The 288,358-nt window shown below is 40.8% G+C and overlaps 5 protein-coding genes and 1 pseudogene across 9 annotated transcripts; 4 read left to right on the top strand and 2 right to left on the bottom strand.

Annotated features, from left to right (window-relative positions):
- Nucleotides 1-22,836: 22,836 nt before the first annotated feature.
- On the top strand, nt 22,837-91,423 carry IGFBP7 (insulin like growth factor binding protein 7). Its single transcript, XM_079153787.1, has 5 exons — nt 22,837-23,355; nt 83,371-83,480; nt 89,379-89,495; nt 90,251-90,377; nt 91,153-91,423. Exons 1-5 carry the CDS (start codon nt 22,881-22,883, stop codon nt 91,170-91,172), a joined length of 849 nt encoding a protein of 282 aa, XP_079009913.1. The 5' UTR covers nt 22,837-22,880; the 3' UTR covers nt 91,173-91,423.
- POLR2B (RNA polymerase II subunit B) lies at nt 91,333-146,300 on the bottom strand. 4 transcript variants are annotated; one of them, XM_079153740.1, is made up of 25 exons: nt 146,147-146,300; nt 142,022-142,094; nt 137,308-137,458; nt 134,328-134,440; nt 133,970-134,189; nt 133,452-133,610; nt 131,340-131,504; nt 127,741-127,937; nt 127,451-127,570; nt 123,779-123,965; nt 120,351-120,494; nt 119,978-120,117; nt 119,765-119,876; nt 116,815-116,969; nt 115,906-116,104; nt 115,439-115,607; nt 104,372-104,468; nt 102,743-102,837; nt 101,441-101,691; nt 101,269-101,358; nt 100,909-101,016; nt 100,033-100,146; nt 99,491-99,651; nt 92,322-92,517; nt 91,333-91,799 (listed from the first exon to the last, which is right to left on the bottom strand). In XM_079153740.1, exons 1-25 carry the CDS (start codon nt 146,163-146,165, stop codon nt 91,710-91,712), a joined length of 3,525 nt encoding a protein of 1,174 aa, XP_079009866.1. In that variant the 5' UTR covers nt 146,166-146,300; the 3' UTR covers nt 91,333-91,709. The 4 variants fall into 4 exon arrangements, with proteins under 4 accessions (XP_079009866.1, XP_079009867.1, XP_079009869.1 ...); XM_079153741.1 differs by lacking the exons at nt 133,970-134,189; nt 134,328-134,440; XM_079153742.1 differs by lacking the exons at nt 91,333-91,799; nt 99,491-99,651 and having other exon boundaries at nt 92,471-92,517.
- LOC306669674 (renal cancer differentiation gene 1 protein-like) lies at nt 123,972-126,401 on the top strand (annotated as a pseudogene). The gene has a single exon. The product of its transcript is annotated as a renal cancer differentiation gene 1 protein-like (transcript).
- A 465-nt stretch (nt 146,301-146,765) lies between the features above and the next one.
- Nucleotides 146,766-159,252, top strand: NOA1 (nitric oxide associated 1). The gene is made up of 7 exons (XM_079153769.1): nt 146,766-147,966; nt 149,147-149,311; nt 149,798-150,003; nt 152,301-152,432; nt 153,290-153,406; nt 157,747-157,867; nt 158,857-159,252. The coding sequence occupies exons 1-7, from the start codon at nt 146,823-146,825 to the stop codon at nt 159,066-159,068; spliced, it is 2,097 nt and encodes a 698-aa protein (XP_079009895.1). The 5' UTR covers nt 146,766-146,822; the 3' UTR covers nt 159,069-159,252.
- A 15,302-nt stretch (nt 159,253-174,554) lies between these two features.
- Nucleotides 174,555-197,681, bottom strand: REST (RE1 silencing transcription factor). Its single transcript, XM_079153751.1, has 4 exons — nt 197,526-197,681; nt 193,831-194,734; nt 183,618-183,701; nt 174,555-179,384 (listed from the first exon to the last, which is right to left on the bottom strand). Exons 2-4 carry the CDS (start codon nt 194,723-194,725, stop codon nt 177,214-177,216), a joined length of 3,150 nt encoding a protein of 1,049 aa, XP_079009877.1. The 5' UTR covers nt 194,726-194,734; nt 197,526-197,681; the 3' UTR covers nt 174,555-177,213.
- A 46,316-nt stretch (nt 197,682-243,997) lies between these two features.
- On the top strand, nt 243,998-250,286 carry SPINK2 (serine peptidase inhibitor Kazal type 2). The gene is made up of 4 exons (XM_079153791.1): nt 243,998-244,154; nt 244,836-244,879; nt 248,517-248,626; nt 249,979-250,286. The coding sequence occupies exons 1-4, from the start codon at nt 244,100-244,102 to the stop codon at nt 250,022-250,024; spliced, it is 255 nt and encodes an 84-aa protein (XP_079009917.1). The 5' UTR covers nt 243,998-244,099; the 3' UTR covers nt 250,025-250,286.
- The last annotated feature ends 38,072 nt before the right edge of the window (nt 250,287-288,358 follow it).

Consider the following 288,358-nt stretch of genomic DNA (forward strand, 5'->3'; position numbering starts at 1 on the left):
CTCATGAACTACCAGGAGCTGCCATAAACATGGCATTGACTCTCCTAGCTGCTGTACCTAAATAGGATATTCACTGTCCTGTATACTAATTTATTTTTCTTCAAAACGTGTATACTACCTGCCATGATGTTATGAATTTGATTTTTTAAAATAACAATTTCTTTAAAACTCCTTCCTTCTCCCGCTTCCCCAGCACCCTGCTGTGGGATTTGTTCCGTTTTTCCAATTTCTCTTGGCTCTTTTGACTAAAATAAAATCAGCCCAGTCTCTTTTCTTCCAGTTTTATGGCCTCACATTTTCTCAATTAACATAGCAAAACATTAAATTCTGCCTTCCTTAGAAAGCTGTGATTATGTAAACATTAATACTTTTCAATGTTACAGATTCTATATTTGTTCTTTACAAATTTTTAATGAACATATACAAATTTTCAATCAGAAAAAAAAGCCATGTCTCCTTTTTTCAATAAAATAAAATATAAAGCATCTTCACAATGTGCTTTGAAACATTAAGGACAAATTCTAAAATATGAACAATCAGATTTTAGACTTTTATAAACAAGTACAATTTTAATTGCACACTAACACAGGGCTAGTAATTTTGGAAGTTGTCCCAAAAAAGAAATTTTTAATAGCAATTCTCATAATTTCATAAAAGGAGGACTATTGAGACAACTCTAAAAGTAAGATAGGACTGGGGATGTAGCTCAGTGGTACAGGACCTGGCTAGCATCTGCAGGATCCTGGATTTTGTTCCCTGCACCCAAAGGGAAAAAAAAGGGAGGTAAACCTAATCTCATAATAAAACAAACTCATTTACATAGACTAATTTGACTTGCAAAATCTCACTAAACTGTGCTTATGTTTTCTTCTACCACTCACCATCTAGTGGTGTGATCTTCGCTGGGGACAGGTACCACTCTGATCACTAACTTTGACTAGGCAACGCAGACAGATGAATGAGGGTTAGGAGTCTTCCAAGGACCCAGGAGATCAGTGGTGTTCAAATCGGTCCATCAAGATGCTCCAAGGGAGCTGCAAGGACTGGAGACAAGATCTGAGGGTGAGCCCAGAGCAGGAGGAGGCAGGAGGGGAGGGCAGGGAAGTACTAGGAATGAGGATGACCAAACTCTGCTATGTACAGCGTAATGAATCCCTCTGTTATGCATAATTATAACATGACAATAAAAATTTTAAATAAAATATAAAGATCTGAATCCCAAAAATCCAAAGGCCAAATGTTCTTTCTGATATGCAGATGCTCACACAAAATAAGAGGGGGCAGGGAGTTCATTGGATTAGACAAAGGGGAATGAAGGAGTGGGGTTGGGAACAGGAAAGACAGTGGAATGAATCAGATATAACTTTCCTATGCTCATGTATGCAAACATGACCAGTGTAACTCCACATCATGTACAACCACAAAGTGGGAAATTATACTTCATGCATGTATAATACATCAAAATACATTCTACTGTTACATAACTAACAAGAACAAAAAAAATTATAAAATAAACAAAGCTCTGAGGCTGTGAGTCTCTGGGCTCTCACTTCAACCAGAGAGACCCTACTCTATTCAACATTATAATGGGATCCTACCTAGTCAGCCTAGTCTGAGGCACATGGATACTCTAGACTAGCTGATAGTTTGTGCCATTTCTTTAAATATTGATTCAACATCGTTCAGTGAGAGTGCAGAGAAACCAACTGACTTCTATTGACGAGAATTATATATCTCTTTCTTTATGTGCAGAACAAGAGATAATTACACACACCTATCATTAGCCTAGTTTTTAACTTATTTGTAACTGTCTTTCATTTCACTGATTTTCCATTATTCCTAACTACAAAGCACCATTCACTCATTCCCAGTCTCTCGAGTCAATGCAGTAGAAGCAGCTTACGTGGCTCTTTTTCAGTGTGATTTCTTTGTGTTTGGTTTTGCCTGTCTATTAACAAAACATTCTCTCTTTTCTGAAATGTGTATTCGTAGTTAAGATGTTCAGGACTTTCCAAACCACATACATTCCAGGAGACCTATTAAAGGGTTTTTAATTTATGTAATAAAATAAATCATTTGTTCTGAGTAAGCAGGACTGTGATGCATTGTGGGGTTTCAGAATTTCAGCTGACTGCAATTGCCAACCTCAGGCCACTGTCACTGGCTTGCTAGGGTTGGGGCAGACTGAACTGCCTACATACTGGAATCATCAAACACTCAGACAAAATTGGCCACCACCATCAAAGAGGGTTCTGTTTTTGTTTCTTTTTCCACATAAAGGCTTCTGCTTTATTAAGACTAAGAACAATATACATTTTGATGCTTTTGAAAATAATAGCAGGTGGAAATCTGAGTTTAAAAGCACCATATTTCTGAGTTATTCCAACATACCTTATAGTCACCTCCCTAGGAAGTAGCTCCGATGACCTGCTGCTTAACCAGATCTACAAAATTCACTTGACTAAAGATCTGACTTTCATGTAAAATTTAAAGACCACAAAAGAATAGGCATGTGCATCAGAGTCCACCAGAGGGTTATAATACAGAGTTGTAAAATGAAGAGTGTCTTTGAAGTCTCACATAGTTATTGACTACCAACCTATTTCTCTGATGAGAACATCATCCAGCCCAAACTGATAACAGTTGCTTTGCTTTTGAAGGTCAGCTTTGATTGCTGCCAGGCAGAGAAAGGAAAGAGGAAGTGAAGGGAGGGAAGACACCAGGGGATGACTGACAGTATATCCTCTCTTCACCCCACCCCCAAGCAAGTGCAGAGAGATGAGATTCATTCCTGTCCTCTACCATTTTCCCCTTAGCATTGGGCAAAGTGTTCCCTGTGCAATTTACGTGCCCCAAAGCAGTCCCTTCCCATTCTGCTCACCAATCTATACCCAATTTTTTGCATATGGATGCAAACAGTTCATTTTGTGTGCTGTGGAGAAGCCCAGCTCCACTGGGCCACTTGTGGCAGCACACACACATGGACCAGAGATCTGGGCCGGCAGGACTTGGCATTCCCTGAACTGCCCTCAGAAGCTCATCCAACAATCCAACCCTCTGAATGCAGGAGGTGTAGAGATAATGACTATTTCCTGAATAGCACGCTGTTTAAACAGCCCTGCTGTGGTGTTTGGAGAAATTCAGGATGTTTTTGCATCCCAGGTGCTGCTGGAGCTGCCTCGCTAAGCTAAACACCCCACACAGGCACTGAGAACAGGTGGTGGCTGGCCAGATTGCTGGCAGCCAGGGCGGTGGTTGTTTTTCTTGTTCCAGCAGTTGGCAGAGGAATGCAGGCTTCAGCGCAATCAGTAGCTTTCCATCCTCGAGAAAGGAATGTGTTTTCCCTGACACCAGAGCATGAAGACACTCTACACAGCTCACAAGCCCTTTCTGAGACAGAACAAAGTCCAAAACCACCTCTCAGAAACTTCCTCAGTTTATCCCTGTTTTAAGCTCTCTGGCATGCAAAACTCAAGACCCATTCAAGCTAGCTCAAGAGGGTGTGTGTGTGTGTGTGTGTGTGTAAGAGAGAGAGAAGAGAGAAAGAGAGATCAAAAGAACACAAGGGTAGAGATAACTCTGGGACCCGAAGGAACCAGAAATCAACCAAGAATCTTCTGTGGCTCCCTAAATATCTCAGGAACCACAAAGCTCCTCCCATCTCTAGTTTCTTCATGGTCTCACCCCTTCATCAACAATTTTCCTATTCCTTGGCCTTGGCCTTCACGCCCATTCACCTCTGTCACCTTTTTGGAATAGGCTTTCTGGCCCCTCTCTCCTTTGATGGAATCTGTCCCAATTTATCAAATGGTTCTATTCACCCATTATCTTTGTTGCCTGGAAACGTTCTTCCATACTTACTTGTTCATTTCACACTCTAACATAAGCTCCATGAGCGTAGGACTGTACCTTGTAGGTCACCACCGCCAGGGGCCCCAGAACAGCACAAAACAGATGTCAGCACTTAGTAAATGCATGATCCTTCACACCCAGTGCCCTCTACTGGGAAATGTCTGTGCTTCTTGGTTGGAATTTCCAAGGGAGGTCATCCGACTGGTTCTCTAGCCAACAAATGGTCTTGTGCCTTTAGCTTCAGCAATTGTCCTCAGTCCAATCAGCCAGGTCATAGGCTGCCCTTTCTAAGAATTATTGGTGGCTCTAGGTCTCTCGAGGGATTTAAAGGTAAAGAAGACTCTGAAGCATGTCTCAGAATGAACTCACCAGTCTTTGCATTCACTTCCCACTACACACACATGTGCCACCTGTTCACGACCCCATCAAGACCTACAGCTCGTGTTAGATCCTCAAACTTCTGTTAGGTCACCTGTATTCATTCCCTGCTTCCAGATCTTGCCTCATGCTATTCTTTTTTCTTCCAGAAAGCCTCCCCACCACCTAGTGTCATCCACACCGTCAGTCTACAGGTATTATAGCCTATTTCAGAATTTGGTCCAGGCTTCACTCCCTTCCCAGATTCTGCCATTTTGAATTAGTCACTCCTTTCCCCAAACCCAGGGACCACCTTAGTTAAACATCTAGGGACTCACTCCAGGCTTCTTTTCAAGAAAAAGGTAAGAATTAAATAATAAAATGCCACACAAAGACCCTAACCGTGATAGCCCAAAGTTTTATTCACAGTAAGACAAAGCTGAAGCACGACATCATGCAAGCAAAAGCCCACATAGAGTATGTTCACATGGAGAATCAGGCTCTTGAGGAAGGCCATTGGTGTGCCATGGCAGCACAGGACAACAGAGAGACGCAGTGAGTGTGATGAGGACAGACTTTGCCCACCCAGCAACCAGGAGAAACCAATGCTACTTCAATAGAGGCTCTTTGTAGAGTTTACCTAAGACCAGTGGTTCTGTCTGGGCTGTTTGTTAACATTACTTTTGAAAAATATACATGTCTTTGGAGGAACTACAGATCCATTTTGCAAAGTGTAAGAAGCCAATCTTTAAAGACTATATGCTTTATGGTTCCAACTCTGACATTCTAGGAACAGCAGAAGTATCAGAGTTGACAAGAGTTAGTGAGGAAAGAGGGGAAAGTAGAGTGTGCAGAGGGTTTTCAGGGTAGTGAATTACTCTGTATGACACTGTCATGGTGACACATGTCATGATGCACTTGTCTAAATCCACAAAGTGTCTGTCCAACACCAAGAGTGAACCCTGAGATAAAAATGGACTCCAGGTGACATGCCAATGCAGGCTCATCACCTATAACAAACGTATCCCTCTGGTGAAAGATGTTGATGATGGGGTACTTTCGGCTTAATCTGACTGTGAACTAAAACTGCTCTTAAAAAAATAAAGTCTATAAATGCATCTCCATGTCCAGAGCCCACCCTCAGGATTGTAACTAAATTGCTCTGTAATGGGACTCAGGCATTGAGAACCACTGGCCTGAAGCTATAACAAAATACATACCACAGCTGGGCATGGTGGCACACACCTATAATCCCAGTGGCTCAGGAGGCTGAGGCAGGAGGATCATGAGTTCAAAGCCAACCTCAGCAATGGGGAGGCGCTAAGCAACTCAGTGAGACCCTGTATCTAAATAATAAGTACAAAAAAAGGATTGGGGATATGACTCAGTTGTTGAATGCCCCTGAGTTCAATCCCTGATATCTCAGAAAAAGAGAGAGAGAAAAAGACAAGGGCTTGCAGCCAGAGTGCAAATCCCAACTCCACCATTTCCCAACCTGGCCATCTTCTGAAATTCATTTAAAATCTTTGAGCCTTGGTTGGACTGGGGATATAACTCAGTGGTAGAGTACTTGCTTAGCATGTGCAAAGCCCTGCATTCAATCCCCAGAACTGCACTAAATAAATAAATAAATAAATAATTCTTGGAGCCTTTCATTTCCATATGCAAGTAATGTGTTAACAATTCCTGCTTTGCACAATTATTGTAAGGATTAGAGAAAACATGGAGAAAAATAGTCACTTGGCAGGCAGATATACCTACACTCCTCTGAAAATTAACATCTCCAGACTCTGACTTTTCACTGAGGCAATAGCTCCTTAATAATTATCAATCAGCAACTTTAGACCAGGAGGCAGCTAATCCGCAACTGACATAGAAGTCAGTAACTGCACTTGAATGAGAACGCTGTGTCCACAGAAAGTTATGGGTGGCAAAGGCACTACGGACACATCACGTGAATATGAGGTCATGCACTTTTCAGGCACATTTGTATATGAGGGGAAAAAAACCATCATCATGCTCAAAAGACAAGAAGAAATAGCTTTCCAATTTTTTTATTAGCAAAATAATAGTATCTAGTTTCCAAATCCCATTAAACAGATACTTCTTGACTTTCTCACTGGACTTGACCCTCTTTCCACCCAAAACTGGAACTAAATCAAAAATGCAATGGTATGAAGACGAGAATTTGCAATCTGGCCTAACTTAAGTTTGGGAGAAAGATAAATGTGTTACAGTCAGAGTCTGAACCACGAAAGAGAAAAGTAGCAAATTTTAATTAGGATAATTATTTGACAACTTAATTTAGATTGTAGAAATGTTGATGAGCCTAAGTCCCTACTTTAAAAATAGAAGACATGAGAAAAAAAATTCTAAGATGGGGATCAACAGAAAAAATTAATACAAAATATTGCAAGACAAACAAAAATACATATTTATAGTCACAAAAATATTCAGGACCCTAATTCACAAATTGACTGTTGACTTCTCTCAGTCATAAACATTACCTGACATTTGTTCATTATCCCTGCTAATAACAGTTACCACACTATAGTCCATGGTTTAAATGCAGCCCCACTGCCTGTTTTATTACCTATAAATAAAAGTATTATTAGAAGTAAACCAAACCCGTTTGTTTATATACCATCAATGGCTGTTTGGATTTTTCAAGAGCAGGGTTGTGTAGTTGTGAGAGTGTGGCCCCAGAGTTGAAAATATTTACTATCTGACCCTTTACAAAAAGGTTGTAAAGTCCTACTCTATAGAAATATGGCATAGTATCATTTCTCTACCATAAATACTTAGGCTAACCCTGATAGCATGAGCAAAAATGTATTAAAATATGTGTTTCAAGATGCATGCTTTATATGAAGTACATGGAATCACAAGAATGAGTTTATTATTTGTTTTAGATGGCTTGAGAAAAATTACTAAGTAAAAGTAGCTTATACTACTATATACTTTTTTATAGATAAGAGTTGCACTAAAAGTAAAGATTTCATTTCAGTCTTTGTTAGTAGTCGTTTGATGGTTAGTTATTTTCACCTATCAGAGAAACCTGGAAACGAAATACAAGTCATATTATTTCTGTATTAGTTTTTCCACAGATTAAATGTAAAAGGAAATGGAACTGGTGTGTTTAATTCAACTCAGCATTTTCTAACAGAGATGAAATAGTGTCAATTACATGCACTGCAGTTGTTTTAAAGCAAACCGAAACATAAAATATACTCAATTTAATTAAAGCATAAAAATGAAATGAGGTATCAATAGTAAAATAGTGAGAACAGCAGTATTGGTGTGGTAATCTTATTTATGCATCTCGATTTACTGCATTCAAAATTGTGTGGGTTTTAAACAGTCATTAATGGGAATCCAGTTAAAATAGAGCAACAAAGGAGGGGAAAAAACAATTTAAATAAGTGACATTTTTCTTTTTTGCATTCAGCCATCTCCTAGAGAAGGAGCTATTAAATTTTTAAATCAGTTTTTAATCAAAGTTTAGTGGTACAATATTTAATTGAAAACAACAGCAGATGTTCTTTATCAAAACATCTTTCATAGTGGTTAAATCAAGGTCTGAGGAGTTATTTAATGAGATAATTGTTGGCCTGTGAATGCAGCAGAAATTTCATATATATATTTGTGACACTGAAACAGACAGATTTGGGGATTGGCTGGGGTTCTGTTGGCCACTTTCTTCTCTTACCATTCACTGTGTGGTTCACACAAAGTTGAGTGTTTCCAATACCGAACAGGTTTTGGCCCAGACTAGACCCAAGAATGAAGAAGCTAACCAACAGAAAGCCTACCAGTGGGAAATGTATAGAGAAATCACTGATTCATTCATTTTTTCATTCATTCGTTCGTTCATGATCACTTAGATGAGTGCCAGAGATACAGTCACGCTAAATCAGTTTTTTAAGTGAGTCACTAATCTTGAGATCTCACTGTCTGGTGGTTGGATACGGTGCAGTAAAGCTAAGGTGGAGAATGTACCAAGAAGATGCCAGACCTGAGGGTTAGACAGGACTCTTGATAAACCGAGATGTCAGCTCTGAGACTTGAAGATGGGCAAGGATGCTTTGAGGGCCAGAACAGATTGCCTTTGACCTCTGGGAAAGGTTTTTGCTTCCTGTGGGTCCTGAATGGTTTTTAAATATACCCTAAAAATACAGAGAAGAACAGCATAACCGGATTCCAAGTGAGCCCTGTCATAAGGTTTATTTTTCCTCCTACACTGAAAGCCCCTAGGGAAGGAGAAGGGCCTTGGCAAAGGCAGAACATGGCCAGCCAAATGGATGGATTGGGAAAGGCTAGGCGCTGGAATTTGATGGGCTCCAAGGAAGAGAGGGAGGGAAAAAGGGAAACCAGTTACAGAGGTGGGCGAGCTCAGCCTGGTGTGGGGACATGTATGTGGAGGACATGACTGGAGACAAGGGCACACAGTCCAAGCGTCAATTAAACCCAGGCGGCCCAGCGAGAGGAGCTGGCTTCCTGAGCAGACGCTTGCAGACCAGGCAGGCATCCACGAGTGTGGGAGTGGCGTCAGGCGGGATTCCAGGCTTGGCTGGGTTCACAAGCAAGATTCCCAGAAGGGAAACAGGCAAAGGAGGCAGGGTTCTGGTGGTAAAGAAAACAGGGCCTTAGGATGAGGTAAATGCTCAGTTTCTCCAGGGAATTCCACACAGAAGAAACAGCACAGGAGAACTCTAGAGAGGGTAACTCTTCCAAGGACCAGAAGTTGTTCAGTTGGGCAGATCAAGGAAGTCAAGGGGGAAAGAAGGATGGAGGCACATGGGCAGAGGATAGGTTTTTAGCAGCTTTATTTTAAAAACTGCAAGAAGCCTGGATTCATCTGGGTATTGCCAAACTCAAACAAAAAATAAAATAAAATAAAATAAAGATGACTCTTCAAAGACAAGAAATTTTATTTGGGAATAAAACACAATAAGATTTCATGCATTCACATTGGCTCAAGACAGACCTGGAAACAGCTTTGCTTTGAACCCCAATGAGCTTCTCAAAAACACTAATGGTATAGAATTACACTAAGGGCATAGAATGTGACCAAAAAAGATTTAGGGAGATGGTTTCTGAGAGGCACACGAAGCTGAAAAGTGTGACTTTTCTAGAGTATATCCATTTACTGGATTTCAGAGTGCCCATCACCTCATTTCATGGCCAAAGAGGTAGAAGGTTTTCCGAGACAGGTGTCACTGCCACCACATAGCCCCTCCTAAAACGATCTGCCCAAGACACAGGACACCTCTGTGGGCCTCCATCCCACCGGTTCAGGTCTCCACTGGACTCCCCAGCCCTGGCTATACACTAACCTGCCCCATGCATTCCTAAAACATGGCCACACACAGGACTTCAGAGATTTCAGTGAGCCCCGAGGGGTGATTGGGGTGATTAGTTTATTTAGTTCAATCCTTTTGGAGCTGTATCTTCTCTCCCCCTTCTTGAATATCTCCTCCTCAAATCACTTTGCCCACAGTAGCAAAGCTACTGGGCAACCTACCCACCCCACCAAAGACCTTGACATTGAAGCCAATAACCATCTCTACTGAGGTGTCTCATGGGCTTTCAATGGGCTCTTCACACGGGCCGAAGTACCATGAGGACAAAATGTCACCTCTGAACCTTGGGGAAAGCTTATAGATGTTACCTCTCAAGAAGACACAGTGTATCCCAATGTCCTGCAAGAATGCCACTGAACAAGTATCAAAAGAAGAGGGGCTTCAAATTCTCCAACATGCCCTTTATTCTGGCATGTCAGCATTTCTCTTTCATAGTAAGCAATTTACTAACCAGTGCTATGAGAAGGCAGTGCTGAGGCAGGTAGCTTGGCATTAAGGAATGGATCTGAGAGTTGTCAGAGTCCAAATGGAGTCACTTCCAGAAGCACAGAGGAAGGGAACAGGGGGAGGCAGGCAGGGAGGGAAAGAGGAAGCACTGGGGACTGAAATGGGGCAAACTACCTTTCATGCATGTCTGATTGTGTCAAAATGAGCCCCACTCTTATATATAATGATCATGGGCTAATCAAATGCTATTTTTTAAAAGTGGAGTCACTTGTGTCACATCCTAAGAAAATAAATAAGTCAGTTGTGAAGGCAAAGATCTCATGATTAATGAGAACTGTCACCAAAGACTTCCAGAAGCACAACCTTACACAAAAGCCACTGCAAACTTGTACGTACAGAAAAAAAAAAAAAAAAATACTTCTGCAAGGACATCTGTCCAGCAACTAACTGTTTATTCTTGGACTGACGCCACCCTGTTATTGTTCCTTGTAGCCAAGGATTACTGTTTCAAAATATCTTATGTAAGCCTCCTCACTTGGCCTTTAAAACCTCCCCCTGCCTTAACCTCCTCAAACAACTCACAGTTAACTAGGGCACGTGTATTCCCAAAGCAATACTCCACTGTTCCCAAGTAAACGTCATTACTCTTTAGAGAGCCTCTCTCTGCTTGTTATTTTGGATGACAATAGCTATAGACTGTGACAATGCTGGAATTAGCTTGTTATTCACCTAAGAGGCTGACATGCAGCCAGGTAGCTACACCTTGGGAGCAGATAAAGTAACATCTGTGTCATCCTCCTATCAGTGAATCTTTTTTGTATAGTGAATCTTTAGCATCAGTGAAATACATGTTACTATTCCAACACTTTAACAAGCTTGGAAACAAACTGCAACAGTGCAGGAAGGCTGTGACTCAACATCTTATCCTCCCAGCTGATCCTCTGCTTAGGAGGAACAGAATCAATGCTTTCAGGATAAACACCTTCACGAACTTGCAAAGGCATCTGAGAAAACCCTTTCTGAGCATATTTCACTCACAGTTAAGTTTGCGACTGAAGCTCTGAAATATTTTATTCATCCTGATTTGATGTTCTGCCAGGCTTCTTACAATGATAAGACCTTTTTTTATTTTTAATTTTTCTACTTCACCAAGGTGAATTACAGAATCGGGCAACCGGGAGATTAATACAGGGCACTGCCTCACTTACCACCAAATGACCACCTCCTTTCCTCATAACAAAAGAAGGATGGAGTCTAATTATGGAATAACCTAATCACATTTTTTTTCCTACTTGTTGTCATAAAAAGAAATGCTTTCCAATTTATTTGACAGTGGAATGTGATTATGAGATCTGTGCTAATTCAAAGTTAAAGTGTAAAATAATGAATTTCGAGCCAGGAAATGAAGCTCTCAGTGGTGTAACCGCCTCACATGATATATACAGTATAGTGAAGGCTGGAGTTTAGAATCTAAATTTTCTTTGCAACTGAGTCTATTTGGAAGTTGGCTATGAGGCAGTGACCTTCTAAAATCCTCCTGGTGTGAAAGGCTGTCATATAATGAAGCAGATACCAGACAGACCACCTGCACACACACACAAAATCTTCCTTGATGATCCCTAAGAGTGCTACAGGTATTTCTGTGCTGTTGATGTCTTAGGATCGGGGCTCATGGCATGCTCCAGTGTCACTTAGCTCTAAATGACCTCTAGAGAGTCCTTCAAGTCCTCTAATATTGAATTTTATAGGCTATTAATGCCTTTTCAATTATATCATTAGCTATTTCCCTGCATGGCAGTAGCTCTTTTAAAAGAGCAGATACAGAATACTGATAAGAAATCAGCTTCTGTCCTTTATTACACAATGAGATTTTATCACTGAGGGACTTTAGGAACCGGGAGAGAACAAACATCAAGGGCTAACTCTGCCCTGTCATGTCTCTAAAACAATGTGATATGATCACTAGGGAGGTCCCCGTCCCCTTCCCACTACAGAATTGTCCCAAGGGACAGGTTTGGTTTTTGTTTTAAAAAATGAAAAAGAGCACAAAAGTCAAGCTTGTCACCTCCCCCGCAGCACAAACTGGCTAAAGCAGCTCTCTCCCGAGCCCCCCAGATGAGAAGTTTCAGGGTTCTCTTGACTCCTTCTCACACACAGCAACCTTTTGAGGTCTGCATATTCAGCTTTCTTAAGATCCCTTCTCCATCTCTTCTCCTTTGTTTAGGATGTTCTATTGCCCAGGACAGTCTCAATTCATGCTTATTGTCCCAACATAATTATGAACAGTTCCCCCTTCCACTCACAAAACTGTCTACGTATGGACAACAGACAAGATGGCCTCTGCCCCCATTCCCACTGATGCAACTCGCTTTCAGTTTGCATTGATTCTTACCTGGGTGGCAACAGAGGTTGGCAGTACTAGCTGCCCTGAGGATATTTCCTTTTTTCCATTTACTTTTAAATTTTTAAATTGTCAATTCTTTTTTATGACCATTGCTTCTTTTATCTATTTATTTATTTGTAAAGTTCAAGGATTTGGGTGGAGAGGGGTACTGGGGATTGAGTGTCAATTCTGTAATCAATACAATTCTGGCAGAAGGTGGTGCTTCCCTGCCCTGTTGTGCCATTTGTATACTGCACTGTTGTGCCAGGAAATGTGTGTGCCTGTAATTCAACCCTCTCTCCAGCTGAGAGACTAGGCTCCCTGGTGCAGGCAAGGTTCACTTCCCAGGAGGAAAACATGGTTTTATCCTTGCACAAAAGCACTGCCTGCTTGCCAAGTCTTGAACCCTGTATATGGCATCTACTGAGTGGAGGTATTTTTTGCTAATTCCCATAGAGGTTCTGCCCAAGCTAACAGTAGCCCCTGCACTGTGGAAATCATCCTTCTTCTTTAAATCTATCCCCATCTGAGTCCATTCCCCTCTTACTTCTGTGATGACCTTCCTATATCACAAACTGCATCTTGCCTCTCCCCTGAATCCCTCCCTAGCTCATTCTCCTCTATTAAGACCCAGCCCAAAGTCCTGGGCATGGTGTGCAAGACCCTTGAACACCTAGCATTTGCCCTTCCTCGTGTACTGCTTATCTGGGCTGAAATGATCAGCCACACCCCACCCACAACCTGACAATCTCCTCCTTACTACTGATGCAGATTATGATAATGATGATAATGAAGGAGACAGAGGAGAAAAAAATGAAATGACGATAAAGATAACATAACTAGTAACTATTGCAACAGACTATTAAACAAAATATTTTCCTTGCCTAAAAATGGCACTAGGAACCACAACCCAAAATTACAGGTGCTGTGTGTCCTCACATTCTAAAAAGAGTCATCAAGAATTAGACCCAAACTGGGCATGGTGGTGCCCGCCTATAATTCCAGCAACTTGGGAGGCTGAGGAAGGAGGATTGCAAGTTCGAGGCTAGCCTCAGCAACTTAGTGAGGCCCTAACCAACTTAGTGAGACCCTGTCTCAAAATTTAAAAATAAATAAATAAAAAGGGCTGGGAATGTAGCTCAGTGGTAAAACACCCCTGGTTCAATCCCCAGTACCATGTGAGGGAGAGGGAGAATTGGACCTGAACATCCCTAGTGCTACATGTCCCTGTCATAACCCCAACTCAGACATTACACACACACACACACACACACACACACACACACACACTGTCAAAGCAGGTTGGGGTGAATGAGAGTCCAGTGGACAATGCAGGGATTTCTCCTCCCCTCCAGTACCTGCTTTCCCCACCTGCTGTCAGCCTCAAGGAGCACATAAGAAGGAGAAGCCAAGAGACTTGTGATGTTTGCAAGAAATGCACACAAGCATCCCTTCTCCTGGTAGACATCTGCTGTAGTGACCACCGTGCTCCTGTTTCTATGCTGATCAGGCTGAGAGGGATCTGGCCTGGACAGGCTGCACAGCACCATGTGCTTCCCAAAGATGCCATGAAGTTTGCTGGCCTGAGAAGTCTTGGAAATGTCCCACCAAGAAAGATGCTCATGACATACAAGGACCCACCAGTGTGCTGGGGTGGGGCAGGGCAATGATTGTGTTGAATTAGGATAGAATGCCAAAACTGGAGGGCAGATTTTTCATGCGCCCTTCAGTCAAAGATCACCAGGAACACACCCAGAGTCGAATCATTATTACTCATAGCCCGGGAGAAAGGACACGATATTGAACCAAGGGGTATCTCTACGAAAGTGTTAGAAAGAATGTATTACAGGATTTTTGACTTTGGCTGAGTGATTTCAGGGCAGGTCTAAGGAAGCAGTAGGTTGCTGTGGATTGAACACTGTCAGAAAGCAAAGACAAGACAAGCATGGTAGCACATGCCTAATCTCAGCAGCCTAGGAGGCCAAGGTAGGAGGATCACAAGTTCAAGGCCAGCCTCAGCAATTTAGCAAAATCCTCAGCTTAGTGAGGTTAATTTGCAAATCAACTTAACAAATCAACTTAGTGAGACCCTGTCTCAAAATTAAAAAAAAAAAATTAAAAAGGACTGGAGATGTATTTCAGTGGCAAAGTGCCCCTAGCTTCAACCCCCAGTGCCAAAGAAAGAAAGGAAAAAAAAAAAAAAAAAAAAGATATAGCAGAGACAATTCTATGATTGAGCATAGTAGTCTGCCATCTGCAGATTTGCTTTGTTCAATTTCAGATACAGCAGTCAACCAAAGTCTAAAAATATGAAATGGAAATTCCAGAAATAAACAATTCACAAGGTTTATTAAAGCATATAGTTACAATTATTCTATTTTATTAGTATTAATCTCTTACTGTGTCTAAATTATAAATTAAACTTTATTGTCAGTTAAGTACATATAGGAAAAAACATGGTATACATAGGGTTTGGTCATAACCTAGGATTCAGGCATCCACTGAGGGTCTTGGAGCATGTCCCCTGTGGACAAGGGGGACAACTGTTTCTCAGTACCTCTTATGGAGAGGGAAGGCCAACTGGAACAAAATACAGCCGTACCTGACAAAGTCATAGCCTTATGTAGGGAGGAGGCAGGTGCTTGGTGTTTTGTGGTGGCACAGTGACTTTGTCTAAACTAGATGTTCTGTGAAATTGTTCACGTGCAACAGGAGAATGGCATGGATTAGCTATAAGCATCAGATGCAGTTGCAATAACACTGAAGCCTTGCTGTTAAAATCAGGTCAGTTTTCAATAACACTATGATCCAGCTATGAGATTGGATCAGTTCCTGGACATCAGGGGCTGCTTTTGTCCTTTCTCATGTGCTAGGGAACGTGTAGTGAAGAAGAACCAAAAGATCCTTCAAGGAATTGACACCTGAGCCCTACAAGAGGGCTAGTCTTTAGAGACCAGTGTAATGGTTAATTTGAATTGTCAACTTGATTGGATAAGAGATGCCAATGATTAAGAGACTTCTGGGTGTGTCGATGAGGGTGTGTCTACGAATGATTGGAATGTGGGATAGTGAACTAAAGTGGAGCCCCTCCTAAGCATGGGCTGCACTGCCCAATAGGATGGTGTTTTGGATGGAATAAAAGCTGGAAGAACAAGGAAGCCAGATGCAGATGCAAGCTCAACTCTTCTGGATAAGGTTCTTGATTGCTGCTTCAATCATCTGAGAGTATCAGATCCTCGCTTCTTCATTCTTCCAAAGCAGACTTTGCTAGTGATTCTAGAGGGAGTTTCCAAAAGTCTTGGTCTCGGACAAGGATAGCGCTGTTGATCCCTCTTGTTCTGGGGCTTCCACCTCTTGGACTGTGCAGCTACAGTTTCTTCCAGCTCTCCAGCTGCAGACAGCCATTGTGGACTATCCAGCTTCTGGTTGTGTAAGCCAATCTAATAAATCCCCTTTTTATAAGCATACTTCCTGTTGATTCTGTTCCTCTACAGAACCCTGAGGAACACAACCAGCTTTACACCAATTACCCACAACTAGTCAGATTAACCAGAAGAGCAGCCACAACCAATAGAGTATAAGTGCCATAAAGAGACATGGCACTTCCTTTCCTTTCCAGTCTTCCTCAGCCCTAACCTTGAAAGTAGGCAAGGGAAGACAGAGATGGAAGAAGTGGAGGTAGGAGGGGAGAAAGAACAGACTCTAGCTCCCTAAAGTCACTAGGCTAGCAGGTTATGGGGTGGGTATATTAGTTCGCTAGTGATATTATAACAAAAAGTCACAGACTGGATGCCTTAAGCATCAGAAATGTATTTTGTCGGCGTTCACACCATTCCACTGCGACAGGTTGAGTCAGCGCGCCAGTGGGGGGCTAACTCGGCCCAGTTGTAGGCCGCCCCCAGGTGCAGGAGACCGCCTTTCCAGCTGCCTGAGGCCAGTTCCTCTTACTTCTCCTACGAAGGTTCCGCGGGCGCACGTCCTTGAGCTTTTAGCGATTCCCATTCACCAGTCAAGGGCTCTGGGGTCTTGTGTGCAGCCTAGGCTTTCTGAACTATGCTGAGTTGAATAGCTCCATAATCTTGTAACTGGTTGATACTGGCTCTGTGACTAGAGTGATTTGCCAGGAGTGCATTATGTAGTATGACATCCAGGCAAATATTTTTCCTGTAAACATCTCCTGAAAAAATCATCCCTTGACAAGATACTCCCTCATTGAACCCCAGTGATGTTTGCAGTCATGCCATGGATAATCTTGTAAAAAAAGGATTCTTAGGTGTAGAGATGTGGAAAAGGTTATGTTTGGTACAGAGATAACAGGAAACAGTTTCCTCCAGTCGCAGCACTGGACCTTCCTTTGATCCTGAAGCTTGGCTATGTTGAAAAATGCAGAAAAGGTTCTTGGGATATGAATGGCAGAAATGGTTGTATGCACTCCAAAAAACTGTTCTATTACTATGGAAGTGAAAAGGAAAAGCAGGCCAGAAGTTGAATACTATAAACTAAGAGTTACATAGAAGTAGATTATCACTTCCAGGAGGGACCCATTGATGAGAGAAAAGGCATAAAAAGTCAGAATCACTAAATACATTTTTTCAATGAATTGTTACTTATCAATATTGTTTGGAAGCTCATGTTTTATTTGATATGAATTGTGGTTTTAAGGATTTCCCCTTATTATTAAAACATGCAAATGAAACTATTCTATTTCAGATAGTTTTGAAATACTTTCATAAAGCTCAAAGTTGATCTCACCCTTTGGCTAATAGAAATAACAAGCACTTAATGCCCAACTGTATTCTATCAGTAATCTGTAGTATGCTCAAATATAATCATGTCATCAGTGCAGTGTCAACTGTAAACAACCAAAATCAAGCAAGTTTGCTTTATAAGTAGGTGACTTTGTCAGAAAACTTGAGAGTCCAAGTTAAGTTATGATTGTCAAAGATGATAAGCTTGTGTTACCATTATAGAAATATAATTTTGTACAATATTGTGAATTTAGATCAAGGTCTTATCTTTATACCAAAAATATCCTCTTTTTCACACGTCTAGGAGGGAGTCTTCAACTCCTCATGGTTTTGGCTCAATTAGGCTTCTCATTTGTAATTTCTTTAAGAATCAATGAATACTACTGTCTGTGTTTCCAACATTTCTAACTAGTACATACCTATAGTTAGGTCCAGGTCACCAAGAGCCTTCCTACACCCTTTGGAGTGTTTATATTTACTTCAGTGGCCAAAGTTCTGTAAAGAATTCCTAATTAGAAATTTTTGGATATTGTTTAAATCCCCACTTCTATTATTTTTTCAGGCCTCCTGAGTAAATGACATTCATAGTAATTTGCATTTTAACTACTTTGTGATCCACTTAACTCCCTCAACCAATTCTGACTTTTAAAAATTAGCATCTTATACAAATCAAAACCATTCTAAGATTTCATCTCATCTAGTCATAATGGCTACGATCAAGAATACAAACAATAATAAATGCTGATGGCATTGTTGGGAGAAACTTAAACTTGCATACTTTTGGTGGGACTGTAGCCTAGTACAACCACTCTTGAAAGCAGTATTCCACAAAAATCTAGGGATGAATTCATCATATGATCCAGCAATCCCACTCCTTTGTATTTTCCCCAAAGACCTAAAATCAGAATACTATAGCTATAGCAATATAGACACCACAAATTTATTGCAGGAAAATTCAAAATAGCTGAATTATGGAATCAACTCAGATGCCCATCAATAGATGAATGGATTAAGAAACTCTGGCATGTATATACAATGGCATTCTACTGAGCCATAAAAAATAATGAAATTATGGCATTTGTGGGTGTCTGGATAGAAATGGAGAATATCATGCTAAGTGAGATAAGCCAAACTCAGAAACTAAAAGGTTGAATGTTTTCTCTCATATTTAGAAGTTACACTAAAATAAAGGAAAGGGGGAGGGGAAGGATATTGGATAACATAAACATAAGGAGAAGATCAATAATGTTGAAGAAGGAGATTGAAAAAAAGGATGGGGAAGAGAGGCAAAGCAGAATGAATTCTTTAAAAATCAAGTTATGTGTATATATAAATAACCTATGGGAAATTTCACTTTAAACATAGATAAGATGAACCAAATATAAATAAATAGATTAGTGAAAGGAAGTCTAGTAGAGTAGAGGATGGGATAAGGGAAAGGAGAGGGAGGACAGGAAGGAAAAGAGAGAGGGATAAGAAGGCAGATCAATAATGGAAATCTAATTCCATGAATGTATGAGATTGTCTGGGTGATCTCAACTCCTGTGTATAACTATAAAGCTCTAACATTTTAACATTGTTTCATTCGTGTTTGCATTTGAAGATCTGGCTTCTATTTCTTTCAACTCTTTCTGTTATGTCTATGAATATGCAGTGTTTCAAGGGTTACTTCAGTATGATTGTAGTGATTCTTTTCTCTTTACACTGCTTCCTTTGGAATTCCAAGTTAGTTCTTCTCCTTTTAAGCTTTTTGGAAATTATCTGCCTTTATATATTTTTAATGTGCTTATTTGCAATGTGTTTACATTGTTTTCTGTCCAGAAAGTGTGTCAAATAAAATTTTTATTTTCTTTTGCGAAAAAAAAAAAAAAAGAAATGTATTTTGTCACAGTTCAGAAGACTTGAAATACAAGCTCAAGGTGCAGCAGGTTTGGTTCCCCTGAGGGCTCTCTTCTGGGTTTTCAGATGACTGCCTTCTCACTGTCTTCACTGGCCTTTCCTCTGTGTGCATGTGCATCTTAGCTACCTCCTCTCTTCTTTAAGAGTCTTCAATAGGAAGCCAGTCATATTGGTCTAAGGCCCCACCCTGATGATCTCATTTTAACTTGATTATCCCTTTTAAAACTCTGTGTCCAAATGTAGTCATATTATGAGACCTTCAACAGATGAATTTAGGAGAGTGAGGGACACAATTCAACCCACAATGGGTATCTTTGTATTTTCTATTTCTTCTTGAGTCAGTCAGTGATTTGTGCATGCACAAAGGGATGACCACATGAAGAGGCAGCAAGAGGGTGACCATCTGCAAACCAAGGAGAGAAATCTGGAGTTGATCTTTCCATTATGGCCCTCCAAGGAAACTAACACTGTTGTCATCTTGATCTTGGACTTCTAGCCTCCAGAACTGAGAAAATAAATTTTTGTCATTCAAACTACCCAAACTATAGTATTTCATTATAGCAGCTCTAGTAAACTAATACAGACTCATAAGAGATTAAATCAGTAGCCAAAAAATTTCCCATGGAGAAAGTCCAGAACCAGATGGCATCACTGGTGAAATCTACCAAGCATTTAAAAAAGAATTAATACCAATTCTTCACAAACTCTTCTCAAAATGGAAAAGAAGGAAACATTTCCTAACTCATCATATAAGACCTTACCCTTATACTAACACCAAAGACATCTCAAGAAACTAGAGACCAATATTTCCTATGCATATAGGTACAAAAATCATCAACAAAATATTAGCAAACTGTATTCAGAATCATATAAAAAGGAATATGCACTATGACCATGTGGAATTTATCCCAGGAATGCAAGTTTGGTATAACACTCAAAATAAATTAATGAGATATGCTATATATCAATGGAATAAAATGCATCTTTAGTGATCATCCCAATAGATACAGAAAAGGAATTTCTGTATCTATTCAACAACCTTCATTATAAAAGCACTTACCAAACTGCAAATAGACAGGTATTTCCTCAACCTAATAAGACTACCTGTGAGAATCCTGCATTCAACCTCATACTCAATGGAGAAAGACTAAAACTTTCCCTTTAAGGTTGAGACCAGGACAAGTATGTCCAGTCTCACGACTTCTATTCAACATAGTACTGGAGGAGCTAACCAGAGCAATTGAGCAAGAAAAAGAAATAAAAGGCACCAAACTAAACAGGAAGAAATAAAATCATGTCTATTTACAGGTGAGAGACTCCTGTCTCTACCTCCAGGCTCTTCATCTCACTAGAACCGAAGTTGAGTATGTGACAACATATTCTTCCCTGGAAGGAAGAAGTTGTCAAATTTCTCTTTAATAGGTCCCTTTTCCTACCTTTTCTCCTTTCTCTGGATAAGCACTTCTCTTTCTGTTTTCAATCCTTCCGCTTAACTGACACTATCACAGACTATGTAAAAGGAACCCTGACTGCTGCTTTTGCTTGCTGCACAAAGAGGGCTCCCCAGAGGGCTTGACAATCCTACAATCTTGTACTATCACTGCTGGCTCCATCGTATGCTTTAGCACACAATGGACACGGGGACAGCTATTATAGGTGCAGCTGCTGTCAGAACCTGTTCACCTGCCCTGCACACACAGGCAACTTTTTAAAGCCTGAGGGCTTCATCCAGCTGCCAGTATAAGCACTTTGATTGACATTTTTCCATCCTGCTCACCTTACACCCACACCAGCCCCAAGAGGAACATCCTAATGTGACTGCTCAGATAAACTACTTGTACTGGAATCCTTATCTCAAGGGCTGCTTCTGGAGAACTAAAACTATATCAGATAATTATAGTAGGCTATGTAATCAATTTAGTGGAGCCTGACCATTGAATTAATAAAGTCAAAACAGAATAGCTAACAAGGTACTCTCTGCAATTGTTTCAATTAGGACTGTACACTGTTATCTCTTACTATGGGCAAAGGCAAGAATATTTAGGAAAATTGCTTTAAAGACCTTTCATTGTTTTTTTGTTTTGTTTTGTTTGTTTTGAACCCAGAGGTGCTTAACCTCTGAGCCACATTCCAGTGCTTTTTATTTCTTATTTTGAAATAGGGTCTCACTAAGTTACCTAGGGCCTTGCTAAGTTGCTGAGACTGGCTTTGAACTTGTAATCCTCCTGACTTAGCCTTCTGAGCTGCTGGGGTTACAGATTGGGCTGCTGGGATCACAGACATGGGTCACCATGTCCAGCTCATTGTTTTTTAAACAATGTCATGTCACCATATGACCTTTTTTAAAAGGTGCCACTTTTCTAGAACACACTGAAGAGAAGACAAAAAACAATATCAGGTTTTCTAAATAGGAAGGTATTTGTCCCCCACACCACCCCTGCTAATTTTGTGATTAATTTTCAAACATTATTACAATAATTTCCCAGGATGACTAGTGAGAGTGAGTTCTATACATTGCTGATGGCATTGTGAAACAAACCTCTCACTTTCAGTTAGCAAGCCTATACATCCTTGGATTTATGTCAAGAAAAAAAGAACACAAAAGAACTAACGTGATAAGCTGAAGGAGGCACTCTACAGTGTTATATATTGTTTTTAGATGGAAACAACTTCAGCATCTGCAGAAAAGGGGTTCCAAGGGCCAATATTCTTTAAAAGCCTTGAAGTTGAGTTTGCAGAGCGCTTTACAGAAAGACTGAAGAATCACTCAGATCTAACGCCTCATGGGAATGCTGGGAAAACCGAGGGTGCTTCAGGTGCCTCAGTGGCTCCGCCATTGATGAGCTGGGCTCCCTGCTCCCCTACCTATGCCAGAGAGGCAGGCTTGATGGAGGTCCAACACAATGCAGTATGAATTTAAGACAATGACACAGCTCTCACGGATTCCTGCATCAGACAACACTTAACCTAAGACACTAGAATGACTCGGACATGACTTTCCTATGTGCACATATGAATACACGACCCGTGTAACTCCACATGAACAACCACAAGAATGGGAAGTTATACTCCATAGACGTATAATACGTCAAAATACATTCTACTGTCATGTATAACGAAAAAGAACAAATAAAATTCTTTGAAAAAACTTAACATAAGAAAGCAAAGGGTTTCTTGCAATATTATAGGTGAAAGGTCATAAGGAGCCAAAAAGAAAAGTAGTGGGCAAAGATTTGTCCTTTCAACCTGGCACCCAAGACCACACTGGACCTGTAACCCATCAGGACACAAAAATCACCATTTTTTTTTCCTTCTTCTTCTTCTTAATGGCTGTTCTTAAAAGGGCTTCCCACTCCATAGAATAATCAGTACTCAGGCAACCCAAGATCATGGAGAATATTTTTGTTTTAAACCCTGGGTCATCTCAAAGTTTTCGCTGTTGTTTAAAAGTTTAACTATCTGGACCAGGAAGGTGAGGCACCAAAAGGAGAGGGAGCCATTCGCCCCGAATGGCGATCCCTGAAGGACTGGAAAGGCCCCGCGGGAGCCGGGGCACAGCAGGAGCCAGCGGGGCGCTGCCGCCGCAGCCGAGCCCGCCGCAGCCGAAGCCCCGCTGGGCAGGCGGGACATCGAGCGCCGCCCGGGCCTGCGCGCACGCCCAAGGCAGACGCCAGCACCCGCCGGGCGCCCCACCGCGCCCTGCCAGCAGGAGTGCGCGCGGGCCCCACGGGGCGGGGTTCCCGCGGTCCGGCCGGGCGGGCGGGGCGGCGGGTTTAAGGCTCTGGACGCCCAGACCCGGCTCACTCGTGCTCCCGCCGCCGCCACCCCGCCATGGAGCGGCCGCCGCTGCGCGCCCTGCTCCTCGGCGCAGCCGGGCTGCTGCTCCTGCTCCTGCCCCTCTCCTCTTCCTCCTCTTCCGACGCCTGCGGTCCCTGCGAGCCGGCCGCCTGCCCGCCCCTGCCCCCGCGGGGCTGCCCGCTGGGCGAGACCCGCGACGCGTGCGGCTGCTGCCCGGTGTGCGCCCGCGGCGAGGGCGAGCCGTGCGGGGGCGGCGGCGCCGGCAGGGGGCACTGCGCGCCGGGCATGGAGTGCGTGAAGAGCCGAAAGAGGCGGAAGGGTAAAGCCGGGGCAGCAGCCGGCGGCCCGGCAGTGAGCGGCGTGTGCGTGTGCAAGAGCCGCTACCCGGTGTGCGGCAGCGACGGCACCACCTACCCCAGCGGGTGCCAGCTGCGCGCCGCCAGCCTGAGGGCGGAGAGCCGCGGGGAGAAGGCCATCACCCAGGTCAGCAAGGGCACCTGCGAGCAAGGTGGGCACGAGCGCTTTCCTCGCCTACCCGGTGCGCGCGGGCTGACCTGACCCGGCGCCCGGCTGGTACCCGCGACTCCTCTGGAGGGCATCCCCGGAGACAGAAGGGAGGGGAGGAGTTGGCAGCCGCGGGGTGCCAGGAGCCTTGGGCGACGCTTCCCTGCTCTTTCTTAGTGGTTTTGAATTTAGTGCGGGCGCCAAGAAAATGAGAACTCCCGGTACCGGGTGTATATATAGAAAAGATTTTCCGAGACCTCAGGCTCCTGCGTCCCCAAAGCTCTCCAATTCGTATCAACAGCTGGCAAATCCATTCGTGAGAGCTGGCTCCACTCTTTTGGGAACCCAGAGATGTCATTTTCTCGTCATTCTTTCTTGGCTGGAGTGTGTAGAGAAGTGTCGGTCGTTGAGAAAGGGAGGGAGTTTGACAAGTTTGAAAGTAAGGACTTTCAGAAAGTTGTTTGTCCCTCCCTTAATTGGCTACACTGTAAGAATTTTTTAATTGGATTTCATCTTTTAAAGGTTCACTTACTGGAATTTATCAGTTTTCAAACAGTAATCTGGCTGGCTAATTATACTTGTGGGCAAAAATAAAACAAACTCTTTGAAGAATCTTTTTATGATATAGTTTATGTTGTGACGCTTATGACAATTTTCTTTCTTACTTTTTTCATAATTTGTCCCCAGTACGCACTGTTCAGCAGGAATACCTCCGAGATTATGTTTGTTTATTTTATTCCACACAAGTCCAAGATTGCCATAAATGAAGTGGGAAAAATAAAGTCCGGACTTGAAAAAAAAAAAAAAAAAACAGAACAGATTTTAACTGTAATGCCTGAAATAACATTTTCCGTGGGCAGTAGTTTCAAGGGAAAGTTAGAAGTCCAACCGGTTGGCAGCTTCTCTCATGGTCCAAGCCAAGGTAGAAAAGGGAGGGGAGGCTATTCTACTGAGATGACAGAAGCCAGTTGCTTCTTTACACAGTTCAGACTTTCTTCAAAATTTCCAAATATTTCTTTCTTTAGAGATTTTTTCCAGAAGTCCACATACTAATAGGTTGTATGTCATTAATTTCAAAGTTCACTATCCAAAGTCTTAAATCTCTGGTTCACTGTTAGCTATTTATAGTATCATCAACTGAAACTTAGAAAATCACAACCCATAATAATCCATATATGTTTCCCACTGAAACAGCCATCTTCCTTTGGATCTCATTCGTCATTTTCATCCTGAAAAGAGAAATGTGCATCATTTAAGAATTCATTCCAGATATTGAGATTTTTTTATAAACATTCCAAGGGGAATTTTTCCCCTCCATAGTCTTTCAAAATAACTGACCCTTGCCTCAGAGCTGAAGATTGGCCTGGTAATTCTTCAAATCACCTGGTGATTTTTTAAGTTTTATCCCTTTCTCTCCTGCTACTTACTTCTCTCAGTATTCACACTACATGGTAAAATATTGAGACTAATGGTCAAGCAGAACCAATCTTCCTCATTACCCTGGACACTCCATTTCTTGATACTTCTCCAGTTTGCAAATCCCTTGAAGGTACAGACCTGACTTTTCTTTATGTTTGGGAAAATGTTAGGAGAAATAGCATCTAAAACTATAAACCTTGACAAAACTATAAACTAGCCTTTCTTCCCAACTTAAACTAAGAGGTTCCAGGTCTGATTCCTAAGAGGGAAAATGCCCAGAGAAAGTAGAAGAGAGGATGAGGTCCATCAGAGCACTTTTCACTGCAGAGATGAAAGGGTTGAAAACCAAGTCTCCTGGTGTATTTTTCCTGACTCGTGGATGTGTTTTGACAATGATAGAAACAAATGGGACCGAGTACACTTACTTCTGTACCAAAGAATAGGAAATGCATTCTCTAGCTTCCTCCAGTCGTTTCTGTCCTCAAAAGAAACTTGAATTGTGCATGAATACTGAGGGTGAGGAGGCATTGTAGAACTCAGCCACAATGAACTAGTTCAGTCTGCTCTGTGCTTTCACTCTCATTTGTTGAGCAGCTAGCTGGCGTCCATATTGTGCCACGTGCCATGGTACACAGAACAAATATGATCTTGTCAATTAAAAAGAAATCATACACAAGGGCTGGGGGTGTAGCTCAATGGTAGAGCACCTGGGTTCAATCCCCAGCACTGCCAAGAAGAATTGTGATGATGATGATAATAAGTATGAGTACGAGTCACAGGCCCCCAGAGCACTTTCCCTGGATCCTGGAGCCACTCCTGATCTTTACTGAGACCACTTCACTCCCCCCTCAAGAGATCTTGTTCAACTTGTTTTCTGTTCCTCTGCAAAAGAAGGCAAAGCCATCTGCTTGAAAATCTGAAAGACAACGAGCTAAAAATCCCAAATCTGAGAACTGTCATCATAATGTAGTGTCATCCGATCTTTTTGAGGCCCCTGCAATCCTGGGTAACTGGAAGGTGGAACTTGACAATTTAGTTTAATAAAAGGAGTTGATACAGAGAAGCAGAGGTGTATGACGAAATCTCACTGTTGGAAGAGATGTTCCCTCTTCTTCCTCAGAGGAACCAGAATGTCATTCTTAAGGTTCTTGCTTCTCGGTGCTTTTAGGACCAAGTTCAGACTACCCACCAGGGAGGTACCAGGAGGGTCTGCATAGTGTGACTTGTTCCACTGTTTTGGCCTCTTCTCTCCAGCCTCCTTGATGCTCTAGCCAGAGTATGTGGTTTCTGCTGTTCTGTTTTCTAGGCATCCTCTTTCTTCTGCCTTCCCTCCGCTGTGGATGCTGTCCTTTTGCCTGGAATACCTACTCGCCTTTCCCGACTTATCTTTCCACGCTTTTAACTCTTATCTGGCCTTTAAGGACCTTGACACTTTCTCAGGGAAGCACCCTAACTCTCCCTGCCCCACCACGATTCTCCTGTTCTCCTAGCACTGTTCAGCATGCAGCCATTGTTTCAACCAGTGCTCACTGCACACATGTCATGTCTGCACCATAGCAGAGTAGTTTGGACCAAAGCAGACTCCCTGGGTGTGGATCTTAAGCTATCACTGACAAACTATTGCCTTGAGCAAGCTACTTGACCTCTGCCCAGGAGTTTCTACCTTTGTAAAACGGGGATGATCGCTCCTAATTAGGGTTGGTGTGAAGATTAAATGGCATGAAGATTATCCATAGAAAGCACTTGATGGATATTCATCTTTGTCATTATTCAACCAGAAAGTAAGCTCCCTGAGGAAGGGGGTTTTGTTCCCTCATATCCTCATGGTCCCAGATCAGTGCCTGGCATGTAGTCCGCACACACATCAAGTGAATGAATGAATGAATGAATGAATGAATGAATGAGCGTGTGAATTGGCCAGCACTCTTCTAATCTCAGGGTCAGCAGCCTTGAATAAAATAGACAAAGGACTGTTGTGGAATTTAGCAAACTTTAGACAGAAACAAGTGAACAGATATTTTCCCATGATTGAAGATGCTGTGAAAGAATGTAAAACAGGGACCTAGGAGAGAGGCTAGGGATGACTGACCAGTATTCATTGAGGTGAGCAGAGCCATGCCAAGATGCCAAGAACGTGGGTGAGGACTTCAGAAAGGGACCAGCAAGGCCGTGGACCTGAGAGGAGAATACGCACCACTGACACAGACTGTACCCACTCTCTAAAGGGCTCTCTGAATGTCTGTCTTCCCCACTAGACTGAGCATGGCAGAAGAAGGACTCCTTCTTATAACTCCTTACACATACAGCAGCTGGCTAATAGTTGGGCATTTTGTAAATATTTGTTGATTAAGCAAAGGAGTCCTCTTAAGAAAGTACCTTTCCATTTGGAAATGCAGGCAGCTGACCCTCCGGCCTGTCTTCTCTTTACTTCTTGCATATTCTGCCTTCCCGAAATCTTGACCAGGGAACTCATCTGGCATTGACTCACCTTCCCAAGCTCAGCTGTCCTGCACTCTGACATTAGATGGTCACTTTTCCCCGCAATCCCAACATTTCCACATTCCATTGCTGGCTAGAATTGGATCCAAAAGCTGCTTTGTAAAGGAAAAAAGCTTCAATAAAAGATTTTGATTTTCAGAAATTTATTTGAATTTTAAACATTCATTCTTTCAGGAGATCATTTTAGATTCATTATTAAGTTTGATAAAATATCATTTAAGTGTTCATAACCTATTATTATCCTTCAGTGGATCTTTGTGAACTTCACTGAAAGTTAAAGCAGAGGAGTTCCAAAATTAAATGAAATTGTTAATGGTCTGTTTTGTCTTGGGGGAAGGTAAGTCAGAGCTTTGCTAAACTCAGTCACACCATGAAAACAGAGAAGGGGCCCAAAGGAGGGGCCCCTCCAGAGCTGTGGAGGAAGAGCCAGGAATGACTTCGAGGAAGAGTGATGTCCAGCCTGAGACAGGAACAAAATAAATTGGTTGGAGAAGTGCTACTGTGGAGGTTGGTGTGGAGTTATAAGAAAGAGGAAAAGAAAATGTAGCACATGCACACAATGAAATACTATTCAGCCTTTAAAATGAAGGAAGTCCTGTCATTTGTGACAACCTGAATGAACCTGGAAGACATGTTAAGTGAAATAAGCCTGGCCCAGAAAAACAGATGCTGCACAATCTCACATGTGAAACCTAAAATAAGTCCAACTCATAGGAGAGAGTAAAATAGTAGTGATCAGAAGCTGAGATGGGGTTGGGGAGACGGTCAAAGGACACCAAATTTCAATTAGGAGAAAAAGTTCAAGAGGTGTGGCACATCTTGGTGACTATAATTAATAATATGCTGTATCTTGAAAATTAGACAGTAGATGTCAAATGTTCTCACCACACACACACACACACACACACACACACACAAATGCTAAGAGAAGGAACTGATATGCTAAATAGCCTGCTTTAGCCATTCCACAATGTACACATGTATCAAAACGTCATGTTGTATATTGTAAATACATAGTTTTACTTGTCAGTTAAAAACAAAGCTTTTTTTAAAAAAAAGAAGAGAATAAGCAAAGCGTTATAAGCAGAAGGAACAGCCTGTGGTTCCACAGGGCTGCCTCACAGCGGGATGGCAGAGGTGGCGGTGGGCCACTGCACTGAGCCCAGTGAGGGAGGACCTCCCGGTCATTAAGGTATGGAGATGTCAGGACAGGGACAGTGGAGCCACCAGTGATATAATTGGATTTGTGCTCTCAGGAAACCTCATGGCCACCCACTGAAGGATTAGGACGGGGCAAAACTGCAGATTTCCACCAGGCGCTGTCAACATAATCCCAGCAGGAGATGTCCAGGGTCCGTCTTCACAAGACCTTTAAGGGTCTCTCTCTAGTCTCAGAAGCATGCCAAATCCAGGTTTCTTGTCATTTCAGGAGCTTCTTCCTCCCTCTAATCCACACTATTCACTCTCTCAGCTTTCAGATCAAAAAGGGGGAAAACAATCACATCCCTAGTCTGCCCCAGCCCAGTAAAAATGCTTTTGAAACTTCTCTGACCTCACTTGGCCTTCTTGAGCATAGAAACTTCTAGAATGGTGAATGTCTCACCTGCTCTTTGTTACCACTTTACCCAGATCAGATTTTTTTCCCCACATTTTCTTATTGATGCATTATAATTGCACATACTGATGGAATTTGTTGCTACGTGATTCGTATATACGCACAATTCAACAATATAATTTGGCCAATATCACTCCCCAGCCCTTCCCCTTCCCTCCGTACCTCCCACCCCCTGGTACCTTTCTTCTCCTGATCTCCCTTTGATTTTCATGAGATCCTTCCACCTTTGTTTTCTTTTTTCCTCTCTAATTTCCACATATGAGATAAAACATATGACCTTGACCTTCTGAGTTTGACTTATTTTGCTTAACATGACAGTCTCTAGTTCCATCCATTTTCCTGCAAGTGCTATGGTTTCATTTTTATTTATGGCTGAACAAAACTCCATTGTGTATATATATCACATTTTCTTTATCCATCCACTCGTTGATGAACACCTAGGCTGGATCCATAGTTTGGCTATTGTGAATTGTGCTGCTATGAACATGTCACCCAGTTTTAATCTCTGCAATGGAGGAAAGCTTTGAGAACCTGAAGAAGCTTTAGGAAAGAAAATGGACAACCTTGAAGAAGGGTCTTAAAGGACAAGATCCTTTTAGAGAAAAGTAGTCCAAAGAATGAATGAATGTTTCTTCATAGTTCAGAAATTAGTTATTAAATTACAGTTCTTCCAGGAACTAGAATTTTAAAGTCTGGAATTAAATAGACACAAGGCACGTTTAAATTATACACCAGGAAGAACTTTCTAGTAAAAACTGTCAAATACTGTAACAGGGTCATGTGGGAGGCAGGAGAATCTCATCAGAAGAGCTGAGGAGTAACCTGTGGGGGCGGGGCAGGGAAGCAGGAGGATTTTTAAACTTTGAGTCTTCTGTACTGTGCAGGGTGATGAAGCTGAGCATTTAGTGATATCCTGGACTGTGATTCCCATCCTGTCCCTTGAGCCTGCTCTCAGGGTCCACTGCAGCCTTGCCTTCTAGAAGAAACTGCCTTATAAGGCTCTCTTTTGGATAGTTCAATGACAAAACACCCTTGGGTAACGTCCAAGGCCAGCCGGCCTCCCTCACTCTAGAGTCCTCCCAGCGGATAAGATCGGGCGCTTCCTTTCCCCCCAGCTGCCCCACACATCTGACCTCAGCTGTGCTTTTAACTATAGAACAAACAACATCTTGTTCTTCATAACTGGTAAAAAGGGAAACCTGAGTTATTGTTTAAAAAAAAAAAACTGTTAAGCCAGGGGATATATGAATGTAATTTTCTTTTGTAATTTAGGAGTGGCACAGTTAGAAAGCTTTGAAAGGGAAGGAGACTTCAGTGTACATAAATTAATGAGCCTGTTTATTTTATTAAAATTTATTTCCCTGTACTGTGTATGCATGGGGGACACTAGAAATGTCCATGGAAATCCTCCCCAAACCAGTTCTACTTGGATTTTCCAGGTCAATCAAGGCCATCCTCTCTACCCTTCACCCCCAAGCCTCTGAGAGAATGGGGGGGTGATCATGAGCAGAAAGCCAGAGCTGATAAAGCAGGGGAAAAAATGTTTTTTACTTAAAATTGATGTGTTCGAGAGTTGAACTCTGTTTTATCCCCCAAATTAGATTAATGGCAAATAATGTGTCCTTTGAACAAACAGTTTATTGAACTGCCTTTACCATTCTATAAAGGAAGGCAGGGTGAGGTTAATTAGAAACAGCTGGAGCTAACATTTCTGCTCCTTCGATGTCCCCACCAGGCAGAGGGTCACCCGGAAATTTTCAGGAAACCCAGGGAGGGGACTCTGTTCCCAAAAGCAGGCCAGGGCTGCAGAGAAGTTTTGCTTCTGAAAAATAAGAAAGTTCAGACCAGGTAAAACAGACCTAGTAACCCAGCATTGATAAAGCCCCATTCATAGGAGATGAGTTTACCCACAGTAAGTGCTGAGAAGGCCAAGTGCAGGCAAACAGTTTCAAAGAAGAGTTGTCCACTGTGGGGAAAAAAAAAATGCTCACAACTTCAGGAAAATGTAATGAATGAAGGGAAATGTAGTCTGCCTGCAAAAGATCATTTCCAAGGTCAAATCACATAATTGATAGGAAAGCACTGTGCGAACCTTGGGGGCAACAAACACCTGTGAAGGGTGTGATTGACTGGACTGTGAACTCCTCAGGGTCAAGGACTGCATCTACACGGTGCCTTGCAGTGAGTGCCCGTGGTAGCTGATACAATGCTTTACCATGCTTTAGAGTTCGCTGAGAGTTCTGATAGATGGTCCTGGACTTACTATGCACAGCAACCCTGGAAGGTAGGAGGACTCTATCCCAGTGTCCAGAGAAGGAAACTACAAGTCAGCCACCACACAGCCAGTATACAGCCCTTCTGGAACTGGAATCTCAGTATTCAATGGCCTTGTTCTGTGTGTTGGCTCTCTGTAATGTTTTTCTCTTCTATGAATCTGAAGTCACTTCAACATAAAATGTTTAAAACAACAGTAATTCAGCCAAGCGTGTGGTGCACACCTGTAATTCCAGCAGCTTGGGAGGCTGAGGCAGGAGGATCACAAGTTCAAAGCCAGCCTCAGCAACTTAGCAAGCTCCTATCTCAACATAAAAAAATAAGAAGGGCTGAAGACATGGCTCAGTCTTTAAGCACCCTGGGTTCAATCTCTGGGACAAAGAAAAAACAATTCCAAAGTCAAACCCTTAGATATAAAAAAAAGTTTTGGGGATACAGATACCTTTATGAATTTATTTTGCATATATTGTTTTTCTCATAAACTGACAGGGGGATATGATACCTTCATGTCTAAACAGGTCTTAGGTAACTCTTACACTGAACGTAAAATCGAAACCCTGTATATGAGAACAAAATTTAAATCAGTTTAATCGACTTTGTGTACATATGGTACACCTTATAATAAATGTCATGCTACATTCAGTGGAAGACAATATTTTCTTAAATGAATGAATATGTCCCATGGAAGTGGATGTGGTCTGATTCCTTCATTGAGGCCCTTTCTTCATACGGCCTAACATCAGGCCTTCTGGGGCCACAGTGGAAACTGTGGCCTTCACTTCCACAATTGCAATCAGGAGCTAAAGGATGCCTGTGCTGGGGCAGCTGGTATGAGTATTTGCCCCAGCGAGATATGCTGTTTGATCACTTGCCCGGCCTTCCCCCGTTAACTCTTAGTTGTCCAGGAGAGAAATCGCTAGCTGTCAACATGCTGAAGTATTCACTTTCACCTGAGGTTTTAACATTGAGTGTTGACCTTGACCCCTGATCCCACCACTGCTGTAGGGTCAGTTGTCCCATCTTGAATGTTTACTGCATATCTAAGGTACAGTCCACACATAGTAGGGCTTTTCTCTTGAAGGAATTGAATTTTTATAAACTGAAGCCCTTTTTTTTTTTTTTTTGTTTTTGTTTTTGTCAGCCACATGAAAACTTGCAGAAGAAAAATTCATATAGGGATCTGAGAACTCAGTTAAGCATGATACATTTTGACTTTCTGGGAGGGGAATAAAGAGCCCTTTAATGTTCTAACAGGCAGAGATGCAGCTGACTGCAATCACCCTGTCCCTTCATGGCGTTTTGCTTGAAGAAGGGACTTGACAAAGGCTTGTCTTCCCCCCACCCCCGGAGTGAAGAAGGCTCAAAGGCATTTCATTTGCATCACCTCAGATTAGCGGACCAGTGGTCAAGTGGGAAAGCTTTAGATCTGACATCTGCTCTGTTCTCTTCTGGCCTGACCCCAAGCCAGGAAGAAAAAATTATCAAGAAATAGATCTCCTGGAACTTGCAGAAGGTTTTGAAAGAGACCACACAAAAATGAGGCTTCAGGATTTTGCCGGGGCAGCCTAAGCCTACAGGATGCAATGCCTGTTCCTTCTCCGTGGGAGCTTTCAGAACTTTCTGCTCAGGGATCCAAAAGTGAATTTCAATGGCAGCTTCAGCAATTACATAGCAACCTTGGCTTCCAAAGGACCCACCTCAGGAAGCCATCCAGCTTTTGATGGAGAATGAAATGCATACACAGCACCACTGCTCTGAGTTAGACACGAGGGATCCGTGCAGCGTGGCTGCTTATTAGAGATGCTCAACCCAGCTGGAGAGAGGGCAGCTGGGGCAGAGATCAAGATGCTGCCAGATATTTGACAGGCCAGGGCTTCGGCTCCTCTCAGCCCAGGTGTGCATCAGATCAGAGGCTCAGAGCAGGAGGGAAAAGTTGATCTGACTTGGCTCTTTCTACACCACAGAGCCTTTGGTTCACTGGAACATAACTGGCAGGGCAGGGCAGGCCTTTCCAGAGCCAGTCATGATGAGGTAAAGTGAGCGGCCCCCTTCTTCACTCCTGCCTCCTGATGTGTTCTCACCTGAGGCCCCTTTTTCTTTGCCCATCCTGCCTGACTTATCATTGCATGCTGCCCCTTTTTCCTGTCTGGCTGTGCTCAAAGAAATCTGGTTTTCTTTCTCCAGCCCCTAACCTTTGTTAGGTACGGAGCTGAACCAGCACTGTATAAATGGTGAGTTCTGCTCAGTCAAACCCTCACTCCACCCTCAGACTCATGAGCTGCACCCTACATGTCCCCATCAGAGCTCAAATGAGCAAAAACCTGGCATGTCCCCTCTGAAAGGCAGCCAACTCAGTCCAAGTCATCCAGGAAAGGTGACTGTCCCTTCTTTTCTTGACACTATCTTGGGATGAATTTCTTTCACACATCTTAGTTGGATCCACTCCATACATCAGCTCAAACCTATTGCCCCATTCAGAACAAGCCTACAGGATGGGGAGATAGCTTCCATCCTGTGGTGACCTTGAACTTGATGGTTCTCCAAGGGTGATCCTAGCCCATCCCTACCAACTGCCTTCACTTCTTGTGGTGTGTTGGGTCTGCCAGCTACCAAGACTTAGCCTCTATATGTGAGTAAATACAGATGTGCAGTTTGAAGACAGATCACCTGGGTCAAATAGCCATTCTGCCACTAAACCACCTGTATGACCCTAACTATAGTTTTCTTATCTGCAAAACAGGCATAATAATAATGTCCACTGCTTAGAGTTGTTGAGAGGCATGAAAATTCATGAAAAACATTGGCACGTGGTATGTAGTAAGGTCTCATTAAATTGTTTCATTTCCATTTTTATAATTAGCATTATAAAACCTAGTACGAGTTATTTTATAAGTACCTTTACTGTGATGTGTTGATGTCTTACTTCAACTGATCCCGACACAATATTGCCTCATGTGTCTCCAGTTGGGGCTAAAACCTGTGTTTAGGTCTATGCAAAACAATTGCAGGTAGTGTTCTTATAAACAAATCCCTGCAACCCTCCACCTTGCTCTGCAAGAATTCTAGGACAAGAAGTCCTGCCCTGTCTCCTGGGAGATCCCAGGATGCAGCATAGTCTATTGGGCTCTATCCGGAATGCTGAATAGACAGTGTGTTTTGCTTTGCAGCATAGAATATTTCCATCTTCAGGCTTAATATCACATATGCTATTTCCTAATAGTACCTTTTAGAGATGTTCAGGATTTAGAAGTCACTCACATTCAGTAATTATTGTCCTATCTCTATCCTGCATATTCTATCAGTATTTTGTACATAGGAAATGATCAATAATTTTTGTTTGGTTAGTGCATTTAAAATGAATTTTGGCTCCAATGAGGAATGTGAATCAAAAACACAGTTTGGAGAAAGAAGGATATAATTAGTGCCCAGTAGGGACATGTTAAGTATTATCTTTGGCTGGTAGAGTCTTATTGATGGAAATAATAATTCCTTTGCTGCAATTCATGCATCTGTTCTTTGACTTACACATGTAGCATTAGCTTAGCATGAACTCATTTTAAAAATCAAAACTCTTAACTACAATGGGCAAATTTAGAGGTGCCCTCTTAGGTTGGTTCTTTGCATCTGAGAGATGATAATGTTCACCTCCCAGTATTGGATGGAGAGCAAAAGAAATGAGGGCACAGAGAGCAGGTCCAAGAAAAAGGATTAATTTTCACATCTACCAGCATCAGCAAGTTTGAGTGGAATTGGCAGAACATTGGGACTAACAGCTCTCCACCCACGAGGTACTCCATCACCCTCTACAGCAGTGTCTCTCCACCTTGGCTGTACATCAGAATCACCAGGGAATTTTTACAAAATGCTAATATCCAAGTTCCACTCAGCATTCTGATTTAATCAGACTGGATGTGACCTGGGCAGCAGGATTCTACACACTTTCTAGATGATTTAATGTCCTACCCAGGTACAAAACTACTGCTCTCAAAAAAATTTCCAGGGACTTTGGGGGATCTCTTATTCTCTAGGGATAATTCTGATAATGATGGGCCAATGTTTGCCCAGTTTATTCAGCATCTAGTAATTTGCAGCAGGAAGACTTTTCAGAATATTGAGTTCACCTAAAGCTCAGGAAATAATGCCAAGAATTAATAAGTGTGATAGCATCAAATTAGGAAACAGTGTGAAGAAAGAGCCACCAGAATGGGAGAAAATCTTTGCTAGCTTATGTTTTGGTGAAGAATGAATATCCAGAATATATAAAGAACTCAAAAATCTTACCACCAAAACAAACAAATAACCAAATCTGTAAATGGGCAAGTGAACTGAAAAGACACTTCTCAGAAGTACAAATGGCCAACAAATATATGAAAAACTGTTCAACATCTTTAGCAGTTTAGGAAAATGTAAATCAAAACTACACTGGGATTTCAACTTCAGTTTAGAATGGCAGCTGTCAAGAATACAAATAATAAACACTGGCCAGAATGTGCAGGGAAAGGAACACTTTTTCACTGTTGGTATGACTATAAATAAGTACAACTACTATAGAAGTCAGTATGCAGGTTCCTCAAAAGAGCAGGGATGGAACCACCCTATGACCCAGCTATGGCCAGGCATAGTGGTGCACACCTGTAATACCAGCAACTTGGGAGGCTGGGGCAGGAGGATCACAAGTTCAAAGCCAATCTCAGCCATTTAGCAAGGCCCTAAGCAACTTAGTGAAACCCTGTCTCAAAATAAAGACTAAAAAGGGGCTGGGGATGTGGCTCAGTGGTTAAGCATCCCTGAGTTCAATCCCCATACCAAAAAATAAAAAAGGATTCAAGACAAAAGATATGACAATACATGCACATTCATATTTATAGCAGCACAATTCACAATAGCCAAAGTGTTTGTCTGTGGATGAATATACAAAGAAAATGTGGTGTACATACACAATGACATTTTATCCAGCCATAAAGCAGAAAGAAAAAAAAAATGTCATTTGCTGGTAAATGAATGAAACTGGAGAACACCATGTTAAATGAAATAAGCCCAACTCAGAAAGTCAGGGGCCATGTTTTCTCTCATATGTGAGAGCTAGAGAGAAAAAGGGATTTTTTAAAAAGGTGGGGGAATCTCATGAAAATAGAAGGGGGATCAGTAAAGCAGAGGAAGGGGACCAGTGGGAGGGAAGCGGGGAGAGAAGAGGGAAACAGGGATGAAAGGGAGCAAGTCGTACTGTTACATTGTCTGCACGTACAAACGTAACAGTGAATCCCACTGTTACGTATAATTATGATGCACCAATAAAAAGGGAAAAAAAGAACATGAAGTCCATCACATGAAGTAGACACCCTGGAACACAGGCAGGTAGTGTGATGGTCTGGTACTTTTTTTTCTTTTTTTGGTATCCAGGGACACCCTTTTTAGTTTTTATTTTGAGACAGGGTCCTGCTAAGTTTCTCAGGGCCTCACTAAGTTGCTGAGGCTGGGCTCAAACTTGTGATCCTCCTGCCTCAGCCTCCCAATTTGCTGGATTACAGGCATGTGCCATCATGCCTGGCTCTGTCCTGGCTACTTATTATCTCCTTGGCTATTTCAGGGATCTTATCTGGACCAGGAAAAATAACAGTATGTTTACATGTATTAGCATTGTTGATATTTTTAGAATTTGAGAAAACACAGCACTTGAAGAAAAATATTCACCTAAAGCCACATGATCCAGTCTTTCAATTATTTCTCCAGAGCACACACATTCCTTGAACTTAGGGTTTTTATCTGTTGTTCATCACTAAATCCCCAGTGTCAAACAGTCCCTGGGGCGTGGGGAGTACTTAATGCACACTTGTTGAGTAAATAAATGAACAATTAAAGGTAGACTTATCATGCACCCTGTTAGAAAGAGAAACCTTCTCACTGATAGGAGGCTGCCTTTCTCTGTCACCTCTCTAGAATCCTATTAGGATGAATACTCTCTGTTCAGCTTATAGGTCCCTTAACCTAAGAGAAGAATCTCTTAACACTCAGCTAAGACCTTTCTGATTTGCATTTTCTCAAATTGTCCCTTACACTTAGTTTCTACTGTCAAAAAACTCTGAAGCAGGGTGCAATAGCCCACACCTGTAATCTGAGAGACTCAGGAAGATCACAAATTCAAGGCCAGCCTCAGCAACTTAGCAAGGCTCTAAGCAACTTAGTGAGACTCTGACTCAAAATGAAGAGAGCAGGGGATGTGGTTCAGTTGTAAAGCACCCCTGGGTTAAATTCCCAATACCAAAAAAATAAATAAATCCTCTGAGACTGAGAACAATGTTCCATTTAATTTCATCATTCCCTAATCATTTCTCAGACAGTGAGTATGTTTTACCACAGTCACAGGCTGTGTGACCTTGGGAAATTTAACCTAACCTTCCTGAGCATCGGTTTTCTAATCTCTGTAAAATCAAAGTACTACCCACCTCACAGACAGATGTGGGAGTTACATAAATTAATATATTTTAGGTTGGAGATATAACTCAGTAGAGTGCTTGCCTAACAAGCACAAGGCCCCGAGTTCCATCCCCAGCAAAAAAAAAAAACAAAAAACTAATACATAAATTTATATATTGTAAACGCTTAACACAGTGTTTAGGCCACCACTGGCCTTCGGTGAAAGTTGATCTAGTCTGCCTTCTCCTTCAGTCAAATAGCAGCAGAGGAGAGCTCGAATATGGTGCATTCTGGTTGTTTGCAGTAGTTTTGTTCTGTAGATTACTGTGAGCACTGAATTAATGAACACTGAACCGCAGCTCCGAGGCACTACAGTTAGGATCCTGGGAGCCTCTGACCACAATTTCATCCACCTGTCGTACATGACCTTGTTTTGTATGTGTTTCTGCTTAAAGACACCTTATTTGATAGATGTTAGGATTCTCATTAACATTGAACTCACAGCCAGCAGCACCATAACATGCCTGAATGAGGCTTATCGGACGCATACTCTCTATGAGGCACATCACAGCCTTCTTGTTCCTGGGGACACTAGACAGCACTTAGCACAGCACTTGGAGGCCATTCTAAACAGCTAAATCGTCAACCGAAAGCAAATGCACACAAAATAAGTGGCACTAAATAGATTGCAAAAGGGACACCTGTCCTGAAGCCAGGAGGCACAGTGGCACCTTGAGGGGAAGCTGCGCTTTGAGTGACTTGAATTTCTCGCCACTCTGGACATCTGCAAATGACCTGATTCAAGGTTTGCAAATAAGTGTTAGCAAGTGGGAGAATTGCAAATGCAAAAGCTGTGAACGAGGATTGACTGTGTTTGAAAATGGCCAGGAGATCAGCAACCAGCATTAGGACCCTTCTCAGGAGCTTGAGAGCAGAGCTCACGTGTGGACTGTGCTTCCTGTGTGTGCCCCAGAGCACAGGACATAGTTCTGGGCACTGCACATGTGTTCAGGGAATAATTCTTGGACTGAATCTTGCTCCAGCTTAAAAACACATATGCTACCCCTGCTTGGGTTATGCCATTACAAACCTTTTTGGCCCTACACCTCCTGCAAACAGGGCTCCTGTTCTACAGGTCATTTCACAGGGGGACAGCAGGGAAAGTGTATGGGAGGGTGCCTGCTCCTTTTTCTCTCCAACCTTCCCTCTGGCTAGCTGAGAAAACAGGTTACCGTGGATTCCATTATAAATGGAAAAGTCTCATAGTTCCCCTTCATTCCCATCAAGTGCCTGCTGTTGTTATAGTTGGACTGGGGAAATTTCGTCTGATGAAAAAGACGAAATTGTTCCTTTCTAAGGAACTTACAATCCGGTGGTCCATCCTTGTGGTTTGTAAAGTGTGAAAAGGCAGAATAGGCAGTTACTCCTGTGTAAGTCAAGTCAATAGAAAGGTTCAGGTGGAATATTACTCAGCCTTGAAGAAGAATGAAATTATGGCATTTGTCAGTAACTGCATGGAGCTGGACATTGTCATGCTAAGCAAATAAACCAATCCCAAAAACCAAAAGCTAAATGTTTTCTCTGATACACAGCTGCTAATTCACAATGGGGATAGCCAGGGAAGAATAGAGTTACTCTAGAGTAGGTAGAAAGGAGTGAAGGGAAGGGAGTGAGCATGGGGGTAGGAAGGATAGTAGAATGAATCAGACATTATTACCCCATGTACATATATAACAATATGACCAGTGATATTCTATATCAGGTATAACCAGAAGAATGAGAACTATATAATGGAGAATACTCCATTATATATTATGTATCAAAGTGCATTCTACTATCATAAATAACTAATCAAAACAAATTTTAAAAATTTTTTTAAAAAGACTCAGGAGCAAAGGATGTATATATACAATACACATGCATGCACCTTTCAACCCTATATTTTTAATCATAGGAAGTATATTTTCTGTGCAATTTCTACTGAAAGGGAAAAGATGAGCAAGGATATTTTCACAGTTGTGGCCTATGAATACATTATAATGTGATTACAGATTGTAAGAGCTTATAAATAATGTAACTATGGCTAGATGTCAATGAATTAGTTATCACTTTGCCCAAAGTGATATTCAAGAATGGAGATGAGTGAATCTTAGTTTATTTTTATTTGCTCTGGATTGAACTAAGGAGAATATTGGTCCAAAAGAATCTTACAGACATGTTTAATAACCTTAATATAGGCTAAGAAAAAAATACACAGTGAACTCATGTCTCACTATCTAGTTCCCTTGCAAAGGGATAAAAGCAAAATTTTAAGTAGGTGCAATTACTTTTTGAGATGTTGAGGATACCATATTCCAGGTAGTGATCCACAATTCATTATCAGATATTTTTCACATTTTGGACAAACCACACTGAATTTTCAATTTGAGACTCAGTTATCCATGTTAATTTAATTTCAGCTGCCATGGACCTTCTATGTGTCCTGGGAATGTAAGCTAATCTGATTTTGCTTTCACTAAACCTCTTTTTGTTACTCAAAACTAACATTGCAGAAATTTGCAGAATTCATTGAAATCAAAGAAAATTATTTCTAATATTCTTATTGTATTACATTTCATATTATATTTAATTATAATCTTATTCCTAGGAATATATAGTATGATTATTTTGATCATGCTATCCATAAGATATAGGTATATCCACAAGATATTTTTATGTCTTGTTTTAAATTTATAACTCATATTTCCCACCTGATTAAAGGAAAATAAATTATATAAGTATTATTCCTAATTCTGCATAATTTAAATGAACCATAATCTACTCCTGTTTTTCTCTGACATAAATAAACTTTTTATTCACATCTGTGGACAGAAAGCTCTTTCTGCTGAGCATCCTTTAGAATAAGTTGCAAATGGAATTACTGAGTCAAAGATACAAATGTTTCTTAAAATTTTTGATGTATATTGACACTGGTACTTCCAGTTTAAAAATTAGCATCTTCCAAACAATTTTAACACATTTTCCTCTAAAAGCAAAAGGCTAAAAGCTAAACTTCCAATACACAACAGAAATTACCTTTCAATTATGCTCAGATTTGTTTGTGAATGAGTGTTGCACCTGCATTCCAGTTCCTGGTATAAAATTTGCAGCTACTGGACAGAAGGCCAGGAGTCCTGCCAAGTTATCTGGTTTGCATGTAAGATTGCCAGGCACTGGCAGTTTCCATCTCAAATCATGTAGAGTTCTTCCAGCAAAAGCCGAAAGATACCTGTTTGCTGTAATACTTTTCTTTCATTAAAAATCAAATTTTAGCCAATCAGATATTTCAAAATAATAGGAAGATAGAAGGAATATTCCTTTGTATGTACTTGAATTCAGATTAAAAAAAAAAAAAACTGCATCCCTGCTGGGAGAGTTTGAAAAGGTCTGCTATGAGGACAGCCACACGTGTGAAATATAAGCAGTGAAAACTAAGTGAAGCCGGCAGTCCCAGCAGCTCAGGAGGCTGAGGCAGGAGGATCGAGAGGTCAAGGCCAGCCTCAGCAACTTAGCAAGGCCTAAGCAACTTTTTTTTTTCCATAGCTTTATTGAGTTAAAATTGAAGTACAATAAAATGTACATATTTGAAGTATGCAAGTAAGCAACTCTTATTGTTTCTAAATACAATATAAAAACGGGCTGGGGATGTGGCTCAGGGGTTAAGCAGCCTGGGATCCAGTACCAAAAAAAAAAAACCAAAAAAAAAAACCTGGGTGAAATTTGGAGTTATCCTTGATGTTTTTTATGGAAGGGGAGAAAAAGTCTGTACTATTCTATTTGACTATAGTGCATGGTGTACAGTAGTCCTCTTATACTTGGTTTTACTTTCCAAGATTTCAGTGACCTGCAGTCAATTGTAGTTTGATTATACTAAATGGAAAATTCCAGAAATAAACAATTCATAAGCTTTAAATACCTTTTTTAAACATTTTTTATTTGTTTTATTTAGTCATATATGACAGTAGAATGCATTTATACATTTTGACAGAGCATACATAAATGGAGTGTAATTTCTCATTTTTCTGATCGTATACATTATAGGATCACATGGGTCATGCAGTCATATATGTACATGAGGTAATAACATCTGTTTCACTCTACTGCCCTTTCTACCTCATACCCCTTCCCCTCCCTTCACTCCCCTCTACCTAAAGTAATTCTATTCTTACCTGTCCCCCTACATGCTTATTGTGAATTAGCATCTGAATATCAAAGAAAGCATTCAGCCTTTGATTTTTGGGGTTTAGCCTATTTCACTTATCATGATATTCTCTAACTCCATCCATTTACCAGCCAATACCATAATTTCCTTCTTCTTTAAGCTGAGTAATATTCCATCATATATATATATCACGTTTTCTTTATCCATTCATCTGCTGAAGGGCATCTAGGTTGGTTCAATAGTTTAACTATTGTGAGTTGAGTTGCTATAAACATTGATGTGGCTGTATCACTGTAGTATGCAGATTTTAAGTCCTTTGAGTATAAACCGAGGAGTGGGGTAAGTAGTTTTTTTACAGAATATTGTTATGCTTTATGTTAATCTCATACTGTGCATAAGTTATAACCTAAACTTTATTGTTGATACATATGTATAAGAAAAAGCATAGAATATACATAGGGTTTGGTACTACCCAGTTTCAAGCACCCACTGGAGGTCTTGGAACATATCTCCATGGATAAGAGGGGGACTACCCCACATGATTGATTCTTAGCATCTCTTTAAATACTAGTTCCGTGTGCACCCCTGAGACCACAGTTGACCACTGTGTCATCTGTTTGTGAATGGTACTGTTACCCTCCACCTCCAAGGAGAACCTGTGGGCTGCTCGGTTATTAAAACCATCAAAGAATCGACTTACAGCATTTAAGCACACATGTGCTGGGAGCTCTCCTTCAGTCCTTAAGGAGGCTGCAAAGCCTTGCTTCTCTTTTTCTCAAGTCCCTTAATCTCCAGCACATTCAGCAACAATGGCCCTTAGTCAGGTAGTTATTTCTGTTAATACAGTAAACAGCGCTGAGAATATATTTATAAAATGGAGAAACTGCATGTGATTTGGGGGTAGGATTTTTCTCATATTTGATTGCGAGAGAATACGTCCATACAATGTAGTTTATAAGAATTTTCACATACACGCGCAGATTTATCACCTTTTTAATTCTCATTAGAACCTATGGTAAAATATTGCCGCTCATTACAAATCAGGCGACCAGGGTTGAGCGTGTGGGTGTGCCCATGCACAGCTGCTGCTCCCTCCTGCTTCAGTGAAGCTGGAACAGCAGGCTGGTGTGTGCACAGGCACACACACGTGCCACACCTCAACCCACAGGAAGCTAAACCTGGTGTCAGAGCAGTTGAACACAAGAGATTCGTTCATTGACAGCTTGATCCGTGCCTTTTGGTTTCCATTCCCCACCTTGTATCTTCCTTTAGATTTCCTGTATGGTTAACATTCTGCATTTCCACTATCTCCAGTTACTCTGTTATTACTTGTGTGTGGAAATACATATGCTTATGCTTATTTTGTTAAAATAATACATATGCTTATGCTTATTTTGTGCTTTTGAAGAAAAATATCCAGAGAATCTACAGCTATTGTTTTGACCAATCAAAATAACTTAAATCCACCTTTGGCAGTGGAAGTTTTCTGATATAGCATGATAAATTTATTTCCCAAATTGCCATGGTCAGCCTGGCTAATTACAAGTGATCGGACTCCTAAGGAGTGCACTCTGCCTGGATCTGTTAGTTTGGCAAAAATAAAATAAATAACCAGTGTATTGTTTCATTCCCTGAGAAAAATGCAAAATAAATTAGAATAGGTAATCAGATAAATCAGTGCTTTCACTTGCATTTTCTATAAAATAAATAAATTTTCTATATAAATAAAACCTATATCGCTGAAGAGCATAAGAATTCTGTGAAGAACAAATTACATTTTCAGTCGTTTGGAATAAAATTGAGTCATCGGGGGAGATGCCTCACTGTGTGTGTGTGTGCATGTGTGCACATGTATATTTCAGCTCTACAAAATAAGAATGTGACCCACTGAGTCCTTAAAACCAGCAGGGTGTATCATAAGAACTGGAAGGCCTAACTTCTTACACTGCCAGAGAAAGCAGAAAGTAGTAGGTTTCTCAAGGAAGCGTGACATTTATTTCAGACTCAAGAAATTCTTAGGAGAACAAAATGAAGGAATATTTCATGACAATTTTCTAAATCAGCTCTGTGATGATATTTTGGTTTATAAATGCTTTTAGGTACATAAGTCTGTACCTGATGCTGTTCTGTACAGTTTCCTCAGTATACTGGGAGATGACTGGATTTGGGAAAGGGGAAGAATATAATGATGGCCAAAAAGGGCAAAAGTTGGTCTATTGATAAGGAATGTGTTTGGCGTAAATAAAAGGGAACCTGGTTCCTGCAGCTTGCCCGAAGGGGGTTTATTTGCTTGCAGAGCAGGAGTCCAGGAGCAAATGGCCACTGGTATGGGTTTAACTGCTCAGCAGTGCCATCAGGGACCTGTTCCTTTCTGGTTTTTTTTTGTTTTTTTTTTTTTGCTCTACCATCCTTTGTATTTTGATTTTTTGTCTTCATACTTCATGGTTGCAAAAAGGCTGCTGTGTGTCCGATCATCAAGCCCTCACTAGAGACAAAGGGATGGAGAAAAGGGCAGTGCCAGCCAGGTGTCCCATTCTATCTGGTGAGCAAATGTTTTTCAGAAGCCCTCAATTTTGAAATTTCTGCCCACTCTCATTGGCCAGAAATGGGTCACTTGGCAAAACAGAGAAGAGGGTTGGTGGGAACTGGGGTGGAATCTGCCTACTGGGTGTCTCCCGAGCTGGACAAGAGTTCCTCTTTTCAGCATCACATTTCAGACACAGTCGCTGAAGGCGAATTTAAAGGACGACTAGAAGTTCGGTGTTTTAGAGACCACAGACCCCAACAGACTTCAGTGAACTACAACCATTCACTTTTGAAAACCAGGTGACAGATTAGGTCATGGTGGGTGGGGTGCGATGAGAAGTTTTGTAGTGAAGGCATCATTCCCAAAATTCAGTGGAAAGAAGTCCAATCCAAAAGATGTCAAAGATCTGCATAGACAGTATTCTCAAAGAAACGACATTTCCCTCTTTAACAGTTTTCTTCACCAAAATGATGACTAACAGTTTGAGGTAAAAAATTGATTCACTTTCATATGCAGAAAGAGATGATTTTTTTAAAATAACTTCAGACCTGGAGATGTAGCTCAGTGGTGGCACCTGCCTGGCATGCTTGAGGCCCTGGGTTCAATCCCCAGCAGCAACAGCAGAAACCTCAAGAAAAGCCTTTTGTGGATACACGCTGTGAAAATGCTTAAAAACAAGCATACTTTGATTTTCATAGATCTTATAAACTTCCATTCATCCTCAGACCTAAATGGGGTGAATTTCTAACTGTTGTAGTGTTTTATGTTTGTTTGTTTATTTATTTATTTATTTTTTAGGATCTGCTCAAAGGTAAATGGAGTCAGAATACATTTGGTGTAAGTTTAGTGGCATATACTATGTGCTCATGGTCCCTTTTGTGTAGAGCTAGGTAATGACTAGCTGTCCCCAGTGGAGTGGATGACTCCAGGAATACTCCTTCAATCCTGTATCCATCATTAAGCATGGTGACATGAAGTCATCTATAAACAGGTTGGTTAACCTATTTCAAGAGGTATAAAAGATTACTAACTATACCACATTACCTGAAATAACATTTTAATGTTAGTGCTTATATACAAAAGAAATAGAGAATTTTTTTTCCAAAATTTAAAATGGTTACATGATATTTTCAATAACCAATTGCAAAGTTTAAAGGCCATTAAGATATTAATAATTTTAAACTATTTCATTAAACAGTGCTAAGAGAAATACGAAATTATCATCCTATTCTTTTCACAGAAAATGATCTCATAAAATTATTGTTATGTAATGATGGTGGAGTCTCTCAGTCTGGTCATTGACTTTATTTTATTTGTTTATTTTTATGTGGTGCTGATGACTTTATCATTAATAGTAACGACCGATGCTCCTGGGGCTACCCCCAAACATGCCTGGTACTGTTAGCTTCGTTCTTCCATCTTCTCTGCAGCTACCCAGAGACATGGTACTGAAGGGTGGAGGCAGAAACTGAGAGTGGTAGAAGAGACTTGGAGGAAGGCCTAGAGAAAATGAGGGCTGTTCTTGCCCAAACTAGCCCTGAACTTTTTTGTTTTTATATATTTGTACTCTACATCCTGCCTTCTTCCAATATGGGATTTGAGGAGTTTCTATTACCTGTACTCTTCAAAGTATAGCAACCATGTCGCCGAAAGCACTGAACTCGGAAGAGGGAGTCCAGACTCTTCATAGGTGGAGTGATCAAGAGCACATTTTACTCTCTGGTTCCTCTCTTTCCTTCACCTATTAAACGGAGCCATCAGGGCCTGCATTAAAGGGTTAGGATTAGGGTTATAAAAGAAGAAATGGATGTGAAAACCCTAGAGACTATAAAGCCCTGGACGGATGCAGTTCTTATTCCTTTTGACTTTGCTGATTATGAGAGCAACAGCTCTCGAATAGCCCCGATTCGTTGGCCACCTTCCGTACATCATGACACACGGTTGCATTTAAGTAGACCACCCCCAGTGTACATCTGGGCCACCCCCTGCCTTCAAATCACTACCAGCAAGTAGAACCCAGGACTATCATGTCATCACCTTAGCCTGAAACAAACAACTAGTAAAGGAATCTGCTACAACACGTTTACGTGTAGCAAAATATAATCAAGTACTTTAAAAGTCAGCATCCATTTGAGCTGGTCTGTTTCCCTCCTGCCCTTCATTAGCTGAGTAATCAAGATCTGGCAGCCTTCTCCCAGCTAAAAGCTCCTGTTGCATATTGACCTGGAAGTATAACAATGGCAACTTTTATGTTATCCATCAATCACTTTAATGAGTACAAGAAAGCATCCTATCACCCGGTCAAAGGCGTAGGAATTAAAAGTAACTTATTCCTCTGTCAGGTATAAGGGTTGTTTCCTGTGCGTCCAGTGCCACGCTGGTGCGGTGGGCACAGAAGACACACTCCAGGCTCCAGGGACGTCCAGTTTCATGGAGTTGTGGCAGCAGCAGAGTTTGTCCAGCTCCCTGAATTCAGTCCCCTCGTAAGAACAAGGCCACTAGAAGTGTGATTGCCAGCACTTGGGGAAAGAGGGGATGGGGAGTTATTTAGTCTAGAGTTTCAGTTTTGCAGGATGAAAAGATTTCTGGAGATCAGTTGCACAAGAATGTGAATATAGGGCTGGGGATATAGCTCAGTTGGTAGAATGCTTGCCTCGTAAGCACAAGGCCCTGGGTTCAATCCCCAGCACCGCAAAAAAAAGAATGAGAATATAGAGATGTTTCTCAACTTCATTTGGTTCACATCCTGATGAATACATCATATAACGTTATATATATCTTCCCTGTACCAGTATATCATCTATATTGGTATAGATATTGGTATAGAGGAATCTAACCCAGTGGTGCTTCATCACTGGGCTGCATCCCCAGCCTTATTTCCTTTTTCTTTTTTCTTTTTTTAATTTTGAGACAGGGCTTCACTAAGTTGCTGAGGGCCTTGCTAAATTGCTCAGACTGGCCTTCAGCTTGCAATCCTCCTACCTCGGTCTCCCGATTTACTGGGGTTACAGGCTGCACCACGTCACCTTACTTTTAACACCAAATGAAAACAACACAAATGGAACTCTGAGAAGTTTCTAAAAGGTATCCCGGATAACACCTTCAAAAAGTTCATGAAAACTAATTTCACAACAAAATAAGCACAGAGGAAGATTAAGATTATATCCCATGCCAGAACTAAACCCTGTATTAAGAGAAAAAGGAAACAATCTCCCTACCGTGAAAGGATGTCTGAAGGATTCACCTACAAACATAAAAACCATAACTGACTTTTTGAATTAAATGAGTTAAAAGGCATCACAAAAAAAATAATTATAAGACATGCAGTGACAATATAAACCAGAATTAGAACTCAAAACTGAGGAGCTCATAATATAATTAGAAGTAAAAGACATAATTGTTTCAGAAATGAAGACAAAACCAAAGGAAGCACAAGAGCAAGTAAACACAACAGATAATTGTGCTTTCCTCCTTTGGAGGAAAGGAGGAAAACTGTCCATTTTTTTCAATGAAGAAAAAGAAGCAGAGATTGAAGACACACCAAGCAGATCTACCATACAGGTAACAGGAAGCTGAGAAGGAAACTAAAGCAAGAGAGCAGAACACTAAAACTGTAATTCTAGAAAACTTTCCTAAAACACAAGGAAAATTTAAAACGACATTTTAGAAGAATAGACAGCATGTCTAAGAATATGGCAGCAGAATAGACAAGATGCCAAATCACATTCTAGTGAAATCACTCGACTTCCAAGAAGAAAAAACTCTTTGGATGTAAAAGAGTAAAAACAGCAAATGACTTATAAGGGGAAAAATTAAATCATCATCAGACTTTTGACAGTGGCTCTTTAGGCCAGAGAAAACAGAGTAGTTATTGGCTAATAGAAGCAATTTAGATTTCCCTGCAAGCCATTTGTGAATGGTGGGAACAAGAATCACTATGTGTGGCCAAAGAAGCGACCAGCTGGGGGGATTCACGGGAGAAGTGAACTGTTTGCGCCTTGTCGGAAAATTTTTAAACTGCTAATATATCAGAGATTGATAATGTAACATATAAACTTTCATGTGACTTACCATCAAAATGTTGACCTATGCACAATATTGAATTCACTGCATACTGTCGCATGTCCATATTTTTCTTCATTATTTTAGAAAAAGCACATCATTTTGTAGATAAAAGGATTTTTTAATTATTGGATCGAGTGATTTATTCTGTGAATCCATCATATACTGCTATTAAGCAAATTGCATATAATTCAGCAATTTTATTAAAGTAGAGATAATAAGCAACATACTTAAATTTTGTGTGCATCTGTAGAAACCTTGAAAATCCAACCTCTGAGCTGGTTGATAATTGAGACAAAAGTGATTATAAATAACTGGACAAAACTTCTGAGCAAAATTACCTGTCCTTAAAGGACAGAATGCCTTAAAGGATATCTTTTTTTGTTGTTGTAGTTCATTTTATCTTATTTTACTTTGGTTTTTGTTTTGAGATAGAGTCTCATACTATGTTGCCCAGGCTAGCCTTGAACTCATGGGCTCAAGCAATCCTCCTTCCTCAGCCTCCCAAGAAGGTTGGACTACAGACACATGCAATCTATTTTTTTGGTTAATTAATTTCAGATATTTTAATGGCATATACAATGGGTGGTAGAGTGTATTTGCATTTTAATGTATAAAAACTCCTTCAGAGCTACAAAGAATTTACACTTTGCATAATGCTTTTCACACAAAGTATCCACCAAAATTTAGGGTTAGTTTACCCTACTCATATCAGAAGCAAAACTAATTTAGGATAGATTAGAACTCCAAATGGAAAAAAATTAATGAAACATGAATTCAAGATGGATTAAAGAATTAATTCCAAGAAAGGAAAACTAATAAGAGTTATTCTGATAACTGAGAAACCGTAAAGAAAAAGATGGACATACTTAGCTGCATTAATGTGTGTGTGTGTGTGTGTGTGTGTCGTGGAAGGGATGAAACCCCAGGGCCTCATGCACGCTAGGTAAGAGCTCTACCACTGAGCCACAGCCCCACCAAGATACACTGAATTTTAAAGCTTTTATACTCATTCATTCATCCACTCACTAAGCAATTATTTTATTGAGAACATACTATGTGCTGGGCACTGTTTTTTTTTTTTTTTTTTTTTTTTTTTTTTTTCTTTTTTTGCAGTGCTGGGGATTGAACCCAGGGCCTTGTGCTTGCAAGGCAAGCACTCTACCAACTGAGCTATATCCCCAGCCCTGGGCACTGTTCTTGATGCTGGGGACACAGCAGTGTACCAAGCAGCCTCAGGGCTCCTCATGGCGCGCATATGCTAAATGGCAAGCAGTACTGTAGACAAAACTGAAAGACAGTGCTAGCCTGGAAAAGTTTGCAAACTGTGTGATAAACAGAGTAAATATCTGTAATGAACAGAGTTCATATAAACTGGAAAATAGCACAATAGGAAAATGAGAACAATTATAAATAGTGAATAAAAAGAGGAGCGACTTTATACAGCCAATAAGCACACAAAGAGTTGCTCAGCCTCACAGATAGTCCCAAAATGTGATTAGAACAATAGTAGTTCACAATGTTTCCCTCTTCAGCTTGGCCTAATTTTGGAAAACTACTAACTCCCACCGCTGGGAAATGTATGAAAAAATGACACTCCTCACCCTCTACTGCCACAACCACAGATTCCTAACGAGCTTTGGGAATCTACATACCCTTTGACCCAGCAGTCTCATTTCTTGGAACCTATCACAGAAACAAAAGCACTCATACATAAAGACTTATGTGTAAGAATATTTATTTAATCATAGTCTATACAGAGAAAAAAATGGAAACGTTAAATGTTCTTAAGGAAGTACATCCATGTTATAGAATGAATTTGGTCTCCATGCATTGACCTAATAAAATCAACATATGATATATTGATTGTTCAGTGAGAAAAAGCAATTTGCAGAGTAATATGTTTAACATTCCTCATCTTAAAAGAAAGAAATTGAAAGCTGTGCACAGTGGCACACACCTGTAATCCCAGCAGCTCAGGAGGCTGAGGCAGGAGGCTCTCAAGTTCAAAGGCAGCCTGAGCAAAAGTGAAGTACTAAACAACTCAGCGAGAGCCTGCCTCGAAATAAAATACAAAATAGGGCTGGGATTGTGGCTCAGTGGTCGAGTGCCCCGAGTTCAATCCCCAGTACAAAAAAAAAAAAAAAAAAAAAATTAAATTAAAAGAAAGAAAATGGAAAAGAAATGTGTATATATGCAGTTATATAAGTTATTGGTGCTAAGCTTATTGTGGAATCAAAGTAGGCAATTTACTGCCATTTTACATACTTTTATATTGCTTGAATCATTACAAGGAGCATGTTCTTTTGTATATTTTTTAATACAAAAAAAATCTTTTAAAGAATACAATCCTATTACATCATTGCTCTTTCCCACATAATGTGATAAATGCTGCTTAAAATACGAAAGAATTTTCTCTACCTCCTTTGCCAAAAGGTTAATTAAAAGTAAGAGTATAGCTGGGTGCAGTGGTACATGCCTGTAATCCCAGCAGCTCGGAAGGCTGAAGCAGGAGGATCAGGAGTTCAAAGCCAGCCTCAGTAACTTAGTGAAGTCCTAAGCAACTCAGCAAGACCCGGTCTCTAAATAAAACACAAAAAAGGACTGAGGATGTGGCTCAGTGGTAAGTGCCACTGGTTAAAAAAAAGTGTAGACTCCTAGGTCTAGAATGAGTCTGAAGTGATGTTTTAGTTCACTATTAACCTTCCTCTGCCCACTTCCCTTACATCCCATCAATCTAGGAAGCTGCACACAGACCTCATTTTGGCACCCATACTAATGTGGAGAAGAAAATTCTAGAACATTCTTTGCAAACTCAGGCTTACTCTCAGGAAGGTCTTTCTTACTACAACTGATATCCCCTGGGCTGAAGCTGATGCTTTTTTCCTCCACTTCAGATACTAAGACAAAGAATCCAAAAGGAGTCCAGACCCCAAAGGACCTCCTAGATCACTTCTTCAACCTTCCCATTTTAGAGATGGAAAAACTGAGAAGCAAGTAGAATATAGTGAGAACTGGAGCCAAAGACCACCCACTCAGCTGCCAACCAGTGCACTTCTGCTGCTCTTGCCTACCTCTCTGACACACACCAGCATCACCTAGTTGGCCCGACATACCGTTCCTTTTTCACTCCATCCAAAGTCTTTGGATGCAAACTGTTTACATAAAAACCCAAAAAAATGTGACCTAATTTATCAGTGTCAGAGGACCAGGAAGGCAAAGCGATTTGATTACAGCCCACAAAAAGGAGCATTTTAGAGACAGGATAAAACACTTCATAGTCCCTTGTTTTGTGCTGAGGACCTGGAACTTCCACTTTTCCCTCCCTGGATCCAGGCTTCACCCTGGGACTTTGTTTTAAAATCAAGGCCCCACAGAATTAGAAACTAAGAGGAGTCCCCCTGCCACCTGGAAGCCAAGGTCTTCATCAGCTTCTGCTAGTGTTTCAGCTCAGGGAAAATCCCTGGGTGGTAGCTGACGCTTCTGGCCAAATGGTTTCTGCAGAGGTCCAAGCATTCCTCGTGGCCTGATAGGAGGGTCACACCACACACCAAGAAGGATGTGACTAATAAAGAATGTGACTTCAGAGACTCCACAAGTCCAGACAGCTCCTGATAAACATTTAAACACAGGTCAGGAATGTTTTCCTTTCGGAGGAGAAAATATGTGGTCTATGGTGTGAGTGGGAGGGGGGAGAGGGGACTAAATCTAAACATCAGCTTCCTCCCTTCATAAGTCTTAAGTATCTGAGCAGCAGTCATTTTTAATACCTAGCAGGCTTTCATATTTAGAGCCCATAATTGGGTCCGGGCCAAAAAAGAAGAAGAATAGGAACTGGGAACAGCAGGCATTCCAAGTGATTACCAACCAAGTTTAAAACTAACATGGAGGGTGTTGGAGCAGTTTCCCACCCCAAGGCCAGGAATTTTCCAGAAGGTATCCACTCAAGGTCTACTTTAAGTGCCTAAGTTGGGATTCACACTTCCTGTTCTGACAAAAGGGGGAAGCTCTGTGGAGGAAATGGGCCTTGACTTCCAGGAGAGGAAAGGTGAGATGGATCAGATGGCATCTCCTGGCATCCTCAACCACGTGGGGGATTCCAGGAACATTGGCTGGGTATAGGAGGAGGGATTGAAGAGTCAGGAGTTGATGTGGACATCTCCTTGACAGGGGAAAGAGCACAGCAGATAGCTTTTGTAACCAAGAGCACTTTCATTGGTGTGCTGATCACTTTCCTCCCTGTTGTCTGTTTAGTGTGTCTTTTCACGTTTCCTGAACCTGAGTATATTGAGGGGAAGGAGTTATAGGTAAGGCTGTCATTCCCTCAGATCAATTCTAAATAAAAAGTAAGGAAAACAAATGTCACTCAGAAATCTCTCAATAAATAACAGGGATAGGAGGGTCAGTATTAGAAGATATGGTTTTGATATTAACACTTCATGTATCTAAAATTAAGATTCCTTTTTATTTATTTATTTACTTATTTTTTTTTTGTACCAAGGATTGAACTCAGGGACACTCAACCACTGAGCCACATCCCCAGCCCTACTTTGTATTTTATTTAGAGACAGGGTCTCACTGAGTTGCTTAGTGCCTCACGGTTGCTGAGGCTGGCTTTGAACTCGGGATCCTCCTACCTCAGCTTCCTGAGCTGCTGGGATTATAGCTGTGTGCCACTGCACCTAGCTAAAATTGAGATTCTTTTGAACGTGTTAGCTTCATTTGTCCATTACCACATAGCCTGAAGCACTCAGGACCAATGTGTGTAGAATGCAGTAATAATGTCAGATCCCCTTCTTTGAATCTTAGGCAGGTAGAGAAATGATCTCATTTTGAAACCGTAAGAATTCCATACTGGATTTTGGACCTTTGTGTTCGGCAGATTTCCATCACTGTGACAAATACCTGAGATAACCAAGTTATAAAGAAAAAAGGTTTCTTTTGTCTCACAGTTATGGAGGGTCCAGTCCTTAGTAGGTTAACCCTATTGCTTATGAGCCTGTGGTGAGAAACACATAAAGGAACAAAGTCACTCACCTTATAGTCAAGATACAAAATAAAAAAAGGAGAATGGTGGTAGGGTTCCATTACACCATTCACGGGCATGCCCCCAGTGACTGGAAGACCTCTTAAAGTTTGCAAAACCTGCCAATAGCACCACAAGCTGGGAACCAAACCTGTAACATATGGGCCTTTGGGGTTGGGAAACACTTAAGACCCAAACTATAGCAACATTTCTTGCTTTTGCAATGAGATAAGGTATGATGTTTTGAAAACCTGATCTTCAGAAAGCACATTCTCTTGTTTGTTGATTCTTTCATTCTTGTTGACACTTATTCATTCAAGTGCCCACAAGCCCTATGGTCGTCTCTGAGGGGATAGAAAAACTAGCCAGGCACAGTAACCCATGCCTGTAATCCCATCGACTGGGGAGGCTGAGCAAGAGCTCTACCACTAAGCTACAGCCCCAATTGATTGGCAAGGTTGAGGCAGGCGGATCACAAGTTCAAAGCCAGCCTTAGCAACTCAACAAAACCCTGTTGTAAAATAAAAAATAAAAAGGACTGGCCACGTAGCTCAGTGATAGAGCACACTGTTTCAATCCCTAGGACCACATGGGGGAAGAAAAGAGATTATTTAGAAAACTTTGGGAATCCTGGTCAAGATGGATGTTTTAGGATCAGACCTACCCTAGAATCCTGACCCTGCTGCTGCTGAGCTCTGTGAGTCTGTGCAAGTTATTTAAACCCTTACAGCCTCCAATTCCTCATCTGTAAAATGTGGCTAATAAAATCTCATAGGATTCTTGAGTATGATCTGAGATACTCTGTGGAAGAGCCTGCACTGTGCCTGAGAGATAGTAAGCTCTATAAATGGTAGTGGAAGCAATGTTAGTGGTGGTGCTAAAGGCAATGGTCTTTTTTATTATTAATGACTATTGTTATTAATGAAAAAATATAACAATGCTAGAGGTTAGATGGGATGCTGTTAGAGGTCAGGAGTGGGGAGATTTGCTGGATAGAAAACACTTATGAAGATTTCACGCAGAACTTTCTAACTCTCCTTCCCTGAGCTCTTTTGGTTTTTTTTTTTTTTGTTTTTGTTTTTTTGTTTTTTAATTACATATTAGTGGAGAAAGTGGAAAACTCCCCTTAATTTTGCATGTACTTTCTGTTGCATTCCTGAACTGAAGCTTCAGTACCAAATTCATCTGAAGGCTGCATCCCAGCATTTACAATGGCCTTGAAGTGTCAGAGTAATTATTCTGTCAATTATTTGACTTTTTGCAGTAGCCTACCTTGAAGAACCTGGCAAAGGAGGAACTTGTTAATGTGTAACATGGAGATAAGCAAGGCTCCGCTCTTTTTTTATTATTATTCTTTTTTCATGGCTGTTCAACTGGAAAACTGAAATGGTTCTATTTGCATCTCATCAAGCAGTGTTGAAAGGTGGGGGAGAAAGGGCTTTTGCTAATGAAGTACATGGGAAATTTTAGCAACACGAAATGCAATGAATCACCTGCAATTTGTAGTTTAAAAAAAAAAAAGAAAAGAAATCGCAAGACAATGGAAAGCTGCTTGAAGAAATGATGATATTTCAAAAGAAGACAGCAAAGAGGAATGCTTTTGAGTTGAGACAGTAGATATGGACTGCTTTTGTAAGTGGAGTGAATGCTACTTGCTTGCATAGCCGGCACCTCATTTGCATAGGCACAATAGAAGGCATTAACATCAGTGCTAGAGAATCACATTCAGGACACACAGAAAATGAGCACCTGCAGCAGGAGGCAGTGAGTCAGGCCAGAAGGTTGGGTGACCCCATAGCAGGAACCAGCTCTTCCCAGGGGGCAGCTCCCAGGTCACCAGGGTTGGGTAGTGCTGGTCCTCTCCAGCCCTAACAACTGACTGGGAGCTTTCCTCCTAGTTATCCTCCAAGCACATTTCTGAAATGCCTGACTGTGCTGGGAGCTCTGTGTTTACCGGCCCTCCCTGGACTCGGTCTGCATTTAAAGCAAAGATCAAAAAGATCATGGTGGAACCATATTTTTTTTAAACCCTAAACCCACAACTGATTGAGAAATACATATTTATACCACTGGCTCATCAAAGGTAAGGGTGTCTTGTGAAAGGTGAGGAAGAGAAATCAATAATTGGGCATGAAGCTCTTAAAATTGGAGCTAGAGGAAATGCATGGAAGGCTGAGGAGATGGAAGGCTGATGGAGACTGGATCTTTTGCCACTTTCCCGTCAGCTACAAGTAGTTCACTTGTAAGCTGTTTAGTTGTTGAGGCAGAATTTTAGGTTGCCTAGGAGGTACTATGGCACGGTGGTTAGGAACCTGGATTCTAGAACCACAATGCTAAGTTTTTAATCTTGTGACTGCAGGCAAGTTACTCAACCTCTCTGTGCCTCCGTTTTCTCCTCTGGAAAATGGGAGACAGCCCCAATCCCAGGGGGCTATTGAGAAGGATGACTCGGTTGCACATGTGAGCGTCCATAGTGAACGATAGGTGAACAGGTATCGTATCTGGTTTTGTTAGGTGGGCACTGGTAGGAGTGGGAGCAGGAGTCACTCAAGGGTGGAAAAAGTAAGATGGAACAGGATAACAGAATAGGATGGCTGAAAGGGACCATGATCGCCATCTCGTCCAGCCTCCCCTACCCCAGGAAACCAGTCCTGTAGCATTTTTAAATCATTATTTTGAAATCATAAGTAACAGCGACCATTTATTGAGTGCTCCCTGTGTGCAGGCAGCGTGGGGAGTCCTGGGCATGCATGACCATCACCCTGCAAGGCCCAAGTGCTATCATTACCTCATTTTATAAATGAATACATTGAGACTCCAGAGGGTAAGGAGCTTGCCCAAGGTCACCTGGGTTTGAACCCAGATCTGCTTGAATCCAGAGGTTTTATTAACACATCAAGGTCTTTGCCTTTGCATTCCATTCTCTATTACATTCCTGAAGACTGAAGCGTCAGTGCAGAATTCAGCTGAAGGACGTGTGCCCACGATTTGCACTGGATCCACGCTGCCAGATGATCTGTCAATTATTTGCCCTTTTAATATGTACTTACCCCGAGGAACCTGTGCAAGGCGGGGACTATTCTAATCCTTTTTTTTTTTTTATTTTGAGACATGGTCTTGCTAAGTTGACAAGACTAGCCTCAAACTTAAGATCCGCCTGCACAGCCTCCCTGATAGCTGAGATTACATGGGTATGCCACTGCGTCTAAGAAAGTCTGCATTCTCCTATACCTTCTTTTTTGAGGAGGATTCTCACGAAGCAAATGTATAATACCTATTAATAAGGGCCTTATTCTTACTTGTTTCTTTCATTTAGATCCAGAACACCATATTTTGAAAACTATTTTAATCCTGTTGATCTTAAATAAATCATTTAACAATACTAATGAGGTGAGTTGTTTAAAAGTAATAGTAACATTAAGTAATTAAAAAATTATCTTTTGGACTGGGGATATAGCTCAGTTGGTAGAGTGCTTGCCTCCCATGCAGAAGGCCTTGGGTTCAATCCCCAGCATCAAAAAAAAAAAAAAAAAAAAGATTATCTTTAGAATCAACTCATCACTTGATTGGATTTGATTGAAATTGTGAATAAATTGAAAGATGCATCTCTGATAACTCTCAGCTGTCACTCATTCATATACAGCACTGTGTCCATCTTGAACAGACCCTATGCTGCAAGACTGGTCAGGTCAGTACAGGACGCAATGGAGCCACGGATGTTCACACTAATGCAGACCAAGATGGCTGGCTTCTCAGCCTCCTTGATGTCTGGGAGGTTCCACAGTTAAATATGAAGCAAAGTGACAAGTGGAAGCCAAGAAAAGAACTCCCCGAACTGTTTCAGGGTGGTCCATGGTAGAGGCTTCATGTCATTGTACTGGTTATATTGGTTCCAATAAAGAGATCTGTGATGGACTAAATGCTTGTTTCCCCAAAATTTATATATTCAAGCCCTACTCTCCAATGTGATATTTGCATGTGGGGCCCTTGAAAGATGATTAGGTCATGAGGGTGAAGCCTTCATGATTAGGATTAGTGACTTCATAAGAATAGACACGAGAGAAATGATGTCTCTCTCTACCATATGTGGACACAGCAATAAGGCAGCAATAAATCAGCACCCAGCCATGATGGCGTTCTGATCTTGAACTTCCCCACCACTTGCCTGAATGAGAAATTAGTTTCTTTTATTTAAGCTGTCCAGTGACTGGTATTCATAACAATAGCCCAGGCCGACCAAGACAAGGTCCTTGATATTCAAGATTTTTATATGATATTCCTAAATTCTCAGGTAGAAATTCCACAAATAAAGAGTTGTTTCTTCTTTGAGATAGAGCCCATTTGGAGTTGGGTATACAACAATTCTGTGTTCCAATAGACAAACATGAGAGGAAAGAGAGATTTTTAAAGTCAGATATGGTGATGTTCAGGTGGTTCCCTTATGACCTGCCTCCTAGAATACTCTGCCTGTGTCCACCCTTTTTTTTCATATGTGAAAATTATTTGGACTTGATTTTCCTGCTTGTCAGAATCTCTTGAGCTTTTTTAGCTGCTGCATTGACCTTTTCTCTCCTTTAGAGGCATTTGGTTATTTTTTTTAAATGTATTTGCTTCACTGAAGCTTAGTGTGCTTTTTATGGTTTTATGGTTACCTTGCAGAAATCTCGTTAGAAAAGCACTTTAATATATTACTTGGCAACCAGACATCTGACAACGTTCTAGTTCATTAGTTAGGAAACCTCCCTGAGCTTGGAGGAATAGACATTCCTCTGTGAATGGGGAGCTTTGATCCCTCCTGCAGGGTCCAGGATTATTTTCATGCATTTTAGGGGAAGAGGAGGAAGTATCCTGCACCTGGCAAAATAAAAATAACACTGATTAAGAAACCAATGAAACATCCTTGAAAAAGAAATGCACTTCAGTTCCTATTATTCTATGATATCTCCTGAGTCCTTTGAAGACAGTGTTCCTATTAGAAAATGGGTCTCCTTTCCTGGGCAAGAGGTTAGTTAAGCGGCGTCACACCAGATCACGGATTACATTCGGATGATCCTAATGAGGATAGACTCTTCAAAGCTATATTCATTTTACCGTGAATAAATGGATTCAGGTCTTATTCGTGGGTCTTTAATTTTCAACTTTGAATTTGCAAACTATCAAATTCCTTCAAAGCCATGGTGTGCAGCGAAGGCTCTGAGTAATAGGATTGCTTATTTCTAAAGGAAGATGCCCCTTAGCAAAAGCACTAGGCTTTGAAATGTGATCAGTCAAGGGTCCAATGGGCCTGGATTTCCCCACACGACACTGTTTCTTGTTGAGTTCCAACCAGATTTAATATCGCTCCCACACAACACAACTCTCCCCTGAGGGTACCTAGTGCATTTGAAGTAAACATAATGCTGTATTGTTTTAACACAGATTATGCCAAATGAAGTATAATTTAAATTCTTGAAGCGAGACAGTACTTGGGTGTTGGTGACTGGTTGGTTTTTTTTTTTGTTTATTGTTGGTTTTTCTTAAAAGAAGCAAACTGCCCCGGCGGTGTTTAGACAGAGCGTGGTTGTTAGGGTGGTATACACAGGACCCAAGGTAAGGGTCTATAAAGGAAGGACCTCCGTCCAACTCTGAGGTAGAAGAAAGGGTGCGGCAGAGTGACTTTAGCCCCTAAAGTGAGGCTGGAGAGTCACTCAGCGCCCCCTGTGGCGACGAATAAAGGGTGGCCTGCAGTACTTAAAGACTCACCTGAATGAAAAGCAGAACCCAAGCACCACTTATGGCTTATTTTTAAACACCTTCAGAGGCAGGTAGGAGAGAGGAAGGGAGCATGACTTAGCCCCTTTTAGCTAATAACACAATATCACTGCGTAAATTATAAAGCAAAGAGGGCCAAGGTTGAGGGGCCACCTGTGGTGATGAAGTTCTTGCTGGCTGTGTCCCAACACAGAGGCCACCTGTGGAGAGAGGCAGGGAGTACCTGAGAGACCTGGCCAAATTGGCTTTTATAGTAGCCCCACCCTCCCGACAACCCATTAACCCACTAATCCATTAATCACATGAGTGGATGAATCCATTCATGAGGACAGAGCCACGATCACCTTTTAAAGGTCCCACCTGGGCCCACGTGCAGTGGAGGTCACCATAGCTCCCAGCAACTCCCCAGAACTCTGCTGAGGTTGGTACCTTGCCCCTCAGAGCCTAGCCAGGTGCTGTGTCTTCATGGAAGCTTACAGGAATATCTTTTAGACTTTGGGCAGACCAGGTCCGACCTCATGAACCACAGACCTTGGTAACCTTGGGCAGTTCTGGGATGATCTTATAACCACTTCCCTTCCCAGAGCCAGAATTTCCAATCCTCAAAGGGAAAAATGCTTTTGAAGGCAAACCCTTGTTTTTGAAAGTCAGTGTGGACCTGCCTTCCTGAGTACCCTGACGTCTTCTTCAGCTAGGTCTGCCTCAGGATACCAATGTGGCTCCCAAGGGACCTGCTCTGAGACTGACCAAGGCCAACCCCCTCTGCTGGGCTGAGTCCTGGAACTGGGGCCAGGGGCCTAATATCTCCGCACAAGCTGTTGGAGGACCTCATCCACACAGAGCCCATCCAGGGAGAAATAGACACCATCCTTCCTTCTACACTGCAGCTTGCCGGTTCGGGGAGCTAGGGCTGCTTAGTCTCAGCCTAAGGAATTGAGAAAAAGCTACAGTGCCAGACTGAAAGCAAAGTGTGTCAGCACAGAAGGCAGGAAACAGACATGCTAGATGACAGGCCCCTAGGTAGGCCACCTGCTGATGGCTCCTCCTCTCCTTACACATGCAGGAGGCTCCTAAGGTGATGAGATACCAGTACTCAATGGCAGCACAGAAGGGAGCGTGTAACTAGAATCAGCTTTCCAAAAGCCACAGCAGGAGGAGCATTCTTGGTGAATACCAAGCTAGTACTTCATACCCCAAATAGATCAAAAGCTGTGCCTTCATTAAGACCTAGAGGAAGAATGCATTGATGGCTGAGGTTTTTGGCCAGAATATACTCATGTTGCACTTCATACTGATTCACACACAAGGACCCTTGTGACTTCATTAATCTGGGGGGCCAGGCATGTTCAGAGCAGGGGAAAAAAAAAAAAAAAAAAGGAAATGGTGTACAATTAACAAGTACAAGGAGACTGTATTCTCAAATGAACTGACTTTTCAATTAGCAGCTTTATTTCTATAAATTACTTAATGCATTGAAACGAGTGTTGTACCATTCAACAGTGTTCACAAGACTGATCCATTAGTCAATCTTAAGTAGGAAAATACTCCGAGTCTCCCTTGCATCCAGGGCTCATCCCCCAATTTGTGAGCCAGCTGGAGTTGTTCTAGGCATTCAAAAGAGAAAAACAAAGGTTTTCTTATTTAAGGATTTGGCTTTGTATTTTACATGTATGATTCAAGAACAATCATGGTTCAGCCCTGCAGTAAGAGATTGAAAATGCTACATCATTATAAATGTGACCTGGAGCGCCCACATCATTTAACTGGAGGATAATACAGAGGAGTGATCTGGGACTGACTTCTTCCATAAACTAATCTTTTTAAAGGGTTTGCACTTTTTTTGTTCCCAAAGCAATTTGTTAAATGTGATTTTTCGGCAGGAAATGTACTTTTTTCAATTTGTTAGCCACAATGGAAATGCATAGATAAACAGAATCTGTGTTAATATAATGAGACAATCTGATTTTTTTTTTTTTTTCTTGATTTTGGGGCTTAGGGAATCAAGATAAAGGAAACAGAAAAAGTTCATCAAACATGAAATAAGCTCTTTGGCTTTTTTTTAATTCGGCCTCCTCATTAAAAAATGACCTCTCTCTTCCCCTCCCTTTTCCTTCTTCTTTTTGGGGAAAGACTTATTTTGGGTCATGGTTTCAGTCCGTAGTCAGTCAGCTCCATTGCTTTGGGCCTGAGGTGAGGCAGAGCATCATGGCAGAAAGGCATGGCAGAGGAAAGCTTCTCAACTCACGGAGCCAGGAAGGAGGGAAAGGGAGAGCAAAATAACTTTCTTAATAAGACATTGTAGTATAATAAGTACAATCAACATTTTGAGGGGAAAATGGAAAAAAAAGCCACACTCTGGAAGGACTTCTAAATGAGAGAAAGACTCGCCCAACTTTCCCACAGAGAAGGGTGCTAAAGGGTCCTGGCCAGGGGAGGTCCTTCTGTTTCTGTTTTGTTGTAAGGGGTCATAAACAGCCTGGAAAGATGGAAGTCTCAATACAGTAGTCCCTCGGCATCCACAGGGGATTGTTTCCAGGACACCCCACAGACACCAAAGTCATAGCTGCTCAAGTTCCTTACAATAAAATGATCTTATATTTGAATATAACCTACACACATTCTCCCACATTCTTGAAATCATCTCTAGATGGTTTATAATACCTAATACACTGCAAATGCTCTGTGAATACTTGGTATACTATATTGTTTAGGGATGACAAGAAGAAAAGTCTGTACATGTTCAATACTGATAACAATTTTTCCCAAATATTTTCAATATACAGTTGGTTGATCTGTGCATGCAGAGTCTGTGAATACAGAATGCAGAAGACCAACTATAATTCAGAGTCCCACTACGTGCTGATACATGGTTTTGCCTGACTTCTCTCTGCTTATTTGTTGCCTTTATTCTTCTCTGGGCTCCTTCCAGTCCCACAAATTGTCCGAGACCCCAAATGGGCAGTTAAGCTTCCCTGACAATTTGAATGTCAATTTATTGAGAAAGTCTGGGTGTCTTAATGAGAGTCTGTTTTGAAACAATACAAAGAGCAGGCATAACATCTCCCTCCCCCTGATAGCTGGAAACACCCAGGGGCAGGTCTAGGAGTGGAGGGCCATAGAGCTGACCAGTGATCAGTCCCCCAGCTCAGATCCTCCTCTAACATCCACAGATGGGACTCAGAGTTCTTCTCTAGTCTTGGTCTAAAAGACTTGCTAATGGCTTTGGTATTTCTCTCACATCCTCCAGAAGGGCCTATGCCCAGAAGTGGTTATCATGAGCTTCCCAGAATTAGCTTTTTTTCCCTGGTACTGAGGATTGAACTCAGGTGTACTCTACCACTGAGATATATCCCCAATTTCTCCCCACCTATTTTTGGACAGGGTAGGGCATGGGGGACAGGATCTTATTAAATTGATCAGGCTGGCTTCAAACTTGCAATCCTGCCTCAGCCTCCCAAATTGCTGGGATTGCAGGTGCATAACACCCAGAATTCCTTTTTAATGTAAAAAAGTAACAAATTAAGGAATGACTGAATGACAGTGTGCTCCAGCTGCCCGTCAACTCTGAAGGCATTAGTGTATTTCCAAATTAAAGTATAACTTGACCCTTTCTCCTTGTCTTATATCCAGTTTCCTTTCACGGCTCCAGATTCCTTCCACTAATCCCATTCCTGGTTTGCTAGATGGCAGTCATGTACATGCACAGTGACAATGCAGCCTCTCCTGTGCCATTTCCCATCTTCCATATGTTCTTTCCTTCTTTCTGTGAAAAATAATACATTCTCCATTTCTCCCAAGGCACTGCAGTCTTCTTTATTTTCCTCTGTCCTTACTGATATAACTCAAGGCCCCTCTTATCTGCGCATTAGCTCATTGCTGGCTTCTCTGGCCCTGATCCCTTAGTGTTTGTGTCCCCACATCTTTGCTGTAGGGAGAATTAGATAGTGAACTGGTGACATGGGTCCTTTATTTGGGATTTAGCTTTGCAAACACTCAGGTGTTTTGTTTTTTTATTTCTGAAGGTCCACTTTTTTTGAAACTTCAAGTATCTCCAGATTAGGGATTCCCAAACTCCTTAGAATTGTTCACGTTCTCCCCTTCTGTTTGGTTTGTATGACATCGACCTCCTTCCACACCCCATCAGTTCTCCAAGTAGAAGAGAGGAACATTTGGTTTTGAGGGGGTTTTGAGATAGTTTAACACTCAGTGCTCTGTTGGAGAAGGATGGGGAGTTGCAAAAAAGAAATCTCTGGTTTGAATTTTAGAAGATCATTTTAGTATCACTCACTTTTTTCTTTGTTGTAAAAAGCACACAGCAAGAAGTCTACTCTTAACATATTTTGAAGTATACAGCACACAACCATTGGCCAGCAGGTCTCTAGAACTTTTTTATCTTGCATGACTAGAACTGAACAGAAACACCCATGTCCCCATTTCCTCAGCCCCTGGCAGCCACCTTTCTGTTTTCTGCTTCTATGAATTAAACTATTTTGGATAACCTCCTATGTGTGGAATTTTGCAGTATTTGCCCATCTGTGGCTGGCTTATTTCCCTTAGCGTAATGTCCTCCGGGTTCATCCATCCTGACAGGTTAATTCCACTTACTATTCCTTAAAAGGTAAATACAAGATGAACAATGTGGGGAAAAGTGCCTTGTTTTCTATAGGCTGTTTAAAGTTACAGATGCTCACAGTAGAGACATCCTTTGGGGAGACTGAAGAGATACAAGTTTTAGTTCTTTTTTGCACAATGAGGTAATGTAACAGGTTCTGGGATGGCAGTTATAAAGGACACACAAAAGAAAGCCCTTGAAAATAGATATTATCATCATTTCATTGCAGACATCTCCTTAGAGGCAAATCATAACTGTCCCAAACCAGTAAGTATCCATCCGTGAGGATCTTGTATAAATGTGTGTTGTTGGTGCTTTATTTCATTTTGTTTTTGTTTTAGTTTTTACCCTAATCCTTGGGGGGAGAACTTTATGACCAAAAACAGACAATAAAAAGTCATTGTTATCCTAAGACCAGCTATGATTGCTAATTAAAGTAGAATACTTGCTAATGATAGGGAAAGTTGAAATAAATTATAATTGTATTGGTTATTTAGTGTCACATAATAAATTATCCCAACCTTCACAAAGCCAAAACAACAATAAATATTTATTACCTTACACAGTTTCTTCTGTGGGTTGGAAATTTGTGAGTAACCTAACTTCATTGTTCTGGCTTGGACTGTCTCATGAGATAGCAGTCGAGATGTCGGCAGGACCTTTGGTCTTCCAAACTGGCTCATTCACATGACTTTCAGCATGAGGACTTGGATTCCTCATCACAGACTTTCCTTTGTGCTGTTTGAGCATCCTAACAACATGGCAGCTGACTTCTCCCAGAGCAAGTGACCCAAGAGAAAGCAAGAAGGGTGCTGCAGTGCCTTTTATGACCCAAACTCAGAAGTTACACATCATCATTCCAACACATTCTATTCAAGTGAGTCACTAGAATAAGTCACTAAGTCCAGTCCACACTCAAGGGGGGCAGAGGTAGACTTTACCTAAGAAAAAAGGGCTGGGGATTATAAAGAGGTGGGAGACCAGTGCATCAAAAGGGATGAACAGAACTTGGACTAGATACTCTAGTGATGCTGGGCAACAAAGGAAGAGAGGGAGAATAAGTAAACTCACACCAATGGTTGGTGTAGAGAATAGGGAGCAGAGGCAGGAAGTCAGGGGAAACAACTGGCCATCCAACCCTGATCAGTCTTCTGGGAACCAGGAGTATGGAGCAGAGACAGAAAATAGGACGAGATCTAGCAGTCCCACATCTAGATATTTACTCCAAAGATTTGAAATCAGTATGTCAATGAGATGTCTGCACTCTTATTCATTGCAGCACTATTCACAAAAGCCAAACTGAGGAATTGACCTAAGTTTTCAGCAGTGAATGAATGGATAAAGAAAATGTGATATATAGCCAGGTCTGATAGCACCTGCCTATGATCCCAGTGACTCAGGAGGCTGAGGCAGGAGGATCACAAGTTCAAAGCCAGTCTCAGCAACTTAGTGAGGCACTAAGCAACTTAGCAAGAGCCTGTCTTAAAAAAAATTAAAAATAGGGGCCAGGGTTGTAGCACAGTGGTAGAGTGCTTGCACGTGTGAGGCACTGGGTTCAATTCTCAGCACTGCATATAAATAAATAAAATAAATGTCCATTGACAACTAAAAAACTTTTTTTAATAAATAAAATTAAGGGCTGGAGATGTGTCTCAGTGGTTAAGTACCCCTGGGTTAAATCCCCAGTACAAAAAAAAATGTGGTATATGTACGCATAGAATACTATTCAGGATGTAAAAAGAAATATCATTTGCAACAACAGAGATGGAATTGGAGAACATGCTGGTGAAATAAACCAGGCACAGAAAGACAAATACAGCCTGTTCTCACATGTGGAATCAAAAGTAATTGAACTCAAAGAAGAGAATAGAATGGTGGGTACCAGTTGGTGATGGGGTGCTGTGGAATGGGGAAATGATGACTGAAGACCATAAACCTCAGTTAGAAGGAATTTGTTGTTGTGTTGTTGTTTTTACTGTAAGCATATTGCACAACTTGGTGAATATGGCAAATCATAATGAATTGCACATTTTGCATCACTAAGAAACTAAATTTCAAATGTTCTCACCACAAAAAAATAGTACCGGGGTGAGGGATATATTCATTGGCTTGGCTTGCTTATTCCACATTGTATTCACAAATCACAATGTCGTCTTGTACCCCATAAATATATATACAACTATCATTTGTCAGTTTACAGTTAAAACACACACAGGAAGGGAGTAAGTCATTGCAAGATATGTCAGAGATTTCCTGAGACGCAGGGCCTGCCAGAGAAGTGATACCATAGGGGCAGTGACTTTGACCCAGGGACAAGGGTTGATGCTCCAGACCAGTCAGACGGTCATTTATCATTGCGAAACTGAGCTGTGCCGTCAGGTCCTCTGCCCCACTAAAACACTGCTCCAGTTCCCAGAAGAGCTGGCTGGGAACCCACGGCCACATGCGTGCCAGAGGAAGGAGCTGGCCTCTCACGCCGGCCTTGGGAGCTGCCCATGGAAGGTGTGCCTGTTGCCACTTCCAGTTCTCTGCCTTTGAGAGCGAGCCCGTCTCTCCCCTCGTGGAGTGAGACTCCAGGAATGGCATCTGTGTTTTCTCCAGGGTCCCTTTCCAAAACCAGACTTCCGTTTACTTCCTAGATTGCCCTCCTAACCTCTATAGCCTGAGTTTATTTGTCTTAATGGATGAATCACTGTCCTAAATTCATGTCTCCTGCTCCAGCTCTCTTAGCAAAGAACACGTGAAGATAGGTTTTTGCTTATGTATGTGTTTTGGGAGTATTTTTTTTTCTTTGTTTTTCTGTTTCAAACATAGGCCCTGGGTGAACCAGCACCTGGGACCATAATGAGCTTGTGTGGGCTGTCACATGGGGCGTCCTATCCAGTACTGTTTGTGATGTTCCTGAATTCCAGAGTAGGCTGCAGTTTTCCAATCCAAGGCTCAGGGGAACTGGGGAAATTACTTGCCTAGAGCCAGTCTTATCTTATTTGTCCATGTTTCATTCATGCAAATTGGAAATATTCCCACAACAAAACCGTCTGCTGACCATCTGCTCTGGAAATGTAGCTGTGGGTGTATAATGGCTTGTCTCAGCACCTTTCTAATCTCCCAGCTCTGCACCCGTTAGAGGGTGTCCAGCTGATAGAGAACAGAGAAAGTCTTCACTGTGTTATCAATCAAGTGCAAGGAGATGAATTCATAAAGTTCTAGTTCCTTTTCTGCCATTATCTAGGAATGAGATTAGGCAAATATATAATCCCTCAGGCCTCATCTATAAAATGAATGGATAGGAAGGATCTTAGGGCCCTTCTAAGACTATGTGATAATTTAAGAATGTGCAAGAATTAACAGGGAAGGATTTATTTCCCAGAAGAGGAGAATCCGTAAATGCTCTCTTGTCACCCAGCCACTTGGAAAGTTCTGTCCCTTAGTGAGAGATTTCCTTCTACATTATGGAATCAGCAATTCTTCCTTCGCATTGGGAAACAGATTGCAACTTGATGTTCTTCACTTAAAACTGCATATAACTGCATATTACAACTGGGTCTTAGTGCCTTGCTAGCTTTTTTCTTTTAAATCCATCTTTTTCAATATAAACGACTGCTTATCAACATAAACTTGCACTTCTGCATTGTTAAATAGTTGCCCCAAACTTCACTATGGTTTCTCCTGCAAAAAGTCTGACTACTGATTTCCAGTGTCTTAATCTTATAAATTAACTAATAACAGAGTATTTTGGTACAGAACCAGTCTTTATCTTTTGTCTCATGGGATTGAACCAAACTTTTAAATAGGATTGCTTCTTTCTTTAAATAGATTTTAACATGCAATCTATGTGAATATAAATTTAAAAATATAGACTTAGTAACTCTGGCCATTTTATTACCGTAGTTGGGTAGCTGAGTCAGGAAGCTAGGAAGGGCATACCTTATTTGACTTATTTGTAGCTACAAACAGCTGACAACCAATTTTTAAATAGGTCACAGTTAATCAAACTAGCTTTTGGGAAAGGTTAACATAGAGATTTTGATTAATTGTGGCCCGTTTCATGCAACTACTCAGCAATTTGTTAATCACCCACTCAGTGTTTGGAACCAGGACACAGAAAAGAACTGGAGAGACTCAACTGGCCAGTCCTTACCACCATTGATCTAATGGAGTATGCAGACAGTTATAATGTAGTGTGAGAATGCTAGGCTAAGAGTAAATGTGCAACGCCAGATAAGAACCAGGAAGGAGCTGGGAGCAATGGCACATGCCTATAATCCCAGCAGCTCTGGAGGCTAAGGTAGGAGGATTGTGAGTTCAAGAGTTGAGAATGTGGCTCCGTGGTTGAGCAACCTGGATTCAATCCCTGGTACAAAAAAGAGTCACAGGAAATTTGTCAAATAAAAAGTTAATTAAGCTGAGACCTAAAGGATATCTAGAAACTAACCAGGCAAAAAGAGGGTGGGGTGGGAAATGGGGAGAATGTTCTAGAAGGACCAGCAAGTGCAAAGCCCAAGGAGGGCTGGACACGTTTGAGGAGACACAGGAAGTTTAGAGTTCAGGAGACACATGACAAGATCTGAGACTGAGAGAGTACTCAGAGCTGGATCTTATTCATTCTGGGTTTATAGTTGAGTAAATAAATGTCTTAATTCAGCTCCCTTATCTCCTTTCTGGTGGTTTGTAAAGTTTTTCTCAAGATGAAGATGTAAACCTAATACATATCTAATGCCAGAGAGAAAACATGCTCACTAATTTGAGAGTTCACCAAGTGTTAACATTGACTTTTAAAGTTTTCATAGGATTTCTGCCATCAAAGGTAATTTCTATGAATACAGCACCTTCCTAATGATTTGCAAGACAAAACACAAAGCATGTTTTCCAATAATGATTTTCACTTTAAACATTAATTGAAAACGTTAAAATCCAATAAAAAGGGCTGGAGTTCACAGACTTTTTTAATTCTAAGTTGTGGGTAGGACTCAAATCATTTGATAGGGGAAAAAACTGCCCAACATTCAATGGAAGGAGGATGTTTCTTACTTATCTGGGTTGCAAATCCAAACTACTTACCCAGAACTAATTAACACCTATGAAACATTTCAGACCAAAGTGTAAATGATAAGCCACAACCCCGCTACGATTTCTGCAATTATGTGACCTTTTCTCCAAAAATATGTTAATGAATTTGTTCTCCCTGCTCCATCCTCATAACTTGAAGGCCTCACTAATCTCTTTGGCTTGACACTGAAAACCTCTGCCATCTAGTCTGGCCTTTAGTTCTCAAGGGTCCATTTTCTTCCACAAACACCCAAATGCCTCATCCTCCAACAAAACAGAACAAGATAAAACATCACGTCCATACTGGGCTATGTAGAGAAGCCCCACAGTAGCCTAGGGAAAGTTCTAGGTTTGGACTTGGAAAACCTAGACTCATGTCCTAACCACATCACTCACAATCTGTGTGACCTCTTACAAGACCCCTGACCTTGCTGAAACTCAGTTGCTCAGTCCATAAATGATGTGCTTAGCTCACACGATTGCAGTTACCTCTCTGTGGGATACAAAACCCCATGCCAAAATAAAGTATTATTATATCTACCACACATGGCACCCCAGGCCTCCTCACATCTTTGAACATACCGACCTGCTTGCCTAGAATGTCCTTACCTACCCCACCCCACATCCCACACCATCTTTAACTGTTTTTCTTTTCCTTTTTTCTTTTCTTTGTACTGGTGATTGAACCCAGTGGTGTCTAACCACTGAGCAACATCCCCAACTCTTTTTTCTTTTTCTTTTCCTTTTCCTTTTTTTTTTGTGACATAGGGTCTTGCTAAGTTGCTTAGGACCTCAGTAAATTTCTGAGACTGACTTTGAACTTGTGATCCTCCTGTCTCAGCCTCTGGAGTCTCTGGGATATGGGCATGCACTACTGTACCCAGCTACCATCTTTAACTTTTGAGAGCCTTTTCCTTTCCATAAACTCAGTTCTAACCTACTCAGTAGGAATATTTTTTTATATTTTTGTTTGTATTGTAGGGCCAGTCACACGCCTCCCACATTATAATTGTTCACAGACTTGTCTGCCAATACTTCCTGGATTGCAAATCCTGGTAGGAGTCCAAACCCATCATCTCTCTATCCTTCATGTCACCCAACACAGCACTTACTTCCTAGTGGACCCAAATGAATTCATCCATTCCATGTTTTACCTGAAGTTTGTCTTAGTTGGTATTATTGTGAAACTTCCTCTACTTTTATACCATTTTCCATTGGAATTTTCTCTTTAAAGAATAAATTCAACTAGACAGTGGTAGAAGATGATGTTCGAACTATAGTAATGGAAGGAAAGGAAGGAAGGAAAGAAGGGAAGGAAGGAAGGAAGGAAGGAAGGAAGGAAGGAAGGAAGGAAGGAAGGAAGGAAGGAAGGAAGGAAGGAAGGAAGGAAGGAAGGGAAGGAAGGAAAGAAGAGAAGGAAGGAAGGAAAGAAGGAAGGAAAGAAGGAAGGAAGGAAGGAAGGAAGGAAGGAAGGAAGGAAGGAAGGAAGGAAGGAAGGAAAGAAGGAAGGAAGGAAGGAAGACCCAGAGTCTCTCAGTTTCAGGATGAATGCTCTCTCTGGTCCTGCCAGAGGTCAAGCTCCCAGAGATACGTGGGCAAAAATTGGAGACAGGTTGTGTGATCGGCCAACATCATACCATCCCAAGGACCTTGTTCTTATTTTCTCTATTTGAGTTTACTTTGTGTTTTCTGTTCTTCAAATGTCAGTGCAGCTGATTTGCAGGCTCTGAGGCCATTATCCTTCCCCATGGACTAGATAAGCCTGTTCTGCTTTTCCACTTCCTCCCCTTGTTCACGAGCAGCTGAGGCTCTTGAGCAGCACGCTCCTGACGTCTGAAGCTGCCCGCTTAGCCAAGTTCAGAGATCCAATTCATCATCTTTGAACCCGTTTCCTCAAAGGATCACACATTCTGCTAAAGAGACTCCCTGAGAATGTACCCGAAAGGCAAGGATGAGGGAGGCGGATGCTGCAGGCTCGAGGCCAATTTCAGGAGTATTGAGGACTTTTGCTTCACTGTCTTCACAAAAGAGGAGCCTACTTTTATGTATCACTGCCCTGAAAAGACACCGTGTTCCCCTTTTTTGAGGAGGAAATTATTTTCCCTTAAAAGAACTAAATCTCAAAGGTTGGAGCTGATGGAAGGAAAACCTGTGGAGGAAAAGTCTGGTTCTACCAGGCTTAGCTGACCTTGGGCGCCCCCTGACCTTGGGTGCTCCCCTCACCCTTGGGATATTTGGTGCATGTTGCTCCCAGTCCTTATGAAAATGCAGTCTCTCCACCTTCAAATTTAGTGTTCTATAGAACCATGAAAACCCCTTTCCTTGTTTCTCCTTCACTGTGAGAAGAATTAACAACTCAAGTAAGACAAAACTCCAAGAAAGCAAGCACAGTTAAGTACAGAAAAACAAAAGCTGACTACAAATAGCCAAAGTTCTAATGCAACAAAAGCAGCAAAGAATGTTTTCCTGCTCCAAGATCCCTTGGTCTAGGGTAACCATGCCCAGGTGTGTTGGCTACTCTACTCTACCTGGCCCCCATTTCTCAAAGCTCACACAGAACAGGATAGGTTCTGGGTTGTTCCCCAGCCTGATGAGAGCAAGTGTCAATTGCTCCCTAAATGATAAATACAAAATGCATGCGAGTCCACCAGTTCCCATTTAGATTGGTCCTACCATACATGACGGGGGAAACATACCTATTTCCCTGATTATCAGAGTAGTAATATTTGGCACTTCTGAGCCTCACGGAATAACTAGCTCTTCCAAGCCCAGATTCTCCACTGCACCCACAAGCTAGCACCTTCTCAGGTATGAGTTTCCTCTCATACTGTCTTGTAGTTGTACTGGAGCAACTTGTGTCTCAGAGGCACACAAGTCGAGCACACAGTAGCATTCCTCGTAAGCATCCAGGACACACGAGAATTAGCCCACAAGAGGAAAAGAGGGCTGTTCTGTTCCAGGTTGAGCCTTCGGGACAGTAGTAGAAAATATAGAACATGGGAGAAGAAATACTAAATCTTATCAGGAAGCTCGGAGAAAATCTGAAAACACTCAGCAAAGAGGAGATAAACAAAGGCTGTGACTTGGGGCAAATAACTGAGAGCTTTTGGGTCTGTGGACAACATGAGAGGGTACAGAAAATAACCAGAGGGGACAGGCTGAGAGGGGAAATACACTGAGAACAGGGGGAGCTCAGTTATGGGGCTGATTCATGTCTGGAGTTGTCTGCCAAGGAGGCAGGCAACTGCAATCATGAAAATGCTGAAGGGAAACGAGGCTGGGCCTGAGGGGAAAGGGTCCCCAAGTACCGAGGCCACATGCGGGGCAGCAGCCAGCCTGGGGGGCCTGGCTCACCCGGGGCCCCTCATCTCATTCTGCCCCTCACCCCCTCAAAGTCAGATCCAGTGTGTCCTCACGAGGTGACCTGACAAGAAATGAGCAAAGGCAGGGTCCCTGGAGAGCAGGATTTTAAATAGCACCACAAATTCAAGAGCTAGAACCATGTCTCTGTACAGTACGATTAAGGTGGGAATCGGGGGGGGGGGGGGGGCAGGAGAGGGGCGTCACGAACCTGGAAAATGGCACAGAAGGAGAACTGCCAAGACTCCGAGAGCAGGAGACTCAACGCTTCTAACAAGAGGGGGTGTGGAAGATGCTGCCACCGTCCCCAATGGCTAAACAGTAATACCAACAAGAAAGTGCCATCCTCATTGTCTCCCATACCCTTCATCCAGAGCCAGCCCGCTCCATTTTCTACATTTGCCTTGAAAACATGTACGTTGGCTCTCACCACCACCCACAAACACCCAGGGCCCTTATTTCTCCAAATCTCTCCTCCCCTGAGCTCTAACTTTCTGCCGGCCTGTCTTCCTCACCATCTGAGTATGTCCTGTCCTAAAGCCATGTTCTAATTGAGTGCCAGACTCCACACCCACAGAGACTCTGGGCAGGTGGCCCAGACGTAGGTGTTTTTTAAACACCCCCAAGGTGAGTCCAGCATGTGGCCAAAGTTGGCAGCCCTGGTTGAGATCCTGCAAGCTGCTGGGCAGGTGACTGGGACTTCTCTTGTGGGCTCCATGTGCCCCGCTGCCTATATTTTCTACAGACAATCCTTTGCAAGGTCTTTTCCCCAATCCCAAGACAGAGCAAGTCCCTAGTAAATCCTCATCTATGACAACACTGCACTGTCATCTCCCTCAGGCTGCTTCCAGAGCTGCCAGTCGGACATGGAGGATTTGCTGGGATTCCTAGTGGGAATCTCATGCTTGGGCAGAAAGTGGTGCCCAGGGTTTGCCTACTAGTTCTCAGCCGAGGAACTTCCATCTTCTACTAAAGACCCAGGTGTTTTTCTCCCTGGTACCCTGGGAATTTGGACCTCAGCCTTCTTCAAGTAAGTTTAGCAAGTCCAGCCCTCCCAAAGTGGAAGGCTGCTTGGGAGTCCGTACATCCTTCTCCCAGGGGCAGGGTATGAGAATGTCTATTTCTAGCCAGATGCAGCCCTCGTTGGTCAATGCAGGGTCTGTGCATGGAGACGAATCTCTGAGGGTAGGTGAGCCTCCAGCCTCAGGAAAATATTCCCCTGAAAGCTAGTTCATTTCCCCCAGGCCTGAGGATGCCAGGGACAACAGGCATGGGCATGGACTCAGATGCAAAGCCCTGGGGGCACTCACTGTCTAGGCTTCTAGGAATCCAAGAATCAGGTGTGACCTTCCACATGGTTTGGCAATAAGTACCCTCCTGTGGAAACTTCCCCTCCCAATTCAGTGCTTATAGAATAGGGGGAAAATAAGTGACCAGAAATTTTAATACGTTGGATTTAAGGTGAGTCATAGCCCAGACAGAACAGGCCCATGACTGGCAGAAAAAAAAAAGCATTTCCAAGGCTACATTAGTATGAACAAGAAACACCCTGGTAACTAGGGAGTTTCTCTTTAGGAAGGCACTCTATATAAAGTCAATTCTTCCATATGCTCAAACCAAGTAGAATCTAGCCTGCTAATTTAACTTTCATGGGCATTCGTCAGCCTGGTAGTAGGATGGTAGTTTGGGTGTTCCAACATCTGTGGAGCTCTGCTGAATAAATTGGCTCATCCCTTGGCATTGCTGCTGGCACAGGGCTGCGTTAGCTCATCTGCCACACACCTCACAGTGAGCTCAGCACCTTACACGTCTGAACAGAGTTTACTTTACCTCCAAGGATGACCCAGGACCACATGTGCCAGAATCACCTGTGGGTGGTAACCATATCCTGCATTCAGACCTGTGATCAGTACCCCCACTAGATCTATACAGAAAAAAAAAAAAAAAAAAAAAAAAAAAGATGTCATCAAATAAGATTTTTCTTGCATGCAACAAGTCGTAAGAAGCAGCTTTTGTTTATGTCCTGTGGTTAGTTCAAACCTCTGGTAATAATTTTGAAAGAGTGCAAGATTTGCTATCTGAAAAAAGACATCTGAATACTGTCTACTTGGGAAAAAGGAGATTTTCAGCATGGAAGACTGGAGCCAGGACGGGGTGTCTCACTAATGCAGAGGCAACCAGGATTCGGGCAGGAAATGCACTTCACCACGTCCATGTATGCTGTCACCAGGACTGTGCCATACTGGATAGCCTGCACTCGGGAGAACCACCCAGCAAATGGGAGGCTGCAGGCTGAGGGCTGAGGGCTGCCTTAGCGACCCACTTCTCTGCCTTATCCAGGCCAGGGTGGGTGGGTTGAGTGGTCAGCAGCAAGCTGAGAGAATTCCCTCTGGGAAGGGAGAGCAAAGCTGTCTTCCTTCCACAAGAAGGAATCCATGCGGCCTTCCCAGGGATACTGTGGAAGCCATGTTTTTCTGGGTACCACTGGTCCCCACTGTGAATCCCTTCTCCCCTACCGTAGATCCAACCACTCCTCATTGCCAGGTGATGCCTGGAGCTCAGCACAGCCAAACCCAACTCCATCCTTCCCCTCCACTCCAGCACCCTCTTCAGACTGATACCCCTGCTTCTGTTCCTGGTGTGGCACGGTCCTCTAAGCTGTTAGGCCAACAGCCTTAAACTTATTCCCGTGTCCCCACATCCAGCTGGCTCCTGGACAGTGTCAATTCTTCCTGAATGCTCTCTCATCTCCCTTTCTGGTGTCCATCACTACAACCTGATTTAGACCTTAATCCCACCATGTCCCATCCTGTGGCAAAGATGTCCAAACTCATCTCCTGAAGTGCCACCTGGGTCATGTCACACCCACATTCAAAGACACACTGGAATTCTGAAATTTAAAAAAAAAAAAAAAAGATAACTAGTACTTACGGAATGTTTACCCCATGCCAGGTACTCTGCTAACTGCTGTATTTTGTTTGATCCTTCTGATAATCTAATTTCTTAGATATCATTAACCCATTTCACAGATGGATAAACAGAGAAGTAAAATCAACTTGGACAATTTTGCATAAATCAGAAGTGGTAGAACAGAATATGATTCCAAAGGCCATGCTCCAAACTGGCCATAGTCTATCATCCCTCCAGCACTTTTTGTTCATGGTCTAAGTGTGCTGACCCTCCACCACCCCACCCAATAGGTTTTTTTCACAGAGACACTTTATTTAGGAAAGTAGATGCACATTCAAGGAGGAATGCCAAACAGACAATCTCAAGGAAGAGACATCTTTTGAGATAACACATGGGAGAAGGTGGACTAGAAGTGGGAAAGAGCCCCTCAAAATTTCTTTCTATGGAAGATGAAAGAGTTGTATACACTTTTGCCCCAGACGATGTTTGGCAGGGTCCCATTATTATACACTATTGATTCTTCATTCAGACTAGAATGTAAATGACAAGCAGTGTCATAACTATATGAATTTTGAATCTCTGAATTGAATCTGGTCTATGCTGCTTAAGATTTAGTACTTTCTTTTCTTCCCCTTGTTATTCTCAGTTGATATTTCTGAGACTGCTAGATTCCCATACAAGGTTCGGCAGCTACATCACACCACGTCTGGAAGTTTCCAAAATGACTTGCCTTGGCAGATGACTCTGCTCTTTAATTAGCCGTGCAGTTGCTGCTTCCCTTTATTTAATATCAGGAAGTTTCAACTTGTTTCATCCCCTTCCCCCTCCTGACCATAGAGCCTTCCTACTATTCTTTTCCCATTTTGTACTTTTGTTTGGTCCTTTCCCCTTCAATGAGTTATCGGAATCCCATCTCAATCTAGGGACAGTTGCCAAATTATCTGAACTCCTTAGCTCCATAAGTAGCATCTGAAATCTTCCTTAAACCTCTTGTCCCCTTATTTGGTAGGAATGCACCCACTCTGTATGAACTATTCCAAGGCCCAGCACCATTAAGAGTCAAGATGAGTGTGGTTTGCAATCTACCCTAACTTGGAGAAATCCTACCCTCAGCTATGTTAGCCATGTTCACAAGTGCTCTGTGAGCACCACAATGTGAAAAATGGAACCCAGCATGGCGCAAAATCCCTTATTTTGGGGGTGAGGATAATTGATGTGTCTTTCCCCCCAACACACCTCCCTTCACAGTGGGTTTTGCTTTGTGTGATAGATACTCAATTAACTTGCATCCTCTGGGCAGACACGAGTTGGTTGGTGGGTGGGTAGCAGCCAAGAAGCATGGCTTATGGCAAGAGAAAGTCAAGTGGAAGATTAAGTAAAATTGTGATAAATAATCCCCGAGCTGATAAATAAGATGTAGTTATAACACCACTTTGGTTAGGTAACTTGACGCAGCACACGGATGCATTTTCAAGACAGTAACTATCTTCTTAGCTCTGTTTGACTAACCATGTTATGTTCAGAAGTTACTGCTGCCCTTTACCAGGGGCGGGGTATGAGAATGTCTATTTCTGCCAGATGCAGCTCTCCCTTCTTCCAGTTCCTGGCTCAGAACACTGGCATCCTTAATTATCCCGGCTGGCAATAGCATGATGGAACAACGATGCCCTAAGATGTATGGCACAAATTCTGAACCCAGAGAAGAAATAGTAGGAACTGGGGCATGAAATTGTGAAAGGGAGATGGAACTTTAGTCTTCACACTCCAAATAAAGGGAATGGAATAGGCAAGAGATAAGAGGAGGGAGGACAGTCCAGGGAGGCAAGTACATCAGCATAAACAAAGCTCTGGAAATGGTAATGAGCACGTAATGATGGATGAACATGAGTGTTGGGAAAAGAGAGTGAACTTGGGTAGAAATAAGAGTGAGTTTTTAGGGTAAAAAATTAGACATGACAGAGGAAGTGAGAAAAGCAATGAAGCAAAACATATATAGTTGAATATGATATTGAAGGATAGACATGATATTTGGGGAGAATTTTTTTTAACCATCTCCTAAGCTCCATGGACTATATTCAGCTTCAAAACATGACTTCTCCTGACATCTTCTACTTAGTTCTTTCAGATTAAAAAATTGGCTAACTAGGTAACTGGTGATTTCTTTGTAAGTTCTATTTTCTCATCACTGGGAAATGAACTTTGTTCTGAGTCACACACCTTGCTCCTGAGTGGATGAGGAGGCACATGGACTCAGGGCTCCAGAGCCAAGCAGTGGAACCTCAGTACCTCATGGATGTTGAAGATACTTAACAGTTGTAACTCCAGGGCATTCATAACAGATACAATCACTCCCAGAACCATGACTAACCCTGGCCTGGTTTCTTAATCTGTAAAAATGGCTAGAGGGTTTGTTTAAGTGTCTAACTAAGATTTGGCAAATGTCCAGAGCCAAGAGTTCTCTCCCTGGAGAGTTCTGTCTCTTTTTTAATGGTAGCCTGTTGGGGACATCTCAGGTCATGGTGGGCAAGTGCTTTGTGCTCTGCAAAAGACTAGGAAATTGTTCACATACTTCTTTAGCATTATCCCTCCCTGTTCTTGTAATAGGATAATGAACTTTAACTATGTCCTCTCTATTACAACTTTATATGAAATCAACTTGTATGAATTGCTGGTCAAATTCAAGGTCTTCCATTTTAAGTCTTTTTCTCGTGTCATTTGTGTGTTTTGTGAGAACTACCCTTCTTAGCCCCTTTAAAACCAAGGTGTAATATTTCAAGTTTAAATATATCCATCTGCAATTCTGCTTTTGCTATGTCTTTAGTGATTTCTCAGGATATAATATACCTAGATTAAAGCTGAATATTCCTAAAGAAATCTGGTAGTCTGTGGGTCAGATATCTAGAACATAATTAAAGGGGCTACAAAGGAGGATGAAGACTTGGGTGGAGATTTCACAGGAGGCCTGTCTGCATCTAGATGTCACTGACTCATTAAACTGAATTTTACTTTCCTTCCAAATTTAGATCTTTCCTCCTACAACTTTGTTTAGGATCTGTCTTACTTCTTGTCATTTTTTTTTTCTTTCTTCTTCTCCACTCCCTCCCTCTCCTTTTTATTCTTCTTTCCTTTCAATGAATGATTACAAAGAAGAGACTATCTAAGGGTATTGGGTAAAAATTATAAAAAATAGGGGAACAAAAAATGAATTTTAAAGATACACACTGATTTTTGTGAATAATTGGAAGATTGAGAAGAGACTGAATGAAGATTAATTGAGTTGTATAAGATAAGAAAACAGGGAGCTGAAGAAATAGTTCCTTCTGGAGAGCGCTCGCCTAGCATGTGCAAGGACCGCGGTTCAAATCCCCGGCCGCTCAAATGAGAAAAAAAATAAATAGCTACAAAAGCTAAGAAAACAGTAGCCTCTTTTGGAGGTAGTCATGTGAAATAGAAAACTCCAAGAAGGTTTAAAGTTGGGGAAACCTCAGATAGACTTTTCCTGGCACTAACCACCACTATGAGCAGTGTGGTTGTTTTCTGCAGTTGCCTGGGTAAGAAGGGGACTGAGAGGGGCAGTGGACAGTCATTCTATAGTCAGGATGTTTTCTAGACAGATGTTCGAGCAGCCTAAAGTCCTTAATGGAACAAGAGCAAGAATAAATAAATAATTGGACCTAACCTGGTGTCTGTCCCTATACACTTAAAAAATCCTGTGACTTGTTTTAATTGGAATCCAAACATGGAGCCTGATTTAGATGGCAATGTCATAGTTCATGGTCTGGCCCCAAAAAACAATTTTGAGCTTTTTGCGTGAGAAAATCAACTCAGAGTGAATTAAAAATTTCTTTAACCTTAGAAACAGAAATAAATTCTAGATCTACTTTGACCTTCTTGAAAGAATAACAGAGTAGATGCCAGGATGGTAGCCACCCTGTAATCCTAGGAGCTCAGAAGTTTGAGGCAGAAGGATCAGAAGTTCAAAACCAGCCTCAGCAACTTAGTAAGGTCCTAAGCAACTCAGCAAGACCCTGACTCTAAATAAAATACAAAAAAGGGCTGGGGAGGTGGCTCAGTGGCTGAGAGCCCCTGGGTTGAATCCCTGGTACCAAAAAAGAGAGCGAGAAAGAAAGAGAGAGAGAGAGAATAACAGAGTGGAGAGCATGAGAAGTTGTTTAGGAAAGAGTTATGGAGCTGAGTGCTCTCCTGAAGTAAAACAGAACCTTCTGGAATTGTACCATGGGACAGACAGGCAGTTCAAGAGGATGGTTGGCAGTGAAGTTGCTTTTCAGTGGGATTTGTGGTGATGGACTTTAGAATTGGGGTGTGTCGTTGTTGTGGCTGCCAAGATGGCAGCAGATGGTATTTTCACCTTCTCTTCCTTCCACACAAGACTTCTCCTCTTGGTATTCCCATGGGGCACCATGAAATCTCTTCCTCCCACCCCACCACATATCATCGCTCGGTTCTCTGTAATGCTGCCATGTTCTGCCTTTATCAAGAGTCCCCCCCATTTCCTCTGCTTGTGCCCAGGGAATTTCCAGACCAGGTGAGCAGCAGAGAGCCAGGGAGAACCCAGAGGGCAGATGTCCTGCCAGGTGTCGGCTCTGAATGAAGTCAGTAGAAAGAAAGCCAGGTTGCTGCAGACTCCTCCAGCACAGTCAAGTTGAGGCCATCCCCCTTTACAGAGTCTACAAGGTCTATCAGTCACTCCAGTATTTGCCTAATTATCCATCCATGTGATCTCCCTTTGTAAGAAAGTACGTATCAAAACCTAAAGGCCATTTTATAGATCGGCACTTTTCAGTCTAGAAATTGTTAAACTCCTCATTGTGCTAAGGAGTCCAACCTTTGTTCAAGAATATTTGAAATCGCCCAGGTTCCTTCCTCTACCCTTCCACCCATCACCCTACAGGAGTTAGAAAATAATACAGATTTTTATGGTATAGGAATCTGGTAGAATTCTAGAGATGGCCTGTTAATAGGATGGACAAATTTATTTATGTTTTTAGAACAGTCTAACTGTTGACTTAAGCCCATTTACCTAAAACTTTATGTGTATTCCAGAGGTTGGGAGAGAGAAAGGGGACCTCATAGCAAGGTTTGTTCTGATCTTGAACCCCCTGGTAAAGGCTCTTAGTCAAAGTATTCCTGGGTTCAAATATTTTTTTAAAAATTCTGGCTTCCCTGGAATGTTCTGTTTCTTAACATAATAAGAGGGTTGGAGGGAGATAGATATAATAGGTCTGCCCTCTCTTTAGTGCTTTAATTTTAGCATAATTAATTCTTAAATTATACTATGGTTATTGGTGCAAAAAGAGACACACAGACCAGTGGAACAGAATAGTGCAGAAATAAACCCACACATATATGGTCAATGGATTTACCACAAAGGCATTAACAATTCCACAGGAAAAGGATGGTTTTTCAATAAATGGTGCTGAAGCAATTAAATGTCCTTTTGAGGGGGAAAGTAACCTTGACCTCTACCTCACAGAAATTAATTCGAGACAAACCAAAAGCCTAAATGTAGAAAAGAACTTATGTACAGGGCTTGTAGAAGAGAACAGAGCCAGGCAGGTTTTTTAAACAGGATACAAAAAGCACAAATCATGAAGAAAAAAACTTGATAAAGTGGTCTGTATTAAAACGAAGAACATTCACTTAAAAATGATTCCATGGGAAAATCCATGACAGCATGCCAGGCTGGCGCTCCTTCCTGTGCACCCCAGAGACTGTCCCTGGCCAAGACCCAGGGCTCTGCTGCCACTAGGGAGACCCACACAGGTTAAAACAAGCAGGGCTTTGCAAGGCAAAGGTACTCAGATCCTCACAGCAAAACTGCCTTGCGTTCCTTGTGTGGTTTTGAGATGTGAGAGGCAGCTTTTTTCCTGCGCCCCTCCAAATCTCTGAACACTGGTGTATTCTTCCCAGAACAATCCCTCGAGATCCCCTGAGCTTTGAGGTCAGGCTGCCAAGTCTGTGTGTGGGAAGGAGGACGACCGAGCAGCAGGGGGCCCTCAGAGACATGGGTGAAAGTAGTTCAAAGTCCTGCCAGATCCGGTTATGCGGTGTCCAAGTCCTTGGGGGTCTCCTGGAGGAAGCCCAGGAGAGGGTGCGGCCCAGCCCTTTACAGAGTTCTGTATTGTGCACCCAGACTAGGAAACATCTGAGACAGAGCCAGAAAAATACATAAATACAGCACAGCTAAGGCCCAAGTCCACACTTGCAACAGAAGAGCCAAGACCCCCAGTCAAGATATATGCTTCCTATTCAGACCTGTGATTTGAAGGGAAGGAAGCACAAAATATATTTAGAGCTTTCAAAACTTTGATTGTTTTGCACATTCTTACAAAGAGGAAAAAAATAAAAATATCCTGAGGGATTAAAAAAAAATCAGCTTCTAATACTTTAGATGAGTGGGAAAATCTTACATAGTGGGGTCATTTCCTTTCTGTTTTGAGAAATTAATATGTGCTGGAAATAACCCGTTGTGCAAAAGGGGAGACTTCATGTCCTTTGAATGCTGATTATGCCAGAAAACTTTCCAGCCCTGAAGGGGAGGTTGTCCTTTCCCAGGACCCTGATGTGGGATGATCATGCAGTTAGATATTTGACTAGACTAGAAGACCCCGGGCCGCCAAGATAAGAAATTCAGAAGGAATAATTAACTTATTCATTTGAGAAACAGTGCAGAGCATGGAGGAAGGGCCACAAGGGGCTCTGAGTTCTATGTCCTCTCCCCTGTGGACTGTGCCAATTCTCTTGGAAGGTCCCTGGCGGCTGGATGTTGGTTTCAGAATTGACAGAAGTGAAACAGTAATTACCACTAAAAATGAGTGCATGTCTCTCCTCCTGCAGAGCTGGTCCCTCAGGAAGAGGGAGCAGTAGTACGTACACACTCTTTCAATGTCATCTGTTTGCTCCAGAAGTGTGTGCGTCAGGGCTGGACCAGAAATCACCCAGTGGGTGTGGGTCTATCACACCACCGGGGATTAAGGTTCTGAGCCATTCCTGTGATATCTTTTTTAGGCCTCTGTCTCTCCTCAGTTGATTAGAGCAAGAGTCAGCACATTTCTTCTGTAAAGGGCTAGATCACCAGTATTTTAGGCCACAAGGTCTCACATGTAACTGCTGACCCCTGCCTTTGTGACACAAATGGGCATGGCTGTGTTCCAGTGACACTTTATTTTACAGACACCAAAACATGAATCTCTTACCATTTTCACATGCCATGAAATATTATCCTTCTTTTAATTTTTTTCCAACCATTTAAAAATGCAAAGACTTTAACTTGCAGATACAACCCAGGGCAGGGGGCAGGGGGTGGGGGTGGGCAGATTTGGCTCAGGGACCATAGTTTGCCAACTCTGGGACCAGAGAGACAAGCCTAGTAACAAAAGGATGCACAGTGTGGATGTTCCCTCACTGAGGGGAGTCGTGATAGAAGGTAAGGGCTGGCTTCCAGAATTAAGGGCATGGGGAGGTGTCCTTCAGGCCTCTCTTAGAAGACTGAGGGAATTGAGCCTGCTCACTCAATTCAAGCTGTACCTTCGGGGTGACCCCACTCACAGTGCCCCTTGCCAGGGACCTAGACACTGAGAACTCTGGAAATAAGCCCTCTCCTTGGGGGTCTGGTCACAATAGGCTGTCTCTGTTCTTTACAGATTATATTGGAAGAATGACCCTCTACACCTTCCTCGATGAAGACCCTCCTCCCAGTCTCCCAGGGCACCCAGCACTCCCCACTTTCCTCCTCATCTTCACCTGATCACCCTGTACCTGTCAATCTTAGGCCCTCAGCTTCTTGAGGCAGGGGCTTCCATCCCAAGTCTGGGTGCTCAGCACACTTTCAGATAACCTCTTAGGTTTTTTTTTCTTTGACTACCCAATAGTGGTTGGTTGTTTATCCCCCACCCCCAAATAGAAATACTGATAAACAAATGAAGGAAAACATTAAATTGTTGGAACTAAAATCAATGGAAAAATCCCAGATAATGCAAAACAGCTGGTAAATTAAAACTCATTTAAGCATGGTCTGGGAAAGAAGAAAATTTTGTTAACAACAGATTTTTCTTCTTAATTGTTTTTGTTGGTTTGCTTGTTAAGATTCTTGCATTCCCTAAGTGGAGACTCAAATCAAACTAGTAGCAGGAAGAAGCCAGACTAGTCTTTGAAATTTATTTCAAATAATCCCCAGAGGGGACAGCTTCATAAACATCATCAAGTATTTAGTTTCTAGGATGCCAAATAATGTTAAGAGCTATTAAAAAATGGGTTTGGCTTTGTGCCCTCTCTTGTAGGTCCTTCCATAGTGACGCCGCCCAAGGACATCTGGAATGTCACTGGTGCCCAGGTGTATTTGAGCTGTGAGGTCATCGGAATCCCAACCCCTGTCCTCATCTGGAACAAGGTCAGTGGCACAGATTGTTGGAAGACCCTAGTGTGACAAACTTATCTCACACTGCACAGGGACCTGTAACAGGCGTACAACCCTCTACAGGTCCATTGCCTGCTGCTCCTTAAGCGTGCAGGACACGGCAACTGTAAACACCACCCCTGAATCTAGTGGATATTTTACTGACCTCCACAATAGCCCCTGCTCTGCTTTTGCTAGCAGTGCCCTAGCAGGGATCCTGAGAAACCAGAAGAAAAATAATACTGAACAGCCTAACCCAGCCTGGGTGTGTGTATGCGTGTACCCAGGGGAGACATGGTTGAAAATGTGAATTCCTCTCTTTCTATCCAAAAGTGTTTCCCCAGACTATTTGCCAAAGCATCAGTCTCCTCGCTTGAGACTGAAGTTCCCAACATTTGACTCCTTCAGGTCCTTTCTGCTGAGAGACTTTATTCACATTCTATAGGGAGGAGGTGTGGGGGTCTGGCGGAGGTGGTGAAGGAAGCTCGTGAGCCTGCATTATTCTCAACAGATTCCCACATGCTGGAAAATAGGATTAGTAAATTTTAAAGACAATGGGAGTGGGTGGAAGGAGCCAGGTGGGATGTATCCCTCCAGGTACCAAGGCCACAGGACCCTGTGAGGGACAGGAGAGTCTATTCCAGAACAGAGCATTTAAAAAGAACACGGGAAGGAATATCAGAAGACAAATTTTCTCCTGTTTGAATTTTGCTGAATGCTAGGCCCAAGTGAAAAAGCATGAGATTCTTTTAATAAGCTTCGAAATGACTTTCCAATTAGAAAAATAAAGAATGTGAGTTCCTTGGCCAGGTTGGCTGCGTTCTTTGTAAGCCAGGGTTTCTCAGCCTCAGCACTGTTGCCATTTGGGGCCAGATAATTTGGGGCTGACTGTGCTTTGGAAGATGTTCAGCAGCATCCCTGACCTGTACCCACTAGATACCAATAGCACCCTCCCCTGTCCTCTTGTACCTTGGGGGAAAAACATCACCCCAGATTGAAAACCACTATCGTGGGCTGGGGGTGTAGCCCAGTGCTTACCAATGTGTGAGGACCTGGGTTCCATCCCTGGTACCACAACCAGGCGGGCAAAACCCAGAGGAAAGAAAGGGCTTCCCCTGCTGCAATGCAAAAATCCCTCTGTAAGGGCTCTGAACAGGTCGGGTCACCTGTGAGCCTCTGGCGCCCCCACGTGGCCACAGGGATGTGGCCACTAAGAAAGCACCTGGTTTGAGTCTGTCCTGGTAGAGATACCAGAAAATGCTTGAGGCCTGGGGGGTGGGTAGAGATACCAGCTATACTACGACTGCCCTTTACAGCTGAAACTCCAGTTATAGGACAATATGTTTTAAAGGGGGGTGTGGTGAAAGAGGAGTATTAAGAGCAGAAATGCAGCCCCCCATGTGTTCCTTTGCCTCTTCTGCACGAACTGCTGCCGTTCCTCATTGCTCTTCCTCATTGCTCGTTTGGATCTTACTGGTTTGCCCAGTGGGTGGAGAGATGGAGGAACGTTTCCAGGGAATTCCCATAAAAAGTTCTGTTGCAGTTTTCTACAGTTCCCTAGGGATACTTACACAAGAGAAGTCAGAGTGCTCCGAGTGTCCTGGGGCACACAACCCTATTGCCAAATCTTGGCAGAGAGTAATGTCTTCAGTCCTTGCTCTGCCACACCCCAGCTGTAGTGCACACGTATACCAGAGAACGATTTGCCTTGGGAATCTTTTTCTTTAAGCTTTTGTAACTGCATGGGACATATCCCCTGGGCCTCCCAGAGAGCACTATGACAATCAATGAAGAGGGCAGAGTGAAGGGAAAGGAAGGAGTTAGGATTAGTGGAAAAACACACAAAATAAATTTTCTACAGACATGCTAGAAAGGAGCAAAAGCACAACCATGGCCCTCCACTGGTTTCCTCTACCTTCATGATGTGATTTGTCACTTGCATGACCTAAAGCAATGGGTCTCACACTGCAGACCATGACCCACATTAGTGAGTCCTGGAATTGGTGTAGAGATCACAACCAGCATGTTCTTATTAAAAAAAAAAAAAAAAGACAAATAGAACATGAAATATGTTAGGGCATATTAAGGTATTATTTTATAAAACTCATATATCCCACGTCACAAGGTAAATGTACTTCTTGTTTGGGCCATCGCAAAAACCAGGGAAGCCACTGACCTGGATAATCCAACAGGCATTGGTTTCCCTCTGCTGTCCTGAAACCAAGCCATGAAGAATACAGACAGATTTAAGATCATATATTGTTTCAAATCCAATTTAAGCACAACTCTTTTTGGATAGACGTGAATGTTAGAATCCTTATTTGCTGAACAGTGCACCTGAGACTCAGAGAAGGCAGTGTTCTCTGTAACTCAAGGACTTAGCAGCAGCAGAATTCTGGGGACACACAAGTCTCCTCTCTAAGCCACACGAGGCTGCAGCAGCAATTTTTGTGGGGGACACCAGCCTGGTGAGCGGGCTGTTACGATCAACCATTCTGTACCTTCTCAGCAAACCCACAAGAAATATTTTGAAATGGGGACATGAACTGCAATAGCCATATCTGACCAAACCTCTCTGTAAGTCTGAGATGATGCTTACAAGGAAAGCAAATCACCTAGAACTTCTTCCAGACATGAATGTTTCTGAGATAAAGAGGCTGTCCATATAATTCTTTTCCTGTGTGGACAGTTCTTTAGGTTATAACTTGAATGGCCTCTAAGAATGTTCTTTTTTAAAAAATTAAATACAGTGATAATGATAAGAGGGAACTGTCCAAAGATGTATAAAGGAAGAGTTCATAATGCCCCCTCTTCCCACCCCTCAAATAAATACCCAACAGGAACTGCCCTGGTTTGTATCCTTCTCTACCCTTTTTTAGGCCCATACTTACAAATACATACCCCCTAGAGTGAGTGGTAAAGTGGAAATATAGTGTACCAATAGATTCATTTGGATTTGCTTTTCTGAATAAAAACTTCATGAACATCCCTCTAAGCCTTCTCAGTAGCTATAATATTCCACAGATGGATGTGCCATGATTTATTAAACCATTCCCGTATTGTTCTGTTTCCAATTTTTTTACATCTTGAACAATGCTTCCTTAACATCTTCGTACATGTATCCTATACACTACTGCTTCTACTTCCATATGGTCAATTCCACCAAAACTATGGAACTAGGTCAAAATACCTGTGTTCGTTTTAATAGACACTGTCCAATGTCTACCTAAGAATGGTAGTAAGTCGCTCTCACCAGCAGTGTGGGATGCCATTTCCCTGCAACCACCCAACACTGAATACCATCACGTCCCTTGTCAGTTGGGTTAATACATCTCATTATTGCTTTAATCTTCTTGACTACATTGAGATTTTCACGTCTGGGTCTTCTCATCTATGAACTGCCCATTCATCTGCCTTTTGCCCACTTAATATTGCAGTGTTTCTTGTTACAATCAGCCTGTCGCCTTTTTTACATTAAAGATATTGACCCTTGATCATGTATTACACAATTTTTTTTCCCAGACATTCGTTTCATCTTTTATTCGTTTACAGTGGCTAGGGATTTGAATGTTTTAACAGAGATGCACATTCTATTTCATCATAAAACTCTTCTGAAGATTTGCCAAAAAGCAAATATGTTCTATAATGCATAAATGTCCTTTAAAGTTTCCCTGAAATTCGGCAAACTCTTGAACTCTTTTAACCTATGAGAATCAGACTAATCTATCCTGCTTCTGTAAACACTATAACTTTTTCTTATTTATTGCTCATTACAATAACAGGATTCAGGAAGACTTTGTTGTAACTAAAGTACAACCCAAGAGGCTGAAATGACTTCATGGGTCAGTCTCCCATGGTGAGCACTGACTGACAAGGCAGTTTTTTCTGCCTGCCCTACAATGTTAAGACTTTGAGGCACTTCTAGCCTATTGAATATCTTCAGAATTGTCTTAGAAGCCACTTTTCTCAGCCTGCATCAGTTTTTTAAGTAGAAAAGAGAGAACGTCATATAAAAATTCGCCACATAAAAACTCTTGACATTTCCATGTTTTCTACGTGGTATATAACTGTGTAATGTGTTAATTAAAATATACCATAAGTCCTGTTAAATATTGTATTTAACAATTTCTCCACGTATAGTGGATTGGGTTAATTAGCACAAAAGGCTTCTTTACCAAGAGCTACATGATCTAAGGATCAACCACTCAGTTGCTAAGATCTAGTACATCTGTGCTATAGTGTTTTTGTTTTGGTCATACACAAAATCTTTCTACAAGTGTTTGCTTTGGCAGCACACATACTAAAATTGGAATGCTACAGATATCAGCATGGCCCCTGTGCACGAATGACACACAAATTCATGAAGCATTCCATATTTTTTAATCAGTTAATAAAAAGATGAGGGCTAGGGAGATAGCTCAGTCGGTAGAGTGCTTGCCTCGCATGCACAAGGCCCTGGGTTTGATCCCCAGCACCGCAAAAAAATAAAAATTAAAAAAGGATGAAAATGCGTTCTTTTTATCTTCACTTTCCCAAAGCATTAAAATAGATATTTCTCAAAAGCAAATCCCCCCCAAAAAAATTTATACAATTCTGGGATTTCATAAATAAAAGCCAGAGATATTACTTTAACCACTGAATCAAATTACTACTTAGCCCAAATTATTAAGATCCATTATTTGTGTGTGTGTGTGTGCGCGCGTGTGTTGTGTTGCATGTGCTGGGGGCCACACCTCAGTCCTTGCACCTGCTAAGCAAGCACTCTACCACTGAGCTATACCCTCAGCCCCAAGGCAATTTTTAAGAAAGTAATTCAAAAGCTGCTAACATAAACTGTTTTTGCCAGCTATTTGGAGAAATGAAGGAAAAACATACCAGTTATCCATTTTGTCTTTGTAAACATTCATATGAGAAAGATATTGAATTACCTGGTTTTCTCTAATGGTGGCAATATGAGAAAATTCCATTTAAAAAAAAAAAATTAACAATGGCTTTGACAATGAAGAAAACTACCTCTCTGAAATTCTAAATCCTTCCTAATTACAAAGATACTAACAATAAACACTCACTTGGTTCTTAAAAGAGGCCTAGGATAGAATGAACAAACATTGCTTTCTATATCTTTTTTAAACCTTAAAATTTTTGTATTCTGTAACTGAGTTGCTAAGGAGTACACATGGAGGGACTACAATTTCTTCTATTTTTCCAAAGCTTATATAGTGAACTTTAAGATGAAGGAGAAAGTAAGGATGGTATTCATTATTGGCCTTAAACCAACTGAATTTCCTCTTAACCCATCTTCTAAATCTCCTCATGACATGCACAGAAATAGGCAGCAAGTTTTGTCATAAGAGAACAAGGATAGCAGCATGTATCTGACTGGTCTTTTTGACCTCAGGTCTTCTGTAAATCATTTGATGAATACTTAGCCCTCAGAACAAAGTAATAGAACTATTTTGGACTCGAGCTACTATTTATCCATTCATTAGGCTGTTACAGGAAGAGCCCCAAGCTCACCAAGAATCAAACTAGCACTGGGTGACAGTTTGTCAATCTAACATGGCCTGTTGGGCAAGAAAGGCCCAGCACTGAGAATTTTTAAGAGTCTGGGTGAGTGATAGCAGCCAGTGGCAGAAAAAGCTGACCTCCTGCATTCCCCAAGCTTCTAGAGAAGTACATTAGTTTTGGTTAAAACATGCTGCTTAGAGGGAAACAGAGGAAATATAAGAGGACCTCTGTTTTGTAAATATTTAGGGAAATGGAACTAGTAGGTATAGTGTGGGCTTAACCCAGTGAGAATGTCTGATGACCACCATGTGCAATTCTGGCAATGTAGCCATCTCCAAGTTGATGTTTTGATGCAGAGAACTGACTTTCCTTGCATTTTTGCAGGTACAAAGAGGTCAGTATGGAGTTCAAAGGACAGAACTCTTGCCTGGTGACCGGGACAACCTGGCCATTCAGACCCGGGGTGGCCCAGAAAAGCATGAAGTAACTGGCTGGGTGCTGGTGAGTACCAAGAGCTGGCAAGAATTTTATTCTTAGGATTAGACACACACAGACGTGGCAAAGGTACCCAATGTCCTGCCAGCCTGAAATTCCTCTTCCACATCTCTTTGGAATAGTCTGACCAAAAAGTCACTGGTTCCATTCAAAGGGAACTAAAGGAAGTGTTGAAGTTGGATGTTTTAGAAACAACCAATGAATTAATGAGAACTCAATTTTTTTCCTAAAAGTTCAAAGCAAAATTCTCATGGGAAACTAAATGGCCCAAGCATTATTTTGAGTAGTGATTAATATTTTATTTGACCTTTGATAGTCAGATATCACTCAGAAAATATCGCCTATCAAGGTTTCCCTCAAACTGGCATGTGCACCTATCCAGTTTTTAACTTCAACAGTATTTCAAAAGCTGACCATGAGGGCTGGGGTTGTACCTCAGTGGTAGAGCACTTGCCTAGCATGTTGTCAGGCACTGGGTTTTGATCCTCAGCACCACATAAAATAAGTAAATAAATAAAATATTGTGTCCATCTAAAAAAAATAAATAAAAAAAAAAAAAAGTTGCCCATGACATTTCCTCAGAGTATGAATCCTCTCAACAAACAGTTAAGTCTCCCAGCACAGAATTTGCACTACTTCTAGCAGTGTCTTTGCTACAAATCCCTTGGTCATCTTAGGAAATTATGATGTCATGAAAACTACTAGGGGGAAAAAAAAAGAGAGACTACCAGAGGAAATAAAAATCCTTCACTCCCCCACAGGTATCTCCCCTAAGTAAGGAAGATGCTGGAGAATATGAGTGCCACGCATCCAATTCCCAAGGACAAGCGTCCGCTTCAGCAAAAATTACAGTGGTTGATGCTTTACATGAAATACCAGTGAAAAAAGGTATGTAATCAATCTCACAGCCACTTAAAAGAATGACTTGTGCTTTTGCTTAATATACAGAACCAAGACTCAAAGCATCAAACATAACTATTAATAAAAATTCAGTAAAGTCAGGAATCCCCAAGGGCATTAAGTATGCCATTAAAATGTAGATTACATGGTTCCAAAAGAGTATTTGGATGGCTGACGAAGGCCAATATTATGACTTAGAGGCTTTCAACTTATCTTTCATGTAGTCAAAACTCAAACCTGACTGGAATGGTTTCTATTTCCCGTAAGTTCTTCTACCCACGTGGATTTTTGAATGAGAGCTGGACCACAAAAGAAAATTCCTTAGCCTTGCTGGTCCTCAGCTTGGTGTTTGTGAAATGTCCTCTTCCAGGTCTATAAGGTCCTCTTTTGTACGTGGACCAATACAGCAGAACTACCTTCCATATCTAACATTGTACAGCTAAAATACCTCAGAGGACTTCTACACATCCATTTATACTATTACCCATTTATCCTTTATCCCAATGTTCTTGTTTTGCTTTTCTAAAGAGATGGGGTCTTGTTATGTTGCCCAGGTTGGCCTTGAACTCCAGGTTTCAAGAGACCCTCCTGTTGCAGCCGCCAAAGCAGCTGGGACTGCGTGCGAGTGCACATCGCCATGCGCTACCCTTTATTCCTGCATTTTAGCATCTTTATTTATCTATAACACTGAACTAATTGCTAATCAGAAAGTCAACCATATCCATATATGTAACTAATTATTATCTTTTTATCTTTTTAACAGGTGAAGGTGCTGAACTATAAACCTAAAAAATATATTACTCAACAACAGCTAAAAGTAGTCCCAGATAACTACAACCCTGTTCTTCCCTAGTAACAAGTTTCTTTAATCCAATCCACTAATGCTTTAGTTATAGTCACTTGTTTTAACACAGAGAAATACCAATTAAATACAACACATCAAGACTATCTACAAAACTTTATTGTCTATTTACAGAAAAAAAGCATGCATATCATTAAACAAAACAAATAAAATGCTTTCTATCGCAACTCAATACATTGTCATTCTTTTAAAGCTTTATCATAGAAATGACAGGTTTTTTTGTTGTTTTTCCTGGTACTATGGATAAAACCCAGGGATGCTTCACCATTGAGCTATATCCCCAGTTCTTTTTATTCATTTATTTATTTATACATAGTCTTGCTAAATTATTGAGGTTGACCTTCAGCTTGCCAACCTCCTGCCTGAGCCTCCCACATTGCTGGGATTATGGTCCTATACCACTGTGCCCAGCAAGACATGGACATTTATAAGAATCTGGTTGAGAATCCTTTAAAGATCTAAACACTCATCATTCGAGGTGCAATACTCATAGACATAAGTTCCTGGAACAACAGCTTGCATGCATAAGGCATTCGCACCAAAGAAATCTGAAAAGAAAAAATAAGTAGTAATTAGCAGAACTGTATGCAGTGACCCCACTTCTCTAGCCCCAAGAAAAGGTAAGGATTTGATAATACAGATGACAAGTGAACGAGCAGCATTGAAATGTTCACCTATCCTGCAACCTTGCTTCAGGGTATTTCTTTTCCCTAGCCAGGCTCTGTAATGTTTTATAGCTTGTTTTTTTTCTTTTTCTTTTCTTTTTTTTTTTTTTTTTTTTTTTGCCAGACACATTTTGTATTCACCCTCCTCAAAAGATTTAAGAAAAACTTGTTTAAAATTCTTGTGCAAGGAAGGCATTATTTCAAAACCATGAACGGCCTTGGATAAATTATCAAACTTCCACTAACTTGGAAAAATCAGTCTTTTTCCTTGTATAAAACTAGGCATCTCGCAGCGGTTATGTTACCAAAATTGGGAAAAGGCCAACCTGTTCCACCATACTCAATCTGCCTGGATCAATAGCCCAACATGATTATACCTTAAAAAATGATCAAGTCTATACACACCTGGGTTTTATTGCGACAGCCCCTGCATTCATATGTATGGGTCCTGGTGTTAGCAATCGCCATTATTCCACAAAGATTGCAAACATGAACCTGATATGGATCTGATGCCTCAAACAACCTTTCCCTTAAAAACTGGGCTGCTCCGTGGGCAATCTGACAATCCCGTTCCATTTCTCCAAAACGCAGGCCACCATCACTATTGAGGGGAAGACAACAGATTATTTTGTACTTATTTTTTATTATAAACACCACCTTGACTAACAGCAAAGGTTAAGGATGATATTAGTAAAGAAAGAGAATCCAGCCTTAATTTATATACCCTAGTGTTATGGTTATATGTGGTGTCCCCTAAAAGCTCACTTGTGAGACAATACAAGAAGGTTCAAAGGAGAAACAATTAGGTTGTAAAAATCTTAACCCAATCAGTGAATTAATCCCCTAATAGCGGTTATCTGAGTGGTAACTGAAGTGGTGGGGTGTGGCTGGAGGTGGTAGGAATTAGGGGCATGGCTTTTGGGTATATATTTGTATCTGGCAAGTGGAGTCTCTCTGCTACCTGCTCACCAAGTAAGCTGCTTCTCCCTCTGCTATACTCTTCTGCCATGATGTTCTGCCTCACCTTGAGCCCCCAAGGAATGGAGATGGCCTTCTAAGGACTAAGACCTCTGAAACTGTGAGCACTCAAACTTTTCCTCCTCTACAATTGCTCTGGTCAGACTGTTAGTCACAGCAGCAAAACAGCTGACTAAAACACCTAGCATTCTCTTTGCTGGTAGGAAAGAGAGAAGCCTAACAACCATTTGATGTTCATTAGAAGGTACCCAAAATCTCAAGTACAGAATGTAATTTTCCTCATAAAATACATGGTGTACAGGCTCATCATGTTATCATGTAACTTTCTAGAATTCAACTCTACATTCAAAAGTGAATTACAACTAATCTCCAGAATCTATAAAGAACTCAAAAAACTCTACACCAAGAATACAAATAATCCAATCGACAAATGGGCTAAGGAAATGAACAGACACTTCACAGAAGAAGATGTACAAGCAATCAATAAACATATGAAAAAATGTTCAACATCTCTAGTAATAAGAGAAATGCAAATCAAAACCACCCTAAGATTCCATCTCACCCCAATTAGAATGGCGATTATCAAAAATACAAGCAACAGGTGTTGGCGAGGATGTGGGGAGAAAGGTACACTCATACATTGCTGGTGGGGCTGCAAATTAGTGCAGCCACTCTGGAAAGCAGTGTGGAGATTCCTTAGAAAACTTGGAATGGACCCTCCATTTGACCCAGCTATCCCACTCCTTGGCCTATACCCAAAGGATCTAAAATCAGCATACTACAGAGATACAGCCACATCAATGTTCATAGCTGCTCAATTCACAATAGCCAGACTATGGAACCAACCTAGATGCCCTTCAATTGACGAGTGGATAAAGAAACTGTGGTATATATACACAATGGAATATTACTCAGCCATAAAGAATGACAAAATTATGGCATTTGCAGGCAAATGGATGAAATTGGAGAATATCATGCTAAGTGAGATAAGCCAATCTCAAAAAGACAAGGGACGAATGATATCGCTAATAAGTGGAGGATGACACATAATGGGGGGGGAGGGAAGGGTTAGTGTTAGGGTTAGAGTTAGGGTTAGGGAGGGGGGCAAGTATGGAGGAAGAAAGTACTGTATAGAGGGTAAAGAGGGGTGGGAGGGGTGGGGGGAAGGGAAAAAAAAATAACAGAATGAATCAAACAACATTACTGTATGTGGATTTATGATTACACAAATGGTATGCCTTTGCGCCATGTACAAACAGAGGCAACATGTATCCCATTTGTTTACAATAAAATAAAAAAAATAAAAAAAAAATAAAAGTAAGCACAAAAAAAAAAAAAAAAAAAAGTGAATTACAAAAGTAAATCTAAACAAAGCAGCTTCTCAATGAATGAGTCTCCCAGGAAGAACACCTGAAATGATAAATGTAATGTTGGCAAATGTAATAGAAAAACAGGTGAATGATTATAGGTTTCCCCAACATAGAAATGAAATACATTGTGCCAGAGGATGATAACAATTTTCTTAACATAAAATACATAAAACAAAACAAATGGGTTTACAGTATTACAAAGGAAAAAAAAAAAGTTCCTGCTGATGGGCCTCTGGAACAGGAGTCGCCTATGTGTTTCTCAAAAAAAAAAGAAAAGTCATTATTCAACTTCAGAGAATACTTACAACCAACTCATTATTTTGAAAACTAGCAAATAAAGGAAAAGAATCAAGCATTTATCCTGCCTTTACCACAGGAACTACATATCAGGTAACCAGTTAAAGAAACAAGAAGCAAAGTTTGAGAAGTAGTTCAGCTAATGAAGAAGGAATGATAAAAATTAGAATCTCATGAGTTTGCAATCCCTTTTCCATCAAGGGCTTAAGGTAATGATCATCAGTAGCTATAAAATCATAAAAAGAAAGGTGACCTGACACTGTAAGTACATAATACCACCTAAGAGGTGTTACTGTCAAAACCTCAAGCCTAAGGCCAGGCATGGTGGCACATGCCTGTAATTTGATACCCTGAGACAAGAGATTGCAAGTTCAAGGCCAGTCTCAGCAATTTAGTGAGACCCTGTCTCAAAATAAAAAGAGCTAGGGGTGTAGCTCAGTGGTACTGCACACTGAGTTCAATGTCTGATACATTAAAAAAAAAAAAAAAAAAAAAACCCTAAGTATCATCAAACCTTTTGATCAAATTAGCTCTTTATAGACCAACATAAGCCCTGAGATGTAATCAGCAAAACCCAGACTATTTGAAACCTTCCAAAATAAATAGTCCTATTTCTTTGACCATCTACAAGAAGAAAAGGATGGAGGTCAACCTCTAGATTATTTTTAAAAAGGACTTAAAAACATATCAATAGCAAAACATGACCTTATTTGCATCCTGATTAAAAACCAACAAACTTCCCAATGACATTCCTCACAAAAATAGAAAAAGCAATCATGAAATTCTTTTGGAAAAATAAGAGACCCAGAATAGCCAAAGCAATCCTTAGCAAGAAGAGTGAAGCAGGAGACATCACAATACCAGACCTTAAACTATACTACGGAGCTATAGAACAAAAATGTCATGGTAGTGGCACCAAAATAGACAGGTAGACCAATGGTACAAAATAGAAGACACAGAGACAAACCCACATAAATACAGTTATCTCATACTAGACAAAGGCACCAAAAGCATACATTGAAGAAAAGATAGCCTCTTCAACAAATGATGCTCGGAAAACTGGAAATCCATATGCAACAAAATCAAATTAAACCTCTATCTCTCACCCTGCATAAAGCTCAACTCAAAGTGGATCAAGGACCTAGGAATTAGACCAGAGACCCTGCACCTAATAGAAGAAAAGTAGGCTCAAATCTCCCTCATGTTGGCTTAGGACCTGACTTCCTTAACAAGACTCCTAAAGCGCTGGGGCTGGGGAGATAGCTCAGTCGGTAGAGTGCTTGCCTTGTAAGCATATGGCCCTGGGTTCGATCCCCAGCACCCAAAAAAAAAAAAAAAAAAAAAAAAAAAAGACTCCTAAAGCGCAAGAAGTAAAATCAAGAATCTATAAACGGGATGGATTGATGGATTCAAACTAAAAAGCTTCTTCTCAGCAAAGGAAACAATTAGTAACGTGAAGAACAAGCCTACCAAATGGAAGAAAATCTTTACCACACACACATCAGATAGAGCACTAATTTCCAGGACATATAAAGAATTCAAAAAACTTAACACCAAAAAAAAAAAAATTAAAATAACCCAATCAATAAATGGACTAAGGAATTGAACAGACACTTCACAGAGAAATACAATCGATCAACAAACATGAAAAAATGTTCTTCATCTCTTGCAATTGAAGAAATGCAAATCAAAACTGCTCTAAGACTTCATCTCCCACTAGCCAGAATGGCAATTATTAAGAATACTCACAATATACTTGACAACAAGTGTTGTCAAGAATGTAGGGGGAAAGGAACACTCATACATTGCTGGTAGGACTGCAAATTGGTGCCACCACTCTGGAAAGCACTATGGAGATTCCTTAGAAAACCTGGAATGGGGGCTGGGGTGATAGCTCAGCTGGTAGAGTGCTTGCCTCACAAGGCCCTGAGTTTGATCCCCAGTACCTCAAAAAAAAGAAGAAAAAAAAAAGAAAAAGAAAACCTGGAATGGAACCACCATTTGACCCAGTCATCCCACTCCATGGTCTATACCCAAAGGACCTAAAATCAGCATATTACAGGGACACAGTAACATTGGTATTTATAGCACCTCAATTCACAATAGCTCTTCAATAGATGATGAATGATAAAGAAACTGTGGCATATATTTACCACAATGGAATATTACTCAGCCTTAAAGAAGAATGAAATTATGGCATTTGCAAGTAAATGGATGGAGCCGGAGAATAGCATGCTAAGCAAAATAAGCCAATCCCAAAACACCAAAAGCCAAATGTTTTCTTGTGATATGTGGATACTGATCCATAATGGGAATGAGAGAACTTTAGACTGGGAAGAGGGGAGTGAGGGGAGGAAGGAGGTATGGGGAAAGATGGTAGAATGAGACAGACATTATTACCCTATGTACATGTATGATTGCATGAATAGTGTGACTGTGCATTGTGTATAACCAGAGAAATGAAAAGTACTGCTCAAAAAAAAAACAAAAAAACAAAAAACTGTTTAAAGAATTACGTAATAATTGCAAATCTGAACTCGTATTTAGTAATACTAAGAAAATTAAGGTATTTTTAAAATGTACTAATCTTTTAGAACAGAGTCTCTCAAAGTATGCTCTGTAGACCTCCTGAGTCAAAAATATTTTTATACTGATACAATGTATTATTTGCCTATTTCACTGTGTTGACATTTGTACTGATAATGCAAAAGTGAATAAAACTAGTGACACCTTAGCATAAATCAAGGCAGTGGAATCAAACTTTACCAGCAGTTGTATTTGTACTCAAGTAAAGTTTTACTTAAGAATGTCTTTGTGTGTGTGTCTGAGGATTCAAACAAGGGCATCATGCATGCTAGCAAGCACTCTACCAACTGAACTACATTTCCAGCCCAAGAATGTCCTTAATGAAACAGTAAAAATGATTATCAAACCCTGATCCTGGAATATCCATCTTTTTAATACTCCAAACAAAAATAAAGTCCTCAAAAAACGTATCCACTATATGATGAAGATGGCTGTCCTGCAGAAAATCACTTGCACAATTCTGAACAAGTCACTTTTCTCATAAGAACAGAACATCTTTTCTACCTGAAAGCCAGCTGACACTAACCATGTTATCAATAGCATTCATACCAACGATGTTAATTCAAACTTAGATATCTGGCAAAGAAATCAAAGAAAATGAACATAGTGAACTTTTTACTCCAAGAATAACAATTTCAGTTCTCTCCTCCTCATTCTCACTTGCTCTCTCTCTCTCCCCTCACTCTCATTCATTTTCTCTCCTTACTCTCCCCCTGGCTCACTCTCACTCTCACTCACTCTTACACTCTCTCTATTTCTCTCTCCCTCTCTTTTCTCTCTCTCTCTCTCTCACCCTGCGGGCAGACACTCTGCTTGTCCTCTTAATAAAATCTCTTCCATGAAAAAAAGAATAACAATTTTAAGTATCTGCTGAAAATCATGATTAAAAATTGACCTAACGGGGCTGGTGTTGTGATTCGGTGGTAAAGTGCTTGCCTAGCACGCCTAGCATGTGTGAGGCACTGAGTTCAAGCCTCAGCACCACATAAAAATAAACAAACAAAATAAGGTATTGTATACATCTACAAACAAACGAAAAAATTTTTTTAAATTTTTGACCTAAGCAAAAAGAAAATCAGAATTTTCGAAAACCACCCACAACCATGGGCTTGATACTTCTCCATAAAGGCTTTTCTAAATGACGTCAGTGGTGATATTAACAAATATAATTTTTTAACACACACACATATGTGTAATGAAATGTGTCAACATGTGAAATTCTATATACCTCAGTGAATCATTATTTTCCAAATGACCAATTATGATACTTCAAAACTACACATTTGGGGGAGGAAAAAAAAACTATATTTGTAAAAGATGCATTCGAAGCATACAACAAATCAATGGATTTTAGATACTATGTCATGACTAACCTTTAAGTAACTACAATTTGTTGTGTTGGTGTCACATCAAAAAATAAATGCAATTACCTGAAAAAAATCAAAATATCCCTCCCCTTCCTAACCAGGTATCTTCATGAGATCAGATATTCTTCATGTACTTTAATATTTTTTAAAAAATTACAATACTGTAATGGAATTAATACAGAAGGGGCAAAAAAATCCAGGTTTTCTTTGTGGTGCTGGGGACTGCATATCTTTTTACACAGTTGGGTTTTTTTGTTTTTGTTTTGTTTTTTAAACCAGGTATCTTTTAAAAACCCAGCTCATTAAAGAAATGTACAAGAATGTAACCACGATCACTCGTCGGTATTGGAAAATACATCTATTTTTCACTAAGCACATTATTTATGTAACATGTAATGGGTTTATAAATGTTTTCAAAATAAATTAGAAAATATTTAAATCTTTCAATTTAATTTTTTTTTTGGGGGGGGGGGTGTTTGTGATACTAGGGATTGAACCCAGAGGACCTCTACTGATGAATCCAAGCCCTTTTTTTAATAAAATTGTTATAGAATTATTATAGCCCTTTTTGTTTATACATTGTTGAAGCTGGCCTTGAACTTACAATCCTCCTGCCTCAGATATGTACACCACACCTGCTCTAGTTTTAATTTCTAATGTAATAAGTATCAAGAGATACCTGACTTACATGAACAAAAGTTCTCTGGGCTCTTAGGATCAAGAAATTTGGGAATTACTCTTTTATAGATACAACTGAAATATTTATAGAAGAAATTATATGATGTCTGGGTCTTGCTTAAAAATAGTCATGAGTTATTCCAAGTGGGGAGATGGATATGGTAATAAAATCGGTCACAAGTTGATAACTAGAAGTGGAGTGACAGGAACATTATACAACCTTCCCTATTTCTCCATGTTTGACACTCTTCAAATAAATGGCTAATTAATAACAAAGATGATGATGAAGCTCTCTTACCGAGATCTCCCCTCCATGGGTTGTCTATTAAGGATCTGAATAGGTCCCCTAGCACGAGAATGAATTTTGTCATCCACCATATGTTTCAAACGCTGGTAGTAAGTGGGGCCAATAAAAATTTGTGATGTGATTTTTCGACCAGTAAACCCATTGTAGAGAACCTGAAACAGACAGATTTTGAAGCACAGAACTAAACATATTAAACAAGTTTAAAGGACATATGTATATGTACTATATAATTCCATTTGTATAAATCAAAACAGACGAAACTAATGTATAATGTTAGCAGTCAAGAGCGTGCTAGCTTACAGTGTGGGTAGGAAGTAATGACTAGAAGTGGGCTCTAGGCATAAAAAGGTAATTTTCCTTTCCAGATGCTAACATTAGTCATGCAGGGATGTTTACTTTGTGAAAATTCATCAAGCTGTCCATTTATGAATTGTGTGTATATCTGAAATATGTGCTAAAAGGTTTGACTTTTTAAGAATAAAACTGCAAAAAAGAATACACATAACAAATTACTATACTAAGAGAAAATATACCTCATTTCCTCTGAGATGGTAGCCATAATCAGACAAAAGATTAGAAATCTTCTGTACATTAACAGCATCATTAAATGGAGTGGCATCACCAATTTCACCCTTGTTAGCCGATACCTTTGAAATAAAAGTATTGAAAATGCTGCTTCATACCAATTGAAAAAAAAAAAAAAAAAGATCTTAATAAAATTGCTGTTTCCATTCTGTTTCCCCTTAGAAGTTTTATATCAATAAAAATACACTCAAGTAAAATTAAAAACCCTTTTTATAGTAGGGAAATTTTTGGACTTAAAAGCTTAAAATGTAGAGATTCATTTTATTAATATCTTCCATAAAATATTCATAACTAATTAATTAACCTAAAAGAGAAAAACTCAAATGATAAGCCTTCAAATACAAATCTATCCATGGGCTAATGTACAAAAACGGTAATACTCCCAAATACTTCCGATGGCTCAAGGAAAATGACATCGTTCATGTATTAGTCTATAGCCATTCTACCTTATTAAGGTACTTAACATTAGAATGCCTCCACAGAAGCATGCATGCACAGCTGGCAATACAGCTATAAAATTACTAAGTTCACAATAAACAAATCACCAATAAATTAACTCTTCCATCTATAGAAAAGAACCAGTTAATAAGATAAACATATATGTAAAGTTAATGCATCTTAAAAAATTCTGTATTGGCCTTAATTTTACAAATTTCTTTAAAAAAATTTAAAAGGCAGAACTATAACCAATTTGAAAGCAGGAAAATAAGTATGATACCAACTTTTAACAAAGTACCCTGGCTCAAATATGATAGAAATAATGTATCATTGTTTAGGAAAAATCATCATTGTACAACCTATATTTTTTCAAAACAATCTCTTACCTTCCCTTGAAGACATTCAATCAAGTGACCAATAGTCATACGAGAGGGGATGGCATGGGGATTTATGATGATATCAGGCGTAATACCTTCACAGGTAAAAGGCATATCCTATAAAGAAAATTTTTAGAAAAAAACTTACAGATATTGAAAATCTTACTTTTAGTTACAAAACCAGAACTGTTGTAACTGTTTAGTTACAATACCACCCCCAAATTTTTGTATATCCTAAATTCTGTTCAAGATGGTAAGTTAACATTCAACACTAAAATGTAAAAGTTATTTAAGTTAAAGAAAACTGTGAATTAATAAAATGTTCACCAAAACTCTGGGCTAGAAGTGAGGGAGATCAAAGACACCTACCTCTTGTCTATACTGAATACCACAGGTACCCTTCTGACCATGTCTGCTAGCAAATTTGTCTCCAATCTGTGGAATTCTAACAGAGCGTACCTGAATTCACATAAAAATAGGTTAAGTAAAATTGGTTTACTTTCTAAAACCAGTTACACAAAATGGATAAAGCTATACTCACCCTTATTTTACAAAATTTATATCCTTCCTGGTTGAGAGTTACCATAACCTGATCCACAATGCCTGTCTCACTGGTTCTGAGAAAAGTGCTACAGTCTCTCTTGGTATAGCGTCTGTTGGTGCTCTCCAATTCATCCTCATTTTCAGGCAAGGTGACTGTTTTGCCTATAATAACATCATCTCCAGATACTCGAACCCCTGGGGCTATCAAACCATCATCATCCAGCTTGTCATAAATGGCATGCCTCATACCTGTGAGAAAACAGAATTTTCTTGAAATTATACTCTCATACAGAAAAGTAATGGAAATGTCCCATAAGCCCCAACAAAGATTAAAATCCACATATATCAATCAGTTCTAAGTCAACAAGAAGTTCACAGGAATCTCTGCCACTACAAATCATGTTTAGTAATAATCTAAAGCCCTCATTCCAAATATTATAAACTATTCTAAATTCTGTAATACTATAGTTCATAAATAAAGTCTGTAAGATAGAAGAACACTGGACTGAGCATCAGATGCTCCCATGACAGACATCTACTGAGTGGCTTTGAGTAAGTGTATGTGTTGCCATCTCCACATTATATGAGACACAGAAAATGTGTGTTCTCTGCACATCCCCTCACAGAATTCTGAATTCCATCTTGTGCTATCTTAACTGCACTGAACATCAACTCACTATCACATAGAAAAACTCAATGGAAATGAAGTAACAGGAATAAACCAAAGGGAATAGAATAGCATTCATCTTTATGAAACACCCCTGAGAAGTCAAAATTGTAGAAGATACCACATCTCCCTGGGAACATGCCATCTATCCCACTGTATAAGTAGTTTTTACATGTCCATAAAAATAATAGCAAATAGAAAGTAAGTTCACGTTTTCTATTAGAAACAGCAAATGCTTGATATGTTCTCATTTGTTTTTTAAATGTTTACAAGTATTATGGTTGAACAAATATTATAGGCACATCACAGTGTGGAAGAGAAAAGGGGAGTTCCTATGCAAATGTACAAACTGAAAAACAAGTATAAACACAGAACAGTGAGAACAGGGCTATGAGGTACAGTCCATGAAATTACACAACCTCTCTGATTTCCTAAATTTCCTCCCCATGTAAGAACATTCCTTGAAGGTACAAAGAGTTTGGGCAAATACACCAGGAGTTCTAAGAATAACATGAAAACACATTCCCATAATACAAAATAAGGAGGGCAAGGGGCACAACTTGGCAAAATTACTCAGGAAAACTACTATAAACTAACTTTAAATTCCACAATTTAAATGTTAGTGTCACTTACCCTGGCATGTTTCACGTGTAGGCTTCTCAAAAACCTCTTCTTGATCAAATCCTTTTTTAGACTCCTGTTCTTTGTATGAGCGATAGAAAACAGACCTAAAAACACGTGGTTTGAAAGATAACTACCATTTTCTATTAAATAAAAGGACTTGGAATAGACCAACAATTTCTCATTTAATTGATATTTGGGAGACTATCTAAGCCACAGACAAGAGTAAACACACTAAGGATCAAAGTTCAATCCTAAATGGGCTACACAAGTATCATTTGGCTCAAAACCTTTACCACATGGAAGCACAAGTAGAACTAGGAAGGACTCACAGTCACGGAGACCAAACTCCTACCCAATACAAGAATCCCTTTCATAATAACCCTGAGAGCTAGTCACCCAGGGTCTGCTTGGATATTTCCAGTGACAAGTTTTTATAGTGAGCCATAATGTTCACCCTCTAAAACTACAAAGGAGGGAGGTAGAAGGGGGAAAAAATAAATAAACATTTTTCCCTCTAAAGTCCCCAATTTTTTAAAATCTTTTTTTAGTTGTAGGTGGACACGTTTATTTTTATTTATTTATTTTTATGTGGCGCTGAGGATCGAACCCAGTACCTTACATGCACTAGTTACATGCACTAGGTGAGTGCTCTACTTCTAGGCCATAACCCCGGTCCCAAAAGTTCCTATTTTTAAAATAACCTTCATAGGCAGTAGATTTGAGACCAACGATTTTGTCAATAAAACCACCAAAGTGAAGTATAACAGAAACTAGAAGAAAAACCACTAGAATTTTTTTTTCTCCTCATTCAATTTTATTTGATCTTAATATTCTGCTACATTCCCATTATATTCCATTTTTAGAAAGTTGAGATATTTGTCTTTTTAAATGGGGTGTGTGCAGTGGCACACACCTGTAATCTCAGCAATTCCAGAGGCAGGAGGATTGCAAGTTTTGGGAGGTGAGGTAATGGGGATTGAACCCAGGGGTGCTTCACCACTGAGCCATGTCCCCAATCCTTTTTATTTTTTATTCTGAGACAGGTTCTTAGTAAGTTGCTAAGGCTGGTCTTGGCCTTGAACCTGGTGATCATCCTGTTTGAGCCTCCTGCTTTGCTGGGATTACAAGCATGAAAACACTAGAATTTTAAAAGTACTTACTGATGGGTTCTAAGACTATGGGCTTTTTTTTTTTTTTTTAATTTATCTTTGGTACCAGGGAGTAAAACCAGGGGTGATTAATCACTGAGCCACACCCCCCATCTTTTTCAGTTTTTTTGAGACAGTGTCTCGCTAAGTTGCTGGCTTGGAACTTGCAATCCTTCTGGCCTCAACCTCCCAGGTTGCTGGGATTACAGGAATGTGCCACCACACTCAGCTTATTTCTTCTTTATATGTTTCTATATTGTCTAAATGCAAATGTATATTTGTTTACAAAAGAAAAGACCCAAACCAAAATATTAGCATCTGAAAATTCAGAGGGACCCAAGCAGCAGTATCCTTAGCTGTCTGGACCATCAATCAGGCCTTTTGCTTTCAGGAGCAGGGCATAGTCAAACCTATTTAACTACTCTTTATTTTAAAAATAATAATAATATTTCCACTATATATGTTTTGACAAATTTTATAAGAAGCTGACCTGAAAAAGCCTCGGTCTACAGCTGAACGATTCATGATAACAGAGTCTTCTTGATTATATCCAGTGTATGACGCAATGGCCACAATTGAGTTGATACCTGCCATGAATTTAAGAGCATATATTAAATCATCGACCAGGGGGAAAAGAAAAAGAGCCCTTTCTTTTAAATCCATTTTATTCAATCATATTTGCCATGAATGCTGGGATGTTTTTAATCATGGCAACTGTCAGTCTACTTTACCTGGAATACGAGTCTGTGAGATAACTACTCAGCGGGCTAAATGTTTCATACAAGCAAATCCTAAGCCTGTCATTCCCAATGTATCCATTTTTACAATCAATAATTATATATACAAGTTGCCTCATATTTATAGTACTTCCCTAAGCTAAGTTTTATGATCGTCTCACAGCAACCATATGCTTCAAACAAGATGTTATCAAGAAAAACTAACTTAAATAATTTATATATGATTCCAAAGTTAATAAGCAACAGGCTCAAGCCCCAGTTCCTTGCCTCCTGATTTCCAGTCTTAAGTTTGAAACTGGTACTACCCTGCTCCTAACCCTAGGCCACCAAAAACATGGCACTGTATTTCCCCCCACAAAGTAATTTTTGGTTGCTGCTGCCAAAAAACTACTTTTGATAAGGTCATAGATAAAGTAACAAGTACTAAAGAAAGAAGACCCATTCCCCAAAGACCAGGCACTAGAAAAGATGTGACTGGAAAGAAAGAAAAGACAAGACAACTGGGGAGAGAGCTCAGTTGGTAGAGTGCTTGCCTTGTAAGCACAAGGCCCTGGGTTTGATCCCCAGAACACCAAAAAAAAAAAAAAAAAAAAAAAAAAGTAGTTAATATTTGCCTCCTTAAAGCTAAATTTAATTTTTAAAAACATTCACTCTTCCTTTTTTGTTCCAAGTACTGGGGATTGAACCTAGGGGCACTCTGCCACTAAGTTTCATCCCCTAGCCCTTTTTATTTTTAGAGTCTCATTAAGTTGCCCACGTTGGCCTTAATTGTCAATCCTCCTGACTCAGCCTCCTGAGTCACTGGAATAACAGGGTACATACCACACCCAGCTCATTTACTCCTTTATGTGTACAATGGGGGAACAATAGTTCTAAACAAGTAGAGAGGTGCAGATAAGTGGTGGCAGCAACTATAGACACATAGCATAGTCACTGACCCTACAGGATAAATGAGCTCATTACGTAGCCACGCAGCGGTGTCAGGTATGGCCAGGGCCAAGAATTCAACCAAAATGGTCAGGAGACTGGTTAAATACATAGACTGAGCAAATAAGCAAATATATTGAGAACAAAGAAAGCCAGGATCCTCATGAACAGAGAATGGAATTCTACAATAAACTCCACTGTTAGAATGGGATAGGAATACTAGGGTGAACTGATGGTTAATATATAGACATAAATTCCCAGCACCAAACAAAACAAAAAACAGACACAGGTGTCTAAGTATGCATACATATATTCTGAGCTCTGTCAGCTGAAAAGATTTACAAAGAATGATATTCTAATTAGCAATAAGCACACCTACCACCCAGACTTTGGTTTCTAAAGACTATCTTCCACCAAAAATAGCAATAGCTGAGTCTAGGTTTAGAAAAGGAAAAGTTCAAGATGAGGCAAAATGTAAAAAGTGGAAAAAGAATGATGAGAATCTATCAGAAGTTATCTTGAAGCCAGGTATGGTGACTCAGGAGACTGAGGAAGGAGGATTGCAAGATCAAGGTCAATCTGGGTAACTTACTGAGACGCTATCTCGAAATAAAAAATTAAAAAGAACTGAGGATGTGGTTAGGTGATAGAGTACCCCTGGGTTCAATCTCCAGTATCCCAAAAAAAGAAATCTTGAAGATGCTCCCACTGGCTTAAATCTGGAACAATGTGAATATCAAAGTAAAAAAAGACAGAATTGCAAACCACCATTTTGCAACAATCATCAATTTGACAAAGAATATTTTATTTGATCTTAAACTATCTCTCACAAAAGACTTATTACTTACTAATAAGTATAAAATACAATTAACAAATGAAGAAACTGATAATCACTGGGACTGCTGACTTCATGGGTGTCAATGTTGCCCTGATGGACTATGGAGAATGTCCTTAATTTTCAGAAGCGAACCCTGAAGAATTAAAGACTCACATGGCTTCATGTCTGCAACTTACTTTACATGGTTCAGGAAAAGAGAAAAGGAAAAGAATGAAAGGCAAACATGACAAAATCTGGATAAAGAGTATACTGAGAATTGGGTGCAGTGACACGTGCCCAAAATTCCAGTGACTCAGAAGGTTGAGACAGGAGGATCCTAAGTTGGAGGCCAGCCTGGGCAACTTAGAAGGACCTTTTCTCAAACTTACAAAAAGGGCTGGGGGTATAGCTCAGTGGTACAGTACTTCTGGGTTCAAACCCCAGTATCTTTAAAAAAAAAAAAAAAAAAAGTATACAGGAGTTCTTGGTACTAGTCTTACAAGTTTTCCATAGGTTTGAGATTATTCATAAAAAGGCTTTTTTTTTTTTAAAGTTACCTTTAACATACCTTCATTTTATCATGAAGGCATGAATAACAGAACTGATAGCCATTCTGAAGTCTCCACCAGTCATGTCTCACCACTTCGTATCAGTAACAAAAGAAAGAACAGTTTCTCTCAAATTCAACCCTACACTATATTTCTTTTCTTATCTAGCTAAAAGAAACTATATTTTATAAAAACAGCACTGCAAGTACAGCCCATATGAGATATGAGCCTATTACAGAAAACCTAATGGATTTTATTAGACAAGAGTAACCCCTTGTGGAAGATTTTGAAAATGATTTTAACATGAGAATTTGCTATTGGATTGCTGGAGTTCCTTTTTGAGTTAACAAGTTAGAGCCACTCAACAAACTTTACTAATAATATTAATAATGAAAGTTACCCACATTCAAAGCCAAAATTCCATTAACACACTAAGATAATAGTGCCAAGAATTACACAGTCTCCCTTAACAGTCAACGTTCTCGTTCTTCAGATTTCTCTGCACCATTTTGCCTACTGAGCAGGCTAAGACTCTTCTACAAACTCCTGATCCTGCTTATTAGCTACTTCTTAGCTTCTCTCCTGATTTCTTTTCTTGGTGCCTAACTTTCTGCATGTTTCTAGCCTTTTTCTCATTCTGAATTCTCCCTAGGCAATTTCATAGCACTCTTCCAACTGAGTTATACCCCAGCCCCCTATATTTAATATCAAAAAATTTCACATAGTAGACTTGACCTTCCTCAAATAACACTGTAATTTGCTGTTGGAAGACCACTTCTTATAGGACTCAAAATCAGCATATCTAAAAACAGAATTTATGTCAAATACCTCTTCCTCCTCCTATCATGCTCCCAATCTTGGTTCTATATTTGTTTTTCTTTTTACAGTGTAAGAGATCAAATTCAGGGTTTCCATGCATGGGAACTACCATCAAGCTATATCCCAAGTCACCAATTTTTTTAAAAGCATCTCTCACTCTTCAATCACCCAAGCCATAACACCAACAATATTTCCAATTTCACTCTTCCCTCTCTTCATCATTCCATATCCAAACAATCATCAAGGTTTATAAAGTGTATTTCAAAAGATGTCTCATTCATCATTCTTTTTCATTTCTTTAGACCTTATCATTTCATACTTGGACTACTGCAAAAACCTCTAAATAATCTACCTGCTATTGTAGGACCTAATTCTAACCTTACACTATTGTCAGAATGATAGTTCTAAAAATAAATTTTTAATTCTATTGCTTTTCTGCTCAAAAATGTTGGCTAAATCTTCATTCTCAAAATAAAATCCTACCTGTTCTGGCTCTCTCCACACAATGAGACCAACCTTCACTTCCACATATTTATATTCCAACCATACTAAACTGAAAGGACCTCTAAGTATTCCCACATCTCACCTTTGTGTGTCTTGGCCCTTGCTCAAACTGTCTCTCAATTTCACATACCCACTTCACCAGCATTGCTCCAATCTAAAACCCACCTCTTCCATAAAATTGACTATACTTTCTACTGGAATCAATTTTTATCACTCTATGCTTCCAAAGGACTTTGTAAGTCTATCGTAAAAGTTTCCAGGCTGGAGCAGTGAACGCGGACAACTGGCAGCGTCATAGAGGAGGCCGCTCAGCACAGCGCTGGGACTCGGAGCAAGCACTGGGGCTCCGGGCGGCGGCCCAGAGGAGGGGCTGCAAGGAGAGCTGTTTGGACTCAGAGCGACCACTTCTGAACACCAGGGCCTGAGCGGAGGAGGAGGAGGAGCAGAGCAGCGAGGCGCTTGGACTTGGAGCAACTGCGCCAGAGCTACAGGCGGTTGCCAGAGGAGGAGCTGCTCGGTGAGCTGTTTGGACTCGGATCGACCATTCCTGAACACCAGAGACTGCCCTGAGGAGGAGGAGGAGAAGCATGGCTGCTTGGATTCGGAGTGACTATACCAGAGCTACGGGCAGTTGCAGGAGGAGGAACTGCGTGGCGAGCTGTTTGGACTCAAAGCGACCGTTCCTGAACACTGGGGCCTGCCTGGAGGAGGAGGAGGAAGAGGAGGAGCGCGATGGGTCGCCTGGACTCGCAGTGACTGCGTTGAAGCTCCAGGCGGCTGCTCAGAGGAGGAGGCGAGTGGTGAGTTGTTCGGACTTAAAGCGACCGCTCCGGGGGGCTGCCTGGAGGAGGAGCGCGGTGGGTCGCTTGGGCTCCAGTGGCCGCACCAGAGCTCCGGGCACCTGCCCGGAGGAGGTGTACAGCGGGTCACGTGGACTCAGAGTGACTCAGAGTGACTCACAGTGACCGCTCCTGAACACCCGGGGGGCTACCTGGAGGAGGAGGAGGAACGGGGCAGGTCACTTGGACTTGGAGTGACTGCCCAGGGCTACGGGCGGTTGGCGGGAGGAGGAGGCTCGCAGTGAGTTGCTTGGACTCCTAGTGACCACACCGGAACACCGGATGGCTGTCTGGAGGAAGAGGCGTGCGGTGGGTCTCTGGGACTCAGAGCGATTGTACGGGGCCCCAGGTGGCTGCTCAGAGGAGGGACCGCATAGCCAGGCGATTAGGCACAGAGCAGGGTCCCAGGACCTAGGAGGCTTCTTGGTGGAAGAGCCGCACAGAGACACGCTTAGGGCGCAGCAAAGGTTCTAGGCCTGCGGGCAGATTCTCTGAGGAGGGGCAGCTTAAGGAGACTCATCTGTGAAGGGTGAGGCTCCCAGGCCCTGGAGGTAGGGCCGGGCCCCTGAGAACTTTGCAGAGGAAGGCAGCCCAGCACAGGCAGTAGTTGTAGATTGAGGGGAACCTCTAGGAGGGGAACCGACCAGCGAGACCTCCCCACCAGGTGAGTCTTCCCTGCCGGGTGAGGTTTCCCCACAAGGACGGTAAAACCAGAGACACAGGCCCAAACAGGCCTTGCCTCAGCCCGCAGCCTAGTTCCCCTTTGGATGACCACTGGTCAACAAGTGGAGGCACCTCTGCCCACTAGCAGGGAATATACCCCACCTGAAGGCCACCACCCCTAGAGAGGCAGCTTCCTTGTGGAGCACCGCACTATCAACTTCCTCCAAGACTTCAGCCTACTGAAGGCTAAGGGGGGATATATATAGAAATCTTCAAGGACATTGTAAGTCAATAGAGGAAATCTGCAATATCTCAGCAGTCCACTGATACCTGAACAATATGAGAAAACAAGGAAAGAAACTGCTGCAAACAAATCTAGATGTTACATCAATAAAACCCAATGACAGCATGGCAGAAGAAATGACAGAAAAGGAGTTCAGAATGTACATAATTAAAATGATCAGGGAAGCAAATGATGAGATGAAAGAGCAAATGCAGGCACTGAATGATCGCACCAATCAACAGTTAAAAGAGCAAATACAGGAAGCAAAAGATCATTTCAATAAAGAGTTAGAGATATTGAAAAAAAACCAAACAGAAATCCTTGAAATGAAGGAAACAATAAACCAAATTAAGAACACCATAGAAAGTATATCCAATAGGACAGAACACCTGGAAGACAGAACCTCAGACATTGAAGACAAAATGTTTAACCTTGAAAACAAAGTTGAACAAACAGAGAAGATGGTAAGAAATCATGAACAGAATCTACAAGAACTATGGGATATCATGAAAAGGCCAAATTTAAGAATTATTGGGATTGAGGAAGGCCTAGAGAAACAAACCAAAGGAATGAATAATCTATTCAACGAAATAATATCAGAACATTTCCCAAATCTGAAGAATGAAATGGAAAATCAAGTTCAAGAGGCTTATAGGACTCCAAATACACAAAATTACAACAGACCCACACCAATGCACATTATAATAAAAATACCAAACATACAAAATAAAGACAGAATTTTAAAGGCTGTGAGAGAGAAGAACCAAATTACATTCAGGGGGAAACCAATACGGATATCAGCAGATTTTTCAATCCAGACCCTAAAAGCTAGAAGGGCCTGGAACAACATTTTTCAAGCTCTGAAAGAAAATGGATGCCAACCAAGAATCTTATACCCAGCAAAACTTACCTTCAAATTTGACGATGAAATAAAATCCTTCCATGATAAACAAAAGCTAAAAGAATTTACAAAAAGAAATCCAGCACTACAGAACATTCTCAGCAAAATATTCCATGAGGAAGAGATGAAAAACAAAGAAGCAAATCAGCAAAGGGAGGAATTATCCTAAAGGAATTGTCAAATAAAGGAGGAAACAAGTTGTGTCAAACAAATAAATAAATAAAATTTAAAAAATGAACCAAATGACCGGGAAACCAAATCATATCTCTATAATAACCCTGAATGTTAATGGCCTGAATTCATCAATCAAAAGACAGAGACTGGCAGATTGGATTAAAAAGAAAGATCCAACAATATGTTGCCTGCAAGAGACTCACCTCATAGAAAAAGATACCCATAGACTAAAGGTGAAAGGATGGGGAAAAACATACCATGCACATGGACTCAGCAAAAAAGCTGGAGTATCCATCCTCATTTCAGATAGTGTGGACTTCAAGCCAAAGTTAGTCAGAAGGGATAAAGAAGGACATTTCATACTGCTTAAAGGAAGCATAAATCAGCAAGATATAACAATCATAAACATCTATGCCCCAAACAGTGGCTCATCCATGTATGCCAAACAAATCCTTCTCAATTTCAGAATTTCAGAAACCAAATAGACCATAACACAATAATACTAGGTGATTTTAACACACCTCTCTCACCACTGGACAGATCCTCCAAACAAAAACTGAACAAAGAAACCATAGATCTCAATAACACAATCAATAATTTAGACTTAACGGACATTTATAGAATATACCATCCAACCAAGAGCGAATACACTTTCTTCTCAGCAGCACATGGATCCTTCTCTAAAATAGACCATATATTATGCCACAAAGCTAATGTTAGCAAATACAAGAGGATAGAGACACTACCTTGTATTCTATCAGATCATAATGGATTGAAGTTAGAAATAAATGAAAGAGTAAAAAACAGAAACTATTCCAACATCTGGAGATTAAACAATATGCTATTATATGATGAATGGATAACAGAAGATATTAGGAAGGAAATTAAAAAATTCTTAGAGGTAAATGAGAACAAGGAAACATCATATCAAAATCTCTGGAACACTATGAAAGCAGTACTTAGAGGGAAATTTATTTCATGGAGCGCATTCAATAAAAGAAGTAAAACTCAACAAATAAACAACCTAACACTACAGCTCAAAGCCCTAGAAAAAGAACAGACCAGCACCAAAAGTAGTAGAAGACAGGAAATAGTTAAAATCAGAGCTGAAATCAACGAAATTGAAACAAAAGAAACAATACAAAAAATTGACAAAATAAAGTTGGTTCTTTGAAAAAATAAACAAAATTGATAAACCTTTAGCCACACTAACAAAGAGAAGACGAGAGAAAACCCAAATCACTAAAATTCAGAATGAACAAGGAAATATCACAACAGACACGATTGAAATACAAAACATAATTAGAAGCTATTTTGAAAATCTATACTCCAACAAAATAGAAAATTTCGAAGACATCAACAGGTTTCTAGAGACATATGAATTGCCTAAACTGAACGAGGAGGACATACACAATTTAAATGGACCAATTTCAAGTAATGAAATAGAAGAGGTCATCAAAAGCCTACCAACAAAGAAAAGTCCGGGACCAGATGGGTTCTCAGCCAAGTTCTACAAAACCTTTAAAGAAGAGCTCATTCCAATACTTCTCAAAGTATTCTATAAAATAGAAGAGGAGGGAACCCTCCCAAACTCATTCTATGAAGCCAATATCACCCTGATACCTAAACCAGACAGAGACACATCGAGGAAAGAAAATTTCAGACCAATATCCTTAATGAACATCGACGCAAAAATTCTCAACAAAATTTTAGCAAATCGCATACAAAAACATATTAAAAAGATAGTGCACCATGATCAAGTGGGTTTCATCCCAGGGATGCAAGGTTGGTTCAACATCAGGAAATCAATAAATGTAATTCACCATATCAACAGACTTAAAGTCAAGAATCACATGATTTTTTCAATCGATGCAGAAAAAGCATTTGATAAAATACAGCACCCCTTCATGCTCAAAACACTAGAAAAAATAGGGATAGTGGGAACATTCCTTAACATTGTAAAGGCCATCTATGCTAAGCCCATGGCTAATATCATTCTAAATGGTGAAAAACTGAAAGCATTCCCCCTAAAAACTGGAACAAGGCAGGGATGCCCTCTTTCACCACTTCTATTCAGTATCGTCCTTGAAACTCTAACCAGAGCAATTAGACAGACCAAAGAAATTAAAGGGATACGAATAGGAAAAGAAGAACTCAAACTATCTGTATTTGCTGATGATATGATTATATACTTAGAGGAACCAGGAAATTCCACCAGAAAACTTTGGAACTCATAAGTGAATTCAGTAAAGTAGCAGGATATAAGATCAATGCACATAAATCTAATGCATTTTTATATATAAGTGATGAATCTTTGGAAAGAATAATCAGGAAAACTACCCCATTCACAATAGCCTCGAAAAAAATAAAATACTTTGGAATCAATCTCACAAAAGAGGTGAAAGACCTCTACAATGAGAACTACAGAACACTAAAGAAAGAAATTAAAGAAAACCTTAGAAGATGAAAAAATCTCCCATGTTCTTGGATAGGAAGAATTAATATTGTCAAAATGGCCATACTACCTAAAGTGCTATACAGATTCAATGCAATTCCAATTAAAATCTCAATGACGTACCTTACAGAAATAGAGCAAGCAATCATGAAATTCATCTGGAAGAATAAGAAACCCAGAATAGCTAAAGCAATCCTTAGCAGGAAGAGTGAAACAGGGGGTATCGCAATACCAGATCTTCAACTCTACTATAAAGCAATAGTAACAAAAACGGCATGGTATTGGTACCAAAATAGAAAGGTAGATCAATGGTACAGAATAGAGGACACGGACACAAACCCAAATAAATACAATTTTCTCATACTAGACAAAGGGGCCAAAAATATGCAATGGAGAAAAGATAGCCTCTTCAACAAATGGTGCTGGGAGAATTGGAAATCCATATGCAATAGAATGAAACTAAACCCATATCTCTCACCATGCACGAAACTAAACTCAAAATGGATTAAGGACCTCGGAATCAGACCATAGACCCTGCAGATTATAGAAGAAAAAGTAGGTCCAGATCTTCAACACGTCAGCTTAGGACCAGACTTCCTCAACAGGACTCCCATAGCACAAGAAATAAAAGCAAGAATCAATAACTGGGATAGATTCAAACTAAAAAGCTTTCTCTCAGCAAAGGAAACTATCAGCAATGTGAAGAAAGAGCCTACAGAGTGGGAGAAAATCTTTGCCAATCATACTTCAGATAGAGCACTAATCTCTAGAATCTATAAAGAACTCAAAAAAACTCTACACCAAGAATGCAAATAATCCAATCGACAAATGGGCTAAGGAAATGAATAGACACTTCACAGAAGATGATCTACAAGCAATCAACAAACATATGGAAAAATGTTCAACATCTCTAGTAATAAGAGAAATGCAAATCAAAACTACACTAAGATTCCATCTCACCCCAATTAGAATGGCTATTATCAAGAATACAAGCAACAACAGGTGTTGGCGAGGATGTGGGGAAAAAGTTACACTCATACATTGCTGGTGGGGCTGCAAATTAGTGCAGCCACTCTGGAAAGCAGTGTGGAGATTCCTTAGAAAACTTGGAATGGAACCACCATTTGACCCAGCTATCCTACTCCTTGGCCTATACCCAAAGGACTTAAAATCAGCATACTACAGGGATACAGCCACATCAATGTTCATAGCTGTTCAATTCACAACAGCCAGACTGTGGAACCAACCTAGATGTCCTTCAATTGATGAATGGATAAAGAAAATGTGGTATATATATACAATGAAATATTACTCGGCCATAAAGAATGATAAAATCATGGCATTTGCAGGCAAATGGATGAAACTGGAGAATATCATGCTAAGTGAGATAAGCCAATCTCAAAAAAACAAAGGTCAAATGATATCGTTAATAAGTGGATGAGGACACATAAAGGGGGGAGGGAAGGGTTAGTGTTAGGGTTAGAGTTAGGGTTAGGGAGGGGGGCAAGAATGGGGGAAGGAAGGGCTGTATAGAGGGAAAAGAGGGGTGGGAAGGGTGGGAGGGGTGGGGGGAAGGGAAAAAATAACAGAATGACTCAAACAACATTACCGTATGTAAATTTATGGTTACACAAATGGTATGCCTTTACACCATGTACAACATGTATCCCATTTGTTTACAATAAAAAAAATAAAATAAAATAAAATAAAAAATAAAATAAAAAAAGTTTCCACATACCCACCTTCTTACTACATTCATGCTTCTCATCTCATTATAAATTCCATGAGATTAGGTACTGTGTCATATGCATTGTTTAACCCCCCAAGAACCCAGTAAAGTGCCATAACCATGGCAAGATCATAGAAAAATGTGAAACAAACTGAACTTACCTGCTGGCAACTCTCTAAATCGAAGATATTCCATAGACCGGGTAGTCACGAGTGGTTTTTGAGGATAATAGAGAACATGGGCCAATGTGTCCATACGCACATGGAAGTTGGTGATATATACTCCCATAGCCTGCTTACCCATAGCAGACTGGTATGTGTTTCTAGGGGACTAACAGAAGAAATGAAAAGTAAAATCAATGAAAATTTAATCTCTAAATGAAAAGACTCGAACCATAAACCAGAAAAATAATCAGCAAAAAAGTTTTTGAAAGACAAGTGATCACCATTTGGCATAATCAAGTATATCTCATAACAATGAAACACAATAGCAAACATGTCAAATTGCTGATTCTGTAGGCATTCATGGGCTTTTCATTAAGTCTTTTCTCTAGGATTACAGACTAACATCTAATTTTTAGAACTTTCCCCAATTCTTTTGCAAATCAGAATAAGTGCTATTAACCAACCTGGTTATGATCAGGAAAGGGAATGATAGACGCACAGACACCAAGGATCATTGATGGATGAATCTCACAATGGGTATAAGTGGAACAATAAGCAACTTCTTTCTCCTGTAAATCATCGGGGGTCATTGCAAGCATCACTGTTTCTTCTTCTAGGGTATCTATATATTCTACTACCCCACTGGCCACAAGATCCTGCCAACTAAAAAAGAATTCAGTCAATTTCCTTATTTCTTGAAACATTTTAACTAATAAAGCTTCCTACTTAATAAAAAGTGTTCCTATATTTATATGTACTGTTATGGAAAAAGTTCCAACACAGGGGTATGACTATTAATAATGAAAAAAATAAGCCACTGAACAATACTATAAATTACTGTCCCATAACTATTATTAGTTTGTTTTATCTTAAAGATACTGTACTTGCAGGGAGGGGATAAGTATATAATACACAGAAAAAGAACTGGTAAAATACATGTACCCAACTGTTACTAGTATTTAGTTATGAAAAGGAGAGTATGAATTGGGGATTTAACATTTTTTATTTTTATGTTTTTAAAATTTTTAATAATAAGACTACATTTACATATTACTAAGTATTCATTTAAAGCAAGTTCATCTTTTTATTAAATTTCTTATATTATTCATATAATTATATATTGTTATACACATATTTATTTCTTCTTGTTATTTGTAGAATTAGATTTTAACACATCACACAAACTTGCACACTTAAAACAGAATCCTACAAATCCCTTGCATTATAAAACTATATTCTGGAATTAGTGGTGATGGGAGCACAAATGTGTGAATATACTAAAAATCCCTGAACTATACACTTTTAAAAAAGTTAATTTTAGAATGTGAATTCTATCAATTTTTGAATACACACATTTTTCAACTTATTTTTACCTGTAATTGTTATATTCTCTCTCTTTCAATTGGTCAATATGTCTCTTCTTTAAAAGTAGCTTTTGTTTTTCCACAATAAGAAGTGGTCTACAAATACGTCCTGCATCTGTATAGATCCGAATCTCTCTCTCTCGAATATCTCTGATCATAGAAACCTATATATAAAAAAAATGAAAACGATCTCATGAACTTTTACTTTCTCTGTATCATCACAGCTTAGGTAAATATGAAAGTTCTAAAGAAGTACAATGGTGTGCACCTGTAGTTCCAGCATTCAGGAGGTTTAAGATGGGAAGATCACTTGAGTCCAGGAATTCAAGACCAGCCTGGACAACACAGTGAGGCCCCCATCTCAAAAACTAAATAAAAGATCTGGTGTGGGCACTTGCCTGTAATCCCAGCAACTTGAGAGGCTGAAGCAGGAGGAGCACAAGTTTGAGGTCAGCTGTAACAACTTATCAAGACTCTCTAAAAATAAAAAGGACTGGGGATGCAGCTCAGTGGTAAAGTGACCCTGGGTTCAATTCCCAGTACTATAAAAATAATAATAGTAATAATAATAATAAATTCCACTCAACTTCTGAAGCAACCAATTATCAATAAAATGGACAAATCTTAGTTATCATTGTTCAATCTATTAAAAATCTTGGTATAATTTAAAATTCTTAAATAAAAAATCCTAATATTGGTTAGGATTATTTCCATTTGTTTCTACTTTACTTTTTTATATGACTACTAAAAATTTTTAAACCACATATGTGGATCACATTCTCTTTTTCTGTGTACCAGGGACTGGACCCAGGGGCACTTAACCACTGAAGACACATTCCTCAGTGCTTATTTTTTCTCTTGAGACAGGGTCTCACTAAGTTGCTTGAGGCCTTGTTAAATTGCTGAGGCTGGCTTTGAACCTATGATCCTCCTGCCTCAGACTCCTAAGCCTCTGGGATCACAGTGGTATGCCGCCACGACTGGTTCACATTCTATTTCCACTAGAAATGAAGGTATAAAAAATATATTCTTTCAAAATACCAAAAGTATTTTGAGAAAGTTTGCAATAAAGAACATATTGAATTACTAAAAGCACTGCAAGATATAAAGTCAAAAAGGAAACAATTTCCAATGAATTACCTAGATCTAATATATAATCTTGGAAGTCAATAAATGAACTGCCAATCAATTAGAAAATTGAAGAACAGATTAGTGTTTCCCCACAAAAAGACCTTTAAGGGTTGGAGATACAGCTCAGTGGTAGAGCACTTGCCTAACATGCACAAGGCCCTGGGTTCAATCCCTAGTACTGTCAAACCCTTTAAAAAGTAAATCACACTTGGATCTTTTTACTAATTTACTAAAGAAAGGACTGGATTTAAGAAAGAAAAATATTTGAGTTAGTTCAAAAACCACGGTTAAGTAATAAAAGTTTGATCAAAAACACTAAGTTCTTCTCTAAAATTAAAGGGTAAAAAGCCAAGAAGTAGAAAACATTTACATTCCTAACCCCTTTCCTATTCATAGAAAATAATCTTGAAAGAAACATTATTTGTGAGCAGAAGTACCATGAATGGCATTCTGAAGTTTAAGATACTGCTTTTAAATGCAACTTTAACAGGATGACATAGAGCTTTCCTCCTCAAAAGGTCAGTTTCCTGGGGCTGGGGATATAGCTCAGTTGGTAGTATAGTGCTTGCTTTGCATGCACAGGCCCTGGGTTCAATTCCCGGCACCACCAAAAAATAAATAAATAAATAAATAAATAAAAGTTTCCTGAGCTCCAAAGGAAAGAGGCAATCTTTAGGAGGTCTACAGACAACTACTGGTAGCAGAAAAGTCTACCTAACAAACATTAGAAATGATAATATGCGGACCTCAAGTCATCAGAAAATATGAAAGAAAAGAAAAAGCATTAAACACCTAGAAAATATACACAATTCTCCCACTTGGAGTCTCCCAACATAGAAAAGCTGAAGACTTGAAAAGGAAGGGGTAAAAAAAAAAAAAAAAAAAAAAAAAGTAGATTCAATAATCATGGACAAATTTTTCCATCACAAAAAATATAATCAGTTCTAGGTCATTCTCTGAGCCTTGCCTGCCTTTGGTGAGGCTTTGTTCCTCTCTTTAAGCTGTAAATAAGCCTGAGTCAAATCCCAGAGCCATCTGGGATCTGCTGCAGAAGGCCAGGACCAACTCAATACTCTTCTCTGCTTTGCTAGGTTTAAAGGAGGCCAGCTACTTGCTAAGGATGTTGCAGTTTTTCCCCAAACCCACTTTCACCTGGACAGGTCCCAATGTATGGTATAAGCATTCTGTCTGAAGTATTTAAGTAAAATATATTATATATAGTAACAGAGCAGACAGTAGGTTTGGGAGAATAAAAAAAATCTGAGAAATATCCCCCAAACCGTATACTAAAAGCCCTACTTTGGGAAGTAATAAAGTTCGTATTATATTTTAATGACTTAAAAAAAAAAAATTCATCCTGATCCCAAATCACTTCAACATCCACTTTAAGACAATCTATTAGAAGTGCATCACATTTTGTGAATCTCTGAACTCAGACAAAGGATAAATCAGAGATGAATATTCCCCTTTTTAAAAGTAGTCTCAGCTTTAGAAAAACATCTCCTAAAGAATTTTTTAATATATAATTTGAGTTTAAAATACAATAATGATTTTGAGTACATGTCAAAATTTTTAGGAACATGTAAAAATTAAAATAAGCAACACCTTAAATACATTTCACACTTCAAGGAAATCCAGCTCAGAGAAAGATGCCAATACAAAAGAATTTTCACTGGCTTATGCCTTGTCTAACAAATCTTACAGACCCATGCTCTCTTAGCTAATTAAAGATTCTTACATCAGGAGCTAGAGATGTTGCTCAGTGACAGAGCACTTGCCGTACACAGGCCCTGGGTTGAATCCCCAGCCCCACAACAACAATTCTTACTTCAGACACAATGATGTCCATCTGACGCCTCAATTTCCTCAGGGTGTTCATAAGTTGTTCAGGATCTTTATGTATTCCAACCCAACAGCCATTAACAAAAATCTTAGTCGCACTAAAATGAAAAGCCAAAAGTATTTTTCAGTTACCAATTATATACTAAGCTATAACTAAAGAGTAAAAATTGTTTAAAAAAAAAACTCCATTTATACACACTCAGCAATAGCTGCAGGAGAAATTTCTTCTAAATTTTCCATACTCCATTCTTCTAAAAATTCCAGAATTGGAGAAGGTTGAGATCCAACTGAAATATAAGCCATCAGGGCTAAATTCTTCACAAGTCCTACAGCATGGCCCTAAGGAACAAATCAAGTAATTATCCACATTGATTTGACATATCTATAAAAATTCTTTTCCATACACATCTTTCCTTCAATTTGATTTCAAGATTTACTTTCCAAGAACAAAATGGTTAATAATACCTTAGGTCTAAATCATAATGCATAATTACAAAACTACTTCTTAATAATGCCCTACATAATGACCAGCAGACTTTTTGAACTGAATATAAATTCTAATGTATTATTACCTCTGGGGTCTCAGCAGGACAAACCATTCCCCACAATGTATTATGTAACTGTCTTGGTTTTGCTAGTTTGCCATCTCTACCAATTGGAGAATTTAAACGACGCAGGTGAGACAGAGTAGATGCAAAAGTCAAGCGGTTTAATACCTAGGAGAAAAATAACTTCATTAAAGTTTGGGCATCTCTGTGATTCACAGTATCACACTGAAGAAAAGTCAAATTTTTACACACAATACAATGGGTATCTAACTGTCCCCATACCTACCTACCTTATCTAACCTTTCCTTGGGTAATCTTGTTTAGAACCATACCTTAACTAAACCTTATTATAGTAGGGATGGCAAGTATGTGATGTACAGTTCTAACACAACATATAAACGTTTTGTGATCTGCCTCCAAACACAAGGACATTAGTTCCACAAAGGAAAAGATTTTCTTTCTTTAAATGTTTTATTTTCAATTGTTCCAAGTATCCAGAAACACTGTGGCATGCATTTGCTAATAATTCAACATTTATTAGAAGTGTTAAATTAAATACCAACTTACTCTCCCTTTGACTACAGCAGACATCATTAATCCATCTTAGAACTTTTTCTAGGTTGAGGCCTCTGAATTTTAACACAGATGCAAAAACATTCATTATCAATACATATAGGACATTTTAAGCAAGACCAATAAGGTAATAATTAGGAAAAAAGCAAGCAATTCAAGCCCAACCTCTAAATAAATTACCTACTTTCAGCCAGCCCTAAAATAACCCCAAACCTCATCCCTCTTCCTAACCTCTGACCTCCAGGAAGAACTCTTCTCTTTACTATATACTCTATGGAGCTTTCCATCATTCCACTGGTCAATCACAAAGTCTTATAAAAGCTACTTCCTAAAAATTTCTCAAATTTGACCCCATTCTCCAGCTCTACAAAACTGCTCTTTTAGAGGCCCTATTAGGGTTAATGTCATCACCAACTTACCTTGATCACCCAACCTAGAAATCTTTTGTCTAAGTTATTCTTTCCACACATCGATATACATGTTGCTGATTCTATCTCCTTCTACACATCAATAAGCATACCCTGTCAATTCAATCTTCAAATTTTCTAAAACATCAAGCCCTCCCATCCCAGTGTTACAACAGTGCCTTGAATCAGCTATTTACAGCACACCTATATGTCCCTGACTTGTTGCCTCCCCTCTACCCTCCTCAGTTTCCAAAATGACTGAAAATGTGTCTCTATCACTCACCTGCTTAAAAATTATTAAACAGGCTGACCCTGGCTTCAGTAGAGCATGACATAAAGCCCTTCTCATGAAGACCCAAACACTTTTCCCCTATCAGTCTCCTGACATTCTTGTACTCTACTGACATTGCCACATACCTTCACCTCTTTGCCTTGGACCATGCTATTGCCACAGAATGGAACACACTTCTCCATTGTCTTGTCTGATGAACTGTTATCATCTCTACAAAAGCCATCTGACTCACCTCCAGGAAGAACTCTTCTCTTTACTAAACACTCTATGGAGCTTTCCATCATTCCACTGGTCAATCACAAAGTCTTATAAAAGCTACTTCCTAAAAATTTCTCAAATTTGACCCCATTCTCCAGCTCTACAAAACTGCTCTTTTAGAGGCCCTAATAACTTCTCATTCAGGCTGTTATAATAATCTTTCTGACACAAACCTTGTCCTCCTTAATTCTTTTCTCCACATTGTCAATTACTATGTGTATAAAAAACAAAAATGATCATGTTACTACCATCTGTGAGCTGTTTCAAACCCCCGGTTCAACTCTACCTAACCATTTTAATTTGAAAATCCTCAATTGTTCTAGCTCCCATAACATACATACACTCTTTCTTGCCTCCATCCCTCTATTCAAGATGTTAAGAAGTTTTCTGCAGTTTTTCTGTAAGCTGCTGGTTCTACCCTCCTCTCTACCTTGTGCTGTTTCCCAGCTATGCTTCAAGATTCGGTGCAATGTTACCTCCTAAAGACTTCTTTTCATCCTCTAAGGCTGTGATAAAGCCTTTCCCCAGCACTCCCACAGAGCAGGTGTGCAGATTTCTTATTATGATACTGTACCATGTTGTAATTACCTGCTCACATCCATCTACAAGTGTAGGTAGTAAACTACCAAAGATCAGGGATCTTGTTTTATTCATCTTTCCATCTAATGTAAGAGAGTACCTGACACATCACAAGGTCCAATAATAATTCACTGAACTAACTTTGCAGTGTGGCATCATTTATCATATCAAAGCTCAGGGTACAGGAGCTATATATAAATGAATGTTACTCTGCTAGATGCTGATGAACTCCTTGAGGGTTGGTACAGAGGGTTGGTTCAGAACTTATTCAAGTTATGAACCCAGCATCAAAAACATCAACTATACCCCCAAAATCCTTAATGAATTAAAAGGAACTAGAAATTTAACTTTGCTATCTGCAGTATCCTAGAATTTTGCAGAGCATCTAGAGTTTAGGAATTTGAATTTTCTATCTGAATGCCAAATCAATTAGGTAATGCCAATATACCCCAAAAGTGAGTATATACCCCAAAAGCCCATAAAGCTGGATAAGTACATTACAGCTTTAAAACTGCAGAAGAAAAGAAAATATATATGGCATGGTGGTGCAGGTCTGTAACTGTGGTAACTTGGTGGTGCAGGCTGAGATAGGAGGTTCTCAAATTCAAGGCCAGTCTTGGCAATTTAGCAAGACCCTGTATCAAATTAAAATAAAAAAGGACACTGGGTGTAGTGGCACATGCCTGTAATCCCAGGGACTAGGGAGACTGAGGCCCTATCTCAAACTTGGCCCCCAAGTTCAAGACCAGCCTCCACCACTGAGCAAGGCCCTATCTCAAAATAAAAAACAAAAGGGCTTGGAATATAGCTTGGCACCCTGGATTCAATCCCCAGTTAGCAAAAACCAAAAAAGTAAAGCAAATACAAAAATGTATTTTAAAAGAAAAAGCCTAATGGGCCTTTTAAAAGCTTTTTCTTAATATTCCAGTTGTGATTACTGACTGCATTCACTACATTAAAAACTCACAAGTACCACGCATTTTCCAACAAATGAAGGGGATACCTATTTATTCTCTGGATCAGTTTCTAATATGGAGTTTTTAATATTTTTCTTTTTTTGGGTTTTTTAAATACACAAAGCTTTGCTAACACATACTGTATCACCTCCCATGTAGCTACTCTTATTAACTATCTTGAGTTTCTAAACTGTAAGTCAAAAACTTAAGTTCCTCTTTGTTATGCTAATAGCTAAAGAAAAATATCATTTTCATAATTTAAAACCCCTAGTTGATTTCATATTTGAGAAGAAAATAAAAAGACAACTTACAGTAAATAAATTAAAGATACTACTAGTCCTATAACAGATTGCCTATGAATCCTATAGTCATAGTTGACACCCTTACCTGAGATACTCCAGCTCTGGCTTGATGAGCTTTCTTTTGGTCACCCCAGTTTCCAGTAGCTAAAGAGTATTTTAAGCCATCAGATATTATTCTCGTTTTAATTGCCAACTCCAAGTTAAAGTCCTTTCCTCGATCAATAAACTTCTGTGCATAGATTCGCACTTCTTTCAGCAAATTCTTAAACATACTGCCAAATAAAATGGTATTGCTTTAAACATGTTAATGTCTACAAAATTCATTCTTAACAAGGACAATATTGCCCACAAGGGTGAAAATGGTTGTGGAAGGGCACAAAACCAAAACGACACAAAACAAAAACACCCACACACATATATAGTATATACACATATGTGGCAGACAAAGTAATTAGGAAAATGTGTCAAGAGTCTCAGTGGGGCAATAACAAAAAACGCTGAAAAATACTAATCTATAACAAACTAACAAAACCTGTGCAAAATACTAATGTTAATAAACTTTTTGTAATGCCTATGTATTTTGCTGTTAAAAATAACTTTTCTGAAAGTTCACTATAGAAAATATGGGAAATACAGAAACATCAAAAATAAAATTTAAGGCCAAATTACATTGTTATATTGTGTGTATTCAGGAATATGTAACACAAATATCATTATGTACACCTATAATGTCCCAATAAAAAAAATGGAGGGAGGGCTGGGGTTGTGGCTCAGTGGTGGAGTGCTTGCCTAGCCCTTGTGAGGCATTGGGTTGTATGCTCGGCATCACATAAGAAAATAAGTAAAGTTATCGTGTTCATCCACAACTAAAAATATTTTTTTTTAACGTGGGAGAAAGGGTGTCGGTTCTGCTGTTCAGGTCCGGCTCTGCGGTCCCAGCCCTTCCCCATGGCTGACCCTGAGGAGTTTCATGTTTCTTCACCTCCCTGACTGCCTCCCTCCACTCCCTCTTCTTCTTCAGATGTTTCATCGGCATCCTCCCCCAGTGTCCCAGTGAGTTTGGGCTGGCCAGTTTCGAGCAGGAACAGCAACTAAACTGTGGACCCACTGGGGGAAGTAGAGCTGCAGATCGGAGATGCAGCATTTTCTCTAACCAAACTTCTTGAAGCCACATCTGCAGTATCAGCTCAAGTAGAAGAGCCTGCCCCCAAATGTACAGAAAATGCACATTTCCTTGAAACCTGGCGGGACCTCTTGAAAGAAGGCTATGATTCTTCGAAACCTAACAACTGATTTGGCCTGATTTGGACAGTGTAATATCCTAATAAACATAAAATTTTTGCACTTGTATTGCATAATAGGATGATCTCTCCAACAGTTCTGTATACTCAGAATGAGTATGAAAGCAGAATTCGGATATTCTTGATGCAGACCAGTATTTGTTTATTCTTAAATACTTTCTGCCCTCTAAACTACTGTAGAATCCTTTATGGAAGTTAATTCTATCAGTAGATAATTAATGTTAACAGTGCTACCAGTAGCATACTACACAGATCAAGGTGCAAGAATGGTAGACTTTGAAGTTGTGCTTCATTTTATGGTCCAAAAGAGGTAACTAAGGTTGCCTATGCTAGATCCAACTCCATTAGGGTAAATTCTCCAAAATCTATGATTGAGGTTTTATATCCTTAGCACCTGAAACAGTGTCACACAACACTTGCTAAATCCTTGTTGAATAAAAGACTTGACAAACATAATTAAAAGCTTTTGTTACTTCCTATTTTTAGCATGAAGACTATAATTGTTTCTCTACAAATGTATGAATCTGAACTTCACTGACTTGAAGGAAAACATTCTTTTTTTAATGGGGATTTGAACTTTGTTGATAGTTTTTAAAAATATAATTTTTTTTGGTTTTTTTGCCCTTTGAAGATGCTTTTTAAAAAAGCATGTCAGAAAATGAAAGCATGTCTAGACAGAATGCATGTTTTTACCCTATTTATTTCTATGGTTAATTGCTCTCATTGTTAATATTTCTTGTATTTTACATTTTTGTATGTTTGAGAGCTTGCTTTAAAGTACCTTATCAAATCTGTGACTCAGTACTAAGTTGCAAGTTATTTACATAATAATTCTAAAGAGGGCTGGGGAGATAGCTCATCTGGTAGAGTGCCTGCCTTGCAAGCACAAGGCCCTGAGTTCGATCCCCAGTACCACAAAAAAAAAAAAAAATTTAAATAATTCTAAAGAAATTGCTTTGTTTCCAGTGTATCATCAAATTTAAATGACGTATTATTTGATCTCAGTGACAGTGTTCTATTTTATGTGTCCTGTATCTTATATTGCTTTTTGGTGGTTTGTGTCATGTGTCAACAATTAAACCAACTCTGGTACTCTACTATATTTTAATTTTTTAAACATATTTGATGTGGCATCTTAATTCTTTGTAGAGATGGGAGATGTGTCCAGAAATATATTCTTAAGCCCCACAGTGGGGGCAATGCAAGGGGACATATGGATGGGCAAAGAATAGTTTTGTTCAGCATATTAGGACATAGATCTTCAATAATTTTTTTAGTTCAAGATCACACATGTTGTGGGATTTTTATACCAAAGAGATGCTCATTTCAGTATTATAAAAATATTTTTCTTATCTATTTCTGAAAGTTGCAGTTTTAAAACATATAAAAATAAACTTATTAAAAGCAAAAATTGGGCTGGGGAGATAGCTCAGTTGGTAGAGTGCTTGCCTTGTAAGCATGAGGCCCTGGGTTTAATCCCCAGCACCGAAAAAAAAAAAAAAAAAAAAAAAGCAAAAATTAATAATAATAAATAAATAAATAAATGGGGGGAAAAAAATAAAAAGCCAGCTGTGGTGGTGCACGCCTATAATCCCACCAACTTGGGAGGCTAAGACAGGAGGATCACAAGTTTGAGGCCAGCCTCAGCCAATTTAGCAAGGCTCTGGGCAACTTTGTGAGATTCTCTCTCAGAGAATTAAAAGCGCTGGGGATATAGTTCAGTGGTAAAGGTCCCCTAGCTTCAATTCCCAGTACCAAAAAAAAAGAATAAAATTTAAAATCCCAATGCTCAAAAAAATGATCACTGCTAATATTTTCATACATTTTCCTCTAGCCAATCTTTAAGAGAAGCTACAAAACAAGACTAAAATTTCACTATCGGCACTTAGAAAATCAAGTCATGGTTGGGAGTATAGCTCAGTGTTACAGTGCATGCCTTGCATGCACGAGGCTCCAGGTTCAATCCTCAGCACTGCAAAGAAAAAAAAAAAAAAAGAAGAAGAAAGAAAAATCAAGGCAATGTATTATTTTCTCACACATTCCTCAAGGCTACCTGAGGAATAAAGAAAATATGAACTGCTGGACACAGTGGCACATGCTTATAATCCCAGCTCCTCGGAGGCTGAAGGAAGAGGATCACAAGTTCAAGGCCAGCCTCAGCAACTAGTAAGATAAACATAAAAAGAACTGGGAATGTAGCTCAGTGGTAAAATGCCCCAGGGTCCAATCCCAGCATTAAAAAAATATAAACAAACAAACATAAACAAGAAATACACTGTGGTCACAAACATCATTCCCAGATATGAACCCAACCTAAATCTGAGCAAGTAGCAAAGAACATAGCAAGTTTCAGAGGTACATAATATGGTACCAAGATGGTTTAGCAACTCTAAGAGTAATGAAACAATCTACCATCAATCTCCTTATTTCAACAATCTCCTTCTGTAACATCTTACCCTCTAAATAAGAACGCAAGTAGTGGCCCAGCAAGATCCAGTCTTTTGTTTCCATAGTGATCTCTGTCATCTAGTTCTCTTCTACCCAAAGCGGCCAGAAGTAACCTATGAACCATATAACTTTAAAAAAAAAAAAAGGAAAGGAAAAAGAATTGAAAAAAACACTTGGTTTTGTTTTCTCCCCCCATAATATTTATCAAAAACATCATTCTTTACATTTAGCTTTAAGAAAAACACTCTATCTCAACTATATCTTAGTAGAGAACTTAAAACAATAAAATTTAACATACCCCAAGAAATATGCTTTTTTGGTCTCACAAAAATCACTAACACCAACATGAGGAAGCATTTCTTTTTGTAAGACTTCTTTTGCATATTTAATTCTTTTCTCTTTAGTAACGCCAGGCTTTGCCCCTCTTGAACCAATGAAATTTAATGCAACATTCTGTTCTTGAATGACAAAAGCTTCATCAAGAGAAGGTTTAACCTGTCAAATAATTTATATAGAAATTTTCAAATTCATATTTTCACCTCAAAATGAGTCAGCTCTCATTTAACTTAATAACATGCCAAATATTCCTATAAACCAAATCAAATATGTGTTTTTAGAAAATCAAGGAATCATAAAAACCTTAGAACTAGAAAAACCACCTCAAAGATCTAGAGATCTGGGCTGGGGTTGTGGCTCAGTCGTAGAGTGCTTGCCTAGCACGTGTGAGGCACTGGGTTTGATCCTCAGCACTACATATAAATAAATTAAATAAAGGTTCATCAACAACAAAAAAATCTAGAGATCTTTGACAAAATTCATTCATCAGCACAGGCAATTTTACTTTCTAGAAAAATACAAATAATTCCTCTATGAAAATAATGTGGTTTCTCTGTTTTTACAGTTTAATGACCCAAAAAAAAAAAAAAAAAAGTTACTTCCAGATATCAAAAATATTTAAAGAAATTCTGTGGTCCAATAAAATTTACTGAGCTACGAATGAATAAATGTGTCAAACTGTTTTCAATTTTGGTATTAACCCCAAGTATTGGGATTGAACCCAAAGACCTCATGTATGCTAGGCAAGTGTTATATCACTTGAGCTATATATCTCCAATGCTTTTTTATTTTGACACAACATGTCACTAAATTGCCCAGGCTGGATGTGAACTTGTGATCCTCTTGCCTCAGACTCTAAAGTGCTATCGTGGAACTTGTCAAAATGTCAAAGCAATTGTCACAGAAATAAAACCAGAAAAATCACTAAGTTAGACTACATGAAGAGTCAAAAATTGTTAAGACTTACTGTTTAGATTAATGCATTCTAATTAGGTCATAAGTAGCTGGAATTATAGGCCTGCAATATTGTACCTGGCCAAGAAATTTTTAATACATAAATAAAACCATCTGATATTTTGTAAAGCACATTGCCCTGAGGCAGGAGGATTCCAAGTTTAAAATATAAAACTTATACATGTTATTTTTATGAATGTGGATGTGTGTATATATTTATATAGATAAATGTATATTACTGCAATATATTTAAATGTAAATACATTTATGTATGCAATATATATTTGTTTATATATAAAGAGACCTGTATTTCATGTCTACTACTAGCTATCTGTGGCCTCCAAGTAGTCATATAATCTGTTTCCTTATCTACAAATGGGCTGGACAAAGTAATTTCTAAGTTCCATTCTAATTCTGACATTATAAATTTCTAATTTTACATAATAATGAGCCTGAGAAATAAGGGGTAATATGTCATAACTTTGGTCTCTGTAAGTAACCCTTAATTCTAGCATATATATTAAAATGGCTTTCTTGCCTTTGACTTCCTACATCTTCCTGCCACTTATTCACCAGTTTAAACATCCAAAGTTCAATCATGGCACCAAACATGAGAAAAGAGTACAGAGCCAGGTGGGGTGAGGCAGGCCTATAATCCCAGCAACACAGGAAGCCAAGGCAGGAAGATCCCAAGTTTGAGGTCAGCATGGGCAACTTTAGCAAGCCTTTGTCTCAAAACAATAAGGGGGGTTGGGGATATAGTTCAGTTGGTAGAGTGCTTGCCTCGCAAGCACAAGGTCCTGGGTTCAAATCCCCAGCACCACAAAAATAAAAAAAAAAAAAAAGACAATAAGGGATAGGGATATAGGACAGTGGTTTAATCCCCAGGACCACCAAACAAAAAAGAAAAAAATGTTAGCATTACTGAAAATGGGACAAAATGACATCATGTGACTTAATGTGATGCCCTGTGAAGCACACAATATTGCTTCTCTATTATGCGCCCCCCCAAAAAAAGCCTAAATTCAATCTAATCATGAGGAAATATCTCAATTCCATTAAAAAAATGGCATATCTTCTCTACAAAATTAAGAGTCATAAAAGACAAAGAAAGGCTAAAGAAAGATTAAAAGAGACATAAAAAAATAAAATGCAGCAGGGCACACTGGCCCATGCGTGTTATCCCAGCAACTGGGGAGGCTGATACAAGAAGATCACAAGTTCAAGGCCAGCCTCAGTAACTTAGTGTGGCTCTAAGCAACTTATTAAGACCTTGTCTCAAAATTAAAAATCAAAAGGGCTAGGTATGTAGCTTAGTGATAAAACACTCATGGGTTAAAACCCTGGTACAAAAACAAACAAAAAAAATGCAATGAATGATCCTGAACTGGATTCTGAACTAAGAAAAAAAAAAAATACTATTAAAGATATTATTGGAGCTGGGTATGGTGGGGCACTGAGGAGGCTGAGGAAGGAAGATTCCAAGTTTCAGGTCACTAGGCAACTTTGCAAGACTGTCTCAAAATATACAAAAAAATACGGGAGGTGGGGATGTGGCTCAGCGGTAGAACACTTGTCTACCATGCTCAAGGCCCAGAGTTTGATCCCCAGCCCTGTGCGAACTCACTCACTCACTCGCTCGCTCACTCACACACACACACATACACACACACACAAATGAGGCTATGGCTCAGTAGTATAATGCCCCTAAATTCAATCCCCTATATAAGGGAAGGGAAGAAAAGGTATTATGGGGACAACTAGCAAATGCGTAAGATCTGCCTATTCATAGTATTACATCTACATTAAATTTCTTGATTTTAGTAATTATACTATGACTAAGTAAGTGAATATCTTGGATCTTAGGAAACAGACACTGAAATATTAGGAGTAAAGAGGCATAATACCTGTTAACTTACTCTCAAATGGTCCAGAAAAAAGTCATGTATATGTATAGATAGAATAATAAAGCAAATGTAGCCAAGTTAACAACTAAATCTGAGTGAAGAATACAGAGTTCTGGGTACTACTCTAGCAACTGTTCTCTAAGTTTGAAATTCCTACAAAACAAAAAGGTTTTTCTTTTCCTCAAAATAAAAAGAAAAAAAAAATCAACTACTCATTTTCCCTTTTTATTAAATTATACTAGACTAGTGTACTTTTATAATTTTCCTTACTGCTTTCTTCATGGGGCTGCCATTGAACTTTTGGCTGTCTCTACTTTTCACATCTATTTTACACAGAACTGTCAGAGAGGCCTAGACAGGGAAGACTTTCACTACACATGAAATTTGTGACAGTCAAATTGCTCTTCACAGATTTCTGCTGTTTTAGGGTTTGTTTGTTTTGATACCAGGGATTGAACCCAGAAACACTTGACCACTGAGTCACACCCCCAGTCTTTTTTATACTTTATTTAAAGACAGGATCTTACTGAGTTGCTGAGGCTGGCTTTGAACTTGCAATCCTCCTGCCTCAGTCTCTGGAGCTGCTGGGATTACAGGTATGTGCCACCACACCCAGCTCTGCTATGTTTTAAGGTTAGCGACAATTAGTACCTCTAAGTTTCTTATCAGACACTATGAATACATTTTGTTTTCACATTACCATTTCCATCATCTCTGGATCTTCAAAATCATAAATAATATGTTCTAGGATATCTCTATCAGACACAAAACCTAATGCTCTGAACACAATAATGATGGGAACTTCTTGCTTGATATATGGTAGAGTTGCCACGATGCGCTGACCAATAGCACTTTTTTTTGCACCCTAGAAAAATAAATACCATTAGAATACAAATATACAAGAGCTCAGAGAAATATAAAAGCACCAAGAAAACCATTTAAATTCCAGCTACTCAGATGGCAGAGGCAGGAGGTTTATAAGTTTGAGGTCAGCCTTGGCAAAATCTAAACCAGTCTCCACAACTTAGCAAAACCCTGTCTCAAAATCAAAAATAAAAAGGGATAGGGGTATAGCTCTGTGGTAAAGTACCTCTAAGTTCAATCCCCAATACCACCAAACAAAAAAAAAAATAATTTTTTTATAAACCCCCCCCAAAAAATGGGAGACAGCAAGCAAACCACTTAAGTTCATATATTTCAAAAAATCACGTCTCCCCATACTCTGAGGAACCTCCTACAACTGCTTTTCAAAACCACTTAAGCTAACTAATTTTACAGACATCCTGATCATTTAAACCATATAGAACTTCCATTCTCATCCATCTACCTGTCAAGATCCTCTAAGAATTAACCAAATACCACATTTGGAAATGACTTTTGGCTGCCAAAGAATACAAATACAATTGATATCTTTCTATCCCCTCCCCTCCTGGGGGTTAGGGGTTCTTGAGAAGAAAAAAAAATAGATGAGTGGTAAAAGAGCAAGGACATGAATAGACAAATATAGAAAAAGCTAAGTACAGAATAAAAACTAAATATTGTCAGAGCTGATCTGTGAGTGTTGTGGTTTAGATGTGATGTCCCCTAAAATTTCACGTGTGAGGCAATGCAAGGTTTGGAAAAGAAATGATTGGGTTATATCCTTAACCTAATGAGTAAATTGATCCAGATAGGGATTAACTGAGTGGTAACTAAAATGGCAGGGTATGGCTGGAGAAGGAAGGAATTGGGGGCGTGGCTTTGGGTATATGACAAGTGGAGTCTCTCCTGCTTTCTGATTACCATGTAGGTTGTTTCCCTCAGCCCCACTCTTCTGCCATAATGTTCTGCCTCACTTCAAGCCCTGAGGAATGGAGCCAGAATTCTACAGACTAAGACCTCTGAAATCATAAGCCCTCAACCTTTTCCTCCCCTACAATCGTGCTGGTCAGGTCCTTTAGTCACAGCAACAAAAAAGCTGACTAAAATAGTGAGGTATCTTGTTTGAATACCACTTCAAAACTAACAGCCTCTTACATACAAGCTCCTCTTTTTTAATTTCTTCCAAAGGAGTGGGGATGCAGTCAGAAGAGCACTCCTGGGTCCATTCCCAAGTACCACAAGGAAAAATAAAAACTTATGATAGAATCCCTGAGTAAGCTATAAAAGAGTGGTTCCATCTTGCTTATACTCTCTAGCTCTTCTGCCAGCCCCTACTCCCTGTACCAGGGATTATGTGGGCCTTTGTGGGCATTCTACCACATCCTTAGCACTGACCCTCCCCGCCGTTATTTTTTTTGAGACAAGGTCTTGCTAAGTTTATCAGGCTGGCCTCACACTTATGATCATCCTGCCTCAGCCTTCCAAGTTGCTGGAATTATACACATGTGTCACTGTGCCTGGCTCTATGGCTCTTTGTGCTTGCTCTCTGTGTTAGCTACTGAATGGAGAGGCCCACATGGCAAGAAAACAGAGAGGCTTCCAACCAACAGCCAATAAAGACCTGAAACTGTCCAATGGCTATTAAAGAATTGAATCCTGCCAACAACATGTGAATAAGCTTGGGATGACTGCAGCCTAGGCAAACACCTTGACTATCACATTACGAGAGACACTCAGCCAGAGGACCCAGTTAAGCTGCACCCAGATTCCTGACCCACAGAAACTACAAGATGATAAATGTTGCTGCTGGAGTAATCTGTTACATGGCAATAATAATAATACCTAACACATAATACCAATAACATGCTCCAGAGAAGCTTTTTTTGACTAAGAATGCAAAACAAGACACAAAGGAATAAAAAAAAACAACATATCATATCCCAGACCATACCTGCCCTCCTCTCGCCAGCATGCTAACCCATATAGTACTGGTAGGTCGGGAAGAATTCTCCAGACATGACCTACACTCTCCTGTGTAGGCATATTTAGAATCCTTTTTGGCAAACACATAGACTGTGTTTGTTGCCATTTTCTCTTGGGCAATCAGAACCTATATGGGCAATAAGAAAGTTATAGCCAGGAAACCAAAAGGTCATTGAAGTACAAAGAGTGAAATGTGCACCTTAATTTAACTTGATCATAAAGGTTCAAAGGGAAACAGCAATTCTTGAACTTTACAAACTCCATTTTGCATTAAATGCTTCATAGAAATATATAACTCTAACAACTGATGAAATACTCGTTTATATTATATTCATCTAAATAAAGCTTAAGTTTAGTTGTCATACCATAAATAATTTTGACTTCCACTTTCTGGTTACCCTGTATAAAGTCTACTTTTTCATTTCAACTTTAATAATTTAAAATTTAACTATCATTTTGTAATGTTTTAAAATAATGTTACTATACCTTTTCGGATCCATTAATAATAAAATAGCCACCAGGATCCAACGGACATTCATTTAACTCACAAAGGTCACGATCTGTTAAGCCATTTAACAGGCAGTAAGTTGAACGCAACATAATTGGAATTTTTCCTATAAAAGTTTTCTGATGCTGAGTCTGAAGTTGTTCTTCACCTTCTTTAATGACTGTTTTTGTTATGTCAACATAAAGTGGAGCAGAATACCTTTGAAAATAGAAGTAGGTCACAGTTGAGCAATAATAGGGTATTTGCTAAAACATAAATCCTCACCTGGTTAACATATATTTTCTGAATTCTATTTCAGTATCTGTTGATGACAAAAAATATATATATATTTCTTACGTGAGATTTCTTAATCTGGCCTCATTTGGCATCATGGGTGAAGGAGCACCATCTCTTTCCCAATGGGTAGGTTTGGAGAGGTAAATCTGTTCAAACTTCAACAAATACCTTGGCTAAAATTAAACAAGAAACAAGATATGGGTAAATAATTTATCCCATAAACATTTTATTGATTCGGATGTTAATAACTGATAATATTTTAAGTAAAATTAGCTCTTCAAACTGGCAAAATTAATCTATTTTATTGATATGAGGACTCTTCAAAGTCAACATACACACATACATATATGTATAGTTTTACATCTAATTGCTTTCTTAAGGCAGAAATAAAATGACTTAATATGCCATAGGTACATAAAACTGCATACAGGTTTATATCAGTCAAAACAAATTTTATTAATGATCTATACAATTTCATACCCCTTTCTCTGGTTAAGGTGAAAAGTACAAAATGACCAGAGAACAAAAATAAACTGACATTTAGAACTGCTCCAATCTAATCAATAGAATATTAGAAAAAAATAAACCTAACTCTTCCATTAAACATCCAAAAAAAAAAGGGGGGGGAGCTGAAGAAATAGCTCCTTTTGCAGAGCGTTCGCCTAAAAAAGGGGGGGGGGGGGGGGCAGGCACAGTGGCACATGCCTATAGCCCCAGAGACTCAGGAGGCTGAGACAAGAGGATGGCAAGTTCAAGGACAGCCTCAGCAACTTAGCAAACTCCTAAGACTCTTAGCGAGACCCTGTCTCAAATTGTAAAAAAATTTTTAAAAGGCTTGGGATACAGTTCAGTGGTAAAGCACCCTTGGGTTAAATTCCCAGTACCAAACACACACACACACACACACACACACACACACACACACACACACCCCAAAAGAGAAATCCTAATTATTCTCATTCTGTATAAAGTACTAAGCACTTCCAATCCTGGCTGACTGTAGCTCAACCCACAGCAAAATACAAACAAAAAGTTCTCAATTAAACATTTGCTACCTAATTAAACAAGATCCATGAATATAACTTCAGAAAGAAACAGATACAGGATTTCTCTCTACATCAAATCTCATAGAAGATGGCACTAAGCAGACCCTTTCCTAAGGGAAAATTATTGATATCCAAAGCTCCCAAGCTGGAATAGATAAAGGGAAAAGAGAATTGGTAGGAGTATTGAACCAAGGGAAAGGAACCCTCCATTCCTTATTTCCATCATCATTCTAGTTTAGGAAATTATCTTGGACTATTCTAAGATTTTCAACTACTTCCAGCCCTTTCCCTTCCAAGTAAATACCATTTCAAAAGCGACCTTTCTTAAATAATGGTTTATGCATACTCTCTGACAATTTTTCAACAATTCCTCACATCATCCAAAATCTCTGACAATCTGGCTCCATCTTATCATCCAGTAAGACCAAAAACAAACTGAGCTGGGTGCAGTGGCACACACCTGTGATCCCAGCTACTTGAGTGACTGAGGCAAAGACTGCCTGGGTAACTCATTAAGGCCCTATCTCAAAATGAAATAAAGAGGGCTGGGAATATAGCTCAGTGGTAGAGGACTTGCCTCACCACAGGTGAAGCCCTGGGTTAAATACCTAGTATTATGGGGTGGGAGGTGGGGGGAAGATAAACTAAAATTTAGAGGTTGACTGTTGTGGTTCCCATCCCATTCTCAAACCAAATACATCAAATACTTTCTTTTGGAAATGCCTAAGCATCTTTCTCCTCTGCTCTTCTTTTCTACTAAGCTCTGATAACTAAGCTTTACAGATTGCTTCTACTGGTACTTTGAATACACTGTTATACTATTACCTCTCTACTTATGAATAAACCATGAAGAAAAAAATGAGATAAAAAGAAATCTTATGTCCCTTTTTCCATCACAGCCCCTGAAAAGTCAATTACTTTTGCTGTTAAGAGTAAAATTCTGTGTAGCATGTCAAATTAGAATGAGAACAAACCAGCCCTTTAAATATAAGCTATGGAGAAATAAGACTGAAATGGCTAGAAATAACCACCTTTCCCACTATCTAACTCTACCTCATTTTGCTTTACAGTTTTCCCTGTTAATCAAAGTCCAACATTATCCCTCAGCTGCCTCTCTACATTTCTAAAACTAGACTTTACAATCATTATATAAAACTAAAATTATACATTTAACAATTTTATAATTTTAAGTTATAATTTTAACAATGTTTAAAAATTCACATATGTGAATAAAACTTTAAAGAACTGAAAAAATAGAAAGGGTTAATAAGTTTTTGATGATTTTCCTTTTTGTCTTTTGTTGGTGCTTTGAGAATGGTCTCCCCTTCTTACCCAGGCTGCGCTCAAACTGGAGATCCTCCAGCCTCAGCCTCTGAAATAGCTACGATTACAGACAGGCATCCCCACATTCAGCTTGTGATTTTCCTTTTTAAATCTCATACTGTTATAATAATGCATCCATTAAATAAACAAAAATCAGGAGAAAAAGTCCTCCTAAAACTTTTTCTTCTTCAGGCATGATGGCACTGCCTATAATCCTAGCTACTTGGAAGTCTAAGGCAGGATGGTTTTCATGCTTGAGGTCAGCCTTTGCAATGAGAAAGACTGTCTCAATAAGAAATAAAAAGGGGTCGGCACATAGCTCAGGGGTAGAGTGCCTTCCTAGCATGTACAAGGTCCTGAGTTCGATCCCCAGAACTGGAAGGAGGGAAAAAAGGCAAAAAACAAAATTATCTAAAATAATTATTTCTGGCTTGCTTCTCTTAGTTGTTCATCTTTGAGTTCCTTAAATCCCCCCATCTGCATAAGGATTAGGGTTTCACTTACTTACAAAATCATGTCTCTAATAAGAATAAATCAGAAGTTGACTGAAGATGCTGTAAGTACACTGCTAAAAACTCTTACTGACTTTTAACCTTTAAAGCCAAGTGCAAGCAGGGCTGAAATTTCAAACTATCTTCTATCCATGTAACTTATTAGAATAACCATCTTACCGGTTCTTCGACTTCTCCACTAGCATGTTGAGCTTCAGCTTGTAGGTCAATAGGTGGAGCATCTTCCACAATTCTTTGAACGGACATCTGAATAAACTCATCAAAAGAATCCAACTGTTGTCTGACCAAGCCTTTTTCATCAAAATAAGAACTAGGAAAATAATGAAGTCCAAAATCAGTTTCAACTTGGTTTTTTTCCTAGCATATTTCTTTATTCTCATTATAATTCAATTCAAATACTCTTAAGAACCAATCACTAAATGCCAACCACTAAACAAGATATTATGAGGTACCTAAAAAAAGGAATAACGTCAGCACTAAGTATTTTGTAGACAAATTTTATTCAACCTCTTTCAAACATTTCTTGAAAAAAGGGTCAAAAGAAAATGGAGAGTGAAAAAAAAATATTAAAAATTTTAATTTGAATAAAAGGGAAGATGGTATATTAACAACTACAATTGAGGGCAGGAACCAGTGGTACACGCCTGCAATCACAGTGGCTTGGGAGGCTGAGGCGGGAGGACTGGAAGTTCAAAACCAGCCTCAGTAACTTAGTGAGGCCCTAAGCAACTCAGTGAGACCCTCTTTCTACATAAAATACAGTGGTTAAGTGCCCCTGAGTTCAATGCCCAGTTTAAAAAAAAACAAGAACAAAAACAAACAAAACTAAAATAGGGAATGTGTATGAATTTTAGGCTAGAAATCATTAGTTCTGGGGTTGGGGATATTGCTCATTAGCACACACAAGGTTCTGGGTTAGAGCCCCAGCACCAAAACAATAACAAAAACAAAGATCATTAGTTATCTTTAGAATATGTTAAAGGAGAGATGAGAGTAAGTCATTTAAGTGAAAATACTCAGCAAATGACTGGTGATAAAAATGAAGCATGTGTGAGAGATGAGTTAGTAGTATAGATACAGAAATTACAAGGTCCTAGAAGAGGATGGACCTTATTAGTCACAAGGAACAGGAAAGGGACAGGGAAAGAAACACATAAGACAGAAAGAGAGAAAAATGCAAGAGAAATCTCAGCAGATGACTCCCCAGTACCACCCAGGAAAGCTGCAGTTAGGCATCAGAGGCTGGAGAGTTCTGAGATGCAGCACAACCCTAAGAACTGGACTGCCTCATCAGTCCTCAGCAATAGGAAGTACCTCATCACATCTGTCTCAATTCCTCCACCTTGTGACACCGCCATTTAATGCCTGTGAGTCTTTCTTAGCTTCTATGTCCCTCTTCCTAGTAATTACTCACTGACTCTCTTGGATCCTTACATCAATTTTCTAAGATATGATAGCCCAAATAATCACCAGCCTCCCATTTTGGCATCATCAAATCACCTAGGTCATTGGCAGGCCTACAAAATGGCTGACTCTCTAACAAGGCCTTAACCTGATCCAATCAATTATGACCACCAATATTAAAAGTTAGGTCCTACAGTACAGAATAAAGCATACAACCATTCTTGTATAAAGCACAGCCTACGAATGGGGCATTTTCTTTTCTTTTTCTTTGTAATCTTTATTTATTTATTTATTTTTATATGGTACTGAAGATTGAACCTAGTGCCTCAAACGTGTGAGGCAAAAGCTCTTCCACTGAGCTACAGCCCTAGCCCCTTTCTTTTCCTCTTTTTAAGTGGCTGGGGCACTTTCTTTCAGTAGACTGTGGGATAGCAGGAGAAACTTCTCAACTATCAGGGACATCTACCGATATGAAAAAATCACATGGAAGGCATAGTTTAATATAAGTAACAATGGTTGTTACGGAGAATTTAAGATGAAAAATCTTCACAAAACTATAGAAATGTATCATTACTTCAGGACACTGAATCATAACTATTTTCCCTAAAATCTTAATAGTACTTCATTAAAATGCCGTCCTGTACGACTGTGAATGTAGATCAGTGGTAGAGCAAACATCTTCTAGCACACATATGGCTCTGGATTTGATCTCTAGCACTCTTCTCGCCAACACATACAACAATCTAAACAGCCAGGTGCAGTGGCATGCACCTGTCAGTCCCAACTACATGGGAGGCTGAGATAAGAGCAACATTTGAGCCCTGGAGTTTAGGGCCAGACTGGGCAACAGAAAGACCCCATCTCTCTCTCTTTTTTGGGGGGAGACTGAAGAGGACCAGGGATTGAACTCAGGGGCACTCAACCACTAAGCCATATTCCCAGCCCTATTTTCTATTCTATTTAGAGACAGGGTCTGAGTTGCTTAGCACCTTGCCATTATTGAGGCTGGCTTTGAACTCGTGATCCTCCTGCCTCAGCCTCCCAAGCCACTGGGATTACAGGCATGCATCACCACGTCCAGCAAAAACCCATCTCTTTAAAGAAAAAAGAAAAAAAAAAAGAAAAAAAAAAAAACAAGTATAGCAGCACATGCATGTAATCCCAGCTACTTAGGAGGATGAGGCAGGAGGATTCTAAAATTGAGGTCACTCTCAGCAACTCTGTGAAACCCTGTCTCAAAACAAAAAGGGATGGGGATACAGCTCAGTGGTAAAGTGTTTGCCTTGCATGTGCAAGGATACAGATTCAATCCCAGGGCTTAAAACAAAACAACAACAACAACAACAACAACAAATCACTTGATATTAAAAAGTGAAACAAAATTCCGCCTGACAATAGGAAAGTACCTTCAATCAAAATTTTTTAAATGAAATAACTTATACTTGGGCTGGGGTTGTGGCTCAGTAATAGAGGACTTGCCTGGCATTCATGAGGCACTGATTTCAATCCTCAGTACCACATAAATAAAGAAAATAAAGGTGCTGTGTCCATCTATAACAAAAAAATTTTTAAAAAGGAAATAATTTATCTTGTAACAAATGATAAATAAATGTTGTGACTATTCACAATATAGTACTTTATCTTTCAGCAATCTCCTACATATATTGAAATAACTTTTTTGCTTCAGATCAAAATACTTTTTCTAACAAAACATCATTCAAGAAAGATTTTCAGTTATATTCCAATTGCAAATGGCAAACTGTCAGAAGCACATATTCTTTGAAAAGGATATGTTAACCAAAAGGATATGCACTCTGAACTAATAGGGCTCAGAGAACATCCATAATCATGTTACCATATATAAAATAATGTCAGTTTGTTATTCAGAGAGAAGGGTCATAAGCACTTAATATTCTAACCTAACAGGATGCTACTTTATCATAACAAGATGCTACTTTATTGCTTACAAGTTACATTTTTTACTATGTAAGGTTTTTGTTTATTCATTTGTTTTGGTGCTGGGGCATCAGACCAAGGGGTCTTCTGCATGCTAGGCAAGTGCTCTACTACTGAGCTGTACCATATATAAAGCTTTTTACCTAGTTTAAATACATTAATTACACTTAGAAAAAATTGGATGGGAATTGGGATTGAACGCAACCCATTGTAACTTTACCTACTTACAATAATGTTAAAAACTGGACATGGTGGTGGTTGCCTGTAATCCCAGCCCTCTCAGGAGGCTGAGAAAGGGGGATCCCAAGTTCCAGGCCAGCCTCAAAAACTTGGTGAGGCCCTAAGACCCTTAGTGAGACCCTGTCTCAAAATAAAAAATAAATAAAAAGGACTGGGGATGTGGTTCAGTGGTTAAGCACCCCTGGGTTCAACACTCAATACCAAGAGAGAGACAGAGAAAGAGAGAAAAAGAGAAAGAGAGAGAGAGAGAGAGAGAGAGAGAGAGAGAGAGAGAGAACACACACACACAAACCACGGAATTAATATCACAGTAACAGAACAAATGTTCTTTCTGATACAGGGCACTAGAAAAGAATATCACTTCTGCCAAAAGTCATCTTCTGAATCTAGTTCCAAAAAAGCATCAGGAAAAAAGGAAAAAAAAAAAAAAAAAAAAAAAAAAACACTAAAAAGCATTCTATAAAATAACCAGGAGGTTCAGATGTGGATCACGGTAGAAGGCATGCCTGCATGCATAAGGCCATAGGTTTAAATCCCAGCACCTACACCCCCACCTCAGAAAAAAAAAAAAGTAATTGCCCTATATTTTTCAAAACTGTCAAGGTCAAAAAAAAAAAAAAAAAAAAACTAGAGATAGACCGACTGAGAAATTGTTCCAAATTAAAGAATATAGAATAAGAAGCCATAAAAACAAAATACAACAGTATTACCCTATGTATATGTATGATTACATGAATGGTGTGAATCTACATTGTGTACAACCATAGAAATTAAAAGTTATACCCCATTTGTGTACAATGAATCCAAATGCAGTCTGTAAAAATTCAAAAAAATTTTAATAAAAAAGAATATGTGGTTCTAGATTGGACCCAGAATCAAATAAAGATAGTTTATTTTTTTTTTTTAATTTTTCTGTAATCATTATTAGGACAACTAGAAAATACCAATACTGATTCAATCCCTGTGTTATGATTATGTAAAAAACTGTTCTTATGTAACTTACAAATGTTTCAGAAAAAAAATATGTACAGAGGAGAAAAAAATACTAATACAACGTTGTATAAAGTTAACATTTAGAGAATCCAGTGAAGTGTACAAGTGAATTCCTTATGACTTTTAAGTCTGAAATACTTAAAAAAATAAAAGTGAATAAAAACTCTCATAACATATTCATAGAGAACATCTACCTATGAGGAATAGAAAAAGCAGAAAAAATCCCCTTATGCTTTATAGTGCCTTTCAAAGCTTATTCAGTTTGTTCAAAAAAAATTACCTGATTACAATCCAGCATGCTTCTTGCCACAAATCTGGGGTGATTTCATCATCATCCTCATCATATTGCATATCTGCAAACAAAAAATATTATATGCAATACCATTAGCTAACACTTTAAGCATAATGTCTGCTGAATAAAAAGCAATCATTTTAGCCCATTTTTCTAAAATTTCAGCTAATGACATAACAATAATATGTCTGTGTCACATAGGTATTCTTCCCATATAAAAAGAGATTTTATTACAAAGTTTCAATGTAAGTTTGCAAGAATTTGTAAGTTTTCCATCTTCTCCAGAAAGTTCATAAAATTTTCACTTATAGTTAAAGATAATGATAACTAGAAGAAAGCTCAGACATAGTCCTCTAACCAATAAGCTCCTCAGAGACTACAGGAGATCAGGCTAAGGAGACAGAACCAGAAAAGGTTCCAATACCTGTGCAACACCCTAAGGTAGAGTGGTCTATTACAGCAACATTTCATACATATACAGGTATAATAAACTATATTTTCTAAAGATGGTCATGATCACATTTCCCATTTCACATGCGCTTCCATGATGTGATCTACTATAAAGACATAGTGGTCAATGTATCCTCTCCTTGAATCTGAGTGAATTTTCAACTCTCCGGTAACAAGAATAAAGCTGCATGACTTCAGAAGTTATAGCAGAAAGGCAATTCAGTTTTGATCAGCAGAAACACTGGAGCCCTGAATTGCCACTAAAAAGTACTACTACTCTGAGGCTGCTTTCTCCTTATGCTCAAACCATAAGGAGAAAGTCACTTACAAAAGCAATCCTAGTCTTTGAGTCCTCCTAGTCTGGATGTCAGACATGGGAGTAAACCAGATCATGTAAACACACACAGGCTATCAGGTCAACACTCAGACTTGCATCTTTCCAGTTGAACTGCCAGCATTGTGGGGCAGAGATAAGTCATGCCCAATGCCCTGTACAAATCCCAGTCGGAGAACCCAAAAATGTAATAATTTTTAGGCAAGTAAGTTTTGGAGTAGTTATATAGCCAACAGTCATTTAAACAACAGGCACTTTAAAAATCATTATGTGGGGCTGGGGAGATAGCTCAGTTGGTAGAGTGCTTGCCTTGTAAACACAAGGTCCTGGGTTCAATCCCCAGCACCCAAAAAAAAAAAAAAAAAAAAAAAAAAATCATTAAGCACTGGCACTCACTTATTAGTTCCATTTTCTTCTATTAAAGAATAAATGTGCTTGCACCTCAGATAGAGCTTTAATCTCCAAGATATATAAAACTCAAAAAACAAAACACCAAAAAAAAACCTATCAACAAATGGGAGCAAAGGGGTAAACAGGCACTTCACAGAAAAAGAAACACAATCAATCAACAAACATATGAAAAGTGTTCAACATCCCTAGCAATTAGAGAAATGCAAATCAAAACTACACTGAGATTCCATCTCACTCCAGTCAGAATGGAAATCATCAAGAATACAAGCATCAATACAAGTGAGCAAGGATGTGGGGAAAAGGTACACTCATATTTGCTGATGGGACTGCAGACTAGTATAACCACTATGGAAAGTATGGAGATTCCCCAGAAAACTTGCAATGGAACTACCATTTAACTCAATCATCCCACTCCTAGGTTTATACCCAAAAGATTTAAAATCAGCATACTACACTGGGCAAGGTAGCACATGCCTGTAATCCCAGCAACTCAGGAGGTTGAAGTAGGAGGATCACAAGTTCAAAGCCAGCCTCAGCAACAGCAAGGCACAAAACAACTCAGTGAGATCTGTCTCTAAATAAAATACAAGTAGGGCTAGGGATGTGGCTCAGTGGTTGAGTACCGCTGAGTTCAACTCCCAGAACCCACCCCCCAAAAAATCAGCATAATATAGAGACAAATCACAACACTGTTTACAGAAGCTCAATTCACAATAGCTAAATTATGGAACCAACCCATGCCTTTCAACAGATAAATGGATAAAGAAATTATGATATATATACATCATGGACTATTACTTAGCCTTAAAAGAAGGAAATTATGGTATTTGACGGTAAATGGATGGAACTGGAGAATATTATGCTAAGCAAAATACTCCAATCCCAAAGAATCAAAGGCCGAATGTTTTCTCTGATATGTGGATGCTAATTCACAATAAGGAGGAAAGGGGGGCGAGGCTAGTGATATTTTGGACTAGACAGAGGGGAATGAATGGAGGGGAGGGGGCATGGGGATAGGAATGACAGTAGAATGAATCGGACATTATTAACCTATGAGCATATATGATTACACGACCTATATGTAACTCTACATCATATACAATCAGATGAATGAGAAGTCATATTTCATTCATGTATGATGTGTCAAAATGCATTCTACTATTATGTATAACTAATTAGAACAAATAAAAGTATATCTCAGAAAAAAAGAATGTGCCCTATATATCTGGTTTTTATTCTGATTTATACATAGAGTATTAAAAAAAATCTAAAAACAGTACCAACTGAGGAGAGGGTTCAAACTGGGCAGCTGGTAAACAAAAATGAGACCTAACACTTTTCAACACTCATATTTTCCAGCTTGTGAGTGATGAAAATATATTACCCAGCCAAAAACTTAAGCTATAAAAACCTTTTCTTGAATTTTTCTTCCACTGAGATAGTAGTTAAAAAGTAGAGAATATAACAATTCTAAAAGATTTCTAGACAAAAATGATGAATGAGACTGAGATGTTGAGCTATTTTAAAAATTTAAGCTTCTTCTTCTATTTTCTCTATGAGATAGCTAAGAGAATGAGAAATATGAAAGATAGCCAGAGAACTGGGAGCTAAAAAAAAAAAAAAAAATGAAGTTTGAAACAACAGAAGTGAAGGGAAAGAGGGAGCTTTAAAAATATATACAAAGACAGGTGCAGTGGTGCACACCAGTAATCCCACCAACAAAGGAGGCTGAGGCAGGAAGAGCCCAAGTTCAAAGTCAGCCTCAGCAACTTAGCAAAGACCTAAGCAACTTAATGAGACCCTGCCTCAAATAAAAAAATAAAAAAGTCTGGGGACGCGACTCAGGACTAAGCACCCCTGGGCTCAATCCCAGGTACCAAAAGAAAAAGAAAGAAAAGAATATACATTAGGCACGACTAAGAATTCTATATGTGAAAAGTAAAAAGACAAATTGTTCAGCAGAATACATATAATCTGAGAACTATGTCATCCTGTGGGAGATTTAAAGATCATCTTTTTTTTTTTTTTTGGGGGGGGTGCTGGGGATCGAACCCAGGACTTTGTGCTTACAAGGCAAGCACTCTACCGACTGAGCTATCTTCCCAGCCCTTAAAGATCATCTTTTAAGGCAATTTATTTACACTTAAGACTGCAAAAAGTTACGCCAAACTAGACCAACCCTTCACCCTCCAAAATTCTTTGTCCCGGTGTATTTATAGAGCCTAGTACAATCTGGCAAAACACAGGTGCTCAAAAATCGAGCTATTCAATAAATCAACTGCAAGGAAAAGAAAGGTGGGGAGAGAATCTCATGAAATGGAAGAGAGATCAGTAAAGGGAGCAGGGGTAGGGAGTAGAGAAGGGATGGGAGAGGTATTGGTCAAATTATATTGTTATACTGTGTGCATGTACGAATATGGAACAACAAATCCTACCATTATGCACAACTTTAATGCATCAATAAAAATTATGAGAAAAAATTAATCAACTGCGACCTCAATGAAAATTGAAAAGCGGGGGTGGGGGGTTAATTCAAGTTCAAACGACTCAATAGGGCTGGGGATATAGCTCAGTTGGTTGAGTGCTTGCCTCACAAACACAAGGCCCTGGGTTCAAATCCCCAGTACCGCAAAAAAAAAAAAAAAATACTCAATATGGGAAGGTGATACCAGACTGGACAGAACAAGAACAAGACGGTGGAGAGAAACAGAGAACCCGACTGGAAACATAACGCACGTTCCCTGACCCTGCGCCTCTCGCAAGCCCAGTTTGGTTCCGGCCGGGCCTGGGGGATGTTGGGAACACGACAAGGGGCTCCCGCGCGGCGGACGCGGGAGAGAGCCTAAAACCCTCCCTCCACCCACAACCCTTCCTGCTTAAACCGGTCGCCGCCGACTGTGTTTTGAGCGTTCACCTACCCTCGTCCGCGTCATACATATTGGCAAAAGGTTCTGGAGCGCCTAACTCGGGAAATCAGAGACAGGCGCAAGACAGCCTCCCCGACCCGAAGAGAGAAGCGAAGTAATTTCCGTCTCCGGAGTCCCCAGAATCCTCTGCGTGCCGCAGCAAGGGCCGCCGGCAAACGCCAACGTAGGATTTGCGCCTGCGCAAACAGTAGGGTAAAATTAAGCTGGGCCGAATTCCCGCAGACAGTCTATAGCTGCTAAGAGGACAGCTCCTTTAGGCCAAGGGTCGGTTCCAGCCGATCAAAGCTTTTGGTCTGTTTGTTTTTCAGTGTAGTTGCACAAATAATGACCCCCGAAACATAGCCAGTGTATTAATGAAAGGTTTCGGTTATGGACGTGGGTCCGCAGCATTCTCTGCCCATTTTTGTGATTTTTCTAAGGACAACTTGTGGCACGTTGAAGAATGCCCCAAAGCATTCACTACTCTTCTGTCCACCTAACTCCTTGATGGTACCTTCTCAATTTTAAGTGGGGTCTGCAGCCTCAGTTTCATCGCGAGAACTCACGGGGTTTCACGCGCCGCGGACAGTTCCCACGTGCCCCGGTTTTGGTCTCGGGTTTCGCTCACTTCTGGAGCTCTAGGTAGAGTCGGCGGTCGTGGCTCCGCCCCGCTGTGGCTTCGATCCCCATGCTGCCCGTACGTCGGACGCGTAGGCTGCTGTGGCAGTTTCTGCAGGGATGGGCGCCCGCGGTGGCGCGCCATGGCCTCCCAGATTCGCTTCTGGAGAGGAGATGCGCGGCCGCCTTCTTCCAGCACCCATCCCTCCTGGGACGTGGGCTTCCTCATGACACCACAGCGACTAGGGACTACGATGGAAGCTCTGACACGGAAGAGCGTTTTGTGTTCCCCGAGTATGTCCCGAAGCCCCCGCCCGCACCAAGTCATGAGGAGAAGTTTCGCGAGCTGCTGCAACTGCAGCAGGAGAAAGAGCGACAAAAGGAGCGGCGGAAGGAGGAACGACTCCAGCAGAAGCTACGGGTCGGCCGCCTCCCGCGCCCGGTGTTGCAACTCCCAGACCCGACGCTGCCTCCTAGCGGCCTGAACTGCACGGGCTGCGGGGCAGAGCTGCATTGCCAGGACCCTGGCATGCCCGGTTACCTGCCCAGCGAGAAGCTCTCCAGCGCGGCGCGGGCGGACAGCGGACCGGTACGGCTCGTGTGCCAGCGCTGCTGGCTGCTGGTGCACCATCGGCGCGCCCTGCGCCTGCAGGTGAGCCGCGAACAGTATTTGGAACTGGTGAGCGCCGCGCTGCGGCGGCCAGGGCCAGCGCTGGTGCTGTATATGGTAGACCTGCTCGACCTGCCCGACGCCCTGCTGTCCGACTTGCCCACGCTGGTGGGCTCCAAGCAGCTCATCGTGCTAGGGAACAAGGTGGACCTTCTCCCCCAGGATGCTCCTGGCTACCGGCAGCGGCTCCGGGACAGGCTATGGGACGACTGTATCCGTGCAGGGCTCCTACCGGCCCCTGGCCACCAAGGACCACAGCAGCCCGGCGGGGACAAGCCACGGGACGCGAAAGAGAATTCGAATCCGTCGACCTGGTCGCGCACTGTGGTCAGGGACGTAAGGCTGATCAGCGCTAAGACTGGCTATGGAATCGAAGAATTGATCTCCGCACTTCAGCGCTCCTGGCGCTACCGTGGCGATGTCTACCTGGTGGGCGCCACCAACTCCGGCAAGTCCACTCTTTTTAACACACTCCTGGAATCTGATTACTGCACCGCAAAGGGCGCCGAGGCCATCGACAGGGCCACCATCTCCCCGTGGCCAGGTGAGGCTTAAGAGGCTTAATTGCTGAGAAATTGGACATCGGGTCTTGGCCACAGGCACGACTTTCCTTAACGTCCAAGTTGGGGTACCTGGAACCTTCCCTTTAAAAATTCTCTCCTACTCCGTTGCTCACCTCTCTTCTGTGTCAGCTTAGTGCATCGAAATTCAGTGTATGTTGTTTTCTAGCAGAAATGTTTATGGAGAGCTTTTATGTTCCACTCACTACTAGACACTGGAAATACACCAGGAAACAAAGCTAAGTTCCCACTTTCTTGGAGATTTCCCTTGCAGCTTACTTCTTTGTATGTTTTTTTCTTGAAAATTGTGCTTCCCTTTTTTTTTTTTTTTTTTTTAATTTTTACTCTGTGAACCTCCCTCCACTCCTCAAGTCTTACTGTTCACATCCTCAATTTATTCTTAGGACCATTATACCATACATACATAACATCTGAATAATTTGTTAATGCAATATAGTGTGTGGCTTTGCTGAGAAGTGTTACTTTTGTGACTTATAAGAAACTTCTGTAATTGGAAACAGTTCTTCTGTGACCCTCTTCATATTTAAATTCACAAAACTAACTGCCCCATTTGTTCCCTTGAAATCGGGTTTAATTGCATTGGTTAGCTTTCTTCTTTTTTTTTTCTTTTTCATTTTTTGTTTTGGTACCAGGGATTGAACACAGGTTCTTTAAGACTGAGCCACATCCCCAGCCCTTTTATTTTTTATTTTGAGACAGGGTCTCACTAAGTTGCTGAGTCTGGCTTTGAACTTGTGATCCTTTTGCCTCAGAATCCTGAGAGGGCTGTGATTACAGGCATGTGCCACTGTACCTGGTCTGGTTAACTGTTCTTTATCTTGCACTTTGGTTAGAATATACACAGAATTGACTATAGCCTTGCCATTTTGAATGCACCCAATCACATTTGACTTGTTTTTGTACTGGATAGCTGTATGGAAATGGGAATAATCAGGTTCCAGATTTTGTATTCAATCCCTGGGTTAGCCTATGAGCTGATCTTTAAGACTATTTCCTCATTTGTAAAATGGCAATAATTTTATAGAAGGTTGTCATGGAGGTTGAGTGAGCTGAATCACAACCAACATAGTGTAGATCCTCAGAAATTTTTATTTTCCTCCTCTTGACCCCTTTTCTAAAAACATTTATTTTTTGATACTTCAGGTACTACATTAAACCTTCTGAAGTTTCCTATCTGCAACCCAACTCCTTACAGAATGTTTGCAAGACATAAAAGACTTAAAAATGATGCAAATAAAGCTGAAGAAGATCTTAGTGAACAAGAACAAAATCAGCTTAATCTCTTTAAAAAGCATGGTTATGTAGTTGGTAAGTGCCCTTTTTGAGAAAACCCTTGTTGATTAAATGCTAAAATTCTTAGTTGCGACCTGCAATACAGCTAGCTGTCTTAAGCTAGCCAGTTTCTGAGGGAAGAGACTTCTTTCCTTCTTTTGGAACAGAGGCCCTTTAGAGGCAAGGGCTATACTATTTGGAAACCTACACCAGTACAGGTGGTAATGGCCATTGATTCTGTGCAGCAGCTTTACATTAGGTTATCCCTCTTTTTCAGCTTTGCTTTACTGAAAACTGATTTTCAGTGCTGTCTGTCTCAGTGTACAGCTAACCCCACCCTTAATCATTTTAAGATTGCCTTTGGGTGGGAAAAAAATAAAAACAGGTATCATTGTAGTCTTACTTCCATACATACACTGTAGTTTGTCTTTGTGACTCATTTGAGATAAACATAAAAATTGTCTGCCTGGAAATCAAAAGCATCAAAGGAGCAACTGATAACCTCAATATCATTCATTCTAGGAAGAGTTGGAAGAACATTCTTATATTCAAAAGAACAGAAGAAAGAAGGTACCTTTGAGTTTGATGTTGATTCTCTTGCCTTTGACATGGGAAATGAACCTGTTGTGGTTGTGGAGAAATCCACAGAACAGGTAGAATTGACTCCACAAGATGTGAAAGATGCCCACTGGTTTTATGACACCCCTGGAATTACAAAAGAAAATTGTGTAAGTATTTGGTTTCTTTTAGAAACTTTTACTTTCAGTTGCAGAAGTACTGTCTTAATTGGTAAACACCAGAAAAGAGGTATACTTCTACTTTAGAGTTAGTTCTGATTCATTCATAAAAGCAGCTAGGGGCAAGTCTATGTGTCATCAAATCTGTGTTTGGTAAACGTCACTGAAGACAACCTACTTATATTATGGTTATAGTTGTTAAGTTAGTTATGTGTTTACAGGATCCTAAATTTTGATGTTGGAAGAAATCATAAATACCACTGCAGTCCAACTCCCTATTCCATTGTTGAATTCCCTCCACAACATATCCATCACAGGGTCATCCAGCTTGAACTGAAATAAGGAGTGACTCACTATTAGGTGAAGTAGTGGTACATAACCTCACCAGGTCTTTGACCTGATGTTTGTCTTGCACTGAACAGTTTTCCTATAACTTGTACTCATTGTTCCTCAAAACTGTATAGAACAAACAATACTTATTTTCCTGCCAGACCTTGAAATACTTTAAATTGTTAGTCCTGTCAAATGAGCATAATTTAATATTTTCCACTTTTTTTTTAGGTGAGCATAATTTAGAATCAGATTAATTGAAGCTGTCTTGCCTTTAGGCCTCTTTTTAATCCAATTGCAGGATCTCATGAGTAACTTTGATTTTGTCTTAATTAAATTAAGTATATTTTGCTCTGTTATAGACTTATTAAATCTCACAACTTTTTATTATTTGCAGTGTTGACCTTTATCCAAGTCATTGGCTTAAGTGGGCATCTGGGATACAACCTCACAATAGTTCCACTAATCTCTTCCTTTGAGTCTGGCTACTGCCAGTTTTTAACTATCCTAATTATCCATCTCCCTGTGAGACAACACTGGTTTCTTAGGTACTTTCTTTTGCCTTATCAGGTTCACTTACTATTTCATTCTCAGAATCATATACTCTTTGGTGTTCCGCATCATAAGATCATATAGACATTTTAATATTTATTGCCCTCCTAGAGTAATCGCTCATGCTCAGTCTTTTCTTCTTTCGCAGTCCAGTACTATAAAGTAACTGGACTGCTTTGTAATGATGTTCTATTACTGTAACTTCACCAACTCTTTCCTTTCATACTCATTTAGGTCAAGATACTCATTACTTCAGTCATGTACTCTCATGTGAAATAGTTGGGTCAGAATTTGCAAAATCTTTCTAGCCAGCAGAATAAGTCCCTCTGGTTTTTAGATATAAAAATCTATCAGATAGCCAGGCATGGTGGCTCATAACTACTGAGCAACATCCCTAGCCCTTTTTTATTCTTTATTTTGAGACAGGGTCTCAGTAAATAGTTTAGGGCCTTGCTAAATTGCTGAGACTGGCTTTGAACCGCTTGCCTTAGCCTCCTGAGCTGCTAGGATTACAGGCATGAGCCACTGTGCCCAGCTAAATTCACAAGATTGTTTACCTTACCTGTGCTAAGGATTGAACCCAGGCCCTCACATGTGGTAGGCAGGCATTCTATCCCTTACCTACGCTCCCAACCCTCTTCTCTTTTAATCTGATTTTTTTCCCCTTAAATCTTATCAGAATCTTTTACTTCCTATCTTTTGAGGCAAGCCTAGGCAGTTTAAGTGAGGCTCAGTCTTAAGAGATCCGAGGATGTAGCTTAGCCCTAGGGTACCACCTAGCATGCAGTAGTCTCTGGGTTCAATCCCCAGTACTACAAAAAAAAAAAAGAAAGAAATCCTCATTCTTATATAAGCCAGAGAAAGCATAACTTTTTTCTCAGTTCTTCCTGAATATTCAGGGGAAATTCAGGATATTGAAGTCCAGAATTTAGAAGGAGGTCCTGAATTTAGAAGAGCTTGAAAGTTCTTGACTTACATACACCTAGAATAGGGTGATCTTTTTGCATCTGATACATACATACTTAATCACTAGGACGTGAGGTTGCAGTCTATTAGTTTAAACTGGAAACTACTGTTCCCAGAAGACCTGAGCATATGTTTTCTTCCTTGGTATTGATCCTGCAGTTTTTTCAGATTCATACCAATTTAGACATTGTAGGATACTGCTGACATAGAAAAGTCTCATATAGTTATGAAGTTATTTTGTCACTGCTCAAGACTCAGTTGTGAAATGAGTAGAACCACCAATAAATTGAGATCAATTTAGACAGAAAGAATAAAGTTTATGTGTGGCTAACTGACATATTTGGTTTATCTTGAAGTCAAGTTTTTCTCATCACATAGGTGAATCACAAAATACAATATTTTCAGTAAAAGTAATTCTCTATAACACTTTTGCTTTACAGATTTTAAATCTTCTAACAGAAAAAGAAGTAAATAATGTTTTGCCAACACATTCCATTGTTCCAAGAACTTTTGTGCTTAAACCGGGAATGGTTCTATTTTTGGGTGCTATAGGCCGCATAGATTTCCTGCAGGTAAGAAAAATCTGTACTGTTGAAAAATTACTAAGTATTAGGATGCACTCCAAGGAAGCAGATACATGGCAAAATGTTTATATAACTAAATCATGATTGTATATGGAGTTTCTTATTCTTTTTTTATATGTTTGGAAATTTCCATAATAAAAACTTGTAGAAAAAGAAAAAAAAAAAAAAAAAGGTCTTAAAAACTATATCTACAATAATATATTGATAGTGCCTCATACAACTTAGCATTTAAGATCAGATTCTGTCCCTTTCTTATGCTGTTGTTTCACAAGGAAATCATAAGATCACACCTCTAGATCCGGAACTAGTATGCATTGAAGTAATTCTGCACTTATTTATGATATATATCTTTTTTATATATTCTTTTTGCTTGCTATTCATCCATATAATACCATTCTGGGGATTTTAAAGCATCTATAGAATCATTCTTCATTTTGCCAAAGTGAAGAGAAGAAAGGAAAACAAAACATGGATATGTCCAGCCACATGCAACTTACAGGACATTGCAATAGCACATTCCTTGGGTTTTGTGTTTGTTCATACTTTGTTAGAAATTTTAGCCTTACACACCTGAAACCCTTGTATATTTCATTAAAGTCCATAAATTGTTAACATTTTGTACCTAACTTCAGTAGTTTCAACAAGTCTGTAAAAATGAATTGTAAAGTTCACTCCTTTCATATTGTGCTCTTTTATAGGTAGTTGTGTAATTTGATTACAGCTGCTGTCGTTACCAGTTCTTACAAAGGGAGTTTGATTTGGTTTCTCATTTTTTTACTGTACATTGTAATGAGGTTTTCCAAGTTTTTCAATGGGTAAAATAATTTCTCTCCTCCTTTCTTAAGGGAAATCAGTCCGCTTGGTTTACAGTTGTGGCTTCTAACTTCCTCCCCGTGCATATTACTTCCTTGGACAAGGCAGATGCTTTGTATCAGAAGCATGCAGGTCATACATTACTTCAGGTAGGCAACCAGCTTAACGACTGCATAGTTACAGTTGGTACGCCCTGTCATGGTCCCACAGCCCTGCTAAGAAAGCTTGGATTGGACCAAACCATCCGTTACACATCATACACCAGCTAGCTAACCTCTCACCTCATTCTCTCTGAAGATTCTGGCTATAAAGCAAAATTGGCTCTATCTGAAAAAGAACTGATCCTAGAAGAGCCACAGAACTGTTTTCTGTAGAGTATACTATCTAGTATGTCAGCCACACTAGCCACATATACATATGGCTATCTAAATTCAAACACATTGGTTAAAATAAAATAAAATTTTAAATAAGGTTACTTAGACACACTAGCCATTTTTCAAGTGCCCAGTAGTCACATCATTGCAGCGTTGTACTGGTTAATGCTGAGTGAAGAGAAGTCATAGATTTTATCACAACTGGAAGATGCTACTGGCATCTAATGAGTGAGGTCACATGATGCTAAACATCCTGCAATGCACAGAAGATCCCCTCACAACACTGAATGATCTGGTTGCTAGGTATGGTGGCACACACCTCAAGCTCCAGCTACTCTGGAGGTTGAGGCAGGAGTATGGCAAGATCGAGGTCAGCTTGGACAACTTAGTGAAATTCTGTCTCAAAAAGGAGCTGGGCATGATGGTGTATGCCTATAATCCTAGCAACTTGGGAGGCTGAGGCAGGAGGATCAAAAGTTCAAGACCAGCCTCAGCAACTTAGCAAGGTCCTATTTCAAAATAAAAATTAAGAAGTAAAATGGGCTGCGGGTATAGCTCAGTGTTAAAGCACCCCTGGGTTTAATCTCCAGTACCAAAAAAAATATATATTCATAAATAAATAAAAGGGCTAGGAATAAAGCTTCAGTAGAGTCCCCCTGGGCTGAATCCTCATTCTCAGTCCCAGACACGGATTTTAGCTTAGTACTCGTCTTCTTTCCTGCTGTTCTAGCTCCTTTTTTTTTTTTTTTTTTTTTTTTTTTTTTTTTTGGTACTGGGGATCGAACTCAGGGCCTTGTGCTTGCAAGGCAAGTACTCTACCAGCTGAGCTATCTCCCCAGCCCTCTAGCTCCTTTCTTGGGCCTATATGTGTTTAAAAAAAAAAAACTGGAGTGCCCTGCTCCCTCCTTTTCACAGACCTGCTTATTGCTGGCTCCCCATGTCCCACCTCTGCAGTAGTCTCTATTTGGCCTTTACCATGCCACTGAAATAGTTCTTACAAAATTTACCAAAGCCCATTTGCCTGAGTGGAGACTGTTCTCGGCTCTTTTATAAGGTATGCCATGTTTACTAATGGATAGTGTATATTGTATATTGGTTGTATTTTTGGAAGCTGGGCACAGTGGCACACACCTATAACCTTACCAATTCTTGAGGCTGAGATAGGAGGATAACAAGTTTGGGACCAGCCTCAGAAATTTAGTGATACTTTCAGAAATTTAGCAGGACTCTGCCTTACATAAAAAGGACTGAGGATACAGAGTGCCTCTAAGTTCAATCCCCAGCACAGAAAAAAAATTATTAGAGCCAGATTCCCTGGGTTCAAATGCCTACTCTGCTTCACTATTTAACAAAGCTTTGTGACTACCTTTCTGTATTGTACCTGCCTCATAAGATTGTGAAATGGATAAAGTGCCAGGGCAATGTTCCTTTTTTTTTTTTTTATAACTCTGAGATATTGAACCCAGGAGTGCTTAACCACTGAGCCATACCCCCAGCCCTTTTTATTTTGAGACAAGGTCTTGACAAGTTGCTTAGGGCCTTGCTAAATTGCTGGGACAGGCCTTGAACTCCGAATTCTCTTGCCTCAGCCTCTGGAGTCTCTCAGTTTCCAGTTCTTTCTGTCCTGCTCCTGCACTCACTTGTGTGTGTGCACACACATTCTCTCTCTCTCTCTCTCTCTCTCTCTCTCTCTCTCTCTCTCTCGCTCTCTCTCTCGCACTCTCCCTCACTCTCCCCCACACACCCCCACACACACACACACACACACACACACACACACACACACACTCCACCCCCAGGTATATCTTCGCAAGGAAGAAAGCAGTGGTTCTCAACCCAGGTTGATTTCCACCCCAATCTCCCATGATCATTTGGCAATGCCTAGAGATACTTTAGGTTTTTGTAACTTGCGGGGTGCTCTTGGTATTACTGAGTAGAAGGCAGAAATGCTGCTCAATATCCTACAATGCACGAGTCAGCCTCCCATGACAGTTATTCAACCCAAAATGTCAGTAGTACTGAGGTTGAGAAACCATGCCCTAGAGCAGTCTTTCCAAGCTGTAAGGCAATTCACATTCTTTTTTATTTGCATCTCTGTCCTCTCGCCTATGTATAATTCCTTGGTAGTTCCACACCCCTGAGAGAACTCTAAACTGCTGAAAGCTTCATCAATAATCTGTTCTAGCCAGGTGCACACCTGTAATCCCAGAAGCTGGGATTGCAGGTTCCCAGGAGGATTGCAGGTTCAAAGCCAGCATCAGTAACTCAGCAAGGCCCTGAGCAATTGAGCAAGACCATGTTTCAAACAAACAAAAAGAGCTGGAGATGTAACTCAGTGGTTAAGTGCCCCTGGATTCATACCCCACCGTCAAAGAGAAAGAAAAATGTGCTCCACCCCTATATACACACATACTCTGGACAATTAAACTACAATTCCTTAAGAAAACAAAGCTGTTGGTTTAATCTAGAGAAAAGTTATTCTATTGCAGAAGGAAAGTATCTTGGGTAATTTACTGTCTCAAACAACTAAAAAATCACTGAATAAATGGGTTCATCATGTGACCTAAGAAAAGCTAGGCTTCAGTTCCTGTCCCACCATGTTTTAGACACATAACTTCACTCTGAGTCTCCAATCCTTTGGTATGAAACTAGAATAATAATAGATTCTGTCACTTTCACAAGAAAGGTGAGCAAATAAGATGAGAAAATTAGTAAACATGTGATTTGAATATCAGAAACTACTGAATGAGACCTACTTTAATCCTGATACAAACTGTATTTATATGTAAAGCTTACTTTCAGTCCTTTTCAGATATCTGAGCTATCTTACAAAGGTAATTTGTGGTGGAACCCATACTGAAGTTGAGTCCTTTGAATTGTATATAGCAGGCCATTTTCCACCACAATAAATATTATTAACATCTTTGAGGAAAAAAAAAAAAAAAAAAAACTACAGTTCCTTGAACTCATCATCCTTTCTCCAGTTTGGGTCCATACATGCGATTAGTACCTTTACACTTAGCAACTTTGACCCATTTCTCAAAATACTGCTCATATATTGCTTCTTCTTTAATGTTTTCATTAACCAAAACAAATTCATTACTCCTTCCTCCACAACTACAGAAGTACTTCCTAGATGCCTCTCATTTCTTACCTTGTATTTGTTTACATGTTATTTTTTATTATTCAGACCCTTCCTTGGAGACAGCCACCATATTGTGACATCTTATCTTTGTATCCTCAATTCTGAACACAGGAGAAGTTTATTAATGAATGGATAAATAAATTATTTTCTAGGTACTTTCAATTCATGGAAACATTCATAAACAAAGAAACTAAACCTTATGCATTATACATGGGTCCTTGACTTGTAAAGAAGCAGGGATTAGCCAGGAGCTGTGGCAGCTATAATCCTAGCAACTCTGGAGGCTGAGACAGAAGGGATACAAGTTCAAGTCCAGCCTCAGCAATTTAGCAAAGCCCTAAGCCATTTAGTGAGACCATCTTAAAATAAAAAATAAAAAAGACTGGGTATGTAGCTCAGTGGTAACCCACCCCTGGATTAAATCCCCAGTACAAAAAAAAAAAATCTGGATTAATCTTTGTAGCCACAAAGATTAACAACTATTTGGAAGGACCTTGCCTTAAATGCCAATGGAAAGCTATAAAAACTGTAAATAAAGCATAATTTCCCTATCAGCAGGTTACTGCCAGGTGCATGCCTAACATGTCCTTGGCCAGAGATCTTTTAGGCTTGGCCTCATCGCAGAGCTCCTATGCTTTGCACCAGAGTTGAATATTCAGAAGGAATTTTTTTTTTTTAATTTGTGGTACTGGGATTGAACCCAGGGTTGTTCTACACTGAGCTACATTCCCAACCCTTTTAATTTTTTATTCTGAGACAAGGTCTCCCTAAGTTGCCTAGGCTGGTCTGGAACTTTATGGTCCTCTTGTCTCAGCCTCCTAGGTTGCTAGGACTATGGGCATGTGCCACTGCACCCAGCAAAGGATTTTATTTTTGACCCTGTACAGAATTATCAGGGATGTATCTAATATTACAGTTGTAGGGAATTTAATTTGTACCTTCAGGCATCTTCATTATATTTCAATGGAAGGTTCCAATGGGTGGAGAAGAACGAATGGCAGAATTTCCTCCTCTTGTTGCTGAAGACATAACATTAGAAGAAGGACTTGGGGAATCTGAAGCAGTGGCCGACATCAAGTTTTCCTCTGCAGGTAATATTACACCAAATACTCATCTCCCCGCACCCTGTGCTGGGAATTGAATGCAGGGTCTTATACATGATAGGCAAGCGCTCTACCACTGAGCTGCAGCCACAGCCCTAAGCTACACTTTTTATAAAGCAAATTAAGTAGACTGACTTACTGAGTGTATTTTTAGACATGTGCCTTATTTTAAGGAATACGTGCTAGTAGCCCAGGGATATAAGAGCACTTGAGGTCCTGGTTCAATTCCCAGTACCAAAAAAAAGGAATACATACCAGTTAGTTTAGATAATGTAACCCATTCTGAAAATAATTATATGCTTTTTACAAATGCATTGTATGCTTTACTTTTTTTTTCCCCCCTTCTTTGGTGCTGAGAATTTAACCCACAGACACTTTACCACTGAGCCACATCCCTGGTCCTTTTTATATTTTTTATGTATACACAAGGTCTCACTGAATTGCTAAGTGCCTCACTAATCTGCTGAGGCTGGCTTTGAACTCTGGAAATTCTCCTGCCTTAGACTCCCAAATTGCTGGGATTACAGGCATGTAATCCCACATCCCCACATCCCCAGCACTTTTTTTTTTCTTTTGAGAAAGGGTTCCGCTGAATTGCTGAGGCTAACCTACAGTTTGCAGTCTTCCTTCCTTTTCCTGCCTCACACCACCGTGTGTGGCTCTTTGTTAAAAACATACAGTGAAAGAGAGCATAATAGCCTTCTTTGAGTTCGAGCTTTGGTTCTATGGGAATTTTGAGGGGTTGTTTTTGTTTTTCAGTACTGGGGATTGAACCCAGGGGCACTTTATCCCTGAACTATATCCTATTTTATTTTATTTATTTATTTATTTATTTTGAGACAGGGTCTAACCAAATTGCCGGGGCTGACCTTGAACTTGTGATTCTCTTGCCTTACCCTATCAGGTCACTGGAATTACAGTGTTTCTTAACAAGATGGTTGCTAACAGCATTTTGTGTTCTATCCCATGCCTCATAGGTTGGGTTGCAGTAACACCTCATTTTAAGGACAGATTACATCTCCGAGGCTACACACCGCAAGGAACAGTTCTAACTGTCCGGCCTCCCCTCTTGCCGTATATTGTTAACATCAAAGGAGAGCGCATCAAGAAAAGTGTAGCCTATAAAACAAAGAAGCCTCCTTCCTTTGTATCCAATCTGCAAAAGAAGAAGAAAACAACAAATGTATGAAATGGACCTGGGTTCACATTTGGATATTAACTATATTAAACATGGTGTAATATACATTGAAATTGTATTAAACATAGCTATAATTAAGTCCCCTCCTGCTGTCATCCTTTCCAAAAATCTTAACAGTTGACTTTTTAAAACTATTCAGCCTTGTGCTGAACTATTGGTAATATATTGAGCTTATAAATAACAAATGACTTTTTGTAGTTTATGTATATGTATGTATCTGTGACCCAAATATACATTAAAAGGATTACTAAATTCAGATTTTTATTGAAACCAGATTTCATTTCTTTTATTTGGAGTCCGTAGTGACAGGGCAGTTAAGCAGTCAGCATATAAAAAAAATGACCGAAAATCCTTCTCCAAAATACTTTGGCTGTACTCCATGTAGTCAGTCATCCAAAGATCCAACTGGTGGAACATTACCTGGTTTCCATCTCTGTGTCCAAGGAGGCCATTCAAGTTGTCATCCTTTCCCAGCAAGTGTGAAGAGGGGGAAAGAGTGGGCAACAGGCAGCTTCCCTACTTAAAAGGAGGAGGAAAAGCAGGATGGTGCACACATCAGCTCACAGTCCCTTGGTCAGCAGTCACATGGTCACACCTACCCACAAGGAAACTGGGAAAGGGGAGCCATTTGGGGTTTTATCCAGAGAAGGGGAGAATGAACTAGAAAACTAGTAGAAATTTACCTTGCACAATTTAAAAGGACCTGAACATCTTAAGATAAAAGGACTCAGGCTCTATCTTCATAGCATCTAAGGTCTATTCAGCAACTAAGAATTTTAACCACTTATTCCTTTTTTTTTTTTTTTTGGTGGTGCCAGGATTGAACCCAGGGCCTTGAGCTTGCAAAGCAAGCACTCCAACAACTGAGCTATATCCCCAGCCCTTTAGCCACTTATTAACATGTGTCTGTGTGTAGCTGAGCAACATTACATCAGTCAGAAGTCTTTACTTTTTGTTATTCCTGTATAAGTGGTACTACAGCCATGTACCGTGAACTTGTGGCGTATCAGGTGACAACCTACATTAAAGCTGGGCTCAAATGCTGTTAAATCCATGAACTTCCTAATAGACCCATATTCTCATCCACCATGTGGGAGCCCCTGTGAATTTCACACTCATGCCTTCTCCCCATCCCTTAACCTCCCTCCCCCTAAGCCCATTAGGCTAAACATAATGGAGCACTTCAGATGCAACAGATAACTTTGTACATTTCACTTCTCTAGTGTTCCAAACAATTCTGGCATCTGGGAGAAGGTGGTTCTTCACATATAAAACTGCATTTCAGTAGATCTGGCATCCCTTGTCCCCAGAAACCGAACCCCACTAGCCATTACCCCAGACCCCTCAGTTACAACGAAAAGTACCCCCAACATTTCCAAATGCACCTCTAGAGGGCAGTAACTTCCCAAGATGACAAAAAAAAGGTTGATTCTAGTGGTTTTGTTTTTTATTTCAGAGAGAAAGCAACACGACTTTTTTTTTTTGGTTTTTTAAATTTATAATTTTTTTATTTTTTTGGTACTGGGGATTGAACTCAGGGGCACTTAACCACTGAGCCCCAGTCCCTCTTTTTTTTTTTTTTTTATTTATTTTTTGTTGTTGTCAATGGACCTTTATTTTATTTATTTATATGTGGTGTGAAGATGGAACCCAGGGCCTCACACATGCCAGGCAAGTGCTCTACCACTGAGCACGATCCCAGCCCCTCCCTAGCCCTTATTTGTATTTTATTTAGAGACAGGGTCTCACTGAGTTGCTTAGGGCCTCACTAAGTTTCTGAGGCTGGCTTTGAACTCATGATCCTTCTGCCACAGCTTCTAGAGCCACTGGGGTTACAGGCGTACACCATCATACCCAGCTTTAGTTTATTTTTAGTGGACATAGTAATTATGTTTATGGTATACAATGTAGTATTTCAAAACATACATTGTAGAATGATAAAATCAAAGCAATTAGCCTATTGCCTCAATTAATCATTTATTTGTGGTGAGAACATTTAAAATCCTTTTAGCTATTTTGTAAAAATACATGATACTTCAGTGATCTATCTAACCATAACTTTGTAACCATTGTCAGATGTCTCCCTTTTCCCCTTCTAACCCCTTACCTCTGCTCCTGGCAACCACCATTCTAGTCTTTACTAGTTTGACTTTTTTAGATTCCACATATAAGTGAAATGATATGGTCTTTGTTTCTTTGTGCCTAGTTTACTTAGCATAGTCTTCTAGGTTCATCCACATTACTGCAAATGACAAAGTTCCTGATTAAAACAACATTTTTAGCCAAGTGCAGTGCTGCACACCTGTAATTCCAGCAGCTCAGGAGCCTGAGGCAGTTCTGGGAATATAGCTCAGCTGGTTGAGTACTTGCCTCCCATGCACAAGGCCCTGGGTTCAATCCCCAACACCAAAAAAAGAAAGGAAGCTGAGGCAGGAGGATCACAAGTTCAAAGCCAATCTCAGCAATTTAGCAAGGTCCTAAGTAACTTAATGAGACCCTGTCTAAAAAGAAAAGGACTGGGAATATGGATCAGTGGTTAAGCACCCCTGGATTAAATCCCTAGTACCAAAAAAAAAAAAAAAAAAAAAAAAAAAAAAACATGATAAACTGGGTGGTGTGGCACATCTGTAATTCCAGCAACTCAGGTTGAGGCAGGAAGATCACAAGAGAGTGGCCAGCCTCTGCAATTTAGCCAAACTCTTAAGTAACTTAAACCCCATATCAAAATAAAAAAAGACTGGGGTTTAACTCAGTGGTAATGCACCCATGAGTTCAATCCCCAGTACCAAAAAGATTTTTTTAAATAAAAATTTAAAAAGAATGATATATATATATATATATATATAAAATATATAGATGATATATATATACATATGAATGTAGCTTAAGGAGTATATATTGATCATCTTATAGGTTTAAATAGATTTTAAGGAAAAACAAAATATTAGCCAGGTATGGTGACACATGTCTGTAATCCCAGCAACTCAGGAGGCTGAGGCAGGAGGATCACAAGTTTGAGACCAGTCTCAGCAACTTAGTGAGGCCCTAAGCAACTGAGTGAAACCCTGTCTCAAAATAGAAATATAAAAAAGGGGGGACCGAGCTGGAGATGTGGTTTAATGGTAAAGCACCCCTGGGTTTAATCTCTTGTACCTAAAAAAAAAAAAAACTAAAAAAGTTAGCAAAAGAACTGGGGATAGCTCAGTTGGTAGAGTGCTTGCCTTGCATGCACAGAGCCCTGGGTTCAATCCCCAGCACCACCAAAAAAAAAGTTAGCAAGATCTTATCTCAAAAAAAAAAAAAAAAAAGGTCTGGGGATGTGGCTTAGTGGTACAGCATCCCTGGGTTCAATCCCCAGTACCAAACACACATATCGAACTTCACATTTGCAGAGAAACAGAGTTTAAAAGTTCATTGTCCTAACAACTTGTGAATATGTATTGTAGAAAATAGAACATTCCCCTCTCTTTAATCTTCTCTCTACACTAATAGATTTTTAGGTCTTTGGACTAATAAAGATTTATTTTTTAAATGTTCATATTCTCAGGATTCTCTTACCTCTAAAATTCAAAGGTTTTGTTTCATAAAGCTTGACCCAGGCATATCTGAAGTGTTCCCGGTAACTTGCTAGGGGTTTGAAACAGTGCAATTTACTAAGTTCCAATTTCATTATCTTAATTTCATTGGATTTTTGTTTTTTCATCTGTAAAATGACTTACATTGTGTTTTTTTCTGAAAGGTTTATTCCTAACCTTTTCTAAGTCTATATAAAAACAGGAAGGGAAGCCAGCAAAGGGTGGTTACAGTGCCTCAGACAAAAGAACAGTACTCCTTGCTTAGACTTGGTGGAGGGCTTCTAGGATCTGGTATTAATTTACTCCATATTCCTCCAACTCAGTGCAGCCCAGGATCACTGCTGGGCTGTTCAATTGCCCCACAGTGGATTTTGCTTTGAGAAGTTTCTGTTATTGTGCTAGTTTATGAGGTTTTGTTAGTTTACTGATACTTCCTTAGTCTATTCATCTGAGTGTGGAGATTTCTCTTAATCATTTATCGTGGCAGGGTGCAGAAGCTAATGGGCCCTGGTGGCCAGGCAAAGAGGGTAAATAATGGCAAAGCGTCAGGACAACCCCTCATTTCCACAGAACAAAGAACTGGACAGTGGCACAGTTCACAAGTAAGTTCACAAGTTCCGGGCCAACCTGGACAACTTACTGAGACCCTGTCTCAAAATAAAAAATAAGATTTGGCTCAGTGGTAGAGTAGCCCTGAGTTCAAACCTCAGTATCACACACATACACATCATGCTGGGCATGGTGACAAGCCTGTATCCCAGCAACTCAGGAGGCTGAGGCTGGAGAATCACAAGTTTGAGGCCAGCCTCCATGATTTACCAAGACCCTATCTCAGAAAAATAAAAAGAACTGGCAGTGGTAGTGTGACCCTAAGTTCAATCCGTAGTATCAGGAGGGAAACAGATATAAGAGCAGAAAACATCTAAAACAGTTTGTACTAGATACTTAACCAAGTTCTGCAGCCTCGTGGTGCATGTCACCTCTTTTGTCTAAATGAAGTAAAATATGCACTCTCAAAGGACTTTTTAACCACTATGTGACATTAAGCTTTTTATTTTGAAAAGTTAAGACCTAATCTCTCTACTTTTTCCTTCTCTAATAGAATTAAAATAACAGCATCTTCATCAAACTAGAGTTGTAGACATTTTGTATTTTTATTCACCCTAAATGCCAAGCTCTACAACCATCAGGGCTCTGCCATATAGTTCCAGAGTATGAATTTGTTCCTTGAGATACTCACTTCCCTGACGGCCAAGGAGAAGTGCAGCACAGAGGTGATCTTTTTTTCTTTTATTCATTCTTTTTAGAAATACACGACAGCCAAGAGTATTCTGACATAAGAGATGCAATCTTGTATGCCTGTTTCCTTATCAAACACTTCTCACAAAATGGAGATGGAGGCTGGTTTCCTGCAGATGACTAACGTGGAGCTCCAGCCGTGTCGGCCGTGACAGAGTTGTTATTGCTCGCTGAGTAGGCATCCAGTGCTCAAGCCCAGGCCAGCCAGTCTGTAGACAGCCTCTGATCATTTACCCTGGCTGCCCGCCCACTTGGCTCTGTGTCGTGGAGCAATAGAATCATTTCCATTCTTTCTTGGGCTGTTCCATTTTCTCTTGGCTGCTTTCCTCCTCCCAGGGGGATTGTTTTCTCTCAACTGTCAGAGAATAATGCTTAAACATTAAAAACAAGACTTCAGACTCATGTAAATCAAATAAATAGCACCTCTGCCTGTTCTTGATGTCTCTCCTTCATGTTATCTGCCCTATTACTGCCCTGGAGTAGGAGGGAAATGGTTCAAGATTACTATTTTAACATCACATTGGAATGTGCCTCACCTTTCTTTTCATGTCAAAGAGCACTGTTAGTTGTGGCCAGCCCAGGCAATATGGTCAGACCCTCTCTTAACTCTGAATAAGAAAGTTTAGCCAGGTGTGGTATCTCACGCCTGGAATCCCAGGTACTAGAGAAACTGAGGTAGGAGATCCTGTCTCAAAAAAGAAAAAGAAAAAGTTTCATGATCTAAATAGATCCAGATCATTTTCAAAACGTCCCCTGCTCCAACTTCCAGGTTCCTATTTTTCAAAAGCTGCCTTTTACTTCCCAAATAGTTCTCAGAACTTAACTTTCAGGGTAGTCAGCCTAGTGGAAGATATTTTTTTGGCCTTAATGTTCTCATTGGTAAATGCAATAGTAGGTATGAGGTTTAATCACAGACTTTGTGGGAACCTCTGGCTGGTAGCTGTGATGATCTGAGAAAACTGAGGCCATGAAAACCAATAAGCAGGAGGCACTAGAGAGCATGTCATCACATGTTGGGGGATTTTGGAAGTTAAAGACCGCCCGAGATCCTGCCTAACCTTTTAGTAAGCCCTGGAAAATAGCAGGCATTCAATGCATGAATGAATGAATTAGTAGAGTGAAGGGATTTGGGGTTGGTTGGTTGGTTTTTGCCTTCCCTGGAAAGCAGCCAAAGAGCAGATTTAAATTTGGTTAGTAGCATTTACACTAAACCCTTCTAGAGTTTCTTCCTTTCCTGCCTAAAGGCAGCATCTCATAGAATTTGTATTTCAGGCCAGGAGCAGTAGCACATGCATGTAATCCCAGTGACCTGGGAGACTGAGACAGGAGGATTGCAAGTTTGAGGCCAGGCTCAGCCAACTTAGCAATAACCTATCTCAAATCAAAAAGGACCGGGCATGTAGTTCAGTGGTAAAAGACCCTTAGGGTTCAACCCTCATTACCCCCAAAAAATTTTTAAATGAAAACAATTTTAAAAGAAGTAATATTTCAGGCTACTCATAGTTGCTCTCATATGATACCCCACATATTCTTTGTACCCTTTATGTTCTTATAATAGCACATGCTATGTGCCAGATGCTTTTAATAAGTGCTTTACATATTATATATTCTGAGTCCTTAGAACTATATGCAAGAGATACAATTTTTTTTTTCTATTACTATTTGCACTTATAAATAAGGAATCTAAGGCACAAGTAACTTGCCCCGGAACACACAATAAATAAGTAATGGCTTTGTGGTTCAAACAAACCCACACAGTCTTGTTTCAGTATCCATGTGGGAAGGTTTGTTTTGTTTTGTTTTGTTTTGTTTTTTGTACCAGGGATTGAACCCAGGAGTGTTCAATCACTGAGCCACATTCTTTTTTTTTTTATTTTGAGACAAGTTCTTGCTAAATTGCTTAGGGTCTTGCTAAATTGCTTAGGGTCTTGCTAAATTGCTGAACTTGTAATCCTCCTGCCTCAGCCTCCAGTCACTGGAGTCACAGGAGTGTACCACCATACCCAGTTCCATCTCGGATTATTTTTACTTACACAGTTAAATAGCCTTTTTGATGTTAAATCTATGCATTTAACATATGCATAGATTTGTTGACCATAATCAGAATACTGCTAAATCCTATCAGCACAATACTTCTTTCATATTCTAAAATTCATCGTAAGTCTAGATGAGAACTCTTCAGTGTAGGAAGAAAACACCACCACCTCAGGAAAAGAAACCACTTTGAGACCTCCAAAAGAAATGATAAAATTTCCTTAGAAATTGTTTCTAGCTGGGCATGATGGCACATGCATGTAATCCCAATGACTCAAGAGGCTGAGGCAAGAGGACCCCAAGTTTGAGGTTAGCCTCAGTAACTTAGCAAGGCCCTGCCTAAAAATAAAAATAAAAAATAAAAATAAAAATAAAATGGAGGGGAGCAGGAAGGAGGTGTGCTAGGGATAAAGCTCAGTGATAAAGTGCCCCTGGGTTCAAGTTCAATCCCAAATACAAAAAAAAAAAAAAAAAAAAAAAGAAAGAAGAAAGAAAAAAAACGTTACTATCACTTAATTCTCTTTCTGGCATCTCTTGATTCCTACCATATACAATTCCACCCTGAACACATTTCTCCAAGCTGTGTGTGTGTGTGTGAGTTGTGCTGCACCCTTGCCATCTGACTTCAGTAATGCTGTCCAAACTTAAACGAGAGTCTCAGCCCAATTTCCATTCTTTCTCACCACCTCAGATAACTTCATATTGCCTCTGCTTTCCTGGCTGCCTGGGAAACTCACATCGCTAGTGAGCTTGCTAAGTACCACGGACAGATCACAGCATGAGTGGAGATCCTGACCCACAATTCTGATCAAGAAAAGAATAAATTAGAGACACTAGGAATTTGGAATGCAAACATCCAAATTACACCACTAAACTATCATAGAAGAGAGACTGTAATTTTGAATACTTGTCCTACTCGTGATACTAGCATTAGAGGAACTGGAGCCCCAGTTAACTTGCGAACCAAGTCCCTTCGAACACCAAACTGTTAATTGGACCATGAACTTGTTTAAGGGACCCTGGCTTCTCTACTTGTGTACCGCTCATACCGTTTCCTGTTGCTTATAACACTTACTTTCGCTAAAAGGGGGTTCTTAGTTGCCCAATTAAAAGCTATTATCACCAGTTTTTCTCAGCGTTTGGCATATGGCCTAAAAAGATTTCTTTTTTCATGTCTTTGACCTTAAACTCTATTGTGAACACGAAGGCAAATTAGAGAAATAGGGATTGCTTTCCTTCAAAATACTAGATAAAAGAAGTATTTTTTATTGAGACACTAGCTAAAGAAAGTGTCTTTTTCATTGGATAAATCAAGCTTTATGTAAAGCTAATTCTAAGAAATGTGTTAAAATTTTTCAGCATGAGAACTTGGACAAGAGGCTGTTCAACAAAGGAGAACAATGTGTGACTGTCCCATTTACCCACCAACTCCCCCGCTGGGCATGGGGTAAGCCACTTCTAGGTACAGTCACACATTTGTTAATTGAAAAGTTTTATTAATGGGGTTGGAGGACACGATTAGGTTTGTACCATATCTGTTGCTTAATAACAAACCACCCAAAACTTGGTAAGTTTGAACATTTATTCATCCCATTCTATAGTTTTTCAATTTAGTCTGGGATCAGCTCAGTGGTTCTGCCCTATGGGACAGGCAGGCTGACCTCATTCACTGGAGCTTCAGCTGAGATGGATCTAACAGCTGGCAAAGCCACTGGTGGCTCTCCACCGAGGGTCTCATGGAGAAGGCTTGTTTACAAGTGTTGAGAAAGAACATCAGAATAGAGGCTACAATCCTTCAGGAGGCCAAAGCTCAAAGTCACTCAGCACCAGTTCCACTGCATTCTGTTGGTCAAAGTAAGTCCCAGGTTCAAGCCAATTGGAAGGGCTGCAAAGAATCTGTGGGTTTTATCCACCAGAAATTTAAGTGCATTGATGATTTTGAGGACAATACAGTATAAAATTGCAATTTGTTTGTTTTGATGATACTGGGGATTAAACCTGGATCACTATATCCATGAACTACATTCCCACCCCTTTTTTATTTTATTTATTTATTTTTGGGGTGCTAGGGATCAAACCCAAGGCCTTGTGCTTGCAAGATAAGCACTCTACGACTGAGCTATCTCCCCAGCCCCCCCTTTTTTTGAGACAGGGTCTTAATAGATTGTGGAGGTTGGCCTCAAATTTGGGATCCTCCTGCCTCCCAAGTAGCTAGGATTACAGGCGTGTGCCACCACGCCTGGCTACTATCTGTTCTTATGACCTATATAAAGAGAATCCAAGGTATACTTACCAAGTAAGAAGTTAAATGCTATTCTAAATTTACCTCATATAGCCACTGTATGACTGAGGAGAGCAGGGAGCAGATGTCATTGTAAATTCTGTTGGCATATTTTGTGTTTAACTATGTGTATGGATTACTCTGGTAGCTTTCAATGAAGGGGGGAAAAAAAAAAAAAACCTCTCAGATTCATTCTAAGCTATCTCCATCCCCTACCCTTCCTGGCAAGCAGTGCTTTTACTAGCAGAAAGGAAGCCAGTTATCTTGAATTCTCTGAGGTGGGGAAGGTAACAAGAATACCCAAATGAAGAAACTTTATATCTCAAAACAGTATCCTGTTCTTTTCAAGAAGGAAAGGGAGTTAGGATAGAATTCAAGCAAAGGGGTTCTGAAATTACCTTCAGAACCTGTCACACTGGCAATCTGCCAGTTGTTTGGGTTATTTTTATTTATTTATTTATTTATTTGTGGTACTGGGGATTAACCAAGGGGCACTCTACCACTGATCTACATCCCCAGGTTTTTGTCAAGGAAGGTTCTGGCTAAATTGTCCAGAATGGCCTCAAACTTGCAACCCTCCTGCCTCAGCCTCCTAAGTACCTGGGATTACAAAGTGCATGCCACAAACACAGCGCTTCTTGTTCTTTCTCCTTTCCCCACCCCCACTCATCCCACAGGGCACACTGGGCCCAGGAGGAGAAGCAGGGAGCTGCATGAGTCACTGAGGAGGTAGGTCCCTTTGTTCCTGAAGCAGTCTTCAACTCAGGGTTTTACTAGAACTACTCTGGGGTATTTAGAAATTCCATCAAGTATTGAAAACCTAAAAGCAACAATTTGAACTGTCCTCATCAGTTAGTGTGAAAACTCACCAAAATGGAAAGTTTTTGGTAATAAGTTGTAAAGTGAAAGATGGTTTTAAAAGCTTTATGGATTCATTTCATTGGGCTTGGGCATTTACAAATTAAGTTCAAAGAGGCCACAATACATTTGATGAGAGTGATCAAATGTTCTGGCAGGATTTTAAATGAAAGGGGATTGGGGCATTACAACCTCTGAGATTTCCAGGCTCTTAACTGCAAAACACATTTCACATGTACAAGAGCACAGCTAAGAGACTTCCAGAATGATCCCATCCTCTGATGTTCACCAACTTGGGAAACCATAGCCCTGAAACAGAGGTCTACACCCTCTGATCTCATCTGAATGGGCTGGACTGAGCTGGGCTGCCTGCTAGCAAGCCATCTGCTGACCAGAGATGGAACTCTGGCCAAAATCAGCACAGAATTCAGTGTTGTGTGTGAGCACACATGCTGCACATGAAAGAAGCCCCAAAATGATATCCAATGAAGAGAAAATGTCTATTACTATTACCGCCACATAATTATTGCTGTGGCTGCTCAGAGAGACAATGTGGAGGACGGCACAAAGAGCATATTAAAGTTTGATTTTTATTTTATTTTTCTGCAGTACTGGAGATTGAACCCAAGGGCCCTCTACCACTAAGCTATACCTCCAGCCCTTTAATTTTAAAAAATTTTAGATGGGGTCTCACTAAATTACCCAGGCTGGCCTCAGACTTTTGATCCTCCTGCCTGAACCTTCTGAGTAGCTAGGTTTACAGGCAAGTACCACTGTGCCTGGCCATTTTTAAAAAGTTTACAAATTAAGTGAAATTAAACACCAAGGAAGATGGGATGTTGTCTGCCCCCGCCCCACCTGCCACAACCCCTGTCCTCTTCTAACCTGGCTAAGGACCTCCAACATGCATCTGCAACTCAAGTGATATTCTAGTAAGTGGATCAAATGGGACAACTGGAGAGGCTTACAATACAGGCGGGTTACAGGGCCCAACAGTATCTTCAAACAAATCCAAAACTTTGAACTGTGACCCAGTCTTATAACCTTAAAGAGCCAGCCACATGATTAACTTAAACTGGCTTAAATTTCCAGTTTATGCTATCTCAGATCTCTTGCATAAGTTGAATCAGGGCACTTTTATCTCAGGGAAGTGAAATTAATCTGACTTGCACTGATAAAACTCCTATCTTGAGTAAACATAAACTGGTAGTTAGATGTTATGATAAAGGGACCAGAGTAAGACAAACTCCTTGGTAATTCATCATTGTCATTTCAGGGCACTTTAAGTGTCCCAAATACATATATCTGTGCAAAACACATAGATCTGACATTGTAGGACTTGAGTACTATTGGCAAATTTCTAAGTTTGAAAACACAAGCAAAGGGCTGGGGAGATAGCTCAGTTGGTAGAGTGCTTGCCTTGTAAGCACAAGGCCCAGGAATCCCCAGCACCAAAAAAAAAAAAAAAAAAAAAAAAAAAACCACACACACACACACAAGCCGAACTGGCATAGGGGTACATGGTAATCCTAGCAGGTAGGGAGGCTAAGGCAGGAGGATCCCAAGTTTGAGATCAGTTTCAGCAACTTAGTGAGGCCCTAAGCAACTTAAGGAGACCATGTCTCAAAAAAGCGGGGGTCAGGGATGTGGCTCAGTGGTAAAATGTCCCTGGGTTCACGATTCGATCCCCAGTACAAGACAAAAAAGAATGCAAGCATAGGACGTGGTGGTACAGCTATTTGGGAGGCTGAAGTAGGAGGATCACAAGTTTGAGGCCAGTCTAAGCAACTTTAAGATTCCTTATGTCAAAAATCAAAATGGTTATAAAAACCAAAATGAATGAACAAATAAAGTCACCTGAAGATTGAAAAAAAAAAAAAAATCAAAATGGGTTGGGGATGTAGTTCAGTGATAAGAGCACCCTTGGGTTCAATCCCTAGTACCACCAAAACAAACAAAAGCACAAGCACAAACTTAATCTTGAGTCTAAAAGAAACAAATGATGGGTGCTGTGACCATTCACTTCACAATCTCAAATTACTTCCAGGTTGTCAATTTTGGTAATGAGAATGCCTTAAGAATAATGGACATTAAAGTTATTTTGGTTGGGGGTGTAACTGAGTATTTGCCTCACATGAATGAGACACCGGGTTCAATTCCATTAACCACAAAGAGAAAACACAAATGAATGAAACAATTAGGATATTATTCTTATACATTTCTATTTGCAATTTATTCTTTAAGATCTTCCATTTAGTTTTCATAAATTTAAAAATTTTACAGTACTATCATGGCAAACAGAAGTGGGATTTACATGGGTTTCAATTTATTTGGTTATACGGGGCCCTTCAGTGTATTGTTACCCCAAAGAGGGAACTACAAAGGGCACCCCCTACTAGTCAGTGGCTAAATAGGTAAAGCCGTTGCAGATCATAACACACGAATCAAGCAACAATCTCAAGTCTACACCAACATTAAGTAGTAAAGTAAGTGGGAAAAGGGAAAGTTCTTGACAAAATATCAGCTAATATTCAAGGTTATTTTAACAGTAATAACTGATTCAAACAAAAATCAACAGATGTTACAACCACTGGTTTTGAAGAATAGGATAGTTTTAATGTATTTTTCCATAGAATGTCAACTATAGAGACGTGGGGAAAAATATAGCAGAGAAATCTGGCAGAAAACACCTTAATTAAATGAAAAAAGTTAACAACCAGGCTGGCTGGGGATACAGCTGTGTGGTAGAACAAGTGCACTAAGGTGGCCCTGGGCTCCATCTGCAGCACAGCAAAAACAGAAAAGCCAGCCAGCAAGGCGGCTCACTCTGTAGTCCCTAGATTCAGGACGCAGAGGAAAAGGTTGGCCAAGTTTGAGCCCATTCTCAGCAACTTAGCCAGGCCCTATCTCAAAATGACAATGGGTTTGGATATAGCTCAGTGGTAGAGGGTGCCCTTGGGTTCAATCCCCAGTATAAACAAACATAAATGTAATTATAGTGTAGCAGATCAAGCAGGAATGTATAATAATTCATGTGTAAAGTCAAACAGTATTAAGAACTGGGAGCACAACAAAAGACTAGAGGAAGACCCTGTCAACAACTTTTGTACATTAAACATAGACTACCAATTTTAAAAAGTTAAGAAATTACCGAATCAGACTACCAATAGCATTTGCATATTCAAAATAAACTCCCCACATATCCCAGTCAGGTATAAACTTCCATGTCCTTTGTCATTGATTCTACTATTCGAATAAAATTAATGCTTTAGAAATTCATTGCAAGGCTAAGGAGGTGGCTCAGTGGTACAGCACTTGTGTAGCATGCACAAGCCTCTGGGTTCAAACTCCAGTACTGAGGGGGAAAAAAAAAGGCAATTCATTGTTCTGTAATTGTACACACCTCACATCTGTAATCCCAGTGACTTGGGAGGCTGAGACAGAAGGATTCCAAGTTCAAGGCCAGCCTGTGAAAAAATTATACCCTATCTCCAAACTTAAAATTTTGGGGTTTTGGGGGCTGGGGAGATAGCTCAGTCGGTAAAGTGCTTGCCTTGCAAGCACAAGGCCCTGAGTTCGATCCCCAGCACCGCTAAATAATAACAATTATTATTATTTTGGGGTTTTTGTTTTTGCTAGTAAGGAGTCATAGGGCTGAGGGAAGGGGCAGTGAATAACTCAGCAATCCAAATATCAAATACCTCTTTTCTCATGATGTAGGACCCTCAAAACCGTTCAGAGCATTGAGACAAAATGCTATCACATTGTGTTGATGCTTACATAGCCAGGGTTTCCTCAACTCACTTGCCCCTCTCTATACCAAAACAAGAACACTTAATGCCTTAAAGATTGGCATTTCTTTCCATTTCAGGGTAAGCAGAGTCTAAGATGATGTATCACTACCCCTGGGATTTCATTTTCTTTTATAAATCAAAAGGTACTAATTCTAGGCCTGCTACTAAAGAGATAAACTGTTAAGGGTACCTGCAGTGAGAATTATTATGTAAAACTGGTGAATTTTCTGATTTCTCCCCCATCCCCACCTCCCAGAAGACAGCACATCTAAATATAGGCTGTGGTGCAGGCCTATAATCCCAGTGGCTAGGGAGGCTGAGGCAGGAGCATCTCGAGTTCAAAGGTGCTAAGCAACTCTGAGACCTTGCCTCTAAATAAAACACACAACAGGGCTGGGGATGTGGCTAAGTGGTTTTCAGTGCTCTTGAATTCAATTCCCAGTATCAAAAAGAAATAAATATATATATGTACGTATATATGTACATATACATACACACACACACACATATATAGAAAGAGAGAGAGACAGGGACAGAGACACACTTTGGACTGTTACCCACTGCACTGTTATTCCACACAATAAAGATTGCATGACCTTCCTATCTACAATTTTATCAAGTATACATATTCTTTCAGCCCCAGAAAAATTAAGTTCAGCTTTCTTGACACATACAAATAATAAACAAAGACATCTTGCTTTTTAAAACTTTATTTCAACATAACTATGCTTACAGAAATACACTCACATTGGTTAATAGAATGCAATTTAAGTTTAACTTATCCTACACAATTTCAACCAAAAACTTGGTACATGGTTTAAGATTTTAAAAAGAATTTGCAATCTGGCTTATTTTTATCTATTACAAATGTATATAAAAGATCCGCCATCGAATGCTGCTAAAGAAAGCAGCAAGAACCTTGAGAAATATACCTTTGGTTTGCCTCAGAAAAATAACACGTATTGCACTGTAAAAGTTTATAAAATTGGTGCAACAAAACATTGTTGTAATGTTACAATGCCAGTTTAGAAAATTCAGTAACAAATGGATATAGAAGGGGTTGGGAGGGTGCCTATGTACACACGTGGTACTGTAAAAGCTATCTGATATAGTTTATATAGCATGTAGACTGTAAATCTACACAAAGATTCAGATAATTTCTTAAATCTGAATTAACACTATCAGCTCACTTCATCTGCTGAGGTCAACAATGAAACTCTGCACACTGGCTTTAAGTTTTCTTGATGTATGCAAAGTAAATTTTCTTCCCCAGTTTTTCAGTCCAGAAGTGACAGTATACTACAGGTATTCCTTCCATCGTTAACATTCATGGGGTGACATGTGATGAGGTTAACTGGGGTTTTAATTTGTATCAGCACTCATGCAAATGGCCCCCCAAAGTCAATGACCACATGCCTTTGTAAGTGACTAAGAAATAAAATGGCCCTTCTTGGAAGATTAGAGCAAAACATCCAGCTACAGTTATAAGAAGCCTTATCGAAACAATGTAACTCCTTACAAATGATGCCTCAATAAAAATAAAAGTAGCCCCCAAATAAGAAGCAGCTCAGATAAAGAGGAAAAATATAACTTAAAATATCTTGAAAACTAGTGGGGATACAGGTTTGAAAATAGATTTTTATGACTACCTAGGATTAGGCTTATAATGCATTCTAGTATTTCAAGTTTACCACTAAGTTACTAAATACCAATTTACAAATAACATGCTCATTTATTGTTCCTTTATCAAAAGAGAAAGTTCTAGCTTCAATTCTATTGGGGGGAGGGCACTAGAAAATACAAAGATTCAAACAGTTCCATGCAAATATCACATTTTTTCAAATGGAAGAACTCCCAACTGGACCAGAAGTTCCAATTACTAATATATTTTTCATTGAAACAATTTTTTAAAAGTACAAATACATGGCATTAAGGTTCAGGACCTAATATAGGCCTGATAATCAAGTCCTTGTTTTCTGGAAGAAAGGCCTCAAGTCCCAATCAATTTCCAGTAACAATGTTTTTACACATCAACTTAATAAGGGGTTTTAATTTCCTTCATATTTTTGTTTTCAGAATTCTAGTCTTAAAGGCTAGATTAGAAATTAGTTCAATTCCCCAGAAGGCAAATTTCTTTCCTTTACAGTATGAAAGAATCCAGAAAGACCTCTTCCCCAAGCAGATTCCCAATCTCTAATCTGTGCTTAAGATGAATCTTTTTCAATATAATGTAAAAGGTAACTTAGGTAAAATGTGCTCATTAACATTAAAAACTAGTTGTTAGGAAGACTTAAAACTAGCTGTATAATTTAAGTTTTAAAACATAAATATTCGCAGCTTGATCTCCTGCTGACAATGATTGTCGGAGCCTAGAATTCAACATTTATAAATTCCCATTCACACACAAACACACCATTATCACACAACTTACTCGTGTCTTGAGAGAATCTTCTTAAAATTCTTTGGCCTCCCAGTCAATTCCAAGTTTGAACACTTTTAAGTCAAACTTCACTCTCAGATTAACAAGTTTTCCGCCCATACGTTAATGCTTGTCCTAATCTTTCATGTTGTACTGCCAAAATCTGAAACCTACCTCAAAGAGATTACCAGGTAAAAGAAAATAAAATATTCTTGAAGGGGGTTATTTTTAAATAGAACATACATGGGAGGTTGGAATTCAAGATTTCTTACTGGGATCATACTCTTACTGAAATGAACTCCTAACTTCAATAAAAATCCTATGTTGGATTCTTTCATACTCTGGCAAATGGCCAAAGAACCTACAAAACAGTTTTGGAGTACGCACCCTTTATCATACAAAAGTGCCCCTATAGGCACACCAGAATAGCTGCAATTCACTTGAGGCCTCACCTGTAGAAGAGGCTGTCATAGGGACAGCCAGGACACCCACTAGTTTGTGGAGATCCCTGAGAAGTATGATTTTAAAAATCTGGACTGTACGGAAGTTCACCAGCCTTCTTCACTGTATTCACAGGAAGCTGCAGCTGACTTGCCAGAACTCATGCCATCTCTCATTCTAGATTTGCTGTGTAAAAGCTATGGCTTTGGAATCTCACAAGTGATATCCCATACAACTTGAAGGAATGATTAGTCTCCTAATTCCAGGTTTATAATTTCCAAATCTCAGTTACAGTTCTTTATTCAACTAAGTAGCTACATGGACACCAACCATTTTTGAGAAAAGGTTCTCCTCAAAGATAATATTACAACTAAAAAAGTAACTGTACCATAACAGGCAAAAACATTAAAAAATAAAGTAACTGATAGTTGGTATTTGAGACAAAAATGTGTTTTAAAAATAAAAACCTATCGGTTTATTTATTGCAAAATCAATAGAGAGCTGTGAATTTATTATATTCATTCAAAATAAATAACTTAATGTGAAATACAGATTCTGGCATAGGTATAAGATATGAAAATCATAATGAATGGATTGAACCTGCATGTTTCATTTGCTCACAAACTTGCACACACTATTATTCTGCAAAAAAGACAATTGCAGCAAAGAAAATAAAAACTGCCCTTTTGCAAACAAGCCTAAAAATATTCCTCTGACGAGGCCAAAATAAACATGCATATATATATGTATAAAGTGTTACTGCTCAACACAAATGCTATTTCTAGAAAAATATAACTGCATAGGTTAAAAAAAAAAATGTGCAACATCTTAAGCCATTAAAGCACCAAAATAAAAAAAACACACCCAAATCACTGTTTTATGACAATTAAAACACAAAATATTGATCAAAACTCAGGAAGTAAATACCTGGACTGATACAATGTCCATTGTTGGGCTAATTTTTCTTCAATTTAAATGTCTTTTTTCATCTCTAAAGAAATCTTAAAGTGCTAACTTTATATAAAGCAGGCAAATTGTTCAAGTAATTTGCTATTAAGCCAATTTTTATGGAGCTAAACAAAAAAGGAAAAGTAAACTAAAGTGATACAGAAGACAAACATGGAGAAAAAACTGGTAAGTTGTAAATGGACAAAGCAATAGAATGCTATTATACCATCATGGCCTTCTCATTTCAATTGAACACATAGGCTAAATAGATTTAGGTATTTGCTGGTCTTAGTACACTAACTCCCTTGGATTTGCTAAAATTTATACAATAGGTATGCATGAAGTCCTAAGGATAAAAGGATGCCTCTTAAAAATCAACACTGGACACTAATTAAAGCAATCTTAAAAGGTTGTTCTACTACTATAAATGAATATAATAAGTAATAGCTCTTACAAACCAAGAACTGCAACCTTGTCCAAACTTTAATTACTCCTGCCCTTGAGCTGCTTTTTCAAGGAAGTACACGTTAACCAAATGGCGATTGAGGTGTTTGCTGTAATCTTTTTCTTTCCTAAAAGAACGATCACAGAAGATACAAACAAAATCTCCCTCAGTCACTTTTACTGCCAAGGTTTCTTTTGCATCTTTCGTACTAGCTTCTTGTGGAACTGGACGAGCCCCATGCAATCCAGAATCATCACTACCCTCTGACATGTTGTCACTTAGGTCACTTCCATCATGACTGTGGATACCTTCATCTTCATCAATTTCCTGAGACTCATTTACTGCCACAGTAACAGAAGGTGAAGCCAGTGCAGTTTTGGACACTGCTTCATGTTTATCTATTGGTGGGGGAAGATCCAATGGTGAAACTGGTTCTTCAACTGCTGAGTCTTTAGCAGGGAGATTCTCTGTTGTGTTCTGATCAGTGTCCATTTCCATTTCACAAAGCATAGCTGAGTCAGTCTGATGCTTATCGTCTAAAGTTTCACCCTCTGGCATATTCAACTTTTGTCCAGAAGATGAAACACTAGTAGATTCCTTGGTACAGGAATCAGCTACACTCTTCTCTGCTTCTTCTGCTCCTACTTTCAGAAGAGGGTCTTCTTTGTTTCCTTCAACTTCAGAGAATAATTTTTGGTCTTTTGACTCCTCCTCTTTTAAGTTTTCCTCTGGCAGTGGTGGTGATGGTGCCAAAATTTCTTGTGTGCTTCTACTTTCCTTTAGAAGTTGGCTATCTTTAACAGGCACTAAGCCAACTTCAATAAGGACTTGCTCCTTCCGTGCCATTTCACTCTGCATATTGGACTTTTCCTTTCTGTTATCTTTTCGGGGAGAAGTCTTTTTGGGAACTGGTTCATTGTGAAGAGGAGGATCTATAGGAGGAGGCAGCTCCATCTGAGCAGGCTCCTTCTGAACAACCTCCATCTGAACAGACTCCAGGTTAACAGGCCCCATCTGAGCAGGTTCCATGGGAGGAGGCAACTCCATTTGCAGAGGCCCCTTCTGAACAGCCTCCGTAAGAGGAGAATCCATAGGACAGGGCAACTCCACCTCAGCAGGCCCCTTCTGAACCTCCTCCATGTGGACAGGCTCCACAGGAGGGGGCGGCTCCATGTGAGCAGGTCCCTGGTGAACAACTTCCTCCATGTGGACAGGCTCCCCAGGAGGGGGCAGCTCCATGTGAACAGATCCCTGGTGAACCACCTCCACAGGAGCAGGCTCGAGTTCAGCAGGCCCCTGGTGAACCACCTCCATGTGAGCAGGCTCTATCTGAGCAGGCCCCTTCTGACTAGTCTCCCTTTGAACAGGTTCCTTCTGAGGGGACTCTTTCTGAGAAGGCTTACTGCTTTTTTTACTTGGTTTACTTTTTAGAGTTTTCTTCTTTGTACTTTTTTTCACACCAGTATTTTGTTTTTTATTCTCTTCCTTATTCTCCTCCACTTTGCTATCACCCTTTGGCACTTCCTGACTATTTTTGGATTTACCTTCTATCTTCCTTTTCTTTTTTGTCACAGATTCCTCTTCATTCACAGGACCATGCAAGGAATGGGCTTCAGTTTCTGTCTTCCTTTTGCTTTTCTTGGCTTTACAGGATTTTTCTGAATTACTTCTTGTATGCACTTCCATCTCTTTAGCTTCTGTTGCTGATTTGCGAGTTCTGGTAGTGACCTGAATCACTGAAACATTGCTACCAGGTTTTTTCTCTTTTGAAACATTATCTTTTTTCTCCACTTTTACAGACTTCTCATTTTTCTTTCCAGCCACATCCCCTTTTATTTTTGTTTGCTCTGTTTCTGTTTTTTCATTGGTGATATTGTTATCAAGTAAGTCAGCCTCTCGCTTTTTGGTTTTCTTTAATTTCACTTTTGACACATCCATTGTTTTATTAGGACAAGTAGGATGCTTAGATTTGAAATGATACTGTAGATTACACTTCTTGGAAGCTGCATAGTCGCATACAGGGCAATTGAACTGCCGTGGGTTCACATGTAGCTCTACGTGTTTTTTGAAGTTGCTTCTATCTGCTGTTTTGTAGTCACAGTGGGGGCAATTAAGAGGTTTAGGCCCATTGTGAACCTGTCTTGCATGGCGGGTTACTTCATGTTGATTAGAGGCCACATAACTGCACTGATCACATTTAAATGGCTTCTCACCTAAAGGTAAATAAGAGGTGTTAGAAGACAGATTAAAACATAAACTCAAGATTTAAATATGCTAATAAGAAATTGTACATATAAAATAATCACAAACACTACTGAAAAGAATATATCATGCACCTTATATTTACCATATTTATTTGTATAGCTTTTCTCTATCCTTTGACACTGATTCTCAAACCAATACAGGAATAAATTATCTGTCCACCATCATCTTCAAAAAAGTTCATCAAGCTGGGCACGATGGCACATGCCTATATTCCCACTGACTCAGGAGGTTGAGGCAGGAGAATTGAAAGTTCAAGGCCAGCTTTGCAACTTAGTAAAACCCTCAGCAACTTGGTAAGTCCCTGCCTCAAAATAAAAATAAATAAATAAATGAAAAATAAAAAAAGGTTGGTAAAATAGCTCAATGGTTAAGCACCCTGTGATTAAATCCCCAGTGCCTCGCCCCCCGCGCCCCAAAGTTCCATAACCTTAGGGTTCCAAAGCACCATTAAAGGGCAGAGATTCATCTAGAAACAAAATTACTGGAAAAGCTCAACTGGGCTGTGGATGATAATCTTGAGGCAATGTCACTCAAGAGAAAATAATTCTTAACTTTTTTGTGTTAAGAAAAAGCAAATATATATGGAGTACATTAGACAATTTCCAAAAATTTTCAAGATTAATCTTGGGAGAATATCTTTCACTGTGGGAAACATCCCCAGGCCCTAAATGCAAATGTTTTAAAACTCTGCTCTAGCCTAATATAACAAAGGGAGGAAAAGGTTTTTTTCTTGAAATTTAAACCTTTTGTTCATTATGGTAAGGGTTTAGTAAATTTCACTCAGCTTGCTTTCTAATGCCAGTTATTTTAAAGCAAAATATAGCTAAGGTAATTATTCAGAAAATTTCTGTGATTATTTCCCCTCTCATTTTTCTATAAAATGGGCACTTAAAACTAGATACACAAGAAGCCGCGTACAAATAGATATGGTAACATAAGCAGAGTCATAATCACAGATACATACAAAACCAGAACCACCCCCATAACCCAAATTAAAGGCATAAGAACAACACATTCTACCTGAATACATACCCATCTAGATCACTTTCTAGTAAATATTATCAAATGGTATCCATACCCAACTGGTCCAATGGAATGCATAGTAGAGAAATGGAAATTAACATTTATGAAAATTCATCTCTCAAACATTCTCACATTCATATTAATCTTATTAAAGTTTTTCATAAAGCAAAATTTCCATGATTACAAAATGATGGTATAATACTAAATCACAAAAACAAACACTTCTCCAGGTATGTCAGGTTAGATATGTCACTAACTGGACAACTCTTTCATGCCAGAAATAATGTGGTTTCTACAATATGCTACATTTCTCTAACAGTTGGTCCTACAGGGTCCTCTCCTCTCCAGTGAATGATCTAAATGGAGACAACATTTCCTTAATACATATAGATAGAGCCAGGCATGGTGGGGCATGCCTGTTATCCCAACCACTTGAAAGGTTGATGCAAGAAGACAGCAGGTTTGAGGCCAGCCTGTGCAATTTAACAAGACACCTTCTCAAAGTGGGGGAAAAAAAAAATGCTGGAAACGAAATTCAGTTATGTAGCACTTGCCTGGCGCGCATAAGGGTTTGGGGTTCCACCCCCAGGACATCATGAATAAGAGAGTTGTTTTCTTGTTTTTTTATTTTGGTACTGGGAATTAAATTAGGGGTGCTCTACCAAAGCAACATCCTCAACCCCTTTTTTAAATTTTATTTTGAGATAGGATCTCTCTAAACTGCTGAGGCTAGCCTGGAACTTGTGATCATCCTGCCTCAGCCTCCCAAGTGGCGGGATTAAGCCTTGTGTCACCTTGCCCAGACAAAAAAGAGATTTTAAGGATACTTAATAGCAACAACTAAAAACTAAATATAGCAAGAAAGCCAGGTGTATGCCTGTAATCCCATGGACTTGAGAGGCTGAAGCAGGGTGATTGCAAATTTGAGATAAGATGGGCAATTTAGCAAGACCATGTTTCAAAATCAAAGAGCTGAAGTGTAGCTCAGTGATAGATTACCCCTGGGTTCAATCCCTAGTACCACAAAGAAGAAAGAAAAGCAAGCAAAACATCAAACACTTTGTAAACCCAAATATAACTGTTTCAGCCAGTGTATAAGACACTATAAAAAGCAGCAGAAAGTTAATATGGCCTCTTAGGTTAATACTGAAGGTTATAATTTAAAAATTTTAACCATATAGCCAGGTACAGTGGTACACACCTATAAATCCCAGGAGCTAGGTAGGCTGATGCATGAGGATCATGAGTTCAAAAGCAGCCTCAGTAACTTATCAAGGCCCTAAGCAACTCAGCAAGACCTTATCTCAAGAATGGGTTGGAGATGTGGTTCAGTGGTTAAGCACCTAGGTTCAATCCCCATACAAAAAAATAATTATATGATCAGCCCTCTATATTCAACTTTTGCATCCACAAATTCAAACAATTACATATTTAAAGTATTTAAGAAAAAAAAAAATTATGTCTTTACTGAATAGGTAGATTATTTTCCTGTCATTATTTCCTAAACAATAAAAACACCACAATTTTAAAAAGACACCATAAACATTTAAATATTGAGTTTATATAAAAATGATACAAGTGTCATCATCCTAATCTAGTGACCCTTCATCACCAGGGGCCCAACTAGAAGTGGCTTTAGATAATATACATCCCAAAGTAGATATCAAGTATTTAGATTTAATTTTCAATTTACAAGTAATACAAAGGAGCTGGACCCAGTGGTACATTCCTGTAATCCCAGGAACTCCAAAGGCTAAGTAAAGAGGATCACAATTTTGAGGCCACCCTCAGCAACTTAGAAAGACCCTGTCTCAAAATTTAAAAAAAAAATGAAAAGGGCTGGGAAGGAACAGCTCACTGGTAGAGCACTGCTAAGTTCAAAATAAAACAAAAAAAGGGACAGAAGAAAAGCAAAATGACACATGAGAAAGCGATGAGACATCTACAAGGGAAGAGAGTCTACAGGAAAAATGGACATATTTCTTCATATTGCCATCTGTAAGATGGGAACAATAGAACTTATACAACATAACAATATTTATAAAGCTAAAATGAATTAACTTATATAAAGCAGTTAAATGTTTTATTAAGTGGCTAGAGTATTGCTATCAACATGACATGATGTCTACCATTAACCAAGCCTGATACTGAATCCAAGTTATTACCCTTAGAGCATAAAATCAGGAGGCACTCGAAAGTAATAAAACAAGGTTTCTGGTTAAGGGGCACAACACAACAGCTCAGATTTAGAAGAACCCAGTGTAGTGGTGCATGCCTGTAACCCCAGCTATTCGGGAGGTTGAAGGGGGCCAGCCGTGGCAATCTAGTAAGATCCTGCCTCAAAATAAAAAATTTAAGACTAGGGATATAGGTCAGTGATAACGCTTTTCTGAGTTCCTCCCCCAGTACAACAACAAAAACCAAAACAAAACATCTTCTCAGAAAAGTATGCATACAGAAATTTACAGTTTCAGGAGTTCCACCCACAGAATCCAGGTTAACAATCCCCATTTAAAGCCAGGCAGCACAAGCCAGGCACAGTGGTGCATGCCTGTAACCCCAACAATTTGGGAAGCTGAGGCAGAAGGACCTCAAATTCAAGGGTAATCTCAGAAACTTATCAAGGCCCTTAGCCTTAGCATGACCCTGTCTCCAAAAAAAAAAGGGGGAGGGGGGGCTGGGAAAGTAGCTCAGTAATAAAGCACCCCTGGGTGCCCAGAACCAAAAATAAAGCAAGTAAGCAAGCAAGGAGGGCACAGTGAAGCACACCTACAATCCCAGACACCTGATCAAGGAGGGTGAGTCAAGAGGATCCTAGAGGACCACAAATTTTGAGGCCAGCCTGGGAAATCCAGTAAGACGTCTCAAAATAAATAACGCTGGGCATGGTGGTGCACACAGCTCAGGAGGCTAAGTTGGAAGGGGATTCCAAGTTCCAGGTCAGCCTCAGGAACTTAGCAATACCCTGCCTAAAAATAAAAAATAAAAAGGGCTGAGGATGTAACGTAGCTCAGTGGCAAAGCACCCCTGGGATCAATCCCCAGTATCAAAAATAATGATGATAATAATAAAAACAACTTCTTTGTAACTGTAGTTTCTAATAAAAATAATGGCAGTTTACTGAAAATGGTGGGAAAATTCCCATTTTTTTAACCAACCTGAATGAGTACGCATATGTCGAGTTAGATGAGTCTTCTGAGAACTTGAATAAGGACAAAGTTCACATTTATATGGGCGTTCTCCTGTAAAACAACAATAGTTTTTAAATACAATAAAATAATTCAAATACATTGTCACTAACAATGTAACAATATTCACTACTGAGCACTATATAAGATTTTTTTCTATTTCTAGCAGAGCCTCAACTTACCAAACATTGAAATATAAATGGTTCATTTCAGAATTTACTATGTACCTTTTTTTTTAAACTTTGCTGACAAATAATAATGCTCCCTTTCTGAATTCTTACAGCCCTTTTAATTTTCATATGCATACCCCACAACCCCAGTATCAGGACAACCCCCCGTAACAGTAACCAATCCTTTTTGTCTTATTTTGAGACAGGGTCTTGCTGAATTGCTGAGGTTGTCTCAGCCTCCTAGATCACTGGAATTACAGGCATGAGCCACCACATCTGGCACGATGTCATATATTATCACATTAAAGACTGAACTGCTATCTGGATAATATATCAAGGAATATTTGACAAGAATTATTCTTTTGCCGGTATGGTGGTGCACGCCTATAATCCCAGCAACTTGGGAGGCTGAGGCAGGAGAATCACAAATTTGAGACCAGCCTCAGCAACTTAGTGAGGCACTAAGCAATTTAGTGAGACCCTGTCTCAAAATTAAAGAGGGCTGGGGATGTGGCTGAGTGTCCTTGGGTTCAATAGCATGTTAGCATATGTCTAAAATTCCAGTTTCTTGGGAAGCTGATGCAGGAAGATCACACGTTTGAGACTAGCTTCAGCAACTTAATGAGACCCTAGGCAACTTAGCAAGACCCAGTCTTAAAATAATTAGGACTGAGAATATAGCTTAGTGATAAAAGTATGGCTGGGTTCAATCATCAGTACAAAGAAAAATTGTTTTCATCTAATCCTTAGCCTCAGTATAATAATTATGACCTTGGGCAAATTACTTAGGAGCCTGACTTCCAGTTTCTCCATATATAAAAATAACAGTATCCTCAATTCCATTTTTTTTTTTTTTTATTTTGGGTGCTGGGGATCGAACCCAGGGCCTTGTGCTTGCAAGGCAAGCACTCTACTGACTGAGCTATCTCCCCAACCCCTCAATTCCATTATTGTGGGTTTTTTTGTTTGCTTGATTGCATTCCTGAGGATTGAACTTAGGGGCACTCTACCACTGAGCTGCATCCCCAGCCCTTTTAGAGACAGGTTCTTCACTAAATTGCTGAGGCTGGCCTGGAACTTGTGAGCAATCCTTCTGCCTCAGCCTCCCAAATTCCTGGGATTACATGTACCAACCAGCAAAGCTTTTTTGAGAATTTGGATAATATATTACATGTAGAGGGGCTGGGGTTGTGGCTCAGTGGTACAGCACTTGTCTAGTACATACGAGACACTGGGTTCAATCCTGAGCACCACATAAAAACAATCAAATAAAATAAAGATACCATGTCCATTTACAACTAAAAGAATATTGTTTTAAAAAAAAAGATATTACATGTAGAGCATTTCACACTATATTTGACACTAGTAAAGTCCTAAATAAATATCAGTTATTGAGCTTGTGGGGTACAATTTCGTGTTTGAGCACTTCCCTGGTATGCAAAAGCCCTGGGTTCCATCCCTAGTTTAGGGGGAGGGGACATCAGTCATTAACTTTGCCTATACAACAAAACAGGACATGGAAAAGATGGCATAAAAAAAAAAGGCGATGGACAGAAAACATGTTTCTAGTAACCATCCCACTGTAATTAGCTGGTAGTTTTATTTCAGCTATGAAGAATTGGTAGCGTACTTAGTGATAAGAAAGAATTAAGACAGTTTAAAAAATATTAATGTATTTCCACGTAGATATACAAATAACCCAAAGCACATGAAGAAATGCACATCCTCATTAGGAAAGAAAAGCAAATCAAAACCACAAGATAGACAGCCGGGTGCAGTGGCACACGCCTACAATCCCAGTAACTAAGGAGGCTGCCCAGAAGGATCACAAGTTCGAGGCCAGTCTCAGCTACCAAGTCTGGCCCTCAGCATGTTAGTGAGACTGAATCTCAAAATAAGAAGGGCTGGAGATGTGGCTCTGTGGTAAAGTGCCCCTGGGTTAAATACCCAGTACCAAAAACAAAACAAATGGAAAAAAAAAAAAAAAAACACACCACAAAATGAAGATTTCATATTCACAAGGATGGGTTGTAATCAGAAATTTAAAAAAAAAAAAAATTTTTTTTGGTAGTACCAGGGATGGAACCCAGGGGAGCTCTACCATGGAGCTACACCCTCAGTCCTTTTTCTCTTTTTAAAAAACAGATGCCACATTTTTTTATACCTTTATTTTATGTATTTATTTTTATGTGGTGCTGAGGATAGAACCCAGTGCCTCACAAGTGATAGGCAAGTGTTCCACCACTGAGTCACAACTGCAACCCCTCCCTTTTTTAAAACAGGGTCTCAGCTGGGTGCCGTGGTACATGCCTGTAATTCCAGGGGCTCAGGAGGCTGAGACAGGAGGATTGCAAGTTCAAAGCCAGCCTCAGCAAAAAGCGAGGCGCTAAGCAACTCCTGTCCCTAAATAAAATACAAAATAGGACTGGGGACATGGCTCAGTAGTCGAGTGCCCCTGAATTCAATCCCCAGTACCAAAACAAAACAGGGTCTCTTTAAAAAACTGCCCCGAATGGCCTAGAATTATAATCCTCCTGCCTCAATCTCCTGAGTTTGCTGGGATTAGCTGAGCATCACCACGCTCAAGGTTAACATCATTGGTGAGTTTTTAGGATGCAGAGAAATTGGGAGACCTCATACATTGCAAGGCCATTTTGGAAAACAGTTTGGCAGTTCCCAAAAAGTTAAACATCAATAAGAACAAATAGCATACAGTACTGCAGTTCCACTCCTAGGTATAAATCCAAGAAAAAAAAAACCTATCCACACAAAACTTATACATAACATATTCACAGCAGTATTATTCATAATCGCCAAAAAATGGAAATAAAAACATTCACTAACTGATGAATGGATAAGCAAAAATGACATGTATGCATATAATTTTGTAATTCAAAAAAAAGAATAGGCTGGGAATGTAACTCAGTGGTACAGTACATGCTAAGAATGCAGAAGGCCCTGGATTCAATCCCCACCCAGTACTGTCAAAGAAAAAATTTTAAAAATAGTTGAGAACTATGTTTCACACCTGTAACTCCAGAGGCTGAGGCAGGAAGATTCAAGTTTGAAGTCTACCTGGGCAACTTTAAAAAGAACTGGGGACATAGCTTAGTGGTAAAGCACCCTTGGGTTCAATCCCCAGGACCAAAGTAATAAGAAGAAGAATAGAGATGTGGAAGTAGCTCTGTGACTTAGCACTTGCCTAACATGCCTTGGCCACAGGTTCAATCCCCAGTACTGATTTAAAAATATATGAAAAAAGAGAAAAGATTTCAAAGTAAACTATCCTTAAGTGATCCTTCATGTTAATCTATAAAGATGTTTACTCTTTCTTCTGTTACCTTTTTAAATTACATCTTTTTAAAGATACTTACATGCTAATTAATTCCCAAAATTGTTGAGGTTGGCCTCAAATTTGCACTATTCCCCTGTCAAGTAGCTGGGATTACCAGTACTACCCCACCCAGCATTATTATTATTATTATTAGGAACGGGGGACAGAACCTAGGGGCACTTTACCACTGAGCTAGATCCCCAGCCCTTTTTATTTTTGAGATAGGGTCCTGCTAAATTTAAATTGCCTTGAATTTGAAATGCTCCTGTCTCAGCCTCCCAAGTCACACTTCTAACATAAGAGAATACTGAAAATGTACAATTCCACAAACTAGACATAACAACTCCTAAAGAGCCAGGCATGGTGGCCACACCTGTAATCCCAGCGAACCCAGAGAGAGGCTGAGGCAGGAGGATTTCTAGTTCGAGGTGAGTCTCAACAAGTTAGTAAGGCCCTAAAGTAACTTAGTGAGATCCTGTCTCAAAATAAAAAATAAGGGCTGGGGATGTGGCTCAGTGATGAAGCATCCCTAGGTCAATCAAGAGTACCCCCCCAAAAAAAAGAGACCTACTCTTCTAATTCTTCTAGAAAGCTTATTTAAGTACTGATTTTTTGGTCACACATATAGGAAAATGAGTTACCGTTTAAAGAACCTGTGAACTGGTTAAATATCATAAACTTCAATTCCCAGTACCAAAAAAAAAAAAAAAAAAAAAAAAGGCTAAATTAACAGTGTTTTCACTTAAGAGGATAGCTTAAATAAAAGTAATCCCTAGCAGCCCTCCCTATCACACTGATAATTACCTGTAGAACAATGAGATTTCTGACCTTTGCTATGGCTATGTGACCTTAGGCACATCACTTTAGGCTTTCAAATCTTTGGTTTTCACATAAACATGACTATTACCCTACAGTCTTCCCCAATGGAACGTTCAAAATTAGCAAAGAATAAAGGGCCCAACCATGGACACTCAAGAAGAAATGGTATAAGAGGACAAAGTCAATCTGAGAACTAGGATACAAAATAAATGATTCCAGCACTCATTTTGTCTTTACTCTTCAGCACTATATGAACTTTTTCATAAACATACTTTTGAGAATGATGCATTTAACACAAAATATTCTCAATTTATATAATCAAAATATTATCCTTCAATTTATGTATTAAATTTTTTTTTTTTTTTAAATCACAATGAAAAGTAAGTACCATGAGGGAGGAGATCACAATGAAAGTAAATACGAGGAAAAATCACTCTTCTCCTTTTGTGGTACTGGGGATTGAACCCAGGGGGACTCTACCATCGTGTTTACACCCCCATTCATTTTTATGTTTGAGACAAAAGTCTCGCTAAATTGCTGAGGCAGGCCTCCAACTTGGGATCCTGGTCTCAGCCTTCCCAGTCACTGGGATTACAGGAATGTACCACCAAACTACCTGAAAAACAAATAACTAACAAATAAATAAATAAATAAATAAATAAATAAATAAATAAATAAATAAATAAATAAATAAATAAATAAATAAAAAAAACAGGGAATGGTTGAGTCCCCTGGGTTTAATCTCCAATACCCCCCTATCAAAATTAAAATTAAGCCAGGTATACCGGTGCCCTGCTGTAATCCCAGTTATTCAGAAGGGTGAGGCTGGAGGATGGCAAGTTGGAGGTCAGCCTGGACAACTCAGCAAGACTTTGTCTCAACATAAAATAAAATTTTCTCTGTTCTCTCCATATTCTATTTTTTTGCCCTTCTAAAACTGTTCTTACACCAACAAAGTTAAATTTGCTGTTGAATATATTTTTAGATTTTGGGGAGACTGTTAAAACTGTTTGGTAACCCAACATCTAGTTGTTACCTGTGGGATCTACATTATCCATTTTTGCTTTTTGTTTTCTTTAAGTGTCTTGCTACGTTTCCCTGGCTGACCTGAAACTTCCCTGGCTCCAATGATCCTCCCACCTGAGACTCTTGAGTAGTTGGGGACTACAGGTGCACTCTACAGGTTAACAATATTAAATTAGAATCTGAAGTTTTAGAAAAACTGTTAAATGAATATGAAGTACTTATGAATGAAGCCCAGAGTATGTGAGGGCCTGGGTTCAATTCCCAATACTACAAAAAGAAAAGATCGATTGATTGTATGCAGGCTCAGTTTAGTCTAACACTTTGTGTAATACACACCAGTAAGTAATTAATGGGATAGGATTCCCAAATAACTTTTTAATATTGTTTCTTGTTGTTGGATGGACCTATATTTATTTATTTATTTATATGCGGTGGTGAGAATCGAACCCAGTGCCTTACACGTGCTAGGTGAACACTTTAAGACTGAGCTACAGCCCTCAGCCCCTAAAGTATGTATTTTTGTAATGTTTGAACTTTACTTTTACTTATTTATTTATTTACTTATATGTTTTTGGTACTGGAAATTGAACCCAGGGATGGTTAACCACTGAGCCACATCCCCAGTCCTTTCTAATTTTTATTTTGAGCTAGGATCTCATCAAGTTGCTTAGGGCCCCACTCAAGGCTGGCCTCCAACTTGCGATCCTCAATCCTCCTGTCTCAGTCTCCAAAGTCACTGGGATTACAGGCAGGCGCCACCACACCCAGCTGAACTTTACTTTTGAATCGAATGGTTGCAAAGCATGGTGACGTCACAGGTTACAACAAATTTCAGAGACTGGAATATTTTTACTGGACTACATTTTCAAGCTGGGACTTGGAAATCTTTGAGGTCTTTCTTGCAATGGAAATTCTGTAGTTTTTGTTTTGGTACTGGGATTGAACCCAGGGTGCTCTACCAATGAGCTAATCTCCAGTCCTTTTTTTCTTTTTATGAGACAGGGTTTCTTTATGTTGCAGAAGCTGGCTTAGAACTTGAGATTCTCCTGCCCCTGCCTCCTGAGTCCCTAGGATTACCGATGTGAGTTGCCCACCATCATGGTGACCCCATCCCTTTTGATTTTGACAAAGGGGCCGACTAAATTGCCCAGGATGATCAAGAAACTGCAATCCTCCTGCCTCTGCCTTCAGAGGGATTACTGGCATGAGCCACTGGGACTGGCTTTCTAATGGAATTTCACCTACAAGTTTTATTGTATAAGTCTACCACTTCAAGCAAGATGGTATCAAATCCCCTCCCCTCTCTACCTATGGGGTTCTACGGTAAGAGTGCCAACTCCTACAAAGAAAAGATGATGCAAACAACACCTCACAGCCCTTTTCATCTCTTATCCAAAGAGACAGTGCTAGGATACTCTATTCATTTTGTTCAGATCAGTCATCAGGCCTCAAAATAAATAACTTTAACCAGGAAAGTATAACAGAAATGTCAAGCTGCCAAAAACAATGGAGAAAAGACAGCCTCTTCAACAAATGGTGCTGGCAAAACTGGAAATCCATATGCAGTAAAATGAAATTAAACCCTCTCTCTCACTCTGTACAAAACCCAACTCAAAATGGATCAAGGAATTGGACCTGAGACCCTTCACCAAATAAAAGAAAAAGTAGGCCCAAATCTCCATCACGTTGGCTTAGGACTTCCTTAACAAGACCCCCATAGCACAAGAAATAAAAGCAAGAATCAATAAATGGGATGGACTCAAACTAAAAAGCTTTTTCTCAGCAAAAGATACAATCAATAATGTGAAAAGAGAGCCTACAGAGTGGGAGAAAATCTTTTCCACACATACTTCAAACAGAGCACTCATCTCCAAAGTTTATAAAGAACTTAAAAAACTTTACACCCAAAATACAAAGAACCCAATCAATAAATGGGCTAAGGAAATGGGCAGACACTTCACAGAAGAAGATATACCGGTGATCAACAAATATATGAAAAAGTGCTCATCATCCCTAGTAATTAGAGAAATGCAAATTAAAACCACCCTAAGATTTCATCTAACTCCAATTAGAATGGCTATTATCAAGAACACAAGCAATAATAAGTGTTGGCGTGGATGTGGGGGAAAAGGCACACTCATACATTGCTGGTGGAGTTGCAAATTGGTGCAGCCACTCTGGAAAGCAGTATGGAGATTCCTCAGAAAACTTGGAATGGACCGACCCACCATTTGACCCAGTTGTCCCACTCCTTGATATACACCCAAAGGACTTAAAATCAGCATTGTTCATAGCAGCTCAATTCACAATAGCCAGATTGTGGAACCAACCTAGATGCCCTTCAATTGACGAATGGATAAAGCTAAGTGAAATAGGCCAAGTCCAAAAACCAAAGGCCGAATGTTTTCTCTGATAAGTGCATAAAAATATATAATGGAAGGGGGTGGCGGGGGGAAGAGAAGAATGAAGGAACTTTGGATGGTGTAGAGGAAATGGGGTGGGAGGCAGAAAGAGTAGAATGAAACAGTATTACCCTGTGTATATTTATGATTACATGAATGGTGTGAATCTACATTGTGTACAAACATAGAAATGAAAAGTTGTACTCCATTTATGTACAATGAATTTAAAATGCAGTCTGTAAAAATAAAAAAGATGTTAATAAAAAAAATAACAGAAGTGTGAAAATTAAACAACAACAACAACAACAACAACAAAAAAAAAAAAAAAAAAAAAAAAGGAAGAAAGAAATGTGAAAATTAACTACCAGTAGTGAAAGATACTTTTTTAAAAAATGGAGACCCCCTGTAAGCCGGGCAAGGTGGTGCACGCTTATGATCTTATCTTAGCAGTTCAAGAGGCTGAGGCAGGAGGATTGCAAATTCAAAGCCGGCCTCAGCAAAAGCAAGACACTAAGCAACTCAGTGGCTGAGTACCCCGAGTTCAATCCCTGATAACCGCCCCTGCCCCAAAATAAAGGGCTGGGTATGTGGCACAGTGGTTAAGCCTCTGGGTTCAACACCCGGTACTAAAAAATAAAAAGGACTGGAGATGTAACTTACTGGTAAACACCCCTGAGTTCAATCCCCAGTACTGAATAAAAGTGAATAAATGAGCTGGCCTATAATCTCAACTAAAAAGAGTAGGCAGGAGGCTTCTGAGTATGAGGCACAGGCAAATTAGCAAGACCTTTTCTCAAAAAGGGGATTGGGGATGCAGTTTTCTGAGTGATTGAAAAAAAAAGTTCCTAGAACTGATTGTGGTGACCACTGCACAACTCTGAATACACTAACACCTGTTGAACTGCTCTCTAATGTATTATATTCATTCAGGTTATTAGTGAATATATCACAAAAAGCTATGACTTTAAAAAAAAATAACTGAAACATGACAAATGTGACAAAATAGTGAAAATCGTCAAGAGTAGATAATGGTTACATGCTTCCTAGCATTTTCTTTACTTCTGAGGTGTTTGAACTGTCCCGTCCCGTCCCGTCCCGTCCCGTCCCACCCCGGTGCTAAGAGATTGAACCCAGGGATGTTTTGTCACTGAGCTACACCCCCGGCTCCTTCTGGTTTTCTATTTTGATCTACAGTCTTGCTGAATTGCTGAGGCTGGCCTCAAACTTGCAATCCTCCTGCCTCAGCCTACCAAGTAGCTGGGATTATAGGCATGTGCCCCTCACCGGGCAACTTTTCACATTTTTAAGAAAGTTTCAACACTTCATGGTGCTAGGGATTAAATCCAGGGCCTCAGGTATACTAAGTAAGCACCTGCTGTACCAAGTTACACCCTCAGTCCCTCAACATATTTTTTGTGGTTGGGGTGACATCACAGTTTTAACCCAGGGGTACCACACCACTGAGTTACACTCCCAGCCCATTTTATTTTTTATTTTGAGACTGGGTCTCACTAAGTTGCCCAGCTGGCCTGGAACTTGCCTCCTCTGTCACTGGTAATCGCAGGCGTGTACCACCATACCTAAAGAACCCCCTCAACTCTTGATAGAGTTGTACTCAGGACTAGAAATGTTCTTTTAACCTGAACGCATTAGAACATGGTAAATAAAACTGTTTCTGAAATGAAAAATAGTTCAATTTCACAAATTCAAAGCCAACCTCAGCAACTTAGCAAGACCCTGTCTCAAAATAGAAAATAAAAAAGTGTTGGGGATATGGCTCAGTGGTTAAGTGGCCCTGGATTCAATCCCCTCCCCCTCAGGAAAAAAAAAAGGCTGGCTGGGGATGGCGATGTTGCTCAGTGTTAGAGCACTCCTGGGCTCTGGGCTCAGTCACTAGAACCAAAACTAACTTCTCATAGTTCATGATTTTGGGGGGAGAAATTCTGTTTTTCTATTGGTTCAATGAATCCAACCAAGGACTTCGTGCCATGTTAGACGAGTGCTCTACCACTGAGCTACGTCCCCAGCCTCTAATTTCTCAGATTCTGATGTTCTGGGGAGAAAGACAAGTTGTTCCATTTAGGAACTCAATAAAAGTCAAATGCTTTTAAAAGTCTGAGGTTTTTGTTAAATGCAGCTACGCAAGAAAAATTATTGGGTTTTCCTTTCTGTATAAGCCTTCAACTCTTTTAGGAAACTATACTACATCTTAGCTGTGCTCAATGTCACATAAATACATCTACAAACTTAAAGGCAGTCTAATTTAGGGAACTAGCCCATCCCTAGTTGCTAGAATATAAATAATTTGTCCAAGGTTACAAACAGGGCAAATGATGCACCCTGCATCCCTTTTCTGAAGCACTATTTAAAGGACCACCAAATTAGAAATCAGAAGCAAGAGTTTAATTTATGGTCTAGAAAACTTCTCTTACCTGTATGAGTTCGAACATGCTGAACATAATTGTTTTTTCTGTCTGAAAAATAGTTGCATTTGCCACATGTGTACACTTTCCTTGGAAAATGGTTTCTTAAGTGTTTCCTCCAGTGATACTCGCTTACTGTGGTGTAAGTGCAAATGATGCACTTGTAGACTCGCTCATTATCCCCAGCTCTTGTGTGGTGCTTCAGGTGTGCAGTATAGTGATCGTATCTATTGGTATTGTAGCCACAGCGGTCACAGCGAATGGGACCCTTAGAGAAATCTCCCTCTTCTGCAGTAGAAGAGCCAGATTCTCTAGCTTTTGCTTGCTTCTCTGCACTTTCTTCCACAAAAAACTTCTTGGCACTATGAACTCTAATATGATGCACAAACTGCTCTTCGGATTCTGCTTCATATTGGCATGGCTTGCAGCGAAAGGGTTTGGTCTTCAAGTTTTTGCATTTGTCCTCGGCTCCAGGTGTTTCATTAGGAAGATCTTTATTTGAGCTGTAAATTTCTGGGGCAGCTGATGCCTCAAATACAGGTTGTGGTTCTACAACATTGAGTTCCAAACTTCTCAGTTCCATGTTTTCTAGTCCACTGGGTTCACCTTTTATTTCAGCAGAATCCTCAAGTCCTTCTCCATCACTATCTGAAAAGTTGTTATCCCCAACAGGCATCAATTCTGCCATCTGTCTTTCTTCACCAACCAGGTAATCACAGCAGCTGCCATTCACTTCTCCAGTTAAGGCCACATTTGCTAGCATGATAAGCTGAGGAGCAGCCAGTTCAGCTTTGGAGAGGTCATGCAAGTCATACATATCGTTGGGCAAGGTCATGCCAATGTTGCCACTGCTAGTGAATAGCCCTCCTCCTCCAGAAGACTGCCCCATCACCTGGGTAGCCATAACTGTTTTCTGAATTAAGAACAACAACAAAAAAAAAACACAAGAGCAACAGTTTAAGCACAACACTTAGTAGCCTAAAGTCAAAGCATCATTCTAATTCTCGCTCTTATTTGAGGAGGCGGGGAATTGTACTGGGGATTGAATCCAGGGGCGCTCTATCACACTGAGTTACATTCCCAATGAGACTGGATCCCATTAAGATTTAACTTTATTATTTAGTACTGTCCCTTTGCTTTTTCTGAGACTGGGTCCTATTAAGTTGCTTGGGGCTTCCCTAAGATGCTGAGGCTGGCCTTGAACTTGCAATCCTCCTGCCTTAGTTTCTCAAGTGGCTAAGATCACAGGCTTGTGCCATGGTCCCTCAAAGTTCTAATTCTTCCTAACTTAAAACTACATAGTTCCCAGTATAACTTCTGAAACTCAATCATTCTGTTAACTTCTAAAAACAAACTTTAAAATAGTTTTCTTAACTCCCAATCCTCTTTACTTGAGTCATACACACAAACTCCCTTTACCCCTAGAGAAAATTCTGCCAATTGTTTGACATAATTCATTCATCAACTAGGTCTACCACTCACAGTCAAGTGCTTCAAAGCACTTTTTTCTGGTGGTGGTGGGGGAACCTACATTCATTTTTAATGTTAATTAAAAACTGTTTTAAGCTCAGTATTGCCAGCATATGCCTGTAAAACCAACTACTCAAGACCTGAGGCAAGAGAATCTCAGGTTTTGACACCCTCTCAAAATGAAAAAGGGATAGGAAGTAGTTCAGTGGTGGAGCACTTACCTAGCATATGCAATGCCCTGGGTCTGATCCCCAGTATGAGAAAAAATATTTTTAAAAATTCAACACATTAGTAGTAAACTATTTTCCTCCCAACTTTCCTCTTCAACACCTCAATGGTCTGAATGAGAAAGTCAAGAAACTCAAAAGTCATTCTGTGCATGTAGCAAGTACACAAGTCTGGAAGGAAGCCTATAATAACTGGTCAATTTAATTGAATTTCATATGAATGCAACTAACTTCAAAAGGAAAAAAAAAAAACCTGCGAGACAGTACCACTTAGTCTCAATTTTTTGATGACTCCCCAAATTTAAAAGCGGAAAAAAAGTATGGGCCTCTTTTCCTATGAAAAGGGAAGTTTGGTTTATTCGAAACTTCACAGACGAAGGTTAACACTTTTTTTTTCAAATTCCCTAATAAAACAATCGCACAACTCAAGGCAACAATCAGCAACTTTCTTCCATTGTGCTTGACTTGGCCTACTTGCCTAGTGGAAGCCATTACAAGATCACCTTCTTGAAAACAAGTTGGGTTTTTAAATGGTCTTAACCAAGTTACTTTCCAGTCTAAAAGGTGCTAGACGCCAACCGAGTATAGTTTTGCAAATCAGAAAAAGCAAAGAGGCAGTACTAAATAATAATTAAGCCGAAACATAAAAAGCAATCCGTTCCACCCAAGTGTATAAACCCGTTTAGTTATTTGCCCGAACAAAAGTTGGAATCAAATGCCATCACAGAAAACGGAGGGCAAAAGCTGCCCCAAGGCTTAACAGAGCAAGCTATTCGGGAATTTAACCCAACATCGACCTTCCTGATTCCCCAACGCACCCTACCCACCACTCTTAAAGGAATTTTAACATTTGTCAGGAAGACCGTTTGGGCACTGCCTGAAAGCCCAACGTGTTGCACGAAATTCCTATGTGCTGCTGCCACCGGCGCCTGCCTCGGCGGCGGCATTCCTAACTGAAATAGGCATTCGGCCATTTTCTCAAAATACCAAACACAAAGCAAGCTCTCTGCAAACTCGGGAGCTCTCGCTTCCTCTCCGCTCCGCCCGCTCCCTGCACACATTCGCCCACCAACCCACGGAGGGTGCCCCCACGACTCGTCCTGAACCTCTTCCAGTGCTCCCCCAATTCAAACGGTGGAGGTGGGCAACTCGGGGCGCCGTTCCCCAACTGAGTCCTTCCGGAGAGCGACAACCCCTCCGCGGCCCACGGGCCCGAGTCCGGGAAAAGGGCGGAAAGTTACCGTGTGGCGGGCGCCGGAGCTCCGCGGCCCGCCCAGCTCGCCCTCCGCGAAGGCTCCGCGGGCGCCCTCCGCAGGCGCCGACCCGAGCGCGAGGGGGCCCCACGCGGGCCGCCCCCGCGCCCCGGAAGTTTGCGAACTTCACTCCCCCACGGCGCCCGGCGGGACGTGCGCCCCAGCCCTGCCAGCGCGGGCGGCCCGGCGCGCAGGGCCGCGGCTCGGGGCGGTGGGAGCGCAGAAATCGCTGTCCAGCCCGCTGGCGGCACCGCCCGAGCCCGGGGCTGACTCAACCCGCCCCGCCGCACTCAACGGCGCCTTCCGGCGAAGCGACAGGCTGGGGGAGGGGGCCCAGAGGGCGGCGGGCCGGCGCGGGGCTGCGGCGGGACCCGGAGGCTGGAGGATCGGGAGGAAGTTTCAGGACTAGGGCCCCGAGCAGCTCCGCTCTTGGCCTGAGAGCCCGGACTCGCAGAGGCGTGCGGGCCCGCGCGGAAGCGGCGGCCTTCCTCAAATGGGGAGGGGGTCCCGGCGACGCGCCGCTCTCCACCAACGCCCCCGGCCCAGTCCCCGGGCCGCTGCCGTGTAACCCGATCCCGCTCGGCCGCCCGCCCCCGCCCGGCGCGGCCGCCGGAGTCGGAGCCACAGTATCTGCAAATCAGCCCTGGACAGCGCCTCGCTCCGCGTCCTTCCGCGCCCTCCCCCTCCCGCCGCCGCCGCTGCCGCCCGGCCCTCCCCCACTCCGGCCGAGCCCCCAGCCCCGCGCCGCGCTTACCGGCCTTCCTCGGAGACGGGGGACTGGCGACCCGGCGTCGCCGCTCCACCGCCGACTACTTTTCTTTGTTGCTGGAGTTTCGGGGGAGGGGGGGAGGGGTGGAAAAAGTTGGGCGCTTGGGTTGTCGAGGCCCGCAAAGGCCAGGAGCGGGGCTGCAGAAAGTGCTCAGGCCGTCAGCCCTCGCCCAGCCGTCCGGGCTGCCGCCGGGATCAGGAACCTGGGGCCTCGGCGGCGCTTGGCCTGCTGCTGCGCCGCGAGCTCGCGGGAGCCGCACATTCCAGCACAGGACGCTGCGCCGCGCACCAGCCCGCGCCGCCGCCGCCCGCCTGCGGGACACGCCCCCTCCGCCTCCCGCGCGCGCCCGCGGGACACGCCCCCTCCGCCGTTCGCGCGCGTGGCCGCTAGGCGCGCCCCGCCCCTCGGAGAAGGGCAGAGCTCCTGGCTTCGGGTGGCTAGGGGCGCGCCCGGGGGGAGCCGCACCTAATCCGCCAGGCCCCTCGCTCCTGCCCTTAGGTCAGAAAAGGGGCGGGCCCCGCTACCCTTCTCGATTTCTTTTATAAACAAACAACAAAAGTTACTAGCAGCCCCGGCGTGCTTGCATGAGAATAGAGCTGTTAAAGAAAAATGTGCAGGCTTTGACCATTCTTTAGGACTATTGTCATTGGCCTCTCAAGTCGAAAGCGCTCGAAAATACCCTTCAGAATCTTTTCAACTCTCCACCCATCCTTACCTTAACTAATTAAGCCTAGTTTTAAGCTTCTAGGGTGAAATGCCTTCCAGATTTCAAACTATAAGCAGGAGGAGGGATGTGATCATTTTGAGTTATGAGAAGAAAACGTTTCAGGAAGGACTCAGAAGAGTGAGGGGGAGGATTGAGGGCCAAGTTCTTTGGACAGGTCAAGTAGCGGATCGTGTCTGAGCCTGGAAAGCACGGTTTGGGTGGATGAATTACTCTCAGATTACGGAAGGTAAAGAGAGCGGTGGGGAACCGGAGGCTGCCTGGGACCACAGCGTGCCGGAGAAGAACCGACTTCCGCTTCATGCAGCCGTGGGCGACCATGCCTAATTCCTGGCACAAAGTAACATGCTTTTTTGCGGGGCGGGGGTACCGGGGATTGAACTCAGGGGCACTGGACCACTGAGCCACATCCCCAGTCCTATTTTGTATATTATTTAGAGGCAGGGTCTCACTGAGTTGGTTAGCACCTCGCTATTGCTGAGGCTGGCTTTGAACTCACGGTCCTCCTGCCTCAGCCTCCCGAAGTAACATGCTTTTAAGGAGACATTTCTTGTACCCCTTCCTTTCAATTCTCACCTGAAATGACTTCTTAGCCGGCCCCCCGCCCAAAAAAAAAGTGGAGGGCTTTGTTTTGATTTTGGCGAGGTTTTTGTTTGTTTGTTGTTGTTGTTTTTGAGAGGGGGTATTTGCCATACTGGGGATTGCTAGGCAAGTGCTCTATCACTAAGCTAAATCTTTTTTGGTTTGGTTTGGTTTTGAGATAGCTTCTCCCTAAATTGCCCGGGCTGTCCTCAAACTTAAGGATCGCCTCTGGAGTAGAGGGGATTATAGGCCTGCCCCACAACTCCTTTAAAACGTGGGTGTTGTGTCATACCTGTTCTTGAGAGGTTTGTTTGACGTTGTTTATTTGTTTTTCTGGTGTTTTTGCCCAATTCAAACTTTACTACATATATTCTTTGCTGAACTAAAACCTAACTTCAAGATATATGGCTTTTTTACTTGCTTTAGCCCAGGGCACAATTCAGCAAAGACCTGAACTGTTTTCTTTGCGTTCCCTGTCATAAAAGCCAAAAATGAAACATCCCCCCTTTCCCCGTCCTAAACATTTCTTTTTAAACTTACTAGGTAAATGTCCTCAATCTGACCACTTACTGGAAATGTTCTATTAATTGCGAATTTATTCCCACATATTGTGATGCAAATAGAATAGTAAATGGGCAGCTGCATTCATTTAAAATTAGCAGAGGCCCTTGTTCAAGGGAGGGCATATTCAGAGTGACCCAAATTATAATGACATGAAGGCCACAGGTCACGTCCAAGGCCAAATTACAAATCAATAGGTTTACTTGGGAGAAGCTGGTGTTACGAGTTTGAATTCTTTTTCTTTAATTTAAAAAGAAAATTTTAACTTGAATTCTTGTTTTTCAAGAAGCTATATTCTATTTTGCTGCTTCCAAAAATCTACTATATTCTACATGATAAAGTTTTTGAAATGTGAATGAGTTCTTCTTTTCTTATATGGGTTCTTTCCTACATGTTGAATTCATCCGTTTTTTTAAAAAGTTTTAATTGTCATATGTTCTTAATCATATTTTTCTCTAGAGGTTTATTTCAAAAGTTTGGTAAAATATTGTTTTGTGCTTCCATGTACTTTTTATTCCTAACAATGTTTCATTATTTTTCTATAGAAAAGAACTTAATTTGACTGAATCCACATTAATGTTATATTGAAGTTCAGTAATCTGCTTTAAATGTTATGTCTGACTCAGTGCTGATTAAAAATTAGGGTATAAGCTAGGCGCAGTGGCAGATGCCTGTAATCCTAGGAACTGAGAGGCTGAGGCAGGAGAACTGCAAGTTCCAGGCCAGCTTTGGCAATTTAACCAGACACTGTCTCAAAATAAAAAGGACTGGGGGCTGGGGGAATAGCTCAGTCGGTAGAGTGCTTGCCTTGCCTTGTAAGCACAAGGCCCTGGGTTCGATCCCCAGCACCAAAAAAATAAAAAATAAAAATTAAAAATATAAAAAGGACTGGGGATATAGCTTGGTAGAAGATTATCCCTGGGTTCAATCCTTAGTATTACAAAAAAATAAATAAAAAAGTTTGTGTTCTCTGTAACTTTGTTCAGAAACTTTCAGTAGGGTAGAAAAGGTAGTGATGAATGTATTTCCTAGCACAATTAGAAAAGTTTTTAAGTTCAAGTTACCTGGCATTCCTGTTTCCTCTTTATAATTCTTCGATGTCTGTGAAGACACACTAGCCAGTCCTGAGGAGGACTGGCCTCAAGATTGATTGCATCACCAGGCACAGTGGCACATGCCTGTAATCCCAACAGCAGGGGAGGCTGAGGCAAGAGGATCACAGGTTTGAGGTAAGCCTGGGTAACTTAGAGAGAACTGTCTCAAAATGAAGTTTGAGAAGGGATAGGGATGTGACTCAGTGGTAGAGTGTTTGTCTAGCATGTGCAAAGCTCTGGGCTTAATCACTAGTAACACCTGAAAAAAATGATTGGTGGTGTCTGAAGACATATATTTAAGGCCTGGTTTGGTCCTGTTTAATGCAGCATCATCTATCCTTACTACCAGTTGAGTCTGACCTTTAGTTCTGTTCTGATAACTGGAGCACAGTCTCTTATCTACCTTGACATCTACTGCTCCAGGGAAAGAGGCAAGCAAAGAACATTGAGTCTGAGCTGGGCCTTTGCCTGCCTGCTTCTGGACCCCAGGTCACATTTTGAATTGCTCTCCTTATTGTCTTCCCTTCACCACACTGGCCTCCTTGAACCCAGTCCACTCTCAGATCTACTGCTCTGATTGCTGTTCCTCTTCTGAAAGACTGTCCAGTACCCTTCTGTCCCTGTTGCTCATTCCTTTCCCTCATCCATGCAAATTCTATCTTCTCAGTGACCACGTTATTTAAAATCATAACCGTCCTCCCTTTACATCCAGTTGGATTGCCTTTCCCTACTTTATTGCTATGTTTTTCTCTACCACTTATCACTAACTAACATGCTAGGTATTTTATTATTATTATTATTATTATTTGTGTGGTGTTGGGGACCCCAGCGCCTCTCAGTCATGATAGGTAAGTGCTCTATGATTGAAATACTCCCTTAGCCACCCGCAACCCCTCCTTTTTTTTTTTTTTTTTTTTTAATTTGGTGCTGGAGATCAAAGCCCAGGCCTCAAACATGCTAGACAAGGGGAAGGACTACCATGTAACTGCACCCCCTGACCCCGTTATTTTGTTTGCTTACCCCATTTATTGTTTGTCTTCCATCACTGGAATTTAAGCTCCAGAGGGCAGGCAAATTTGGCTTTATCTCCAATGCCTATAACTTGGCAGTTGCCCAACAAGTATTCTTTAAATGAATGGCAACAGGATCCTAGCTTGGTATGACAGTCTCTCCAAATGAAGACCCTCCTTACCCATATTGGCACTCCCAGTTCAGTTTCCCTCCTTGAATCTCTCTAGTAATTGTTTCTTGAATGAAGAAATAAATTTTCCTGATCTCCATGCTCTCCCCCTGTCACATTTTGAATTATTCTCCTTATTGCCCTCCATTCAGCCAAACTACGCTCTACTCAGATCCACTGTTCTGATGGCTGCTCAGCTGTCCTCTGTGTACTGTGTTCCTAGAACGCCATTAGAGTACACATCAGTCTCTGGTTAGATTTTCCTTATGGCTATTAATAGTCTATTTGGATCTTAGGTGTCCCTCTGTTTTCTTTGTTTTTGGTATGGGAAGTGAACCTAGGGGTGCTTTACCACTGAAAGAGATTTTAGAGTCAGGTTTAGACTCTTGTTTTTTTTTTTTTTTTTTTTTTTTTTTTTTTTTTTTTTGCGGTACTGGGGATTTGAACCCAGGGCCTTGTGCTTGTGTGGCAAGCACTACACCAACTGAGCTATATCCCCAGCCCTTAGGCTCTTGTTTTATAGGTGAAAGGAGACCGGCTTGCAAGCATTCAGCTTGTCCTGGTTTGTGGGAATGGTTATAGCAAAGTCCAGAGTAGGATACAAGGGCTTATATTTACAATCAATCCAGTACCCTGTCCACATTTTTCTCCCTGCCCCCTTGGATTGAACCCAGAGGTACTTAACTCCTGAGCCACCTCCCTAGCCCTTTGCATTTTTTATTCAAAGTCAGGGTCTCACTAAGTTGCTGAGGCTGGCTTCAGACTTGTGGTCCTCCTGCCTTAGCCTCCCAAGTTGCTGGGATTTCGGGATTCACCACGTCTCTCATGCCTGATGCATGTCTCTTGTACTCTTTCTCCAGTCTTCCCTTCGCTCTACTCTGGCCACCATAGCCCCATTCCAGAAGTTAGTTTTTATTCCTGCGAGCCCAGTGAGCCACTTTGTTCAATGGCTTTAAAGAAAGTATATATTTGGAGTTAAGGGACTCTTTGTCTGTGTACTAGAGATTGAAAACAGGACCTCTCGCAAGGCCTAAACCACCAAGCTACATCACTAGACACTTTTTCTTTCTTTCATTCTTTCTTTTTCTTTTCTTTCTTTTTTTTTTTTTTTTTGATACCAGGGATTGAATGCAGGAGTGCTTAACCACCGAAGCTACAGCACCAGCCTCCACTTCTTTGGTGGGGGTTACCAGGTATTTAATCCAGGAGCACTTAACTGCTCAGCCACATCCCCAACCCTTTCTTTTTATTTTTTATTTTGAGATAGTCTTGCCAAATTGCTTAGAGTCTCACTAAGTTGCTGGTTTCAAACTTGGGATCTTCCTGCCTCAGACTGGGAGTCACCAGAATTACAGGCTTGCACCACCACGCCTGGCTTCTTTATTTTTATTCTTATTCTTATTGATTTTTTTTTCTGTACTGGAGATTGAACCTAGGGCCTAGTGCATGCTAGGTATGTGCCCCACCACTGAGCCACAACCCCAATCCCCTTTTTTTTTTTAAGATAGGATCTCAACTGGGCGTGGTGTGCTTCTGGAGGCTGAGGTGGGAGGATCAGGAGTTTAAGACCACTCAACAATTTAGCCAGGCCCTCAGCAACTTAATGAGACCCTGTCTCAAAATAAAAAATAACAAGTGCTGGGGATTTGGCTTAGTGGTTAAGTACCCCTGGGTTCAATCCCCGGTACCAAAAAAACACAAAAGATAGGGTTTCCTTAAGTTGTCCAGGCTGAGCTCAAATTTATAATCCTCCTGCTTCAACCTTCTAAGAAACTGGAATTACAGGCATGTTGCCACCAGGCCAGGAAGGGAAAAATAAATTTAATATACCCATACAAGTAAGAAATAAAATAAAACAGCCTGGTGTGGTGGGTACTGGGGAGGCTGACACAGGAGAAATGCAAATTTCAGGCCAGTCTGGGCAATTTTTGTCTCAAAATGAAAAGAATTTTAAAAGTTGGTGGGGCAGTAACATAGGGGTTAGGGATATAGCCCAGTGGTAGAGAGCTTGTTTAGCATGTGTGAGACCCTAGATTCAATCCCCATTACTGGAGGGAAGGAAGTAGAGAAGAAAGACAATAAATATACAGTCAAATAATAATATTCTGTGGAAAAACTTCTCTACTTTTTTTCCTTTTTTTTTTTTGTACCAGGGATTGAACACAGGGGCACTTAACCACTGAGCTACATGCACCACTGTGCCCTATTTATATGCCTTCTTAATAAGAGAAGAATAGGTGGAGAAAGGAAAAGAAATGATTTTTGGATGAAGAAAGAGAAGAAAGGTTTATGAGAAAACAAATGGCTTTTGGGGCTGGGGAACAGTGCTCAGGGTGAACCCAGGGCCTAGAGCCTACAGGCAAGAGCTCTACTCTACGCTGCACCCCTAGCTCCCAAATGATGTTTTTGTTGTTATTGTTGTTGTTTTGTTTTTTGGTACTGGGGCTTGAGCCCAGAGGTGCTTTACCACTGAGCTACATCCCCGGTCCTTTTTAATTGAGGCAGGGTATTGCTGAGGCTGGCCTGTGACTTTCAGTCCTCCTGCCTCAACCTCCCCCAATTGCTGGGACAACAAGTGTGCACCACCCACCACCTTGCCAGGCCCCAGCTGACTTTTTAAAAAGATAAACAGGCCCTTAGGAGAATAGATGGTTTTGTGATAATGTCTTTTAGGTGTGTCATGGAGACTTTTCATCTCTAGTGATAAGGGTCAATTTCCCTGGTTGTTCTCTGGAAAGGGATTTATATCAATTGAGTTCTTTTGAATTCTCTGGGAGGGTCTGCTTTTAATGCGATAAGAGATCTTAAGAACTCAGTGGCTTTTGCTCAGAACAAATTTTTATGTTAAGGTTGTGTGTTTTGTACTTCAGTATCAATAAAGAGGAGCTACAGATACCTGGGACTACATAAATGAATCTCAGCAGCCTTAAACCAAGTTAAAGAAGCTAAATACAAAAGGCCACGTATCAGAGAGAAGTAAGACATTTTTTTAAAAAAGATCTCATGAGAATGGAGAACAGTGGAAGAAAGGAAGAGGATAGTGGGAAGGAGACATGAGAAAGGGGAAGAACTGCAGAATGAAATTGACCAAACTATGCTATGTGCATGTATGAATACATCACAGTGAATGCCACTTTTATGTAACTATATCTATAATGTACCAACTACAAAATAAAGTAGCCAGCACTGTGGCTTAGCCAGGCACTGTGGCTAAGTCCCCAACCCTTTTTATTTTTAGATGGTCTTGCCAAACTGCCCAAGGCATCACTAAATTGCTGAGACTGACCTTGAACTTGCAATCCTCCCACCTAAGCCTTCCAAATGACAGATTACAGGCATGCACAGAAAAATGATGGGCTGAGAAAAATTAACCTGTTTTAAAAGGGTCGCTTAGCTTATGCTTTCATTTATATAACATTTTGGAAAAGGCAAGATATAGAGACATGAATCATATCAGGGGTGCCTGGAGCTGGCAGTGAAAGTAAAGGAAGAGGACCTACTACAAAGATCGAGAACAAGGGCACAAGGGAATTTTGTGGGTGATGTAAATGATCCCTATCTCAACTCTGCTAAGGGCTACACAACTGTAACATTTTTCCAAATTTGTAGAATTGAACAATTCAAAAAGCAAATTTTTACTGAATACAAATTATACTCAATCTTATTTTTTAAAAATATAGTTGTTGGGCAGGGTGCAGTGGTCCATGTGTAATCTCAGCCACTGGGGAGCTGATGCAGAAGGATCACGAATTTAAGGTCGGCCTGGGCAATTTACTGAGACTGTCTCAACATAAAAGAAAAGAAAAGAAAAGAAAAAAGCCCAGAAATGTAGTTCAGTGGTAGAATACCCCTGAGTTCAGACCCCAGTACAGGAAAAAAAAACAAAACAAAAGAACTAGGGAGGTGGGTATGGCTCTGTCATAGAATGTGTGCTTAGCATATCTGGATTCAATCCCCAGTACCCAAAAAAGGAAGGAAGGAGAGTGGGAGAGAGAAAAAACAATTGTAAATAATTGATGCCAATTTTTATTTGTGTGGATATTTAGTTATTTGTTAATATTTAGGTAAAATGCTCAATTTCTTTCACAAAATGTCATTGTCTGAGAATGACATCTTTCCTCCTCACAGAGTCCTTATTAATTTATACTAAAAAAAAAAAAAAAATTGGTCACTTCCAGCAGGGCACAGTGGCACAGGTATTCCCAGCCATCTGGGAGGCTGAGGCAGGAGAACTGCAAGTTTGAGGCCAACCTGGGCAACAAAGGGAGACCATCTCATAATTAAAGGGCTAGGGTGTGACTCCGCAGTAGAGAACCTCTGGGTTCCATCCCGGTACCACACATCATCATCATCACTTCCTATTCTTAAAGCTGCTAAGGTGAGACAGTGGTGTGGGGGCAGGAGACAGATAAGGTAGTATAAAATGGGTTGACCTTCTTCAGTTTATAACCTAATTGAGGAAGTGAAACATGTTCTGCTTAAGTAAAAGCATGGGCAGTAAGAGCTTTTACTGTTCCAAGGAGAAATTGCTTCAAGCCCAGGATGAGTAAGGATTTTGTCTTGCCAGAAACTGAGCAGTCTGTAGGCACAGTTTACATGGAGAGTCCAAAGTGCAGAAATCCATGACTTTAAGGTCCTTGAGAATATGCTCTTCCAGGAGGGACAGAGGTTGTTCCTTCTGAACGATGAAGAGGCAGAAGAAGGGATGCAGAAAGATTCACTAAAACAAGTTGGAATACAGCTAGAGTTACAGCAAAACAGGACTGAAGCTGAAGAGCCTGGAATTGGTGTGGGACACACCTTTTTATATATGTGGAGGGCTTGTTCCAAGGAGGTATTAAGCAGTGAAGAAGTCTCGGAAAAGCACAATCACAGCACTACAATCCAGTTGGAATCCTGGTTGATAGTCGAATGTTAACCTAATCAGATACACTGATTTGGACCCAGATGAAGTCAAAATTCCTGCATTGTGCTTTGTACTTAGAAAAATGTCTTTTTTTTTTTTTCTTTTTTTTCTTTCTCATTTTGGTACTGGGAATTGAACCTAGGGTGCTTTACCACTGAGTTACATCCCCAGCCCTTTTTATTTTTCTTTTTATTTATTTTTTTAGTTGTCAACGGACCTTTATTTTATTTATTTATATACAGTGCTGAGAATCGAACCTAGTGCCTCGTACATGCTAGGCAAGTGCTCTGCCACTGAACCACAACCCTAGCCCGTCATTTTTTATTTTAAGACAGGGTCTCACTGAATTTCTTAGGATCTGACCAAATTGCTGAGGCTATTCTCAAAGTGATCTTCCTGCCCGAGGAGTCACTGGGATTACAAGTGTGAGCCACTATGCCCAGCAAAAGATGTCCTTCTGTACGAAAGCTAGTCTGTATGTATTCTAGAAAGAAGGAAAATAAAGAGGAAAAAAATGGCACCATTCACTTAAAACTGCCCAGGGAGGATTGAGATGCTGAATCTAGCAGATAAAAATGCATAATCCAGGTTTAGGACAAGGACAATTCACATGGAGTTTCTATAGTATAATAGAAAGTCCATGCTCACTGAGTAACAATAGTGAGTATAACTCCCCCATCCTTTGATTTAAAGCCACAATTAAGTCATTTATCAATTAGATTTTTGTGTGTGTGTGATACCAGGGTCTTTGAACTTATGATCCTCCTGTGTCAGCCTCCTGAGCCACTAGGATTATAGAAAGTGACGGGGGTGGGGGCAGGGGCAGTTTGCTGGGGAGATAGTTCAGCTGGTAGAGTGCTTGCCTCCTAAGCACAAGGCCCTGAGTTCGATCCCCAGTACCGGAAGCAAAAAAAAGAAAGTGACGGGCTATCACTTGGTATTCTATAGTATGCATCTCCCTAATGCCAGCCATAATCTTATTCCAAGCCTTTACAAATGCAGTTAAATTAAGTATCTTAAAATGAGGAGATCATACAGATTATCTGCGTGTCTCTTAAATCTAAAGACAAATATCTTTATCAGAGACACAGACCAGAAGGCAATGCTGTTTTATTCAGCAGGAATTTATTAAGCACTTTTCTCTGTTGAACGCACAGGTGTGGAAATGGGAGTCAGGTACAGAAACGTAAAAACTTTCTGGTGCCAGACATGTTGGCACATGCCTGTAATCCTAGTGACTCAGGAGGCTGAGGCAGAAGGGTCACAAGTTCCAGTCCAGCCTTAGCAATTTAGTAATATTTAAAAAAAATAAAAATAAAAAGGACTGGGGATGTAACTCAGTGGTAAAACGCCCGAGTTCAATCCCCAGTACAAAACATAGAAAAAACTTAAAATTACAAATTGACTTGCATTATATTTCTATTTGATCAGCGCAGCTCTAGAATGTTATTTTCCTCTACGGAGTTCTGTAAAATGGCTGAGCAGCTTCGTGCCCTGAAATCTCAACCTTTACCTTCTATAAAATAAAACCAGTACAACAGTCAAGTGTTGTATAAACCTATAAACCCAGCGACTCAGGAGGCTTAGCAGGAGGATCGAAAATTCCAGGCCAGCCCAAGCAACGTAGTGAGACCCTGTCTTACAAAAAAAAATTTTTAAAGGGCTGGGGATCTAGCTTAGTGGTACAGCATTTGCCTGCATGCATGAGGCCCTGGGTCCAGTAATACACACACATTAAAAAAAAAAAAAAGACTCCAAAATCTGAGGATCCTGAAGTCCCTTATATAAAATGACACTTTCACATATAACCTATACACCAACTCTTTTTTTGGTACTAGGAATTGAATCCAGGTACACTTAACCACTAGCCATGTCCCAGCCCTTTTTATTTTTTATTTTGAGACCAGGTCTTGCTAAGTTGATTAGGGCCTTGCCAAGTTGCTGAGGCTAGCCTCGAACATGCAGTCTTCTTGTCTCAGCCTCCCAAGTCACTGGGATTATAGGTGTGCACTACCACACCAGCCACACAAACTCTTGGATACATTTTACCATGTCTAGATTACTTATAATATCTTATAATGCAAGGTAAATGCTCTGTAAATAGCTGTTACATTGTACTGTTCAGGGAATAATGACAAGAGAAAAAAGTTTGTACATGTTCAGTACAGACATAATTTTTTTTTTTTTTCTGAATGTTTTCTACCCACTGTTGCTTGAATTAATGGATGAAGAACTTGAACATATGGAAGGCCAGCTGTGTGAGTCTGGGAAGCAAAGTAATACAGGAGAGAAAGTACAAACTGAGTCAGACAGACCTGGGTGAAACCCTGACTTTGCCATTTATACCTTAAGCCAGGTGTGGTGGCACATACCTGTAATCCCAGTTGCTTGGGAGGCTTAGGCAGGAGGATTGCAAATTCAAGGCCAGCCTCAGCTACTCATGATATCCTGTATCAAAATAGAAAGGACTGGGTGTGTAACTCAGTGGTAAAGTGCTTGCCTATCATGTGCAAAATCATGGGGTCAATCCCCATAACAGCAACTTGGGGGGCCAAGGTGGGAGGATTGCAAGTTCAAAACCAGTCTCAGCAACTTAGTAAGGCCCTGAGCAACTTAGCAAGACTCTATCTCAAAATAAAAAATCAAAAGTACTGGGGAAGGATATATAAAGAACTCAAAAAACTTAACACCAAATAACAAATAACCCAATCAATAAGTGGGCTAAGAAATGAACTAAACAGATACTTAATAGAAGAAGAAATACAATCAATCAACATGAAAAAAATGTTCATCCTCTCTTGCAATTAGAGAAATGCAAATCAAAACTGCTCTAATATTTCATCTCATTCCAATCAGAAAGGCAATTATCAAGAATACAAGCAAGGGGCTGGGAGGATAGCTCAGTCGGTAGAGTGCTTGCCTTGTAAGCACAAGGCCCTGGGTTCCATCCCCAGCACCCCAAAAAAAAAAGAATAAAGCAATAATAACTGTTGGCGAGGATGTGGGGAAAAGATACACTCATGCATTGTTGGTGAGACTGCAAATTGATGCAATTACTCTGGAAAGCAGATTCCAGAGTATGGAAGATTCCTCAGAAAACTTGGAATGGAACCACCATGTGACCCAGCTATCCCACTCCTCAGTTTACACCCAAAGGACTTAAAATCATCATACTATAGTGACACAGCCATATCAATGTCTATAGCAGCTCAGTCTACATTAGCAAAACTATGGAACCAACCTAGATGCCCTTCAACAGATGAATGGAACAAGAAAATATGGTACATATACACAATGGAATATTACTCAATGATAAAGAAGAATGAAATTATACCATTTGCAGAGAATATCATGCCAAGTGAAATAAACCAACCATGAAAAACCAAAGGCTGAATGTTTTCTCTGATAAGCAGATGCCGATCCATAGTGGGGGGTGGGTAGAAAAGAATGAAGGAACTTTGGATTATTCAGAGGGGAGTGAGGGGAGGGGTGAGGCAGTGGGGATGAGAAGGATAGAAGGAGACAGACATTATCACCCTACATACTTGTTTGAAAAAAATATTTTTTTAATTGTATAAAAAAAAGAAAAAAGGGGCTGTGGCTCAGTGGTAGAGTGCTTCAGTGGGTTCAATCCTCAGCACCACATGTAAATAAATAAATAAAGGTTCATCAACAACTAATAAAAATATTTTAAAAAGGAAAAGAAAAGAAAAAGACCAGTAATACCGCTCTGTGGTTAAGCATCCTGGATTCAATTCCCGGTACAAAAAAAAAAAAAAAAAAAGAGAGAGACCTTAGGCAAAACCCCTTAAGTCTTCTCAGTTTCAGTTGATTTTGGTTTTTGTATGAAATAATTTTTTATATTTAGAAAAAGCTATAACTCTGTTATATCTACAATGAGACATCTAACTAAATTTATTTTTTAAATTTATTTCATTAAGATATAAAAGGCTTATTATAACCTGTTTCTTAACTTTTACTGTTAATATTTATGTTTTCCAAATAACTCTATGAGACATAAACCAAATATTCATTTTTGCCAGATGCATTAAATGAGGCAAAAAATATGAACTGATTTGCTTTCCTTCCTGGAATTATCAAGCAGTTATGATTGGGTAAACCCATCTTCAGTTGAAAATATCATAAGTGAATATGTTAGTCAGCTTTTCTTGCTAGTTATTTTTGTTTTGTTTTGTTTGTTTGTGGTGCTAGGGTCTCCCCCATGCTAACCTCATGCTCTACTACTGAGCTACACCCCAAACCTCAGTTTCTGAGTCTGGGGAATCAGATTAATAATACTAACTTAACAAGGCTGATGTGTGAGCCACATAATATCACAGAGAGAGAACACCTGGCCTGGTGCATAGTGTTTGCTCCATAAATGTCAGTTCTTTGCCACCTTCTGCATTTTTCTGGTCCCATTAAGCCACGGAGAAGAAGAGGAAAGTGGGGCCTTCACCTTGCACTGGAAGGTACTCTACTGCTTACAGGGGTTTGAATTCATTCACTTTTTCTCACATCAGACCTTCGATGTAATTATTGCTGTCAATCATTAACCTCCCAAATGACCATCAGAAAAACAAGAAGGAATGGCACCTTGGCAGAATCTTTGTATTCAGGAGAGGAGATTTGACTGACTGGATGATTTTTAAGGCAGACAACTGAATGGGCAAAATTTATAACATAATAGGATAGGATTGGTGAGCATAGCGAAATGAAGGTCAGGAAACAAATTTTTTGTTTATTTGCTTTTTGGGTACTGGATTGAACCCAGGGTCTAGCACATACTAGACAAATATAGCCTTTATTTTAATTTTATTTTGGGACAGGATCATGCTAAAAATAAATTTATGATCAATCATCCTGCCTCTGTCTCCCAAGTAGCTGGAATTACAGATGTAGGCCACCACAACTGGCTGTTTGTTTTGGTATCAGGGATTGAACTCAGGTGCTCTTTACTACTGAGCCACATATCCCCAGCCCTTTGTATTTTTTATTTTGAGACTGGCTTTCTCTAAATTGCCTGGGCTGGTCTCAAACTAGCCATCCTCCAGCTTATCCTCCAGAGTCCCTGGGATGACAGTATGCATATTTCTTTATTGACTGATCCCCCGCCAGACTGTAAATTCCATAATGTCAGTTTTAATTTTTGTAACTATTGTAGTTTCAGCACCTAGAATGGTGCCTGATACAGAACAGAGTTTTAAATGAATATTTTTGGAGAAATGACAAGTTAGGAATAAAAAGAAGTTCACAATTTAGGGGGAAGCACAAACAGAAGTCAGGGGAGAGATGACTGTGTTCTGGAAGTGCTGGCTAGGATGGAGGGAATGGGGACCTGGCAGTCGGAGACACCCATTACAGGGGTGCCTCACCCAGGCTGGGAGAATGGGCTTCCTGGAGCAGATTGGTTTGTGGAGGAAATCCACCCAGCAAGCCTCAGAGAGAGTTCTCTGTAGGGGCTGGGGAGGGAACTGTCCCAGTGACCTATTGAGATTGAATGATAAGATCGCTTGTGATATCTGCCTGATGCACATGACCTGTGGTCAGGTGCCACCTGATTAGAGAATAATCAGTGGAAATTCCCCACTAACAAGTATAATTTCCTCTTGAACTGAAAGTCCACATAAAATGGATTCTTCACACTTGGATAGAAATTTGGGGGGTGAGCACAGAGGATTGAGCCCAGAGGTACCTTACCTCTGAGCTACATTCCCAGCTCTTTTTATTTTTTAAGATAGGGTCTTGCTAAGTTGCTGAGACTGACCTGGAACTTTTGACCCTCCTTCCTCAGCTTCCTGAGTTGGTGGCATCACAGGCGTGCATCACTGGGTTGGCCTCTGCCTCTCTGATGCACTCGTGACATGTAGTTTCAGAAACAATATGAAACTTTTTTTTCACTAACAGAAGGAAGGTCTTCTTTTTTTTTTTTTTCTTTGAAATTATATGTTTTGTATTAAATATTCATGGAAGTTTGTTTTCTTTGATATAGCCCATCCCTAGTACCAGAACAGAAGGAAGGTCTTTAAGTGGAGATAAGGTTTGGGGTTTTTGTTTGTTTTGTTTGAGGTGCTGGGGATAAAGCCACATGCCTTACACGTGTTAGGCATGTGCTCTACCATTGAGTCACGCCCCAGACTGAGATAAGGTTTTGGTTGAAAAGATAAACTAAGCACATGCAAATTCCTTCAAAGTGACCTCTAAAATTCCCCTCAGAGCTGGTTTTAATCTAGACAGCGATGCGCCCTGTCCTCCTTAATGTCTTAACAGGTTGGAAAATACCAGACACATTCTCTTTTCAAATTGACACATTTTGCTGAAATTTCTTTAGTAATTTAGTTGTTTTATTTCTTTACATGTTTTAGGAGTTTGAATTTTCATCTCTGTGCCAGGAGGTGGGGAATAAGGTGGTAAAACATCATGTGGCTGATGTGAGGGAAGAGGGAAGTGACAGCCTAAATGAAGTTTCAGTCGTTGCTCTGCTCAAAGCCCTTCATCTTATACAGCGGTGTACCTGGATAACTCTCAATGGCCCATCCTGGATCACAATCATTACTCAATAAATGATAAATGTTAGTTCCTTTCTTTGATACTGCCTGAAATATCTTAATCCTTGAAGTAAGATGCTTGAGTATGGAAAGTGGAAGTGGTTTAAGAGAGACAGCCTCGAAGGCAGCATGGTTGCTTGCATGAGCTGGGGTTTCCTCTTTCCCTGCTTCCACCTCTGAATCCCCCAGCTGCACCTAGCGATATTAAAAATCACCCTGGGCTGGGGCTGTAGCTGAGTGGTGGAGTGCTTGCCTCCCAAGTGTGAGGCACTGAGTTCGATCCTCAGCACCACATTAAAAAATAATAATAAGAAGAAGAAGATATTGTGTCCACTACAACTAAAAAATATTTTGTTGTAGCGGAGGCAGGTAGGAATCTGGCTGAGATCTGAGATGGAAATGCCCCCTAAAACCATGTGATGGTGGCCACATACAGGAGAAAGGAAAACCATATTTCAGTGTGAGACGCCTGACCTCGGAGCCTCCCTTCCCTCCTGACGTCGCCCTCGGCAGTGCCTGCAGTCTTTGGCACCGCTGATAGGAGGCTGGGCCGCTGTTACCGAGGCAATAGTCTCCATTGTTGTGGGCCACCTCCCAGGGTAATTGACAGCGACAGGGGTTAGGCGAGGGAGAAAGGCCACAGAATAGACATCAAAGGCAATCATTGCAAAATCGAGCTTGCTGTGAATGGAGGCAGTCACTCAGAATGTCATCCTGGAGATAAATTCCTTAGATTAAAAATTTTGATAGTCACCAAGGTAAAAATGAAACCCCAGGGCTTTCTATGAAAAAGACATTTTCACCTAAAGCATACCAGCATCTGCTTCCTGGGGTTGGTTATTTCCTGGTTTGCAAATACACTCCTCCCCAGTACCTCAAACACCGGCTGATTACACTTTGAAGTGGTCACATCTGTTTTCCATTCCACAGTAAGTTCATACATTCCTGCCAGCTTGCAGCAAATAGTTATGCAGCACCTACTACGTGCAAGGCATTGCTTCAAGGCATTTTCAAATATGAAAATTTGAATACAGTAGAGTAGTATATAAATGCAAACAAGAAATTTCACATTAGTTATCAACCTGCCTGCCAATTATTTTTGTCAATATTGGCTCCAGTCCATCAGAAAATTCTCCAGCTGTCCATAAAGTTGTGTGTGTGTGTGTGTGTGTGTGTATACATTTCCCCCCCACTGCTGCCAGGGATTGAATCCAGGAGTGCTTAACCACTGAGCCAAACCCCGAACCCTTTTTATTTTTTTATTTTGAAACAAGGTCTTGCTGAGTTGCTTAAAACCTCACTAAATTGCTGAGACTGACTTTGAACTTATGATCCTCCTGCCTCAGCCTCCTGAATCACTGGGACTACAAATTATGCAATGGTGCTAAGGCAAGATCTTTTCTATCAGTGAATATCTAAATCTGCAGGGTTTTATAAATATATAATGTCATTAGTTAAAATTAAGCCTTCCTTTTCTTTTTTTCAGCACTGGGGATTGAATCCAAAGACATTTTACCATGAGCTACATCCCCAGTCCTTTTTATTTTTTTATTTTGAGACAAGATCTTAGTAAACTGTTGAGGGTACACTAAATTGCTGAGGCTGGTCTTGAACTTGAACTTGAACTTGTGAACCTCTGGCCTCAGCCTCCTGAGTTGCTGGGATTACAGGCATGTGCCACCACAACAGGCTCTTTTTCTTTAGTAGTACTGGGAACTGAATCCAGGGCTTCACATGTGCGAGTTAAGCACTCTACCACTGAACTACATCCCCAAACCTTTTTCAAAAAAAAAATTTTTTTTAAGCTGGGTGTGATGGTTCCCACCTCTAACCCCAGTGATTTGGTTAGGCCGAGATCTCCCTGTCTCAAAATAAAAAATAAAAACTCCTGCCTGATATGGTGGAATATAGAGAGGATACTCTTCTTTGTTTCCTATTTAGAGAGGTCTATAAACATATCCTTTTTTTTTTTTGTACCGGGTATTAAACCCAGGGGTCACTTAACCATTGAGCCACATCCTCAGCCCATTTTATTTTTTATTACACATTCCTAGGAACCTACACTTCAAGTTGGGTGTTGGGTGCATGCCTATAATCCCAACAACTCAGGAGACTGAGGCAGGAGGATCACAAACTGGAGGCCAGCCTCAGCAACTTAGCAAGACCCTGTCTTATAAAAAGAGAAAATAATAATAATAATAATATAAAGGACTGGGTATGTAGCTCAGTGGTAAAGTACCCCTGAGTTTAATCCCCAGTACCAAATAAATAAAGATATAAATGAGCTGTCTGGGGCCAGAGTTTTAGCTCAGTGGTTTGTGTTTGGCACTGTCCCTCCCCCAAAGCTATTCTAATAGATTTAACCAAAATCACTGAAAATTTAATATGTTCTTTTCAAGAAGTTGTCATAAATCTTCCCCTGACTGAAATTCAAAGAACTTTGCTTCTTTTTGTGGGGCTGGGGATTGAACCAGGACCTTGCATGCTAAGTGCATGCCCTACTGTTAAGACGCACACCTGGTCCAGGAAATTCAGAGAACTTGAACACCTGAAAATATCCAGAAGAATCAGTGGCTGAATTATGGACAGACAGAAAATATCATAGCAGTAGGCACCATGATACATATGCACTAGCTTCTGTGACTTCCTGAGCACATGAACTTTTTTGTGCCTGGTTCACAGTTCTTTGAGCACAGATGTGGTAGAAACAGGGAGCTTATAGGCTGCAAGGGGCTGAAGTGTAGGGGTGTTTTTGAAGTGGGACTTGAACTCAGGAGTGCTTAACCACTGAGCCACATCCCCAGCCCTCTTTTTGTTTCATTTGGGAGACAGTCTCACTAAATCCTATGTGAGAAATAGAAAGTTTGGTGGTCCATTTTCAGAATATAGTATTTAGCCCTAATTGGGATGATGTAAAATACAACTGTAACATCTTTAACTGTAGCTCTTCCCTTTGCTCACCCCACTTTTAAAATTACCCAACCACATAGATTGTAACCCCAAACTCCTCCTATCAGAGCAAGGGTAGCACTGCACTAGGGATAAAAGCAGGCAGACTGCCCACCCAGGTGCCCTTGTTGGCAGGTTTGCAGAAGTAAAGTTTGCCATGCCCACCAACCTCTATGGACACCTTGATATTTCTAATACTTAGGGTCTCCCTTAGTTGCTGAGGTTGGTCTTGAATTTGATCCTCCTACCTCAGCCTCCCAAGTCTCTGGGATTACAGACATGTTCCATCACACCCAACTGTATGGGGCTTTACAAAACAGAATTTTTAAAATAAAGAAAAAAAGTCCTGCAGAGATACAGAGTTTTCTCTTATTAACAAGAGTTTACTGCAGGCACTGTCAAGGTGCTGTGGGGAACTCAAAGATGTCATGACAGGATCCCAGGTCCCTACCTTTGTAATTTGAAAAGGCAGACTCAGTACAAAATGAAAACATGGTACCTATCAACTATTTATTTATTTATTTATTTAGGAACTGGGGATGTACCTCAGGGTAGAGCACGTGGCCAAATTTGATCCCCAGCACCACAAAAAAAAAAAAAAAAAAAAAAAAAAGAAAGAAAGAAAAGAAAAGAAATTTCAAGACTGTAACAACACTATCAAACCGAATACAATTTGGGGCTTGGTACAACTGTATATGTTGCTCACCCATGAAGCTGTCCCTGAAGAAAACCATTAAGATAAAATAGAATGAAATAGACTAAAATAGAATGAAATAAAATAGAGAAAGGCACATTTTTAACTGGGGAAGGGGGTGTATGTATATATGTAGCTTTGAGACAGGAATTTGGGAATGAAATGAGAGATACTCAATCTCAAAGGAGGTACCCATAAACCATTGAAAGGCAGAAAGCACTCAGGAACAGTTGCAATGGCACCCTTGACCCAAGCCCTTATCTGCAAGAGTAACAGGAGGCATCTGCTCAAGCTATGGGAAAACTGGCACCAGCTGGGTGCAGTGGTGCACACCTGTAATCTCATTGACTCAGGAGGCTAAGGCAGGAGTATCGCAAGTTCAAAGCCAGCCTCAGCAATTTAGGAGGCACAATTAGGCAAGTCAGTGAGACCCTGTTTGTAAATAAAATACAAAAAGGATGGGTGGTGTGATTCAGGGGTTGAGCACCCCTGGGTTCAGTCCCTGGTACAAAAAACAAACAAAAATGGCACCAAATCGTGTAGCTCTGCTCTTGCTCCACCTCTAGTCCAACCTAGCAACCATCCTCTATAAATATTACTATTCAACACCAGTGGGGTTGCTATCCCTCCCTCTGGAGAATGTCCACCTTCTCCCCTGAATCATCTCAACATCTCCCTCTTGAAATTGCCTCCATTCTCCCCTGAATGTATATGTACTTTTTTTCCCCTCTTCTTTTTTTTGGGGGGGGTGGGGGGGTGGGTGGGGGAAGGCCGGCAGCTACCGGGGGTGCTTTACCACTGAGTCACATCACCAGTCCTTTTTTCATTTTTTTATTTTGAGACAGGGTCTGGCTGTTGCTTAGGGCTCGCTAAATTGATGAAGCTGACTTTGAATTTGTAATCTTCAACCCAAATCAGTGGGATTACAGACGTGGGTCACCACAGCCGGCTGTATCTACTTAAATAAAACTCTGTGGCATGTACTGAAATCCTTTTGGTTCACGTGTGACAAGAACCCTTCTAGTCCTGAGTCAAGTTCTCCGTCTCTGGGATAAATCGCTAAATTGCTGAGCTGTCCTTGGACTTGTGATCCTCCTCTCTCATCCCAGGATTACAGAGGTGCACCACTGTGCCTGGCTATTTCTCTGTTTCTGCAAGAAAATATATATTAAAAGTTAGTGGCGGGCTGGGGATGTGGCTCAGTTGGTAGAGTGCCTGCCTCACAAGCAAAAGGCCCTGGGTTCATTCAATCCCCAGCACCGCAAAAAAAAAAAAAAAAAAAATTAGTGGCAAAACTGGGTGCAATAATCTCAGTGCTTGTAATCCCAGTGACTTGGGAGGATGAAACAGGAGGATCACTAGTTCAAGGCCCTAAGCAATTTAGTGAGACCCTGTTTCAAAAATAAAAGGGGGGGGGGGGCACTGGGAAAGTGGCTCAGTAGTAATGTGTCTCTGGGTTAAATCCCCAGTGCCCAAAAAATAATTTGGTGGCATAAAATAACAATAAATAGGCGATTTCTGTGGGTCAGGGATTTGGGAATGACAGCTGAGTGCTGTTGGCCTCAGGGTCGCTTATGGAGATGTAGCTGGGGCTGCAGTCTCACCTAAAGGCTTGGCTGGGGATAGAAGATCACTTAGGAAACAGCTCACTCACTGGTCCCGATAGTACGTGCCTGTAATCCCAGCAGCTCGGGACGCCGAGGCAGGAAGATCACAAGTTCAAAGCCAACTTCAGCAACTTCGCGAGGCCCTAAGCAACTCAAAGAGACCTTGTCTCTAAATAAAAAATAAGAAAGGGCTGGGGATGGGCTCAGTGGTTAAGCACCCCTGGGTGCAATCCCTGGTACCAGAAAAAGAAAAGAAACAGCTCACTCTTGTGGTGGCCCACCTGGTGCTGGCTGTTGGCAGAGGCCTTGGTTCCTCCCCATGTGGACCTCTCCATAGGACTCAAATGTCCTTATGACACGGTGGTTGACTTGCACCAGGGTAAGTGACCCAAGAAAGCAAGTCAAAAGTTGCCAGGTCTTTTATGACTCAGACCAGTATTTGGTAAACTACACATCACCAAAAAAGTCAGCCTACCAGCTGTTCTTATAAAGAAAATTTTGTTGGGCGTGGTGGCCCTCGTTTATAATCTGAGATTTGGGAGGCTGAGGCAGGCGGATAACAAGTTCGAGACCAGCCTCAGCAATTTAGAGGGGTCTTAAGCAACTTAATGAGAACCTTCCCTTTTCTTAGGGCTAGGGATGTGACTCAGTGGTTAAGTGCCTCTGGGTTAAATCCCCAGTACCTCCCCCCAAAAATGTGGAAGAGAACTATAGAATACCAAGTGGCTGAGGTCACTTGAGGCCATCTTAGAGGCTGGCTACCTAATACTTCCCCTCCGAGGGGTTCTTTAAATGCTCTTTCATTACACTTAACACCTCAAGTGGTAATTATCTGCTCCAGGGTCATTCTCCCACACTGTACTACTAAGGTGCCTGGAGGTCTGGGCTGTATACTCTGTCTTTGGCCTTGGTGCCAGCACAGAAGCAGCAATGGCTTAATAGTAGCAAAAGCTCAGTGCATGTTTGTGCATAAAGTTTTCATGTATTTGACTGGGAGGGGCAGGAAGTTCGACTGGCAGGGGATGTTTGAACAGGTCTTGAAGGAGGGGTGTGATTTGATTTGGAAGAGGGATTTTTGTTTGTTTTTTCAGTGCTGGAGTTGAACCCAGGGCCTACAAGTGTACTAGGCAAGCATGCTACCACTGAGCCACATCCCTAACCCTAAGAAAAGGCAAGAAGGCAGAAGGTGACAGAGGAAAGAAAAAAAACATTAGCTATAAGGAGCAGTATAGCTGCTGATGATATTGCATTTGTTCATTTGTTTGCAGTAATGGGAATTGAACCCAGGGGCATTTTACCGTGGAGTATATCCTTAGTCCTTTTTATATTTATTTTGAGACAGGGTCTCACTAAATTTGCTGAAGCTGACCTGGAATTTGTGATTTTCCTGCCTCAGCCTCCCAAATCCCTGGGATTACAAATGTGTGTTGCCATACCTGGCTTGTTTCTTTTCTTGACGGATTATTATGATCTGCTTTTCTTTTTTCCTTCCTTCCTTCTGTGGTACTGGGGATGAACCCAGGGCCCTGTGAATGCTAGCCAGGTGCTCTACCACTAAATTACCCAGCCTTTTGGGGGCGGGGGTTCCTGTGGATTGAACCCAGAGGCCTAGCCCTTTCTATTTTTTATTTTAAGACTAGGTCTCACTGAGTTGCTTAGGACCTCGCTAAACTGGTGAGGCTGGCCTCAAACTTGCAATCCTCCTGCCTCAACTTCCTGAATCACTGGGATTACAGGTGTGAATCACAGTACCCAGCCCTAGCCTTTTTATTTTTTATTTTGAGACAGTTTTTTGTTGTTATTGTTTTGTGGGTTATTTATTTATTTTTCTTGTAACTGGGGATTAAAGCCAGGCCTGGCACATACTAGGTCTACCTTGAGACAGGGTCTAGCTGAATTGCTGAGACCGGCCTCAAATTTTTGGTCCTCCTGTCTTAGCGTCTCAAGTTGCTGGTTTTACAGTGTGCACCACCACACCTGGCCATATCTGCTTTTCTTAAAAACCCGTTTGCCAAAATCTTGTTGACTGCAATAGTAGAAGCCCACCTAGAGGCTGGGTGTGATGGCACACGCCTGTAATCCCAAGGGCTCTGAAGGTTGAGGCAGGAAGATCACAAGTTCAAGGTCAGCCTCCGCAATTTAGTGAGGCCCTAAACAACTGGGGATGTGGCTCAATGGTTAATCACTCCTGGGTTCAATCCCCAGTAACAAAAAAAAAAAAAGAAGCTTACCTAGAAAGAGAACCAGGGAGGGGTAGAGGTGTAAGTGGGTCTCAAGGCTGCCCTGGGAAGCAGACTGTAAGATTGTAGGAACCCCATTCTCCATATTTCCGTTGCTCCTCTGCCTGTTTGTGGGCCAAGTAAGTCCCAGGATAGAACTTTTTTTCTTGGATTCGGGTTAGAAAAATTCTAGGAATGGATTTGGCCGGCACCTGTGACGGTAGTTAGGTGTTGGTGGAATACAGGGGACTTAAGTTGGAGGTGCCCACAAGTACCCCTGACTCAAGTCAGAAGAGTATTACTTGCCCAAAATAAGCAGGATGCTGTCATCGATAGAAGAGAGGAGTCCTGGGTAGACACATGGTAGTGTGTATCGGTGACTCCAAATCTTTCTAACTTTGATGACCAGCAAGAAAAACATTTAGGGGATGTAGCTCAGTAGTAGAGTGCTTGCCTAGCATGTGTGAAGCCCTGGATTCAGTCCTCATCACCACAAAGAAGGAAAAAGAGAAGTATGTTTTATCATTGGGTCTCACTATATGTTTATATAATAGGTTGAGTTCCCTGGAAGCAGATCTGAGGCAGAATTACATGCACCATGTTTATTGAGAAGTACTCTGGGAGGAGCACCTGTAAGAGAGCAAGGGAAGCTTGCTGTGCATGATATATTTTCTTTTCCTTTTCTTTCTTTCTTTTTTTTTTTTTGGTGGTACTGGGAGTTGAACTTTTTCTTGTCTTTATTCCCTAAACAATACAGCATAACAATTATTTACATATACTTACGTTGCACTCAGTATTATAAACAATCTAAAGATAATTTAAAGTACATGGGAGAGGCTGAGGCAAAGGATTGCAAGACTTCCTGTCTCAAAAAAATAAAAAGGGCTGTCTGTGGTATTGGATTCCTGTAATCTCAGCGACCGGAGAGGCTGAGGCAAGAGAATCACAAGTTTGAGGCCAGTCTCCGCAACCTAGTGAGGCTTCAAGCAACTTAGTGAGACCCTGTCTCAAAATAAAAATAAAAATAAAAAAAAGGTCTGGGGATGTGACTTAGTGGTTAAGCATGCCTGGATTCAATCCCCTGTACCAAAATAAGTAAAGTAAGCAGGACTGGAGATAGTTGAGTGGCAGAGCATCCCTAGGTTCAATCCTTAGTACAAAAAAATTAAAATAAAAAAACAGTGTATGAGAGAATGTGTTTGCACCATTTTCTGTAAGAGACTTGAGTATCCAAGGTGTGTCCTAGAACCAATCCCCAGAAGATATCCAGGGACAACTGAACATAGTCTGAGTGTCTTCTCAACCCAAGTATAGGAAATGTGCTGGCCCCACTGTCAATTCACCCCTAACCTTTGAGTCTTTTTTAGCCAAGGCCCAGACCCATTTGGGGCATCCCCTGCAGTGGTCTTTCCAAATTCTTGACTCATAGAATCTGTGAGCATGATAAAATGACTTTTTTTCTTTTGCAGTGCTGGGATCAAACCCAGGCCTTCCCATGTGGGAGGCAAGTGCTCTACCACTGAGCTACTTCCCCAGCCCACGATTGCTCTTTTTTTCTTTTTGTTGCCTAGGCCGGTCTTGAACTCATGGGATTAAGTGATCCTCCCGCTTCAGCCCCCTGAACCTGGTAAAATGGTTGTTCTTTTACACCTCCACCTGTAATGGTCAAAACCCGAAAACACCTCAGATGTCCATTCATAGTTCAATGGGTGAATTGCAGTTCATGCATACACTGGAATGTTCTATAACTATCACTACACACAAAATGGGTGATGTCACAAAAATAATGTTAAGCCAAAGAAACCAAATGCAAAGAATACCTACCACAAAGTTTATTTATATGAGGTTTCAAAAAGGCAAAACTTATCTTTTTTATTTTTATTTATTTTTTCCCATGCTGGGGATAGAACCCAGGGACTCATGCATTCTAGGCATGCACTCTGTCCTAAGTTACATCCCCAGCAATGGTTAGCTTTGGAGGGAGGCAGTAACTTGGAGACCACAAGAGGAAGGTTTCTGAAATGCTAATAATAGTCCGTTTGTTCATATCAGGCTGGTTGCAGGGGTATGTTCATTCTGCTAAAATTGTTGAGCTAGACCCTTTTTTTTCTGGTAGTATTGCTGGGAATTGAACCCAGGGGTGCTTTACCACTGAATTATATCCCCATTCCATTTTATTTTTTATTTTGAGACAGGGTCTTGCTAAGTTGCAGAAGGCCTCACTAAATTGCTAAGGCTGCCCTCAAACTTGTGATCCTCCTTCCTCAGCCTCCTGAGCTGCTGGAATTACCGGCATGTACCACCATGCCCAGCGGAAGTTAGCAATTTTCTATGCTTCACGCTCCACACTATGATGTACTTCCTTGCCACAGGCCTAAAGGCGATAGGGATCAGTGTCTATGGACTGACAACCTCTGGAACCATGAGCCAAAATATCTTTCCTCCTTAATTTTCTTAGATACTTTGTCACAGCAGTGTTATATTGTATTATTTGTATAGTGTTTTATACTATATGTAAATAGTTCTTATATTTGTATACAATCTGAAACCATTGTTTCCTAGAATTTCCAAAGTTTCTGGTGATAAAATCATTTATCTATGATTAAACCATCCCCTGTTCTTGAGATCTGCTTTTTATACTTTCTGGGGAGAGGAATAAGGAGAAATTTGAAAATGATTATTTATTTATTTATTTATTTATTTATTTATTTATTTATTTATTTATTTATTTTGGTGTTGGTGATTTAACCCACAAGTGTTTTACCACTGAGCTACATTCCCAGCCTTTTTAAAATTTTTTTTATTTTCAGACAGGAGTCATTAAGTTGCTTAGGGCCTTGCTGATTTGCTGAGGCTGACCTCAAACTTGCAATCCTCCTGTGCCAGCCTCCCATGCCACTGGAATTACAGGTGTGTGCCACCACTCCTGATTTGAATATCCTTTTTTTAAAACAAAAACTATTTGCATTATAAGCTTGTGAAATGTTTAAATATAAGCTGCAGTTTTGATTCGATTATAAAACTTGCCAGAGTTTTCCCCAGCGGAGTAGATTTTCTAACAGCATGTCCATCAACACTGCAAAATACATTTCTGTTGAAAATCTTACCACATGGAGAGGAATGGATTTTTTAAAAAATTTCCAAAGTCTAATTTAAGCACAGGTGAAGCCTTACTTAGATTGCTTTACCATAATGCTTCTTTTCTAATTTAATACTGGTTAAGATTGTAAACTCTAGAAGAATGAGTTTTAGGTCATTGTTCAGAGGGCTAGAAATGTGATGATAAGAAAAAACTAACATTTTTGGAGACTGACAGCAGTCAGCAGTAGTAGAGAGATGTTTCAAGACCCCCAGTGGATGCCTGAATAATGGAAAGTATTGACCCATAAATACACCTTTTTTCCCTATATATTCATACTTATCATGAAGTTTATATACTGTAATACAAATTGTGTGAATGTGTTCTCTCTCTCAAAATATCTTTGTGCACTCACCCTTCTTGTGATGATATGAGATGATGCAATGCATGTCATGAGATGAAGTGAAGGTGATTGACACTGGTATTATGACATAGTCACAGACTATCATGTAAGGGTACCTGCACACAAGCCCTGTAATAGTGTCACAGTTGATCTGACGAGGGAGAAGAACACTATGTGACCAAGGACAGTAGCACATATGTATGGCTATTCTGGAAAAAGGGATGATTTGTGTTTTGAGTGAGATGACATGGAATTTTATCACGCTACTCAGAATGGTTTGCAATTTAAAACTCATCCCTATTTATTTCTGGAATTTTCCATTTAACATTTTTGGAACAAAATTGACCACAGGTGTATGAAAGCAAGGAAAGTGAAACAGCAGATAAGGGTGGACTCTTGTATTTGCTGGGCACTGTGCCAATATACTTAACTTCCTTGAATCTTCACTCAACACTGCAAGGACAGTGGTATGATCCTAGTCTTATTGGTGAGAACCCTTTGTCTCTAGCAGTTGAACTAACTCAACTCGGGTCCCGCAGCCAAGGAGGGAAAAAACTTGGAAGAGGCTGCGGTGCAACTGGCTCCAAAGCCCACCTTCTTGACTAGACCAGACTGAGAAAAAAAGAAAATGGTGCAAAGAACAAGGGATGTGAGGTAGAGATTAACACTAAGGAGCCTTGGACTTGACTCCTCTGTCTTAGAAATGCCTGGGAATGGATGATTCATTCCTTTATATCTCCATCAGACACCAGCACAGAAAGACTCAAGTCAGAGGTCTAGTGGAACTTCAGATCCCAGTGTGAGCTCTCAGATGGTTCTCATTCCTTATGGAAATGGCCTTGCAAGGAGTTTTTCCAAACCTGTCTGTGGGAGCAGTCAAGTTCCAACCCTGACTGATTGCAAAGGTCTGGCTGCCTGGCCACACCTCCCTGGGAAAAACGAAACTGACAGATGAAGGGAGTAATTCCAAGAATAATTCTGGCACCTGATTTAAGTCTGGAAAATAATTTTCCTTCTTATTTGGGCAAGGAAAATGCCTCCAAGGACAGTAAGAACCTGCAGGAGGGGACCAGCCGAGAACCCTTTTTCCTCTTCTCCTCTGCCAGGCTCAGGTCTGTAAAACAGCTGAACTATTTGCCACCTTCCCGAGTCTTGTTCTCCATAGTTTATAGCTAAGCTGGAAATATGCACATCATTAAAATAAAAGATTGAGCCAAATAGCAAGACTTTGGAGTGGGAGAAATAGTCATCTTTACAAGCACAAGAATTTAACTAAATTTCCAGCATCATCTATGAGGTAAGTTTTTTGAGCAGTTAAGAATTTTTTATTTTGCAATATTGAAAGAATCACTTTTGGAAAAAATCACTCTTTTGCAATCTTCTGGGATTAATTGAAATTTTCTTTTCTCATAGCCATTGTGTATAGCACAAAGGAAATAAAGGAACAACTGTGCAGAAATGCATTCCCTGTAAATTGGTATAATTGCTACGGAGTCTCCATGAAATGTACTTTGATATTTATCAAAATCACAAACTTTGGCTGGACACAGTACACAGTAGTCCACACTTGTAATCCCAGCAGCTCAGGAGACTGAGGCCAGAAAAAGGCAAGTTTAAGGTCAGACTCAGAAAAATTTAGCAAGACTCTCATCAACTTTCATCAGAAACATTGTCTCAAAAAAAAAAAAAAAAAGTCTGGGGATATAGCTCAGTGGTAAAACACCCCTGGATTCAATCCATCCCCAATACCAAAACAAACAAACAAAGATAAAAATAGAAACAAAAGTGAGAAAAACCAAAATTACAAACTATTTTCCCATTTTAAAATTTTTGGTGCTAAGGAGTGAATTCAGGACTTCTGAGTTACATCTCCAGCTCTTTTTATTTGATTTTAATTTATTAATTAATTTTTGGGATAGTGGAGATTTAACCCAGGGGCAGTCTATCTTAGCTACATCCCCAGCCCTTTGTTATTTTTATTTTGAGATAGAGTCTCATTAAATTGCCAAGGCTGACCTTGAACTTGGAATCCTCCTGCCTCTGCCTCCTGAGTTTCTGGGATTATAAGTGTCTAATACTGTGCCTAGCAAGGAGGCTGACTTACTGTACTGATATTTAGTGATCTCCAGGATATATTGCTAAATGAAAAAATCCAAACGCAGAATTGCATGGGAAGCATACATAAATCAGTCGGGTGTGGTGGCACATGCCTTTAATTTCAGTGACAAAGGAGGCAGAGGCAGGAGGATCTCAAGTTCAAGGCCAGCCTGGGCAAATTAGTGAGACCCTATTTCAAAATATAAAATTTAAAGAAGGGCTGGGTCATAGCTCAGTGGTAGAGTTGATACCGCCGTTTACCGGTGACGAGTTCTGCTCCCTCTAATGCTGAAGTTTGAACACGAGAGAAGCACGCCAAGGCAAACATATTAAGCAGGTTTTATTTAACGGTAATAATACAGACTTCTCACGGGAGGAAGAAGGGGGCCATGGCTGATGTTCTAAAATCCCGAGAAGTGAGCGCACCCTACATCTTTCATAGGTTAAGGTCTCTTTTGTTCTCCAGTTCTGTCCCCCTTTATCTCTCCTTCCTGCCTACGTGACTAGGCCTGGTTTTGCATTAAGTGAGAAGCCATGGGCAGGGGGAGGGCCAAGGTGATTCAGGCAGGCAAGGGCCCAGGGGGGCATTAATTAGCAGCTCAATGGTTGCAGTCCTTGATAAAGGCAGGTAAATTTGGTAATCAATGGGCTCCGGAGATCCTTGACATTCCATTCTTCCAGGGGCAGTCTCCAACTTCCAGAGGCAGATGACTTTCATGGCCTTCATTTCCTCGATTTGACCCGATCCCCTATTTCTACACTAATTGCCTGTCCCCCAGTTCTGGCTTCAGGGTGAGTACAGGCCCCCTGGGTTAAATCTCCAGTACCACACACACACATACTATCAATTTGTAGGGGGATATTTTTACTTCATGTATAGTCTGAATGTTTGTGGTTCCCCAAACTTCATTTGTTCAGACGTAATCCCCAGTGATGATGGAGGTCCTTCAGGAGATGCTGAGCTTGTGATGGTGGAGCTCTTATAATGACACTAGCCTTCATAAAAGAAGTCACAGAGAGGTCCTTAGGTGCTTCTAGTCACATGGAAAGGTGGCCAGGCTGCGATCCAGGAAATGGGTGCTCACCAGACCCCAAATCTGCCATGCCTTCATCTTGGATTTCTAAGCCTCCAGAACTGGGAGAAATAAATTACTTTTGTTTATAAGTCATCCAGTCAATGGTCTGTAGTTATAGTGGTTCACATGACCCAAGATAATGCATAACCTATCTTTAGAAAAACACAGAGAAACTTATAATGCTAGTTATTTCCAGGGGAGAACTCAGTGGCAGGATTATAGCCATGAGAAGAAGACTCTTTATATGGTCTTTTATATCTTTCAAGTTTTGAACCATTTGAATATATTTATAACAATTTAAGAATTTAAGTGGATATATAAAATTAATTAATATATATATGCTTTTTATGTTAGGGATTGAACTCAGGACATTCCACCACTGAGCCCTTTTTATTTATTTTGAGACAGGGTCTTGCTAAATTGCTTAGGGCCTCACTAAATTACCCAGTCTGTCCTTAAACTTGCAATCCTCCTTTCTTAGCCTCCTGAGCCACTTGGATTATGGGTGTGCACCATAGCATCAATTGGAAATTTATATTTTAATTAAATGTGTTAAGAATTAATTAAATGGGGTACTGGGTGCTGTAACACATTCCTGTGATCCCAGCAGCTAAGTTCAAAGCCAGTCTCAGCAAATTAGGGAGGCCCTAAGCAACACAGGGAGACCCTGTCTCTAGATAAAACGTATAAATATGACTGGGGATGTGGTTCAGTGGTCAAGTGCCCCTGGGCTCAATCCCTAGTACCAAAAATAAAAACAAATAATTAAATGGATTGAGAATTTTAAGAACACGAATGTGGCTCAGTGGTAGAGCATTTGTCTAGGCCCTGGGTTCAATCCCTAGTACCAACACCCCCAGACAACAACAATAACAAAATTTTGTACTTCAGTTTCATGTAAATGCTATGTAAAATGTGCTTTTTACATTTTGCCTAGATCAAAAGTGTTTGAAACTTGTACTCCAGACTCAGGATGCATAGAAAACATTTCTTCCTGCTGACATGGTGGCATATACCTATAATCCCAGTGACTTTGGAGGCTGAGGCAGGAGGATCCCAAGTTCGAGGTCAGCCTCAGCAACTTAATGAGACTGTGTCTCCAACTTAAAAATAAAAAGGCCTGGCGATGTAACTCATTAAGAGCCCCTGGGTTTGATCCCCAGAACCCCTAAAACAATTATTTCTTCTTTTCTTCTACATGCACAGGAAAGGTGCATCTTGTCTCCATTACTGTATATAAAACCATGGCCTTACAGACTTCAAAACAAGTCATTTTTCCTAGAGATTAACTTTCCTTTTTCTACCTGCTGAATAATATCATTAACAATCTCCATTTGTTCCAATGATCTTGTATTTACTGGCAAGTATTCACTAAACTTCTTTAGTTTTATCCATTTTAAGTCATGTTTGCATATTGAAAGATTACTAATTTCTTGCTACAGGGTGGATTCCTGAACTTTCACCCTATTGTCTTTCTTTTACCCTTAAGTAATACTATTTTTTTCCCATGTGGAATCTATATGCCTGATATACAGAAAAACAGTGAAGGTCAAGCCATTTCACCCATCCTTGCCTCCTACTTTAATCTCTCTGTCCTTGCCTACTCTTCCTAAATAGCCTATTGAGATGAGAAAGCATTTGCGTTTCTCTCTGGAGCTCCTTCCAGTATCTCCACGCCCTTGCTTTTGGTGTTTGAGTAGGCAGCAGTCTCTAAGACAGCAGGTGTTACCCTTCCTGGCAATTCACGCCCTGGTGCATTCTCCTTTCCTTCGGAATCAGCTGGATGTAGTAATATGCTGCTCACTAATCGGGGAAGGGGATGGGATGTCACTTCTAAGATTAGCATCCAAAAGGAGACTGTGACCTCCGTCTTTCCCTTTCTCTCAGCCTTCACTATGGGGGAGGCTAGCCACCGTGTTGGGAGAAGTTCTATGGAGAGGTCTCCCAGGCCAGGAACCGAGGCCTTTGTCTAACCAAAGACCTGAGGCCTACCAACACATGAGTGAGCTTGGAAGTGGGTCTTCTCCCAGTTGAGCCCTCACATGACTATGACCCTCACTGACACCATAATTGCTTCCTGTGACTGACCCTGAGCCAAATGACCTAGCAAAATGGTGGCCAGATTCCTGACCCACAGAAATGGTGAGATAAAGTTTACTGCCCTTTGTCTGTTTAGTGTCAGCCCAGTCAGCTCCTGCTTGGATCACTCCAACAACCTTCTAGCTGACTCCTCAAGAGAGAAATCTTCATTCAGTTCCTAAAGTACCAGACCCACTATGAGGCTGTCACCTCAACTAACGCATTCACCACATCCCAGATGAATTTTTCTTTTTTTTTTTTATAATAAGAATTGAATGCTGAGGCACTTAATCACTGAGCTACATACCCGATCCTTTTTTTTATTTTGAGACAGAGTCTCACTAAGTTGCTTAGGACCTTGCTTAAATGCTGAAGCTGGGTTTCAGTTTGTGATCCTCTTGCCTCAGCCTCTTGAGTTCCTTGGATTATAGGGTGGGCCTCCATGCCTGGCAGTCCAAAAAGCCTTTCTAAGATCCCCATGTCCGAGTTGGTTTTCCATGGTACTTGGGAAACAGTTTTGACTTAGAATAAAATCAGCCCAGTTGAGAACAAAGAGAATTATATTTACTTAAGGCTAATTAGGATTGTAATCTGGACCAAAAACAGGATTGCAATCTGGGAAGCTATAAATCCAAGCAATCTTAAGAATGTGTTCCGAGGTTTTATAAAATGGCAAATGTGTTTACAGTTTTAAACTGTAGGGAATTAGTAATTATAATAGACTTACGACCAGTGCTGGAAGTAAAATCATCTAGTCAGAAAGGAGTTGGGTGCGGTCTCAATCTCTGGGTAGCTTTGGGGAACTGGTCCATTGTCCTGAAGTTCCAGCAGAGGTTAATAGTTTCTAAGGTCAACTCACATGGGGGAGTGTGTCTGTATCTAGTCCAAATGATCAGCTGCAGGTGTCTGAGATCTGATTAACGAAAGCCTCTGACTCCATTTTAAATGTCCTGAACCAATGCTACTCCATTTTGACTTTTTCCTTGACAACCCCAAACACAGCATTTACCATATGATAATATATTTTCCTCTCTCTCATCTTCCCTCTTGGAACTACAAGCTCCTGGGGAGTAAGAGTGTTCATTTTATTCATCTTGGAATTCTTAATCCCTTCCAAAACTTTAGGCGCGCAGCAGGCCCTCATAAATGTATTTTGAATGAACAAGTATAAATGAGGATGAGTTTTACAAACCAGACATAGGAGTGAAGAGAAAGAAGTCATTCATGAGGGCTGGGTGTGCCTTTTGGAGAATGTGAAATTTCAGACTCGCTTCATGGAAGGGTCAGGCTTGGCAGGACATTTTCATGCTGGAAAACAGGAGCCAGGTCTGTGGAGACAAAGGTGAGCTTAGGAGGCTAGGGAAGGAAGCCTACTTAAGTTGGGACAGTGGTTACAAAGAGGAAAAGTTTCAGAAAGTATGGTAGAAATTTTTTTTTTTTTCTTTTCACTACTGGGGATTGAACCCAGGGATGCTTTACCATGAGCTACATCCCCAGCCCTTTTTAGTTTTTTATTTATAGATGGTGTCTCACTAAGTTGCTTAGAATCTTGCTAAGTTACTGAGACTGACCTCAAACCTGCAGATCCTCCTTCCTCAACCTCCTGAGTTGCTGGGGTGACAGGTGTGTGTCACCAGGTCCAGCAAGAAAGTTTTTTATTTCATTTATTAATTTTATTTTTCATTTATTTTTTTTGCTTTCTGAGTACCATTTTTAACATCAATTTTTTTAATGAAACTACTTGTGATCCTCCTACCTTAGTCTCCTGTGTTGCTGGGATGACAGGCATGAGCCACCCGTGTTCAACATTTCTTCAAAGACCCAGTGTTGCAGCCAGGTGTGGTGACGAACACCTGTGATCCCAGTGGTTTGGGAGGCTGAGGCAGGAGGATCACAAGTTCAGTCAGCCTCAGCAACTTAGTGAGACCCTCTCTCAAAATAAATGAAAAGGGCTGAGGATGTGGCTCAGTGGTTGAGAGCCCCTGGGTTCAATCCCTGGTACCAAAACAAAGCAAATCAACAGTGTTGTCCCTTCGTACTGCCTGGGGGCTACTTCCAGCATTGTTTCTAGAATTTTGGCCTAAAAATGGAACCCTTTGATGAGGGAGAAATACAGAGTGCTTAACTAATTGTGAGGAAAATTGGGGACCACGTATGTGTACCTTTCCCAAATTGGGCCTCCTCAGAAAGGATTGCTCACTTGGAATCCATGCCCATTTTCTTTCCGAGTTCCACAGGATGGGCACAAAGGGCCCTTAGTAGTCAAGACTGTGAGATCCTTGAAGCTCAGGCTGTGTCCTATTTATTCCTGGAGGTGCCACACAGCAGACACTCAACAAACACAATTGTATATTTAGGAGAGAAGTTGCCGCCCACGTTTTCTGGAATGATTTCTCCCTCATGCCCTTCCTTTCCTTTCTCAATCAATCCATGGGCTCTAGGCTTACCCCTGCAAAAGCAAACCAAGCCAAACCAGCACCCCTAGGAGCCATCCCCCGCCCATGCCCACCTCTTCTCCCTTGCCAACAGTCTTTGACATTCCCCACTATTCTTTTTTTTTTTCCAGAATAAAAAAGAAAGTGATTAGGTTCACTTCCAGATTCACTCCCTCCTCCCCAATGTTATGAAACCTGCTTCCAGCTTCCATCATCATCAGCACCATCATCATCATCATCATCATTATTATATTTGGTACTGGGGATTGAACAAAGGGGTGCTTAACCACTGAGCAACATCCCCAATCCTTTTTAATATTTTATTTAGAAACAGGGTCTCACTGAGTTCTTAGGGCTCTGCTAAGTTGCTGAGGCTGGTTTTGAACTCATGATCCACCTGCCTCAGCCTCCGGAGTCATTGGGATTATGGGTGTGCGCCACCATAGCCTGGCCCAGCTCCCATTTTTCACAGACGCCCCACTCTCTACGTTCACCTGTAGCTTCTTAATTCAGAAGCCAGCTGGGTCCTTTTGGTCTCTTAGCTGTGTACCTGATCAGCACAGATACCGACCAAGTGCCTTGATACTTTTCTAATACCTAATTAACATAGATATTGATCAATGCCCCTACCTTCAGCTACACAAACCCCTGGACTAAAGTATACTTGGGTGGCCACCAGCCATCAGTTCCCCTCTCACCCACCAAGAGTTCCGCTTCCTTTCTTCTCACTTAAATAAATCCCTCTCCTCTCACTCTAGCCTTCCACTGTCCATGAATTTCATTCTTCGAATTCGTGAGACAAGAACCTGAAAATAAATCGTTGGCAAGTTGCTGGAGTCTGCTGCAATGTGGGGGTGCATAGCCCATCGCTGAGAGCTACCACACAGCTGTGACAGCAGAGAAGAATTTGGCTTTGCAGACGGCGACCCTGACGTGATTAGCTGCTAACACTAAAAGAGACTTTTCTGTGGGGCAGGGGCTGCAGAGGTCTGTAACTTACACAAATCCCACCTGCCAGGCAGGAGTGGAGAATCTGGATTCCTTACAAACTCTGGTTTCACTGGTTCTCCAAGGATGTTTTTGGGCCACTTTCCCTCCCTACCTTGGGTTCCCTCAGGGCCTCCCTTTATTTCCTTCCCCCAATAAGCACAGGTGTTGCCAAGGGTCCTGTCCCTCCATCCACCCCTATAGGGGATTGAACCCATTGACCCGAATCCCTAGCCCTTTATATTTTTTTTTTTAATTTTGAGACAGAGTCCCATTAAGTGGCTGAGGCTGGTCTCGAATTTCTGATCCTCTTCTTGCCTCTCCCTCCTGAGTCACTGGGATTATAGTCAGGAGGTACCGCACCCAGCAAGGGTCCTGCTAAACTAAATTTGGCCAGAGTGCTTCTATACTTTGAGTTTCCACACAATGAACTGCAACCTAATTTGTATAGAAACTAATGGAAAGGCTAATTTAGGAGTAAACTTTCAGAACAAATATATATGTCTTAACCAATCACAGCAGCGAAGCTTTAGTCCACCATAGGCTGCCAGCTGATCAGACCATATCCAAATAAGACAAATGCTGAGTTGTAACCAATAAGCTGTTTCCGTAACTCACTTCCACTTCCTGTCTATAAATGCTCCCTGGTTGGGATTTTGTGGAGTGAAGCCCTCTGAAACTGGCTCTGACAGCTGCCTGATTGGTGAATCATTCTTTGCTCTATTAAACTCTGTTACATTTAATTGTCTAGAGCTTTGTTTGTTTGTTTTGCAGTGCTGGGGATGGAACCCAGAGTCTGGCAGATGCCAGGCAAGTGCTCTACCACTTACTACTGCCCACCCCCCAACTCTGGTGAAACAGTTCTAATGTGGATCCCTGCTCCCCATACTAGAACCTTCCTCCTCAAAAGTGTGGTCAACTTTGGTTTGCAGCACTGTTGTCCCTGAGAGCTTGTCAGAAATGCTGAACTTTAAGCCTTACCCAAGTTTTCTGCATCAGAACTCACATTTAAAAACAAATCAAGATCCAGTAGTGACTCATCTGCAAGTCAAAGTTTTGTTTTTTGCTTTTGTTTTGGTGGACTGGGGATTGAACCCAGGGGTGCTCAACATCCCCAACCCATTTTAGTTTTAGTTTTTGGAATTTAACCCAGGGGCAATTTGCCAGTGATCTATACCCCCAGCCCTTTTTATTTTATATCATGAGACAGGATCTCACAAGTTGCTTAGGGCCTCACTACGTTGCTGAGGCTGGCCTTGAACTTGAAATAAGGCTGACCCTGGGTGCAATTCCCAGTACCTGCCCTCCCTGCCCCCAACATATAGAATTATGGCTTGGAGTAAGCATACCAAATATGAATCGTGGTCATGTTTGGGAGATGAAATTTTGAATTTTTTTTTTCTTTCTGCCTTTCTAAATATGCATTCACTTTTTTTTCCTTTTCTTTTTGCTACCAGGGATTGAACCCAGGGATACTTTACCACTGAGCCACATCCCCAGCCTTTTTCATTTTTTATTTTGAGACAGAGTCTCACTAAGTTGCTCAGGCCCTGACTAAGTTGCTGAGGCTGGCTTTGAACTCCCAAATCCTCTTGCTTCAGTCTCCTGAGCAGAGTCGCTAGGATTACAGGCTTGTGCCATCGCACCCAGTTTGCATTCAATTTCTGTTAAGGATGACCAAGCTGGACATGGTGTCATAGGCCTATAATCCCAGCAATTTGGGAGGCTGAGATAGGAGGATTGCAAGTTGAAGGCCAGCCTCAGCAATTACTGAGGCCCTCTCAGAATAAAAAAAAATTTTAAAGGGCTGGGGATGTGGCTCAGTGGTTAAACATCCCTGGGTTCAATTCCCAGTACCAAAAATAAAAAAGACAACCAAATTAACTCCCTTTCCAGGGCCTTGTGCATGCCTAAGCACATGCTCTACCACTGAGCTATATATTTCCAGCCTTCAAACTAACTTTAGAAAATTGTTTACTGGTTGGGCACATGGTCTCTGGGATAAAACTTCCTGAGTTCCAATTCTGGCTATGCTTTACATTAGTTGGTGACCTTGGATAATTTGCTTTACTCCTATGTACTTTGGTTTCCTCATCTACAAAATAGGGATCATAATTATACTTCATAAATATTTTGAGAATTAATTGATACCTGCACAGTAAAATGCTCAGAAAAATGGCAGACACAGATTAAGTGTGGTGTTAATGACATTTCATTGACAATTCATCCTTACCCTGAGTTTGAATCCTGATGCTCCTGCTTATTATGTGTTGAAGTTTGGGCATGTGTCTTTAGATCTCTAGTTTTCTTTTCTTTAAGTGAGAATAATAACATAGGTAATACTAGTCGAATGGGGAACTAAATTAGATTTTACATTTAGCACCTAGTTCATAGTAAGTGCTTAACAATATTGAAGTATTTCTTTTTAATTAAAATGAACTGGAATAACAATGTCTACTTCATAGGTTACTTCATAGGAGATAAAACAAGAGTGCTTTGAAAGCGAGCTGGACGCATACGCCTGTAATCCCAGCAACTCCTTGTAACTCGGAAGGCTGAGGCAGGAGAATCACAAGTTCAAAGCCAGTCTTAGCAACTTAGCAAGGACCTAAGCAATTTAGCGAGACCCTGTCTCAAAATAATAAATAAAAAGAACTTGGAATATGGCTCAGTGGTTAATTGGCCCTGGGTTCAATCCCCACTACCAAAAGAAAAAACAACAACAACAACAAACCACCAAAAAAACCAAAAAATAAGCGGAATTGTATATAAATGAGCACTAGCTATATCAATCTGTTTCCACTAGATGGCAGTACACATCACCAAATAAGGCTTTGCTCAACTGGTATTGTAGAACAAGGAGTTTTCAGGAAGTGATTTACTAGTCTTAATTCTGTGATTATACTGAGATGTGGTTGGAATTCATGTATTATTTTAAATGAGTGCAATATTAGGAATCCTTTTGTTTGATGTGAACTGTAAAAAATAAGGATCATTTTTATTATAAAGCTTGTACTTCACCCTCCTCTCCCCAGTTTCCATTGTCATCTTTAGACAATGCCACATGCAGCTCTGCTCTAGCCTGGCCTCCAGTTACTCAGCCTGGTCTACAGAACAGCAGTATCCCTTCACCTGGGAGCTCACTGACATGCAGAATCTTGGGTGGCACACAAGAACCACAGAGTAATAAAATGATAGTCTTTGGAGTTATCTTTTCTACATGACAGATCACTTGTGGCTTATCTTCTTCAAGTTAACATCTAATCTTACAAACTCCAGGCCCTATCAATAGTAAATAAATTAATAACATCCTTTATAGTAAGTGAATTAAATAACAACCTTTAGGATCATATGACCTCCATGCTGACTTCCTAGACAATATTCTAATATGACTAGAATACTAGCAATATTGTACCTGCTATCAATTTCTCTTTCTCTCTCTCTCTATAAATAGTGCTGAGTTTTCAACCCATGGCCTTGTGCTAAGCAAGCACTCTACAACTAAGTTACATCTCAGTCCTTTTTTGACAAATTTTATTTTGAGACTGGGTCTTGCTAAATTGCCCAGGTTGTCCCCAAACTTAAGATCCTCTTGCCTCAGTCTCCTGAGTAGCAAAGATAAGTATCTTCATCTTTCCAATTTTTCCTCCCTGTAACTTCCAAACTGTGACCCTGTAGTGTGCCAATGTTGTTTCAAAGGATTTTAAGAATAATTTCGTAAACTGAGTATAGTGCTGAAAGAATGGACATTTTTTTAAGCTGTCTGTTTTATCTCAACTCCCTAAGGTCTCCCTCCCAGTAATGGGAACAAAGCCCCTAAAGCTGTTCCAAGAAACACCCCCAAACAGAGAGTAAAAGAGTAAATTGAGCCAGATAGCCAGATAGTGCTCAAACAGTAGGATTACCAGAAATTATTGACCAGAATCTACGCCCTGTTGTAAAACATTGTGAAACATGTTGTATGTTATCAGCAAACCCAGACCCCCTTTGAAATTTCCCAGCAGCTTTGTCCCCCTTTTCCCTTTCATGTGCGACCCCTCCCGATGTGTGGTTTCTGCCTTTATAAACCTACAAGATTTTCTGCTAGGGACTTGACTCCTCGAGTTGGGTCCCAGCGCGCTGGAATAAACACCTCTTGCGGTTTGCATGGAGTGACGCCTCCTGCGGTTGATTGGGGTTGCCGTCGATCCATGGGACAGAGTTGGGGTTTCCTTTTTGGGGGCCTTACAGTGCCTATAATCCCAGTGACTTGGGAGGCTGAGGAAGGAGGATTACAAGTTCAGAGGTCAACCTGGGTAGTTGAGTGAGACCCTGAGTTCAAAATAAAATTGTAAAATTTTATTTAAGCTGGGGATGTAGCTTAGTGGTAGAGTGCTTGCCTAGCATTCAGGAAGCCCTAGGTTCAATCCTATTACACACACACACACACACACACACACACACACACACACAACCAGAAACACTGAACATTAGTAATGAGCTAGCCACTGATAAATTGTTTGGCCACTGTATTTTACTAGCTGTTTTTTCAGCTTTCCAGAAGTACATTCAAACCCCAAACACCCAGAATGCATCATAATTTCACAATACTCTGTAAAGCAGGCAACAAAGTTAGGTTATATTAAACATGACTCTCCAGATGTTGTGTGCAGCTCTGGGGGGGCTGAGGGGTGAGGACAGCCTGCACTGCACTGTGAGACCCTCCCCAACAAGAAACCCAAAACCCATTATTTAATTCTAATTCATATAGTCATTTTGTGTTGACCATAGTTTGTAATCAGGATATATACTTTGATAACAGATTAATTTTTTTTCATATGAATTTGTGAGTCTTTGGTTGACTCACATCTGAGCCTAAACATCAGATTACATTACTTCATGTTTAAATTGCCCTTTCTGATAGATAATAATAAAATTACATATTCTCAACACACAAACTTGTGGTCACTACAGTTTGCTAGATCAATATTAATTATTCAGGTTCATTTAGCTAGTGACTTTTTTATTAGTTATCGATGAACCTTTATTTATTTATTTTGTAAGTGGTGCTGAAAATTCAACCCATTGCCTCACACATGGTAGGCAAGTGCTCTACCACTGAGTCACAGTCCAGTCTTTAGCGACAATGTTAATTAGAGGAAAGAGAATGTATATGCTCAGAATACTTAGAATTATCTTCCTTTACTCTTTTGATTCCACAAATAATTTCGAGACCTTTACTTAAAAAAAAAAAAAAAACAACTTTAGGTTTTGAGATAATGCAGATTTTTGCATTTGCAAAATAACACAGTTTATGCAGATTTTTGCATTTGCAAAATAACACAGTTATACATTACTTAAGGTTGGGGATATGTTCTGAGAAATGTGGTGCTAGATTATTTCATCATTTTACAAATATCGTAGAGTATATTTATACAAAGATGGCCAGGACCTCACTAGGTGATTCGATCCTATGGTACTACTTCATGTTTGCCGTCCATAATTGACCAAAACAGTGTTAATGGTGCATGACTAATACAGAGACCCCACATAATTTTTTCCCAATTAACCCTAGTGGGAGCAACTGCTGTAACTATAGTGAAATATCAAAAACATAAACAGAAAATGACATTAATGCAATCCACCAACATTATTTGAATTTCACCCATGTTACATGCTCATTTGAGTATGTTTGTGTATTTAGTGGTATATGATTATATCAAATCTGTAGATTACCATGTCCACTAATACAGGCAGGATACAGAACAGCAGCTGGGCATGGTGGTGCACACCTGTAAATACAGCCACTCTGGAGGCTGCAGCAGGAAAATCACAAGTTCAAGGACAGCCTGTGAAACTTACTGGGGATTTGAACCCAGGGTACTTTATCAATGAGCTTTTTAAAAAAATTTTTGAAACAGGGTCTTGCAAAATTGCTATGGGTCTCGCTAATTTATTGAGGCTGGCCTCAAACTGGTGGTTCCTCCGCCTCAGCCTCCTGAATTGCTGGGATTTGAGGCATGTACCACGGTGCCCCGCTCATTATTATTATTTCATGGTGCTGGGGATTGATCATGGAGCCTTGCACATGTTAAGCAAGTACTCTACCACTGAGCTACATCCCAAGTTCAAGAAAATCTTTATATAAATATACATTTTGTCAATCTTTGATAAGAATCTTGAGCAAAACAGGTTATCTCCATTTTATGACCTTTGTTCAAAGAACTTAATTAACATTATGTGACTTAGGTAAATATTAACCCCTATTCCAAATATGCCGCCTGGTCTCAAAAAACCTGTTAGCCAGAACTTAACCTTGCATGATGCTTGGTAGAGCTTGAAACTGCACATTATCTTCTTGTTCCAGTACTTTAAAGTTGCTAAGGTCAAGGGGTAGGGTATGGAACTGGGCCAGTCATCAAATGATTCCACCTCAGCGCTAAAATGCTCCCAAACTCTGCTTTGTGACATTGGGACTCTGCAGTTTTGCTCAGCTGGTTTCCTGAAGCTTCTGCTATAGGATGCATGACAAGATATAGGTAGCAAACTGTTCCCTGCTCTGAGTTACTCCATGATATATAGAACAGCAGGCCTCGGGCTGTGCCTAGCCCTGAGCTACTCTACTTTATAAAGCAGAAGTTTGCCATGAGTTACTGAGATGGAATAATTCCACACCTTGTTTGTATAGATAAACACCTACCATCTGAATAGCACAGCCATAACACACAAACTGATAATCATGCTGATAAAAATAACCACTCATGAACTTATCAAATCATTCGGAAGCACCCCCATCAGAAAAACCAGGCCCATGAGCTTATCAAACACACAAGACCACTGAATGGAGCAATCCCTTCACTTGAGACTCATAAAAGGAGGAGTACCCCAAAACTGGACATCATGGAACCATGACCCTGTCACCTGGTCACTTGTGACAACCACACATAAGCACTTTCAGCAGCTACAATCACTGAATGCTCATGGGTCACCTGACAGTCATAAGCCAGGCAATCACAAATTCTTCTATTCCAGTCTTAACTACTAATATCTATAACACTCAAGTCACATATCACACCTTACACACACACACACACGCACACACACTTCTGTATATATATATTATACAGAAAGGTTAAGAAAGTTAATATAACCATAGGGGAATCAGAAGGCTAAACTGAGAGCAAAGGAAAATACAATGCGGAGTCACTGTAGGTGGTTAGATTAAGAATCAACCTCATCTTAAGCAATTTAGCAAGATCCTATCTCAAAATAAAAAATAGAATTGGGCCTGGTCACACATATCTGTAATCCAAGTGGCTTGGGAGGCTGAGGCAGGAGGGATCACCAGTTCAAAGCCTGCCTCAGCAATATAGCAAGGCCCCAAACAATTCAGTGAGACCCTGTCTCTAAATAAAATATGAAAAAAGGGCTGGGGATGTGGCTCAGTGGTTAAGCGCCCCTGGGTGCAATCTCCAGTACTGAGGAGGAGAAGGAAGGAAAAGGAGAATAATAATAATCTGCCTGAGCTGAAGAACTTGTTCAGGGCACAGAGCTGTCAAAGCACAGGAACTTATTATTTTTGGTACTAGGACACTCAACCACTGAGCCAAATACCCAGCTCTTTTTAAATTTTTTATTTGGACACAGAGCCTCGCTAAGTTGCGAGGCTGGCTTTGAACCTCTGATCCTCTTGCCACAGCCTTCCAAGTCGCTGGGATTACAGGTGTACAACATCATGCCTGATACACAGGAACTTATTTTAGGCCAGGCAGCTTCAGAGTGTCAGCTTCAGATGTCAGCTTGGAGTGGGCTGTGCGTGCTTGTCATAGGCAGGAGAAATCACGCTCTACCAAAGTCTGAGGACAGAGGCTTGGAGGTTTTCCCCTAAGGTGATTGTCCTGGGCAAGGCTTGTGATGAGTGTGTAGGTGTTGGGGTCAGGGCGTCGCCATGTCCAGTCTTGAGGCACTCCTCCTTTTATGGGTCTCAGATGAGAGAGTTGCTTCCCTGGGAGATCTGATGTGTTTGATAAGCTCATGGGCCTGGTTTTTCTGATATGAGTTTAATATGCCCATGCATTCATGTGCTTCTGATTAATTTGATAAATTCACAGGTGGTCATTTTTATCAGCATAGTTATTTATCAGTCTGTGCCTTTTGGGGTGCTATTCAGATGGTGGCTGTTTATCTGTAGAAACAAAGTATAGCATCGTTCTACCTCAGCACTTGTTCTCAAAATGGAGTAACTCATGGCAAACTACACACCACAGCCCCCAGCTTTTTAAATTTTGAGGCAGGGTCTTGCTAAGTTGCTGAGATGGCCATGAACTTGCAAACCTCCTGTCTCCCCTTCTTGAGTTGCTGAGATTATAGGTGTGTACCATCGTGCCTGGTCAGACTGAGTGGCTTAAACAACAGAAATTTATTGTCTTACAGTTCTGGAGGTTGGAAATCCAAGGTCAAGGTGGTAGCAGGGTTGGTTTCTCCTGAGGCGTCTGTCCTTCGCTTGTAGATGGTCATTCTTTTTTCTGTGTCTTCACATGGTCTTCTCTCTGTGTTTGCCCATGTCCTAATCTCCTCTTATTACTGAGACATCAGTCATGCTGGATTAGGCTTCACCCTAACAACCTCATTTTAACTTACTTTTTTTAAAAAAAAAGTTGTTAGTGGGGGTTGTGCTGTGCATTGGAAGATATGTAGAAGAATCTATGAAGAACTCAAAAAACTTTACACTAAGAATACAAATAACCCAATCAACAAATGGGCAAAGGAAATGAACAGACACTTCACAGAAGATCTACAAGCAATTAACAAACATATGAAAAAATGTTCACCATCTTTAGTAATAAGAGAAATGCAAGTCAAAACTACACTAAGATTCCATCTCACCCCAATTAGAATGGCGATTATCAAGAATACAAGCAACAGTAGGTGTTGGCGAGGATGTGGGGAAAAAGGTACACTCATACATTGCTGGTGGGGCTGCAAATTAGTGCAGCCACTCTGGAAAGCAGTGTGGAGATTCCTTAGAAAACTTGGAATGGACCCTCCATTTGACCCAGCTATCCCACTCCTTGGCCTATACCCAAAGGACTTAAAATCAGCATACTACAGAGATACAGCCACATCAATGTTCATAGCTGCTCAATTCACAATAGCCAGACTGTGGAACCAACCTAGATGCCCTTCAATTGATGAGTGGATAAAGAAACTGTGGTATATATATACAATGGAATATTACTCAGCCATAAAGAATAATAAAATTATGGCATTTGCAGGCAAATGGATGAAATTGAAGAATATCATGCTAAGTGAGATAAGCCAATCTAAAAAATCCAAAAGATGAATGATCTCACTGATAAGCAGATGATGACACATAATGCGGGGTGGGAGGGGGGCAAGAATGGAGGAAGGAGGGACTATAGAGAGGGAAAAAAGAGGTGGGAGGGGTGGGGGGGAAGGAAAAAAACGGAATGAATCAAACATCATTACTCTATGTAAATGTATGAATATGCAAACGGTATGCTGTTACTCCGTGTACAAACAGAAACTACATGTATCCCATTTGTTTACAAAAAAAGAAAAGACCCTATCTCTCTGGGTGTGGTAGCACACACCTGTAATCCCAGTGACCACAGAGGCTGAGACAGGAGGACCACAAGGTCAAGACCAGCTTCAGCAATTTAGAGAGACCCTAGCAATTTAGCAAGACCCTTTCTCATAATAAAAAATAAAAGGGGGCTGGGGATAGAGCTCAGTTGATAGAGTGCTTGCCTAGCATTCAATCCCTAGCACCACCAAAAAAATAATAAATAAATAAATCAAAAGGGCTGGGGACCTTATCTCTAAATACAGTCCCATTATGAGGTTCCAGAGAATAGTACTGCAAATAAGATTTTGTTTGAGGGAGGTCACAGTTCAGCCCCTAACACCTGCCCAGAGTCAGCTGTTTGAACAGCAGCAGTTAAGGGCTCCTATGCTCATCCTTCTGCCTTATTTTCCAATTTTCATTAGAAACCATTTGAATTCTTATTTGGGTATTTACCTTCACATCTCTAAATAGTGTGAATGAAATGCCTCTCGTTGATTTTTCTGGTTTAGATTTCAACCCCGGTTAGGCTAGGAAAGATGGCACATGCCTGTAATCCCAGAGACTCGGGAGGTAGAGAAGGGAGGATCACAAAATTCCAGCCTCAGCAACTTAAGGAGACCTGGTCTCAAAATAAAATAAAAAGGGCTGGGGGTGCAACTTAGTCATAGAGGGTCTCTGGGTTCCATCTTTGGTTCCACAAAATAAACTAGTTAATTAAAAAATAAAAACAAAAAAGGCTGGAGGTAAAAGGCTGGAGGTAGCTCAGCGGTAGAGTACCCTGGGTCATCATTCCCCGGAAAGGAGGTCGGGGTGGAGGAGACAAGGAAGACGTTCCCTTGCTTAAAAACTTCCACTGGGCTGAGGCTGTGTGGCCCAGTGGCAGAGCACTTCCCCAGCATGTGTGAGGCGCTGGGTTCGAGTCTCAGCACCACATACAGATAAATAAAAATAAAGGTCCATCTACAACTAAAAAAAAAAAAAATATTTAAAAAAAAACAAACACACTTCCCCTGGCTTCCTTTCTGTGGCCTCCAGCGCCATGCCTGGCCTGCTGACTCCATCTCCCTCCCTGCCTACTGCAGCCATGGCCTCACCAAGGTCCAGCCACAATGGACCTTTCCTAGTTCCCTGAGCACACTGAACTCCGTATCGTTTGCACTCGCTTTTCCTTGAACCTAGCATTCTTTGCCCCAAGTTTCCTTTTCCTCTTCTCAGCTTTCAGCTCCAATGCCATCTCTGAAATGCCTTTCCTGACCTCCCTAAGGAAAGCCCCTCGGGCCTCCCAGTGTTAGGAATTATTGTATGGGTGCATTTGTTTTGGAATTGTGTCCCACGTCTGCACACTGCACACCGGAGATGCTTAAGAAATAGCGGTGGGTTGATGTCGGCAAGGTTCTGGTTTGCTGAAGGTAGACGTCTTCTCCCTCCTTACTCCCATCCCGGGAGTGCAGAGGTGAGCGGCCTCCCTCCTTCACCTTCCAGTCCCGGGCCCTTTCCATGCCCGCCCCGCCCACGTTCTTTCGCGTCCCACCTCCTCCTCCTCCTCTCTCCTTCTTTTCGGGAAGTCGTTCTCCCTCCGCCTTCCTCTCTCCGGCCCCTGCCACGGCGCCCTCTCCACCTCACAGCGCAGAGCCCGCCACCCACTCCTCTCGCAGCCCCGCCCGCCCCGCCCCGCCCCGCCCTGTCGCGCGTCCGCCCCCGATGTCCCCCAGCCCGCCCGGCTCTCTGAGCGGACACAGGAGCAGCCCCGGAGGACAGCTGAGCAAGAAGGATGGCATTCGTGGCGCTGCGCATGTTCCTGTTGCTCCTTGCGGGGAACTTCGAAGGTAAGTGGACTTGGTGGCGAGGACCCGCGAAAAAACGATGGAGAGAGAATCCGCTGGCTGCCCCAGTCCCGAGTCCGGGCGGCGTTAGCGGCGGTCCCCGCCGTTAATGACGGTTCCAGGTCGCCGCAGGGGTCGAGGAACGCGAACTGGGGCATGTGGGGTGGCTTGGTAGAGCCATCGACCCTCTCTAGTTTTTGCTTGGGCTTCGCTCCCAGCTTTTTATAAGTGACACCTGCCCTCTGCTTTTTCTTTCAGTAGATCTGTTGCTGCCCAAGATCAGGCCTTGGGTGTTTTTGTACCCCGGGGTCCTGCTGGACGTCGCCGGGAGATGAGCTGGAATTGGGAATGTCTTGAAAAGGGGCTTTCACTCGCCCAGACAGGGCACATGGAGTTTTTTGTGCTCACACCTAATATTAGATTTTGTGTTTATTTCCTTGACCCACAGGGGAAAAAAATATCATGTATTGTCCTGACTTTTGTAACTTCAAAGAACTTTTTCAACCAAACCCAACAGGAACAGAACAAAATGTTCCTAAGGGGGCACAGAGCAGGTTGGTTCCAAGAAGCTAGGCACCAGAGGTAATGGGAGAAGGTGTGGATAAGTCACGAGATGGGTTTAGAAAGAAAAAAGAAAACCAACCTTTAAGAACTTTAATCGTAAATCACGTTTTCTCCTTACAGCCTCTTCACAACTTCAGAATGGTCATCTTTCAGGGTATAAAATCGTAAGTACACACCATTTCCACTCACACGGGCAACCCTCAAAGCCTCCTTCAGGTCTGACCTGCAGCTTCTGTTGACTTCTGCTGCTGCTGCAGCTTCTTTTTATAATGACAATCTACCCCCTTCCCCCACTTTTTTGGTAATGGGGCACTTTGTCCTTGAGCTATATCCCCAGTCCTTTTTATTTTTTATTTTGAGACAGGGTCTCATTAAGTTACCTAATCTGGACTTGAATTTGAAATTTTCCTGCCTCAGCCTCCCGAATTGCTGGGATTGCAGTTGCGCACCACTCTGCCCAGCTACATTTTATGTACTTTATCATATTACATTTTGTGAATGTAAATGAACATCAAACAAGAAGCAAAGGCTATTTAGACCTTGCTATAATAGCAAGGGAGTCAGCCAACATTGCTTTCATTTGGCTACTCCAAGGTAGGCAGAGGAGTGGGAGAGCTTCACAGTGGTAAAAAGAAAAGGAAGGCTTCAGGTAGGGCTTGGTGCAGGCTGTTGGCCTACAGAAGCTTTAGTGGAGAAGCAGGAAGCGGGGCATCAGATGGGATTGGCTACGGGTGTGCATTTGGTTTTCCGTGGTTGGTCCCGAGTTGGAATTGAGGACCAACATTAGGGAAATTGTCAGTTATTAATCAAGTCCTGCCTATTTGGGGCTGATTGTTAAAGGGCTTATTGTTTGGCTTCTGAATTGTCACTGGAGGTAGCAATCTGACTTCTTCCATGTCTGAGTTAACCAGGCTGGCCATATGTGGATAGTTTGTTAACAACCAAAGCTCACACAACCACCCCATACTTCAGCTATTTGCAAACAAATACCGTTCTCCTTTCTCTCTAACCAATTCCCACAGCATATTGACCACTAACTGGTTGTAGACTGTTCTGCTGTCTGCCAATAGACATTCCTTTTTTTTTAATTTTTTTTTTTTTTTGGTGCTAAGGATTGAACTGAGGGGCGCTTAACGACTGAGCCACATCCTGAGCCCTTTTTATTTTGAGACAGAGTCTCGCTAAGTTGTTTAGGAGCTCACTAAATTAGGCTGACTTTGAACTTGTGATCCTCTTGCTACAGCCTCCCAAGTCTCTGGGATTACAGGTGTGCATCACCCTGCCCAGTGCTGCCAGTAAACATTCAGCTCTTTGGTTGGCAGAGTTATTTATTTATTTTTTGGTAGTGCTAGGAATTTAACCTAGTGCCTTGCACAGACTAGACAAGTTCTCTACTACTGAAGTACACCCCTGAAGAGTTGTATTCTATTATGGTACTGGGGATTGAACCCAGGGCTACTTTTATCACTGAGCTATATCCCCAGCCCTTTTAATTTTGAGACGGGGTTTAGCTAAATTGCCCAAGTTGGGCTTGAACTTGTGAGTCTCCTGCCTCAGACTCCTGAATTGTTGGGATTACTGGTATATGCCACCATACCTGGCTCAGAGTTGTATTATGTTTTCTTTTCCTTTTTCTTTCAATACAAGGGCTTGAACCCAGGTCTTTGAGCATGCTAGGCAAATGCTGTACTACTGAACTATATATCCCTATTATCCCTATATTCCAGCCTGAATTATATTCTTTTTTTTTTTTTTTTTTTTTTTTTTTTAGTTGTCAATGGACCTGTATTTATTTATTTATTTACATGTGGTGCTGAGGATCAAACCCAGTGCCTCACGCATGCTAGGCAAGTGCTCTACCACTGAGCTACAACCCCAACCCCTGAGTTATATTCTTAACAGGACTGAAGTGTGTGTATGTATTCAAGCCTTTTTATGCCAGTCACCAGTATAATTTTATTTAAAAATAATAAACAGAACATAAACATGAGTGTAAAGAAATAAAGTCAACGTTTATATGAGAATGGTGTCAAATGTTCCAGAAAGACTTGCTAAAAGACAAATTGCTTAAAAATTGCTGTTGAATTAGGTGTAGATGAAATAACTACAAATAATTGAAGAAAGATTTTTAAAATGTTTACTAAGTTGTTTTGCAAATGTTTTAAAATTGTCACTGTTTTTGAGACCAGTGAGTCTCAACTTGGGGATGTTTTGCTCCCTGCAGGCATGTAGAATATTATTATTACCCTGGGAATTGAACCCAGGGGCATTTTATCACTTAGCTATATCCCCAGTCTTTGTATTTTAAATTTTGGGACAGGTCTCACTAAGTTGCTGAAGTTACCCTTGAATTTACAACCCTCTTCCTCAGCCTCCTGAGTCACGGGGATTACAGGCGTGGGCCACCATGCTCGACTTTACAGTGTTATTTTTGATATTCCTGACAAGGAATCTGCTAAACAGTTTTAAATGCACAGTACAGCCTCCCCCAGCAAAGAATATTCTGGTCCAAAATGTGAATAGTGCTGCAATTGAGAAACCCCACTTAAAAAAACTAAAAATCAAAATCCTCGGTGCTAGTTTATGAATATGATTTCCCCAGTGATAGCACCCAGAACTCTATAATTATTTGAAACATTCAAAGAGAAGGCCTTATCCTCTGTATTAATCAGGATTAGATTCAGCTGCAAGTCACAGTGACTCAAAATATCATCTCACAGTGCTGCCATCCTGGGATTTTTCCCTTGTCTTTCTGGTCTGTAAGATAAAGGTTGGAGCAGCAGGATGGAGGCATGGATGAAGGAGGAGAAAAAATGAGGGGTGCGAGGACATGCGCCCGCTTGCTCTTAAAGGAAGTTCCTAGAAGGTACTGCACAATAGTTCCATTTAGGCCACATAGCTTGAACTGTGAGATCTTGTCTCCAAACAAAAACCTGGTGCAATGGCGCCTGCCTGTCATCCCAGGGACTCAGGAAGCTGGGATGGGAGATCAAAAAAAAAAAAAAAAAAAAAAAAAAAAAAAAAAAAAAAAACAGAATGAATCAAACAACATAAATTTTTAATAATAAAAATAAAATTAAAAAAAAGTTTGAGGCTTGCTAGGCAACATCGCAAGACCCTATCTCAAAATAAAATTTTTAAAAAGGCCCAAGGATGTAGATCAGTGGTAGAGCACCTGCCTAGAGTGAGCAAGACTCTGAGTTCAGTCCCTAGTAACACATACACACACAATATATATATATACATTTATGTGTTTTTTGTGTGTGTTTGTGTGTGTGTGTATATATATATATACACATACACACACATATATATACATTTATTTATATTTATGTGTACATATAACTGGCCATATATATTGTTAACCTTTTGTTAAAGTAAGAATGTTCACCATAGTCTGATCACTGTGACCAGTTCTTGTCCTGACCTAGCTCCTGACTAGTACCTATGAGTAAGACATCACTTCTCTTGCTTCAGTTCTGTCACATCAGAGGAATGAGTTCCAATACCCCAGATTAGGGTTCTTGAACAAAATGTCACAAACTAAGTGGCTTACCAGAAATTGTCTCATAGTTTTGGTTGCTTGGAGTTCAAACCAAGGTGCAGGCAGAGCTGGTTCCTTCTGAGGGCTGTAAAGGACAATCAAATTTGTAATCCCCCTGCCTCAGTTTCTCCAGTAGTTATATGGGATGCTTCCAAGAAATCTAGGGAGACTTGGGATTTTGTCCCCCACTTAGCTATATTTGTAACAAGCGTGTCTCAAATCATTCTCTAATTTCTTTTTCTCTTTTTCTTTTTTAGCCGGAGTGTTATCGATATAGGTTACCAGGATGTCCTAGGGACTTGAACCCTGTGTGTGGAAGTGACATGACCACTTATCCCAATGAATGTACTTTGTGCATGAAAATGAGGTAACATGATTTTAAAACTGTAGACTAGCCAAGTCTTCTTCATTTCTTTCTTCTTTAAAATTCATTTTGTGTGCAGGCATGTGTGTGTGCGTGTGTGTGTGTGTGTGTGTGTTTGCAGTGCTGGGAATTGAACACAGGGCCTTGCATATGGTAGGCAATGCTCTACCCCTGAGTTGTATCCCCAGCCCTTTTTATTTTTAATTTTTATTTTACCTTTTTATCATTTTAATTTTAAGATAGGATCTTGCTAAGTTGCTGAGGGTCTTGCTAAATTGTTGAGGCTGGCCTTGAACTTCTGATCCTCCTATGTCAGTCTCCCAAATCCCTGGGGTCACAGGCACATGCCCTGCCCATTTCTTTTCTTTAATTTTGATTCCTTGGAAGTAGTGTGACTCTTTCCTTGAATGTAAAAGTCAAATGTGACGTAAGTAATCTCAGTCTTTAGAGTGACATTTAAGAAAAGGTAAAATCATCAGTGCATTTTCTAGGTCAAAGTTAGAGACTGAGGTTCACGATTAATCAGCTGAAGATCAGATAATCAAGTTATCATGGATGCACAATTTCCCCAAATTAAGAGTATATTTAAGAGCTGGGGACTGTGGTTCATGCCTATATTTCCAGCAGCTTGGGAGGCTGAGGCAGGAGGATCACAAGTTCAAGGTCAGCCTTGGCAATTTAGTGAGGTCCTCAGCAACTTATCAAGACCCTGTCTATAAAAAAAAAGGGGTGGGGTGGGGTGGGGAGGGAGATGGGGAGGAGGATCTGTGGTTAAGTGCCCCTGAGTTCCATCCCTGGCAGACACAAAAAATAATGTATTTGGGGGCTATAGCTCGGTAAAGCACTTGTCTAGCATTCTCAAGTCTCTGGACTTGATCCCTAGCACTGCATGCACACACAACCAAAAATATTTAATAGTTGGAATATTATATTTTCTTTTACATTTAGAGGAGGTGCACAGGTCACCTGCACATCTATACTACTAGTAGGGAAGTAGGGTTTACTATTTAGTAGAATGTTAAGAACATGACACTTGATGCCCTTCATGTGACCAACCCCCCCGCTTTAGGTATGCCACTTTGTACAGCAAGGGCACATTCTCTGACCTCAGGCTTCACCAAGTAACCTCAGTCTTCTCAGAGTGTTCCTCGGGGCTAGTGCCCTGTGCTCCAGGGTGAGGGGCAAAGCGCAGACAGTGGGAACTTTTGCCTCATTTCCTAGATTTAGCTTAAAACTATGAATATTAAGCAAATGTAGCTCTGGAAAGAAGGTAATGTATGATGACATGGGTCTTTTTAGCACCAATAGTTTCAGTATGATAGGTAACGATACTGTTTTTATGGTTCAATTTGCAGGGAGGAAGGTCGTGATATTAAAATCATCCGAGATGAGCCATGCTGATGGGCAGGTTCCAGAAGAGAGGAAGCAGCAAGACCGCCTTCCTCATGAATACATCCCATTCCCCCTTTCTCTTTTCCTACTTTGTTGCATGAGATTTGTTACCTCACCTTTTCTAAGAGGAGGTGTGGAAAAGAGCCATGTGTAGCGATGGCTAATTATAAAAAAAGTCTTGTTCTTGGATTTTGCCCTTCAGCTCAGCTGATTGCCCAGGTGACTTGTGCATTGCTTCCTTTAATTGAAATAAAATCAGCATTGAATTCAACGACTGCTGTTTTCCATTTGTGTTCATCAGCTTTGTTTTGCTGTGGCCAAAATACGTGACAAGAACTACATCAAAGACAAAAAGTTTATTTTGGCTTATGGTTTCAGAGATATTAGTCCACCTCCGTCAATTCCATGCTTTGGGCTGGAGGTGAGGCCCAGCATCATGGCGGAAAGCTGCTGAGCTCATGCAGGGTCAGGAAGCCCAGAGAGAGTGGGGAGAGGCCACAGATGCAACCTCGAAGAGCACACGCCCAGTGACCCACCTCCTCCAGCCAGGCTCCTGCCTACAGTTACCACCCAACCAATCCTTTCAAACTGGGATGGACTGATCGGATTACAGCTTGCATAATCTAATCATCCACATCTAAATACTCCTGCATTAACACAGGAGATTTTGGGGGACACCTCATGTCCAAACCATAATACTTGAAAATGTTTCCCTACTGTAGAGGAGGCAAAATTTTATCTCCACCCTATTTTAGGGTTTTTCCCTTGGGCCTGAGAATTAAATAAATGTAGACTGATCAATGGGAGAAAAACATACATTTATTTCATACGAGTTTTTTTGTGGCATGAGAGGCTTTGTATGGAAACGATCCAAAGATGTGGAGTTGAACACTTACATACTAAAGTATCTAAGAGTACTAAAGTAGACAGAGTAATGAATTATGAGACTAAGACAAGGTAAGGGGACTTGGGCTGGGGTAGTTAGTTAACTGGGTGGAGAAGTGCCTCCGAAGATAAGGATTAATCTAACAAGGTTTGTATAGGTTCCCCCTGGCCTCAACTTCTTGTCCTTGATGATAAAAATGTTACTTTCCTTCTGGAACAGGTCATGTTTCATGTGGGAACTTCATCTACTTTTGAGAAACAGAAGGAACGTCCGACTGACCCTCTTGCACCTGCCGTCTCTAAAGTGCCTTTAACTCAGGAGAGCTAATATGCCAGAGCAGCAGCATCTTTGGGTGGCATGTCCTCACCCCTCCATCACTCAGCAGTCTCAGAGTGGCTCTTTTCCTCCCAGGCAAAGGTGAGTTTCACTACATGACAAGTAGGATCATTGCTGAGAGGACAATATCTATCTTGGTCCCCTTGTTCCTTTTCCTGATTCCTGGATAACTACTTTGTGTGTAACTGGTCCAGGGTTCTGCACCTGGACAGAAAGCGTGAGATACTTGGAGCTGATGTTAGCCTAAGCTGGTAAAGTAAAAAATCATTAAAGTGAAAATGTGTATTAGTTTCAGAATCTCCTGACAATTTGATTTTCTTCTGGGATAATGCAGGAAATTGACTTTTTTCTCTTTTTAGAGAATTGGTTCTCAATCCAGGGTGATTTTTCACCAGGGGACATTTGTGGTGTCATATCTGAGGTGTGGGTGCCAGCATCTCCTGGGTAAAGGACAGGATTCTTCTACATATCTTCCAATGCACAGCACAACCCCCACTAACAACTTTTTGTTCTGAAATGTTACCAATGTTGAGGCTGAGACACTTTTTTTAGCGTTTGGTACAGCCTAAACAATAAATGTTTTATAACAATAATAAAAGAGGCCAGGGGTTAATTTAGAATGATAGTGTTTTCTGGGTAATGCATTCTAACACTAGGAAATGGTGAGACATGAGGCACGAGGTGACTGGGAACGAAGAATAGCAGAAAGATCATGACTTTTGGTGGGGGGAGATCAGCTAAATTCAAAATAATTCTGATTCTCATACCCATGCTTCAGTTTTCTTATCCAGAAAATAGGGCTAATGCTTAGCTCATGGGATTGTTGTGAGCAAATTGCTTAGCATAGTGCTTGGCACACGGAAGCCACAGAAATAGACGCTCTTGCTACTTTAAGAATCCCTCTTAGAGCCCAGTGCAGTGGGAAACGTCTGTGATCCCAGTCATTCAGGAGGCTGAGGCAGAGGATCACAAGTTCAAAGCCAGTCTCAGCAATTTAGCAAGGCCCTAAGCAACTCAATGAGACCCCCTGTCTCTAAATAAAGTATTAAAAGGGCTGGGAATGTGGATCAGTGGTTAAACGCCCCTGGCTTCAATCCCTGGTACAAAAACAAACAAACAAATAAACAAACAAAAAAATCCTTTTAGAGAAGAAGAAATAGGAACACAAAGGCAAAGACATTTAACCAAGAATTAAGAATTTAATGGAAACAGATTAAAAATCTGGGTCTTCAGATTCCTAATCCTCCATTTTGTATAGATCAGTGGCAATGAAGTGGGAAGTTACATAGCATAAAGGTGCCAAAAGTAATGTCCTATAATTTCTGGCTTAAAAGTTTGGTAAAAGTAGTATATGCGTTCTGGACAATTTAAAAATTTACAAAAGCAAATTGTTAAATTTAAAAATGAAATAATAATATAAAATGAAGTGAATAGTAATTTAAAAACTAAAGATGAATGAGTTGCCAATCTCTCCCAGTGTGTGTGTGTGTGTGTTTATGTAAAATCACACACATTCACACAAACTGTCCTATAAACTTGCTAATTCCCCTTAAATACTGGGTTCATTTTCATGTCAACATATGTCGGTTTTTTGGTCTGATTTTTTGTTGTTGTTGTTCTAGAGATTGGGGATTGAACCCAGGGCCTTGCATATGCTAAGCTTGTGCTCTATCACTGAGTTACACCTCAACCTAGTTTCTTCTTTTTATCAGCAACCCATTATTTTATTATTGTGCCATACTTTTTCCAGTATCTATTGATCTATGCATATTTAAGTCGTTTATTAGGATTCTCTTGGTCGAAAGTGTGAGAATCCCAATCCCAGGCTGAATTGGAGAGGAAATTAGCCCTAGATGAAGCAGAAAGACTAAGTACATAGACTTGGAGTCAGAGGTCTGCATGCACTGGCCAAGTTGCTCTTTGACTTAGTTTGCTTGTCTGTAGAGTGAGGAGTCCAACGGTGCCTACCTCACAGGCTGTTGTAAGGATTAAATATGACACTACGTGTGATGTGATTGGAACACTCACAATTGAAAAGTTGGTTATACTACAGAAAATTGTCCTTTTAAAAAGAACCCCCGCCCCATCCTGGCAGTTGAACCCAGGACCTCAAGGGTGTGAGGCATCCACTCTACCACTGAGCTATACTCCCAGTTCTTAACTTGATTTCTTTCTTTCTTTTTCTTTTTTTGCTTTTTTTTTGAGACAGGGTCTCAAGTTGCTTAGGGCCTTGCTGAATTGCAGAGGCTGACCTTGAACTTGAGATCTTCCTGCCTCAGTCACCCCAGTTGCTGGAATTATAGGATTGCACTACTGTGCCTGGCCTTAATTTGCTTTCTGTCAACAATGCTTCTGTAAGCTTGCGGGTCAGGGCTGGTGGCCAAACAAAAGCGGACAGAAACAGCCCAAGCAAGCTTTATTGGAATTTGGCTCTGGGGCAAAATTCCTAGCCCTCTGGGGGTACAGGTCAGGGTGGACAGCCAGAGAAAATCGGACCTGGCCCTGGCTGCCCAGGATCTTTATAGGCCAGAATGGGGTGGGGGTGACCCTGCTGAGAGATAGGTGGATGTAAGGGTCAGTGGGGTCTATCTGTTGGTGTTTGATTGGTCGCTCTTTGGTGCGCTGCCTGCTGCCTCAGTCATTCTGTTCCCATGTCGCTGCTCAAGTCCCGACCTAACAGCTTCATGGATATTTTTCCAAGTCAGTACATATAGCTCTACTTCATTTTAAAAAAGAACCACATACTGTCCTATTATACAGACATATCATAATTTATTTATTCACTCCTGTACTGTTGGGCATTCCTCATTTTCAACATCACAAATAATGTTACAATAACATCTTTGTACACATATTCTCTTTTATATGTGCAAATATTCTGTAGGATAAATTCCTAAGATTGGATTTATTTAGTTAGATGATAGATTTAAAACATTGGAAGACATTGCAAAATTTCTTTCAGAAAATGTTCTACCTGTTTACATTTCTGTGGAAAATGAGTGTCAGTTTCTTCTTTCTGCTATCATTATTTAACAGAAGTACCACCTGTCATTTGTTCAGTCACAGTTGTAGTGCAGACTCAGATTTGTATCCATCCTTTATTGAGGAATTCCTTTTTCCATTAAGAATGTTTTTATTACAAAAGTGATATGTACTAATTGTAGTTACCTAAAGTAAGTGGTGAGAAGTATAGTCCTGCAGTCCATGGGAAGTTCTAGAATAGAAGTTTCCCAAAGACAGAGATCCTGGCTAGGCCCAGTGGCACATGCTTGTAATCCCTGCAGCTTGGGAGGCTGAGGCAGGAGGATCAAAACCAGCCTCAGCAAAAGTGAGGTGCTAAACAACTCAGTGAGACTCTGCCTCTAAATAAAATACAAAAGAGGGCTGGGGATGTGACTCAGTGGTTAAGTGCCCCTGGGTTCAGTCCCTGATCCCAAAAACAAAAAACAAAACTACCACCACCACCAACAACAACAACAACAAAAAAAAACCCCAAAAGCAGAGATCCTGCCCATGTGGCTTATCATTCGATCTTCAGTGCCTGGGCCAGGGCCTAGTGCAGTATGTATTGTTGACTGAAGAGATGAAACAATAGCCGAGGGGGTTCATGAAGTAATGACAACAGAACCACCAACCTCCACGAATTTCCTCCCTTCCCCAAGAACAAGCAAGACATCTCAAACCAAAACCCATACACCAAAAACCAGCTTTTAATTCTTGCCCAGTGGTGAATTTCACTTCCCCCTGTTATTCTTAAAAGGAGAACAGCACTGAAGACCCAGATCATCATGAATGGTTCCAAGAGCACAACTTGACTTGGTTTGCAGATTTTTTTTTTTTTTTTTTTTTTTTTTGTGGTGCTGGGGATTGAACCCAGGGCCTTGTACTTGACAGGCAAGCACTTTTCCAACTGAGCTATCTCCCCAGCCTGGCTTGCAGATGTTTTGAGGGATTTATACTTTCTTTCTTTTTTTTTTTTTTTTTTTTTTCTTTTTTTTTTTTTTTTTTGTACTATGGATTGAATCCAGGGGTGCTTAACCACTGAGCCACATCCCAGCCTTTTTTATATTTTATTTTGAGACAGGGTCTCACCAAGTTGCTTAGGGCCTCACTAAGTTGCTGAGGCTGTCTTTGAACTTGTGATCTTCCTACTTTAGCCTCCTAAACGACTGGGATTACAGGCGTGTGCCGCTGCACCCAGGGAGAAATAGATTTTTTTAAGAAAGAAATTGTTTAATTGTTTTGTCTTTTTTTTTTTTTTATAAAAAGTTATTTTGACACACTGGACATTTTTCTTGATAACCAAACTTTTTTTTTTCTTTTCTGGAGAGCCTCAAGGATAGATCACAAACACCAAATGTTTGAACTGCCACAGATTTAGGTACAAACGATCTAACTTCCTCATTTTTGAGAAGGGAAAACCGAGCAGCAGATGAGTTAAGAGATTTGCTCAAAACAACATCGTCCCTCTGGGTCTAGTTGGTAGCGATCAAGATGATGATTGCAGTTAATGACTGACTTGGCGTTAGTTTTCAGCTTTGTGATTGTCCCCTTCTTCCTTTAGAAGTGGGCAAAGGTTGCAGAGAGCTAGAGTAGAGATGGGAGCTATCACTGGAAAATTTCCTTGGGGTGTGAGACATTCTTCCTCGTAGTCTATCAGAGTGAAGTTCTCAACTCAGATGGTAAGAGAAACCGGAAGCTGGAAGGATCAGTGCCATGAACCCAATTTGGATGCCTGTGGTGTTGGTTCGTTCTGCCCCCTCGACTCTGCTGAGCTGGTTCTTGGTAATGGTGGGCTCCATTTTCTTACTCTGTCTCACATACCCTACCGTAGAGCACTCTACATTACTACTTTCATTAAAGGCTATTCAAGTAGATCTCTGGACCCCTCAAGTCATCCCCATAGACTGTTCTAAAATGTAAATCCCAGGGCTGCAGGTATAGCTCAGTGGTATTTACTCCTTCTTAGCATGTGGAGAGACTGGGTTCCATCCCTAGCTCCAAAATCTAAAAAATACAACATATAAAGAAAAGTACCTATAATGCTGGGTGCGGTGGTACATGCTTCTAATCCTGGTGGCTCAGGAGGCTGAGGCTGATGCAGGAAGATCACAAATTCAAGGCCAGCCTCAGCAATTTAGTGAGGCCCTAAGTCATTTAGTGAGACCCTGTGTCAAAAGTCTTTAAAAACCCTTTTTTAAAAAAGACTGGGGATGTGACTCAGTGGTTAAGTGCCCCTGGGTTCAATCCCTCGTACCCTCCCCTACTCCTCCCAAAAGACATATATAAAACAAAAATTCCGCTGAAATATATGAGATATCACCATGCTCTAATGTTTGTGTCCCTCAAAATTTGTATGTTGAAACCTCATCCTCAACATGAAGAGGTGGGGCCCTTTGTGTAAATGACCCTCATGAATGCATTAGTGCCCCTATAAAAGAGTCCTGAGGGAGCTCGTTTGCTTCTTTCATCATGTGAGAACATGACTAGAAGCTGCTGTCTATGAACTAGAAAGCGGTCCTGTATCATAGACAGAATCTTCCAGCTCCTTTGTCTTGGACTTCTCAGTCTCCAGAATCATTTGCAATAAATTTCTATAGTTTATAAATTACCCAGTCAAAGGTATTATGTTATGGCAACCCGAATGGACCAAGACAGGTACGTATTTTCTACTATACCATGATATAGATATTGAATCTTCTCTTTCAAAGAATAAAAAATGGATTTAAAAAAAGATCATAAAAAAAGAGGCCATGCATGGTAGGTGCTACAGTTTGAAAGTTTGAGTCCCTCCAAGATTCATGTTGAAACTGAATGCCCCGTATTAAGAGGTGAGGCCTTTAGGAAGGAAGGTCTTCAGAGAGCCCCGCCTAGGGCATTGTCCAGTGGACGCTGATACCACCGTTTACCGGTGACGAGTTCTGCTCCTTCTAATGTTGAAGATTGAATACTAGAGAAGCACGCCAAGGCAAGCATATTAAGCAGGTTTTATTTAAAGCTAATAATACAGACTTCTCCCGGCAGGAAGAAGGGGGCCATGGCTGATGTTCTAAAGTCCCAAGAAGTGAGTGCACCCTCCATCTTTTATAGGTTAAATTCTCTTTTGTTCTCCAGTTCTCTCCCCCCTTATCTCTCCTTCCTGCCTACGTGACTAGGCCTGGTTTTTCATTAAGTGAGAAACCATGGGCAGGGGGAGGGCCAGGGTGATTCAGGCAGGCAAGGGCCCAGGGGGCATTAATTAGCAGTTCCTGGCTTGCAGTCCTTGATGAAGGCAGGTAAATTTGGTAATCAATGGGCTCCGGAGATCCTTGACATTCCATTCTTCCAGGGGCAGTCTCCAACTTCCAGAGGCAGATGATTTTATGGCCTCCATTTCCTCGATTTGACCCGATCCCCTATTTCTACACTAACTACCTGTTCCCAATTCTTCAATGCCAGGGGCCAAGGCAGAGAGCCCCCCTAGGGCTCTGAGACCTCAGGCTGGCAGAGCCAACAACATACAGTTCCAACCCTGGGGAGTCACGGGCACCTGATGCCCAAGGTGAGAGCAGCTGTGCAGATCGTACCCAGCAAAGCTATGGAGGCTGGGCTGCCCAGAGTGTGAACGGCCCGAACCAGAAATCAATGACCATCATATTATCTATCAGTGTGTCCAAGAAGTTTGTTCTGGAGCATTAAGATTTAACATTTGCTCTGTTCGATTTTGGAATTGGTCAGGACCTATTTTATAGTCCTTTCTTCTTCCCATTCTCTCTTCTCTCTCTCTCTCTCTCTCTCTCTCTCTCTCTCTCTCTCTTTTTTTTATGGGAATGCCTATCCTATCTGGGTCCCATCATTGTGTTTTGGAATCACATAACTTGTTTGATTTCGTAGGCTCACAGCCGGAGGGAAATTTCCCTGGGGATGAATCATGCCTCGAATCTAGTTCATCTCTGAATCAGATAAAACTTGGATTTAAAGTTGCTGCTGGAATGACTTAAACTTTTGGGGTTATGGGAATGAAATGAATGTATTTGTATGTGAGGAAAATATGAATTTTGAGGGGCAGAATGCTATTCGAATATTCATGTATCACATTACAGTGAAATAACGATTGTTTTAATACTTGAATGCTCAGTAGATTTTGGGGGCAATGTTGTTTAGGCTTACACAACATTATTTTGAACATATGATAATAGTATGCATAATACTGGCTACTTGCAATTGCCAGTAGCTAGCTCATTTAAATTGCCATATTACTGAAAGAATGGACATTTTTTTAAGGTGTCTGTTTTACCTCAACTCCCTAAGGTCTCCCTCCCAGTGATGGGAACAAAGCCCTTCAAGCTGTTCCAGGAATCAGCCCCAAACAGGGAGTAAAAGGGTAAATTGAGCCAGAGAGCCAGATAGTGCTCAAACAGTAGGATTACCAGAAACTGTTGACCAGAATCTACACCCTTTTGTAAAACATTGTGAAACATGTTGTATGTTATCAGCAAACCCAGACCCCCTTTGAAATTTCCTGGCAGCTTTGTTCCCCTTTTCCCTTTCATGTGCGACCCCTCCCAATGTGTGGTCTCTGCCTTTATAAACCTACAAGATTTTCTGCTAGGGACTTGACTCCTCGAGTTGGGTCCCAGCGTGCTGGAATAAACACCTCTTGCGGTTTACATCAAGTGACGCCTCCTGCGGTTGATTGGGGTTGCCGTCAATCCATGGGACAGAGTTGGGGTTTCCTTTTTGGGGGCCTTACATTTGGGGGCTCGTCTGGGATAAGACGGCCCCCCCTCATCCGCGGAGTCGACCTTGGAGGTAAGAAGGGGTACCCCGAAGTTGTCTGTCTTTGTCTTGTGTTTTGTTAGTTGGTCTGGTTCTGTGAGCGCGCTTTCGGTTTCGGTGGCAACCGTTCGGTGACTCGTGAGAGTGGCCGGACAGTGGTCGGTAGACGTGCCTGGGGGGCCACAGGTTGCAGCCCTGGGGGCCGCCCTAAGGGTGGAGTAGAGCCAGGGACGCCTGGTAGTCTCCGTAGGTAAGGGCGCTGATGGGGTTCAATTGGTGGATCAGAGATTGGCGCCCGTCTGTATCTGGTTCTGTTGTGTGTTTGTGGCGGAGGCAGAGGAAGGGTTGGAACAACTGCGGGGTTCTCGGCCCGGGCTACTCTCGGGTGGACCCCAAAGTTTCCTTCTCTGGACTCCCCCTCCTGACAGCCCTGAAGGGTAACTTAGCAAAGTAGCTTCAGTCTCAAAAGTAATGAAAAATAAGGTCTCATAATTTTAACATCCAACCTGTCCTGATGAGATGGCTAAAATGCCTTAGACACAGAGTTTCTGTTAAAACCTGTTAGATTCTTCCAGATCTCAGTCAAGGCTTACATTGAAATATAAATAAAAGAAGCCTAAAGGCTCAGTAGGAGACTGGTCTCAAACCCAGGGAAAGAAAAGGTAAAAGGAGTCTTTAAAACTCCAGCAAAGTAAACTTTATGGTACTTTACTAAAGTAATTAACGGCCGTATCATTTTTCCAGGACTCTTGTTTTTTTTTAATTATATGTTTTTTGAGCTCATGATTTTTTGATCAGTTCTGTTTTTATTCAACTAGAGTTTTTGAACATCTGTTACATTGCAATGGAGATTCACCTATAAAGTTACAAGTCCTTGATTTTGTGTTATTTGTATGTCGTGCTGTCTAATGTCATGTTTTGTCTGTATCAAAACTGAGCACTCCTAAAATTAAGATTTAAAAATGGATCCGGATACTTTTAATTCACGTGATTTAAAAAGGTTCAAATTGGGTAAACTAATAAAAGTAAAATGTCTTTGAAAATAACTCAAGTCTCTAGGTGGTCAAGCTAATAAAATATTGATGTTAATAAAGTGTCTAATATCAATTGTTTCTAAGACTTTTCTTCAACAGGAAAGAGACAGCAAATACTGTACAGGACACTTGTCTGATATCTTGGTTTTTACAGAATAAGTGAATTAGAGTTAACATTTATGGGATTACTCTAATGTGTTTGTAGAGACATCTGATTAATTTACAAAGTTAAAATGCTAATTGTTAAATAATATCGAGTACTTTTAACCCCTTAAATTCCATGGGGTATCATACTTAAACATTATTGGTGTTTTCATAGGTTGGTAAATAAAAGGGTTTAAACTTGCTTTGTGTCATCACTAAACTAAAAACAAGGTTACTACGAGTTATGTCCTAACAAGTGCAATTCTATATACAAAGGGTCCCAAAAGTTTCAACTGTGTTTCAATTAGAGTACTATAAACAACAGAATATTTAATCTTATTAAAATAGAGTGATTTATCTAAATTCAGAAATTTCATAAGAGTTGTTTCAGAATGTGAACAAAAAGGGGTCAACAAATAGGAAAGAGAAAATAAAAGATTCTGGGTATGGAAATATATTTACTAAAAGGAAAAAGGAAATGTTTCTGGGTAAGAAAGTGCTTGTGTGATGAAATACATGAGGGTCTAAGTAAGTGCTAAGAAAGTCGGTGTAAGTAAAGGACAAGTTTCAACAAGTTTGTGTGTAACTAAGTTGGTTATATGTATGTGAGATAGCTAAAACTATTTAAGGTTTTTCCTAAGGTGAAATACTAACGTTCTGATATAAACCAAAGTTTAATATATAGGGTAGAATGACATGGTAAAATGACAAGGATTTGAAACACTAATTTACTCTTAACTTTGTGTCTATTAAGTTTTATTGTTTAGAACAATTAGTCTTAAAAATTGGGGTGTATACAATTATGGTTAAACAACTGTTATAGAGTATTGTACTATGTTACAGAGTCTACATTTTTCTTTAAAAACTAAATTTGGTAAGATAAAAGTGTCAAGGTAATTGTGAAATGGTCACTAGTTGTATATTAAATGTGTTCATATTTTTCAGGACCACAAGTTTTTAAAGCAAGGAATTTATTAAGCTCTGCTATCCTCCAGATTAAACTTGTCTGTAATGGTAATCTTAAACTTATAAAGAGTAAATTTTATTGGGGATTTATTTCTATCATTTAATGTTCTATTATAGGACCTGCTATCAATAGGGTATGTGTAAAATTTGTTACTTTTTACACTGAGATAAAGAATTTCAAATGTAAATGTATTTCTAAACATTAGAGTCTGATTTGTTTAAAGGTTAATATTGTGAAATATGAAAGAAACATGAAAACATTTTGCCACTTAATCACACAAAAGGAAAGTTAAAAGCTCTCTCAGCCTTTCTTTGATTCATGTTTTAGATACTATGTTAAATTGTGTTAATTATAAAGTTTATATAGACTCAGGAAACAGTATATGTAAACTACTTAATGATATTTAAGGAAGAAGCAAAGATCAACATCAGAATTAGAACACTTAAGATCTGTAAAGAGCCCTGCCTTATCTGAGATAAGGCTCTGCCTCCCACCTTACTGCATGTTAGAGTGACTCCAAAATAAGTCAGACTTCAGCTTATTTAAAGTTATAGTCAAAAAATTGGTTCTTGTTGTAAAAGTACTGTGATCTCAAATAGGGGATAGAATGTAGTTCTCAATCAAAATTCAAGATAGCTATTATATAAGCTGAATATATTTTTACTCTTGCTAATTTCATTTTGTAAAACTGTTACCTGTTAATGTTTTGCAGAAGTAGCTGCTCCAAGAACACACAACCTAGGTAACTTGTGATAATAAGCCATCACCTATAGAATAGATAGTGGTAACTTCCAGTACTAATGCAGACTCCAGTTAGATAAAAGGGTAAATAACTGTAAAGTTATGGACATTAAAGTTAAAGCCCATTACTCTTACTTTATGACTGGTGAGACTGGCTTGCTGGATAATTAAGATCAAACTTAGAGATTGGAGTTAAATACAGAGGTCAAGTTTTCAAGTCCATATTTGGGTCTTGCCCTCAAAGTCAGCCTGAACCCAGGGAATAAGAGAACTTCTCTAAGGAGCGTTGCAACTCTGGGTCACACAACCTCCTGATCAAGGAGATTGTTGAGACTAGAGGATGAAAAATCATCCAGTGCATCTGCTGCAGAGGAGGGTCATGGAAAAGGGGAAACATCCCTTGATGCTTCTAAAGGAAGTCACCTCATCAAGAGACCCTGCCTAATCAAAGTCACTGGTGGAGCTAAGGAGCCGCTCTTAAGTTCTGTACGAGTGACCCCTGTGGGAACTCAGCTGACTCTTTAACAAGACAGGAACCAGGTCAATTTGACCAGCTTGATCTTAGATACCCAGCAAAACAGTTAAAACCAAAATATAGCCATTCTTAGGCATTTAAAGGAAATAATAGTTAAATGTAACTTAAGATGTACACTTGTACTAGTCCACTAGAATAGACTGGAAGCTACAAATGAGAGAAAGATTCTTCAGCAAATGTGCCTGATAACTATCAAGAGAAACTGCCAGAGTCAGAAGTTTTTAGTCAGTTTAAGGCCTGCAGACCTTCCTAAGCTACACAGGTAGACTTAATCTATGTTTGCTAGTATGCTTATCTATTCCTAAGTAACAGAAGTATAGCGATCTCTATTAAACACAGGTTATACCAATAAAGGGATATTTTACAAAATCAGATGATATTAAGTAGCTTAACTATATTTTCTGGGGACATCTATGACATTAAGAGTTAAATGTTGTGTTTACATTCCTGATAACCTGGACAATGTTAAAGTCCCCAAATAAAGGCCTTGTCCTCTCCAGCCTTTGCTAGGCCTAGTTATGGGAACAATTTCTCAGTTCTTTCACCTCCTGGTGAGAGATTAACTTCTGTCATTTTCATGATACTCAGTGGCATGTTTCAGATGCTGCAACATTTACTTTGTACTAATCTCATTTCAGTCCTCATGTCTTTTTGTTCTTCTGTCATAGAAGCAGCCACCCCCAGATGACTTTACAACCTGCTCTTCCCCGACCAGGCTTCTTCCTGGGACCCCTCGATTGACCTGATTTTTTAAAAAAGGAGGAACTCCAAACTGCTTGCCCCTCGCTGCCCCCATTCAGCTTTGAAGCAGCCAGAACAACCGACGCCCCTTTTCATTTCCTTAACAAGCAGTTATGGGTTCCTAAAGCTAAAGGGGGGAATGAAGCCAGGATTGGGAACAGGTAGTTAGTGTAGAAATAGGGGATCGGGTCAAATCGAGGAAATGAAGCCATGAAGCCATCTGCCTCTGCAAGTTGGAGACTGCCCCTGGAAGAATGGAATGTCAAGGATCTCTAGAGGCCATTGATTACCAAATTTACCTGCCTTTATCGAGGACTGTTTATCAAGGACTGCAAACAAGGGGCTGCTAATTGGTGCCCCCTGGGCTCTTGCCTGCCTGAAATCGCCTAGTCACCTTCATCAGGGAAAGAGTAAGTGCTGTACAGGTACTAATGCTCAGGCAACAATACCAGTCCCTCCGCCAAGGAAATAGCTTTGGAGAAGAGTATATAGAGACAGAAGTTCCATGATTAGAACTTACCAGAAAAGAAAATGGGGAAATGAAAGAATGGACATTTTTTTAAGGTGTCTGTTTTATCTCAACTCCCTAAGGTCTCTCTCCCAGTGATGGGAACAAAGCCCTTCAAGCTGTTCCAGGAATCAGCCCCAAACAGGGAGTAAAAGGGTAAATTGAGCCAGATAGCCAGATAGTGCTCAAACAGTAGGATTACCAGAAACTATTGACCAGAATCTACTCCCTGTTGTAAAACATTGTGAAACATGTTGTATGTTATCAGCAAACCCAGACCCCCTTTGAAATTTCCTGGCAGCTTTGTTCCCCTTTTCCCTTTCATGTGCGACCCCTCCCAATGTGTGGTCTCTGCCTTTATAAACCTACAAGATTTTCTGCTAGGGACTCGACTCCTCGAGTTGGGTCCCAGCGCGCTGGAATAAACACCTCTTGCGGTTTGCATCGAGTGACGCCTCCTGAGGTTGATTGGGGTTGCCGTCAATCCATGGGACAGAGTTGGGGTTTCCTTTTTGGGGGCCTTACATTACCTACTTCCTATAGGCAGTCTTTGTTTTTAGAAAAGAAAGTTTCATTTTCCTGTGCTGAAAATGGCAAAATGTTCACCGATGACTTTTCAAAGTGATAAGCAGAAGTAGGTGGCCCATGAACTTTCCTCCTGTAGAATTAAAGTGATCTCAGAATCGAAAAGATTGAGAACCTCTATTCCAGGGCTCTTTTCACACGTTCTTCTTCAAACACCCAGTTAGGATCAAGTCTTGGTCAGTAGTCAAGTACTCTCTTAGTCACAGATTCTTCAAAGAAAATAATCAGACAAATTATCTAAAACTGTGTTAAACTTCCTTTAGTTGTTTCTCTGTCTTTGTTGTTGCTTTTTTTTTTTTTTTTTGTACTAGGGAATGAATCCAGTGTCACTTTACCACTGAGTTTTAGCCCCAGTCCTTTTTATTCATTTTTTACTTTTTGAGTCAGGGTCTTGCTAAGTGGTCAAGACTGTCCTTGAACTTGGGATCCTCCTGAGTTACTGGGATTCGAGGTGTGTGCCACTGCACCTAACTAAGCTTCCTCCAGTTCTCATCCATAGTTTCTCTCTGACTTCATACAGTCACATTTAGATGTATTTACATCTAGATGACACACACAATGAATGAGAGCATGTGTGAGGCACTGGGTTCGATTCTTAGCACCACATATAAATAAAGGAATAAAATAAAGGTCTATCAACATTTAAAACTATTTTTTTGAAAAATAGCATTTGAAAGCAGTTAACAATCATTGAATCTGTTAGACTACAAGATTGCATAACTCATGTATCATGTTTAGATCACAGTTTTATTTTTCTACGTTGAAAATGAGATAATATTCAATTTAATGTGTCTAATAGTCACATTCACTATAGAATTCTAAACTGTAGCATTAAAATCACAGGCAAATTTTAAGGGATCCTGTGATTTAAAGTACTGTCCTTTTTGTTCCTGATTATTTAAAAGAAAAAAAGCAACTCTGTTTCTTTATACTTTAGTAGATTCAAAAGTTGATTTTTCTTACTGGGAAGAGGATCATGTTCATATGACATTTATAATAAAATTAGATAATTAGATTTCATAGTTCCTGTGGCTTTTTTTCATTTCCAAGTAAAATTAGATTTCCTTATATGTAGAAAGAATATTTGGGAAGGAAACACATCAGAACATTAATACAATTAAATAAATGTACACAAAATTTCTTCAAGGATGTCTACTGCTTTGCTAATTATAATAAAATATGCCTTTCTAAAAGTTGGGAGAGTAAGAAGGAAGGTCATAATTTTTAAAGCCACAAGATGAAGGAAGTCTTATTTGAACCACCAAATCCAAAAGCCAGAAATAGCCCGCCAATAATCTTTTGCAGAAAGACCCAAATATGGTTCCTCCCTGGAATCCTTCCTGGACAGCGCTGGGACACAAGAGGGCAGTGGCTCCCTGAGAAACAGCCTCAGTGGCTCAAATGCTCAGGCAGCCAACAGCCAGGTGATGCTGCTAGTTGGGAGTTACATTTCTCTCTCTCTCCCTCCCTCCCTCCCTCTCCCTCTCTCTCTTCCTCTCTCTCCCTCTCTCTCCCTCTCTCTCTCCCTCTCTCTCTCCCTCTCTCTCTCTCCCTCTCTCTCCCTATCTCTCTCCTTCCCTCTCCCTCCCTCCCTCACCCTCTCTCTCCCTCTCCCTCTCTCTCCCTCTCCCTCTCTCCCTCCATCTCTCTCTCTCCCTCTCTCTCCCTCCCTCCCTCTTCCCGCCCCCCCCTTCCTTTGGTAGTACTGGGGATTGAACCAGGGTCTCACTAAAGTGCTGAGTTGAGCTCGAACTTGAGATCCTCTGGCTTCAGCCTCCCCGCAGCTGGGATTACAGGACTGCAGCACTGTGCAAGGCTGCCCACAGTTTCTTAAGGCTCTTGTGCTTTGGTTCTTTGAAGACACCATTTCTGTGATGAAGCTGAGCAAAGGTCCAGTTAGGGATCTGGGTAAAAAGATGGGGAATAAAAAAGCCAAATTGAAGCAATTTTGCCCTCTTGGGTAGGATTAAGGAAAGGTCTTCAATTGTGGCTGAAAAAGATGGGATTGAAAAGCTTCCAGGGGAGGGTTCAAGGTCAGCTGACCAGAGCAAAGATAACTCTGAGCTTCTCTGCAGAAGGTGAGTTTATGAAGAAGCTTCCAGCCTTTCTTCTCTTGCGCTGCTTCTTACAATCCTCTTCTGGTTCATGGGCTTTCATCCTCAAGGATATTTCTGCTTACATATTATTTAGACAATGCATAATAAGATCCAGTGTTTCTTTAGTCATACAGTTTACGAAGTCTCTTATACTTTACAAAGTACTTTCATGTATGTTTTTTTGTTCATGATTTAAAACGGGTTGACTTCTTACTCCACTTTAATGATATTTATTACAGGCAATAAAAGCTCCACTGTAGCAACTAAAGCTAATATTAAAAACCCCAGAATGAATGGGATCAGATACTAATGACCTCACATTGTCCTGGTGACCTGGACCAAGCCCTGTCAAAAGGTCCTGATGGGGCTGAGTGAGAGGGTTAAAATCTTGTTTATAGAGTTGGGCAACAGATTCCTCTTGAAAAGGAAGAACAAGGAGGCACCATACAAGCTTTCCCCACTCAGGGCCTTCAGAGACATCCATGCCCATCGAGTGTGTCCATTAGGAAGACAACTTTATATAAGCCACTCCTCAGGCCTCTTGGCTTACAACACAGACAAAAAGGAATAAATAAGCAACTGACCAAGGGGTTCTTGTGAGGCATGGAAAGTTGCTGCTAAGTAGAAATCGGATCATCAGAAAATGGAATCACAGCACCTTGGACATTTTTTATACCCTTAATCAAAATTTTGAATTAATATTAGGTGCATAAAGTGGAAATTAGTGAATTAGCAATTTCTCTTTGTTTCAAACTGATCATTTTTGGGGAACAGATGTTTCTTCCACCTTCTTCAACTCTCTTTCTATAAGGTTCCCAAAATATGTCTCACTGACATTGTACAAATGCCTGAACTTCTATTTTTCATCAGTCCCACCAGTCTTTTAATAAACTCTTATCTCTTCAGGTTCTTCTTTTATTGTGCGGATAGTTCATAGAAAGTTAAGACAGAAATAGTAAACTCTAGGCAAAATCCCAGGAACATTCCCGGCCTATGGGAAGTGTTACTAATCTATTGTGACACATCTTCTCAGGGCCTGGAGTGAGCCTTAGCATTCTCAGTACAGTGTTGCTGGCGGTCTACATAGGCTCACAGAGCTGGGTCTTGAGTGGAGGCCTACTGGGCATCCTCGGCAGCATAACTCAGACGAGTTGACAATATGGCTCCCCCTTGGAAAGGGGGCTGTAAATAACAAAGGCATAAAGGAGAGATGCTAATAAGGTCAAGTTTGCTCTATATCAGAATTTCACCCTAGGTTCTTTGCCTCATTTCATTTTTTTTTTTTTTTTTTTTGGTGGTGCTGGGGCTTGAACCCAGGACCTTGGGCGTGCTAGGCAAGCACTCTACCAACTGAGCTATATCCCCAGCCCACTGCCTCATTTCATTTTAATTACCAGAAATAAGAAATCAGGATGACTGAGCTACAAACTAATAACTTTAGAAACATTTATCTGAAACAGAGTAATACTGTCAGGCCTTCATTCCAAGCCTTGGAGTCTCCTATCTACTGGGCCAGGGAGGCCCACACAATGGGTGTGGAAGTGTTAGATGGAAAAACATTGAGAGGCTCCTTCCAGGAGGACTTTGATAGTGCCATTCAGAAAATAACTATTAAATCAATGTCTCCTAAACATTAAAGGAGACTTTCCAGGGACTTTGAAGAATTACCTAGAATTTGTTCTCTGCCTGCCTGAAAGTCAGTCTGCGTTACCTCCCGTAAAGAAAAGAGCAGAAGTCATGCAGAATGAAAGAAGTCCTTTAAAGACAAGTGGCAGCTGCTGTGAAGGTAGCATTGATTCTATTCTCACCCCAACAGACAGGAGGCTTTATTGATGCTGATGTGGGTGGGTTAGGAAAGGCCCCCAGAGCAGAGAGACTGGGTCAGTCAGTGATGTGATGCATAAGGCCTGGGCACATGGGGGTGGGTAAGGGCACATTCATTTCTTTCCCCCTAGGATTCTGTGGCTCCTTCCTTAGGAAAGGAAGAGATCCCATGAACAGTGAGGCAGAGATTAGAGGGGGCTGAGAGCCCCCCATCTGAGAGGAAGCACCACCATGGGCAGCAATATCTTTGTGGAAAGCCAGATGAACTGATCACTAGTGGGAAATTGGGAAGAAGGTAATGGTCTGGTCTCTTGGGGTGGGGTCCAAACTTGGCCTTGGTGAACCTGGTCTTTCCAAGAAGAGCAGGGTCCTTTCCCTGCAAGCCTGTTAAGGAGTATCAATCAATCAGATCAACCAATCAGAGACAATCAATCAGAAAGTTTTCCCAAAGAATAATGATATTTATTTGGGAATTGCCGAGCATTGTAAGGGGAAGTTTTTTTGCAGTACTGGGGATTAAACCCAGGGACACTTTACCACTGAGCTATATCCCTAGTCCTTTTTCTATTTTAAGATAAAGTCTTGCTAAATCACCCAGGCTGGCCGCAAACTTATGATCCTCCTGCCTCAAGTCTGGAGTTCCTGAGATTATAGGTATGCACCACTGCGCCCAGGAAGAAGAGGAAGTTTCTAATGATGAAAATGAGGAGGGTTCCATCAGATATTTTGAAACAATAAGCCTTGGCCATAGTGATTAATAACAAGAGTGGCATCTGTCCAAGGTTAAAACTGACAGTAGCTGGACAGATGTCCTTGCAAAAGTGCTATCTGTAAAAGGTTGAGGTGACCTCTCTGCAAGCTTGTGGTTGGCAGTCTTTTGTGAGACTCAGTATCAGGCCATCATACCTGAGAACCAAACCTTCGTAACTTCTCGGTTTTATTTATTTATTTATGTTAGGGTTGACACAAGTGACTTCATTTTTATTGTGACAACCTTCACTTTTTTTTTTTTTTCCACAGGAGACACAGGTATTCAGAGAAGGCATCCAGGGTTACCCCGGCAAGGGAGTATGACTAGGTGGGGCAGTGCCAGAACCAGTCCTTAAGGCACGTGGAGGACAGAAAAGGTGCAAAGGCACCACTAGGTGGGGGCGGAGGCACCCTACAATATGAGCTCCAGGATCACAGGAAGACCTAGGACTCCCCAAGCTTGACTGGGGAGGGGGCGTTGAGGACAGCCAGGATAGCCTCAGCTGACACTTCCTGGGTGTCTTCGCCCTGTGGGCCAGCACTCTAGGTAGAGCAGGGTGTATGTGCTTGGCCAGTGCTGCTTCTGCCACAGTGTGCTGGGTGCTTGGCAATCTCCTTGAAGTGTCAACTAGGGTCTCAGGTCCTTCTTGGTGTCACAGGAGGATGGGTGCATCAGGGCAGGGGTGACACATTCTGGATACTACTTGTGCTACACATTCTTAAAGGAGGGTGCAATGGCATTGGAGAAAGGGATAATGAAGATGTGGGTCTGGGGGTAGAAGAGTGTGTGGAGGTGGTCCTACCCTCCTGCCCACAGATTCAGGGGCACTGTGCTCCTGTTAGCTGTGCTCTATGTGCCATGATTGTTGGACACCACATGAATGTACTCCTTGGGGAAAACATAGGATGGGCAGAGGATGGCGTGTCTGTTCCACAACCCCTTCACCCACTACCACAAGCCCGATTCTCTGTATTGTGGGTGCAGCTGCTGCAGTGGGGGTGCATTAGTCAGGTTTTCAATGCTGTGACCAAAATTCCCCACCAGAACAACTTAAAAGAGAAAAAGTTTATTTGACTCAAGGTGTTAGAGATTCAGTCCACGGTTGGCTTACTCCATTACTCTTGGCCCGAGATGAAGCAGAAAAGCGTGGCAGAGGACAGCTGTCAGCTCGTGGCAGTTGAAAAGCAGAGAGCACCACAGGAAAGATCCACCCTTCCAGGGCGCACCCCTAGTGACCACCTCCTCCAGCCACACCACACCTGCCTACAGTTACAATCTAGTTAGCCCAAAGTAGGACGGACTGTTTAGGTTACAACTTTCAAAATGCAATCACTTTACCTCTGAATATTACTGCATTAGCACAGGAGCTTTGGGGGAACACCTCATACTCAAACCGTACCAGGAGGCAATGTCTGTTCCCTCTTCCCAGCCCCTCTGGATGCAGTGATCTGGTGCCCTCCTGCAGAGGGGAAGTTGGGAGGTACCAGCAGCAGCTCTACACTGGAGTGAGTCAGTTCTATTCTTGATCTGGTATTTAACCTGTTATAATGAGACAAAATTTTCAGTACTGAGCATACATCTTGAATTATTCCTTCCAAAAAAGACTGATGTAGACATGGAAGAGCATTATCAAAAAATGCATAGGTTGATAGAAAGGGGAGTGGGTCCGTATTGGACCAAGGCAGAAATATTTACATTAGCTTCACTTGTCTAAAGTTTTTCCTATTCCTTAGTGAGGACAGAATGGTGGCACCAGTCAGAATTTATGCTATTTTTGGTTTTGTAATACTCAGACCTATTTATACATTATTACTATTATTATTGTTATTATTATCATTATTATTATAATTATTATTATTTTGGTCCTGGGAATTGAGCCCAGGAACACTTTATCACTGAACTACTTTATTCTTTTCTTCTTCTTCCTCTTCTCCTCCTCCTCCTCTTCTTCTTTTGGAGACAGGGTCTCACTATGTTGCTGAGGCTGGCCTCGAATTTGTGGTCCTCTTGCCTCAGCCTCCCAGGTAGCTGGGATTATAGGTTTGGGCTACCACACCTGACCTGATAATGTACATTTTTAATAAGTTCCTTGGACAGGCTGATTCTGTTGGTTATGGAACACACTTTGGGAGCCACTGCTGTAAAAAGTTGTCTGAAACTAAGAGTCCTAGGCAGAAAAGTTGGGAGAACAAATTGCAGCACAAGGTAAGCAGTCCTTCCATGAAACAGTTTCCTAACTGTTTAGGAGCCTTTCTCACTAGAGTCCTGTGTTGGTTCACCAGGGCTGCTGTAACAAAGGAGACCACAGTCTTGGGGACTTAAATAACAAAAATGTATTTTCTCAGTGTTCTAGAGTGCAGACATCTGTCCACAGGGCTGGTTTCTTTTGAGGCCTCTCTGGACCTATGGATGGTCATCATCTCCCTGTGTCTTCACATGGTCCCTCCTCTATACCTCTCTGTGTCCAAATGGCCTCTTCTCGTAAGAATGCCAGTCATATTCAATTAGGACCCATCCTAATGACTTCATTTTAATTTTATTAAAAGTTCTTTAAAGACTCTATCTCCAATACAGTCACATCTGAGGAACTGAGGATTAAGACTTTAACATAAGAATGGGGGGCACAATAAAGCCGATTAGAGGTTCCCCACATACAAATCTTTGAAGCTTTTCCAAGGGCTTTTACACTTAATGATAACACATTTAAGAAGACTCCACCCTATGCCCCTGTCTCAAATCTTTTGATTGGCTCAAATCTTTGCAAATAGATATTTTCAAGAATATTCCAGTTTCAAATTTGATCGTATCACATAAGATCTAAAAACACTTGATGTCTCTATGCCTGGCATTGGACACTGTCCAGAGCACCCCATTCTTGCTATTAAGATCTACTGAACTAAAAAACATTCATCTGATGGTGGCTGGTTGTCTTAGTTTATTTTTGGAACTAAAACTCCTGATAGTGGGTAAGATTTACTTATAGAAAAACTTGTCTAGATTCCCCCCACCCCTCACTGTTCTGGAGGCTGGCAAATTCAATAGCATGGCCCTAGCATCTGTGTGGGTTTCCTGCTGCATTGTTACATGGTGGAAGGCACCATGTGGCAAGACAGAGTAAGAGCAGAGAGCTCGATTTCATAACAAAGCCATTTTCTGGACAGCCCATTAATCCAATAACCCATGAATGGATTAGTCTATTCATGTGGTAGAGCCCTTAGGACCAAATCACCTTCCAAAGATCCCACATGCAAATGCCATTAACATGAGAATTTGGGGATTAGGTTTCCAATACATGAAATTTGTGAGACACATTCAAGCTACAGCACTTGTTGAATGTAGACTCAGAATGAATAGAGCTAATAATCTCATGGGAACAGTGCCACAGTTTCTGACCCCCAAATCTAGATGCATCTTCCTTCCTTCCTTCCTTCCGTACGGGGGATTTGATCCAAGCCTTCATACATGCTATTCACTCCATCACTGAGCTACATTTCTGTTTAATTTTGAGACAGTCTCTCTCAGTTGCCCAGGTTGGCCTCAAATTTTCCATTTTCCTGCCTCAGCCTCCCTAGTTGCGGGGAGTATAGGCATGCACCACTGTATCCAGCAGGAAGCATCATCTCACGTGGCTTAATGCATGTTTTTTAAGATGTGACTGAATGTTTTAAATTTGAACTCCTATGAATGTTCTAGAATATGATTGTTATACAACTGGTAATCATTCATTTATTTATTCAGCATCATTTCATTCCAGGGATGGGGCTAGGTGCTGTGAATATGATAAACAAAGACCAGACAGGATTATGTAAGTGATTAAGACCATTCTGGAGCCAGATTGTCTGGCTTCAAATTCCAACTCTGCCATTTATTCATTTAGCAAGTTGCTTAATTACCTTGTACCTCAGTTTCCTCATCTCTAAAAGGGGAATAATAATTGCAGCTATCTGATAGAGGACGCATGAGAATTAACCTTGGTGAGAAATCAGAAAACACCGTCTGACACATCATGAATGTTTTATTCATGTTGTCATATAAATATGCCAGCCCTTGTGGTTGAGAAGCTTTCAGTACTGGGAGGTAGAGAGACACACAGATAAGTGAATTTCAAAGCAATGTACAGTGGGGGATGTTCTAAGGAAGGCATGAGTGAAAGGCTGCACTTCTTGCTGTGGGCTGGAACACAGTAGCCTCTCTGGGGGTTGGATGGCTTGTGTTTGCCATGTACAGTTTCTCTCTAGAACCACGCTGGAAAAAATCCAGCAAGTTTTTAACCTTCCTTTTTATAACTGCTACTAGGAAAACAACCTCCAGTTCGGTAACATATAATTACCACAAGTGGTTTTCAAAAAACTTTCTACCAAGTTTAAATGATAATGAAACTTGTTTAGGGGGCCACCTGTTTGAACTTTATAGGGTGCAGGAAGCAATTTATGTGAAGATAGGATTGGGCAACTGTTCCACTGTTGGAAACCCTGGGTGGAGCACCGTATGAATTAAACAAGGCAATACCCTCATATGCAGGAGGAAGACTCCCATTGGCATGAGACTTTCTCACTTTTAAAACTGAAGGCCTACATTCTGAGAGCACCCCTCAGTCTCAGGCCAAAGGTTGAACTTGTTATAACCATTTTGATGAGAAACTTAAAAAGAAAACATAGCTATTAGGCCGCTTCATTTCAAGAGCACAGGTGAACAGAGTTAAAATCAATATGTGTTTTGTGACTTTCCATTAAGTGGACATGCTTGTTCATGTCCTTGATAAGCTACGACCTGATTTGGGGAACAAGAAATGAACTGGTATAAAGTTATATCACATATTAGTAGTTCAAGAGCATAAAAGAAATGCTGTTCCAAAATGACCAGTGGCCAAATTGATTTTCCACTCCAGAAATGCTATGGGAGTGGAGTTCAGAGGAAAGGAAGCGCCCTCGTGGGGACTGGGTATTCATGGAAAACTTTACAAAATGGCTATACCTCCAATCATTCAGGAAGAGGGGAGGGATTTTGGTGGACAGATGAAGGGAGGCACCTTCTAGGTGGATGGTGTAGCCTGGCAAACCCACAGGAGGGGGATGAAGCAGAGGACAAAAGCAGGGACAGAACAGGAATCTGCAGCAGGAGGAGGAGGAGGGAGAGAACATGTGAAATGAAGTGAGATCCGTGTGGCATTCTGCAGTACCACGCCTTCTCTAAAGCATGGGCTGAAAGACATCTAACAACCCCTCTGTCTTGTGTGAAGGAACACATTTCCCCCTAAACCTTTCTATTTCCAAACTCTAAATATAAGATGGTATCATAACTCTTTGTTTTGGATCTCTAGTTGTATAATAAACCACTGTCAAACTTCATGTGGACTTTCTTTTATGTTTTTGTTTTTGTTAATCCAGTGCTTAGGATTAAACACAGGGTAGCAAGGATGCCAGGCAAGTGCTTGATCACTGAACCACATCCCAAGTCCTTAATGTGGGCTTTTTTGCAGCAGGGTGACCTCGGGATAGTGGCCTTCCTATGTAGCAGCCAGTTTCCCCCACAGTGCCACAGCAAAGCTTCCAGGCCTTCTGAAATCCTAGCACCTGGCACAGCATCCCTTCTGCCTCATTCTACTCATTTAAAGCAGGATATAGGGCCATGGAAATTCAAAGGGAGGGAGGGGACTACATAGTGCTGTGTGGCTTGTCAGGGGTCGGCAAAGTGACAGCCTGTCATACTACTCCTTTAGGCTTTGATCATCAGGTTCTTCAGTCAAAAACTTCTTTCAGAACACAGATTTAAATTTATGCTCCCCTGCTTAGAAGGAGAAGGCAGCCAGCAATCTCCCCACTTGGAAAACAGTACCTGAACAGGAAGTTAGGGCTACTGAGTCCTAAAAGGGACATCTGTGTACAAACAGGTCAAAACCCTGAAACTGAGTGAGGCCCCAAGTTAGCACAGAGTATCTGGAGAGGGAATTCGGTGTTTGGATTTGTATAAGAGCTGTGGTGTCTTTCCTGCAGGACAGCCCGGGGCTGTTGCTCACATCTTCCTGGAGAGCATTGGAAGAAGAGAACTCGCCTCTTAGTCATCCACAGAGTGCTGGCTGCTGTACCACTGGATATTTGAGAACTCCCAGGAGTGAAGTCAGACCCAGCAAGATTGGGAGGATTTGAGGTTTGGAGAGTTGTCATGGTTTCCTGAGCTAGCTGATGCCAGATGAATTTTTACCATGTGTAATACTAAGAGTTTCATGTGACTATTGGCAACAACTTTGCATGATTCTTTGTCTCCCCCTTGCAGCCTTTTACCTCATGACGTTAAAGTGCAGGGAGTTGAACTAAACAAAATACGGTTTCAGAAGACCTTATCAACACTCTCGCTTTTCCCTATCCATACCAGCCACCCATTCCCGCTGCATACCTCCTGCAGGCATCCTCATCTTTGGTTATTGAGATGTGCTCTTGAGTACAGTCATGTGCCACATAATGACAATCACGGACCACGTATGTGACAGAGGTCCCATACAATTCTGTCACCTAATGACATCCTAGTCATCGTACCTCGTTTAGGTACACTCCATGGTATTTGCACAATGACGCATTTCTCAGAATGTCTTCCTATCATGAAGCGAGGGATGACTGAGTACGTATTCCTGTGACATATGGAGTGAGGCTGTGTGTGCCTCATATACATAAGGGAGAAAGGGAAGGGTCAGTACTGCAGGGCCTGCCAAATAGGTCATTCTCCCCAGTAGAGAGCTCTAGAGATGTTCTATTCAACAACTTCTGCTTCCATCTTGTCAGCAAAAACTTTGCCACCTGCCTACTCCTCTCCACCCAAGAGGCTGGGAATGGTCACATTTTAAAGCAAATATTTGAAAGTCATATTTAAAAGCAAATACTGATAGTCACAGTAAAATAGGGGTTTCATTAGTGAGGAAGAAGGGATGTCTTTGTCAATTCAGGCTGCTATACTAAATTAGACTAGATGGCTGGGAAGTCCAAGATCAAGGCCAGGGCAGACCTGGTGTTGGTGAGGGCCCACTTCCTGGTTTGCAGATGACTGCCTTCTTGTGTCCTCATATGGAAAAGAACAGAGAAAACAAGCCCATGTCTTGTCAATGGAGCCCACAGAGAAAAATAGATTCTCTTCTTCCTTCTTGAGAAGACCTGAGTAAACAAGGAGATGAATGGGCTCCTTGGGAGTCAATCTTTCAGATCCTGCCTGTCTCAGCTTTCTAGAGCCATCGGTTTCTTTGCCTTGGAGAGTGAGAGCTGCTTCCCCAGGGATTGGATTTAGTTCAGCAGTTTCCAGCTTTCTTTTTTCCTTTTTCTTTTTCTTTTCTTTTCTTTTTTTTTTTTTTTTTTGGTACTGGGGATTGAACCAAAGGGTACTTAACCTCTGAGTCACATCCCCAGCCCTTTTTATATTTTATTTTGAGACAGGGTCTTGCTAAGTTGCTTAGGGGCCTCACTAAATTGCTGAGATGACTTTGAACTTGTGATCCTCCTGCCTCAGCCTCTTGAGCTGCTGTGATTACAGGCCCACTGTGCCCAGCTCAGTGGTGCTTTCTCATCAGAAAACTCAAGCCTTGGCTCTGCTCAATCCACTCTAGCAAATCTGTCTTATCCCGTTGCTCCTGTAATTGGGTTTATGTACCTTATTCCTTCATGCCCACTTATTTGCACAATGGATGGTCTCATGTTTACAGTTTCTCTGCCTCGCATGTCCAGGAAACACTTTGGTGAGTAGGTGCATGCTCCAGGGTTTATTTCTGTCCGTCTTGACTTTCTTCTTCCTTCAAAAAAGCTCCAACTCATGCAAGGCAGAAGGCTGCTGCCAAGCAGGTCAGGACAATTCCCATGACACCAGTGACTAATGTGGGGGAGAGATGGGGGAGGGGTAGCATCTCTGTTCTCTTTTTCAAATTCCTCCCACGTCCAACTCCACATCCTGTTCTTGTACAGATACAGTGGGCCCTGGGCAGAACTGCGAAGTCCCCAAATAATCTGCTCTCCATTCTGTCTCTTTTTCCACTGAGGGAATTCCCTTTCCCAGCCCCTAGGTACCTGTTACTCTTGACCTCTCCTTGCAATTACTTCTTTTTTTAAAAACTCCTCTTTTGGTCACTCCAAGGAGAATAGGCTAATAGCAACTCAAAGTATTTCTGTTCCTAAATAGTTAGGAAATTCTTTTATTTTAGTAAGAAATAAAATCATAAGTTAAAGGAATAGTAGATGTGATGACAGTGGAATATCAGGCATCTCCAGCAACAGCGGATGGGTAAGATTTGCAAGGAGCTGCTTGGGTCTCTAAAATCACACCACAGAGGTAAAGGAAAAATCCAACTGCACTAAAATTAGTCCTATCTGCAGGCTTGGGGAAACAATGTCTGATTTTATTTTGGATTAAATCCTGCATTGATTCCTCCACACTGAAAGGATTTATCTGGAATCTTATGACTTTATCTTTTTTCAGTGATGATTGAACAAAAGTATTGTTATGGTTTGTTTGAATCTATAATGTCCTCCAAAGGTCATGGCTACAGGTTTAGTCTCCAGGCAGTGATGCTATAGGGAGGTGGTAGAAAGTTTAGGAGGTGGGGCTTAGTTGGAAGAGGTGGGTCACTGGGGGAATGCTTTTGAAGGGTATATTTTTGTCCCTAGACCGTTTCCCCAGTGCCCACCTCCCCCCCTCTATGCTTCCTGGCCGCCATGAGGTGAGCATTTTTCCACCACATCGCTTCCTGCCATGATGTTCTGCTTTACTACAGGCCCCAAATCAATACACTGAAACCTCTGAAATCATGAGTCAAAATAGATCTTTTTTCCCCTCTAAGTTGATTTTCTCAGGCCTTTTGTCACAGCAATGGAAAGTGAACTATCATAGGTATCCACTGGAATTTTTCACAGGCTACCTCCCTACAACCCCCACCATCTCCTCTTCTCTGTCCAAAACATCCTAAACCCTGGTGAAAAGGATTGTGCCCATATATCAGCTTACTTCACCCAGGTTGCTTGTCAAGGTTGCATTTATTCTGCTTGAATAGGCACTAAATAGATGAATCCATATATCATGGCCCTCAGTATTTCAGGCCCAATGATAGGTGCTGAGGGGTGAGAAATGAAAAGACATCGTCTCTACCATGAGGAGTGTATAGTCTAGTGGTAGACAGTCAGATGCCTAGGTAAAAACTACTGTAGCCCAACAAATTTTAATATACATACTTGGTAGGAAACAAAGTTTTTCTATTTTTTGCTGTTAGGGAAACATTATTTATTTATTTAATTTTGGAGATGGTCACTGACCCTAGGTCCTTGTACATGCTAAGCACTCTACCACTGAACTTCACCCCTAGACTCATAAGCTTGATTTTTAACTTGGGCCCCCATGTCTATATTGCAGACATGTAATCTTAGCCAACAGAGCTTTCTCAGCCAATCCAACTTTCATCTCCCCTCTCCACCCCAGGGTTGCCTCTCAATTCCAAGGGCTATGTCAATGTATTCAGAGGAGGGGACAGAGTAGTTGTTGTCCAGGGCTCAATGGTCACAGCCTATTCAAAGTTCAGTTGTTCTTTGTATTTCCCACGGGGCTCTGCTGAGGCGTTTATTTTCTAGAAGATCCAGGTGATTATCTGCTGCCATGTTCCTCCTTCCTAATCATAAGTCTTCCTCAAGCTTATTGGCTCGCTCAGGTATGTCCACACCTCCAGGGTGTGGGAACTATTTGGCTCTGTTCACTGACCATAGGGCTGCAGGAAAGGCAGTGGGGCTGTCATGGGTGCTCGTGGCTTCAACACTACTGGTGCCCGTTCCATGCTGAATGCAGGAGGACTTTATGAGACTGGTGTTTAGGAACAGACTTCCTGCACAATAAAAAGCGCTCAACCAACATGGAGTTTCCATTATGCCCCTTCGCTCCACCTCCGGACTGGGGCCGAGCATCTGTCAGAACTGTTCTTGTTCCTCAGTCCTGTCTGGGGAACCTTTACCTCCTCTAGAGCAGGGAAAACTCGCTCCTATCTGAGCACGAATTCTTCTAGAGTCATTGATGATGGAAATACCTTAGCAACCTAACTTCTTTGTGATTTTAGCTTCTGCTACTCAAAAACCAGATTCTGATACTAAAAGGAAAGGATTTTGAGAATAAAAATATTATCTTTCAAGCTAGTACCTCTGATATGAGTTTCACAGTCTACTTTTATGGTACTGGATATCAAACGCTGGGTCTTGAACATGCAAGGCAAGCACTCTACCACTTGGTTAAATTCCTAGCATTTTTTTCTATTTTTGAAGGTACTGGGGATCCAGCTCAGGGCCTCATGCATGCTGTGCAAATACTCTACCACTGAGCTACATCCTCAGCCCTTTTTAAAAATTTTTAAAATTTGAGACTTTGCAATCCTCCTGCCTCAGCTGTCTAGTATCCTTGATTATAGATATGTGCCACCATGATTTTCTACATAATTCTACTTTTAAATGGAAAAACTAAGAGTTGATTCTATCTTTTCTTGCCTGCATTTCTGCTCTACTAGCTCTATGCTGAGGGCCATGAACAGAGTATCTCACTACTGCCTAAATGGCAGAAGGGTGGAGGCAGAAGTGGATACTGGAAATAGAGAGTGTCAGATAATCCCAATGAGATCCACTAATACCCCGGTTATAAGAACTAAAGTTTAATAGATTGACAAAACTGAGTGGCTGAGTATGTGAAACTATCATCTGTATCTGTATCGTTTGCGAGTGTGAATCGGAAAACTGTTAATATATACTTACTGTAGTGATAAGCATATTCCACTCTTAGATTTATTTTAATGAGTCTCTAGATTCGCCAAAAGAGAGGTGCAACATTCTTCATAGCCGTGTTATTCATAATGATAAAACAAACTATTAGTCAGCTTTCTGTCACTGTCACAAAAACCTGAGAAAATCAACTTATAAAGAGAAAGGGTTTATTTTAGCTCACAGTTTTGAAGATTTCAATCCACGATCAGTTTGCCCTGTTGCTTTTGGGCTTGTGGCAAGGCAGCACATCTTGGTAGGGAATGTATGGTGGAGCAGACTTTCCAGCTCATGATCAGGATGTAAGAGAGAGAAAAAGACCAGGGTCAAGGGCATGTCCCCTGAAGACTTCCCACTAGGCTCCACCGCCTTCCAAAAGCACTAAACTGGGTTCTGAGTCTTTAATACTTGGACCTTGTGGGATACATTCCAGATCAAAACCAAAACAACCCAAAAAGCAGACAAATGCTAATGCTCATCAGCAGAATTGATTAATTATGATACAGTCACACAATGGAATACTGCCCAGCAATTTTTGCATACTACCTCTACATCTAACAACACAGATTAAACTTACAAGTATAATGTTGTGCAAAAGGAGATGGATTTAAAAATATATATGCTATAAGATCCCATTCATATAAAATTCAAAAGCAGGAAGAACTGATCTAATACAAGACAGATTACTGGTCACTTTTAGAGGGTATCATCTTGGGGGGAGGGGACACAAGGGAACCTGCAGTAGAGCTGGACATGTTCTATGTCTCATTGTGGTGGTGTCCTCACAACAGTATGCAAATGTAAAAATCCATAGAACTGTGTGTGCAAGTCAAGACTGATATGCTTTCCTGTCTGCAAGTTATATCTTGATAGCAAAGAAAAAAATCTTGTCATGTAATATATTAAAATATGATCCCCCCCACCCATAATAAGTGCTGCCAACACTCTAACAATAGATCCTAGATGGAGCTTTGGGCAGGAGGAGGAAGGATAAGACCCACCTTGGGGAGTCAAGGAAGACACTTGCAGAAGAGGGAATGCTTGAACTAGGACGTGAGGACTAGGCTAGTAGGCAATGCCAGGTAGCACACTGAGCAGGGCAGAGAGGATAGCATCTGCAAAGGCTAACGAAGTTGAGGAAGTTACAAAAAATTTGCTATCTCCGGAATATACATTTTTGCACCAAAGAGGAATTTATAGGCATCCAAGACTGGTGTAAGAAAAGAAAATTTAGGTAGAGAGGGACCATATTATGTTGTCCTGAACAGGAAGTTACTGCAATTTAACAGAGGACTGACTTGGAGAATCTCTTTGGGAGCTCTGTGGTGGATGGGTGGCCATGGACTGGGACTGAAATCGGGGAGACCAGAAAAGGAGGCTGGTGTTTGTCATGAGAGAAGAGATTAAAACTTTGAAAAAGGAAGGCAGCAATAGTAGGAAGGAAAGGTAGAGGCAGATCTGAGGAATGTTTTCAGGGCTGATGGCCAGGAATTGCTTGTTGGAATGAAAGGTCTGAGGAATTTTGAATGATTCTCAATTTGCTGGTCTTGACATTTGAGCAGATGGATATGATATGCATTGAGGCAGGGGAAGGGTGAAGAAGACTAGGTCTTCAAGGGAAGACGAGGAGCTCAGCTTTGGATATACTGACTCAAGGTACTTACAGAACATCTGTTTGGAAACATCTAATAGGCAGTTGGTTACATGGGTTTGGAGTTCAAGAGAAAGACTGGCATTAGAGATTAAGAGTTGAAACTCATCTGCATATGGGCAGTACATAAAGACATAGGAAAGAAAAACTTACCCAGGGGAAATAAATAGCATCAAAAGAAAAAGGGCCAAGGGGAGACAATAATTGCTAAACTTAGGTGGTATCTAGTAGAAGAGAAGCTTGCATGAAGAGAGATAGGGAGAGACTCAAGAGTGAGGTCTGAAGCAGGGTACCGTGAGACATGCCTGTAATCCCAGCAACTGGGGAGGCTGAGTCAGGAGGATTGCAAGTTCAAGGCCAGCCTCAGCAACTTAACGAGACCCCTAAGCAACTTAGCAAGATCCTGCCTTGAAATATCAAAATGAAAAATACAAAACCCTGGTGATGTATCTCAGTGGTTAGCATCCTGGGTTCAATACTCAGTACCAAGAAAAGAAAAAAAGAAAAAGAGTGTGAGGCGTGACTGGAAACCAGGAGAGAAGAAGACGACACATTCCCACTCAGAGGTCTCAATCCATCAGACCAATTATTGACCAGGAGGAAAATGTATCTCAGATTCCAAGGAATGTATAATCTGAGCAAAAACTTAGAAGAACTAGGTGTTCCTTCTGGGTTTTTCCACTTTTGCACAAGTCTTTTCCCAAGGTCTGAATTCTCTTTCCACAAAACAGGTACCTAAGAAATTAGCTTATTATATATAATAATATAATTATATATAATATGTATAATATAATTAACAGGATTGTTTCCTTAGATAAATGAAGTTATATCAGTAGGATTCTTTGAAGTCACAGGGAAATCAGGCATTCCCATTTTCTTTCTGGACATTTTCCCATCATCTCTAAAATTCATGGCTTTCAACACGTGTTAATTTCGCTCTGAGCTGAAAAACACAACTAGATCTCAAGTTTCTTGATCTCCTGTTGTTGTAGTTGTGTGAATGACCACTATCATGTAGCCACCCATATCAAGTGCATCCACATTATTTTGCACATAGGAAAAGAGATGAGTGTATTTTAGCAAATACAATGATAATGTCCATATTTTAAATGTAAGAAATTTATACTACCCTTTGAATGTTTCTGTTTTTCAGCCCTGCAGCTTCTAGAATTCACTTATTTTTAGAAAATATTGTCATGGAATCAAAATGTTTTTCTTGGTACTAATAAAATATTTAGTATTATTATTTGCCTGGGCCTATTCAATAATTTAACAGGTTGACCTACGGATATTTTCACAAGGTCCTAAGGCATGGAGCTTACCCTGTCTGACCAACTTTTGAGGAAAATTCAGAGAAGCCTTCAGGAACTAGAGAAGAATATGTGCATGTAACCCCCCAGCCCCATTTCCCATTCAAGATTAATACTGTGTAAATAGGGATTTATAAACCACTTGTTATTGTTACTCTCTGGTTGGTTATTTATACATACCAGCTTTCATCATTGCTATTAGTGAGAGAGGCACTTAGTGTTGTATTATTTATAAGTAGTGTTTCTGTAATGGCATCATCACCGACATTCACAACCACTTATCAATAAGAAACTTCTAGACCTCTCCCTCTTTGCTGACATGTCACTATCATTCTTTATGTTTGGAATAATTCCCAGCCACAGCAATTGTTAAATGGTGCTGAAGTTATGAAAACAAATCCTACCAATCTAGAGATGTCCGGATGGAAACAGTCTTATCTGTGATGGGCTGACAGATCTGTCTCCATGGGAACGTTATAGGCCAGACTATGGGGGAAACGATGGGACAGACTCCATTTTGCTCTGAGACTCCATGTTATGTAGAAAGTAAGCTTCTCCCATGGGAACGCCCCACCTCTGTACCCATCATCGGTTGCTTAGTGTGACATGTTTAACAATACAAAATTACGATCCTTATGTAATGAAAAATTGCTCTCTTTTGATTCCTATTGCTTCTAAACAATGTACCATGTGAACAGTGATTGTGTGGATATTAGTAACCATTCTTTAGTTTGTACCTAGGTAAGGGTCATTTTGACCCACCTCCCCCTCTGTTGATGATCTCGTGATGTTAGTTTGTAATTTTGAATCATAGCAACAGACACTTTTTTTTTTTTTTTTTTATTGTAAACAAATGGGATACATGTTGTTTCTCTGTTTGTACATGGCGTAAAGGCATACCATAGCAACAGACACTTATGATTGATGTGATTTTTGGTGTAAGAACATTTACAACCCTATGATTGGGACTGTTCTCCCAATAGCCATTTTTTGGGGGGCATTGTGTGAGACAGTCAGCTGGCCGGCTTAATAAAGACTCTCAAATTTGGACTTCTCAGTGGTAATCGGTCTATTCTTAAGTTGTACCCCATAATGGTATCAAGTTTATTATCAATTATATTGGAGAATTTCAAGTGTCTCGTGACCCATTTAACACACCAGAGGAAGTTACCTGAGGGAAGCATCGTTCGTCGAGTACAAAATGTTTTGAACTTGTTGCAGTTATGACAGGGCAGCTTGAAGTGAGGTTTCACATTTGCAAGTATTTTGAAGAGTATATATCCCATAGTAGATGTTCACTGAATGTTTGTTGAATGAATAAATGAATGAATGAGTATACAAGTCGTCTGTCCATAGACCTTATGAATTGTGGTCTAGGAGTAGAAGGTCATTATGAAGACCAAGATCATGGGCCTGGCGACGGTGGGAAGGAGGTTTTGTAGAGGATTCTTGGTCAGCTTTATGATGTACCCTTGCTATGGCTTTTGGGTAATTAGGAACTGGCTATCCAGTGTTCATTTGGGTGAGTATAGATAAAATACTACTTGCTCTATGTTGCAAAGATCTATTTCAGGTAACACTGCCACACAATGTCATGTTGTCCCAGCAATTCCTTCCCTCAGGCATTGGTCAGGATGGGCTCCCCTCATACTGAATGCCTGTTGCAAGGTCAGGTTAGAACAAAAATTTAAATTTAAGTCTGGGTGTACAGTACTCCATCTTACCGCAATTTACATTTTCTTCCATACCTTTATCTTTGGCTTAGTATTTTCAAATTTCCTATTGTGTTTTTCTTTTCTTATTTAACTTGCAGGATTTTAAGTTAATATGTTATATGAAGGTTTATTTAATTTAACTCACTTGCTTCCCATAATGGAGAAAGGTCATGACCATTGGACTTAGAAACGGAAGGAAGAAACGACTCTCACTGCCTTAATTTCAGAACTGACCTCTCCTGTAAAGTCTTTGAACTTCACCAAGACTGGTAAGGGGATTAGAAATGATAGTACTTTGACTTGAACCTTAATTATATCCTGGCCTTAACACACTAAAAGATCAAAAGGGAAAGATATAATTTTACAGTTTTGAGTAGGTAAGAAAGGACAGAAAGTTTGCCTTTGGGTAGACTATCTTTCTTTCTGTGAATTTCATGTGGGATAGCATGCTGTTTAAACTCCATATGGTTATATAATGATGCACTTGGAATTGAGGGAACTGGAGCCTCTCCAGTGGTGGCAGTCTGATGATGATCTGGCTGGAACATTGGCAGCCTGTGACCTCTTGCTCCATGTGGTCTTTTTACTAAGATAGCTTAACTTCTTCCATGTCAGCTCAGGGATTGTAAATATTTGAAAGCGGAAACCTTCTTCAGGCCTGGATGGTGTATACTCATTCCTGACACATTATGTCGGATAGTGGATCCTGAGGTGGTCCCAGACACCCCCGAGAGGGGACCGTGCAAGTGTTTAATACTAGGAAGCATAGTTCATGGGCCGAGGGTTATTTTGAGAGACTGGCTACCACATCTTCTAGAATGGATGAGTTTGATATGTATGATCCAAGGAACTAAACTGTGTTTAACATATAGATGGCATATCATTTCTTATTTTGTGATAAAGATATTATTATGGTTTAGATATTAGGTGTCTCCCAAAAGCTCATGTGTGAGACAATGAAAGTTTAGAGATGAAATGATTGGGTTATGAGCATCTTAACCTAATCAGTGCATTATCCCCTGATAGGAATTAACTGGGTGGTAACTGTAGGCAGGTGGGGTGGGGCTGGAGGAGGTGGGTCACTGGGGGCATGCTTTTGGGATATATATTAAGCAGATGTCTCTCTCTGCTTCCTGGTGGCCATGTTTTGAGCCATTTTCCTCTGCCACACTCTTCTGCCATGATGTTATGCCACACCTGGACCCAGCAATGAAGTCAGCCATCTATGGACTAAGACCTCTGAAACTGTGAGCCCCCAAATAAACTTTTCCTCCTCTAAAATTGTTCTTTTTTGGGTTGTTTGGTCACAGTGGTGAAAAGCTGATTGAAACAGGTATGTGCATGTATCACTTGCTCACAAATCAGACACAGGCTCTAAAAATAGCTTGAGGGTTGTCCTCTTCAGTTTAAAGGATGTTGTAAAAAATAACCTGGATTGGGTTTGATATGCCTGTAATAGACTATGATCCTCTAAAATACTGTCTTACCCAGACCTCCTGTGTTTGCTCTGTTGGAGCAAGATTAACCCTGTTGTGGGGAGTGGGACGTTTCTGCTGTCACTCATTCTGGGACAGGCAGATCCTGGGACAGGAAACGAGACAGCACAAAGGAGGCCTGACATTGGCATGAATGGCAACTCCCACTTGGACCTCTGCGCTTAGAAAATAGGATGCGCCCGATGATCGACTCATGGGTCAGAAGAGAGGTAAGTTTTGTGGTCTCCCTGCATGAGTGAAGGCAGAGGTGAAAGCAAAGCCGGGTTCCACAGGGAACGTTGGTGGAGCGCCCTGGACCTTAAAGGTTTCAAAGCCTGCGTCATAATTCCCACATTAACCACCAACTTCTAGAAAACCTTTGTTAAACCTCACAGCCTGGCTTAGGATCCTCTGTGGAAATAAGGGGAGGTCTGTCTGTGCCTGGCTGGGATGAAGTAGTACCAGGGAAAGTGGAGGGCATTTTAGGAACCCTGGGGAGGGGTAAGGCAGAGAAAATGGTGGTCCAGAGTGGCTTCAAGATGATCGATCACTGCTGAGGAGGTGGGGCACAACCAGGATGGATTTTGGAAGCAAATAAGCATTTTCCAGGAATTTCCAGTGACAAGACAAAGCTGACTGAGGACTCAAGCTGATGTAACTTGGTAACGAGAGGGAAAATTGTCTTGTTGCAGTGTCTGGTAGGATACGCAGATACCTACAGATACGCAGATACATTTAGTTTATAGTAAGTATGATATATCACTCCAAGGAATAATTACCATAGGTAACTATGGGGATTCTTAAGTCCCTGTACATGTGTGTGCACACCCGCACGTAGGCACAGCCACTGCGTCCTTGCTTTTTTTGGTGGTGGGGGGTACTGGGGATTGAGCTCAGGGGCACTCGACCACTGAGCCACATCCCCAGGCCTATTTTGTATTTTATTTAGAGACAGAGTCTCACTGAGTTGCTTAGTGCCTCGTTTTTGCTGAGGCTGGCTTTGAAATCGGGTTCAATAGGACACTCCTCAAGAAGTAGTTCCTTGGAATCAATAAATAGCATGGTATCAAACTAAAAAGTTTCCTCACAGCGAAGGAAACAATCAAGAACATGAAGAGACAGCATACAGAGTAGGAGAAAATCTTTGCCACCTGCACCTCAGATAGAGCATTAATTTCTAGGATATATCAAGAACTTAACCCATCAATAAATGGGAAAAAGAACTGAATAGACACTTCACAGAAAAAGAAATATGATCAGTCAACAAATATATGAAAAATGTTCAATATCTCCAGCGATTAGAGAAATGCAAATTAAAACTACACAGAGATTCCATCTCACTCCAGTCAGAAAGACAATTTTGAAGAATACAAGTAAAAATAAGTGTTGGTGAGAATGTGGGAAAAAGGTACACTCATACATTGCTGATGGGACTGCAAATTGGTGCAACCACTCTAGGAAGCGGTATGGAGATGCCTCAGAAAACTTGGAATGGACCCACCATATGACCCAGTCATCCCACTCCTTGGTATATACCCAAAGGACTTAAAATCAGCATACTACAGTGATGCAGCCACATCAATGTTTACAGCGGCTCAATTCATAATAGCTAAGCTATGGAAAAGACCTAAGTTCCCTTCAACAAATGAATGAATAAAGAAAATGTGGTATATATACACAATGGGATAATAGCCATAAAAAAGAATGAAATTATGGCATTTGTCAATAAATGGATGGATCCAGAGATTATCATGCTAAGTGAAATAAGCCAATCCCCAAAACCAAAAGTCAAATGTTCTCTTTGATATGTAGATGCTAACACACAATGTGTGTGTGTGGGTGTATGTGAGAGTAGATGTTCATTGGATTAGACAAAGGGAAATGAAGGGAAGGGAGAGAGAAGGGGAATAGGAAAGATAGTAGAATGAATCAAATACTACTTTCCTATGTCCATACCTGAATACATGACCAATGTAACTCCACATCTTGCACAACTAAAAGTATGGGAAGTTACACTCCATGTATGTATACTATGTCAAAATATGCTCCACTGTCATGTATAAATAAAAAGAACAAATAACAAATTTAAAAAAGAGAGAGCTCCTGGGATTGGGCATGGTAGCACACACCTGCAATCCAAGAGGTGCAGGAGGCTAAGGCAGAGGATTACAAGTTGAAAGCCAGCTTCAGCAATTGAGCAAGCCCTTAAACAACTTTGCAAGACCCTATTTCAAAATAAAGAAGAATAGGGGGCTGGGGATGTGGCTCAATGGTAAATCACCCCTAAGTTCAAAAAAAAGGAAAGGAAAACAAACAAAAGAAAGAGTTCCTTGGTAGGACTCAAAGACAGGGAGCAGGTTTCACAGACAAATAAACCTAAGAAACACCATGTTCCATAACCCTCTGCTCAAGGTCACAAGGCACATTCTTCCATGGTGGTGTTATCCTGGGTCCTGTTATGGAGGAACACGATGTGCATCATCACGGGAGCAGAGACTGCTCTGACGCCCGGGCAAGAGAGGGCCCCTC

The sequence above is a fragment of the Sciurus vulgaris genome (assembly GCF_902686455.1).
Source record: "Sciurus vulgaris genome assembly, chromosome: 9".
Classification (NCBI taxonomy): Eukaryota; Metazoa; Chordata; class Mammalia; order Rodentia; family Sciuridae; genus Sciurus; species Sciurus vulgaris.

Bases quoted from the DNA above. Each gene is read 5' to 3' on its own strand.
- POLR2B (XM_079153740.1), bottom strand. The intron at 123,966-127,450 runs GTAAGATGTTAC...TTTATTTGGCAG, and splicing joins CTTGCGTTCTTATTTAGAGG to TATGTTTAAGAATTTGCTGA. The intron at 116,970-119,764 runs GTAAGAATTGTT...TTTTATATATAG, and splicing joins TGGACATCATTGTGTCTGAA to GTTTCTATGATCAGAGATAT.
- NOA1 (XM_079153769.1), top strand. From the start codon at position 146,823: ATGCTGCCCGTACGTCGGACGCGTAGGCTGCTGTGGCAGTTTCTGCAG. The intron at 149,312-149,797 runs GTAAGTGCCCTT...CATTCATTCTAG, and splicing joins AAAGCATGGTTATGTAGTTG to GAAGAGTTGGAAGAACATTC. The intron at 157,868-158,856 runs GTAATATTACAC...CATGCCTCATAG, and splicing joins CATCAAGTTTTCCTCTGCAG to GTTGGGTTGCAGTAACACCT.
- SPINK2 (XM_079153791.1), top strand. From the start codon at position 244,100: ATGGCATTCGTGGCGCTGCGCATGTTCCTGTTGCTCCTTGCGGGGAAC. The intron at 244,880-248,516 runs GTAAGTACACAC...TTTCTTTTTTAG, and splicing joins ATCTTTCAGGGTATAAAATC to CCGGAGTGTTATCGATATAG. The intron at 248,627-249,978 runs GTAACATGATTT...TTCAATTTGCAG, and splicing joins ACTTTGTGCATGAAAATGAG to GGAGGAAGGTCGTGATATTA.
- REST (XM_079153751.1), bottom strand. From the start codon at position 194,725: ATGGCTACCCAGGTGATGGGGCAGTCTTCTGGAGGAGGAGGGCTATTC. The intron at 183,702-193,830 runs GTAAGAGAAGTT...GTTGTTTTACAG, and splicing joins GCATGTTCGAACTCATACAG to GAGAACGCCCATATAAATGT. The intron at 179,385-183,617 runs GTTGGTTAAAAA...ATTTACCTTTAG, and splicing joins ACATATGCGTACTCATTCAG to GTGAGAAGCCATTTAAATGT.
- IGFBP7 (XM_079153787.1), top strand. From the start codon at position 22,881: ATGGAGCGGCCGCCGCTGCGCGCCCTGCTCCTCGGCGCAGCCGGGCTG. The intron at 83,481-89,378 runs GTCAGTGGCACA...GCATTTTTGCAG, and splicing joins CTGTCCTCATCTGGAACAAG to GTACAAAGAGGTCAGTATGG. The intron at 90,378-91,152 runs GTATGTAATCAA...TCTTTTTAACAG, and splicing joins TGAAATACCAGTGAAAAAAG to GTGAAGGTGCTGAACTATAA.